Source organism: Cydia pomonella, chromosome 1 (genome assembly GCF_033807575.1).
Source record: "Cydia pomonella isolate Wapato2018A chromosome 1, ilCydPomo1, whole genome shotgun sequence".
Classification (NCBI taxonomy): Eukaryota; Metazoa; Arthropoda; class Insecta; order Lepidoptera; family Tortricidae; genus Cydia; species Cydia pomonella.
Genome location: NC_084703.1, coordinates 23,510,654 through 23,778,326, shown reverse-complemented (window position 1 = coordinate 23,778,326; position 267,673 = coordinate 23,510,654). Strand labels below are relative to the sequence as shown.

Below are 267,673 nucleotides of genomic sequence, written 5' to 3'. Positions count from 1 at the left end.
GAATCGTGCTTAAAAAAAGAACGTGCCAGCCATTTTCAGTATTTGTCATAAAATTGGAATAGTTTTGCATGTTTTTATTGTATATATTGACATTGATATAGTGTTAGTATTTATATTTAAAATAAAGATCACAATTAAACCCATACGGGTAACGTCCTTGTGCGATAAAATAACATGCGTAACCTAAGCTGATTATACCTACTTTACAATTAGGTGGGCTGTAATTTAGTTCGGCACGCGTCGAGCGCGCGCCGGGCGTCGCAGTGAATAGCCACACGTGTCACCAATCATTCGATAGGTCACAACATTGGTAGCTTCCTTCCCGATTTAACTTTAGCGCCTATGTTTTTAAATGGATTAGACACGCCTAGTTGGATTTAGGAGTGAGCATATAAAGAACAATTGATGCATTGTTGCTAAAAAGTTCAGCTACCTATATTCTATTTATGTGTATATAAGAAGAAATTAATTTAGGCTGGTATTTAACTAGGGTAAAGGCACCTATTACCGTGGTAGTTAAGGAACTTTTCAAAAGAGATCCAAAAATTAAGGGTATCAATGCTGTCTAACAGCCAGGAATTTTTTTTTTCATCAGAGCATTTAATGAACTTTCCGTTTCACACCTTTTTGGATTCATTTTGGGTTATTATATGTATTAAAATATTTTTTGAAGCCAAAATGACCAAATCTTCTATTACCGTGGCAAGGGACAGGCTGTGATTCTATTATCGCGAATTGAGCTTTCATTACCGAGGGTACAATTGGCATGATTTTTCTGCACTCGTTAACAGAAACCAAACTCAAAATTCGAAACCTAATACCGAGGGTTAAAACAATAATAACGACGTGGGTTCTGTATATTATTTTTGTGTCATTAAGTTTAATAATGACACAAAAATAAAAAATAAAACTATAGGAGTATGTTTAAAAATAAGAGATATATTCGAAGAGATTATAATTACACTTTGGCACAATCAAATACTATTAAATAGTTAACTTACCAAGTACCCACGAGTACCTGTATAACAAGTTATAAGTTGAATGTTTTACATATAAAACAACAAAAATTATTGTTAGTAAAGTTTTACTAAGGACGTATATGACAAATAGGCCTGCCTGTTATTAAATAAAGTAATTTTTAAATGCTATAAAGATTGATAAGAGTTTGTCTTACTGACATAATTAGCTGCACAAAAAAAACAAGTAAGTAACATTTTCTCATAAGGCACAGCGTAAATTATAGTCGAAATTTTATAAGCTGGACGTTTACCACCTGAGTGAAAGTTTACTACAGTGAAATGGTAAACGTCCACATTATAAAATTTCGACTATATATAAAAACATGAAAATTTTTAATTCTAATATTTTTGATAAGGTAATTAAGTTAAATAAAGTCTCTCACATATTATGTGTTATAATTTACCCGTTTATAACTAACAAATCACAGTACTTTTCTTATTGCTGATTCTTATAGCTAAAAAAAATCATGTCTGAGATTTTGGACTACTGTATAAATAAAATTATATAAAAAAAGTCTAATCGGAATTTTCCGGCGATTGGGTCCCTTCCTTGTCTGTCAGAGTAATAACTGAATCAGAAAACAGAAGAATTTAAATCTGATAATGATAACTGAAGTCTAAATTTTATCAACGAAATCTGTACTTGCGGTACCCTAAATGCGATATTTCAATACAATACCAAATAGTCACTCGGTAATAGATAACTCTTTAAGAGCCTATTACCGACCCATTCGATATTTCTCTGGGTCGGTAATAGATTTCTATACATTCTATTACCGAGGGTAATCTGATCATACCATCGGTAATAGGCTTAATTTGGAGTTTAATTAAACCTCATTCCGACCCATAAAAATAATAAAACACAGATGTTTTTTCAAATCAAATCAAACACGTATATTACAAGCTTCTTGTAAAGACAAAATCACATAACTGGCAAGTAAATTTTAGGTTTTAACTCAAAATAAAAAAAGTTGACAGATTAAGGGTTCCCATAGAAACAAGGAAATCGATGCTGAAGTTTTTGTTAAAAATTAAGGGTTAGTTGAATACTTTCCATACCACGGAAATAGCTCTTTAATAGCGTGAATAGATCAAGATCGGAATAAATAAAAGAAATTATAAAATTGATAATTTGTACCAAAACTAAAGAGTAAATAACAAAACTACCACTTTTTCTATTAACGTGGCATACCACGGAATTACTTACCACAGAAGTAATTGGCGCCTATCACCGCTGTATCTTATTTTCAATTTTAAACGTATTTCCCGGTCAAAAACTAAGTTAAAAGTAATTCAAAATCGTGTAGAAAACAATACACAACCTCTTAAAAGGCATTGCACTAGTTTATTTGCCATAACTATTACGTAAAACACTAAGTAAGATTGGAGTGCACTTACCTGTGGAGTCACGCGTCTGTATGGAACAACCGGTTCTTGCGCCGCCGTCGCACAAACTGACGAATCGCGAGTTTTTTGTTACACTCACACAAATGCACACTAATGGACACGATAGACCAATGAATGAGCTTGTTTTGTGTATGCTTTATTTCTTAGAGAATAGATCTGTTTGCTTGCAAAATGCGTATTTGTAAACACCGCGGTGTTAGACGTCGATTTTGATACCCGCGTTAATAGCCGCCGTTACCCTAAATACCAGATTTAGTAAAATTTATCATCAAATAAATCGTTTTTACCACCAAAAATAATAAATGATCACGAAAATAAAAACACCATATTAATGTGAAATGATTACACCAAAATAATCATTATTAACCCAAAAATAGTAAATGATCACCAAAATCAAAACTTGCATTTTTTTGTGAAATTATACCCAAAATTTTAAATCTTGCTATCCTAATAAAGCAAATGGCTCCAAACTAATCATTGTAAACCCAAAAATAGTAAATGACCACCAATATTTTAATTTCGTTTCTGTAACGGTCGTAGTTCTAACCTAACCTAACGGACTTTACTGGTAGCATTTTGTTTCTGTAAGGGTCGCAATTCTACCCTAACCTAACCGACTTTTCTAGTAGATTTATTTTCTGTGAGGATCGCAGTTTTAACCTAACCTAACACACTTCTGATAGCAGTTCGGTTCTGTGGGGAGAGCAGTTCAAAACTAGCCTAACCCACTTTTCTAGTAGCATTTCACAGGAGTAATTTTGGAATCATTTTACTACTTTATTTGGTAATATGTATACATTTTTTGGTAATCATAGTGGTTTATTTAAGTGAAAATATCGCATTAAATTGGTCTTCAAGATTTGGTGATCATGAATTCTATTTGGTGATAATTCATTATATTTGGTGTTCGAATACAATTTCAAGGGCAGTCGTGATTAAAACAGCTGGTAAACTATGGGCCTTAAGACCGAAGGCCGATTCTTTTTAACGATTTGACATTATTTTCATCTTATTTTGATATGAGCTTCAGTCGTGTGGTCAGGCATGTCACGATCAAAATAACATTTTGTTAACAATAAATATTCACGTTTATACTTAAAACTAATTAAAATATAAACTGTACGGTACGGCAAATGGCGGTAAATGAAAACTTTTTTCACGCATGTAGTTTTTTTTTTAATTCAGAGACAAACTAGAGCCGGGGGCCTATTTCCGTATCATTAGATACAAACTAACATGCGAGATATGTCAAAATTGTAGCAATTGACATTTCATTTCGAACAAAAAGGCATCTCGACTGATATTAGAATACAGGTCAAATCGAATTGCTTTTTTTCAGAGATGTTCCAAATTTTAATGCATAACCAAATCTATTTTGATGTAGTTATGAAGCTATAACTACATTATCAGATCACAGATAAGAAATTTATTGTTACAAAACAGTTTATCGTAATTGTTGGCCATTATTTACGGATATTGAAGGCATCATAGAGTAGAGTATATAGTAGAGATAATAGTACATTGTGCAACGAGGGGGGTAAGTGAAATTTTGGATACGAGGGAATTAAAGATCCGAGTTTGCAAATTTCTTACCTCCGGAGTTACACACAATGTTTTTCATCACACTTGCGAAGAAAAACCTAAATTTTAAGCGAAACAATTCTTAAATACGGTAATGTAACAAAATTTTGTCCGCCATTTTGTAATTTCTTGACAGGTTAGGCATCGAATGCACAGACCTATTCAGCATTCAGTCACGATTAAAAATTATGTAAAAACATTTTAAACGGCTGTTAAATTAATCAAATTAAATAATTTTAAACAAAAATATTAAATTATAAACGTCAGTATTTTAAACGTAAAACTTGTTCATGCTACTTGGTTTGTATGAATAAGTGACATAATTTAAAAAAAGCTGTAACTCCCTAGGGAATTATAGCGTTTTTTTTCACAATCTATAATTCCTATTAAATAGGCCTTTGTCCTTCAGTACCCGTGCATAAAATAAGATCTTTTTCGAGGAAGTGTGATGAAAAGTATATATATATATATATATATAAATTTAATAATATATAATTAAGATTACGATTACTTAGGCTATGCTTTAGGTGCGGTAAGTGTACCGCGGGCGGTGCATTACGATCGCGGCGGGGGATCATTATGGCCGGCCGCAGCCGCTAATTCCCGCTACTCTCGTCCTCTTGTTATTATAGATTAGTAGATTGTTAACCTAGGGATGAAAGGCACTCATTTCAGTCTAGGACTTGGACTATTGGACAAACTACCTCGACAGAAATGAGTGCGTTTCATTCGAGTTAAACACCCTGATTTTCATTCAAATACGAGGAAGGTAAAATACATGTGTATTTAAAAATATAACGAAGCATAAACTTGTATTTCTTGAGGGTATTTTAATTGACAATTTAGGTCAAAGTATTCTGAATCATGATTTATGGAATGGGGAGTTAAAATCATCAGGGAAATCCGTTTAATGAAAAAAAAATTGTTGCATATAGTAATATAAAAGAAACGTACTGGAAAAGTAAAATTGCAGAATTGTATCATTTTCTGCAGACTTTTTAGGACAACAACGACACACTTTCATAGCATAAGCTGTGAAAAATAATTTGACACGTGTCACTTGCCGTCTACCCCTCGATCACGTGGAAGTCAACAGGCTCCGGCATTAGGAGGGGTTTCCTCAGGCCAATTTCATCCTCATAAAATGACTCACATGGTGACAGGAATTTTACTTCGGAGACATAATCGAAATCGTTAGAGCCGTTTTCGAGATCCCCGAAATATATAAATATATACAAGCACAACGCTCACCCCTTGTCACCTACTCTCATACATAATTTTAAGTTAGGATTAGTTTAGCCTATGTCCCAACTGTTGCATACTCTTATTGGTGAGTCCCAAGATACTAGCTCAGCCTAGTTTGGGACTCACCGGACACCTTTTGTGCATGCTTGTCATATACACAATCTGCTGCCTCTAGAAGTTAGGCGTAAGGTCACGGATATGTGTGCATTTGCTTACTATGTGGTATTATACGATTTCTTGAAAGTTTTTAAACCTGTCCCGCATAGCATAAGTGTAAAGGGAGCGTTGCCTGCATCACCGTGGGCCTGGGTCGCTTCCGTACCTAGATGATTACACAGTCTTAATTTAATAATGGGGCTGTTCAACCCCTCGCCCTGGCTTGCAGGGCAACGACTAACAAAATTTATCCCCTGATTGCGCCGTTTGTGTGATAGCTGTGTTGTACGGACCACTGTTTCCTCTGTAATTCCTATACTTACGCATATCTACTTACATACGTATAGAAATGCGTAAAAAATTCAATACATTAATTTACTTAAGGTTAGTTTTGAAACGGTACAAGTACTTGAAAGCACAGGTTTCTTATCAGTGTTATCACTCATAAGCTTTTATTTGATAATATAATAGATGTATGTGCACTAACTCAGAAACCTACGTACCTACTTTTTAGTAAATAAGAAGTAAATATGTATTTAATATATGAATATTTTTATGTATGTATACACCGTGGGCTGGTAAACCCCCACAAATTTTAACCACGCATGCCTCACGTATAGCATGAGTTGCGTTCTCGCGCGCAAGTGCATACTAGAAGTCGCGCAGGACAGGATGTACATATAGAGTCGCGCCTGAGAACGCAACTCATGCTAGCCGGTCTGAGGTCATAAGGAGCAAAAAATGTTATATGGGTTTTGGTCAAATATGGAAAACATAAAAACACAAGGAGTGATCATTGAAGAAACCCTCTCCTTTGAAAAACCGCCAAGTGCGAGTCGGACTCGCCCATGAAGGGTTCCGTACCATTTATGACGTATTAAAAAAAAACTACTTACTAGATCTCGCTCAAACCAATTTTCGGTGGAAGTTTGCATGGTAATGTATATCATATATTTTTTTAGATTTTTCATTCTGTTATTTTAGAAGTTACAGGGGGGGGGGACACATTTTTTCACTTTGGAAGTGTCTCTCGCGCAAACTATTCAGTTTAGAAAAAAATGATATTAGAAACCTAAATATCATTTTTGAAGACCTATCCATAAATACCCCACAGTATGGGTTTGATGAAAAAATATGTTTTTTTTTAATTTTATGGCGTATTAAAAAAAAAAACGAATTACTAGATCTCGTTCAAACCAATTTTCGGTGGAAGTTTACATGGCAATGTATATCATATATTTTTTTTAGATTTTTCATTCTGTTATTTTAGAAGTTACGGGGGAGGGGGGACACACATTTTACCACTTTGGAAGTGTCTCTCGCGCAAACTATTCAGTTTAGAAAAAAATGATATTAAAAAACCTCAATATCATTTTTAAAGACCTATCCATAGATACCCCACACGTATGGGTTTGATGAAAAAAGATTTCCCCCAAAATTTATTGTTTTTTTTCTTTTGTGTAAAAATCTTAATGCGGTTCATAGAATACATCTACTTACCAAGTTTGAACAGTATATAGCTCTTATAGTTTCGGAAAAAAGTGGCTGTGACATAATCGGACAGACAGACGGACATGACGAATCTATAAGGGTTCCGTTTTTTGCCATTTGGCTACGGAACCCTAAAAAGGTCACTTCTGTTTTCAATGCAATTAAAGTTAACGACACTGGTACATACATAGATAACCTGTTTTTCTTATTGGAGTCTCAAGTACTGAAAAAATATATCCCCCTGTAAAGGTGCCACATAAAAATTAGTTTTAGATTCCCTTAAATTTACGATGTCTACAGGAAAGACGCGAACGAGTTTGCTATAAAATGTGTATGACCCGTTACCGTTTTTCTAAGTCGCTGATAGTATAATTTAATGCTGTTAGTTTTGTGCAGCTTGGAAAGCTCTCGTCTTATTTCCGAAGATTTAGGTTTAATAATAATAATAGCCCGCAGGGCAGCTTGTGGCGAGCTGTTGGGGAGTAACGACCCCACGGACCCGAGTGCTCCAGAGAGTCGGTCAGGGTCTCCGTCTCCGGCGTGTCTTCGTCGGTCAGAGTGGAACCCCAAGGGGAACCGTAGGACTCTCAGCTCTGGCTTGCCTTAATTGGCCGTCCAAAGGGGAGACGTTAGAGCTATACGCTTCAGGGGTGGAAGTGTTAAAGGGCATAACGCCGCGAGTAACTTCGGAGAAAGCGCAGCACACCTCTCGACACCCCTGAGCCGCTCACGCCGGTGTTGCGCCTGACCGTCTTTACGATGGCGTACCCATCTAGTGAGTGGCGAGTGGCGAGTCACCGCCTGCCTCGATAACACTGTATATCTCTGTAGCCTCAAATGCCTGCTGAAACCGGTTTATGGGTATCTATTTATGTCCCCATTAATGGGTTCCAGCAGGCGTTCTACATGACATTAAAGCTCTCCAAACGGCCTCTACGTGTTGGATCTACAGGGCGACTGGTAATTCGACCTATTCCTTGGAAGGAGTTATTCAAAAGCTTATTTACAATGTTTTTAGCCCAGCCAACCAGGGGTCTAAATTCAATGGTTTTCGAGTTAATCAAGTTTTTAGTTTTTTTCGAAAAAACGCCGTCTTCCGACCTTAGAATGGCGATTGTAAAAAAAGTACAAGATTTAGGATGGTTAATTTTTGTTTTTCTTGTAGCCAGTAAACAAAGGATTACTTCGAATAAAAAACTATTGCAAAAATGATCGATACTTTAGAAATAAAAGGTTATAAATCACAAGTTAAAGTATTTTTTTAATCAAAGACGATTACCCGCAAAATGTTATCATACTTCGCGTAAAAATTACAGAAATGGATTCCGCAATTCATAACCTTTCTAAAAAAAGGTACACCTTAGATAAGTATTCGGACATGTTCATGATGGTATTAATCCATGAAAGTAATAAGTAAAGAGAAGTATTCGGAAGTGTTCGTGATTAACCGAGGCTTCATTATCTGTATCCATCAAGTAATCAAGCAGTAACTTTCAACTATCTTTCCAATTCGGACTTCTTGTTGACTAGATTCTTTATCAAATGGCGGATTACCAATTTGAAGAATACGCGGATATCCTGTATTGTTACGGATTTGCTGATGGTGACGATTCTGCAGCACGGAGAGATTATCAACGACGCTTTCCAAATCGCCGTTTACCTGATGTCAGCGTGTTTGGTGCGACTTATCCACGTATTCGAGAAACGGGATCAGTTCAACGACGCCAAGCTGATGCTGGAAGACCTCCAGTTAATGATCCTGTACAAGAAGAACAAATCCTGGAGCTGTTCCGGGCCGACGGCACTACTTCGACAAGAGTTGTGACTAACCAGCTCGGTATGTCTCAATGGAGGGTTTGGTTCACACTGCATGCAGCACGGCTGTATTCATACCATTACACTCCAGTACACGCCATCGAGGAGGGAGATCCTGCTGGAAGGATGGATTCCTGCAGATATTTAGTTAATGCTGACATTGAAGATCCAGAGTAACTGAAGAAAATCTTGTGGACAGATGAATCCAACTTCGACCGTGATGGAATCACGAATTATCCCAACTTGCATTTTTGGGTCCCTAAAGACCTGTCTTGACCTTGAACCTCAAACGATAACAAAAGATAAGATAAGTCAAGATAAGATGAAGGCAAACAAAGCATGGACAAAACAAAAGTGGCACAAACAAACCGATTTTGGGTCAGGTACGCTTCCAGCACATCCGCTACCTGCTCTGTAATTAATTTTATTATTTTCAATAATTTAGTAAAACATGCCTACATTTGTATCTTTTTAGAAAGGTTATGAATTAAGGAATCCATTTCTGTAATTTTTATGCGAAGTATCATACACTTTTTTTGTGATTTATCACCTTTTATCACTAAAGTATCGATAATTTTTGACATGATTTTTTATTTAAAGTAATTTTTTGTGTACTGGCTACAAGAAAAACAAAAATTAACCATCCATCTATCTTGTACTTTTTTTACAATCGCCATTCTTAGGCCGGAAGATGGCGTTTTTAAAAAAAAAAATTAAAAACCATTGAATTTAGACCCCTAGTTGACTGGGCTAAAACATTGTAAATAAGCTCTAGAATAACCCCTTTCAAGGAATAGGTCGATTTATCAGTCGCCCTGTATATCCCCACGCACGCTTTATAAATGACCGGGCTTAAAAACCCGAGAGTTTGTAACGGAGATACAAATAATAATAATATTCTTTATTGCAACCATGGTGTTCATACAATAGTTATAAAATAAAGTTACAGTATCTCATGGGCCCTGATAAGGGCATAGCAAATCACATACAATACTGTATTTTACAATATCATCAATAGTATAAAAATATTGGGTGTTCCTATTGTTTTTAAAGAGATAATAGGGACCTTTCTGATAGATGTCAAGGATAGATTCCGGAAGAATTAGATTGTATTTACGTCGTTCGGCTGTATTATATTTGAATAGATGTGGGTTATTCTTTACAAACGTTACAACCTCTAAAATGTATAAACAGGGAAATGTTAAAACTTTTAGCTTAATGAAGTGGGGCCTGCAGCTTTCAGTTTGGGGTATGTTGGCTATTATGCGGGTGCACTTTTTTTGCAGTATAAATAGGTCACTTGCGTTTGTGCTATTGCCCCCACATCATGACACCATGTCGCAACCATGCTTGTCCATATGCGTGGTAAGCAGGTACAGCAGATATGTAATGTACATTCGACATTCTGGGTTATTATTGTTTATTGGGATTAATGTTTTGCAATTCATGCCATTTCTTAATAACTTCTTTCCTATGGTTGGATATAACTGATTTTTCTAATTTCTCGTGATAGTTGATATTTAGAGCGTTTTTAATGTACTTTTAAAAATTGATATAAAACCCTCGAACTTCTTTGTTTAGTATTTTCTACCTGTTATTTCTTCAAAACTGATTTTAAATAGTGCGTAGAGTTACAGTATGCTCGTCTGCTTTTTTTTTTCATTTTGATGAAACGATTTCGGCTCTAACTAGGCAGTGTTATGATGGGAAAGATATTCTGTTTATTACACGTCTGTAAATTGGCTGAGGAAGTTCGAAAGTATAAAATCTTTCTTATAAAACATATTTGGTTAGTTTATTTCGTGAAAAAGGTATTCATTATTGACATTTTATTTTGAGGGCGAATTGAATTAGGCGTTCGTCTCTTTCGTTTCTGTCTCCATGGTCATATTTATTGAGTATTATTTGTTCGCCTTTTTCTGAACAAACATTGCGTAAATTCATGGTTCTCTTTAGTTTGAGTCACCTAAGATTGAATTTAAGATAAACTTATTTTTTTGTCTAAAGTTATTCACAAGTGGATTGGAGATTCCCCTCAGTTGCTGGGCTTTGTATTCCTAAAGCTTAGGTACTGAGCACAGACGATGGTTCGTTTAAGTGTTCCAGTTAAGTATGACCTCGACGTCCGTAGTCGTAGCAAATTTATATTCTTTATTCGCGTGAAAGAAATGGAGATAAACAAATTTCGAAAAGAGAAATTCTCGGTGGACTCCATGCGCCATTATGATGAACGAACGTGGGTTTGGTAACATACGAGTAAAACCAGAGAAGCGAAGCCTGCCTTGGCAGTTGGCAGCGCAGACTCAGGCGCAGGGACAGCGCACGCGCCGCCACGCTTCGTTACCAATAAGCATGATTTAGCTCGATCGCGATCTGACACGCCGGTAAACGCGATTTATCCGCCGGGCGCGACAGGGCTCTTCACGAAAACCCGGTTAAAGATTTACAATGACATTTCGATTTAAAGAGCGCAAACATTTATTACGGTTTTACGAAGTAGATAGCGCATGGCATTGATGTTAAACTTAGGTGTCATTATCATTATACCTATTTAATTTAATTTATTTAATGCAAAAAACCATGGTTATAAAATGTGTTACATAATGTTACATAATGACATGGTCACCCTGCAAGGGCGTAGCATTGTCTTAAAACTGGTTTATATCTAAAAAGTATACCTACTTATACAAAACAAAATATTTGCATAGCTAGTCATAATCTTTGCATAATCTTTGTTGAATTTGAGTAGTATCACATCATAATAAGAAATAGGTATGTTCTTTTAATTACTACGTAATGTCAAGAGTATATACTAAACGAAGTAACTCAGTCTGTTATATTTTCATTTTCACCGCTTAGGTAACGAATGACGCCATTTTGTAGTGTTTACAGATGACCGAACCCGCTCGCCAACCAACCACGTTCGGTCGGTCGTGTGTAAGCTAGTGCGTCCTATGGCTGTTAAGGGCGAAGCTGTATGTAAAAGCCGAATTAGATATTTTGTCTTTTCCAGGTCGCGGTCTGGTGCTTATTTATTTAATCGAATGGCATAACAAAAATCACAAGTAAATCGAAAATATATCAGGTATGTCACAAGTGTGTATCCAAGGTTTTCAGCCATTGGGCTACGTCAGGAGTAAGTGAGAACAGGTCATCGGGGCTTCCAGGATAGGCTCTGAGGGGGCACTCCTGTACCACGTGTTGGACAGTTTGAGATTCAGCGCCGCAATCGCATCTGGGCGAGTCGATCCATCCACAAAGATGTTTAAAATGTGCGGTACGGCCGAACCCTGTCCGCAATCTGTTAAGCTTGCTTGCACCATTCATGTCGCGGGAGGCTGAACCCCTTCACTTTCACGCCGGGTGAGATTAGGCTACTAAGAGATCGGGCTGTCTTTGACTGCCAGTCAGAAGTCCATTTTTCTTTAAGACTGAGTCCGGATTCTATTAGGGCCTTAGCCAGCTTACAAGGTGGGTGGGTGGGTCCGGTGCTGACGTCTGTAGACACTATTAGTTGAGTTTGAAATTTTAATATCCACAATGCTTTTATATATTTTCTAAATATGTGTATATGTACTCGTAGATGTAGCCTTGAATGGGGGCTATTAGTTGAAATTATGTACGGTCACGTCTGAAAATATTGATACGATAAAGTGCCAAAAATATGTAAACACGACTTTATTGCCCATATATTAAAGTAGTGTATACATATTTTTGGTATATTTTTCGTATCGATATTTTCAGACGTGACTGTACATGATAGGCGTACTGAAAGATTTCATGCGAAAACAGAACTGTTTTCATGTTTTTTGGACTCGTGGTTCAATAGTTAGACAAGGTCACATCTTTTTTTCTGTCGGAGTGTTTATTTTAGTAAATATTAATTTTATCAAAAAAGTTCTTGAAGACACAGAATTAAAGTAAAAAAAAAGTGTTTCCCACTTTCAGGCGAAATAACTTATTTTTTTATAAATTTAGTTTTACCAGTTTGACGGCATGCTTGTTTTATGTCACCAAACCATAGCAGTGAGCTAAGCCGCGGACGGATAGAAAGATATACATACAGACGGACGGATTTGGCGAATCTATAGGAGTTCCTAGTTAACTACGGAACCCTACAAATAAGCAATCCTTGTATTTAGGTCAATGCAAATAACACTTACGTGCCTAGCTTTCCAGAAAGTGTATTTAATTTCATTTAAAATTGTGACAATGGTATTGAAGCTCCAAAAATAGCCATCTCGTGGGTCCGAACTGAGCACAACTGAAAGGATTTTAATAACTGGCTCGGTAGTAAATCAAAATTTGATTATGAGAATATGGCAAAAACTGGGCTCGTCTTGGCCGTGGTCGGCCGGTCGTAACTCAGCCCGCCGGGCGTTGATAACAGCTTAAAATGTTGTCGAATGTAGAGAAAAAACCTGCTTTCATTATAAAATCGCAATTTATTTGTTACACAACTACTAAATATCTAAGTAATACAATGAAGTGGTTTAATGCGTTCTGACGCTGCTGCCGCGCGGAAAAAACACACTCATTCAGAAACGATGTGTGTAGGCTCGCCTGGCGTGGGTACCGACACCAACCTAAGTCCCGACTAGAACTAAATGAAAACTGGTTTGTCTTTAGATTTTCCTGTCAGATCGGATTTTAAAGAAACATAATACTTATATTTTGCTGTGGCATTAAAACAATGCGATTTTATGACGCCGGCGACATAGGTTACATTCGAAACCGAAAAATAAGATGCTTTTACTATTAAAACATGGGTAACTACGTATTCAAATTGAAGTTTACCCAGTTTACCAAACGCTTTGCAGAATTTTTATTTTTATTTTGTATAACTATAAGGTGACGTTCATAAATATTGGCTCAACAATGTGTCGATCTTTTTCAATAGTTGGTACCTAGTCTATTTATTGCCGAGTATTTCAATTCAGCAATATACAATATAGTAAGCACCCCAATAATGGAACAGGCACCTGTAATGGGATGATATACACATATCTTGTAAAACAAGTATTTACCATCTGTTTATTAACGCTTACAACATTTTACCATAAACAAGAGCCAAAGAGCTGCTTAAGTTTAATTTTTCATGGATATTTGTTAGTTTGAAAACTAATGACGCCATACATCCCATGACTGGAGCAAAAAACCATAGTTCTAATTGGTTAATAATATTGAAACATAGAGGACGAATTAAATACATAGAGGACGAATTGGACATTCACCTTTTAAAGCATAAAGCGGTAGGAATTTTACAGTTGTCAGTGAAATATAAAAAAAATACTCCAATTTTTCTCTTAAATGTTCCATGATTGGTGCCGTTAACATAGTACTTTTCATTAATAAAGTAAGGAAATAACAAAAATATTTTGCAAACAACATATATATATATATATATATATATATATATATATATATATATATATATATATATATATATATATATATGTCCTACGTTGAAGCTCGTAGCATGTAATAACTTAGTATGTATGTACCTACAAGAACTACCTACCTATAAGTCATAATAACATTAAATTTGGCTATAAATCGACGAATAACGCAATAAGTAATATGTAGATCAATATTCATATGTTGCTGTCGGTACCGTTGGAGCAGATAGTAATAAATATGGGGCTCCATATATCTGTCGGCGCTGGCGAGCGACGTTATTTACGACGCCGGGCGAATAAATCGAGCCGTGTGTAAACACGCTTTGGGCTAACGCTGACAAGCCTGCAAATTATTTCGGAGATTGCAGACAGCTTCCTGACCACCATCCCCAAGATTGCATTCCAGTAAAGTTTTGTAACTAAATGCGCTACAAAGTATCCACTTTTTAAAATAACCACTGTCATGTACTCGTACTAAATAAGGAGGTATGACATATTCTTGAAGCTTGAAGTGAATCTAAAATCATCAAATTGATTGTTTTATACTTTTTTAATAATACTTTATTTAAAATTTCAATTCACTAATGAAGCCAACCAAAAATTTACACTACAAAGAATATGTCAAAGGATTGAAGAAATACATTTACAGTTGAATGAATGACAATTGTTCGTCTGGCCGGGGTTCGATTCCCGCTCATCAGCCGCCGGTGCCGGTGGCGCCTCATTACGCCCCGCGTTATTCAAATTTATTCAGTTTAGCCGTAGCAAGGGGCCGCCGTTATGTTTCAAAATGTATTTATTGAATTTTCGCCCACACATACATTATCTTCCTTTATTCAAACAGTTGCTTTTGCAATTATACTTAATTAAAATTTTATAAGCAAAGGTTTTGTTCGTAATCAATTCTACTTAAATGAAACGTCATGAGATGGCACAAAAATATTGATGAAACCCCCCCCCCCCCCCCCCGGCTCCACACATCCGTCCATCTTCGTTTCCTCTTCCTTACATAAACATTATCACTTATCATTAATCCAAAGCAAAATGCAACTATAAGTAGTAGGACAAGCAAACCAGCAAACTAAAAATATTAATAGTAAATATGTACCTCATTTGGGTATAGGTTAGGTCATAGGGTGCACTTTACTACTCAGGTACAATAGGTACGGAATTGTTGGAACCTATTTTCATTTCATATTACAGGTTCCGTTTCGGAGAAGGAATACACCGTTAATTAGGAAACCAGACTAATAAGGTCTAGGTCTTCTCGGTTGTAAAGTCAGATCATCAGACTTTCCAACTCTGTCTCTGGCCGCCTGGCTGGCTGTTTAGTTTTTAGTATTTTAATGTCGCGATGGCAGATTGATGGTACTTCATTATAATACAGGTAATGGCTATAATTAGAGATATGACCATAATATCACATCTAAATTGTATTATTAATAAATAGTTAGATACTTAATTATACATACACATACTCGTATCGTCACTAAAAAGCGGTACCTTAATAGAGATACTTAATGAAAGCTTGTCTAACTTGATCTATTTAATAGGTTTCCAAAAAAGTTTGTTTAGGCAACTTGGGATTAGAAGCAGGTAAGTCCGTTATGAGAGCAGACGAGTGTGTCAACCTCTTTACAGTGTGAGTTCGTTACGCGTCTTGTTCTGGTAACGAAGTGTTTGCAGCCCACGGGGCCAGGTAATCTAATCTCGCCCCTCGGCCGACTCGCTTCGCCCCTATCTCTTCGGGATTGTACGATACTAGGACATTTTTCCCGGTATTTATTCCAGTATCAGAGACTTGGAAAAAGACGTGATAGGCATAATAGATCAAAATGCTGCTTCTTTTTCTTTCTAAATAAAACCGCAAATACACCGCGTTCATTAAATAACCACTGTTTTAGGCCTTGTAGTAGTCAAGTCTGGTTTACCAGCCCAGACAACTTTAAGTAAACCTGTCAATAACACCAATCAGTAGTCCCATGTCTTCCCTGTCAAGAAGTTTAGGTACAGCCACCCTGTCTCCCAGAAAGTTGCGTGTCCCTTGCCAATATATGCCTAATAGGCTACGGAGACTGCTTACCATCAGGCGGGCCGTATGCTTGTTTATAGGAATACGTGAGAGTAGTCATAGCACAAACTGTTGTATTTCTTTCTAGAGAGTTAAGGCCTGTTTTGAGGGGTCGCAATAGTAAATCCGTGTTGGTAAATATGGGTATTGGGAGTCAGCGAGGCGGCGCAGCGCATAATGTCGCCCGCCGCATCGCTCTCACGAAATCCGTTCGCACGCGAGCCACTCATTATGGACGCATTGATTTTTGTGATTTCCGACAATGTACTTATGTAAAGTGACTAATTGGAAAATCGCATACGCGTGCCCTTATTATTTAATAGTTCTTTTTATCTTATCTTATACCTTGAAACGAGCAATTCTTGTGTGTATATACAGGGTGGGCAAATAAGAAGTATACATTTTGTTTTTAAATTTTAACGTTATTAAGTTCAAAGGGAATTGAGTATTGTTTTAAAACTATTCAGGGTTGGCAAATATATGCAGATCATAATGTCTGACATATGTCTGTCGCAGGGAAATGATTAAAACAGCGATTTGAACAAATCTCTAAGGGATATGATCAAATCTCGCAGTATGTTAAAATGGAGAATCCATATCATAATTTCCCTAGAAAAATTCAGCCATTTGATCAAATCACTGCCTCTGTTTAGTGAAAAAAAAAATCGGCAAATAAACGTGACACGCTTTTTGATTTCACTAGATTTGTTTAGGAATTTGACAAAATCCCTAACCTTGACAGTAAGTTGATGAACCGAAGTCAAAAAGTCAACTGGTTTTATCATTTCGCTAAACAAGTTGAGTGAAATGATGAAGTCTCAACTGGAAGATGGTATATGGTGATTTGATTAAATCTCTGAACTGGTTTAGTGAAATGACGAAAGCAAGAACCGAATCTAACATACTTTCTTACTACAATAGACTATAGTAAACTATCCTTCTGAAGGTAAAGTTGCCAGTTTGGACGGTAATAAAAAACGAAGGTACATGTGCGTAAACGTAATTTTATTAGAACTATTCATATTTAATTTTTAATTTATTATCTATTTTCTTATTTGTTATAACATGTTGTAGATTTGTGGCATCTTGAGTTCCACATGTCATTTTATTTTTACATGCACATTTATTTGTTTTGCATTGTACTTTGGACTTTTCATAGGAACACTTCTTGAACCCCTGACCTCCAAACACAGATAACTTAGCTGCAATTTCACGTAGACTACTTCGTAGAGGGACCTGTTGCAGTAAATGAAATTGTGGTTGGTAGTAGTGCGTTTGTAGGTAGACAGTCTTTTAAAATGCCTTCAGATGTGCCGATTTGGTACAAATTATTTTTAATATTTAAAGCAATCCCCAGTTCATTATTTCCATCTAATGGACCTCTGTCTACCTTAGGGACGTCCACCTAACACACTTGATCAGCAATTCTTTGAATTTGTGCAGAGAAGTTTATTTCTTCAGCCTTATAATTTTTTCAACTGATATATTATAAAAATGAAATAATAATGATTAAAAATTAAACATGAATAGTTCTATTCAAATAACGTTTACGTTCTTGTAGCTTCGTTTTTCATTACCGTCAGAACTGGCAACTTTACCATCAAAAGGAAACTTTACCAAAGTAATAATCTACTTTTCTAAAATAACGGAAATTTTCTAGGGAAATGATTTTTTTTATACTACGTCGGTGGCAAATAAGCATACGGCCCACCTGATGGTAAGCAGTAACCGTAACCTATGTCTCCAGAGGAGTTACATGCGCGTTGCCGACCCTAACCCCTTCCCACCCCTCGTTGATCTTTAGCAACCTTATTCACCGGCAGGAACAGAGCACTATGAGTAGGGTCTAATATTATTTGGCTGTGGTTTTCTGTAAGGTGGAGGTACTTCCCCAGTTGGGCTCTGCTCTAGATCTGGAATGACATCCGCTGTGCTGTGCCCTACCACACAAAGCGAGATGACATTCACAATGCCCATTCCTCTCTTGTGAACGTAGTTTAAGGACGTACCCGGGTCCAAATGATGATGATATGATGATATGGATTCGTCATTTGTCTCATAGGAAAAATCCTACGAACAAACTGTGAGGCTACGGGCTTGGCTGATGCCAAAAATGCTTGGCCAGTTGCTTGCCCCGGTCAAAATTTTCCCGAACACCCGAAATCTCAAAGGAGCTGGGACGACATTGCATGTAAATTTACCGTATCTTCTTTACTAAATGATTCCGGCACCGAGGGACGAGCCAGACTCCTAGCTGCAGGAACACGGGAAGCTGGATACTGGCTCCATGCGCACCCCTCCCCAAATTTAGGCATGTTTCTAAATCCCGACACACTTCGTATTGCAGTTTGCCTTCGTCTCGGGGTCCCGGTCTGCGCCCCCCATCGCTGCCCCTGCGGAAGTGAAGTTGACCAACTAGGGCACCACGGACTTTCCTGCCAACGAAGCGCTGGCCGCTTTTCAAGACATGCTGCCCTCAATGACATCATCCGCCGGTCTCTAGCATCAGTTAATGTGCCGGCTCTTTTAGAGCTGACCGGCATATCCAGAACTGACGGCAAGAGACCGGACGGGATGTCCCTGATTCCGTGGAGTATGGGACGGGTGCTGGTGTGGGATGCAACGTGTGTAGACACACTAGCCCCGTCACATCTCCACCGAACTTCCGTGAGGGCAGCGACAGCGGCAGAGGCGGCGGAGAACGCCAAGGTAGGAAAGTACAGGGGTATCGGCGCCGAGTACAATTTTATTCCATTCAGTGTCGAGACCCTTGGTCCGTGGGGCCCTGGCGCTCTGAGTCTCTTCAAAGATCTGTCTAAGAGACTCAGAGACGCCACAGGAGATCAAAGAGCTGGCAGCTTCCTCGCTCAACGCATCAGTCTAACGATCCGGCGAGGAAATGCTGCCAGCGTCTTCGGTACTATGCCGCAGGGGCCATTTTTAGATTTATTTTAGTTTTATTTTAGATTTAATTTAGTCATATTATAGTTTTAGTTTACATTATTAATTGTTTATAAGGTTATATTATTGTACTAATAAATGTTTAATACAATTTCAAAAAAAAAAAATTCGTCATTTTAACATCCTGCGTGATTTGATCATATCGCTTAGAGATTTTTTCAAATCTCTGTTTTAATCATTTCCCTGCGACATGTCTACCACTAACAGCAGGCACATTTTCTTAGTAAAATTTTGCCGGATGGTCGATTTTAACTGTTAAAATTTAATCAGCTTGTTAGCATAGACAGGTAATTTTAGATAGCCCCAAAGAAATAAGTCAGGAGCTACAAAATATGGGGAATTTGGGAGCTTATCACTGTCACTGTTTCTTGAAATTAATCGAGCAACGTGTTTTAAACAACACAAACATTTGAAAAAAATTGCTTGCTGCTAGAGGTAGACATGTGGCAGAAATTATCTTATTATCTATAATTTTTAAATTATCTATAATTGCCGGCCCTGATTAATATATATCTATGAAAAAATATTTCATAATTTTTCATATTGTTAAAATTTAAACAAAGTGTATATACTTATACTTCTTATTTGTCCACCCTGTATAGACATATATATATATATATATATATATATATATATATATATATAGATATTTCGGGGATCTATGAAACGTCTCTGACGATTTCAATGAAATCTGGTATATGGGGGTTTTCGGGGGCGAAATATAGATTTAGCTAGGTGTTATCTCTAGAAGAACGCGCATTTTTGAGTATTTATAAATATCTTTTCCGAGCAAAGCTCGGTCTCCCAGATATTATTTAAAAAATATTACTTTATATTTGAAGCTATTTGTTACTAAATTCGGTTTACTATTTTGGATGATTTGTAGATATATATTTGCTATTTGCTGGACACTTCTATTGCTGGTGTTTAAGTTGTAAGTAAAGTTTACGACAAGAAACAGTGGCAATACTATAGAGGGCGCTACTTGGCTGTTTTACGTGAACCCGGTTCAAATCAGCACTTTCAATTTTTTTTGTATTTTTTTTATTGTTAGAGTTTGTTTTTTTATTGTGGGAGAAAGTTAAAGATTTCTCACGACCATATTTATTTGTGTACAGACTAGACTCTACATGCCAAATTTCAGCCTTCTAAGACCCCAGGAAGTAGTCTATATTTTCTATGACACGGATTTCATATGGCTCGGACAGTGAAAATTAAGGTATCTATAAAATCTAAAGTATGCTTGGTAGCCTAATAAAACTTCAAGTTTGGTGTTTAAGATAAGTCTACTGACTAGATGGTACCCTAAAAATTTCAGCTCTCTAGCATTATCCATACCGAAACTACGAGGGTCCGAAAATACGACGAAACGTGCCGAGAAAAGATATGCACTGCCTTTTGCCCTTTGTCTCGTCTTGGCGGGGGCACGGCCGTGCCCCCAGATACATTAATAATGAACTTATCACTTTATCACTCAAGGGTACATATAGGATCGTATGTTTTACAACTCACTAAGTATTCCATCCCCGCGTCCCGAGCCCCAGGGCGGTGTGCGGTCTCTTGGGACTCTGTATCAGAGACAATAAACACGACAATTGGTGTAAACTGTTCTATACACTAACAAGTCTCCTGGGAGCCAACAAGTAGGAGCAGTCGGTTATTAGTTTGATTTTTTATATAAGATAGGGACTCCTGTAAACCGAGCTTTGCTCGTAAAACATATAAAAACTCAAAAATGCGCGTTTTACAAGAGATAAGACCTAGCTACATTGATTTATAATCCACGAAAATCCTCATATAACAAATTTAATCGAAATCGTTAGAGCCGTTTCCGAGATCAAGAATAAAAATAAGAATATGAAAGTTTTTATTGTCCACGGTGTAGGTATACATATAGATCATCTGTACAAAAAATGGTATCAACAGCTGCCCTTTGCGAACATACAATATAATTCTTAAAACTACTTATAAACTAAATATACACTACATTATCTAATTATTTACATTTTGTTGCCATATGCATCATGTAGTACACCTTCTCAATCAGCTATTTCTTTAACCTATAAATATTACCTTGCAACATTTTTAATTCGTTAAATAGTTCATTAAAAACACGTACTTATTGCCGTTCAAAATGTGCTCTTGTAATATATCGTATTGTTAGCAATTGGACGCAGTAAGTGAAATTTATATTGGGACCTTATGTTTTCTTTCAGAGTTTTTTGTAATAAAATAGTGTGGGTAATTTCTAACAAATATACATAATTCCATTATATACACCGTGTTTTTTTTTTTGATTTGCGTTAATTTCAAGGGTGCATTCCTGAGCTTAAATTAAGTAACTCTCTCAAAGACACTGGTATTGTAATTAACTCCATTTCGGAGATAATAATTATCTTATTTTTATCTTATAAAGCCCTTACGAGTGTGTACACTTACCTTAGGGCCCGTTCGCATATTGATTAGTGTTTAGTACGGGTTAATACATTTGCTACTAAACGTAAGTACTATCTCGGACGATCGATGTTCGAAATGACATTGACATGTCACAGTTTTCAATTGTTTGATTGAGATAAATGTAATGCCCGTGCAACAACAACGCTATATGCAACATTTAGTTACTTTTTATAACAAAAAAATATTTAAAAAAAAAAAATTTAAAAAATTTTTTTTTTGGAAAATAACTATGTCATGTAGTTTCCTTAAAAGTACTTACCAATACCCCGAAGTTAACGGAATTCAATAAAAACACGGTGTATATGCCGGTAAGAGTGAGAAGCCCCTTTTCTTTAAAAATACTTCGAAGCGAATGTTGGTAATGCAAGCGGTATATGGTGCGTATACATACTTTTGTAAAATAAAAGTAGACTGTATATCGAGTTTCCCCAGTAAATGATACCATATTTCAATAATGGATACACATTCCCAAAATAGGCATTTGCAAAAAAAAATAAAATGAAATGGAAGCTTACATAATATTTTTAATTTATTGAAACAAATATGGTAGATATATTTAATGCAATATAAAGGTACCTATGTGTAGAATTAGTTCTTTATGTTATTTAAAGGTATTTCCTTAGCTCAATTTAAATTCATTAATGAAATATTATTGTCCTCTATCTAAGAACCTTGAGAAAAGTTTTCACTTTGAATACATAATAATACGTGTCATAAGTCTGTAGTCTGTATCATCTTCAACGTAAAAAATCCTATGGGATCAGCAAAATTATTTTCATATTTGGGCCGTCGTTGCAATCTTAAATGCTCGGGCGTGACTATTTTATTTATTTATTAGACATTTCACGATAAAATGTTTTAACCACGAACATTAATATTCAAAAAATAAATTTAGTTATGTCAGAGAAAAATAAGGGTGTATGTCGAAGGGCGCGAGTGGGCCGAGCGGGCGCGGTAATCGCATTGTTCGGTCGGCTGCGCGAGCGCTGCCCGCGTAATCTCGTTGTCCTAATAGTCTTAAGACGCACAAAGGGCTGATCAAACGCTGCAATTTGACTCACCAAATGTCGATGCCGTTCTTTTTACCTAATCAGTTTTTATTGCTGGGCTTTAGGATACGAAAACTAAAAAAACAAATAGAGAGCAATTCTACTGTACAAATAGTGGAGAAAACAAACGTTATCTAGATTTTATAAAAATGTAGGTATATGTTTCCCCTTTGTATGCGTGGTATCGGCTGACAAATACAGGATGAGTGCCGATATAGTTAGTAGACTAGCAAAATACGTCGAATGTGTTTTAATATACCTATACCCGATTGATTAATAACTGTTACGAAGATATTAAAAACTTTGTACTACAGAGATTATTTGAAGAATATTCTTGTCGGTCAACATAGATATTTAAGCTCTTTTGCCTCAACACCGTGTAACTTCCTCGGCATTCTGGTAAAATATAACTAATACATATATTTCCTTCTATTTTGCATGTTACGTATGAATTTCTCATATTTACTGCTTCCCTGTTTTTTGCCCTAATCAATAACTGCCCATCACTCTCGGTATTTTTCTCATAATTTACCTACCGCATCAAATCTCCTCGCGAAACCCTACCCTAGTTTGTTTTTTTAATTTTATTTTCAATAAGTATGGAACATTTGAGACTTATATTAGGTTCGCCAAACTTACATTTAATGGCGAAATTTGATATACTTAGCTACTTTCATTTTTGTAGTAGACGAAAATATTCTCTCGTGGCTACCTTATTTGACGTAATGTCGGTTTGAGTCAATAATCAGGATTCACGCTGCGTGTCTCAAATCAACGGACGCGGACAAACCCCGCGCTGATTGTTAATTCTCTCCCCCAGCGATACACCCCTTCTTGATACAGCGACACGGGTAGACTATAGATACAGACAAATATCGACAACGCAGCAAAACAGTAGTCGTTGTTAATTAAATTGATTTCGTATGATTCTGCTGGAGTGTTTCTAATGGTTCTTAATGGTTACTTAAACTAGCACAAACACAGGATACACGCAAAAAAAATAAAATCCGCTACAATCGGGAGTTATGTTATTTATGGAAAAACAACTCCTGCTTTTATAGTTCATAGGCAACATATTCCTTCAAAACAACTTTATCTTCATCGTTTTATGTACATACTATGAAGTTCATCTTTATAAAGTTTGTGTTCACGGTTTCGTGGCTCTATTCAAATATCCCGCTGTCACAACATTATTCAATCAGTTATTATGTTACTGATGGTCCGTCTCTTGTTGTGTTGTGGGGTAGATATTGATCAAAGAATGTATGGACCGTGCGACAGGTGAGTCTCATTTTGATTATGGCAACAATTGTAATACTAGGTAGTAGTCGTTGTAATCTATTGTATTGTAAAAGTTCAGTCATTGTATGCAACAGATTTCTTTGTTTGTGGATTTTACTTTTTCCGTATCCGAGTAAAAGCGCCAGCGAGATATTTATGGTAAACACCTATACAATGGACGTGGACATGGAACCTAAACAGAAAGATAAAACAAAAATCCTGTAAAATAAGTGGGTGTCTCGGAAGTAAAGAGACAACTTTCAAAGTCTTACTGGCTGAAATTTTTATTAAAACAATAGTATAATTTTGGTGTCATTGCTTCTATGGTTTCATTATCTGTCATTTTAAGCGGGAATATCGTTATTGCTTGTTAGTTTTTCAAATTGAAGTATCAGTATATGAAACACTTGCTAATAGGGTTTTTCACAATCGCTTTTTTATTTTACGAGTCTTAGTATTAATAAAGATATATTCAAACACTTTCTTTTAGAAAGAGCTATAAACTAGTATATATATAAAATAAAAATACATTAGGGAAGAAACGATTGAGATTAGTTTTAAGAAGGTTAAATCGATTTTTAATAAGACTCCGTTAACGTCCGTAAAGAGCCGTGTGTTGCCAGAATGAAAAAGGAACAATTTAGGTTTTAAAGCATATATGGAGCAAAATGCAAAAAGGGAGCCGAAAAGTTTATAAAAGTTAACTGACAAAAGTACTCAACGTTTATTGACGATTGTTGAACGTATGTCCTGGCGAACCCCAATGATGTTCATAAAGGTCATATTTCCATACAACCATTCATTAATTTCCATTCAGTCATATCAATGTAATATAGAACTAAAAAATTGTATCAAAAGCCAATTTTTTGACGAAATATTTTGATTGGCCATAAGAGTGGCAGCAAAATCGTGAAAAGCCGAAATGTGACGGGCCGCGAACAATCTAAGAAAAAAATAATTTTAAGATGCTGTGGGTGCAAAATTGGTATCAATCTAATTATTTCATTCATTTTTTTACAACTAGCAGCCAAAATTATAACTTTTTGAGTTTATTAAAATTAATTTGTCTCTACAATTGGGACAGGCCAGTATTTACTTAAAATCAGAGTTGAAACACTGGCAACATATTACCATAAAAAAAGAGTCATAGAGCTGCTTAAGTTTGGCGTTTAATTAATCTCGATTAGTTCTAAAAGAAATGGCGCCATACTGTTCATAATTCAAGGAAAACAATGTTTCAATTGGTTAGTTATGTTGTAATCAAATGCAGTATCTTTCACTGAACACGTCGAAAACATTTTTACGTAAAAAGGACATTCAACTTTTAACATGCAGTGCAGCAGAAATTTTAAAAAGGTGTCAGTGAAATAGCAAAATTAAGTACTCCAAATTTTCTCTTAAACAATAGATGCTGTTACTATTTAACAAATAAGCACTTAGCTTGGCCAATGGCTACGAGTATTGGCTAGTAAAAATGTATTCTTTACCTTTACATTATATCATCACACAATTGTTGAGAAACAATAAATAAAAACCAAAAATATGAAATTCCATGAAAAATATTTTCATGTAAAATGTTGCCAAGACGAAACCATAAGGCTCGCACTGTCAAAAAGTTATCAGATCTCTTGTAGAGCTAAGCTTCTAACTCTACAAGCCCTAACTTCACAAACTCTACACCTTAGTCAAAATATATATATGGCTTGGCCGTTTCGCTACCCTTACACGGGCGTATGGTGATAATTTATTCAATATTCATTATCTTTTATTAAACGATACTTCTAGTAGTAACAAGATGCCCAAGCCACATATTTTACCTACAGTTGCTGATAATCTTCCATACCCTAATTTAAATATTTGGGGGTGATTTACTATTAAAAACCCCGAAAAACGTATCTGGGGGGGGGGGGGGGGGCATCTTTTATACAATCTCTTTTTTTACTTATTGCCCGTACAAACTTCTACCCCGTTTTCCCCCCTAAAGCCTTGTTCTCCCCCTTTTCACCCTTACGGGGTGATTTTGGGGTTGAAAACTATTCTATATCCTTACTCATAACAAAACTATCTACGAGTACATATCAAATTTCAATTAAATCAGTGACGATAAATAGGGGTTTTTAGATATGAATAAAATAATATGCCGTGTTTTTTTTATTTCCGTTAATTTCAAGGGCGCATTCCTGAGCTTAAAAGGCGTTATTGATTTTAGTTGCAAAAATGTCAAATTGATAGATTTAGTTGATGAAATTGTATACCTTTTGTTAACTATTAGAAATAACAAGTACTGGTTTCTATAAGCACGTCTTGTTATTTTTAATTTTAATAAAACATTTTTTTGAAAACAAAGTCACTTATTTAGTAATGTTTGAAGTAGTGTAAATGAAAGCTAGACGAAATCAATTTTCTCCAGAAATAACTTCAAAATAAGAGACAAGTTCTCTACAAATTGACTTAATTTCAAGGTAATTTTTGATACTGAAAATGAAAATGAAAATATTTATTTCCACACCACGTATCCATATTTTTGTCTACAAGACTATATTAGTAGCTAACAAAGAAAAACAAAACTATAAAACTAAAACGTTAATGTTAGTAGAACATATAATGCTCATTGGATCGAACATGCATTGACATCCAGTGAGCTATAAAAGGGCTATCGACCCTTACCGCAATCACCTTCAGGAGAGTGTTGGTGCTGCTCCGCACGCGTTGCCGCAGGGACGCCACCCTCTTACGAAGCACTGCGTGAAAGCCGTCTGAAATGAAAATGAGAATGATATTCTGTAGACTTATAAACAAAACTATCTACATAATCAAAAAATGCTGTTAATAAAGTTCTTGCTAGTTCTTTTGAGATTCTTGAATTCCATGTTTTATTTTTTCAAACATTTGTTTTTGTTAGAATGGTGTCGAAAGAAGAAGTTCTACGAAAACATGTTGTACATTTTAAAAATTCTAACTTAAACATGGGGAAAAGGGACACAGTGGGTCATTTTGGTACAGAAAATGTACCTGTTTCTACTATGCACATATAGAATTATTGCATCCTTGACTATAAATCGCAAAACTGGAAGTGGTTGCCCAGCGAAGGTAATAATAATAATCTTGGCCTGAATTGACTCCAAAGCTTTTAAGTTTGGGTGCCCTGAAAACCAGTGCCGCGTCTAAAAGACACGGCTTATGCTGAGCGGCATCCTATTTGGTGTACATATAATTATTGTTTTTGTTTGATTTTATGCTAAATAAATATTTTCTATTTCTATAAAGCACATTTAATTATATGAATTCCATGAACCAACGAGAAGCCGCCAAATTTTTTAAGTGTTAAACTAGTGTCTACGCCATATCTTGGGATTAGTTGTCAAAGCGGACCCCAGGTTCCCATGAGCCGTGGCAATATGCCGGGACGACGCTAGGAAGAAGAAGATGCACCCTTTAGAAATTTATTTTTATTAGCTACGTATATGTAGATCATTTGGTATTATTGCCCGACTGCCAAAGTAGAAAAATGTTGTTCGCGTGTATAGGTATGTACCTATGATGTGTATCCAATTGTTTATCACGCTCTACAGCCTTTATAGCTTGACAAATTTCAACGTATGAGCTGTCATTAGATTTGTCGTAGTCATTAGAGTGACTAGTCGGTTATGGTAAAATTATTATACAAATCAAAATAATGGAGTTGGCCGCCAAAATGCCGAAAATCCACGACTGAAGGTCACTTTTTCACAACCGTGATTATGTACTCATATTATTTACCTTTCCTGAGGGTATTAAGTTTGACCCTATGCATTAATAATTTGCTTTTTGTATGTCCTTTTGATATCCGTACGTAACAATATGTGAAAAATAAAAAAAACTTTTATGAAAAAAAAAAATCTGTACACAATTTAAAAATCACCCCTCTATGCCAATGGTTCCATCATTTATTTCATTTCTTCAAGCCACTTAAATTTTTTAACATAGAATATCCAACTTTGCCTCTTATCTAGGCATATCTTATAATAATAATAAAGGAGAATAATAATATTAATAAAATACTTTATTGTGTACTACAAAGCAAAATACATGTTACAAACAAAGAAAGGACATAAGTGAGTAGGTAACAACAGGCGGACTTATCGCTAAAAAGCGATATCTGTTAAAGATCTCATAATTTTATTATATGATTGTTATATTTTTATAAAGTGGTAATCCTATTAGCGATCTGAATAAAGAACAGAAAACTTATAGTGACGGTCATGAATGTAAAATTAATTTAATAAATATAATGAAGAACCTGCTTCCAGTTTTATATTAGTTTTAAATAAAATTCGTTTATGTAGCCAAATGTATAATGTAAATGAAAATGGTTAAGTCTATTTGTGACAACCTTATACAACAAAAGTTCGATTGTCATAATGTAGGGTTAATTATAGCGGGTAACAGCGGGCAAAATCTTTATTAAAAATTGATGTAAATAAAAAAAATGGAGAACTCTGTGATTAATATTTCCGTGTTTCTGTTATACAACATGGAACGGTCATTATTTCTTTCCTAGTTTAAACTAAAAAGGCCTTAAGTCACACAATTTGATCGACTGTGGAAAATGTAACCTAGAAACTCACAGACACAGATACATACATTTTTTTGCATTTGTCTCGTCATTCTTTGTTTAGATCAACAATCATATTTATAACACTTTTAAAAATTGTGTACGAGTATGTGACTTGCGTGAAAAAGAGCGAAAACGGCAAGGTAACATTGCCCAATGCCCACTCAATCTTACAGAAGTTGACGTACTTAGAAAATCATGTTTTTTCAAAAAGAAGCGGGTAAATTGGCCAGTTTGACGCTATATACCACTATACTTATTAAGCCATCGGTAACGTACTGTAAAGGTTAGCCACCTTTACAACCTTCTTAGTCGAAAGACTGTGACTGCCAGTAGATTTATTTGAATTTTGAACTGGTGGTCGCTGTCAGATGGAAAGGATGTGGCTGGCATTCTAAATGAGGCAGCCATCAGTACTAGTCGAGTTGTACTGTAGCTGAAAAATAGTAAAAAATTATATCAAGAAAACGAAATATAAGGAGGAACAAAATAAAAATACTGAAGTAGCCGTAATATGCTACGCTACGTTTGCTACATGTAACGTATGCTACGCGTTTGACAAGCCCAATATATTCCAACACGCCGGAAAAATATCACACCAATGTTTATATTTTTTCTAAGGAATTATAACAATTCTCAAACTAGCACTCTTGTAGCTTCTATGTTAAAGAGCAGCATATATGTATTTGTTCTCCTTGCATGTATCAAGAAACGGCCGCCTAGATGACACACTTTTTAGCTGTTCATCATGAAGCAACCGGTTCCCCACTCGGCTTCATCACGGAAGGAAGATTAGTGGTCATAGGCAGCCACCACTTAAACGCCAATGCGCGCAAAGAAGAGCACCGACTTCAAGAGATTCTTATGATTAGTTTATTGTTATATTTTTTCTTTAATAATTTTAACTTAAAACCAGGTGAATTTTTTAACTGTTATTATCATCTAGTAATGACCGGTGGAAATTAGTTTTCAGGAAGTTCAAAAAGGGTTTAGTCAATAAAGTCAGGGGCTGGGTTTTGTTCCTAGCCATAGTCTACGTCTAACTAATTTGCGACGATCTTAGCCATAAGTATGTCCTGCGTTAGCTGTTTTAGACGATGGTTACCTTGACCAAGGCTGTCTCTAGTGAAAGGGTGGTAGGAAAATTCGAACGAATGTAGGGGCCTGGGATAATGGAAGGTAGGGTCAATCTGTAGTTAGGGTAGAACAGAGTAGGACTTAGACCCGAGCGCAGCTCTTACACCCGAGGAAGCGAGATATGTTAAGACTTGCCTTCTTTACGGCCACCTGAGTCGACAGACTGTAACTGGCAGTAGATTTATTTGAATTTAATAAATAAATAAATATTATAGGACATTATTACACAAACTGACTAAGTCCCACAGTAAGCTCAATAAGGCTTGTGTTGAGAGTACTTAGACAACGACATATATAATATATAAATATTAATAAATACTTAAATACATAGAAAACACCCATGACTCAGGACAAATATCCATGCTCATCACACGAATACATGCCCTTACCAGGATTTGAACCCGGGACCATCAGCTTCGTAGGCAGGGTAACTGCCCACTAGGCCAAACCGGTCGTCAAGACGTCAAAAAGGTCGTCGCTAGAATTTAGAACTGACAATCACCGACAGACGGAAAGGATGTGCTGGCCGGCATTCTAAAAGTGGCAGCCAAGTACTAGTCGAGCTGTACTGTAGCTGAGAAATACTGAAACAAATTAAGAATAACAAACAACGTATGAGTGTTTGAATCAACGACGCCCTCCCCAATAGGCCGTCTCTTTTTACAGTACATACGAGTACATACTCTATTAGGTAGGAACTATTAAAGGATAAAAAAATTGATAGGGGTATGTATAGTTATCCACGATGACGCGCAGATTTGTCAATCTAACCTTGAATAATATGACAATACGAGAAAAGGCACACGTCGTCGTGAATGACACGATCTATGCGAAAGCAAGGAAGATCGGAACGCCTCGTTACTTTAAGCTAGAATTAATATAGGGTACGTTTTAATAAAATGATTCGATCTTTCCGGCCAATTGAAGTTCATTTCCGCTTACATCAGATATTCCGAGTGAGAGGCTTTTGGAATGAATTTAAAAAGTGTGTTCGCGTCCCGGAAGCGGCTCTCGGATATCTCGTGCAAACTGAAAGGCGAGTAATTGCGCGCCCCGCCCGCCGCTCGACGTCCGCGCCCGCCGCTCGCCTGGCGGAGCCGTTCGCTTCTGTTGGCTTCCCGAAATACGGAAAGGGAAAATTCCCACCTGATGGGAAATAATAATTAAGATTAAGTATACAGATTTAGACTTAAAACATCGTGATATACATCAGGATCCGAAATAATTTTCACATATTATATATTATAGAGATTTTTCGGGACTGTTTCGTGAAGTCGGTTTAAATGTTACTAAAATTCTCAGTATGATTAAAACCGAGGTATATTCAATGATTTCTTTTTGTCTTTTGTGATTACTCAAGGTGCATTCGTTACTTATAATTCGAATAAAGTAAATATGACAAAAGTACCTACGTGCTTTCAGTACCCCTAGTGTAAATATTTTCGACAGCGAAACGTGACGTACGCGTTTGCGTTAAGTGTCATTTTGTATGAGATTTTTGACTTTCCAAAACGTCCCGCTTGGCGCGCTGTTCAAAAACCCATACAAAATGAGACTTAACGCAAACGCGTACGTCACGTTTCGAAATCGAATTTATTTACACTAGGGGTACAGATGCAGCTTTGTGTTTTTAATGTCTTAATGTACAATAATATGTGACACGCCTTTGTCACGCTACGAATGTCCGATATTTTTGCGGCCTTCGTTGTGACCTAATATTGCAGGTGACTGCACGAAACTGCATTCATATTCAATAGTTTTCCTGTATGTTGGAACGGTTTGTGAACTATACTATTCAGTCGCACTTAGCAATGAATTAAACAAAAGAGTTTAAAGTCCTCACACTCGAAGATTTTTTAAAGTACAGTGTCCTCAACTGCAAGATTTATTACATGTTATTAAAGCTTTAGAAAATAGTCTTATTCTTTATAGTAAAAAAGATTTGTGCTGGGCTGAAATCCAAATAAAAAACTAGGCGCTTATTACTATGAAAGTTGTAATAAATATTTGCACGCAAGAATCCTTTGAATTTAAATTCAGTTGTAGTGGCAGGCACCCCGCGCCCGCCCTCTGCTCGCCGCTCGTGCTCGGGGAGAAATAATTTCGCTTACGTATCACGAAGCCCTCCTTGCAACGTACGCTCTCGGCGACTCGATTGAGGACTCCTAAATCCATTTAACTTGATTTAATACCTAGATTCAGTACCAACATATTTTTGAAATTACGTAAGTCTTAGTTTTTCTGGTTTTCATCTCAAATCATCAGTCAATAAAATGCTTAAAGTGAATATTATTTTACCTGGCCTACTTAATCTCAAAAACTGGTACCTATTTTCATAAATTTCATTACATTAACAGATTTCAGTGTATGTAAATGGACCAATGCTCGACACTGCCCTAATTTACGTCGTTGCAACCTTCAATCTTAATTTTTCTTGTAAAACAAATACTCGTAACTATTATTGCACCAACAATTATACATTTTACATACATGTAAAACTACAAATAAATTTTAAAGGAAAATATAACCAGGTAACAACAGGAGGTCTTATCGCTAAAAAGCGATCTCTTCCAGACAACCTTTACGTAGCAGGAAATGTAGAACTCATACAAAAGTTAACAGGTAGTGCAAGGAGCTAAAAATGGAGACTTAAACACAGACATACTACATACTACATATAAGTATTAAAACAATACCTAATACACTATTAATTCTACTGGCAAAGCATTCCACAACCGAACAGCTCGGAAAGTAAAAGAGCTATTATATAATTTTGGAGTAGATGAGGGAGCAGCAAGAATATAAGTCTGAGAACATCTGATAGAAGAGAGATACTTGAAACTCTCTTCGAGATAAGGTGGTGTAGCGGGGTTAAAGATAATGCCATAAAGGAGGGCAAGAACATGAGAGTCACGGCGAAGAATAGGAAGTCACTTGAGCTGAGAACGAAACTGAGACACATGGTCATATTTGCGCAAGCCAAAAATAAATCTTATACAGAGATTCTGGAGGCGCTCAAGCTTATTCAGCTGGGCCTGCATGAGGTCGAGATAGCAGATGTCAGCATAATCTAATATGGGCAGTAAGAGAGATTGAGCTAGCGAAATTTTAACGGCATAATACAAGAAATTTCGAAAACGGAGTGAAGCAATTGCAGCAAACATTTTCCTACTAACCTCACTCACCGGAGGTTTCCAAGAGAGACTCTGGTCCATCATGACACCAAGATTCCTTACTTGGAGGGAGAAGGGAATCTGAATACTGTCAAACACAATGGTAGGGAGAGAACCAAAATCAACCCAGGCAGTAAGCGCTTGTGCTACCTATTACCATAACCTGAGTTTTAGTAGGGCTTACCTTGAGACCGTAACGTTTATTCCAATTTACAATGCTCTCCAAGTCAGGGTTCAGGGCGCGGATAGTCTGTGGTAGATGGGCATCAGAGCCCTGAGATTATATTTGAAGGTCGTTAGCGTAAAGGTGGTAGGAAGACAAAATATTGGAAGTGATAGTTTCGCCACGCACGAGTATAAAGATAGAAAAAAGAAGAGGAGACAACACGCCGCCCTGTGGGACACCAGCAAGAGTGTTGCACCACGAAGATTGAGAGGAATCCACCTTTATACGCTGAACGCAATATGCCTAGCCAGATATCGAAGTCAACCATGTTGAAAGCATTACTGAAATCCAGAAGCGATAACACCGTGATCTTACGATTATCCATACCAGTCCGGATATCGTCAGTAATTTTTACAAGAGCGGTAGTTGTGCTGTGGCCTGAACGGAAACCGGATTGGTATGGGTTCATGAGCGTGTATCTGTCCAAAAAAGAAGTACTTAAGTACTAAAAGAAGTAAGTACTAGTAGTAAATACTATTGATAAATTAAATTATCCCGATATATTCCATATATTCCTATTATAAATGTAAACATTTTTTTTACTTTTCAGGTATGTACTTATAACATTTAGCAGTTAACCTACCAAATAAAAAACTGCCATGATCATAATTTTAGCAGCTTCATTCTTAAGTTGAGTAAGTTAATATTACGTAGAAAAACTTCTGTGAGTTTGTTCTGTCGAGTTAAATTATTTGACTTGAATACGAGTATTCTTGCCTAATAAAATACCATATTGTGGTTTGTTTACATTTTGTTAAATACGTAACCACTGTAGCATACATCGCCGGTGCGCACACCTGCGCCTATAATTTTTTTTCGTCGTTGAATTTTTGATTATTAAGTGCAATTTTTACCATTTGTTTTTTATTTATCTCACCTACCACACCTATGACTCCTATGAGTCTGATTTGTACTTAAGAAAAAATTAAAATAACATGGTGTTTTTATAACTTTCAAAATGTCTTGAGATACTAAAAAAAACTCGACAAATCCTGGTCGAAAATTTTCATGCCTCAAGAAATAAAAAAAGGTCAAAAAACAAAAATAAACCATGTTTAATATACTTCCTTATTAGATATTAAATTATGGTGGTTTATCAACGTGCTAGACAGTAGGTACAAATTATGTCATTAGTGGATATCTTTTGAGCCTTGTAAATCACGAGTCACCCAAATGACAGTAGTAAAACCGTTGGAGTGTCATTGAGTCTGCAACAAGGGCGCTGATTGCGCGCTCCCTGCTAATCCCTCTCATTATCTACTCACGCCTCGCGCGAGTGCGGCACGGCACGAGACATCAATAGTTTCTTATTTCCTATCAGTTAAGTACTGACGGTAAGTGTTTTTTTTTTAATAATTTCATTACGTGATCCGGGTCGTGGTCCCATTCTCGTGCTGCTGAGATGCTTGTGAAAAGCACAGCACTCCGTAACGGCAAGAATTGGGAGATAAAACTACGATTATCAAGTAAACTTGACAATGAGCGTATACCCTAAGTAATTTGCTTAGTGAGTAATCGAAATCGCCCTAAAACTTTTTTAAAATTAGAAACTGACTTTAAAAATATTGACTACACTATCAACTGATATAGTTGAGAATAATGGCTATTGATTCCCATATATGAAAATAAAGTAAGTAAAAAAAACTGGTCAAGTAAGAGTCCGAACTCGCACAAACTTTCAATTATCTTATCTAATAATAAACACGAAAGGCTTTTGACCATAAGTATACTAAGCATAATTGTGAACAGCGCCATCTATCGGTAAATTGGCCAACTAATTTGCGGGACATAGGGGTCGATTTTAGAATTTCAAGTGCTCGATTTCGTGTAAAACCCTTCAATTTATCTCCACTACTAGGCATTTAAATTCTACTAATATAATTGAAAACGAGTAAGCAATTCGCTATGTGCACAACTGTCACGCAACCTAGTGTCCACAAGTACTACAAGTACAAACTACTCCAAAACTAAAAACTACTGAACGGATTTTCATACGACTTCCATCTATCAATCGAGTGATTCTTGAGGAAGGCTTTTAGGTATATAACTTGTTAAGGTTTTGTGTAAATTGGTTGAAATATAACGATGTTGTCGGAAAAATCACGCTGGCTAGGAGCTTTAATCGAAAACGCTGCCTAATCCGTTTGAGCTATAACAACACAATGTACCATACATGGGGTTGTTTCTCATTCATAGGTCTACAAATTCTAATTTTAACCACCTTATGCGGTGGGATCGCTTTACTTACCCCCACCACGCACTTCGCACGGTCCCAATACCACTAGATTCTTCGTATCTTACTCTCAACTTCTATTGCTCGTATTTCTAAAATATCAATTCGCCGTTTTCTACAGATTTTCGAGTGACGATTTCGAGCACTCGAAATTCAAAAATCAGCCCCCTGGGGGGAGATTTTTGAATTTCGATCGCTCGATTTCGTGTTCTCCCTTTAATAATATCTCCACTACTAGGCATTTAAATTTTACTAATAGAATTGAAAACGAGTACTTAGTAATTTCCACTGGATTCCCAATTTCTATCGCTTCTAACTACTTCAAAAATATCTACTTCAATAATAATTTGTAATATATATGGTAATGTTAATATTATTATAATAAATATAAAAATGATAATCTTATATTGGCTGAGTAAATACCAACCTCTGATTATAATTATAAGCTTCCAAAAACATTATTGTGAGTATTGTGACTTGTGACAAAAGCTTATTTATTTGATAAGGCAACTTACTCAGACCCATTTGCACCAACCACAACTAGCGGCCTGATCAACGGCATTCTATAATGAACTATGAAAAATCAACATCCCATCCCATCAAATTTAGTGAATGCATTAAGGGCGATGGGCAGTTCCGTGCAATAGTTTACTTATTTGTAATTCAGTTAGTTTAGAATTTGATCACCCTTAGTTGTTTGATACTGGAAAATCCTCCTGGAATTCCTGATACGATTCTTGTTAGATTTTAATTATATGCCTAAAAACCCTTCATAAATCTATATTCTAATAGGCATACAAACTTTTTACAAAAAGAAGTAAACCGACTTCAAAAAGGATGATTAAAATACTATCCTTTTTTAAGTATATGCGTTACCAACTATAAACTACTACCAACCAACCACAATACCAACTATAATAACGATGCGGCTATATAAGTATGTACAATACGTTGGATTGCCTTACACGACAGCAATGAACATAGTTTCTGTAGGTTGGTACCTATACCTAAGAACACATGGTCGAACCTTCTTAGCGCAGTCTGTACCATGTTTGTCGGTATATTAGTATAAATCCAATGCGTACATTTGCCTTCGTAATTTTTAAAGAGAGATTTTTACTCATTTTGGAACTGTCCATAGCCCGCAAGTGTGGGATTGAGCCTGACTTATTTTCAGTCCTTTATCCAGAGAACTATATTTCCAAATATAAAACAATTCGAGGACCGTCTTAAACTTTTTTTAACCTAAATCGATCCAGATGTTTCGCCGTGAAAGGTAACAAAGAGATAGACAGAATTAATTCCACGTTTATAATACCTATTACTACAGTTGTAATGTGATTTATATTGACATAAAGCTAATTATTTTTGACTGGTATTGTTACTATTTGGTTTGGTACCGACTTCAAACATATCATTGGTAACGCATATACTTAAAAAGGATGATGTTTTATTTTATCCTTTTTGAAGTAGGTTTACTTTTTTTGGTAAAAAGTTTTTTTTTACAATTTTTAGTTTTAAGGTATTCTTAAGAGCTTATGAGTGACGCGTGACGCATTAATGAAAATCACAATCGTGTTTTACACGAAATTCGTACATCTGGGAAATCATTCCTGCTACTACTCTAAATCTATCCTTCGCCCCGCCACTGACCCAATCCCTCAACCCTCCGATCACTCAGCCTCACTGCACATTAACCCCTAATCACTGAAACCCTTAACCTTGAACCACCAAACCTTCAACCGCTATTCCCCGATCCCTCAATCCCAAACCATTTAAATCCTAATCCTAACCCCCAATTCCTCAACTTCCAACCCCCGACCACTCATCTCCTAAACACACACCCGATTCCTCAACTCGCAACCCCTCAACTCACCGTCCCCTCAACCCCCTAATCTCTCCAACCCTGACTCAAGCCCCAACCTCAGACCCCCGTCTACCTTCACCACTACCGTCTACCTCACAAACCTCTCACTTAGTGCGAGCGAGATGTATAGAAAGTAAGTTACGAACATGTTAGCTAATATGTAGAGTCAAACTCGTCGTAAGGCTACAGTTGCACTCACTACATGAAATTGGTAGTTTTCGAGAGGAAATGCTTGAGTTGCTTAAGAATACAATCGATACATGTGCCTTTAAAAATTGACGAGTTCCCTCAATTCCTTGTGGATTCCATCATCTAATCAGAACCAAAAGTATTATGGGACCGCCTCTCCTTGGAGGTAACTCCTTTTAAGCAAAAACATAATTACTCAAATTGGACCACGGGTGTTGCAGTAATCGGTGAACATACTATATTAAAAAAAATCATCATCATTATCAACAAAAAATCATCATCAGATCCACTTCATCAAATTGATGGTTTTTGAAAGAAAATGCTTGTTTGCTTATTAAACACCCAAATCACCATACTCGTGCCTTTAAAAATGAGGAGTTCCCTCAATTCCTCATGGATCCCATCATCAGATCAGAACCAAATTAAAATGGGACCAACTTGGCAGTAACTCCTTTTACACAAAAAATAATTACCCAAATCGGACCACGGGTGTCGGAGTAATCGGTGAACGTAGGAACATAAAAAAAAATAGCCACAACCGAATACAGAACCTCCTTCTTCTATGCAATTGAAGTCGGTTAAAAATTACCTTTTTAAGGTCCCGTACCAAAAAAGTAGAAAAGGAACCCTTATTGTGCGACTCTGTCCGTCCGTCCGTCCGTTCGTCCGTCTGTCTATCACACTGCTAAATATTTCGAGAACTACTAGCAATCGATTTGAAATTTAGAATTGTTTTGAACAACGCTAAACCAAACACATTGAAAGTGTTATTTGTTATAAGTATTTTATTTTATTAACTATGGAAAATGCTTATATAAAGAGGGGGCAACATTTCAAAGTCTAGTTAGTAGGTCAAGTGGGGTATCTTTAGAAAGAGCTCAAATTGAATATTCCAAAACTATTTTTTTAAGGTGTTAAAAAATGTTTTTGAAGGAAAATATAAAATACTTACATAAATACCATATCCTGGGGATCTGGGGGGGTGGGGAGAAAAAATATCATTTTTTACATAACATTATCATTATCATAAATATTACAAGAAAAATATAATCACACCTCTAACTGTGTTTTGATTATCAAAAACATTTTCTAATTTTATTTGCAATATAACCTCTTTTTTCGGGTGTTAATTATCAGTCAGCTGTGGAGAAAGGTGACCCCTCGTTACATACAATCAGTCAATATACTTAATATTATTATTTTTCAAAGTTGTCTTTGCCTCTTTGTTAGCAGGAAATCTCTGTTCTCTAACATCATACCAGATGTGGGCTAGACGTTAAGAAATGCGATCCGCAGCATGTAAGGCGGCATAGTCATAATTAATGTAAGTGTAAGATATAGAAACTTAACTTACTCTCATACTCATGAGCAATTTAGAAAGCAAATAATATTGATTGCGCTTATTTTTTACTTTAACGACGGTGTCAAGTCCCTGACTACGGCCTGCGGTCGACTTTGCTAGCCGTATCTACAGATAAACGGTTAACGTTGGATTAAGAACCCATGTGAATACCTTGAGAATCGCAACTTACCTAGGTGTATACATCATTAGTAAGTGCCTACCATATGATATAGTGCATTAAGTGCATCTGTGTGACCATGGACACCCTGTGTGGCATTATGTCGGATATACTATATAGGTTGACAAGAATTAACTTGCCTATTTTTATTCTCATTCGAAATTTAATTAATCAAATAAGAAACACACTGAACGGATGCTGTCCCTGCCCGCGCGTTAAGGGACGGAACGCACCCAGAAACAACACTCGGCGAATTAACAAAACTATTGGGAGTTGATGGAATCTATAATGTGGTACTAGGCTATTAGGTGAAACAAATTTTAATACTTTTTAATAACTCCCCACATATTAGGTATGTCTATTTTGATCTAATTTTGTTAATTACTATAGTTATACTGCAAGTACCTAACGTAGAAAACCGTTTTAAAAGAGCTTTTAAACTCACACGTAGCAATAATTTAGCTTGAGCTTTACTTTTTATACTGTAACCGAACACGTTTACATAGAAGAGGCGAAGACTACCGAGTCTAGTGAATAAAATGTGTTTAAACCACGCCCGGCGTAGATCGCGAGCCAATGGGGCCGGATGCTGGCGAGGGAGTCGGCGCAGGGCCCGCCTTGCCACCGCGGCCGACTTAGTTGACATGAAACCATCGCGAGGCGCGGTCGTGTTCCCGACCCAATACTACACAACTTTACTCCAGGGTGCTCTACCATACAGTATCCGTCAGTGTTCGCTATATCCCTGTGCTTCTGAAATGACTTAAAAGATGCATGAAGGCAGCCAAATTCACAGTTAATGTTTTTTTTTGTTTTTTATTTATTTATGAGTGAACATTTGAAGAAAATCAACAAAGTGTTGGGTGTAAAGGTGGAAATGAAGGTAGGCCTCTAGTTGCTACGCATCATACTTGTATATTGGATCATTCCAATCAATACATATTATAAAACAAAGTCGCCCTCCGCGTCTGTCTGTCTGTATGTGTGTATCAATATATATTATAAAATGTCTGTATGCCTGTGTGTCTGATGTTCGCGATAATCTCAAAAACTACTGAACGGATTTTCATACGGTTTTTACCTACCTATCAATAGAGTGTTCTTGAAGAAAGTCGAGGTATATAATTTGTTAAGCTTTTATGTAACGTGTGTGAAGCCGGGGCGAGTCGCTAATAGTATTAGTATAATTTTATGTAAATATATAAGTATCAAGGAGACAGTTCCTCTATAACCTGAAAGTGAGCGTCGAATTTGATTTGCTTTTACGCCAAAATCCTACATATCCGGTAACGTCTGCGTAACTTACTTTCTATACATCTTGCTCGCACTAATATGCATGGAAAGTAAGTTCTTGTGTAGGTATGGTTACCTACCTACAATTTGTTTGAAATATCTTAAGGTAGTTAGGAGCTACCAGGAGCAGATAAGTTCGTTGTACAATTATACAATCAAGATGCCGGTTTTCATGACATATAGGTATAAAAATTATATAGTATGGTACCTTAGAGTAAGTTGTGCTAAGCTTGCTTGCTTAACCCACGGTTATCTTTTCCACTCCCTTCCCCATGCATTTATAGAGAAAATGTCCCAGTAAACGGTTTTCTGGTTTGTTTGGGAAATGTACATATAACAGCTTCGAAAAAAGTAGCAATAAGAGTATTTAACCCAAAAACCTACATAAGTACTAAATTATTCATGTGTCTACTTGCGCAAGACTTTCTTTACTTCCGATTCAGACAGTGCCAGTTACATCTTGCAAGTAAAGGAAGGTTTTTGGAGTATGATGCCAGGAAACCCGACAGCATCATCATTACATGGTAGCTGATAGATGTCTGACAGAAAAACTCATAACAGCTATAATTTATTCTCAAACTATACTATTTAGTTGTCAGGTTTAAGAGCCGTAGTGCCAGTATAACTGATCGTTATACCTATGCCTGTTGACAGCTTCAACTGTGCCTTTAGAGAAGAGGGTATGACAGCGAGCGTCAGGATGGCGGGTGGACCTCAGCAAAATTGAACGAAATATTTATAAACATATTGTACCTTTGGTGTACCTCACTGTACCTTTAATAGAATCCAGTGTACCTCTCCCTAAAACGAATTATTTAACAAAAAAGGTCCAACCGCTATTCTGACGTCAGGATGGCGGGTGGACTTATGAAATCTTGCTTTATACTGCACTAAAAGTATGCAGTTATATTGTACCTTCAGTGTACCTCTGAAAACCTTTAATAGAAATCAGTTTACTTATCCCTAAAACGAGCTATGATCAAACTAAGGTCCACCCGCCAACCTGACGTCAGGATGGCGGGTGGACCTTTTTAGTTAAATATCTCGTTTTTAAAGAAAGATACACTGATTTCTATTCATAGTTTACATAGGTACACTGAAGGTACAATACAAATACATCGATTTTGCGTGAAATAATGCAAGATTTAATAGGTCCACCCGCCACTCCCCAAATAAGACACGTAATACATTGTTATTGATATTAGTGTCAAATTGTATGTTACTTTTTCTTTGTCTCTTGTCAATTTTCTTTTTCTCTTGTTATTTGTTTGTGTCACAAAGCATGTAAGTTGTGGTTGAATAAAGATTTTATCTATCTAAATTGGATCGGCCAAAGTATTGGAGTACACCACAAGATCGATCGTCGGATTGACGAATTATTGCACAAAGGTCAAAGTAAATACTTATATTTTTCTTGTACTTCCGGCTAGCAATGTGATGTTAAATTTAGTTGACGCTTTTTATGGTATTCTCTATGTGGGCATCTTTTTTACAATTTGATGGTGTGGAACCTTATTAATTTCCCTATAAAATTTACTACATTCAACTTTACCGTATTTTTTAACATTATTTCTAGTAATTAAGTGCTTACCTACAGAATTACACTTTTAGAAAAAAGTCTGTAAAGTAGGTACTTACACATTCGTGGCCTCCGTATGCCTACGCATTAGATACGTACTCGCTGTAATTTTCATAGTTGTAAAATAAAATCAACGCAAAGGTACCTGACTCCTTCCTACCTATCTGTTTCAGTTACAGGATAATACTTACTACACAAACACGTAGATAACAATGAGGCAGTAAAAGAACCAATAACTGCAGAAAAATATTATAGATTGTGGACTTGTTATAAAATTCCCCATACCGACATAATTAGTAGGTACATCGTTTTACGGGTAAAATGTAGGTACATTTTACCCGTAAAACGATGGTAACGTGTAGGCCTATTTCCGCTATTGCAGCGCGCCACAGTCGCCCGCGACGTTTCATTTCATGACGACCATTATCGAAGCCCTTTGAAGTCTTTCAAAGTAATATTATGTGGCTATCAAGAATGCTCTTATTTGTCAGTGGGTTTGGCCTTTTGGTGGGTTTATGTTGATTCATTATGTATATCAAGAAAACAAAATAGAAACCAAGTTAAGAAACTTCGTGAAAATTTTCAGGTTCTTCAGGTGCAGAACTTTAAATACAATTTTTAATTTGAAAATTATTGGTTATACGAGTACCTATTATTATATTTTGAAATGGTATTTTTAACAACAAAAAGATGTACTAACATTACCTACTGATGTTTTATTGATATTTGTGTATAAAAAGTAATGTGCATATTCTTCATACTTCGATGAAAAACTTGGCACACATATTTACGCATTTTATTATAATATTATTGTTCACTAATATTTCTTACACAAATACCTGTTTGAAACATTTCAACCCATGTGAGCCATTTGAAGAAATTGAAAAAAGCAACTTGCATAATGTTACATTAAAACTAATAAAATGTCAATAATAATCAATCAAATTCCCAAATTAACTATGGTGCGTTTTAGATATCGGAATTATATTTTACATGTATCTATTTTTTTATGATGTTTAATCTAACAGAGTTTAAACATATTTCATATGTACGTATAGTTTTGGTTCGGCACCTTTAAATTACCATTATTCAAAAAATGATTCTGTTGTCCCCGGTCTACCCTAATATCTACACAAAAAGTTCCTTAGAAAATGAAAAACTTAGTCGTGCAGTACCTATTCCCTAAGACGACTACATTTCCAACATAAATATAAATATTTCACTAAAGTAATAAAGAAAAATTACTTTCTTACCAAAAATTGCATAACAGCCGGTAGATTAAGATACATTAATTTGAAATACATTATGAAAATACACTTATAGGCAATACTCAGAATTGAACTGACGACCTTCCATAATATGCACAAAACATAAAACCTACTCCTCTGTCTCCGTCTCATGAGCAACTATGTGGAAACAAATGGAAATGTATTGTCCTATTTCCCCGCCTGCAACAATTAGTTCTAATTTTACATATCCCGTTTACATATATATTATCCCGGACTGGGTCTTTGTTTATCAAAAATAATGTAAGTAAACTGTTCAAATAAATTATTTTTAACTTCTTTTTGTGAAATTTACATCGATTACACAAGGCAGAAACCAAAAAGATTTTTTCACCTAGGCAGCTCGAAGCAGCAAAGTATCCTTAGACTTTGCTGCTCAAAAACAGTAAGCAGAATCGCATTTTCCGCACTGAGTGAGAAAAAATGATTTATTTTTTTATTTTTTTTATACTACGTCGGTGGCAAACAAGCATACGACCTGCCTGATGGTAAGCAGTCTCCGTAGCCTATGTACGCCTGCAACTCCAGAGGAGTTACATGCGCGTTGCCGACCCTAAACCCGCCCCCCCTCGTTGAGCTCTGGCAACCTTACTCACCGGCAGGAACATAACACTATGAGTAGGGTCTAGTGTTATTTGGCTGCGGTTTTCTGTAAGGTGGAGGTACTTCCCCAGTTGGGCTCTGCTCTAGATCTGGAATGACATCCACGGGCTGTGCCCTACCACACAAAGCGAGATGAAATTCACAATGCCCATACCTCTCTTTTGGACGTAGTTTAAGGACGTACCCGGGTCCAGTATATTCAAGTGACTAATACAAGTTCGAAATATTTGGATTCTATTCTCTATGTCTCTTTCACGTCATAAGCAATAAGATACATACAAAAAGTTCAAACGTAATCTAACTGTATATTGACGGTTTATAATAGACCCTCGAAAAATAGAGACATCATCGTTCCAAAACACCCTACCGAGTATCATTCTTAATAATTAATTAATGAAAAAAAGTATAAAATTTGATAAAAACAACATATCTTATTGTATAATCAAAACAATGAACTTAAAAATAGAAAGATTATTACGCAAAAAAAATATTTATACTTTTAACGATCTCTACTACCTATAGTTAGACAAATAGTAGTATCCGTAACTCGGACCGTACGTTACAAAGTTTTTTTATACAAAAAAAAAGTTTTCGTTTGAACCGTCAATTGATTGTTTTTGACACATTATTTTATTGAAATTTCTTTCGTTTTGTTTTAGTGTTTTATTGCGGTAATTCAACTTAATACCCGAGGAAAACATGAGTGAAATAGTGATCAAATCCAGAACCTAGACAAATCCTGAACTCTAGTTCGCTTAAAGTCCTAACTTAGCACCCATATAGATCTCAATTCTTTTGTCGGCGAAGTCAATAACATCATTTAATTTGGCTCTCATTTCACGATTATGTTTTTGAAGGGATATCATTACATTTTGTACAGAAATTTTAGTATCATCATATTTCCGCGAGTACTTATTTAGTATCATCATCATAGTGGATTTCGAAACTAAAATTTATTTCTGCTATTACAAATTCGATAGGCGGTTAGTGTGTGAATAAAAACGGTTTTTCAGAAAATAATCCTAAACTCACTTTGACCAATCTGTTACCTATAATATATCGCGCCTAAGCTACCTGGGAAGATACTATTGGGACGTAAATAATCAAGATATATTTAAATCTAAATAAAAATTGAGTCAATTTACTTCAAAAATATACACTGGCTCTTTTAGGCCTAAAGATTAGGTGAATTATAATTAAAGTTGAATGTTCGTAGCTAACGATTAGAATAAATCTAAGCCTAGCAATTAAGTGAAGTTAAGTCACGAATCTCATTAAGTATTTTACGAGGACAAGAATGGGTTCGAAGCCTAGATTCTGGGTCTGTCTACAAGAAAGCTGGTCGGTGTTCCCGTAGAATACCCCACGTCTTTCGAATATGCGTAGCGTGGTGGAGTTTAACTTGAGGCCAGGAGACGAGGCGCAGCCAAGGTCAAGGTCGCTCAAGGTGGACACGGAGGTCTCACGACGGTAGCTGAGCCGTTGGAGGTAGCGCCTTAAGTAGCGGTATAGACTTCATTAATCCCAAGGTCATGGTGGCAAAATGCCGACTTCATAGGGTGTTCCCAATATGGGATTCACTGATTTTAAAACACTAAATTTTCTTAAGTAAAGTTTTAAATGAATTATTTAACAAGTCCGCGCAGTAGCGATCGCTCCGCGGACAGGATTTAATGCATAAGGACGCAGCCTGTGCGTAGTAATGCTGCAAACTGAATGAAAACATATACAAGTCTTAAAAAATCACTGTTTCTCTATTTCAGTTTCGTAACGACACCATTCGTCATCTGGTTTTTGATGTTAGGCGAGTGAGTCAGTCAGTGAGAAAAATCCCGATTTTCAGATGTAGAGCGGTTGAGCTATATTCATGAAATTTGGGATTCTAGTTAGCCTTAAGGGTCTTAATAAAGGAACCAAATTTCATATTTTTAGGTTTCAGATTTTGAGTTACGTAGAGGTCAAAACGGGCTCCAAATGGTTCGTGTAATATAACACACGGCGGCCGCTGCATCGCCATTTCTCTTATTTTAAACTTGGCTTGACACGCTGCCGCGTGTCTAGATGATGAAGGATTACATTTTTTCAGGTCGTATTTTTAACTTCCAAATATGTTCGCACTGCTGAGGTGAGAAGTCTTGTGTAGGTACAGTGAAGGTTTGAAACCTTCACAGTCTTTTGGTAGGTAACTGGCAACGATTATATATTTGAATTCAGAACTATCGCCCTGCTGAATGAATAAATATCTGCAAGCCAGCATTCCGAAGGTGGCAGTCATTACAGGTAGTTGAAATAGTAATCTAGCTGAATGTTATAAAAAAAATTATGGAATCAGAAATTTACGTCTGCGTCTATTCTCCACTACAATTAGATGCATCCCTTTACAGTACTACACGAGATCAAAGTTATTTACATCTCGTGCGCTTTTGAGTCCCTTAATTACTACTCAAGATTCTAAATCATAGAATCTTTCGCTTGCACGGGATACAAAATAAGCACTCAAAGAAACATCCATCTTTGCTCACTTGTTGTACAAATAACTATTTAAACCTCAAAACTTGCGTAAGTAAGCCATACACCTTATTCATAAAACTTTACCGGCCTGATTTAGTTAATTATGTTTTATCCCTCTCTGACAATTACAGTAGTCAAAATGACAGATAAAGACGATTCCTAACTAATTCAGTAACGCGTTTATGAATATCGCTATTAGACTATATTCATGTGAATAAAATCAGATATAAAATAAAAGTAAAATAAATTTTACTCATTCAATTGTTATTTAGTATTCAAATCCTTTAAAATAGTTTCATTCATCATCATTGGACTTGGGTCTATTGCAAACGATTTATGGTCTAACACCGGAGAGACACCGTTTTTGGTGGCTGAATAGACCGATGCGAGACTGACATGGTCTACCACAGGCCGGACAAGGGAAATTGGCGGAAAACGGTACTGAGACGCCTTGTCTTGTCGTCATTCTTACATCTTGTCAGCGAGTGCACCCAACCAGGTCTCATCACAAAACTTGCGACCCTCCACAATAAAGTAAGAAGCAAACCGGCTGATTTTCATACCTTAATGGACAAATCATAACAAGTATAAAAACTATACACCTTCCAACAACCTGAAAATACCTAAATAATCCATGAATAAGAGGTTTTTTATTTGAAATTAAATTTTTTTTTTACGTTACAAATTAGGTCCCTGGAATTGATTGTAATAGAGAGGTAAAGTCTAAGAAAAAACGTGCCCCTTAGTTTGACATCTAAAACAGACGGAGCTGTACTGCGCCATATATTTTTCGGTTACTGAATTCTTCTTCTTCTTTTAAAATATGGCTTCCATCAAATCTATGATGATTTTGCCAATGTCAAGTTTCGTTGTAAATTTTAAGTGTGCTCGTAGAGCATGACGTTGTTCGGTAGTTGCTTTTAGTAAAGAGATAGCTGGACTTTACTAAAAGCCACGATGGATTGCCGGATATTGATTAAAACATGGTTAAACGCGTTTCAAGATTAGTTTTTCATTAACTGCACACTTCCACGATAGTTCACTGCATAATAAGCTATCAATACTACACTTTGAACAACATAAATGAGCAAAACAAAAAAATATTCTCGAGACGTCTTCGCCATCTTGAATCTCAACGACAACCCCGGTTACTGAATTGTCAAACGTAAACTTTTGACCCGCTTACGCGTTACCGCAAAATGTATGATGTTGTACAGCGCCCTCTGGTTTAACTGTCAAATTCGAAGCACGGAATTGTCTTAGGTTTTACGCATCTTACTCAATTAATGTATCTTTGCTTTAAATTACCATATTTACACGTGAGGCACCAAACAATGCTCCAATACAACCTCAGTAATCTTACCGGCCCTTTGTACATAAGTTTTTAATTTTTTTTCATAAAATGCATATTTTAGAATATTTGGCTACTACTTTAATTTTTTGTTTTGTGATAGAGAGAGGCTTGATTAGGCTATCAATCCCGAAAGCTTTGTTCAATAAATAAGTTCTGTAAATATTCTTAACGTAACTCAGTGGTTCTTGATCGACTCCCGATTTGTTTGAAAATAAGACATTTTAAATAAGACAATTTAAATCGTACTATGGGTACTGGCATAGGTACGATTTAAACAACCAACTATTTTTGAATGGCATCAAGCAAATAATTACAGCAAGCAATAAACATACGACATGTTTCATGAAAATCATGAATCCAACTTAAAGCTGTCGGCTAAATCGTACCGTCCCTTCGAAAAAATATATATCGCTTAAGTTAATTTAATCCCAGAATGCTCGTATTTATACCTACTTAATAATTTTTATCAGTTTTTGTGCATCAATCCAGTCAGTCTCTACTCTCATAATACTGAGGTGGTGAAATAACGTGCTAAGTTGACACACAACTATAATTTACGAATTTGAACAGTTAAAAACAAACTACAAAGTGTTAATTAAACATTTTCATCGATAAGTGCTGGTAAATTTAGTATTTTTGAATTCAGTTTCGTCTTTTAGCGGGTCATAGTTTTTAAATAACTCAAGCATTATAAATACACTATTTTTAAAAGCTTTAATTTGGTAACCTAAGTTCTAAATTAAAGCTGAAAAATATAATTTTAGCGGTTTGATTTGAACAGCCTCTGACCAACCCAAACAAAAGCCGAGGTGAGTTGCAATAAGGTGATTCAACCTACTTCCCCTTATATTTTACGGATGTTTACACTTAATTGCCCCCTAAATTACTTTTTTATAAATATTGTAAGACTTTTTTAGCTTTATTCATTTATATGTCCATGCCAAATTGCAGCTTTCTAGCACTAATGATCCTTGGACAGACAGACGGACATGGCGAAACTATAAGGGTTCCTAGTTGACTACCACAGACCTTTACACGCTAACGCTCAAAGACAGATGAAGTTTGCGAAAGGGAACCCATAACGTATATGAACCTCCCATGATTGCGAAAAAGGCAGACTACATATGAGAAAACGTGACTATTTTTGAGTTAGAAGTCGGCCGCAGTCAGCCAAGAAGAGCACATTGCCGAATTTAATAATGTAAAATATATAAATAAACCAGGAAGAAAACTATTAATAAAGTAATGTAGTGAAGGTGGTGTCGTGTAGTGTGCTGGATTGTTGGGTCACAGGGCCAAATAACTCAAGCAAATACGCATTTCACAGGTAATTATGATATTCCGATCGAAGATTTCTTAACGATATTTTGTCAAATTAACAGCATAAAACGTGTAAAAAGCCAGATTATACGTTTTTCTTCAATTGTGTGCTAATATTTCATTGTATTAGTCAATCATTTAGAATATTTTGTGTATAAACCTAAACTGTTACTTTACAATAGGGCTTGACAAAATGTTCATATGACTGTATCGATAACTTGTCGGTATATTAATAGGTATGGAATTATTTCTTCACAAGACATAATTAAGATATTAATCTTTATAACCGACTTAAAATAATAACGATTGTTATAATAGCTTTTAAGTATGTTTACCGGTATTTAAACTTCACTTTCCGACACAATACTATCACTTTAGTCACTTTTCCACGGTTTGTCGCTAACACAAGGAAACACAAGACAGCGTATATGTGGCATTATCTATGAAAAGGGAAGGTTTAATTTTATTTTTATTTTTTTAATTTGAATTTCGCATTTTTTCCTACTGACAAGTTGGGTTGGGTGTCGTGTATACACTGTGTACAAGTACATATGTGACGTTATCTATGAAAAGGGACCTTATTGTCGATGGCGCTTACGCCGCGCTCCGTCGCGCGGTTTTTTTTATATCGGAGTATCGTTAATAATGGCGTAAGCGCCATCGACAATAATGTCCCTTTTCATAGATAACGTCACATATGTACTTGTACACAGTGTATACACGACATCCAACCCAACTTGTCAGTAGAAAAGAATGCGAAATTCAAATTAAAAAAATAAAAATAAAATTAAAGATCTTATAGGCGCTAATAGGGTCTAAAAATAGTAATAATACTCGTATAAAATTTTATTAATAAATAAAAAAACACATTTGGAAAAGTAGTCGATAAAGTAGTCAAACACCGATAGATTATAAATATGTTGTAACATGACATCTCATCCCTTGCAATTCTTTTTTAGTCGCACTATTGAAGTTTGACAGATAAAACACAAACCAAGAATGTGTTAAAAGGCACTGTCCAATGTATGAAGGAGAGCATAAAACAAAACTTACGACAGGAACGGGGACAAATGGAGAATGACGAATTTCATACTTTTAAATAATAATTTTAAAACAAATTTTCAATAAATTATATAAAAACAAACAACTTACCGCTGTAAAACCTTAACTGAAAACCTGAGGCCTATGCCAAGTATGGAGTTGGTTAGAATATTTTTTTTGATGATGGTCATACCTCTAGCTTCTATTGGCGAGAAATGGACGCCGTGTCAACTCACCTCGGTCTCACCTACTATTCTAAGATATAAAACAATACATCATGTTGTTAGTGATCTTGGTAGGTAGGTATGTGGGTAATCCGGACTGGGCCTGGCTGGTCGTTCCATCAAATCCGATTACTGTAGAATCGGGTGCACGCGATAAATCGTCGCCGCCGTCGGCTGTCGTCGGCGGCAATTCGTTACGTTCCGATTTACCGAAAAACTTATTCGATATATGAGAAATATGGCGGCGGTTGCTTTGGGGACTAATATGTTATTTAAAGCGAGGCTCGGAGCCCCGCAGCGCTGCCACCAGCTCAATACCGATATTAATGATCGGAATGTATCACTGATCGTCAAGAGTCGACTGGCAAATGTCTTCTTCCTGCAGAATCGAATATTTGATGTTTTAATAGCCAAGGCACAACCTTTACATATTACTTAATGTGTTATCTCTTCTAAACACAGTCTTTTTTTCGAATTTCAATAGACTAAAATAAAATTGTGAGCGACGTCAAAGACTCGCTACCGAAAGTCGTCAATGTAAATGATTTTCAAAGATAAAGAATGTTAAAAGGCTTCAAAGTGACAGGGGAGTTGAAGCGTAGAGGAGGATTTGGTTGTTTATAGAATAAACAAGGGCAAGATGCAGGTATTGAGCGCATGTCAGGGCGCGGCGGCGGGCGGGAGGCTTTGTGCACGATGACGCGACGTTCACCGCGCTGGGTTCCGCGCTCAACGCAGCGCACTCTAGCCTCGCTGATCTACTTCGATGTGTTTCCTATGCAGTCAAGAAAAATAGAGTAATATTCGATGTCCGTCAGTGGTATTAAGTATTGACACCTCGTGATTTTAACAACAACACTTTTAGTTACTTGTAAATTATAATATAAGGTCTTACAAAACTTACAATTAATTTAACAGATCTATAATAGCGACATACCGCTGCATTACATTATTAGGCTTTGTATTAGGTAAAACGCCAATTACATCCACACTTCCCGATATCAGTCCCGATGGCGGGCCTGATAATCGGTTTCCGTTTCACAGAATATCAGCACATCGTTAACAATATTTGAAAAGTAAAAAATACTTAGTCTCTAGTTATCAAATATGTTCAATGATTGATATTTGTGTGTAGGAACAATTTTTTTACCATGAAAGTGTGGGTGTAATTGGCACTAATCTCTGAAACAAAGGCAATAAACCTCAGTTTGCGTTTTGATGTAGGAAAAAATATGAACTAAATGTACGGAACTCAACTTATGTCGAGTGTTCCATTTTGAAGCTTAATTTTTTAATAAGCCCATCTTTTCCCAGGACGACGTGTTGATACGAGGACGAGCATCTCACTAATCAATTGTCCTCTTGAAGGTCATTGTTACACGACCGGAATAAGAAATAAAAACTCACCCGGACTTTGATACGGAGGACTATGTATACTATAATAAATGAGTTGCAGTTTTTGTGGGCATTTAATATTTTTAGGCGTACATGTTAGAGCAATTATCAAACATATTATAATAAATACAAAATTAATATATTAAATTAAAATTGGCATAGGCTACATGTAGAGCCACACTTAATTAGGTTCTACACCATGCACACATACATTAAAAGGACGTAATATTTTAGCTCCGTGATATGTTAATATTACTAAATTAATAATCTTTTGAAAGCTTAATCGTTTTACTAATAGCCAGCAAAGCGAAGATTATTAACCCGTTACGAGCGCGAAGTAGCCGCTGTGAGATTAATCCACGGCGTACACAAAAACGTTGCGTTTCTGTTGTTCTCGCTGTGAGCGATGTTTGGACAGTGACAGATGGCCGGCACCTCTAGCCTGGTAAACATTTTACACCTCTGTTTATAATCGGACTCGAGAACAGAGCTGCGCCGACGCATTAGTCACTGTGCGCGCATACGTGTGTTCGTCTGAGGCGACTCCTCTTGCGACTCCATGGTTAACTTGTATAAACTCTAATGACGTCGACGATATTTTTAATCGAACGAAACAAAACAAAAGCAAGTCGGTTCCATTCAATAATGATTGAAATTTTATTGTTGTGAAATTGATAACGCTCTGTAGCGGACGAATCGTAACTGTCGCTGTCGCACGAATGTGTATGGAGCGTTAACCATTGGCATGTTGGTCATTAGTACCAGTATAAGAGCAGCGAGACGGTAGAGGTTAAAACAAATAATTCTTATAGTTGGCATAGTAATAAATATTCCTGATAGTATATTTTTTTTAAATCACGGACATAAGGTAGGTAAGGACATGACTGTAAAAACTAAAAACTATTGGAATGGCAACAATCTTACCCCATACTTATTGTTAATAAAAAGAAAGAAAATCGTTGCGGTATATTATTGGTATTTTTTTTTTAAATTATCAATTAAATACATCTTTATTCGATGGCCATTTTTCATTTTGAATGACCATTTAAGATCTACGTATAAAGATTTTATGCTAGACATTCTCATAAAAATAATCCTAGTTAATTTGTTACGCTGTCCGGTTTTTTTTAATTTACTCGATTATTTCGTTACTATTATTACTGATTATTAGAAAAGTTTTCGTGATAACATTTAAACTAGAGTTGGTCTTACCTTACTGATAAAAAAAATTAAATAAGCTAACGTAAAATTGAAATCACATTTAGCGTGTCAAGTTTTGGTGTTTGATTCATGTTTACTTAAGGGGTCAAATGAAACAAAGGTAAATAATTTTGTGACCCAATGCATTACCAGTAGTATCGCAGCAGTCCATCATAAATCATAATAATACTTATGTATGCCATTAAAAACATTTTCATGTAAACTGTTGCCAAGACGAAACCTTAAGGCTCGCACTGTAAAAAAGTTATCAGATCTCATGTGGAGCCAAAAGCTTCTAACTCTATAAGCCCTAGTTTCACAAATTCTACACCTTAGTCTAAAGATAAGGATTGCTAAAATATTTATTATTTATTTATTTGTTTAATAAATCCACTATTGACATCATATCCCGAGAATTTAGTTTAACAGGTATAATCCAAACCCAAGTTATGAGGGTTAAAAAAACGACGAGCGTTTCGAGAAAAAATAAGTATTAAGTAAAAAAAATTAAATAAATAAGCCATTGCGCTTCGCTTGGCTCGTCTTCGCGAGGGCACTACCGTGGTCCCAGATTTATATCTGTAGAACTCTTTAGATATTGTATAAAATACCTATGTAATTAATTACCTTAACACATAGCTCTGTATAGACTAAACAGTTACAATAACAAAGTGCATTGAAGTACCTACGTAAGTGTATCTGACGGCTCGTGGATGTATCAACCGGTTGTAAAAGGAGCGAATCCTGATCGATCAGTATACAATGCAACAATATGGGCTGCGATGATTAATATAGCCGCGGTCACTATGTGCTCTATGCTCTATGGCTCGCGTATGGACTGCAGGAATCCAACCCTATTAATATTTCATCAAACAGATGCGGTTTGACGGCAGAGTTTCGAGCCGCGTGATATTAATCGAGCCCTCAATTTGTGAAGATCAATGCTTTATTCGGAGCTTGTGATCTTGAAGTTTGTTTAAAAAAATTGTTTTTATTGGTGATGATCTACCATCTGCTGGTTGGGTCCTAAATAAAAGAGACAAAATCAACGATATATTCATTCTGCCTATTTAATTGGATTAAAAATGTTAGATTCGCCACCTACTTTAGTAGATATTGTACGTTACGCATCATCCTTCCGCAATATAAAAAATACTGAAAGTATATTGATGTACGTTTAATTATTTATTGAGATTATATAATTCATGTTTATTAGGAGATTAGGTCCAGAAAGAATATGTATACGCATGAGACCGGGCGTAAGGATTACCCCAATTTACAGCGGTCAGTTGAATTATGAACAGATTTGGACTATGATTAATAAGATGTGGTGGAGCGAGTCTGAGTATTTAAGCAACAATAATGCGAAGACGCTTTGTAGTGATGATTTAAGGCCGCGCGCCCTCGCATCCGCGCCTCGATGCCTATATACATTACCTACAGCTCAAGTGCTCGGCGATCAACAAAGCGACATTTTCACCATAAGCAGGCCAGAATAACAGAATAATAACATCCGATTAAGCATAGCCGTCACAAATTTCACGATCACGTTTTACTTACCAGTGGCTAAATCAATTCGGCAGGCTGAGGGTAGTACATTTTTTTCATAGGTGGGTGCTACCATGTCCATCTCAACAGTTCATTATTCCTCACAAGAGTTTACCAATAGGTAATGTTTCATCTTGCAAACATTTTCCAATTAGAATGCAGGTCCTTGGCTTACAAAGATAAAAAAGACCTGTCATCTAAAAGATAAGATAAGATAAAAATCAATTTATTCAAGTAGGATCTTTTGGATCACTTTTGCATCGTCAATATCTAAAATTTTACCTTAAACATGCACAATTACAATAAGATATGAATTAAAACGAGTCAATAGAATACAAGGGAATTTCTAAAAATCACAAAAAATTGCCATTTCGAAATTAAAGTACTTAATACTTTACTAGAAATTAAAACATGCACATAAAGTGCGATTACCTAATGGTAGTTATGTCATAACAATAATTAGGTTTCATACAACATCAAAATACAAATTATACTTACCTACCTATACTTGTATAATGGCTGAATCAACATCTTGCATCGTCAAAAACAAAATTATAAGCTCAATAATCAAATAATCCAACCAATATATAATTAATCTATAATAATTTCCACAACTAACAAAATAAGAAGTTTACTATATAGATTATAAAGTAATAAATAATTTAAAGGTCTAATATACCTATATAAATATCATATATATTATTAAAAATATATGCATAATTACAATAGATATTTTTGTATAAAATAATTATATATACAAAACAAAAGGTGAATATATTTTAAACGTTCAAATTGTCAGAGATATTTCCATAAAAGTTCTAAGACTTGACGTCGAAGCGGAGACTAGGACAGTTTTTTTGAAAGCGTAGTCCCAAAAACTTTACTTACTTCTTCAAGGAATATGCGTTTATTTTGCATGGTTGTTTTTAAAATTTACTTAATATTTACAGATTTTAATCTTCTAAGCTTCATGTAAATATTTAAAAAAAAAAGAGAACAATCGTTGACAATGATAAATTGAAAAAGTCACCTATAGCAGCTGAATTTTTATCAAAAAGAAACTGGAACAGACTTGAATAAATTTCTTATTAACGTTCCTATATATTACATTTTTCATTATGAATGAATAAAAAACGTTGTGTACATTCTATATTAAGCGCGTGCTTACAAATGCCTTCGGCTATCGAGCACAATAGAGCAGCAATACATCACGCGCTCGCGCAACATATTAAACGCGTTGGAGCCTCTTTGGCCCCGGCAAAGAAGTTAATGTTATTGGTCAGGGTGCTTCGCCTTGTAATCCCTTTAAGTGTTCATTTCGTTAGGATTATAGATGTTCTGCAGGTTATAATTTATCAATTGATCGCTTTGAGTGCCTTGAGTTTACTATTGCGCATGTACTGGAATATTGCATATTTATTTAAAAGCGCCGGTGACGATCATCTTAAGCCTCTATGAATTAGTATTTCATTTATCATGCTCTGAAAAAGGGTCATTGTTGTTCTAAAAAGTGTGCAGAAAGTGATACGTTTCTGAACTAGAGAATTTTATTTTCCAAGTTACGATTTTTTTAATTTGTTTACGATAAGCAATTAAAATTTGGTTTTAAATGGATTTGTTATAAAATTTCCATTATGATATTTAACTGTCCCATTCCATAAATAACGATGCTTTTACCCAAATGGTTAATTGAAAGTACCTCAAGAAATGCTATAAAAATATACTTCGAGATGTTTTCAAGAACATACGAATTTTACTTTCCTCGTATTCGAAATGAAAAGAAGAGTGTTTAACTCGGGTGAAAGGCATCATTTCAGAGTCGGACTTTGTCGCTCGAACGCAATGAGAACCTCGTCGGTGGAAATGACTGACTTTCATCCTTTGGCTAACAATCTACTATTTTTGATCAACTCCTAAATTATTAAAAATGACTACTTGGGAGCCCTTCCTGCACTAAGTATGTACCTAAGTATACAATTTATATACATACTTAATAGACTTTTTAGCGATGATTGAATGGTAAATATTTTAAAACATGCATTTGGATTAGATTAGTTATATCTTATGGCTAAAACTTTCTTCACGGGTTTAAGGTAAGCCACTTATGTTACTCTTGGCAGTAAAGTTGGTCCGTCACCCTTGTAATGCTCAACATTGCGCTGTTTGAACCACTCCCTAATCCCTATGCTTGTGGAATCTCTTTCGCTCTCAATATGACCACGAGAGTTGTCCCCACAATTGAAGAAGGAAACTAAAACATGAAAAACAATTTAATTTAACAAATAACGTGATCATTCGATAACTGCAACGTAAAATGGGGTAATTAAATTATTAAATATATCGTAAAAACGTGTTTGTATTGACTTCTCAATATATCGGCAGCTGGTAAATTTACCTACTAGGAAATTGTTTAGCGAGTTAGTGTTCCTCTGGAACGCTACGAGTAAGCAAGCAATAATTATGTGAGTGGTGAATTTGTGCCGTGGTGATGATGGATGTAATCAACATTGCCAGCAATGTAACTGCTGCGGTAAGACTATCACATGCCTCGCCTTGTTAGCCGACTCATCCTTAAACTAAGAATGTAGGTTATGTAGACCGGTGTCACGCCGCCGAACGGAACACAGCGCGTGTGAAACACAAACTGAAGTCTTTATATCTATACGTACAGTCTGACGTCTTAATACTAAGCCTGTCGTAAAGTCATACTTTAATGTCTTATATGCGAGCTCCCGTCAATCAATTAACAACCGTATAATTCAGATTATACGTTACAAATTAGTACAATGAGAGTCACTGTATGAACAGACGCGTTTGTTTGCAATGCGCAGGATTCACTTGTGTCAATTTCTTTCAGTTCGTTTGGTAAAGGCCGCTTGCGATGTCTTTCTTTGGTCGGTGTTATTTCATAAGCAAACAATTCAGTAGGTATCTACGTAGTCCAAAAAAAAGCCCACGTTATATATTTACAAAATAATTTGAAATAGGATAAAAACTGCCTTTTGCTGAGTAGGCACAGAGGGTGCTTATAATAGGACCCATCTGACAGGTTATTGTCTGTAGTTTATACCTAATTGTTTTTTTGTCAGTAGGTATCAAGTTCTTAAATTAACTCCATAAATACACTATTTTATTTGTATTGAAAATCTGGATTTATCTAACGCAAACCTTTTACCTGTCCTAACTATTCGATTACAGCGCCGACTGCGTTGAGCTTAGCGCCTCATTATAAGTACATATCTAATTTTGACTTCCACTCATACATAATACTCATTATTTAATACTGGGAAGAGAATTAAATATGTATTTCAGACGAGGAAGTTTGGCGTGTTTTTGTAGACAAAAGAAGGCAGTATGAATGGCCGTGCAGCAGGTGCGTGGGCGCTCGGCACGAGCGGCCGGCGCAGGCTCCCCGCCGCGCGCTTCGCCAGCCGCGCCAAGGCTTCACACATCGATATTCACTCTCGCAAATAGCTTCAATTGACCCATTCATATCTGAATTACTTATGTTATCTATTACGTTGACAATATATTTGGCATAGAGCAATCTGAATAATGATCAATACGGCTTAAACATAGGTAGGTAGTTAAACGTAAAAGAAAACTAACACATTGTCATCGACAACTCAATTTTTTTTATTTAAATTGAACGCACATATATTTTTATACCTATCTTGTCCTTATTTTAATTTTAGATAATGTATGTACTTATGCTTGTCTCGCTGACTTTACTTATTGTTATTGTTAATTGTTTATAGATTTTGACGACATGTCAAGTTATTTCATTACAAGTTTTTAACTTAATTAATTTCAGGAAACGAAAAGCCCTCAAAATCAACGACCAACACTAAAAACATTAACCCTGCTGATCGAGGCGATTCTTACGAGCCGTAACTGAATGTGTTTACATTCTTCTTCTGTGTCGCTGACAACTGGTCAAAAATTTCAAATCTTGCCTGCAAAAACTAACCAGAGGCCCAAACCAACTAACAAATATTGTGAGATAAATAAATGCTTGTTATAAAATAATAAGACTTACATTGGCAGGTAGGTTAATCACTCAACGATAGCAATAAATAAATAAAATTCAAGCTTATGTTTGGCGTAACGTTGTGGCGAGTTATCTGCATTTATCTTTTACCATTCGGCTCGGTTATGAACAAAACTTTTAATTAGTTTATAAACGTTCCCTGGACCCTATGAATATTAAAGCGGCTCGCCGGCGAACTAATTTACTATTTTTGAAGCGCTTATTCGGAATCGAAACTCTTTCGATCGATTCGATCACCGACTGGACGCAATTAAAGCCGAAAACAGAACGAGCAACGCTTATTAATAATATTTCTATTGAGAAACAACTGGCGCCTGCGGCTATTTTTATAAGATAAAACTCAAAATTTATACGTCAATATGAGTTTGTCGGGCATTATCGTAAAACGTGAATAGTAGTTAATAGGTGATGCAAGAGGGCCGCCCCTATAAACATTTGAGTTATTTGACAGTTGTGTTGTGCCGGCATGCCAGCTCGGCTCGGCCCCGGCTTGGCCATGGAAACCCACTCTGGTCTAGCTTATACGCTTATTACTCGTACTAGGTTTTTAATTTATCCAATTGACAGATTTGTCACGTATTGGTACGTACAAGTACATATAAGGTAATATTGGTACATACAAGGTAACATCTAGGTAACGTTAATAAAATATGCACAGTAATTTTAACAGTCATAATTTATGTTATAATTTGTGACTTTGTAGTTTAGGTAAAGCAGGTAACATTAGCTAAATAAAACTCGACGAGCCTAATATCCCATTTTATTAAAAACACCAGAATCGTTAGCTAAATACCCAAAGTTGCATTAACGATATATCCCTTTCACGGGTAAATTTGAAGATGAAGTCAGCCATCCCGAAACACGTAATGGACTATTAAAAAGGTCAGTTTTTTTCTATATGCAATAAATAGAATGATAACCGCGACGGGGGGCGGCACCGGGCCGCCTAATTGTTTGTAATTAGCGCTCTACGCTCGCGCAGCGCCTGCGCCGCCGCCGCGCCGCTCTCTCGTGTTTATGGACTGTTTATTGCTTAATATGTCATGACAAGCTGGAATTGATTATGGGACCGAACCTAGTTGCTTATGAAACATGATAAGAGCCGATTCAAAACAGTCATCGATGATAGACAATATTCCTCTTTCCCATGAAATTATTGGTTGAAAGTAATAAATTGAGACCAAGAGTTTTTTTCTGGTATGAATCGGTTTTGAATAGCAAACGACAAGAAACAGTTTTTTAAACAATTGCAGTGCAATCTGCGTTAATGTTTGCTTGTAAGAGCCTCATTAGAGTACAATGAATGCCTCTACATTACTTTTACTTTCAGTATATAGTCAAGGATGGACCCTTTTGTTAGTTTACACGATACGAATCTTGTCCGTACTATTTTTTTTTTACCAAAGTGATGCCTTATCAATTTGTTTTTTAAAAGGTTTTTAACATTCGAAATTAAGATTATATGTACCTTAGGTATATACGTACTACATATTAGCGTCCATCAAGTTTTTTAATTCAAAATAATTATTTCTACTTATACGGCCCGATTCGAAGAATCATTAAGACGTTTAAGATCTTGGAAAGATCTTTAAAAAACGATAATTAAACGACATATCATAATGGACGTTTTTTTTCGATTCCGCTGTGATACCAGTGATGTTGGTGAACTGGTTACGATTCGGGGACCTCTTCGGAGAAACCGAGGGTTTTGCCTGTGCAACGGACGAAGTGATGATGACGAACAACTATCGGAAATATATCCTGAAGGACGGTACGGTCGACATTTGTCGGGCATGCCGCCATTTCCGGTTGTTCTCATCTTGCTAACGGCGAGTACTTGCACAGACATAATCTCGTAACCAAGATTATTCACCAGCAACTTGCTCTTCTATACGGCCTTGTGGTCGGTCGCAACGCCGGGCCATGCTCGTCGACATCACCATCCCCCATGATGAGAATCTCGTGAAAGCCGAGAAGGACAAGTCCAGTAAGTACCTTGACTTGGCTCACGAGATAACCGCTATGTGGGATGTTGATTCGACGATCATTGTCCCGATAGTCGTTTCAGCGAACGGTCTCATAGCGAAGAGTCTCGTCCAACACCTTGAGAGACTCTCGCTAGGTGGTTGGATCAAGGGTCAGATGCAGAAGGCGGTGGTGGCGGTGTGAAGGCGGGACACGGCGCGGATAGTCCGGCGGTTCCTCTCTCTGCGGCCCTGACCATCGGCAGCTTGGGCCCTGCCCCGCTGCTTGCGGCACCCTAGGTTAGGTTTTTTATGATGTGTTTATATCTTTTGTATTGTTTTGTAAGTATTTTTATATTTTACTTTTATACATATATATTGTAAAAAACCTAACGTAAGAGAAAAAAATGAAATGAAGAGAAAGAGTTTGTGCGGTGAATGGGTGTCACAATTCATCACTAAATAAAAACAAATCACCTGATACATCGCGCACACGCGTAAGCATCGAGTTTAATATGATATTTTTACGTAATTGCAAATACAAAAATCCAAACCTTCATCAGCCGCCATTGCTTATAAATGTTGCCAGTTAAATGAATAATTTTTTCTCCAAATGAGCCATGACGTTTACATTTTAAAATAAGTACGCTTACTTTAAGTTCCTTGTATTATTAAAGAAAATTATATTTTTCATTATTTTATTTCAAATTATGTTTTTTCTTATAAAATTAATCTGAATAATTTTTATTTTATGTTGTTCGTTTTAGAAATCCGACACTATAGCGCTAATTGTTTGTAAATAGGTATTAAAATGTATTCTAATATAGTATTTTTGCATATTTGTAAAATAAAATAGTAAAAGCTTATTTATTTAAACCTTATTGCCAAAAGGCGTGGCTCTCCACGCGATTTCGTCGCGTCGCTATTTTTATTGAATTTTTATGCCAATAGGCACGACATAGTGATAGCAAAATACTTATGTAACATCTTGTAATCTGTTGTAATGTTGTACAAATAAAATCTTTGAATCTTATAAGTACATGCGGTCCGCGTCCGGATCAATTTTGGTATCTAGCAGTGGTTGCCGCGCACCGCTACGGAACGATTTTGTATTAGGTAAATGACCTATGTATTTGACATTTGCTGCAGTAATGCAGTCGACCGCAGCAGTATTGCAACACTCAATTTTGAGGGTTCAATGGAACCCTAAAAAGCTGTTTGTTACAAATTTAAAAATCTACACACTTCCAAATTATTGATAACCAAGTATAAGAATGATGTTAAAATACCCATACTCTGACGGGAATAAATATATACTGACAACACATTTTTGTATACTTGTGTGCGTTTCTGAGCGTAAGACACGAGCGTCGCACGCACACTTCGATCGTGTTCCGGCTTCACTTTTGGCTGATTAGCCGCATGGCGACTATCGGTCTCTGTTTATTATGTCTGTGGGATAAACTAAACCTAACTTAAAATTATGTGCGAGTGAGAGCGGGTGACAAGGTGTGTGTGTGTGTGTGTGTGTGTGCGCATGCGTGCGTGCGTGCGTGTTTGTGTGTGCGCGCGCGCGCGCGTGTGTGTGTGTGTGTGTGTGTGACTAGTAGACGACAGCCCTAAATATAAGAACGTATTATGTCTTCAGTATCATTGTACGACAGGGTCGCAAACCATTTTTTGAGTTTATATTTAACATTTCATAAGGTACATGTTTTAGATCACATATTTAGTAAACAGAATTATAAACAAATGGGTGCATGTAGGAAGCAAACCTCTTGGCGTGAGATGTTTGGACAACAGGTACCGGGACTCTGCTCATAATGAAGTCTCTTATCGGTGAATTTACAATACTCTTATGAACTCTGGACACTGCTTTGAGAATAAATAATTGTCTGACTCTGAGGAACCCAGTTTCATTAGGTATACAGCGAGTCGGTAGGAAATCTTATAGGTTTTCTTAGCATGAACTAAACCAGAACTTATCGTTATCGTATCTCATTCGTCGAATCGGGCCGATAGGGTTCACCCTTCGACTTTTTAACGCCTCTAAGATAATATTTGTTTTGTGAAATAATATAATATTATAATAACCTACTTAAATAAAATTAATTAACGGTGTCAATGTTGTAATAGTGGTAGGTGGTCTATTATACAAGTATCTTTTACAACTTCCTCAACGGTAGGTAATGAAATAACTCCGGGTTTGTAACAGGCGCAAATATTTAAACGTCGAATTAGTAGGCGGTCTTCAGTTACCCCCTAAAAGTCCTCATTACCTAAATCATTAGCAAATCACGGCAGATAAATCGATATTACAATACAATACAAATACTCTTTATTGCACACCTCAATACAGAAACAATACAAATAATACAACACATTAAGAAGAGGTAAACAACAGGCGGTGTTATCGCTAAAAAGGGAAACACAAAACAAAACAATACGAGTATATCAGATACAAATATATATATATATATAATGCCAGCTATAAGTATGGAAAAGGAAGCGGATAAAAGTATTACGGAGCATATAAAAAGTGAAGTTTAATGAGTCTCTTGAAAGAATTAGGACATTGAGGACATAGGATAGCTTGAAAAGTGAAAGAATTATTATAAAATTTAGAAGAGGATGATGGTACAGAAGGAAGCAAGTTCTGGGAGCACCTAGCAGAACGGAGGTAGCTGAAACGGTTCTTGAGATAGCGGGGAGTTGTGGGGTTAAAAAGAATGGAATACGGAAGGGACAAATCGTAAGAGTTACGACGTAAGCGAATAGGGAGCCACTTGAGCTGCGAACGGAAGTGAGAGACATGGTCTTATTTGCGTAACCCAAATATAAACCATATGCCAACATTTTGGATACGCTCAAGCTTATAAAGTTGCTCCTCAGTGAGATCGAGATAAGCAACGTCAGCGTAATCCAGAATAGGGAGGAGAAGAGTTTGTGCGAGAGCAATTTTGGTAGGAATGGGAAGGAAGTTCCGTAATCTCCTAAGTGAGCTAACTGCCACGAACATCTTCCTGCTGACTTCGGCCACCTGAGGTCCCCACGATAAGGTACTGTCCATAATGATGCCAAGGTTTTTTACTTGCTGCGAGTAGGGAATCAAAACACCATGAAAGTACATAGGTGAGAGGTTGTTAAAGTCGATTCTGGGAAGCAGTTTTGGGCTACCTATTATAATAGTCTGTGTCTTTGACGGATTAACTTTTAGGCCAAAACTGCGACTCCATTTCGAGATTTCTTCTAAGTCGCTATTCACCCTACAGATAATGGACGCGAGATCTCCAGTCACGCCCTGCGAGTAAATTTGAAGATCATCAGCATAAAAGTGATAATGTGAAGTAAGGTTAGAAGTAATTGAATGAATGACAATGGAGAACAACAAAGGAGACAACACGCCACCTTGCGGAACGCCAGCCAACGTGTTGCACCAAGAAGAAAGGAAATCATCCACCTTTATGCGCTGCCGACGACCAATCGAGTAGCTACGAAATCATTCCACTACCGCAGGAGATATTTTGAGGGAGCGTAGTGTTCCAAGGAAAATATCCAAGGAGAGGTATTAAACGCATTGCTAAAAATCTGGCAGCGTTAACACCGTCAATTTTTGATCATTCATCCCCGCCCGGATGTCGTTAGTGATCTTCACGAGTGCTACTATGCCCAGGACGGAAGCCAGACTGGAAGGGATTTAAAAGATTATTTTCACGTCAGCAGCTGGAACAAGGGTAATTTACTGCTTAAAAACAGTAAGCACAATCGCATTTTGCTCATTGAGTAAGACAAAATAATTCAAGTGACCTTTATATTCGAACGTCATTTCAACGTGCAGGGCCTAATACAAGTTCGAAATATTTGGATTCTATTGTCTTTGTCCCTTTCACGTCAGTAGCAAAAAGAAAGAGACAAAAAAGTGCATACGTAATTCAACGGTATATTTACGGTTTATAATAGACGCCCCGAAATAAGTCAGACCGCATCGTTCCAAAAACCCTACGAGTCTTCATTCGTAATAATAATAGGTAATTAATTTACGAAATAAAAGTTTAAAATTTAATAAAATCACCATATTCTACGTATTTTATTATACAATCAAAACAATTAACTTAAAAAATACGCAATTGTCACGCAAATTAAATAATTCTAAAGCCCGACCAGAAATATATGATCATTGTCAAGAGGGCGCTGTTATTCTCATATATAGGGTGACAGTTCAGTTTAGTATGAAAAATTTAGTTCCAATGAAATTCCAGAATATGGCGCGTGGTCATATTTTACTGGTCAGGCTTTACTTTTTACGATCTCTACTACAGTTGACAAATAGTCCTAGCTTACAAAGTATTATTTTACAAAAAAAAGTTGTCGATTGAACTGTCAATTGATGTTCGTTATTTCATTATTTCCGTATTATTTTATAGAAATTTCTTTCGTTTTGTTTTATTGCGGTAATTAAACTTAATTGTTAGAATACCTTAAGAAAACATGAGTAAAATAGTGATGAAGACGGATTACATTTTTTCAGGTTGTATTAAATTTTTACCTTCAAACATGTTCTTAGTAAGAACTTCTTACTGCTCTCGTGAAAAATTACTACACGAGATCAAAGTTATTTACATCTCGTGCGCTTTCTTGAGCGTAGTAAGGACTACGCTCAAGATTCTAAATTAGATTCACTCGTTATTGAATCTATTATAGAATCTTTCGCTTGCATGGGACTCAAAATAAGCACTTGAAGAAATATCAAACTTGGCTCTCTGTTGTACATTATGTCATGTCTATTGATGAATATGTTCTGAAAAAACCGAGAAATGCCAAATATTTATAGTTTTGAAACTATACGCTATGTGTAATAGACGAATAGGTAATGCGTTTGCATAGGCACAGTAAGCATGACGTCAAGCGTGAGATGGCACACAGGCACGCAGCGGTGACGTCACTCCGAGTCGGAAGGTAACGGGGCGCCACGCCCAGCCCCGCCCCGCAGTCGGAGAGGCCGGGTGAACCCTCCTGTTGGCACAGCTACCGTGGCCGCGTACTGCCAAACGATTCACATAGGACAGCTTGTTTTAAGCTACAACCATTTATTGGTCATTTGTATGTATGACATCCAATACCTAGACCCCGGTTGTGTTGGAAGTACCATTGTCAGGTTTTCTTCAATATACTTATTTACGAGTAGGTACGTAAAATATGGGTCCTAATTGTTTTTCTCTTTAGGAAAAAGAACAGATAGTTTTCTTTACGAACTTAAATCTTTAGGGTATCTAAAAAAGGGGACATATCTAGTGGAAACTTTAACGAATAAAGGGAGTTCCGATCAAATACAACAATATTATTGAAATACATTTTTAAGATCTATGGTGTTTTGGTCCTTGAATCTGCGCCCCAGTATGCCCTGCATACCTACTGTTAAGAGAAAAGGGGACTATTGAGGTGGCCGCTTCTCCATACAAAACGTAGTCCCCATTTTCCTCTCTGGAGTTGGATTAACATGATTGAAAATATCAATTACATATTTTGGAAGTTTATACCTACCGCAAGCTTTTATAAAAAAAAAATGCATGGTATTTGCTTTTCGCTCCTAACTCTAACAATATAATCAAAAAGTCGAAAAAGTTAAACGAAGAGGCATAGGTAGCTGTGATTAAGACGAAAGTGGAGGACCCGCGTTAAATCGCTTTTTCATACAAACGTAGTCCTCATTTTCCTCTATGGATAATAACATTATTGAAAATATTTTGACACAATTTGTTGTATATCAAATTTTTTATTATTATAAGAATTAGGAGCATTTAAACATTTGTATGAAATCTGTTTTCGCTCCTAATTTTTATAATAAGTAATCAAAAAAATTAAAAAGTCAAACGTGAGGCACAAGAATTATTAATATACATCAAATTATGTAAAAATATCTTGCAGAATTTCAATATCCAAAGAGGAAAATGGGGGCTACGTTTGTTTGGACAAACGGCCGTCCTCGTTCCTCTAAATAGTTATTGTACCTATTTGTCCTTACGTACAAGCCGTATTGACCTTACTGTGGGAGTAGGTCGGCTTGTGTAAGATTGTCTCATAATTTTTATTTATTACACAATAAATTGTGTAAAATGATTTTCCATAATGTCAATATGTAGGGAGGAAAATGGGGACTACATTTGTATGGCGAGCAGCCGTCCACTATCTTAAATTAAATATTTATATTGGTCAAATTACGGTATTAGAAGCCGCCTTTGTTTTTACAATATACAAATACCTACGTTTATTTCATTACTTTTTATAGCAGTCATAGGTACAAATATGTATGAGGTAGGTAAGTAGTCCATCTTAGGTACAAAGTGTAGGTATGTAAGTATTTATCTCATCAATGTGCAACAATTTGATCGTGTAAGTAATGAAAAAGGTGCGGGTACAGCTTGCTGGATTTAAACCCGCCCTTGGTCAGCTAATTGAAGAGGTATCGGTATCATTTAGCGAATTGTACAATTGACATAAAAAAATGAGAACATTTAGTAGGTAACAAGAGTTTTTACGGGGCAATTAACACTGGAACAGAATAATAAATAACATGTATTGTGTATCATGGAGTTAAAAGTCAAAGTCAATATATTCTTTATTCAAATAGGCCTAGCAACAAGCAAGTTTAAATCGATAAATTTTACAAATATCATCATCAGTAATTACCTAAAAGTTAACTTTATGAACGCATCCCTCACCGGGCTGGTAACGTGTATATCCTGGAATTCCTTTTGATGATTCATATGCAATATTATAGGTACGTAGGTCACATCCACTTTATATTTATAATAGTGAACTTTAAAACAAATATATAATGAATATTTTACCAATCCACATATTTTGACTAAGGTGTAGAATTTGTGAAGTTAGGGCTTGTAGAGTTAGAATCTTTTGGCTCCACATGATATCTGATAACTTTTTTACAGTGCGAGCCTTTTGGTTTCGTCTTGGCAACATTTTACATGATTTTTTTGGTGAGATAGTTTTTTGAAACCTATTATGTATGTTCTTATATTAGTGTTTATGAATGTATTCGCTATGTGCACGATTCTCACGCAGCCTAGCATCCGCAAATCTAAGGGAAAACGCCAATTCACTACATCTTATAAAACTACTTCAAAACTAAAAACTGAACTGATTTTCATACGACTTTCATCTATCAATAGAGTGATTCTTGAAGAAGGTTTAGGTATAAGTATGACTTGTTAAGGTTTTGTGTAAATATAGTTGAAATATAACGACGTATATTGATGATTTACAGAAGACGACGCTTTATGATATACAGAAGCTGTTTTGGCCGCTATAATACATGTTAAGGCTAGTGTTATAGCTCAAAGTGAATTGTACAACCTTAACATCTATTTGAGTTATCAGCAGGTGCAATTTGCACTAAGGTTCTAATTATAGCTCTTTGTATCACTTACAGTTGAATAGAGAAGTTATTATATGCTATAATAGATCATGTAGTCGTAAAAGAGCGTTAGGTATCCAGTACCTTATTATGTACATCTTATACTGTTATTAGATTACTAACTTACAAGCTAAGCCTATAGCGCCATGTTAAGATGACTGATGAATCAATAAGCAAATCGAAAACTATAAATTGGAACGTAAATACTGAAAAAAAAATGCATAGTACTCAATATTGACCTTATGTTAGTATGCATTACTATACTTAACACCGGACTTCACGAATATTGTTTAATTTTTCGAAAATTAAATATGGTGGATCACAATTGAAAATCCGTTATATTTTGATAAATATACCAAGGATCATGGACTTTTTAATTTTTTGTTAATAATACATATAGTTATTGACAGTGTAATTACTTTAGCCGTCATAAATCTGCAGATAACGCTGGTACCAAAGCACTAAAATATTTCCTTTTACTTATTTCATTACGCCATTAGATTTCACTTCAAGCTGTCACAAGGAAAGCTTACGAACAATAATACAATAAAAAAACCGGACAAGTGCGAGTTGGACTCGCGTTGTAAGGGTTCCGTACATCACAGGATTTTTCTCTCTCACCATCTCTGCAAACTGTAACGCCACGTATGTACCTATATCAGGCATCGCCCGACTATATCAAGTACCTACTACGAGACGAGAGCATCGAATCATGAGCAGAGCGCCCTGTAAGTTGACCCGTTAATATGAGGGTGCCTTTGGTGCCCAGGACTTTACGTCGGCCTTCGCCCGACTCTTTGAGTAGGTATGAGGACGCCGTAAGCGCAAGCCAAAGACTAAACAAACAAACATGGAATGTGACAATTTCATGGAAAGGATAACGAATATGGGCTGCGATAAGATGCAACCCAAGTTTGTGTTCCGTAAGAATTTTGAAGTTAAAGTTCCAACAAGGGCTGAATGGACCGAAGGTCTTCAAGCACCAAATTCGGATGAAAACGACATCATATGGTACACAGACGGGTCCACGATAGTATCTGGTACGGGGGCAGGCATTTATGCAAATGACTTCAGTTGTAGCATAAGCATGGGTAATTACGTCACTATCTTCCAAGCCGAGACGTACGCTATAATTGCCTGTGTGCATGAGAATATAGTTAGGCAAACCCAAGGGAAGAATATCTATATGCTCAGAGACAGTCAGGCTGCACTCAAGGCGCTCATGGCGCTCAGAGTGGACTCTAGACTGGTATACAATGGTGTCCAAGCTCTGAACAAGCTTGGAAGACAAAATAGAGGGCAACTGGTATGGATTCCAGGGCACGAGGGATTCATAGGCAATGAAAATGCAGATGAACTTGCCAGAGCCGGATCCGTAAGTGACCACATAGGTCCGGAACCATTCGTGGGGCTCTCACAGGGAATCATTATAACGGCTATCAAAGACCACACTAAGACCAGACACCAAAAAGAATGGGACAGTCTGACGGGTCTAAAGCACTCAAAGCTCTTCATACAAGGAGTAGACTCCGGTTGGAGCAAAAAGCTATGGAAACTTAGCAGGAGACAACTCCAAATTATAATAGGGGTGTTTACGGGCCATTATGGGGTCAAAGGGGTTTTGGCCAGGATGGGACACTCCGACAACACCGATTGTCGAATGTGTGGTGAAGAGGAAGAGACAGTAACACACCTAATGTGTGAATGTCACGCCCTCGCCAGACAAAGAATGAAGGACTTTGGAGCAGGCTATCTGGAACCAAAGGAATTCAAAAGGCTACCCATAAGATCCATTATCCGGCACATGGAAATGGTCAAAAAAGCTCTTGAGTAGCTAATGGAGCTTTCCTTAGGGGGCAACTACACAAAAGATCCCTATGGGTCGAAGTGTATCCGCAAGGGCCCCCGAAAATTAGAAGATAAGATAAGATAAGCGCCAGACACTGGTCAGCGCGCAGCGCGTCTCATACGTCAGGCTTATCAGTCGAAGCGTCAAGGGCGCTTCAAGCACTGTAGGTGAGGGCGGCCCAGGACAGGAGCGCTCACAGCGGGCTTAGTTCAACTTTGTAGCATGTGGGCGCCGCGCCCGAGAAGTATTTGTATATACGCCTGCGGCCCGTGGTTGGAAGACAATATCATAATTAAAACATGCTACGTATACCTATATAACTGTAAACAAAAACCATAATACTTATTTTGCTTTACCAAAATCGAATTACGCGCGTAGGTATAGTATAGGATCCCGACTACGATTGCGGATTCGAAATCTACTTTCCCTGCGAAATCCTTGTTTTAGTGGATCAATCAGGTGTATGCAAGCAATCCCAAAACAAGAGCTAACAATACCATGGTATGTTCTTTGAAATGTGCTACACGGTATCATTCTTTAATTATTAGAGTCCATCTGAAAAATTTTTGCACCGCCTTTAATAGCACAAAAAGTGGAAGGGTTATTATACAATTTATTTACCTACAATAAAGACGTTTCGAGTGACACCTCATTGCAATTTTAGAGATAAAGAGACAGAGAGAGAGAGAGAGAGAGAGAGAGAGAGAGAGAGAGAGAGAGGATTAGAGCCGGCGTAACTTTATTCGACGTTCATTAGTTTTGTAATGTGCCTGCTTGAAAATAAGTTTTATCAAAAATATTTTTTTAAACAAGCTCGCTTTATCGCTGACTGTACTTTTCTTTCCACAGGCGACTATAAATACACATCGAGAGAGGTTGCGTTGTTTTATAACGAGGTCTAATGACCACCTCCTGTCATCATCATATCGGCTCGATTATCTTAGAAGTTTGAGGAAACAGATAAACACATACTGCTTTTGCTTTGCTGTAGTCGGCTAAAATATAAAAAACAAGATACTTACTTCGTTAAGCCATCACCGCGAACTCACAATGGCCATAACTCTTAAGTGCCATAGACGTTAAAGGCGCTTAAGTCCTTTGAGCCGATCATCGATATATTTAATAAATTCCAACAAAATGATACAACAGAGAAATTCTATGTAACTATCAAACTTGGTCACAAAATTTCACCAGAGTCGACGCCTTCGCAGCGGCAATTAGGGTAACTCATAACTTAAGTTTTTTTTCTTAAGTCCGACTTACCCTTAACTGACAGATTTCTAATAGATTTTCCTGTGATCTATAGATTAAGAACTATATTGTGTATTTTTTCAAAATTTTAGATCCAGTTGTTTCGGAAATAAAGGCCATAATAAGCCCTTCCATTTGAAATATAACACGATATACTTTGCAAAACTTTTATTTTTAATTTTCTTGTTTACTCCCCAAAACGTCGGTGCGAATTAAAAAATCGCTATGTGTTTTTGAGCTACTTTTCAGGAGACGAAAAAAACTGTTTATATCTCTGTACGTAAATATTTGTTACACCTTTATTTTTTATATAAACGATCTATAGTTTTTACATGGTAAACATGAAGAAAACAAACAGTTTTTTCGTAGAAATTTATTATAGGAATTAAAAACCAGAATTTGGCTACATAGCGATTTAAGTTTGGTTCACTTAAAATAGTCATGTGCGAAATTGATACATGGCGATTTGTTGCCAACGTTCTGTAGCACAGGAGATGTTACATAGCGGATATTATAATGAGTTAATACAAATTTTGTTGCTTGATTTTTATCATTTTAAAGTATTTTAGTTATTAATTACAAGTGAAGTTTTCCTTTTTTACTTAAATCAGTAAAAGTATCATTACTGTCGGAACAAATGTAAGATATATACTCAAACTAGAGGAATAAATCCAGATACCTGGTACCTATATATAATTTATATTTATTTTAAGAAATCCCGTATTCTTATTCAAAATCACTGAACAAATCACACTTTATTTTTTTAGTATTTTAAAAACTCAAGTTGATTTACATTTTTTACACATTAAGATTATCGTAAAAGTAATGGTAAACTTTGTGTACTTATATAATATATGTTTTTAATGATTGTAAGCCACTATATCTCGCTGGATCAATTTTTGGACGAGTATAATATGGTACCTACTGGTTCATTAGCTTCATTCTATTCATGTCTTCGTTGTGGTAAGAGCTTGAATGTGGCGGTGTGTCGCATTTTGTTTTTATCAGGCATAATACTCAAGAAACTATCTGGCAAAGTTTCATAATAATAAAAAAATATGGGATCTAAATAATTTATAATTGTAAGATTGAGTAGGCCTTGCGTGCCCCATGCAGGTTATGTACCTAGTCAGTTGGTGAATAAATTGGAGGTTTGAATTATGTTAAATTAATAAATTTTAGGTTCAAATTGGACACTGTCAACTTCCATCATAGTGTGGCCTTTCTCCAATATGAGTTTTTCAATTTTGATAGGTACTCGAAGAAGCCAAAAAAATTAGACAAAGCAATGCTCAAGACTTTGTTTCTTTTGCTAGGAAGAACAACCATCAGATATGAGGTAAACTTTTTTATAAGCAGTGTCGTGTTAATTTATGAACTACCTCACTGTTGATATCCAAAAAAAAACACCATGGAACATTCTGTATGCGGATGATATAGTACTTGTTAGTAAAGACCTGAAAGAACTGGAGTCAACACTAGAGCAGTGGCGAGAAACTGAAAAATGCTGGACTGGAAATAAGCAGAAATACGACGGAGTACATGCACTGTAACTTTTCAAAGTCTCCGAGCAACGCAACCATACATATGCAGGACACTCCTCTATCAAAGGTTGCGTCCTTTGAATACCTCGGTTCTATCCTGGCAAGCGATGGAACCATAGAACCCGACGTCTCGAATCGCATCAGTACCGGATGGATAAAGTGGAGAGAAAAAGGTAAAGGGAAAAGTCTACAAGACTGCGGTCAGACCAGCCTTGCTATTTGGTGCGGAATGTTGGCCCCTTAAAAAGAAGCAGAAAGATCAACTGCACGTAGCAGAAATAAAAATGCTGCGATGGTCAGGAGGCGTTACTCTGCTCGACAAACTAAGAAACGAGTACATACTTTCCGAGTATTTAAGACCAATTCCGGAGAAAATATGTGAGTGGAGATTCAGATGGTACGGCCATGGAATGAGACGCCCAAAAGATAACAGTGCTTGACATTGACACCGGACCGAGCGGACGAGGCAGGCCCCGAGACACGTGGACATCTAAAATAAACCAAGATCTAAAGTTAGTCCAATTAGATCCACAGACGACCCAGGATGGAATGGCCTGGCGAAGATTGATTAGAAGAGCCGACCCCAACTGAAATGGGACAAGGCGAGGACAAATAGGAAGAAGAAGAAGTCGTGTTATGTTATACAACATTATGTTATGTTGTTCAGCCACAAAACAAGTTGCACACACACCGCCTTGTCTTTCATGCTATACATATATATTCATAGATATTTTTTATCTTTTTTGACATAGGGCATGTAGTTAGTTATGTATTGCCATTTTCTGTTCATCGTTCAGTTTGTTTGGCTACCAAGAGCTTAGGGCAGGGAAGGGCACTCTGCATGTCCATTGTGACTACTAGAACCGTTGAAGAATGTGTAAATCGTAGGTTTCTTGGGGTACATTATCTTCCTTATAGCCTATGCATGGATCACATTCATCTTTTCTCGGTTTGAAATTAGTCATTTTCTTTTCTTTAAATTTTCAATAAATAATTTACGTGTAACTGACCCCAAAAAGGTTCTCTCAACATATGTCCAAATACTGTCTCGTCTACAAATGACTAGGGACAACAGGCACTTGTTCTAGCCACGGGTCCACAAATCTACATTTAGAAATTTTAGGTGTTGATGTTGGAATCATACAGCTATTAATTTTACGTATCTAAGAGGTACTTGGGGTGGAACTTTAAATTCCTAAGAGAAAAGGGGACGGTCGGTTCCTCTCTGGATATTGATATTTTGTAAAATATGTTTAAATAATTTGATGTATATTAACCATATCTATACCCCTAAGTTTGACTTTTTTCTATTTTTTTAAATAATGTGACAAATAGGGTACCTATATATTTACAAACAGACAGAAACAAATAAACAGATTTCATTTTTTTTTAATACTCCTAAATCTTATAATAATTAGAAATTCACAATAATTCTAACGTAGGGGCAGAGCTGTGGTTTATGTCCAACAAATAGTGTCAAAATATTTTCAATAATTTTAATATCCAGAGAGGGAAATGAGGACTACGGTAGGTAATTCACTCCACAAAAATTCGCCATGTGCAACATATTGCCATGACCCTCGACGGAAAACAGTGCATTTAAATTCGCTATGTGCCAAATACCACATAGCTACTTTTTTCTTCCCAACTTTGTTCTGCGAGCACATAGCGGAATTAGTTATTTTTTAAACTAATAAAGATATCAAAAAAAGTGTTTAATGGGTCGACGGGGAATTAAAAAAGGAATTAAAATATGAAATAATAAAAAAATCATAAAAAAACACATAGCGATTTTTTTATTCGCACCGACGAAAAGTGGCCCCTATGTTTGAGATTCATTTATTTAACATACATGTCCGTCTTTGGATCACAGATTTACATATATGTACCAAAATTTCAACTAAATTGGTCCAGTAGTTTCGGAGCAAATAGGCTGTGACAGACGGACAGACGGACAGACAGACGCACGAGTGATCCTATAAGGGTTCGGCCGTTTTATCTTTTTGAGGTACCGAACCCTAAAAATGGAAACATCTTCAACCAAAGTAGATAGTGACAAAGGAAAATAATGTGCAATTAACTTGTAAGTATTGACTATAAATGCTTATATAGGTACCATCTAAATCTGAAAATATCATCTACATTATATATCTACTATGACTACTACTCAAGTAATGAATAGTCACTTATTTAGCACTCTTTAACTCATAAGTACTTAATTAACGCTATTATTTCAACCTCTAACCCTATTATAGCGCCGTTTTCCAACCTAAGGTTATAAAAATGTGTGAGGGGTATTACGGGGTTGTAGCTGACTAATAATAATGTATAACTCCTAATTTTAGAACGTCAATAGAACCTCAGGAGTAATCAAACGCTTATACTGATCTCTTTTATCCCTTATATTTAGCGCCTAATATTAGTTGGGAATATTAGTTGGGTGTCGAGTGTCGACCCGTAAAATTGCGGCGCGCCACCGAATAGAGGCAGGCGGTGGCGTGACGCCGGCGATGTGGCCAAATTTTGCTGACCTTGGAGATATTTCCTTAAAATCTTATCGTATTTTTTGCTTTAAAACCCGTAGAGAAGCTCGGATCAAAAACCAGATGAAACGAAAAGTGTTAAGGCGCGTAGGCTTATATCTCTGTAACTATAATACCCATACGTATAGTTTTGATATCAATGTATAAAGAAAAGTAGCAATTTCTCGGAAATGTATGAACTGCTGACATAGATGGCACTGAGTTTGCGCTGGAAACGACGCATTTGGAGCTAAAATCACCCCTATTTGCGGTGTTTATTTAGTAATTACTTATCAGTCTATAACCGTGCAAGTGCGCCTAAAGAAAGAATTTTTACCATACGAGTACTGTGTGCCACAGGAGGAAATAGAAATTGTAGGTTTAAATAGAACGTGAGTGGAACCGAAACATTTTAAAGGAAATACTTTTGAATGGTTTATTTAAACGCAAAATCATTCCTTATTTTTTATATGCTCTCGCCACAATATTATCTATATGTTCAATAAAGGAGAGTTTAGCGTCCAGAGTAATCCCTAAATCTCGGATTGACGACACACGTGAGACACTGCTACTAGCTAATTTATAATCAAAAGTAGCTATAGGATTGTGCTGGCAGTTGATATTAGACTCTTTTATCTTCGACGAAAGCAGGTTACAGCTATCTATTGGTCTGTAGTTGGACGGATTTGAGCGGTTTAGGGTTCGGGTCCTGACTTCCACGAGGTCAAAGACGCTTTAAGACCAGTGCCAACTCCATATATCCGTACATATTACACAGTACGTTAATGCCTTACATTCAGGACATACGTTGGCATTAATATGTCAACGTTGAAAGTATTTTAAATTAATTTTATACCTGCATATTCTAACACATAAAAATGTCACGTTAAGGACAGTGGGATTTTTCATTTTAAGAATGCTACCTCAATTTAACAAGAAAGAGGCCACCATTAGATAGTGTAACATTTGCATATATTTGAATGAGGCTGCTGTCTTATCATATGACGGATGTTCCTTGTGACCCGCGTCATTATAAAAAACTGTAGAGCGCTGCGAATGGTGTGAAGCTGGGCATTATCCTGACGGAGCCCGCTGCGCTATTCTCCGCTTTGTGTGGCGGCCTGCCCGCAGCGCCTGCACGTCAACGACGTACCTACACGTTTTAATTTAAAAAAAAAGGCCTTTATCATCACTGTGAATAATAATGTTGTTCAAAAACAATGTAAGTTTTGGGTTTACATATAATGCAATGTATTTATATTAAACTAGCTGTTGCCTGCGACTTCGTACGCGTGGATTTGTATGTTGGTGGTTATGTACATGAGCATAGAACATTATGCAGCAAAAGGTAGCAGTAGGGATGGTTAATCACTTGTTAATAATTATACAATGCATGAGATATCTCGTACACAACCTACGAAGTTTCATGCCCCTAAGTGAAAAAATTGTTCTCGATATAATCCCTCTCAATCCCTTAAGAAGATTTTCAAGTCCACTATTCCAATCGAATGCAAACTTTTTTTCACCAATTTAGGGGATTAATATAAACTTTCAATGAACGCCATTTTAACTCCCTTGGGGAATTAATTTCTAAAATACTGAAATCACTTTTCTTGTATGCTATTATTGTTACTTTTTGCAACATTTCAAGATCACTATTTAAAAAAAAATTGTTCCCGATGCAAACTTGCAACCCTTTTTTCACTAACTTACGGAATGAATTTTCAAAAAAGGTGATATGTATCAGTTTTCGTCTATTTGAATATAGATGTAATGCCCGTTTACCAAGTTTCAAGTTCCTAGCTTAAAAGAAAACTCGTACCACATATAAGCTTCTATCCCCTTTTTAACCCCCTTAGGGGTTGAATTATCAGAACGTTAAAATTTATTTTTTTAATCTTACATTATTTTATGTATGAAGTTTTAAAGCATTTGGAATGGATTCAAACATTCAACCCCTATTTAACCCTTTTAGGAGAAGAATTTTTAAAAACGCTGAAATATTTTTTTTTATTCTAATAATATGCCCATATACAAAGTTTCACGTCCCGCACTAAAAAAAAACGTTTTAACTCCATACAAACTTTCAATCCACTACCTACAATTCACTACAATTCACTACCTTGGGGGGATGAATTTTCAAAAAAGCTTATAATTTTTTTCTTCTCTTTTAATGAAGTACCAATTTGCGAAGTTTCAAGTTCCTAGCTTAAGTTAAATTTTAAACCTCATACAAATTATCAACCCCTTTTTAACCAATTTCGAGGATGAATTTTTAAAAATGCTTAAATTACTTTTCTTGTATTTTAATAATATCCCTACATACAAAGTTTCAAATCCCGCACTCATAAAACTATTTGATCTCCATAAAATCTTTCAACCCCTTTTTACCACCTTAGGGGATGAATTTTCAAAAACGCTGAAATCAGTTTTTTGCATTCTAATAATATGCCGTGATACAACGATTCAAGTACTGCACTCTCAAAAATGTTTGATCGCCATACAAACTTACAACCCATTTTTCACCACCTTAAAGGATGAATTTAAAAAAGACGCTGAAATAAGTTTTCTTCTTTTTTAATCAAATATCTGTGTACGCAGTTTCAAGTTCCTAGGTTAAACTTAATTTTGAACCCCATACAAACTGTCAACCTCTATTTAACCCTTTTAGGGGATGAATTATTATAAATTCTAAAATAACTTTTCTTTAATTCTAACAATATGGCTTTATACAACATTTCAAGTCCCGCACTAAAAAAAAAGATAGATCTCCATACAAACTTTCAACCCCTTTTTCATCGCTTGACGGATGAATTTTTAAAAACGCTGAAGTATTTTTCTTTTATTTTAATAAAATACCTTTTTTCAAAATTTCAAGTTCCAAGCTCTAAATGAAACTTGAACCCCATACAAACCATCATCTCCTTTTTAACCCCCCTTAGGGGTGGAATTTTCAAAAACGTTGAAATAACTTTTATTTGTAATCGGCTATTATGCCTTTATAAGAACTTTCAAAGCATTGGTAATAGATTCAAACTTTCAACCCCTTTTAAACCCTTTTGGGGGATGATTTTTAAAAAACGCTGAAATTTTTTTTTCTGGTGTTTTAATAATATGACTACGTACAAAGTTTCAAATCCCGCACTCAAAAAATATTTGATCTTCATACAATCTTTCAACCCCTATTTCATCACCTTAGGGGATGAATTTACGAAAACGTTAAAATTAGTTTTCTTCTATTTAAATAAAATACCTTTTTACAAAGTGTCAAGTTCCTAGCTGAATATAAAACTTGAACCCCATACAAACTTTCATCCCCTTTTAAGCCCCCTTAGGGGTTGAATTTTTCAAAATCGCTTCTTTGCTCTTGTACACTTTATAAATGCAACCTAGTGTGTAAATTTCAACTTTCTAGCATTAGTAATTTCGGCTCTGCGTTGATGAGTCAGTCAGGACACGTGCATGTATATAGATTATTATAGATTGTCTTTTCTTGACATGTTGAGAGAAAATATCTGTAGATATACATTAAAATAGTGTAGGTACAACATAGTAAAGCCTCTCTTGTATGTAGATAGTAAGTAGGTATAAGTGTAAAGTTTTGGAGACGCATTTCGTATATCTGATGAAACAAGTAATCTTTATTAACCAAAAGTACATAAAATACATAAACAAGATGTACTTAGATAAATTTTATAACTTAAAACTAAACCTTAAATAAAACCTAAACTAAAACTACGACTACAACGAAATATAAAATACCTCCCCGAATCCCCTGCTTCCGGCATAGACCCTAAAACGCTGATGGCGTGACCTCTGCACCGTCAGACTCAACTTCTGAGCAAAGAAGGAACCCGCTCTGTGGTCCCCCGAGACACCTGAAACAAGTTATATAACTAAAAGTGAAACAATCCATTAATCATGTCTGCTAAAACAATTATATAATAACCGGCCAAGAGCATGTCGGGCCACGCTCAGTGTAGGGTTCCGTAGTTACTCTTCCGTCACAATAAGCTAAACTGGAGCTTAAAGTATAGTAAATTGTTAACCAAGGGATGAAACGGTACCTTTCACCTGAGTTAAACAAATAGGCAAATTTGCATAATCAGTACCTAATTAAAATAAGTCTTTATACTATGAAGGGAAAACTTTGCGATAACTCAAAAACAGCTAAACTGATCATGTCCGCTATAGTTTTCATTTAATGTCTTTCTTAAGCTCTTCTTCCACGATTTTTTTCATATTTTTTGGACCTATGGTTCAAAAGTTAGAGGGGGGGGGGACACATTTTTTTTTTCTTTCGGAGCGATTATCTCCGAATATATTCACTTTCTCAAAAAATGTTTTTTGAAAACCCCTATTAGTTTTGAAAGACCTTTCCAACGATACCCCACACTCTAGGGTTGAAGCGAAAAAAAAATTTCACCCCCACTTTACGTGTAGCGGAGGTACCCTAAAAAAAAATTAAATTTTTAGATTTTATTGTACGACTTTGTCGGCTTTATTGATTTATATATCCATGCCAAATTTCAGCTTTCTAGCACTAACGACCACGGAGCAAAGCCTCGGACAGACAGACAGACAGACAGACAGACAGACAGACAGACAGACAGACAGACAGACAGACGGACATGGCGAAACTATAAGGGTTCCGTTTTATGCCATTTGGCTACGGAACCCTAAAAAATATGGTAAATTTGGAGTTACTCGAGCTTCGTAGAGGCCTATTGGAATAAGTTCATATGTTAGGAATAATAAGAGGTTATATAATGTTTTATTTTTCATTGATCAGGGAAGCGTCTACAGATTAAAAAAACTGTCAAGCGCCAGTTCGTTTTACTCGCGCACCGAGGTTTCCGTACAAACTTTGAATTATCTCGTGTAACTAAGTATTAAGGCGAAATACTTTTGATCAGAAGTACTTATACTAGTAAGTATAATTGTGTACAGCGCCATCTATCGGCCAATTGTCTAAATAATTTGCGCGATATTATGCACGTATGTTGGTTTTTGAGGATAATTCTCTATCAAGTGAACCGATTTCAAAAATTGTTCTTTTAATTGAAAAATTCTTAGTCTTCAATGTAATATAGATAGAAATTTCAAGTGTAATAAACACACGTAAAGTTGGTTAAATTGCAAACTGAATTCTGAAATGCTTTTAGCCAATTAAAAAAAAGTTACCATGATAGAGGCCTGATTATATTTTTCCAGAAAAATTTATATTAATGATAATATTATGTAAACATTTCATTAATTTCTTTGGTATACCTCGGAGACCAGGGGGGGGGAATGGTATTTTTTCACATTTTCCTTCATAAATTCTAACTATAAAAATTCCCTCTTGGGAGGAGCCCATCCATTAAGTATGAATAGGTGATAAAGGCAAATAAGTTATCAATGTTTTTAGGGTTTCGTGGTCAACTAGGCACCCTTATAGTTTTGCCATGTCAGTTTGTCTGTCTGTTAGTCGGTCTCTCCGCCCGCGGCTTAGCAAACTGACCGTTATTGCTAAAAAGCTACAATTTGGAACGGGTTTATAAATTAATCACGCCGACAAAGTGGTAAAATAAAAACAAGAAAAAATAAGTTACACGTAAAGTGGCGTGATTATTTGTTCGCTTAGTATAACTATAGGCCTGTTAAAATAAATAGGTGTTGTCAAGAAATATTTTTTGGATAATTTGAATATTTTCGCCCCGAATGAAAACAAATTGAGCAAAAAGTCTTCCCTCATTAGTAAAGTACAAGTGCTGCGAAGCTACTACCTTTTGTTTGTGCTTGTTATGCACATCTTTCAAGGCGGGCTGTAGTGACGGATGGTTAACTACGGAACCCCACACTGAGCTTAGCCCGACACGACCGGTTATTTAGGGTTCCGTAGCCAAATGGCAAAAAACGGGACCCTTATAGATTCGTCATGTCCGTCTGTCTGTCCGTTTATGTCACAGCCACTTTTTTCCGAAACTATAAGAACTATACTGTTCAAACTTGGTAAGCAGATGTATTCTATTTTTAAAAAATTATTTGTAAAAATTTGGGGGTTCTCTATACTTTGAACTGAAACTCAAAATGGGGTATCTATTTTTTATGGTCTTCAAAAATGATATTGAGATTTCTAATATATTTTTTTTCTAAACTGAATAGTTTGCGCGAGAGACACTTCCAAAGTGGTAAAATGTGTCCCCCCCCCCTGTAACTTCTAAAATAAGAGAATGATAAAACTAAAAAAAATATATGATATACATTACCATGCAAACTTCCACCGAAAATTAGTTTGAACGAGATCTAGTAAGTAGTTTTTTTTTAATGCGTCATAATATTTTTTTTTCATCAAACCCATACGTGTAACCCATTTATGGATAGGTCTTCAAAAATGGCAAACAATAAGCCCCTCTAGTTTCGTCACGTCCGTCTATCCGTACGCCCATCACATGACAGCATATTTGGAACATAGGTGGGCCAAAATTCATTTCGTTGTCTTGTATTTTTGTCCCCAAAAAAGGAGTGGAGATTTTTGTATGAGATGTAATATTTTTTTTTGTTTTTCTCATGTTAAATTTAATCTACAGCTAGAAAGACATTGTTGTTTATTTGATAGAAAACACAAATACAAGCGTGACAGAGGAGTGGTCAGAAACAAGACAACGAAAATAATTTTAACCCACGTTATCGTGTATACTCGTATCGCTATTAAGTTGAGAAATTAAAATAAAATAAACATGAATATTTTTAGGGGCGCATTTCATACATGTAACTAAAAGAGAAAATGTGAGAATTTTCAGTTAATATCAACGTTTCACAGTTTTAAATAAATTTAAGGTTTCTAAACAGCGTTGTTTGATTAGGTGATTACTTTGGATAAAAACGTCAAAAATATTGTTTTTCCCCTCTTTTCTAACTTTTGAATCGGGTATACAACAAATATATTTAAAAAAATAAGAAAACAAACCTTAATAAATACTTTCCACGAAAATTATTTTGAACTTAATCGGTCGACCCATTAATGAGTTTCTGCCAAAAACTTATCTTACTAAAAGGAAGTAAATGCCGGGAAGATACGCTCTTTTGCTGGTAACTATGGTTCTTTATATTGTACGAGTATATGTAGTATAGCTGTGCCCGCGGCTCCGCTCGCGTGGTATTCGGTCTGTGTTAGTAACCGGCTCATTCACCGCTAATTTCTCTGCCTCTCCCTTGGAGGTGGAACTTGAAGTAAAGTTGACAGATGGATACGCTAGAGGACTGTAGTCTAGATAAAATATTTTACAATTAGGTACCACTTAATAAAACTACACTCGGCATTCTTCATAAGGCATTTTCAGTTTTTAGTTCATATGGCATTTTAACGCGTATAAAATGCGAGTCCCAAGTCCCAAATCGTTTGACATTTACACCGCAAACATCAGAGAATTTTTTTTTCATAGTACCCACCTTCGTAGCCATTATTAAGTGCTTAAAAGAGGCGATACGTATGAATATGGATACGATAAAATTACGATTAGGTATAATTCATGACGGAGAAAATATTTTTTTAGATAATTATGCAGTTATACGCGTGTTGATTGTGTGTGTGTGTGTGTGTGTGTTGATTTTGCCACTACTTAACTATGTAAGATTTCAAAAGGAGGAGAATCGAGGGAACTCTTCAAATATGAAAGTCATACATATAATGATTTTTGTATTTTCTTTAACAAATCTAGCATTTACATTAAAAAAAGTGACATTTGATGAAGTGGAACTGCTGATGATGATCAGAATGGAACTCTTCAACGATACACAGTACACGTTTGGCGATTTGTCCTCTTCGCTGTGTTTGTTAAGTAAATTAGATTTTCAAGACAATTTTTTGTCAAGTTCGAGTTCTGACGATGGGGTCCATGAGGAATCGAGGGAACTCTTCAAATGTGAAAGGCATACATATAGTGTTTTTTGTATTTTCATCAACAAATCAAGTATTTACATTTGTAGAAGTGACATTTGATGAAGTGGAGCTGTTCATGATGAACAGATTGGAACTCTTCAACGATGCATAGTTCACGTTTGGCAATTTGTTCTCTGTGCATGTTTGTCAAGTAGTTAGGTTTTCAAGACACATTTTTATATTTCTATCCTATTTAGTTTTTTTAATAATTATCTGGTGCTTTATTTCATGCATGGTGTGAAATAATTTATCTTAAATACAGTCGAATACCCTATTGCGGGTATCTTACCAGTCAACCATAGGACAAATCTGAAATGTGTCAAGGTGGGTGCAGTGGCAAAAAATAAACATGTTACCTCCTTTTATACATAATTAGGCGTAGGACGCTGTCTTTTTAATTTAATTGTATGAAATCAAAAATCAACAATAATCGTTCTCTCACCGGTCTTCCTCATTGAAGTCGGTTTTTTTTTCTTAAAAATTATTAGTTTACTTGATTACAAAATTTTTACTCAGTTTCCCAAAAGATGGCACTGTGCAATGTATGGCAATTAATTTAGTGTCGTTTAATTTCGTTGTATTATTACATCAACACAATTGAAATTGAATTGATATCCGTACCCCCCTCTTCTAACTTTAGAGTTAATTTGGCAAAATTATTCCTCGGTGGCTTAATTTCAGCACCATATCTGTTAGTTTAGCAGGGTACTCGATACTCGTAGCGCAGTAAGTTTGCACCTCCTTCCTAAGTAGCGCCATAAGATTCATGTGCAAACTTAACTCAATCGAGTGTAGTGGCTACCCCCCCTTCTAGGGGTTGAATTTTTATAGCCTATAACTTGGCCGGGCATTTTCTCGACAGATTAGTAAAGTTTGCATCAAAATCCGTTCAGCCGTTTTCACGTGATGCGAGGTCAAATAAACAGACAAACAGAGAAACAGACAAACAGACAAAAATTCTAAAAACTGTTGGAACGTGTTCTGTTAACGATTCTTAGTATCCCCAGCCTATTTTTTTTCGAATATCTTCCGTGTACAGACTTTCGACCTGCTTTAGCTTTATTATATGTATAGATAGATTTTCTGTATCATGTCGCTATTATGTCGACAAACACTGCATCCATCATGAGTTCGCTGGAATATGGCATACAGGTATAAACAAATAAATATTCTATCTGTTCCTAAAGTTTCACCAACCATTCAATTTCTTCCAAACAAACATCTACTGAAAGCAATTTAAGGATACAGAGTTGTTGAGACAAATATTTTGAATAAATTTTGTGAGTTTTCCGGCTGACTGCTCGCTCACGCCTCAGAAATCGTTTTCTCCCTCAATGTAAAACGACTCCCGAAAAAACCTTCACCAACCGACGAGTAAGTATAGGTACAGCGATGTTATGGTAATGTACACGAAAACTCGATCTCATTTGCGGCCTATTGTGCAAACAAGAATGATTCGACGTCAAAAACTCTTCTTTGAATCAAGTTTGACGACTACTTGTGTGCTTTTTGTAAACTTATCTAGGGAAATATAAGCAGCAAAAATATATTTGTGTGCGCTTAATTATATGTGAAAAACAGATGGAAATCTTGGTCTCCGTAACCGCATTCCAAAAATCTTTGAATAGCTCTCGCGCCCATTTAGCTCCAAACGTAAAGCGTACCCACTACTAAACTTAATCTTTTCAATACATTTATCATGTTCAGCCGATAAAAACGCCATAGAGATCAGCCGTACACAATGAGATACAAGCTCTCGGTACCTGATGCGGCCGAAAGTCAATTATATTCAAATATAAATCGGATTTGCAAAGGTAAGCCCATGACAATAGAGGAGGCAGGCGCCGTGCGATGATGCCAGCTTTGGGCCGCCGTGGGCTAATGGTCGGGCGCGACAGTTTGCGACACAATGCCGCGGCGCGCTCCCGCCCGCGGCCGCCCAGCACCCGGTGTCCGCACCCGACCCGTATCCGATATGCGATTATACTTTATACACTGCCTTATGAACTCTCCTTTGTCACATTCATTATTTGTAGGCGTCACTCTAAACGATTACTGCGCATATTACTAGGTTTATAGAAAACCTATTAGAAGCTAAATACCTACGATCGTAATCATAGCTATCACAAGATTTATATTATTTATCATAGGGATCAGTACCTTATTTACCAATGTAATATTGTCAGTAAATCTATTAATAAAAAAAACACATCATTAAAAAAAGTTATTGGTAGCGCTCGTTCAGCTCACAAGAACAGACGTTCAATACAAATTTAATACGTACATAGGACTCCCACGAGATTTTTTTTTTGTTAGTAGGTGCCTAACGTAGGTACCTAATTATCGTCCGGTCTTGGAGTTTGGAGTTTACATATCACGGTAAGACGAAAATTCTTGTAAGGGAGTCGATATTAACTTAAGATTTAAACCATACTCGTAGTTATGCTTTTATAAACATCCTAACTCATCGTATAACTAATGAAATATTGTAATCATAATTAAACGTATTAAAGTTCACTTTCGTCTTACAGTGCTTTCTACTGAGGCCTGCTTATCGTACTTCGATGTAGTTGCTAATCTAATATATGATAAATAGAGACCGCGTCACTTCAGCTTCAAGCAAGTTCAAGATCTCGTCGAAGTAACGACGTAAAGGATAGAGTACATATAAATATGTCCCGGATTCCGTTTACACTTAAAAACGATACTTAAAAATAGGTACCTACTGTTTATTGTACTATGCCACTGTTACATATTTAAACTTGATAATGTACTTATAATTATAATACAATCTGTATTCGAATACCGTTTGAGTTATTCGGTTACAGTTCAATTTAGTAGACTCGTCACGCCCGGCAAAATGATCGCACAATGCGTTGGTAACGGCGCTTACACCACACGAGTGTTCGCCCGGCTATTGAGTGGAGTCGTTGTTGACTCTTTTGTAAACCTTTATTAGATATCCAAGTCTGCTGCAAAAAAAATCCGAAACGATATATCATTTCACTTTTAGTACAAAAAATCTCTTTCATATCCTTTATTTGATTTTATAAGTCACAGAGGGAAGCAAGTCTCATCTAACGAAAGGAATCACGCACGAAGCGAATGATTGTTGAGAGTCTAAAACAAAGAAATGCAAATGAACACAAACGAGTCGGCCACTTGGTGGAGTGTGCTTATGTGAAACATTTTCACAGTAGCAAGTAATTAATGTAGTAGATCTGTTAAAGTATTCATTTATGCGTCACGGAGCCCGAAATGCGCGAAGCGAAAATCACAACCTTGGCAGAGAAACAAAAAGGTACGAACTCATTTGCATAATTTTAACCGAAATATAAAGTAAGCAAACCTTTTTTAAATGGTGCGTTAAATATAGTCAAACAACGTCATTATAAACGAGTAGCTGCTCACTCGGGTCCAACAGTGTCAAATGGCGGGCATCAAGCTGGAGATGTCCTCACAATGCGACCACACCGGGTATCTATTATGCGGCGCTATCAATAGAACCCTTAAGAAATTTGTTACTAAGATTTTGATAGGTGGCAACTGGTTTTTGTTCGTGTAGGAACAGCACCAGGGGAGCCTCTACATAATGTGCGCTGGTGCGGGGTGACGAGGCAGCGATCGGCGCTAGGGCCGGTCGGGACTCCGCGGCCGCAGCCGCAACATATTTATTGCTTACAAAATGCTGTGAATTTGTTTTGGGGTGTCGGAGCGTCGCTAAACGTTAATGTTGTTCGTGTATTGTTTGTTATTATTTGATCGGTGGCCGGGTGCGCTTTTCGAGGAGTCAATAACTGCGGCATTTTAGGGTTTGTTGTAACGATGGGGCAAAAAATATGGCACTGTTCAGCGTAGTTTATTGCTAAACTTGAAGTGGATGCATTAACATATGCCTCGGGCGCATTGGTTCGTTAGTATTTTGTAGTCATAAATAAAAACCCGGTAGGTCATATTAATAGTCCGCGTGTATGTACGAGTCTACGGCGATAAGGTATTCGTAAGGACATACCTATTGGGTTCTTTAAAAGTACCTATGCCTTGTGCTGTTCGAAATCGACCATATTGGTAGGTACCAACAACAACTATGGCAACGTAGGTATGTTACAATAGGCAAGGAGTAAATAGTAAAACATGGCGGTATAGTATGTAATTTATTACAGAGGGTTTGATATAACGCATTTCCGTGCGTAAGCGTACCTATAAGCGCGTACCTATAGAAGACACCGTTTGCCTTCATACCATCAAACTAGCCTACTTTGCCCGCTTATTTCGAAAACAAATAATTTTCTAAAGCTAACAAAACTTAACACTATCTAACAGTTAAACTATTTGAAGATTGTGAAACGCCAATGATGACTTTATTCAGGGTTGTGATAGTGAGGTTGTGAAAATATACAATTTCAAATAGAAATTTATGGAGGCGAAATACAGAAAGACTGGGAAATTACTTTTTGAGATAATAATAATAATAAATAAATTTTATAGGGACATTCTTACACAAATTGACTAAGTCGCACGGTGAGCTCAAGAAGGCTTCTGTTGTGGGTACTTAGATAACGATATAGTATATATAATGTATAAATACTTACATAGAAAACAACCATGCATCAGGAAAAAATATCTGTGCTAATCACACAAATAAATGAAAAGAAAAATTACCTATTTATTTAAGAGAATCACAGACAAAACGAAAAAACGACTACCTGTTACTAGTTAATACTAATTGTTATTTACTCGTACTAATTGTTAAAAAAGCTTCTGTGTAGTTAAAATTTAAACTATCTACATATTTTGTTTGAAACTAAATCCATATCAAAACAAATAAAAATCTAACAGAATTCGATACTGCTTTATAACTGCGAACAGTTAAACGAATATGTTTAAGTTGCCTATGTTAACAAAAATATAATAAGAAACTTGCATTTGGAAGAAATAACTTTTTGGTGAATTTACATTTTCTTTACTGATTTACTAAAGATATTATGTCATTGTGTAATGTGGCCTCTAAAGCATTATTTTTCTTCTGTTTTAGTACCATTAGGGACCATTATGAGAAATAAACGGAAAAAACATTTAACCTGATTATACGTCCTCCTTTTAACAAATTTAAGCTTAAGTGAGACATAATACCAACTAGGTACCTAATAGTTTTGCTATTTTATCAATCGTCCATTTGCGTAGACGGTACGCCGCAGATTCAGCCTCCACCGTCTCATTCTTTTTCATGTCAGCTCGAACAAGGGTAATTTGCTGCTTAAAGACAGTGAGCAAAATCGCATTTTGCTCACTGAGTGAGACAAAATAACATTCAAGTGACCTTTATATTCGAATGTCATTTCAACGTGCGGAGCCGATTACAAATTCGAAATATTTGGATGCTATTGTCTTTGTCCCTTTCATGTCATTAGCAAAATGAGAGAGAAAAAAAAGATAGTATAAGTGTAGCAGTAAATGTAATAAAATGTAAGTAATGAGCAAATGTCCCATGCGTCCTGTGGCCACCAGGTCTGTCACGGACGGATGGCAAGAGACCGGACGGATTAACGTTGGTTCCTTGGCAGAAGTGGCGTTGCCTCTTGTGGGATGTAACATGTGTAAATAATATGCTGAGAACATATGCTGCATCTCATTTCACAAACTCTGAAGTTGGCGGGAGCGGCGGCAGAAACGGCTGCAAGGCTCAAGCACGCCTTAGAAATGACGTGTGATCTCATACTGGTCGCCGTGGAGACTGCTAGACCCTGCGGTAATGAGGCTCTGGAGTTTTTTAGGGAGTTGGGCAGGCGTTTACGGGAGTAGGGTAATCATCCCAGCTCTGGGTCTTGGCTGGTCCAACAGGTTTCCATCGCCATACAGCGGGGGAATGCTGCCGGCATAATGGGAACTTTTGGGCCGGGCTTGTTGCATAGTGGGGATGGGCGTTAGTGAGTAGATGTTTTTGACGAAGCTTGTTGCGGAATTTATAAGTTGTTTTAGTGTTAATGTACAATACGTTTGTGACGATGCTTTGTGCGGAGTACATTTGTGTTTTAACGAAGCAAGCACGAAGCAATTTGTATTTGATTATCAATAAATCTATGTGATAAAATGACAAAAAAAGTGCACACGTAATTCAACGGTATATTGACAGTTTATAATAGACCCCCAAAATAAGTCAGACCGCATCGTTCCAAAACACACTAAGAGTCTTCGTTCGTAATAATTGATTGATGAATTAAAAGTTTAACACCGTATTTTACGTATATTACATTTTGAGTCGAAATAACCACTCGAAACTCACTCAAAATTAGCACTCGAAGAAAAATTAAACTTTGCTCTCTTGGAAAAAAAAATCTTCATCAAATAGCAAGAGGGTTTACTTATTTCATTCAGACAAATAATTATGTTAATCCCAAGTGTATATTTTACTTGCATAGTTTCCCGTTTGATTACAAGGCAACTACATCAAAAGGGTGTAATATTTATACAACAGTTTTATTGGATTACACCCCCGCTCCGCGCCGGGACAATCAAATAAATACTGTTTGCGCCGCGGCTTTGTCTGCGGGCGCGCACATGTTGTCGCCGGCGTCGAGATAATTATTGTGTCGCTAAACTAATTTTTAATACAGTTGCTCAAAAAGTGCTACTTTACGTAGCTATTTAGCGTGCGGAAAGTTAGATTTCGCGAACTAGTGTTTTTTACTTTTCCACTTGTTCCAATTCATGACTACTTATTGATGAGTGTTAATGTTAGTTTCCTTTAAAAGTCGTAATCGACATAAAAACCTACTTTTTAATGTAAAAATAATAAATATAAGCATATTTCATATTTTATTACTTACCTCTTCATTATTATAACACGTTTATTTTTTAATATTGAATATTGAAAAACCGTTCTTAATAAGTTGTCTGAATGGAACGGAGAACGGAATAGCTGCTGAAACGCCTGTCAAAGAATGTTTTAAGAAGGCAACGTTCGATATTGTTTTCATACAATTTAAATATACGATACACAAATAATCGTAAATAACGATACTTAGGTAATAATAGTATAATTTTTTATATTTACAATTGTCTCTGTTGAAAAAAAAAGTATTTGTTGTTTTCATATTTTTTCACAACTGTATTAAAAAACGTCGTTCGATACACGTGCGGAAATGTCATTCTTCATTCGTCCCGAGTTTTGACTCCTTCCCAGCTAGAGATTCAAATATAGAGATTGTCGTAATCATTCGTGCCTTTTACTCAATTATAGAGAAACAAAGTAAGCTTTAGGGTGCTGACCCTTTGCTTTGATAATAAGTTTAAAGTTTTTCAAGACTTATTTATATTACAATTTAAGCTTCATAAATATAAAGTTTCAGCGATATATATTTTTTCCAATAATAACATTTACCATACCTCAAGTAGATACATAATATATATATATATATATGGATAAGTGTCCAGTTTCTTTATGTCTGTTTTGTAGAGGCACCATGTCTCTGATCGAATTTAAACTGTCGTGAGACATACTAACATTATAATTTTACGGTTTACCCTCACGTGTTATTTTTAGTCACTCGCGCGACCTGTTCCGGAGAGACTAAAAACACGTGGATAGAAACCGTAAAATTAGTTTAACCATGTCTCTATACTTCATATAAAATGACAGGGATGATTAGCGCCCTGTAGACGCAAATTTTCGTTTCGTATGTAATTCAGATCATGGGACCTCTAGACGCGATGCTGCGACTGTGAGTCATCCGAAATTAGCAGTGGCATCACGCCAGATAGTGCTCCCAGGATAATTAAAATGTGATGCCTCATCTAGTGATGGCCTCTCATCTAGATTTAGCACAGCTGGGTCAGTCTCGCTTCCTCCTGGCGGTTGCTTGAGAATTTGAGTCTTAGAAGCACTTATAACTTTGTGTAACCTTGACATGAGCGTCGGACATGAGACATGAGGCGTAACCTCCAATATGGATTCTCTGAACTGCGGTCTATACTGAGGATTAAATGGCAGGACCGTGTTCCTAACTCTGAGGTCCTGCGTTGTTCCAGAATGTATGGCATGGCGGCTATGCTAAATGCAAAGGCAGCTCGGATGGTGTGGGCACGTCATTCCACAGCTGTTCTCTAAATCTCTACTCTGAGTTGGCGGTGGGTAAGCGGAAGAGCGGTGGCCAGCACCTACGCTACAAGTAAATAAACTAGTAGTTCGCTCGGAACTGAGAACTCGCGGTTCGTCAAAAAGATTGTTAGGTCAATTGAATGCACCTACTTAGTTGGCAAAGGAGCAAAAACCGCTTGCGATTTATTGCAGGGTCTGTGGAGCCCGTAACTGATACATTTAAGTCACCATAGATATTAAAATAAACTGTATCTGTGGTAACCCGCAATATTTCTGGTAAAATGTGAAATACCTATATTATGTTTATTTTATTTCGTTTTTATCTTGCTAATTATTTTAAAATCGATCATTTAAAAACAATATTATAAACGTGTAAACCAAACATTTTCATTTGATACCAAACTCGACCATACTTTCTTTCCAATAAGATGATCAGAATTACACGTTCAACGCGGCTGGCCAATGTTATTGTCAGTTCTGTAATAGGGTATTTAAGAGCAAGTTCGGGCTAGCCAGCCATATAGATAGCAGCAAATTAAGTCCACTAGTTTCCCAACTTTAAAAATAAGATTTTTCGAGAACAGATTCTTTGGCACAATCTCTTACTCGGTTTAGTAACGAGACAATCAGAAAATGCTAGAATAATGTACAGTCTCAGAATAATATACGTTTTTACAAGTCAACGTTCCAAAAATATGTTTGAGTACACGCCTCGCCTCTATGTCACTGACCATAAGGCTATGTAAATATATTTTTGGTTCGGTACCTCAAAAGGAAGAGCGATGGTGGCCTAGGCTGTAGGTCGCGGGGGTCAAACCTCGGCCCATACCAATGAGTATTTCGGAACTTATGTACGAAATATAATTAGATTTTTACTAAACTGGACTAATCCTAATAAGGCCCAGTATACCCTCTGGGTTGGACGGTCAGATGGCAGTCGTCGCTTTAAACTAATTACGCCCACAACCCACCCAAGGCTCCCATGAGCCGAGGAAGAAGAAAATACCATGAAAAGAAAAAAAACTTAACTCTTATAGGATCACTCGTGTGTGTCCGTCTGTCACGGCCAATTTTCTCCCAAATGACTGACCCAATTGACCTGAAATTTGGTAGGTACACATATCTAAGTCGGTGACCCAAAGCCGGACAAGTTACGTAACTAAATGAACTTTAAAAGGTCGATCTACGAGTCGAAAAAATGGTGATTTTTGGAACCCTTGAGGCGCGAGTCCGGCTTGCACTTGACTGGTTTTTTTTGTTAGTAGAGACTAATAGAGATAATTAGGTAAAGCGTGTTAATGTTGTTTGTAGACGGAGCACCGCACGTGCTGCGCGTGCGGGGAGCCCATCGCGGACCGCTTCCTGCTCGAGGTGGGCGGCGGCGCGTGGCACACGGCCTGTTTACGCTGCTGCGTGTGCGCCGTGCAGCTGGACCGCCATCCCTCCTGCTTCTTGCGTGATCGCCAGGTCTATTGCAAGCAGGATTACGCCAAGTAAGTACGCCCTACCCTCTTGTGTCTTGTATTTTCTTCTTGCAGGTCTGCCATTTCGTTCTACGGGTAAAGCCGTACTTTTTTATACTACGTCGGTAGAAAATAAGCGTACGTCCCACCTGATGATAAGCAGCCCCCGTAGTCTATGGACACCTGCACATCAGATGTGTTACATGCGCGTTACCGATCCTAATACTCCGCACCCACGTTGAAAACGGCTTGTGTCTAAAAACACAGATTCTTGCGTCACTACCTATTATAAAGTAGAAATGCTATTTTTACTTCGATTCCTTTCGGTAGGTACTTAAGGTGGTTCGATTTTCATACAAAAAACAATCGCTATTTATTTATTAATTACACAATATTATTACATAAATAGTTGCGCATCTATCTACTTTCGAATATTCATTTGCGCTAAATTAATAGAAAAACTTTGTTTCATACAGAAATCATGCAATAATCAACGTTATATTTTTATAAATTTTACTCATGTGTGTGTGACAAATGTCGTGTACAAATACATTGCGGCGTTGCCACTCCATGCATCGGCGCGACGTTGCGATGTTTGACGCGTTTTTAGCTGACTCTGTCGACACTGACACTCAGTGTGACCAGGCGTACGATAATTGTCGTACATGTACGATAATTTGGGCCCCGGTATGACGTAATGTTCCAAAGAGCATTATCGTACACTAAAGTACTATAATTTCAGCCCTTGGATGATGCCACCTTAAAAGTCTAGTAATTTGAAGCAAAATATGACACTTTCACTCAGAAATAGGCTAAAATTAGTTTCTTTTGGGTGTTCGGCTCCTTGGTGTAAGTTTAAAGTTTAAAATGTCACAACTTCCTGTATACCGTTTGAGTCTATCCCAAAAATACACAAACATAAACAGATTTTTTGCGCAATTTAGACGAAAATTGTCTTTTTTTTATTATTAATTGGAAATTTAAGCTTATTTTGCTAGACATTTTTAGGGGCTGCCTTTTTGATTGGCGTACGATATTTTTTTCACCGGTACAATAATATTGACATTCGAGTACGATAATTCTCTTCCGCTCACCTGGCAACACTGCTGAAACTTGACAGGACCTGGGGGCCTACCGCGAAAACCTAAATTCGCAAATTGCGGGGATCTTTCTCTTTTACTCTCACTAAGACGTAATTAGAGTGACAGAGAAAAATGCCCGAAATTGACGAATTTCGATTTTCCCGGTAGCCGCCCTGGTGCTTGAGGTACTTGATAGAAAACAACGCTGCCGCATGTTCTGAATTGTGATTTTATGTGTTTTTGGATTGAAAATGATAGCAACGTCTAAATCAAGCTACAAAAATCATCGATATTCTGGTCCGCGAAAAACCAGGAAAAGTGTAACTGTAATTGGAGTCTACAAAAATGACCAATTCATAGAAAATATGACCTAGAAACTAGTTCACTTTTATAAAACTCAATTTTGCCCGAGATTGTACTTAGGCGAATACCTAAGGGAGCTAAGTGTATTGATCTTGAATAATTAGTTGGCTAATACATATATGACTCCAACATGATATGGACATTTACATCATAACTATTATACCTAGTTGGTTACTAAGTTCTGTTACTCGATTTCTTTCTTTCTTCCTAGCGTTGTCCCAGCATATTGCCACGGCTCAATGGAGCTTGGGGTCCGCTTTGACAACTAATCCCAAGATTTGGCGTAGGCACTAGTTTTTACGAAAGCCACTGCCATTGCCATCTGACCTTCCAACCCAGAGGGTAAAACTAAGCCTTGTTGGGATTAGTCCAGTTTCCTCACGATGTTTTCCTTCACCGAAAAGCGACTGGTAAATATCAAATGGTATCTGTTCTGAAGTTCTGTTACTCGATTTGCAACCTCTTTATTTCCGTTAAAACAAATGCTACCGAAAAAATAAAAAATTACATAATGTGGTGGATTTGTGAGCTATAATTATATACCACACATAACGCTTATCTCGTCGTATCTATAATGAATTGGGGCCTAAAAGAGAATCGTATTCCAATTTTTTGAAACGCTTGTATTACTTTCTATATTAACTAAAAGTTGCCCTAAAATTCAGCTTTTATACTAAAAATGGCTTTAAATATTTTAAATTAACAAAATATATTTTGACAGATGCTTTCGCGCCCAAAACGCTCTTTGAAAATTGTGTGACGTCACAGTTTATGGCTTGACACATAACTACATACACACGTAGAAGATACGAACTGTCAACTGATATTTGTCATTTGTTGTTAATCGCCTAACTGTCAACAGTGTCAATCCGAGAGTTGTGACGTCATCAGAATCTTCAATGACGTTTCGAGTTTGGTCACGTGACGTGTGCCAAAAGATATTTTAAATTCAATATTTACAAAAATATGGTCATTACAGGTCCCCTAAAAGTAGTTTAACATGTTCTTATAATCCAAAAAATTTTTTGGGATACAATTATGCCCTAAGATTTGTAGATGGAAACAACCCTATTGCGTTGCACAAATGTGGGCACCCGCCAAACATGATTTTGGGTGTGTCATACTCAGGGCTAACACAGATTCATTTCTGTGAAAAAGGTGTGAAAACCGGAAACTGGAAACCGTTCTCGAACCAATAGTGAAGCCCTAAAGCCACACCCTATTTCAAAACCAGCCATGGATCTTTGAACAGGACTCAGCTCCTGCACATAAGGCAAAAACAACTCGAGCCTGGTTTCGAAGGAACAAAATTGACTTTATTGCCCACGAAGACTGGCCGTCCTCCAGCCCGGACCTTAACCCCCTGGATTATGCCATATAGCAGGTTATTGAGGAGAAAGCCTGTGCTAAACCCCACACAAATCTTAACTCCCTCAAGCGGGCCATAGTTAAGACAGTGACGGAATTAGACATGACAATCGTGCGTGCCGCTATTGATGACTGGCCTCGTCGTTTGAGGGCCTGTGTCAAAGCCAGAGGAGGCGATTTTGAATGATATTGTCATATGTAATTCCTGATTTTGTGTACTTCATTTTAATATATACTTTATTAAACTTTCGTTGGTATATTTTATGTAGATAAAGATTATTGAAGTAACAGAATTTAATAACCAACTAGGTAGAAAACAATGCAATACATAAACACATAAATTGGATATGATGTGATCCGTTGAATGAAATTGACAATAAATAAAATAAATAAATAATTTTCTATCTCTAGGCATTGTGTGAAACTTCTAGTTGTGTCAAAATATCGGGAAATCAATAATATATACAAACATGGTAAATATCTCATTTCTTTTTATAATGGTTATAAATAGAAGGCCATGCAATTTTGTAACTCACTGTAATTTAATTAAATGTATCGTAAAAAAAATGTTTTAATTCTACTGTAAAATAGTACCTACTTTTTTAAAGGCAGTAAGAGATTGCTTTAATTTTAGAACAAAACAGCGTTTTTTTTTTGAAAAAATACCGGAAAATCTGACTTACAAATTTGGACTTTCTTAGGTTCATTCTACTTAGACTCTTCTCCACCCTAGCATTAAAAAAAGATATCCTAAAATATCCATACCATTACGTCACATTTTAGTGTGAAAGAAATTTCAATGTAAAACTAAAATTTCAATACAAATTTTCGGGTTTTTTTAACACGAGGATTGATTATGCTAGTGATTCTGAGTTGGAAGAACCCAAAAATATCATGATGTGTGAGAATCAGATTTTTAATATTTTTATGGAAAACGCTCATATTTCTCATAAAATAATTTATTAATAATAGGTACCTACTTGATAATACTGATAACAAAAAAAATTTTAATGAGTCTCGAACCCACATCCTCTTGCATGTATTTCCACGTACATACCGCAACGCTATTGAAGCCTACTCACGCTGTGCCAAATTGTCTACTACAAGGATCCCAGTAAGACTGTTTGAATGTGTGAGTGATACTTAGAAATAGAGTCAAGAAACATTCTGTCGACATTAAGGGGTAGTTTTTGTACAATGAAGTGTTCAATGTTTGTTGTAATAGTTCAATATTTATTTAATGAGTGCGCTAAACATAATTTACAGTATAGAAATACCAAGACTACTCCACAAAAAAATTAAAACTCAAAATTTGCAATTGTGGCGCCATCTAGTGAGGTTTAAGCTTTGGGTAACCTAATCGAACCACCTTAATATATACAAACATTCATATAATCACGCCTATTTCTCGGAGGGATAGGCAGAGACCACGGATTTCCACTTGCTACGATCTTGACATACCTCTATCCAGCCTCCATCGCTTGTTTCACTTTCATAACATTTCTCATAGACACTCGCCGGTTTAGGTTGCTCTTGATCTGGCCTTTCTTCAGGATTTCCCCGATTTGATCAGAAAAGGTCTACCCTTCTAGCTCCCTCTTCTACTTCTCCCTTATACTCTCTCTATTTTACTCTTCTTTCGCTCATTCTTTCCACGTGTCCAAACCATCTCATCACCTTTCTAAATTTTTTACACTACGTCTTCGTTCAGTCCACACTTTTCCCTTAAAACACTGTTCCTAATTATATAAGAGATAGGTTCCTAATAGATAAAAGTAAATCAAATCATAAGTAAAACAGTAAACTACAAAAATCTTTGAAAATTATGTTATATTACTCGTATTTGAGTCTTTTGGAATAGCTGTCGGTTCTACATGCGATTCACCCAAGTCTTTGTTCGTCAATTAAGTGGTTCTTCAAGTATTCTTTACGCAGTTCGTCAAGTATCCTTGACGCGTCCATGTCGCGATTCGTCCCCCACAAGGCTCTCTAGGCTTACGGATAACAAGTCTAAATAAACTTAAAAACCGTTTAATATATGTCTACTAAAATAACATTTTGAAAAACCTAACTATTTACTGAGAAAAACATATGACCGGCGTTTTTTGCATAGCTGTCCAAGGTATCCGTAAAAGCCGGCGCCAACACCACATCTTAAACGCGTTGACACGCTTGATCAAATCTGCTCGTTTAGTCCATGTCTCACAACCATAGAGAAAGATTGGGAACACCAGAGAAAGCACAAGTCTAACCTTCGTCTGTTTTAATATACCTCGATCTTGCCAGATCTTGTCTAACCGAGCGAAAGGACGTACTTATAAGAATAGTCATTTGTTTTAGTAGTAGTAATGCACTTTATTGTATTGTGTTTTACAAGGGGGCAAAGTTGTTGTTTAACCTGTCGTGCTAATATTTATACCCGAGAAAACAAAAGATTCCAAAATTGAACCACGAGCGTAGCGAATTGTTCGAAAATTGGAATCTATAGCGTTGCGAGGGTTTTAAGGCACGAGGGTTAAACAAATTTTGCCACCGAGTGAAATAGAAAAAATTCATCACACCAACACAAGGCAAATACTACATAACTGTAAAATATCAAACAAAATAAAAGCAAATCGATTCAAAATGAATGTTATTATCATTATTATTCAAAAGCATCATTCAAGTCAATTCTACCATCAAACATAAGGAAACTCAGAATTTGCATTTGATTACTCGCTGATCAGTTTTTGAATAATCAAGAGAGCCTTTACCAGCTGGTGTGGTGAAAAGAATATTAATGATTGAGGAGGAGGGGTAAAATCATGTTCCCTAGTTAGTTAAAGGAGTGACAGGACCAAAAAGGTTAGGAACCACTGGGCTAAAGCAAACCAGAGGCAGAGAGTCCTGTCCCACCCATCTAACTATGGCAAATGCCCAATATGAAGAGGGGACAAAATTTCAAAGTCTAGTACTAGGTCAAGTAGGGGTATCATTTGAAAGAGCTTAAATTGTACATTCCTAAACATATTTTTATCGCAGTGAAAAAAATTGATTTATGGAGGAAAATGTGAAAAAAATACCATCTTTATCTCCGAAGATTACTGGAGAAAAAATATGTAATTTTTACAAAATATTAACATTCTGTACAATTTGCAGGAAAAATATAATCAAACCTCTAAAAATTTCATATTGGTAGCTTTTTATTAAATTAATAGAAAACGTTTACTTTGGTAGCTTTTTATTAAATTAATAGAAAACGTTTCCGAATTCAGTTTGCAATTTAACCAACTTTACGTGTGTTTATTACACTTGAAATTTAGATGAGATTACATTAAAGACACCTATTTTCAAATAAAACAACAATTTTTAAATCAGTCCACATTGTAGAGAATTATCCTCGAAAAACCAACATACGTGCATTACATCGCGCAAATTAGCTAGATTGTGGACCCGGGTATTAAACTACGTCTACAAGAGAGGTATGGGTATTGTGAATGTCATCTCGCTCTGTGTGGTAGGGCACAGCACAGCGGATGTCCTTCCAGATCTAGAGCAGAGCCCAACTGGAGAAGTACCTCCACCTTACAGAAAATCGCAGCCAAATAACACTAGACCCTACTCATAGTGTTGTGTTCCTGCCGGTGAGTAAGGTTGCCAGAGCTCAACGAGGGTGGGAGGGGGTTAGGGTCGGCAACGCGCATGTAGCCTATACTACTATCCATAGCCTATGTACACCTGCAACTCCTCTGGAGTTGCAGGTGTACATAGGCTTGTACCCGCGACCTCCGGATTGCAAGTCGCATGCTCTTACCGCTAGGCCACCAGCGCTTTTTAGAAAGGGTTCCGTACCATTCTCTAAAAATCACTTGTTTGTATGGGAGCCCCCTTAAATATTTATTTTATTCTGTTTTTAGTATTTGTTGTTATAGCGGCAACAGAAATACATAATCTGTAGAAATTTCAACCGGCTAACTATCACGGTTCAGGAGATACAGTCTGGTGACAGACAACGGACGGACGGACGGACGGACGGACAGCGGAGCCTCTGTAATAGGGACCCGTTTGACCATTTGAGTACGGAACCCTAAAAAGGCCTATATACGAGTTCTACGCGGATGAAATTGCCCGTATATTTTTGTTACTCTTTTACGCCAATATTTTTCCACTAATAGTATACAGTCAGGTACGCATAGTTCCAAAGCCGGTAGATGTATACACCGTGGGCTGATAAAATCCGAAGGATTTTAAGGATGTATTCTTGACCGCATTTAGAGATTAAAATGTCACAGAAAGTTTTCTGAAATCAGTCTTGTTTTAGAGATAATGACAATTTTTGTAAACAATTGTTTCTGTAATAACTTAGTGAAAAACTCCTTTTTGGCTGCGACGCTGTTACTATGTGACTTGGTTTAGATATGCCTGTTGGCAGACATAAAAGTTTTATAAGAAACTCGCAATTTTTAGTGTAAATAAAACAAAATCTTTACTTATTCATTGTAACTAATATTTTTTTTTTTCGCCAAGATGAAAGAAGAAATAACGTGTCGTATGAAGAAAAAGCAAAAAAAAATTTTTTTTTGTCAGGTAATTTTTTTTTTCCGAATTTTCCAAAAATGTATATACATTTTTTTGCTGCTCATGACCTCAGGAATGCGTGGTTAAAATCTGTCGGGTTTTACCAGCCCACGGCGTATATTGAGTTCTGAAATACATAATTAAGAACTTCTCATGAATTTGAACTTGGTATCACTAGCCATTTGAGCTAGCTCTAGCCAAGAGATCCGTAAAACACAAGTCAACGTTACAATCGTTTAGACGGTCAAACGTTAATCCTTTACAATACGCTGCCTACGTCCAATTAACCTTCGACGTATTAGAAATAACCAAAGTCATCATTTTCCAAGTCATCCGTGATGCCGAAATAGCCGACCAGAATCGAAATCACCGCGGTATGCTAGGTATGGCATCGGCGAGATGGCTATTGTCAGAGTGGTTGGGTTGTTCGAGGTATGTGCGGAGGTATGCTCTCAGGGTAGGCGGTCCGGTGTGTAGCCGACCTCTGACCTGCTTGCGCGCTGTGTGGCGAGCGTGATGATGCACTATTGACAGGCTCTAGGCACACGTCGCTCTTTTTGTGATATTATAGCAGAAAGTTCTGAATCGATACCAACTAGCATTATTGACGTCTGCCCGATGCTTGCAGCAATACTGGCCTATTTATCATTTAAAGGTTCGCCTTGTATGGGGGAGGCACGAAATACAGAATGGTCAGTTGGTTTCTTGCGTATATCATTTTTAACAATTGCATATGTCGGTTGGTACATACCATACACAATGTTGAATATGTATGATAAATATATATACATACGTGCAACACATATGAGTAAAGAAGTACAAAAATAAAATCAATAGGGAGATAGAACTAAAAGGAAGTTTTCTATAACACCTCTGCATCCGATCCGATTTACATAAACATCACTTTAAATGAGAAATAAAGCGTCCTCTCGCAACAGGTGCGTGAGAACATATCGACTAAATAGAAAAAACAGGCCAACGTACCGAAGAGTGGTTTTATTGAAAATCCGTCGGACGAGTGTAGCACAACAAAGCGGTGACGGGGAACGTTGCCAGCGTAAAAAATACACCGGCGAGTCTGCTCCGTGACTTGCAACACTGGCGTTTTCATTTGTCATTTATTATGATTGTGATAACTGGATGCGACGTGAAACCATATATTTTAATCGAGACAGCTAGCGGCCAATGCAATGGTCCTCGGAACGAAAACGTTCCTTCGCGGTGGTATCCGGAATGAAAGTAGATCTATCATAAAAGATATGATATTTACTATAAAAATATAGGTACTTAAATGTGTTTGTTTTTTTACCATTGATATACAGGTATAGTTGGCGCAACGTATGAACCAATAGATATGTATGTACCTATATAAGGATAATTTCATGATTGCCAAAATACTGTTTCTTAAGCCCGTCACAGACGGAGCGATAATATATATGTATAAGGGGCCGGTGTACCGAAAAAAAACTGTAAACTTCAAATGAAAATGACTCATGCGATTGAGAACAAACTAAGGTTTTTAGAATAACTACAATAAAAAACGACCTTTAATTTAGATAATTGTCAGTTTTTTATTTATTATTTTTTCTGTAGGAGTGATAGGCAGCTTCTTCCCAGCGCATTCAGTGGCAGCTTTTTAGGGGCCCGTTTTTCATATTTGCCTGCATCAGCTGTATTGCTGGAATGTTAATGTTTTTTGACTGTTTCATACTTCTCTTTTAACGCATTCACTGCCACCGACGCATATATGCGTTCACCGTCATACAAGTTTGTTCCTAAGCCACGCCCCCTGGCAGTGAATGCGTTAATACACTTTTGATTTGAGCCCAATAATAGTTGAAAATGACACTACAGGACGTTTGGAGCTCTTACTCTATTCTCTGTCTACTACCAAATGCGATTTTTGAACGAAAAAAAATGTATGATTTTCGACTTGGCCTAGAATTAAGTAACACACATTTTCTGTAAATTTAGATATCCTAACTAAAAAAGATTTGCATGCCCATTAGCTGGCTGAATACACTGTTCCTGGAAATGTATTTGACAACATCCACTTGACTGTATTCTAGCAAATAAATGATTTGATATTTAATTCCGACAGATACCCACAGATTCTTATAGTATAGCTAAGCACCACACACGCCAACGATACCGTGAAAGAGACGAAATATACTTACCAATATATATCGTAATACCTATACCGAATTTACACAACGCAAGGTATCTTAAGATGCCTTGCTATAAGATATCGTAAGATACCAAAATATATATTATATCCTCTTGTGTGGACTCTGTTAAATGGTAAGTACGTAAAATATATCGTAAGATGCCTTGTAGACCGCGAGCCAGAAACAATTTCCATGACCAATCGCCTCCCGGCTGAAAACTCGTGTAGTGGTTAACGACTAGGTATGATGAACCCTCATGGACGTCAGTTGCCTCTCCGTTGGTGGGTTGAGGAATGGCAGCTAACGAAACACGTAAAACAAAACAAAGAAAAATTATCATCGCCTCCCGTTTGATACTTTGTCAAATGATAGTTCAGATGCTGTTGTTAATTTAAAAAATCGTCAGCCGGTTATATCACGGTGGTAAGAACATCAGCTGGTCGCATTAACATGTAAAAATAAGCGCTATACCTTTTATGATAGCAATAACAAATCATAAAACTAACGCCGTAAACGCCGGAAAAGCCATCAACGGATTACGCAATTTACATATTACGTATACTTTGCCGCACATAAAGTGGTAAGGCGCATATTTTTTACATGTTCATTTTACAGCTGACGGTCATTCCGCCGCGATAGAACCGGCTGACGGTTTTTATTTTAATTTTAAGACAGCATCTAAACTATCATCTGACAAAGTATGAGCCGGAATGACTGCCGAAATATGCTCCTGGCACGCGGTCTATTGCTATAAGATATCTTTTGGTATATTATCGCTCTGTCTGCGAGGGGCTTTACGATGCGCCGCCTATAGATAAATAGTTACGAGTACCTATTATACTTAGCACTCAGTAGTCAGCCCTTGTGATTCCTATACTATACACACCTATGTATTTGCTTGTACCTACCTAAATATGAACGCTTCGTGATCCTGAGGATAGAGTAGGTACATAAGTACTCAAAGCATTATAAGAATTCAAGTTTGATTACAAGGTCACGGCATGTCGAACATCAGAAACGAACAAAGTGTCCGTTTCACAAAGCAGGAGAACATTCGCGTATCAGCTATCAATTCACATCCTTGACATTAAGTATTGATCGATGATGCCACCAGGGCTTGACGGGCGGCACATACTTAGCATAACACTTTTAAAACTCTTCTCGTATAAAATCTGTCTGTTTCAATCAGGTCCCAATTAAAGATCGTTACAGCAATTACTAATTACCACGCCCTTTTGAGAATTACTTTAACTGCGTGGACCTTAATCCACAACGAGTAGGTAATCATTCGTTATGAACGGTCATGTTAAAAAAAACGCCTTCTAAATTAAACGTTATTTTTGTAAATGATGACTGACTTATATAACTTAAATTAAAAACAAAATCAACTACAACATAAGTAAGTTGGTACGGTCACATACTTTAATTGTTGGTCCATTTAGGGTTCAAACTAATTTGGGTGTAAATACTAACGGTATGATTTGTCCAATGTAGAGAAAACCCTAAATGGCTCTACAATTAAAGTCCGTGACTGTACCTATATCCACCTACAGTGGAGTTCAACAGAAATGGCTACCGAAATTTTATTACTTACTTGACCGGTTAAATACGTGCCAATAAAAAATAAAACATTCGCTATTTTATTCCACTAGTCGATACAGTTAATGTAAAACTGTTATTATTACCTATGTCTTAAACTCGTTTTTCTTTTCGTTTCGTTTCATTTTCATGTGGTTTTTATCTTTTATCATTTGCAGTGAACGGAATAAATACCTTAACTTGGTAGACCAAAGTCATAAAGTGGAGACTGCCTTTGATAACATTTTTTTCTGGGACTAAAGTCCCGAGAACGTACTAAGAAAATAACATTGTTATAAATACGGCAAATAACAATGCATTCCTCTTTTTTGTCCAATGCAATCAATTCAATAGTCTTAAAATAAAGCAACCATTATTGGGCGATTCTCCGAGATGACGTTCGGTGCATGATGTCGATGCCGATATTTTCTTTTTACTTTTTTGACGTGACTTTTTTCTTAAAATCTAGCCTTAATATAAAACATTGCTAGGGAAGGCCTCCATTAGAACCTCATCGTTTTTAAAATATTTGTGATTTAAAAAACACCGAGATCATGTGCATGCACTGAAATCAATTGTCGTCACTGAATAAAAAAAATATTATTTTAAAATTATTCATAATATTCGTATTTGATGATAAGCGATGTAGAAAGGCTAATGATCTCGCAAGCTTATATAAATTTAATACATAGTACCTTTACGACTAAACAACAACCCTCCAAGATATCTTACACTATTTAACTAACGTCATGCAATAGGGCAATATATGGTCGTGAAACGAGTTTTAAGACATGTTGACCATAAATTCGCACAAGAACTATGAAGGTGAAGATGTTTGTTTCACACAATTCGACCGCACACTCATCAAAAAGAAATTACTTCGCCTGGTAAAAAATAAACTTTTGAGTGGTGTTCAATAAAAAAAAAACTTTTGTTCACTGTTAAAGCAATGTAATGCATAATGGACACATATTTTTATGTTTATAAAACGTATCTTATACTCTTTAGATGTATTTAGTTAGAAAATATAGTACAACAAACTAATCTACAAGGATGAATTTATTTCAAGGATCACTTTTTTGATATCGGTGGTTAAGAAACCCACCGAAATCAACACCACCTAACTTAATCGCTTTATAGCAATTATAGAAATAGCATGATCATGAATGATACAGAGAAGATGTAATAATGATGATTTTACGTACTTTCGTAGATATCTTAAACACTTGCATAACGATAATTGCACTAAAACTGCCGGAGTAAATTGCACCACCGATCTAAAAATAATTCAGTAATAAACCAACCGAATGACGGAGAAACGTTTAAAAAGTCATCTTATTATACAGTGACTGCGCCTCCACTTTATTCAACGGTTAAGGCACAACTAAAGCATACTATGTTTGAGCTACTGAGTTTCTGGTCCACTACTTTATAAGAGTACCGACATGTTCAGCAAATTACACCGAAATCAGTCACCAGCTCGGGACATATCGTAAAATATTTTTTGATGTAAAGAATATGATAAGTTAACTAATACATTATACGTGAATCCCCATAATAATTCCGATTTAAAGCTCCATCGTGAGTAATATTTTTTTTGTCTCCAAAAATCCGGGACACTCCCACCGAACATATTTTTTTAGATTTGACTTTTTTTTCTTATATTCTCCATTTTATGACTTTGTTCTACCAAGTTTAGGTATTTATACTCTGTCTATTCCGATCATTGATAATTTGTTAAGGTTTTGGGTGAATTGGTTGAAATATGACGATGTTTGCTAAAGATGTCGGAAAAAATCTCGCTGTCTAGGAGCTTTTATCGAAAACGCTGCTTAATCCGTTTGGTATATAACACATGTATTTCTCTTTGATTGGTCTACAAAAAAGTCCGCGATAGGATAACTTGCTAAACCCATTCTGAACTTCTAAATAACCGGCCAAGAGCATGTCGGGCCACGCTCAGTGTAGGGTTCCGTAGTTACTCTTCCGTCACAATAAGCTAAACTGGAGCTTAAAGTATAGTAAATTGTTAACCAAGGGATGAAACGGTACCTTTCACCCGAGTTAAACAAATAGGCTTTGCATAATCAGTACCTAATTAAAGTAAGTCTTTTTACTATGAAGGGAAAACTTTTTGCGATAACTCAAAAACAGCTAAACTGATCATGTCCGCTATAGTTTTCATTTAATGTCTTTCTTAAGCTCTACTTCCACGATTTTTTTCATATTTTTTGGACCTATGGTTCAAAATTTAGAGGGGGGGGACACATTTTTTTTTCTTTCGGAGCGATTAGCTCCGAATATATTCACTTTATCAAAAAATGTTCCTTGAAAACCCCTATTAGTTTTGAAAGACTTTTCCAACGATACCCCACACTCTCGGGTTGAAGCGAAAAAAAAAATTCACCCCCACTTTACGTGTAGGGGAGGTACCCTAAAAAAAAAAAAAATTTTTAGATTTTATTGTACGACTTTGTCGGCTTTATTGATTTATATATCCATGCTAAATTTCAGCTTTCTAGCACTAACGACCACGGAGCAAAGCCTCGGACAGACAGACAGACAGACAGACAGACGGACATGGCGAAACTATAAGGGTTCCGTTTTATGCCATTTGGCTACGGAACCCTAAAAAGATAACATAAAATAGCCATTTCACGAATATAATCAAATGAAGTGCGTTAGATACATTGAGCATTTGATACAGATTATAAATATAAATTGGTTCGAAACATGTTCAAAAGCTTAAAAGAAAATTATTTATTTATAATAACAATATATATAATGGATATACACAGAGGATTACTATAACTAGCTTATATTTAAAATAGGCCCTTGAGGCATGGTACCAAGGATGCTGGAGGTATTTCCTTCCTTTCTTTCCGTTGTATCGCAATACTGATACGTTGTGCGAGGAAGCTCTTCGGTCACCAGTTACGTCAACCAGACGTTTCACGATTTCTCCAAAAAAAATGTGTGCGCTGGGACTCCATTGACGAGTTTCAACGCAAAATGGTACTCTCTACCGAGGCTCTTATATTTATTACTTTTCAAAATTTCGGAGCTTTCCGCCGCAGCGCCCGCTTTTAAAGTAGCCCGCTTCCCGGGCTCCGATTGCCAAAATCCTCGCGTGATCTGGACCTGTACAGTTGTTTAGAAGAGTATTTTAAGTTAAATCAATCAGTTCCTTTGTGATTTTGGGTTGTCTGGAAATTGTTTGTTCGGGCAAGCAATTATAAAAGCATTTTAGCATCCTCAAAGCCCGCAATCACACAGTTTATGGTCAAAGCCCTTAAGATATTTCCTATAAGACCATACGTGCTATGAGTGGATGCTAAAAAGGCTGGGGAAGCCACACAGGAAATTTTACGAATTCCTAAACCTCCGAACCGAATAGGAAGGGACGCTTGAGACCAGGAAGGCTCACTCAGCTGAATGTTTAGAATCGTCTCCAAACTAATTTTGATCAAATCGTCTATAGGCGATAATACATTTTGATGTTTCCAAAAAGGACAGCAGCGGAGCACATATGTAAATTTAGAATCACAATGGATTTTAATATGTTTGATCTTACGGGAATAAAAAAACGTAATGGCTAAATATTTCTAACATATGTCAACATATTTAATGCTTGCTTGCTGAGTTGAAAGGTCAGATGGCAGTCGCTTTCGTAAAAACTAAAACTAGTGCCTACGCCAAATCTTGGGATTAGTTATCAACCGGACTCCAGGCTCCCATGAGCCGTGGCAAAATGCCGGGACAACGCGAGGAAGAAGAGGAAGACAGATATTGAAAGACCGTCAAAAGCATACTTTTGGCCCGGAGGGCTGGCAGAGTTAGACCAAGCAGAGTTGGCAGCGATTTTCATAGCACATGTCTGTGCAATGGTTTTTTTAAAGTCATTCTTCTATGAAATTATTAATTATCTCCTCAAATTAATTCTGTCTATCGTCTGTGAAGTCAAGCGTATGGCCGAGAACGATGAGGAACGAGATAACATAATGGTAATATAGGTGTAAAATTGCTGCTTAAAATCCATATAAAGAACAACGTTTTTATATTTGATAGCATTAGCGTTATACGTATTCCCTAGATGACGATCACGAGGAATGCTAACAATGCATAATAAAACATATTTTGTTTTCCTTTAATTTGTAACGAATGATCAACGAAGAATATTGATATAAGAATATTAAATACACAAATAATTCTTACTATTTTCAATGAAGCTAAACACCAAATGTGTTTAACATGAGAAACGAATAGATTTCGTGCATTAAACTACATTATAAAATATGTTAGGAATAATCTTTATTTTATTGCGCTCATTATACTTGAGCGCCTGCCAAGTTGCCAACGCTAGGCTGCGCTGCCATCGCGCAGCCGATACCAATAGGCGATTCGAGGCAAGAGAAATAAGTAAAATGAGCTAACTTAAGGTTTTAAAGCACTTTCCTTCCAGGGCCTACAAAATTCTTTTCACCCCGTATACAGCAAAAATAAAATATTTGTTTTTTATATACCAAAGCATGTTAGTTCTTGTGTTATAAACAGGTGATAGATAACTTAAGTCCCTATGTAATTAACAGTTACGTTTTATTTAATTTTAAGTTAATACAATCTACTGCGGAATGGAGAATCGAGACAAACCGTATACTGATTTAACGATACTTTTGTAATTTAGCTTATATAGGTGTACTGTTGTTGTAATTACCTTACTAAATAAATACTATCATCGTGAAATTTGATTACCATGTGATTTTAAGAAGTAGGTTACATTGGGCGATTTATTCCGTAAGTATTTTATTTCACCGATGTTCTTAACGTTCGGGAACAGAAAAGACAAAACTTAAATCTAAAACTGAGTACCTATGAATGACCTGTAATTTTATGATCACCGAGTCTTTATACATACCTATAATGAATTGGTTAAATTAGTGACTGTACATATATTCAAGGTATTGATTTATATAGGTATATAAGGAATTAAGGAAAAGTAAATGGCGACCGGTTAAGGGTTCGATAAAGGTGAGCCATGTCACAATAACGATATTTGTATATTATGGAACGCGCATAACGAGTGGTGTTGCCAGAACGTAAATCGACGGTCGCCGGCGGCAACGCGCGTAATTGCTTTTGTTGATATATTATCTGTTCATTGTTTATTTAGCGCACCTTTTTGTCTGGTAGCCGCTACCACGCGTCAGTGGTCCGCCTACGACGACACCCTTTTGTTTTTAACAGGATGTTTGATTGTCGCTAGTTCAAGAAACACCCGAGGCGGAGGCGCGAAAGCATCTATTCACTCTTAAACTCTAACTTGTTAACCTTCTTTAATTGCACTCTTTTGTTCGCTTGTGTATATAGTACCGGTGTTCATCGTATCTCGTTTAATAATGATTTCAAGGTATTATCCAAAAGTCCAATATCAGTTTTCGCCGGCAATGGATTTCGCTCTCACGCGATGTCCCTCGCCCACACCACAGTAGTTGCAAATGCGCGCGCCATGTCGTATGTAAATGCACCATGTCTTCAGCGGGTTTAATTAATCTCTAGACGCATAAATAAACACAAACCTTAGACCGATTCACAGAATATTAAACAATGAGACTTGAAATCATGACCCCGAGCTGCTAAGAAATCTGTACCATAAAAAACCTAGATACAGACCTTTAGGGTTGAGAACGTAAAGGGAACCAAACCTGACTATCAGACCCTTCCTAGGTTCGGCGATGGGAGGAGTAGGAGGAACTATTGCGGGTGCTGCTGTAGCACCGGGAACTGGAAAAGCACTACAGCAACCTGGTTCATCAGATAAGATGTACACTGGTTTGAGTCTATCGAGTGAAACAGAAACAGCCTTTCCTGAAATGTCGATAAAAAGTACTTACTTATTGCTTCTTTCCAAAACTTGATAAGGAGAGGAGTAAGGCGGCCTTAGTGATTTGCGCACCAAATCTTGCCTTACAAACCCATGTCGTCGCAAGAAATCAATAATGATGTAACCCGCAAAATAAAATCTTTACACCAGAGCGAAAAAACTTTATATATATATATATATATATAAATATCATAACTACTCAACGGAAGAAGGAATTTTGACTACCTTTGGATAATATACGTAAATTAATAATTTTTCTTAAATCGAAAACAGTACATTGATAAAAAAAAATAATTTAAGCACTTTTTTGCGGGTTACAAGTTACAACATCATGTGGTTTTATTTCTCGCAAGAAGGTTCTAACTCACAACAAAATAGTATGGAAGTAAATGTAGAAAACAAGTTCAAAGTCGTTTTTAATTTCTGTAGACAAGTTATGACCGTTTACAACGTTTTTGGTCAATAAATCTCATTTAATCAATGTACTTTACTTTTACTAAAAGAAAAGTTCGGAAAATTATTAAGACACAATAAACAGATGTAATCATGCAATAAGAAGTGTCGTTAGTGTTTTATAATGTGGTGTTTTATAATCCTAACTTATAGTCATTTATAAGATTAAGTATTTTTTCACCTTTTTCAGAGTTTGAAAAGGGTTTCGGAAGCATGTGAAAAGGATTACCGTTTGCTAATTTATTCCGCACTCCCCTGCATTTACTTGCTTAGACATTGTGTTCAATTATTTTTCTAGCATTAACATCTCTTCGTAACTTCTTCATAACTATTTCGAAGAAACAAAATAAAAAATATTATTTTATTTTACATGCAATCGTTCAAAAATATGATTTTAGTTACTATTATCCATAAGAATAACAAACACGTATCCGTAAACCCTTCAATCTATTGACTAACGCTTAAGCAGTCACTAAAATCGTAGTAGCACTGATCAAGTACTGACAAAATTTTCTTTTTAAAATACCCCATAATTGCTGATAGTAGAAAAAAGATAGGTATCCTTTAAATTATCGTGAGAACACACACACAGCGTATATATACAGTGCGTCGTAGTCATTAAGCCCCAAAGAAATGCTGTTAATAACATACTTCTAAAAATAGGGAAAACAAAAATGCTGTAAGTGACAAGCCGATGAATAACAGCGTTTTTTGTGGGTTACAACATTTTTGTTTACATCTGTAATTTAAATATTAAAAACTACTTACGGTGTAATGATTTTTAGGGTTCCGTAGCCAAATGGCAAAAAACGGAACCCTTATAGATTCGTCATGTCCGTGTGTCTGTCCGATTATGTCACAGCCACTTTTTTCCGAAACTATAAGAGCTATACTGTTCAAACTTGGTAAGTAGATGTATTCTATGAACCGCATTAAGATGTTTACACAAAAATAGAAAAAAAAACAATAAATTTTGGGGGTTCCCCATACTTAGAACTGAAACTCAAAAAATCTTTTTTCATCAAACCCATACGTGTATCAATCCATCAAACCCATATGTATTTATGGATAGGTCTTTAAAAATGATATTGAGGTTACTAATATAATTTTTTCTAAACTGAATAGTTTGCGCGAGAGACACTTCCAAAGTGGTAAAATGTGTGTCCCCCCCTGTAACTTCTAAAATAACAGAATGAAAAATCTAAAAAAAATATATGATATACATTGCCATGCAAACTTCCACCGAAAATTGGTTTGAACCAGATCTAGTAAGTAGTTTTTTTTTTAATACGTCATAAATGGTACGGAACCCTTCATGGGTGAGTCCGACTCGCACTTGGCCGCTTTTTTTATTCACCGTAGAACCACGAGCCCATCACAGCAGATTTTTTTAAACAAGAATATGTAAAAGAAATTGTGTATGTGCGGGTCACAGCATTATTGCCTTGTTGCAACGATGTGTAACAAATCCGTCAAGTGAATGTACGTTGAAAAAGTCCCCAGGGAGTTTAAGCGCTTCCCGCCCGGTAAACGAGTTCAGCGGTAGACGCGGATAAATCTATCGAATATTGTGTGATATTGCTACCAAATTATACAGAGTGAACCAAGAGCAATGACAACGGTATTATGTATGGAAATATGTATTATAATAGGTATTTACAATCACCAGATCAGCACGCTACGGAATAATCCCCCTTTAATCATAAATCTTCTATTAAAACTTTACGATAAGCAATCCAATACGTCTAACGGGAAGCATAATTAGAGATATATCTATTGATCAGGTTAACAGGTACCAGTGTTATCTCTCACTGTCAAACTTCAACTTTTATTCAGCAAATACGGCACAAGGGCACCTTTACACGTCAACATGGAATTTAGTTTAAATTTGCATAAAAGCAAAAAAATCTAAAGTTGACATTTATTTACTTGTAGGATCCATGCTTGATTAACAAAAGTAGATTGTTTATGCCCGAATGCATTAAATGCTCCTCATCATCAGCGTGGTGCCTAGAGCAAGAGTCGAAATTGTTAAAACAAACGCTCGTATAATATGCCAATGAATCTCCGATTGAGGTTGTATCTAAAACAAATAACTTAAATCATGTTGTCGAGTGAATGGTCGGTTTGAATGGATATTAAAATGTGAGGCAGGCGCGGGGGAGACGAGCGCACGCCACAGAAAGCAATCAACGAGTGAGGATTTATGGCGGCGGCGCCCGCGGCGGCCGAGCCCGGCGCAACGCGCAACGTGGCCGCCGCAGCCCGGTGCGTCCGCGCCCCGCCAACGTCGCAAGACCGACCCCGACAACTTGAAAACATTACAAAGCCTAGAGAAATCTCTACTCTACATCAGATTTACTATCTGGAATCTGGATAAGGGATTAATAAATAACGGAAGTTACACAGACCTCCTTCATGAATCATGAATAGTCAACACCTCCAGTATTTATCGGTCATTGCGGTGATACGCAACATCTTCATTACGGCAGAGTGTTAAAACTTGTTAATCTGTCACTTGGTTAATTATTATGCAAGGACTACTGTTAATTGAATCAGACGGCGACAAAATGTTAATAAGCAGCGATAGCGGCGCGGCGCGGGCGCAGGCCCGTGATGCTCTTTCTAAACATATACTGCATTTCCTAATGCAAAAGTGGCTTTAAGCCACCGACGCTGATAAGAACCCGATAATAAGAACTGGCCAACTTAATAAATATTCGTAAAACACGCGACTTTGCACTTCATCTAAATAAAGTTCTTCAACATAAAGCAAAATCAATTAATTTAACCATCTTCAAAAGATCGTAGCGTCATGAAAATTGGCAGCTGTATGTAGTTCTGATGACAATACAATAATATGGTACTGTCTAACTGATCTGATGATGGAGCCGGAAGATATGAACTGGAACTGAACTCATGATGGAACATCGTATCATAGCTGTGTTTGGATTTGTTAGAAAAGTCTTGTAATGTAACTTTGACCACGATTAGGTTTCAAGGTCTGATGATGAAGCCTTTTTGGTTTTTACGTGCATTTATAAAAGCGTGATTTTCTAGTGTTTTTAAACTATTAATTTATTTTAAGGTATATATAGTTAGTCTAATTATTATGTAGTTTTTGTAAAATTTTCACTTAATTGATATCAATAAAAAGTTTAAGTTTATAACTGTTGATAAAATCATGATTGTCCACAATGTGAGATTACGAATAAATTAACGTAAATTGGTATGTTTACATTATTTATGACAAAATGCAACCAACGCAGTGATTGTGCCACATATGCGTTACGTTTTTAACGCGTTCTATCCACAACGGTGCTCAATAAACGCCGACGCACTGTAAACGCACGGGTAGGGACACGATTCATGTCATGCCTCACGTTTTATATAGGTAGAGATCCACACAGTAACTCAATAATCGCTAACGCACCGTAAACGCAGTGAAGTGACACTTGCTTCACTTTTTAAATACATACTTACGTAGTTTCCGAACCGGTGCTTAAAATATATTTAAATACACAAAAAAGCTTTTCTCCGTCGAAATTCCGTAAGAAATCCGAAAGTATCAAATATCAAACATTTATTCAGCAAATAGGCCACAGGAGCACTTTTACATGTCCATTTTTACAAACAATAAATTACAAAAAACAATTACGTATATGGAATCGATGAAATAATATATACTTTATTAGAGATGTATACTGTCTCCAAATGTCAAAATACAAAAAAAAAACTATGATAAATAAATAAAACCAACAAATACTAAAATTCTTTAGAGATGTATAAGTCTCTAAGTGTCAGAGATAAAATATATTAACAATATATATATTAAATTATCCTTAGAGATGTAGAGGCTTGAATTCTTATATAAATAATAAAAAGACAAAAAATTAAATCAGACAAGAACCAAATGAAGTGTCTCACGTTAATTCCACTCAATAGTAAAGTTACATACTTATCATAACATGTAGCTCGTGTAAGCTTAAACAGACCGGTCTCCACAAACAGCACCCGTTCACAAGTATGACGCGTATCTCAGCCATCATAATTGTTTTTAATTTTAATTAAACTTTACCTTTATCTTTAATTAATTACAAAGGTCTCTGGAATGGAAATCAGGTGAGTTGAGCAGCCAGCAAATGATAAGGTCCGTCGTGCGTTTTACGAGTACCATTCTTGTTTTAATGTTTACTGAGGTACTTTTATACTCATTTCCGTGATATTAGTCTGGACATGGAAGTCACTTATCCTGCAAATCTGCTGTGACGTGTTTATTGATTTATCATGAACTAGGAAAATAAATAGAAGTAAGCATACAAGATGTGATTATGATGACAAAAACTGATTAATACATGTATTTTTAAGATTTGTTACAGGATTTTTTATGTAAATGTTTTACATCAATTGGTGCCTAGTAATCATAAATTCTCAAATTATGCGTTTGAGGGTGAATTGCAAAAAAATGTACATAGTTAAAAACTTGCAAATTAGTCTTAAGTTAATTGATTTCATTATATTGCGACCATTACGCAGTTTATATGTATTTAAGTTACATGCATGAAATTGTGTTAGCGTATGCTATAAACGTATATGTATTAAGTACAATGAATAGAATATAATACAATTTACAAAGTTAAATGTCCTAACACAATGGAATCAATTACTTCCTCCTCCCGGTCCTTAACTATGTACAATTTTCTTGCAATTCACCCTTGTCTCTGCCTCGCTATATTTTAAATTACGATAAAAAACGTTATGTACACATTTTATTATTTACCTCGCTTAGCCTATGCGATTGTTATCGTTAAATTTGGGAGTAGGATTGCTAACCTGTCCTTTCTGTTCCTGAAGGTTAGAAAGTTTAGTTTCGTTAGTTTAATTCTCGGATTTGTAGCTATTAATGTTATAACTTGTAATAATTTATTTCGTATGTTATTCGCTATTTTATTGTTATATTTTAACTATCAGGAACAGCAAAATATAAACTTATGTTTAATTTAGAAATTTATTTCCTCAAAATAACCTTTGACACAAGCTCTTATTCGAATTTTTATTTTTCCTGGAGATATAAAAGTATTAAAACGAGAGAAGGAGACCCGAAATGGTCCCCAATCCCACATTGCAAAGTTGCGGGTAAGATGGGTGACACGTAGTTACTAAAATATAAATTCCATGGTCTTGTTTTGCAGGCAAAAAGCACTAATAAATTTTACTACCTTTGTGCGGTTATTGCACTGAGTTTCTATGTGATAATGTTATTAACTATCTACTCTATGAAAGTAGTGTAATTATTAAAATTATAACTGCTGTAGGTACAATGAATGTACTATGTGTACACATGTAACCTGTAGGGCTGGGTTGCGACATGTACCGGTTCTCAAAAATTCTGAACACGCACTTTAGAGCTACCCTACACTAGCGTCTCTCGAGCGTCGGCGTCTAGTCAACACTATGGCTGCTCGACGCAATGTTGGCGCCACGTTGGCGCAACTGCGTAGTGACGCCATTTTCCATAGCGCTGACTAAACGCCGACGCTTAAAAGACGCTAGTTTGAGGTGGCCCTTCTTCTTCCTCGCGGTGTCCCGGCATTTTTGCCACGGCTCATGGGAGCCTGATGGGGTCCGCTTGACAACTAATGTGGCCCTTAAAGTCATAATTCATAAAATAGAGCCGTAGTTATTTTTACTTTGAATTTACTACTTTCACTAATAGCCCCTTCTGGGGAATAACATATTTATCCTTTTAAATTAATATTTAAGATTTGTCCATATTAGCCTCTCAATTAACAGATGTTAATGTTTTTGTAAATATTTGTTTAGATGTTTATTTCAGAAGCCATAAGAAGGGGACTTTATGGGTCCGAAATGTACAATATATAAAGGTCTTGAATAAAAGTAGCAAAATTAAAAATAAAACTTCTCTGGAACCGATCGAAACTAATCTGTAATATTTTACAAGTGGTCAGAAAAATCCTACTATAAGTAAAAATAAAAGCTTGTGGAAAAATTTAGTATTCTTATGCGTGTTTTTTTTATTCTACGTCGGTGGCAAACAAACATACAGCCCGCCTGATGGTAAGCAGTGATAGCCTAGCCTATGAACGCCTGCAACTCCAAAGGTGTTACATACCCGTTGCCGACCCTTTAAAAACCTGAAATGTGTCTACTGAAATAGTAGTTGTAGCATGTTTTGAAGTAGCCCTGGTCTGTTTGCGTAGGAGTTTCGGCGCGAAGTGCTCCAAGTGCTGTCGGGGCATCTCGTCGTCGGACTGGGTGCGCAAGGCGCGCGAGCAGGTGTACCACCTGGCGTGCTTCGCGTGCGACGCGTGCGGCCGGCAGCTGTCTACCGGCGAGCAGTTCGCACTGCACGAGGACCGCGTGCTCTGCAAGCCGCACTACCTCGAGACACTCGATGGCGGCTCCATATCCTCGGACGGTGATACACTGATACATATTGACTCTCAATTACATTATATGGCTAGAAGAATCTGCTTAAATAACCTGCCTGTACTACAGCAACGATATACATTCAAAGTAATAGACATACATATCCGCTACTAATACGAGTATTATTATACCGTGAAACAAAAAATTAGAGCGTGTCGCAAAAATGAACATACATAGGGACAACATTATAAACCTCGGTGCAAGAATTAGTTACATAGACATTTCTTAAATTGACGATTGTCAACTACACTCGAAAGCAATGAAAACTGGTCACTTTGCATGAACATTCAAAAAGGGGGACCCATTTTATTCTTCTTAAATTTATAGATCGTGTCATTCACGTCCCTTTCAGTGTGCCTTGACTCGTATTGTCATGTCATTAAACGTTAGATTTGACAAATCTGCACGTCATCGTGGATGACACGAACTATATATACTCGTATGTGTATATATATATAATCAATTACTTTATTTCTTCTTTAGATGGTTGCGACTCTGAAGGTTATCACAAAAGCAAAGCGAAGCGGGTACGGACGACTTTCACTGAGGAGCAGCTGCAGGTTCTCCAGGCGAACTTCCAACTGGATTCGAACCCTGATGGGCAGGACTTGGAGCGCATCGCGCAGGTGACGGGGCTCAGCAAGCGCGTCACGCAGGTCTGGTTTCAGAACAGCCGCGCGCGCCAAAAGAAGCATCAGCACACTGGAAAAGGGAAACAAAATCAGCGTTAGTATTATTGCTCGCCTGACCGATTACAGTACGCAAACTTGTAGCGCAGCGAACTTTCTCGGCTCATCCCGCCTATGCCGCTAAGAGGGATAATACAGCTCCAGCGAATGTTATTTGTGTAGTTAAGCGAAATGTTGGCACTGCGACTTTAGTACTTTATACATATGACATGTTTAATTATAAATTAAAAAAAAGTGTTTGACTCGTTCTCAGGTTGGTGTATTTTGTCCGCAGTGATGTCGCGGGACACGGACCCGGTGGGGTTTGGCCGGCCGATCAACCTGCACCTCACATACTCCTTCCAGAACAAGCCCCCTTTTGTCCCGATAGGTAACGTGTTTACGTGTATTCCATTTAAAGTAGATTTTAAATTAAATTTATATTATGGCGGTAGACAACTTACTGAAGCGTAAACTGTTTTTGATGTTACAGACGGCACTTCGTTTACGGATTCTTCGATGGATGAGCTCTCGGAAGATTCGTCGATCCATTGTATGCAGAGTGAAGTTTAATATAATTTAAACCATTAGGTATCTGTAAACGAGTAATATGTTTAGAGTCCGAATTTACAGCTTTGGTTTCGAGGTTGGCTACTTTTGTGAGGGGGAATATAAACTACCAATACTAGATACTTAGAGAATTAATGTAAATTAATAGTGTTTAAGTGAATGTATAAAAATAAGGCCTAATCAAAGTAACTATTTCTAAATTATTGTAAAAAGTTATACTTATTTATTTATTTATTTTTAGTAACTGTGATACTTACGTTTGCTGTCAAATCCTCTATTGTTTGCCTTTGAATTATTAGCTCCTAAAATAGGATTTATTTTGAATGTCATAAGTACATATACTATACCTAACCTTCAAATAATTAAATTACTAGAATTAGTACTTTTTCACTTCTACAAACTTATGTAAAAGATCCAATATTTGTGCCAAAACCTAAGTTTTGTCCAGTGAACTATTTCATATAAGTAGGTACAAATACCTACATAATTTAATTTGATATTATACTTGCTTAAAGATATTTATACCGAAATTCTATCACCTAATACCCTCAGTTTAACATATTATTTTAAATAAATTTCAAGCTTGATCGTGGTCACATTAAAGTCTTTAAAAAATAATATTCACTAAGTTCACTTTTAAACATTTTGCATACTCGTACCATGATAAATGAAACATGACTTAAAATATAAAATATTTTTATTTATTACTCATGTAATGGTCACTAAAGTCATTACTTACAACAGTATCCCATAATATGACATACATTCTTACAAGATAACTACCTGTTTTATAAAACAGATCTTGATCTAAATATAGGGACTTAGATTAACAAACCCTAATGCTCCATCAAAGTATTTTTTGCGAATTAGCCTTGCTCAGTAATAACCAAGTGCCAATGCCATCGTTCTAGTTTCCGAGTTATTTATATATGTTCCTTAATTATACTTACAAGTAAATCCACTAACTGATTAGTCTGCAATTCTAGTTCTAGGTGTCAATTATATCTACTATTGTAAGTTGTATTGTCCATCGAATATCATAGAACAACTTTATTATTACCTAATGTTTAAATTATGTAAATAGCTAATGATACTTAGTCATTTATCAAAAAACGTCAATGTATAACGTCGTCTATAGTTTGTTATGTGAACGCGATTCAACTTTTCGTCGTGGTAAGATTACATGCTTGATGAGTACTAGGTACTTTAAGACTTAATCTTGTACAAATTTATTGAATATAATTATGTTGATAAAAAATTAAATACTTTTTGAAATACCCCTAATATCCCTAGGTCTCTGCATACTTAAACTTAATGCAGTTGAGCACTATCTATAGGTACGCTATACTTAGTACTTGCCCCGATTTTAAAACGGAAGGAGCCATTGCAACCCTATTTTGGAATGGCAAGATTTTTTATAAATATACTGTACGTTTTCACACATTCACAAGATAATGACGTAATACGTAAGTAGGTATATAAGTAAATATAACCAGCGGGTAGATGAAGACTTCTTTTCATAGTTTCATAGGAATAAACATACTCAAGTATAGTATTTACAGTCTTTTATCTATACGTGTAAACTATTGACGCTTAACCATTTCTTCCTTTTTAGGGTTCCGTAGTCAACTAGGAACGCTTATAGTTTCGCCATGTCCGTCAGTCTGTCTGTCCGAGGCTTTGCTCCGTGGTCGTTAGTGCTAGAAAGATGAAATTTGGCATATAAATCAATAAAGCCGACAAAGTCGTACAATAAAATCTAAAAATTTAATTTTTTTAGGGTACTGATTATGCAAATTTACCGTATGTGAAAGGTACCGTTTTATACCTTGGTTAACAATCTTATTGTGACGGAAGAGTAACTACGGAACCCTACACTGAGCATGGCCCGACATACTCTTGGCCGGTTTTATTTAAACCTTACATTACTTCATACAAAACATTAACTATACAATTCTGATAATTAAATAGCTATACGTAACGCTAATCTTAAATTATACAAAGAGCACTTATAACTTTTCCATAGTATTAAGCAACATTTCCATGTCCTGGTGGATGCCGCGCAGCAGGTCCTTCATCTGCCGCACCGAGTCCAGGATGTCTATGCTCTGCGTGTACGGGTTGTATCGGACTCCGAAATCACGTGGAATCGTGGACGCGTATTTACTGTAAACAAAAACGTTGTAATTTTAGTCATTTATCATATTATTATATGATTTTTTCGTTCTCCTTCATCTTATAATATCTCTAGAAACATTATATTAAGATAAAGGATACTAAAGATGGAGCTCACACACTAAAATCACACCTCAACGTAACAACTGAAATAATAAATTGACAAACCAGGTCAAAATTGTCTTATATTGCGCTAGAATACTGTAAATTATTGACACAATCCCAGTTAAAACTAGTCTTTACCGAGGCCTTACGGAAAACTAGTTTAAACTAGGGTAGAGAAAACGCGTTTTCACTGAAGCGATATGGAAAACTAGTTTTAACTAGGGAAATCTCATTTCATTAAAATCCGGGTTTTAAAGTAACAGTATATATTTACGGTAGTGCCTAAAGTCGTAGAAAGCTGATATTTGGTATTTAAGCTAGTATTAGTACAAATACAACAAAAAAATCTAAAACTTTTACCCCCGAACCCCTTAAACTAGGGAATGAGGGTTCCCCAAATTTTGATGCTAGAGTCTGAATATGTATATAGGGACTCCTTGTTATAAATAATAAAATACGTATTTCAGGATTTTTAGTACATCACCCCCTACCCTTTAAATTAGGGGAAGGAATTACAAAAAGAAGTGAAATCCCACCAAACACATTTTCATGTAAAATGTTGCCAAAACGAAATCATAAGATAAGGGTCGCACTATGAAAAAGTTACCAGAACTCATGCTGAGCTAAGCTTCTAACTCTACAAGCCCTAATTTCACAAACACTACCCCTTAGTAAAAATATGTAGCTTGGCAGATTCGTTACTACAAGAACTATTGTACCTACTTATAACAAAAAAAAAGAAGTACCTATACTAAGTATAATTGGATACAGTACCATCTATCGGCAAATTGTCTTACTAATTTGTGCGATGTAAAGCACGTATGTTGGTTTTTCGAAGATAATTCTGTATCATGTGAACCGATTTCAAAAATTGATCCTTTATTTGAAAAAAGGTGTCTTTAATGTAATCTCATAGCAATGTTCAGTGTAATAAACACACTTATAGTTGGTTAAACTGAATTCGGAAAAGGTTTTTGTTTGTTAAAAAAAAACTTACCAAGATAAAGGTCAGATTTTTTCACATTTTCCTCAACAAATTGTTTTGGAATGGTCAATTTGAGCCTTAAAATGTAATACCACTTGTCACTAGACTATGAAATTTAGCCCCCTCTTCATATTGAGCATTACTCATAGTATTAAAAATAGAATAACAAAATATACTTTCAATGTGTCTGGGTTAGCGTTGTTCATAACTTTTCCAAATTTCAAATCGATAACTTAAGTGGTTCTCGAGATATTTAGCGTTGTGACAGGACGGACGGACGGACAGAGTAGCAATTGAGTAAGGGTTCTTTTTGTACCTTTTTGGTACAGAACCCTAAAAAGTAAGGAAAAGTGAATACATTTTTCACCTTACGCCCATCTGTGATGGTAGCGAAACGGCCAAGCCACATGATTTTGACTAAGAGGTAGAGTTTGTGAAGTTAGGGCTTGTAGAGTTAGAAGCTTGCGCTTGACTCTACATGAGATCTGATAAAAAAAAATTACACTACTACCCTTATGGTTTCGTCTTAGCAACATTTTACATGAAAATGTTTTTGGTGGGATGGATATATCTCGATAAATACGATACCTATAGTTAACTTACATCATTTTTTCCTTGGCATCTTCGAAGCTGTTAGCTACAAAGTAGACGGGCTGGTACTCCGTGATGGGGTACTTTTCCTCGCCGGTGACCTCGGGCTCGAAGTCGCGCAGCTCCGGCTTGCCCGACAAGCAGTACTGCAACTCGCCAAACGACGACAACAGCCCTGCCCCGAACGCCTTTAGCTTGCCTTCTTGTCGGCACAGACCGAACTCCACGGTAAACCAGAAGCACTGTAAATATTATTGTACACCTATTTCAATATAATCTCAACGACCGACTACAAACAAAAATTTTTTTACGAATATACATACATAATATAATCTGAGTTTGTCTCTCAGGAAGTACAAAAATGTCCAAGAAAGATCATAAAACCTATTTAACTAACGGTGGCTAATCGCTCGATGAAGTCATCTGGAGCTCCGAGAGAGGCCAAGCCGATTTCTTGCGAGAACTGAGCGAAGGCAGGATCAGCAAATAGCGGGGCGTGACCGAGCAACTCGTGGCAGACGTCGGGCTCCGGCGTGTAGAGTGGCCGCGAGTGGTGGCGGATGTACTGCGTGCTGTGAAACACGCGGAACGCCAGCCCCGCGAGGAAGTCGCGCGACGACAGCAGCCCCGCCACTGGCCGCAGGGTGAAGCCGGTGCAGTCTGCGGGTACAAAGCGTTATGACAGAACTACCAGGCTTTTGTCACGGAACAGGCAAACGAACAGTGATTTTATTAGGATTTAACATATAACTCTATTATTGATTATTAATAGATATCTTAATAAAAAATATAAATAAAAGATTAAGTACATAAACTGTTGTCAGCATCAAGGCTGTTCTTAAAATATGCGAGATTACAAAATAATAAAGGTAAATTAGTTTGTTTACATTATTCATAATTTCTATTGAACTCCACTTTATAGTATTTACAATAAAAAACACGTTTCTTTATTATCTTAATTACTAACCTTTTAGGAAATTAGATACATCCTCCAATTGAGGAATGTTATCTTCTCTATATCCGCAGTTCTCAATCAGCAAAGGAAACACGTGGTTGTGCTCCTTGCAAGCATGCGTCGGATAGAGCTCAGTGAGCTTCCTGAATACCACGCCCCAAGTGGCGATCTCCTGCGGGCTGTAGTTGACGTGCGGTAGCGGCTGACCGTGCCGGTAGTTGTAAGCGATGTCTGCGAAGTACTTGCGCCGCGCGCGGTACTCGGGGTCCGTAAAGCCTGGGTGATCTGCGTCTAACTCCGAGCCGTACGAAAGAATTTGGTTGGCGAATCTGTCCAAGTCACGAATACGTCTGGGAAACCACGGCACGGCAGCTGTAACAAACATACAAATGGCAGTTACCTACTAATAAGTACATACATCAGCCTGGGAACTGAACCTTATACCTGTACTGGGTAAAATTTACTCAAGGTGTAGGATTATTGCCATTATTACAACTAACAACAGGTACCTATACCCACACAAGAACCATGTTTTTAGTTGATGTTGTATGTAGGTATATGTTTGTATTAGAATTGGGGTGTGAAAATTACCCGAAATAGATCAAGAACTTCCATGTGTTACATTGCGGAATTTGATTGATCAACTGAATTCTTTGTACTCTGTATATAGTTTGCGATGTCTCGAATATTGTATGCAAAGTCTCGCTGCTCAACTACTAATAATCAAAAATAGTAAGATTTTTGTCCAAAATGTTATTTTTGATACAAGCTTTTATCCCAACAGGCAACAATACTCATCGAATCAAACGCTAACACAATTAGGTTGCGTTGTTTTATTACAGAGTTCCTATCTATATGGCCACCCAACTGACATATAATATGTATGTGAAGTTTCAGCACAATCGAATAATGGGAATTCGGTCTAATTTAGCTTGCAAAGTTTGACTCGAACATACCTGGATACAAACAATGCAAGTTAAATAATAGCTTGTAGAAATGGACGTTATAAAATACTTTAGATAGGTATTACCTAAAAATGTGCGATGAGACGTCTACCATTTCCCCGGTTATTGAATATTACTTAACACAATATTTGGATATCTCTCTACCTACCTACCTAGTTAAAATATCTCTAGTAAAAATATTAACTTACATCTATTGTCCTTGTAATTTCTGGAAATGATGTTAAGGTATCCAACGTTCTTTTTGAGGTCTTCTAAGGCAGCCCCAAAATCGCCGGTGCCATGTTCACACTCCACCATGAACTCGTACCCCGGGCGCCTGGCCGAAGACCGGGACTCAATATGGCTGAGGTTCACCCCATGTGAAGAAAAAATGCTTAAAAACTTGGCCAAGCAACCAGCTTGGTCGGGTGATTCAGCCGAAAACAATAACCACGTAGATTTCGCGGAATCACGACCCTCCTTTATGTAGTTTCCACCGTGCATCAATTTTGGCTGGAAAAAAATGTATCAATAAGTACAAGTGCGGATGGGTATTAAAATTGCCTCATGGATGCCAAATTAGTACACCAAATTTTAAAACTTGTTACCGAAACGAATAATTATTCGAACATGGAAACAGTTATTTGTTTTACAAGGGGGCAAAGTTGTTGTTTAACCGCTCGTGCTAATATTGATACCCGAGCAAGCGAAAGATTCCAAAATTGAACCACGAGCGAAGCGAGTGGTTCGAGAAGTGGAATCTTGCGCGTTGCGAGGGTTTTAAGGCACGAGGGTTAAACAAACTTTCCCTCCGCGTTAAACACAAAATTTTTCACCACACCAACGCGAGGAAAATACTAATTATGAAATACCAAAGAAATCAAACCAAATCAAATCCAAATGAACGTAATAAAAAATGTATCATTCACAATCATAATTTAAAAGTTAATTTCACCAGCTAACATAAGGAAACCACTTAAAATTTGAATCTGATTACATTGCCCCACATGTGGATAAAATGCAATTTTCTCATTAGTTTTTGAACAATCAAGAGGGCCTTTACCAGTTGGTGTGGTGAAAAACTATTTTTTATATAAACTGAAATAGATGTCATATATATATTTAAAAAACCGATCAAGTGAAATCAGAAATCATAGCATTTATTCGTGATAAACTATGACATACAAAAGTATAACAACATAACAAAAGAAAGAAACATATATAATAAATAAATAGTTTACCACGAAATGGTCCCGCCTCAGCATTAATGCTAACCCAAAAGTGCGAGTTCGTTTTATTCGTGCACCGAGGGTTCTATACAAACTTAGAATTATCTCGTGTAGCTATAAAGGCGAAAGACTTTTGATAAGTACCTATACTAAACATAATTGTGTACAGCGCCATCTATCGGCAAATTGTCTCACTAATTTGCGCAATGTAATGTACGTATGTTGGTTTTTCGAGGATAATTCTCTATCATGTGAATCGATTTCAAAAATTGATCTTTTATTTGAAAAAAAGTGTAATGTAATCTCATAGCAATTTCCAGAGTAATAAACGCTCTTATAGTAGGTTTAATTGCAAACTGAATTCGGAAATGTTTTTTGTTAATGAATAAAAAATTTACCAAGATAGAGGTCTTATTATATTTTTCCTGTAAAATTTATAGTAATATTAATATTATGTAAAAAATTAATATTTTTTCTTTGGTAAACTTCGGAGATAAGGGGGGAGAATGGTATTTTGTTTCGCATTTTCCTCCATAAATCAATTTATTTCCACTACTAAAAAATAATAAACAATTATTTTGTAATGGTGAATTTGAGTTCTTTCAAATGATACCCCACTCGACTTGACTAGACTTTGAAATATTGGCCCCTCTTCATATTGGACATTTCCCATAGTTATTAAAAAAAAAACTTACTTTCAATGTGTCTGAGTTAGCGTTGTTCATAACTATTCCAAATTTCAAGTCGATAGCTTAAGTGGTTCTCGAGATATTTAGCGTTGTGACAGACGGACGGACTGACAGACAGAGTCGCACCATAAGGGTTCCTTTTGTACCTTTTTGGTACGGAACCCCAAAAAGTGAGTCTTATTTTCTTTAATATATGACATCTATTTCAGTTTATAATTTATACTTATAGTTCTTGTCATCCACGATAACGCGCAGATTTGTCAAATATAACCTTTAATAACCTGACCTGGCACGCGTCGTCGTGAATGACACGATCTATAGCAGTGTGACTACTTAAAAACAGAAATCAAAATAGTTGTTATAAATAATTATCATATATATATATATATATATATATATATATATATTTTTTTAGGTAGGACAAATCAAGTTTATTGATATAGGTATATATAAATATTCTTTTTTTTAATGATTAATGTCAGCCTATCATTCGTAGATGACAAACTTCTCATTGATAACGTATAACGTATCACCCTATAAAATAATGAATTCAGGTTACATCAAGAATTAGTAACGAGATAACCTCCGACCCCGATCACTCTCTGTGTTTAATTCAGAGCATTGACGACATATTACTTATACTATATAACATACCAGTTCTTACTCGTGGTAGATAAAAGGGCATTTAGGTACAAACTCTCAGATCTAAATTCTAAATACGAGTAATAATACATTTTCACGTCAGCAGCTCGAACAAGGGTAATTTGCTGCTTAAAAACAGTGAGCAAAATCGCATTTTGCTCACCGAGTGAGACAAAATAACATTCAAGTGACCTTTAGATTCGAATGTCATTTCAACGTGCGGGGCCTAATACAAGTTCGAAATATTTGGATTCTATTGTCTTTATCCCTTTAACGTCATTAGCAAAAAGAAAGAGACAAACAAGTGCATACGTAATTCAACGGTATATTGACGGTTTATAATAGACCCCCGAAATAAGTCAGACCGCATCGTTCCAAAACACCCTACGAGTCTTCATTCGTAATAATTAATTAATGAAATAAAAGTTTAAAATTTAATAAATACACCATATTTTACGTATTTTATTATACAATCAAAACAATGAACTTATACAAATTTACGCAATTGTTACGCAGTAAATAATTCCATTTAACTACTTTTAACGATCTCTACTATAGTTGACAAATAGTAGTGTCCGCAATTCGGACCGGATCTTACAAAGTTTTTTTTTACAAAAAAAAAGTTGTCGATTGAACTGTCAATTGATGTTCGTTAATTCATTATTTTCGGATTATTTTATTGAAATTTTTTTCGTTTTGTTTTATTGCGGTAATTATAGTTAATTGTTAGAATACCTTCAGAAAACATGAGTCAAATAGTGATCCGTCCGTCTGGATAACATTTTTTCAGGTTGTATTTTTTGATGGCTGACTGATGTGAAAAATTTTGTGTACTACACGAGATCAAAGTTATTTACATCTCGTGCGCTTTTGAGTCCCTTACTTCGCTCAAGATTCTAAATTATAGAATCTTTCGCTTGCACGGGACTCAAAACAAGCACTCGAAGAAATATCAAACTTTGCTCTCTTGTTGTACAAATACCTATTTCATCACACTTGCTTGAAAAAGATCTTATTTTCAACGGGAGTTATGGATTATGATAAAAGACTATAACTCCCGAGGGAGCTATATCTTTTTTTTATTGTGTCACTAATTCATACGAAACAATGACGTTTATAATTCATTTTTATTGTTGACTTTAAAAATATTTAATTTGACAAATATTTTTACAGAATTTTCAATCGTAGCTGAATGCCGGATAGGTCTGTGCCTTCGATCGATGCCTATGCTGTCAAATAATGACAATATGGCGGACGAATGTTTGAAATTATTTCACTTAATATTTAGTTCTTTCTTCGCATGTGTGATGAAAAATATTGGATGTAACTCGAGGGATAAGAATATTGCAAATTCCGATCTTTAATGCACTTCAGCCTGCGGCTATCGTGCATCTACAGACCTCGTTTGCAAAATTTCACTTACCCCCCTCGTTACCTCAAACACATACACAATTAAATAAGAAAATATGTAGTAGCGCCACTACTAAGTAAAGCTGTCAGTTCTGTCGCGTAACATACATGGGATTCGGGCTCCGTAAATTCTTTATGTAGCGGAATGAAGTATCATATACAATATATTACAATACAATACAAATATTCTTTTTTGCTCACCAATAACAATTGAAACATTACTTACAACATTTTAAGCATATAACTTGAACTATGGTAGAACAAGCGGTCTTATCGCTAAAAAGTGATTTCTTCCAGACAACCTTTGGGTAGTCTAATAGGTATTGTTTTTTATGCATTTATTGCTTAGACAGCTGAAGACTGAAGATATTTGAAATAATTGTAAAATAAATATTTTAGTCCTGACAGTTGAAGTTTAAGCCTGTGTTGTAAATGTTTATTTACATACCAGTGTAAGTAATGTGAGTGTAATTAAGTGATTTTTTATATATTCACTCATACTCATGCTCTGAAAGCGGGTCGTTGTTGTTCTCAAAAGTGTGCAGAAAATGATACGTTTCTAGAGCACTGTACTTTCTGAGTACGTTTTTTTACGATAAGAAATTAAAATTTTGGTTTTAAATGGATATTTTGTCCAACTTCCATTCTGGTAATTAACTCTCCATCCCATAAATACTGATATTTTTACCTAAATATTGAAAATACCCTCAAGAAATACTACTAAAATATTTTACTTTCCTCGTATTCGAAACGAAAAGTAGTGTTTAACTCGGGAGAAAGGCACCATTTCAGACTATTGGTCAAACTACCTGCCTCGACAGAAATGGGTGTCTTTAAACCCTTGGCTAACAATCTATTATTTCAAAGTAGTCTTTCCCATCACGGAACAATGGTGTTCCGGATCTTTGGGAGGCCTGCGCGGAGCCAAAGCTAACATGTAGAGGCTCTTTTGACACTGTAATGAAATGTAAGGGGTACACCGAGCAGATGCTGCCCTTGCCCGTGTCATGGGACGCACGCAGAGGCAGCACCTGCCAGGGTCTAAGGACTATTTGAGAGTTGATGGAATCTAAAATGTTCTGGGCTATCAGGTGAAAGCGATGGACTGGGCTATGGGTTAAAAAACCGGACGCCTGCCTAATAAAACGGTATTAAATTTTATTTCCGGCAGACGGTGACTCGCCCCCACAAGATGGGCCCCCACAAAAAGCGACATCTAGGATGGCTCAAAGACAAAACCGGTGTGAGCGGCTCAGGGGTGTTGAGAGGTGTACGCCGCTTTCTATTCATCGGCTGTGAGCAGCCACTGTGCCAACTCGCATCTTATGCAATTTTTCACTTCCACCCCTGGAGTTTAAAGCTCTAACGACTCCACTCTGGCCGGCCGGCTAAGGCAAGCCAGAGGCAGAGAATCCTGTCCCACCCACCCTCCTTACCCTCCCCAAGAGCACTCGGGTACGTGAGGTTGCTACTCCCACAGCAACAGCTCGCCACAAGCTGCCCTGCTATGACTGATTGCAGTGGTAAAACCATAGTAGTGATTATTAATAGACTTGTGATTAATGATTGTATTACATTACTAGATATGCAATATATAATGTATGACATAACATAAAAATCACTCTTGCCAAGTTGCAACTCTTGTGAATAAATGTTAGTTTAAATCAACATACAGGTATAACTCAGTTAACAATATCAACACATCAAGAGGAAAAAAAGATATGTTTAACTTTAGTTAATTACCCATGTCAATAATTATACAAAAACAAAGTAATAACATAATGTTTTGCATCAATTTGTTGTGTTTATATTCATATATTCAGTCAATTTGAGATAACTGTAAAAAGTATATGTACTAAGGTCAAAGTTATTGTAAATATTTCTAGCACGAGTGCTGATTAGACAGAACACTTTACCTTTTGCAGTCTGTAAAATGGCCGTCCATTCCATTTTATTTTGAACATATATTTTGACAAATCTGTACCCCTAGTGTAAATAAATTCGATTTTGAAACGTGACGTACGCGTTTGCGTTTAGTCTCATTTTGTATTGGATTTAGAACGAGCGCGCCAAGCGGGACGTTTTGGAAACTTAAAATCCTATACAAAATGACAGTTAACGCAAACGCGTTCGTCACGTTATGATGTCGATTAAATTTACACTAGGGGTACAGAACCTTTAGTGTAAATGACGTGACGTACGCGTTTGCGTTAAGTATCATTTTGTATGGGATTTAGGAACAGTGCGCCAAGCGGGACGTTATGGAAACTCAAAATCCCATACAGAATGAGACTTAACGCAAACACGTACGTCACGTTTCGCTATCGAATAAATTTACACTAGGGGTACAGAATTATACTTGTTTTGGAAATAACGAATCGTGAGCGGCTAAGTAGATGACGATGAGGAATCAAATTGGCATTGGCACATTATATTCTGAGTAGGTTCATGAATGTAAGTATTCAGAATACCGGATCAAAATTATTACATACCTATCTATTCCCAAAATATAATAACGAGTGTCACATATATTAAATAACGTGTTTTTATATAGCCTTTTTATATAGTACTAAAAAAACCGACTTCATTGAGGGAGACCGGTGAAAGAACGATTATTTTAGATTTTAGATTTCATACAATGAAATTAAAAAGACAGCATCCTACGCCTAATTATGTGGAAAAGGAGGTAACATGTTTTTTTTTGCCACTGCACCCACCTTGACACATTTCAGATTTGCCCTATGGTTGACTGGTAAGATACCCGCAATAGGGTATTCGACTGTATTTAAAATAAATTATTTCACACCAGGCATGAAATAAAGCACCAGATAATTATTAAAAAAAAACTAAATAGGATAGAAATATAAAAATGTGCCTTGAAAACCTAACTGCTTGGCAAAGAGAGACTTAATGCCTTAGGCATTCTGTACCAGTCAACCAATGGGTTGTTATCTCGCCGTGTCATCACAATACGCACCTCTCACGTGATCCACGGCGCCGGAGGCCTCTTCAACCCTACTGTGCGTATAGGCGCATGAATGTCAAAAAGCTTAAGAACAGATGAGTTAAGGGCTGACACCGCTTCATCAACTGCCTTCATATATGCCTTTAATATTTAAGGAGTTCCCTCGAGTCCTCATGGACCCCATCGTCAGAACTCGAACTTGTCAAAAATTTGTCTTGAAAATCTAATATACTTAACAATCACAGCGAAGAGGAAAAATCGCCAAACGTGTACTATGCGTCGTCGAAGAGTTCCATTCTGATCATAATCAGCAGTTCCACTTCATCAAATGTCACTTTTCTTAAATGTAAATGCTTGATTTGTCAACGAAAATACAAAAATCACTATATGTATGCCTTTCATATTTAAAGAGTTCCCTCGATTCCTCATGGACCCCATCGTCAGAACTGGAACTTGACAAAAATTTGTTTTGAAAATTTAATTTACTTAACAAACACAGCGAAGAGGAGAAATCGCCAAACGTGTACTATGCGTCGTTGAAGAGTTCCATTCTGATCATCATCAGCAGTTCCACTTCATCAAATGTCACTTTTTTAAATGTAAATGCTTGATTTGTTACAGAAAATACAAAAATCACTATATGTATGCCTTTCACATTTGAAGATTCCCTCGATTCCTCATGGATCTCATCATCAAAAATGAGTTTTGAAAAAACGGGACCAATCTGTATATATATAGATTCAACCAAAAAAATAATTTTCAAAATCGGTTCAGAAATGACGGAGTTATGGAGTAACAAAAATTAAAAAAAAACATACAACCGAATTGATAACCTCCTCTTTTGAAATCTTGAAGTCGGTTAAAAATAGTGGGCATATTTTATCAGACGGACTGTGCGTTATGAATTAATTAATATAAGATGTCAAAACATTCGAAGATAACCGCCTCACTAGTCTAGACATAAAACGCCAGTTACGTAAAGAGAGACCTAAGTCCTCCTACGTGTACACGTTCAACGCAGCTGGCCAACTTTATTGTCACGCGTGCAATAGAGTATTTAAGAGCAAGTTCTAAGCCACATTAGGGCTCATGCTAGACAACGTCCATAATGTGTTTATTTGGGGTCGCCGTCATCGAAAACGATGAGGAGGACTATAATATAGGATGTCAATGATGAAATTTGGAATGTAAGTTTATTTCGTGGGTAGTTATCATAAATAATAATATATGTTCATATTTTACGTTTTACTCAAATATCTCGATACAAAACTAGAGAGAAAATAAATTACCTATCAAGTTCTAGTTCTACTCGTATCTTATTTTACCTTATACCTTTAATACATACAAAAACTCAGAAATGCGCGTTTTCCCTGAGATAAGACCTAGACTGACTTCATCGAAATCGTTAGAGCCGTTTCCGAGATCCCCGAAATAAATATATATATAAATATACAAGAGTTGCTCGTTTAAAGGTATAAGATATATGTATACTCGTATACTTGATCTCGGAAATGGCTAACGATTTCGATGAAATTTTGTATAAAAATGGCAAAAAACGGAACCCTTATATTAGGGTTCCGTAGTCAAATGGCAAAAAACGGAACCCTTATAGATTCGTCATGTCCATCTGTCTGTCCGTTTATGTCACAGCCACTTTTTTCCGAAACTATAAGAACTATACTGTTCAAACTTGGTAAGTAGATGTATTCTACGAACCGCATTAAGGTTTTCACACAAAAATAGAAAACAAAAACAATAAATTTTGGGGGTTCCCCATACTTAGAACTGAAACTCAAAAAAAAAATTTCTTCAAATCCATACATGTGGGATAGATACCCCAAATGTGATAGATTTTCAAAAATGATATTGAGATTTCTAATATCATTTTTTTCTAAACTGAATAGTTTGCGCGAGAGACACTTCCAAAGTGGTAAAATGTGTGCCCCCCCCCCCTGTAACTTCTAAAATAAGAGAATGATAAAACTAAAAAAAATATATGATGTACATTACTATGCAAACTTCCACCGAAAATTGGTTTGAACGAGATCTAGTAAGTAGTTTTTTTTAATACGTCATAAATGGTACGGAACCCTTCATGGGCGAGTCCGACTCGCACAGGGCGAGTCCGCTTTTTTAGGTTGTCAAAATTTTAATTAGCAATCTGTAGTAAGTTCATCGACTCGAAACCTGATTTCCAGACTATCGCTCGATTGAAAAAAACACGAACACATACCTTCAAAATTTAACAAATTTTTCACGAAAGCTAAAAAATATGAAAACTGCTCATAAAAATGCGCAATTTTATTTTTAATCGAACTCACGATTACTTTTTTAGGGTTCCGTAGTGAACTAGAAACCCTTATCCGTTCGCAATGTCTGTCTTTTCGTCCGCGGCTTTCCTCCGTGATCGTTAATGCTTGCAATTTGGCATGAATACGTAAATAATGTTTTCATGATACATTTTTTTCGCTTTTAGCCCATGATGTGTATCGTTGAATAGCGGCCCGACTCGAAGAATGATTAAGACACGGTTAAGATCTTTAAAAGATCGATAACTAAACGACATTGACGTTTATTTTTATTCCGCTGCGATCCCAATAAGATATATCTACGATATTTCTAACGTCAAAGTGACATTGGTTGCCCGAATCGAGCTGCTTCGGTCAATTATACGACATACAAACCCTATCAAAATATTCAAAATGAGAACTTATCTAAAACAGCGGCTGCAGTACGGTCGCATTTTTATCACTTGTCACTTTGCCTGTCACTTTCTAGCGAATATGTAAGTGCGAAAGTGATAGGCATAGTGACAAGTGATAAAAATGCGACCATGCTACAGCTGTTGAACTTATCGTTATCGTATATTATTCTTCGAATAGGGCCGTAGGTCTATCAAAACGAATAAGGGTCTCCAACAACCGTTTTTTTGATAATGTGATTTTTTCGGAAATAATCGCTGCAGAAGTAATAAAATATGTGCCGCCCCCTCGAACTTTTGAATCATGTATCCAAAAATATGAAAAGAATCATAAAACAAAAACTTTATTAATATTTTCAATAAAAACTATAGCGAAAATGATCGGTCCACCCGTTTTCGGGGTATTGCAAAAAGTCTTCTGTTCTTAGTAAAAAGACGTGCATAGCGCTGTGAAGGTATACTCACTAATACTTGTAATAAATATCGACAGAATGATAATAACGGAACCCTAAACTGAGCATGGCGCGACATGCTCTTAGCAGTTTTTTTTAACTTACATTTTTTTATTCAAAAGTCGCACAGCCATCTCGCTCATACTTACGCTCAGTGGGAGTGAGAGAAAAACGTTAAATCACGGGGCCTTAAGTAGCTATGTTCAATTGTACAGTATGCTTGCTTATTTTGGGTTTTCAACTCTCAACTAACTAGGATAATCTCTAATCTTCTTGAATTCATAGATGATAATGACTGAAATTTATGGTAATATGCTTTATCATTATGCTTCTAAATGATTATTTACGGATTTATTTACATACCGAAAAAAAGAGAAAATAGATTGAACGCTGGGAGTTGCTCGATTATAATTCACAACATTTATATGAGTCGCGGAGCTGTCTGAGCTGATATTATAAGTAGTTTTGTGGATCATAACTTAATTATGGCTGAATTTTTAGTATCGATCGATATAAGTTAATTCATAACGTGTAGCTCAGTAAAAGTTGGATACTTAGTGTCAGTGAATATAGAAACAACACCATGCAGTTATATATGTCTGGAGTTACGTTATTGTTTCATTTATGTTCTTCCGCAATCTGCTGGCTGACGGGTCACCGCAATAAAAGGGTTGATCTACCCAAAAAGTAAAACGTTCGCTGCTGAAATCTTTAAAATCGTAGATTTACGTGGTAAAAAATGTTTTATTGTTAATAATCAATAAATCACGTGCCTAGTATATAAATAAATATTTAACATATTCTGATTAAACTTAGCCACTTACCTTGTCTGGCGGCGAAGAAGACAGATTGTCTTGATTTTGGGGAGCTTTGGATACCTCCATTTTGAAAGTGTATTGTGCGAGCGTAAGTGTTCCCTCGCGAGCTGCTACGTAAACAACCGGCTAGCACTCGCGCGCAGCTTTTATGTCGCTTATACCGTGACGTCATCTCGATAAAAGCCACTTAAAAACATACAACATCCTAGTGCATAACTGATTAAGGGTCGGTTACACCAAACCGTCTGTCTTCAAAGCTTTCGCTAAATTTGACTGTATGAGAAGTTTCAAGTTCACTGCTTAGTGGCGTTGATCAGCCCGTTAATTGCAGTTGCTACAACTGGTTTAATTTTGCAGTGAAATCGTTAAATACGTATTACATACAACTTTATTTGTTACCTAATTACTTAACTGGTCATAGAAGAATTTTATTGACTAGGCGTGAAGAACATCTTCAAATATTATAGTCATTATATCCAACTGTACAAGTTGCTAAAGGTTATCTCATATATAAAAAAAAGTACCGCGTCCAAACGCACACAGACCGAGCTCGTTGGCCTCGACATATCTACGCCTCAAATCAACTCAGTGGTCGATGCAACAAGCGTTTAGAATTGCGTTACTTGATATCTTATTTTCCTTCAAAAACACACTGCATGTACTCAGTCTTATGTAAACAGTAATGAGTGACTACAACGAGCACACGTAATAGTAACTACATGTAGAGGTACGTGGGGCAATCTCACAAAATGCAGCTTATCCCCGAACTCCTTGTCAATAAGGAGACCACCAGGAGACTCTCTCTCTGTCTCTCATCGAACTCAATCAAGATCTATATTCGATAAAGGCAGTTCAAAAACACAACGTGCATCTAAATCGAGAGCACTCTTGTTTTTGGCAAGTTACACAAACTCAAATCACAAGGTAAAATCGAAGAATCCCACCGAACCAGAACCAGATTCCTCTGAGATCACATTGAAGGTTCTCACCTCCGTTAAAAAGAAGATCCTCAAACTGGCGTTAGGTAGCAGTGAACCAACATTGATTAAGGAAAATAATTCCTCCCTCTTTTTTGTTTACAAATGGAAATGGACAGAAAATTAGGAATTAAAACACAAAATATTACTGTGCTAATCTGCAAAACTCCTAGCGTTCTTTTCGCGGATTAGCAAAGTAATATTTTGTGTTTTAATTAATATGGATGTCCACAAAGTAACGCCTGATTCTATTCATTATTAGAAAATCAGGAACAGAATTTATATATCAAGTATTAATATTTAATTTTATACCAAGACTTAGGGCATCTTGTTTATTTATAAGTTTTTTATTTCAGTGTTTTTATTATGTTTTACCTACTTGTATGTCTGATATACAAAAAAATAACGAAAAATAAGGTTTTTACTGAACCAGACATTAGATTGAAATCCATTTATTGGGGCGCTATGGTACTACATGCACATATTTATGCCAGTAAAACTACATGCAATGTTGGTGCAGGCCGCATTAACAGTGACGGCCGGTGTGTTAAGATATATTTGGCCACTTTGGCTGTCACTATCCATTTGATGCTAACTGTACTTAATTGTGAGAATGTTCATTACCGTCAGTGGGCAAAAACAGCTCCCCACTACTACGTTCTATTTATATAAATACAAACAACAAACTGCAACAAATTATTTGATTATTTCATTAAACAATAACATCCACATAGCACATTACGAGTATAAACGATCACCGCTAGCCAAAAAATATCTGTCCGATACATAGATATTATTACGCGGTACAAAGCAACTAGGCCAGTGGTTTATATTATTTTATACAAGATTTTCCTTTTCAAATTAACAGCAATAGGTACGTATCACGTAATTATACAGATATTGATTTACACTTTCACAATTTTTACATATGATTAGGATTATGTACTTTGAGCAATCTGTTATGTTCTATATATGATTATAGAAATGGTTCACAATGCGTATACTTGCAACAATTTTACTGTCACCGGGCATAACAGGGTTGATTGATTGGTTGATTACGAACGTATCGCACGCACACGGTTGCAGAACTGCTCAAACCTACAATTTTTTCTACGTTCAGTCAGATTAGATAAGTGCGTAACGTCAATGTACCTGCACGGCTACCACGAGTTGGCATATGTCATTTACGTTAGCGACTGCGTAAACTCGATGGCATTCCTTCTCTATTGCACCAATCCATCCGTACGAGCGAGATGGACTGCGATCGAGTTTACGCAGTCGCCGCAGGGTGGACGGTGTGATTCATCTTTACAATCCGTCGTTACAAACAGATCGAAACGATGGATTGTGTATTGTCGTTATCGATACACTTAATCGAAGATGACATCGGCAACGCTGAAACGCTATTGTATGACTCTTTACGATCAACGATTTGATTTTTGTCTCATTCTCGACGCAAGCGCCTGGAGCGCATCCCTCGCGCATCGATCGTAACGACCAATTGCTCCGTGTATGAGCGCTGCATCCCTCGATGGTGCACCGATCGTAACGATCAATTGCTCTGCGTGTTCACTTGCAATTTCGAAGCTATTGATTGTCGCGATTCCCGTTAGATTTAACGAAGCGATTAATCGTACCATTAGTGAATCCCTTAACGTAAACGTCAAGTATCAACTCATGGTACGGCTACTGGAGGAGTGGTTTTAGATCTAGGCTATACTGATATCTAGAATTAGGAGGATACTTTATGATTTAAGAATATTTTCGTGAAAATGACTAAAATAAACACTTGTGTGTGATGAAATGACAATGACATTTTATTATGATACCTTACATAGGTACTATGGAAGATAGAGGCAAGGAACAGAAACTCCTTAGGCAGGATTGTTGCAAAAGTGTCCAGCTGTCAGCCAGGGGTGCGACACTTAGCATAGGAATAGGATAGTATAGAACGACTGTCAAACTTCAAAAGTGTGACCAAATATGAAATGCAAGTGTGTGCGTAAATTGTCTATGTGCGAACAAAAGTAGTGATGTCATGTTAAAACATATTAATAATCTATCGATGTTTATCTGCTTTATCGACTACTTTTTCAAATGTGTTTTTATAAAAAATGTTACAGGTATGTTATTAATATTATTAGACCCTGTTAGCGCCTATAGTACCTTATATTTTCTTTTACAGCAGACGCATCGTAAATAACAATACTGATAGTGATAACCGAGGCTACAGACGATACAGTCAGCATCAAAATGGTCAAATATATACACATGTATATATATATATTGTTACTTAGTTTATAGTACATATGGAGCTACTTTACCGCACTAGTGCGATAATTAGCACATTACGTAACTATGTCAAAAATTTAAAGGGCCATATGTATTGTAAAGAAATCATCAGAACTTACAAAAATCAGCAAAAGAAGCTCACACCAGCTCCACATATTGACATACAATGTTAGAACTCTATCATCACACGAACGATTAATCGAACTTAATGAAGCACTAGCGAATATAAAATATGATATCATAGGTTTATCAGAAATACGATGCCTTGGTAACGAAATTTCAGAATACGATCACTTTATTCTGTGTCACACGGGTCAAACGCCAGGAAAATATGGAGTCGTTTTTTTTTATAAATAAACACCTAAAAAATAATATCGAGAGCTATGTTGGAATCTCTGAACGAGTCGCACTTCTCTACATCAGAATTTCAAATAAACCGCTCACCATAATACAGGTCTATGCACCCACAGAGGCGGCGCAAGAAGAATAAGTTGATACTTTCTACGAAGACATCTACGAAGCTATAAGTATGGCATACGAAGATTACATCTTAATGGGGGACTTCAATTCAAAAATAGGCAAACCACAAATGGACGAACATCTTGTATCAAGGCAATATGGCTATGGTGAAAGAAACGCACGAGGACAGAGGCTCATAGACTTTGCGTTGGAAAACAAGCTAGCAATTATCAACACTTTTTACAAGAAAAAACCCAAAAACAGATGGACGTGGCGCTCGCCAAATGGGCAACATAGTAACGAAATAGATTTCATTATGTCTAAGCGTCTACAAATATTAAAAAATATCGAAACTGAATCTAGATTATCCGTCAGACCCCAGACCACTCAGAGGTACAATAACACTTGCTACACCGAGAAAAAGTAGAGCTAACTACATAAATAAACAATACAGTATTCTTAAAAGCGAAGAAGAGATATCACGGTATAGAGAATACCTGACATATAACATAAATACTCTAGAGGACAACAATAAAGAGGAGACGGTACAAACCTATTATGACAAAATAATCAACATTATTCGAATAAGTCTAGGTACAAAGTGCTTGTAAAAAAGATTCACCTAGAGAACGTAGTATACTGACAGAACGCACGAAAAATCTAATAAAAAGAAAACAAGAGTTACAAAAAACTAAAAATAAATCTAGATCACAGAAAAACGAACTCAAAGCATTATACAAATTAACCAGCAAATATATAAAAATAGATTATCAAAACCACAGATTTATAACCTAAGAAAGACATTGAGAGCAGAAAGGAAGCACAAAAAAAGGGTATGAAGAATTACGAACAAATAAGACATGGATCAAAAGTTTAAAAAAAGAGGAAGAAACGAAAATAAGCCGTGCAGAAATCATAAAGGTTGCAACAGATTTTTACAGAAACTTATATAGCGCTACAATAACACATAGGGGTCCAATAGAGAACTATTCATTGAAACCTCAGGGATCAAATGAAATATCAGTAATAATAATATATAAACTTTTTTCAACGATTATAACCCAGAGAATAAATGTATCACTAGAACAGAAAAAACCCATCGAACAAGCCGGATTTAGAAAAGGTTTTTCTACAATGGATCATATCCATACGTTGGAGTTAATAATAGAGAAATTTCAGGAACAAAAACGACCACTGTACGTAGCTTTTATCGATTATCAAAAAGCTTTCGATACTGTGTCCCACGAAAGTATATGGACAACACTAAAAGCTCAACAGGTAGAGACAAAATACATAGATATTCTAAAATCTATATACACTAAGAGCACGAGCCGAGTTAAACTAGAAACGATTGGTCCAAGCTTTCAAGTAAAAAGGAGTAAGGCAAGGCGATCCCTTGTCCCCAAGAATTTTTATTGCTATTTTAGAAAGCATTATTAGTAATCTAGATTGGCAAAAACAGGGCTTACTGATACAAGGAAAAACCTTAAGTCACCTTAGATTTGCGGATGATTTAGTACTAAGAAATAACAATGAACTAGAAGTAGAGCGGAGAGTCAAAATTACATGGAATAAGTACTGGAGTTGTAAGGAAGTGTTTAAAAGTAAAATGCCAATAAAGCTGAAAAGGAAAGTTATGAACACATGTATAATTCCATGTTTAATATATGCAAGTCAAACGTGGAAATTCACCAAAAAAATCCAGAATCTAATAACTACATGTCAAAGAGGTATGGAACGTAGCATGTTAAACTTGAAAAAAATTCAAAAGATACGACACACAAGGATAAGAACAGCGATTAAAACTATAGATGCTCTCAACCAAGCTCAAAAGTTGAAATGGCGATGGGCCGGACATGTGGCACGACTTAAAGACCGCAGATGGACTAAAATCGTCACATTATGGAAAGGGCCTCAAGGCAAGCGACGCAGTGGAAGATCACACTCACGCTGGGACGAGGACATCATAAAACTAGCTGGACCAAACTGGTATCAAACCGCACTAGACCGATCAAAATGCCAAACTTTGGAAGAGGCCTTCACCTGAGAGGGGTTCCTGTTACATATCTACAAATTATTTAGAAAATAACTAACAATTCCAAAACTAGTATGTAAGCAAAAAAAACAAAAATGATTTACTAACTATCATAAAGTAAGAAACAAATAATTGTAATAATTTAGCGGGAAATAAAAGGCTTTTTATTTTATATTATTATGTATTGTAAAACCTTGTATGGTACATTTGCGAATAGGTAATTCGCAACTCGTGTCGACTTAAAATCATATCGCCACTCATTGCAATTTTTTATTTTTCGCACCTGGTTTGGTGTTCTGGGACGTTTAGTAACTAAAATACTCGCTAATTGACTAAATTACTAATGTAGTTAGTCCGAACAAGCATTAAGGAACGCGGCGCTGTCGGTAAAGCAGGTGACTCGCGTTGATAAAGCAGGTTTCTGTCGTATGCGGGTGTGAGTGGTGTAACACGTGCAATGTAGTTAACACAAACACACGCTAAGACTTAACAGTAGGCGCAAAGTGTTGACTTACCAAAGAAAATTTGAATCGCGCGCCTTTTCCTACTGACAAGTTGGGTTGGGTGTGTATAAGCTGTCTTATATTTCCTTGTATTGGCGGCAAAGCCGTGGAAAGGTGGTTAAAATATAAGTACTGTGTTGGAAAGTGAAGTTTAAATAATTTAAACTATTTATCGCTAAACATGTGCACCTTCAAAAAAGGTATTATAACAATCGTTATTATTTTAAGTCGGTTATAAAGGTTAATATCTTAATGATATCATGTGAACAATTAATTCCATACCTACTAATATACCGACGAGTTATCGATACAGTCATGTGAACATTTTGTCAAGCCCTAACGTAAAGTAACAGTTTACGTTTTTACACAAAATATTCTAAATTATTGACTAATATGATAAAATATTAACACACAATTGAAGAAAAACTTATAATGAACTGTATAAATTGACTATTTACACTTTTTATGCTGTTAACTTGATAAAATAACGTTACGAAAATTTCGCTAGGAATATCATAAATACCTGTGAAATCAGTATTTTTCCTGGTTTTTTTGGCCCTGAAAAACTACAACCCGACACACAACATGACACCATCTTCACTAAATTACTTAATATATATATTTTTCTTTTTGATTCCCTTAAATTTTTCACATCAAAAAATACGGCAATTTGATCTTGGCCGACTCGGCCGACTTTGAACTCAAAAATGGTCACGTTTTCTCATATGTAGTCTGCCTCTTTCGCACTCATGGCTTGTTCATATACGTGATAGCTTCCCTTTCGCACACTTCATCTGTCTGTCAAGCGAAGCGTTTGACATGTCTCTGATACTTAGAAACGTAGTTAACATTAGTAAAGATGGCGGCGGATTCTATTAATGGCATCCGATAACCTACTTTTTCTTTTCGGAAAGTTGACTACCGATTGTGCAAACTACATCACCAGATGTCACTATAAAATTGGTACAATTTAAAGGCATGAATACAACATTTAGAAGGTTGCATATACCTCGTATGTCAAGACCTATCTTTATTCATAATTTTGTTACCTAGCAACTGTTGTTTACTGTCAAAGAAATGTAAACAGAGATGTGATTGATATGAACTTATTCTTTTTCTATTAATTTTAAATTGCAGGGCAGAGCAGAGTAAAATCGGAGCAAGCATTAAACACGAGTCAAATTCAAATAGGGAAATTAGAATCCCAATAGTTCTAGTGTTACAAATCCTGGAGGTTTAAAATTTTAACAGTGTTCAAGGCAATGCCGGGAGGTTTAGATATTTTCGAAGGTAAGAAGAAAATACCATCCTCCTTAGCGCTCATGCAGCGATGAAAACAAGCGATGATTATTTTAATGTTCTTTACGACAAACATTTCCGCTGACACTCTGCCAGGATTTATGCAATTTGATACCGCTAAGTTAGACGAGATAGAGTGCATCTATGGAGATACTTGCGTAGACGAGACATACGTCCTATGCCTGAAATTCATTAGTACAAGAAGTACCCGAACCACGACATCATTACGCATCGCAAGTGTTTATTTTAAAGAATATCTGGTGCGAATTGTTTACGGAGCTAGAGAGCGAGACGAAATTACCAGGAATGCTCCTAATGTGTCCTTACTTTACCTCCCGGAATATCTTGAAATTAAATCCAGTTGGATGTTAAGGTCAAAGAAGAAACGCTCAGTTGAGAACTAGGCAAGTCAGTTATGCGCACATGAAAGAGTTCTAAGTCAGACTGAGACACAAGTCACAGAAGAGGAAGCTAATGCAGTTTTGTACATAAAGATGACCAAAGGTAAAAAAAAGTACAATTCAAGTACTTACAATACCTGGTCTATTACTATCTTGTATACCAAATTGAAAACAATAAACATATACTTGCTTTACTATAAAGTATGTCTTTTTTGTGGTTTCCATTCTTTAAAAACTTTTCTACATAATATTAGGTCTACTAGGGCGGCTTACAAGTTTATATTTTGTTTGATATCTTGTAAACAAAAAACTATCAAGGTTACAAGAAAAAAAAAAACAAAAAATTAACTTGTAAATCGCCCAAGAAGACCTCATATTATGTAGTACGAGTAAGTACCTACACATACGGATGCATATGTAGATGTGCACGCACATATACGTAGCTAGTTTCGGATGCAAACCAGAGATAGCGCTTCGAAATTAGTTTCCTTAAAATGCTTCAAGAGGGCTCTCTTTTGCTATATACTTACTTTACTCTTTACTGTCAGCTATAAATAATAGTTCCAAATCTCTCCAGAGTAGCGCTAGAGTAGCTAAGAATCTAGGCGTTTTTGACGGAGTGAAGTGCGCTGTCTATGATTACATTTTTTTCTAAAGTATTCTAGGTATTGTAGCGTCACCTATTTATGGTTTTTTGTCGGACACTTTTTGGTATATGGAGATTTTGTTCCTTGTCTCTACCTTCCATAATAGGTACATTTAGTTCTTTACTATACGAATATTCTGGCAAAGGTCGTTTTACGAAAGCTACGCAGATTTTCAATAAAAATGTTAAGAGTTCTTATCTCTTGCCAGCTCTTATGAATTTACCTATAAAATAAATAGTTAAATAAATGGTTGTAAGAAGTATATGATCTATACAATAAAGCGGTAATTTTTAGTTTAAGTACTCTTTCTCATTCTGAATACATCTCACAAAAATGTCACTTCTGCGGACAAAAAAATCAAAGTTAACGACTTGGGTAGGTACATAATATACATAGGTATATTACGTTTTTAGGGTTCCGTAGTCAACTAGGAACCCTTATAGTTTCGCCATGTCTGTCTGTCTGTCTGTCCGAGGCTTTGCTCCGTGGTCGTTAGTGCTAGAAAGCTGAAATTCGGCATGGATATATAAATCAATAAAGCCTACACAGTCGTACAATAAAATATATAAAAATATTTTTTTTGAGGGTACCTCCCCTACGCGTAAAGTGGGGGTGTTTTTTTTTTTTGCTTCAACCCTACAGTGTGGGGTATCGTTGGACAGGTCTTTCAAAACTAATGGGGGTCTTCAACAAACATTTTTTGATAAAGTGAATATATTCGGAGATAATCGCTCCGAAAGAGAAAAAAAATGTGTCCCCCCCCCTCTAACTTTTGAACCATAGGTCCAAAAAATATGAAAAAAATCGTGGAAGTAGAGCTTAAGAAAGACATTAAATGAAAACTATAGCGGACATGATCAGTTTAGCTGTTTTTGAGTTATCGCAAAAAGTTTCTCCCATAGTAAAAAGACTTACTTTAGGTACTGATTATGCAAAGCCTATTTGTTTAACTCGCGTGAAAGGTACCGTTTCATCCCTTGGTTAACAATTTACTATACTTTAAGCTCCAGTTTAGCTTATTGTGACGGAAGAGTAACTACGGAACCCTACACTGAGCGTGGCCCGACATGCTCTTGGCCGGTTTTTCTTATATGAAATGTATTATATTGTATGTAAGAAATGTATTCCGCCTTTACAGGGTGCAGACCAAAATTCGCTTTTGATTCGCTGCGATGACGAAAGACGCGAACGAGTTAAGCATTTAATAAATTGTGCAAGATATTTACCTAATTAGTTTTTACAAAAGGATAATTCAATTAACACCACATTTAATTAATTTATTATTGGAACTGGTAATAATTAAGTAGCTGAGTAATGTTAGAGATCCTTTATAGATAATTAAAGCAAATAAAATCGAAAATGTTATTTACAGTACATATGTTGCTACTTTACCGCACTAGTGCGAAAATTAGCATATTACGTTACTGTGTCGAACATTTAAAGGGCCATATGTACTGTAAAACGTTGTACGATACATGTGCGAATAGGTAATTTAGAGTTGATTTCCTATTTTTCGCACTTGTATCATAATGTACTATTACAGTATATATAGTGCAACATTCCCGCACGCGTGCGGATAGGAATAGAGATTGTATGCAATCTAAATAAAAGTGTGCAAAAAATGTGTGAAAATAAATATGGTCAGGCTAGCAATGATAATAATAAATTGAAGGGAGTAATATGGGGGGAAAGGGACCCATCACAAATAAAAGAATATGTATACATATGTCATAACAAGTTGAAACACATTGATTTTCCTAGGGAATTGGAAGTATGTTGTGAAAAGTTATGTAATAATAATTGTCATAGGAAAATCATTGACCAACTGTATAATTATATTGCGGGGGCACTCTAATACAATCATAATACCTAACATAATATGGATGTAATTTGTCTGAAATAAATGCTTTCATTTCATTTCATTTCATTTGACAGCCCAGACAGTGCAAGGATTATTTTTAACGTCAAACTTCTATGAAATTATGATGTTTACTTTAACACTTGCACAAGCTGGGCTATCAAAATCGTTGCCAACTTAGTTTGGTCTGACTCTAATCAATATATGTTTTAAAAAAATGTAATTGAGATGAATATTTGTCACTCCTAAGCTGAAAAGTTCACCAGGCCGCGTAGCCAACGTTACAATCGTTAGAGCTCCGTAGCGTAGCGTAGTCATCTCTCTCTTCCATATGTGCGACTGTGACAGTTGCGTTTCGTTCGCCACGGAGCGTGAACGATAGGCACGTTAGCTACGCGGGCAGGTAGGCAACTGGCCAATTCGAACGTACACTGACATCAGAATGATGTTATCGTGTATTTCGCTCGTACTTGTCCGTCGTATTCCTACTTATCCCTTACCTAATTATAAATTGACTAATACCTATCTTTATATCTGATTGAAGAGCAAAAGCTTTCAAGTATTCGTCTATCTCCATTTGTCGTTATCGCCCTTGCAATTAACGGCATCATAGATGAAGACGACACAAGAATCGATTTTTGAAGTTCGTGGTGGCCACAACGTCTTCGGCTTGATACTTAAGCCACGTATTCATTCACTATAAACATTTTGTTTATAAATAGAAATCCACGTGTTTCTGAAAACAGAAACAGTTGCGGTAAACACTGTTATATCTCTCAGACCGTCCAAACTATGTGAGCTGAACCATTGTTTCTGTAAAAATCTTCATAGTGTTTCAGAAACAGTGTATCCCAAAAGTTATTTATAGTAAATACGTGGCTTTAGGTATTTTCTTATTAAGACAGACAGTTTTTTTATTAAATATAAGTCAATAAATTTGGAGTCGTTGGTAATATGTTATTAATACCACTAATACCAAGTATATCTTCGATCAATCGACGAGTGATCAATCGATCACTCGTCGTGTTATAGATAGTAACTAAAGTCTACGAGCATACACTTGTAAACAAGTTGTAAACAAAGCATCCGGCAAAACTGGTCCACATCAGAGTTGAAGCAAAAACTTAATGCGATAATGCGGTCATTTTATTTATATACTAGTAGTTCGCCCCGAACTGGCAACTCGCGGTTCGCTAAAAACTCTAGGTATAGAGTAGATTGAATAAAAAATGTGGAAATTCAAGATGTTAAACGACCTTAAGATCATCAGTTATAAATTTTGGTCATGATCAGACCAATGATTTCAAATAAGGAGAAATTCAATGTGCGTGAATCCAGTAGGGTTAAGATGGTCGGCTCTTTAACATTTGTCACCATGTCTGTCACGTTCTAACAAGTATGTAAGCGCGAAAGTGATGGGCATAGTGACAAGTGATAAAAATGGAATCATGCTGCCACCGCAGACATGTTAAAAACAGCAAGAAGGGTACGTTGGAATTGAATAATCTGAGTTACCCTTCGGCTGAAAACGAAAGAGTTGAACTAAATAGCAAGACCCTCACAAATATCGAGAACGTAACTTACTTTCTATGCATCTCGCTCGTACTCGCATATAAGTGCGAGCGAGATGTATCTATAGAAAGTAAATTACGTTCTCGATAACGTATAGGTACCTATGTCAGTTTTGACACTGTTAGTGACTACTGGTACGGGTATAGCGTTCAGTTTAAAAACATCGAAATGCCGAGGCTTGACCCTAGCCAGTCGTGTATATGTTCCAAGTTGAATGTAAGAACTTTGCTCGCTCGTTTGATAAATACTGGGTGCTTAGCCAACGCGCCAATCGTTAATGCTTGTTAGCGTAGCCTAGTTATCTCTCTCTATCACTCTTCCATTTAGTGTGACACTTGCGTCTCGTTCGCTACGGACAGTTAACGATTGGCACGTTAGTTACGCACCCTGGTCAATTCACGAATGCTGGCACGAACGGAATAAACGAAACTGTCATTGTATGAGTGTTACCCAGGGGGGCGACACTTAGAAATGTAGTTAACATTAGTAAAGATGGCAGCGGTTTCTATTAATGGGATCCGATAACCTACTTTTGCGTTAAGTTGACTACCGATTGTGCAAACTACATCATCAGATGTCACTATAAAATTGGTACAATTTAAAGGCATTAATACAACATTAAGAAGGTTGCATATACCTCGTATGTCAAGACCTAGCTTTATTCATAATGTTGTTACCTAGCAACTGTTGTTTACTGTCAAATAAATGTAAACAAAGATATGTTTTTTTTTTCTGAATTCGATGTTATTTTATATATACAGATGATTACTATAACTAGCTTATATCTAAAATAGGCCCTTGAGGCATTGTACCAAGGATGCTGGCGGCATTTCCTCGTTGTATCGCAATACTGATACGTCGTGCGAGGAAGCCGCCAGCTCTTCGGTCACCAGTTACGTCAACCAGACGTTTCGCGATTTCTCCAAAAAACTTGTGCGCGCTGGGACCCCATGGACCTATAGTTTCAACGCCAAATGGTACAAAATGGTACTCTCTACCGAGGCTCTTATATTTATTACGTTTCAAAATTTCGGCGCTTTCCGCCGCTGCGCCCGCTTTTACATTAGTCCGTTGGAGGTGGGACGGACGGACAGTGTGTCTACGCAGGTAGCATCCCACACTAACATCCGTCCCAAGCTCCAAGGAACCAAGGACACCCCATCAGGCCTCTTGCCCTCATCCCTGATAATGCCAGTTGGCTCAAGAAGAGCAGGCACATTGATAGTGGCAAGAGATCGACGGATTATGTCATTAAGCGACGCATGTCTTGAAAAACGACCTGCACTTTTTTGACAAGATAATCCGTGGTGTCCCAGTCGGTCCACGTCCGTGCCACAAGAGCATATATGTGGCGTGCATAGATATGATTGATATGAACTTATTATTTCTCTATTAACATTAAACACGAGTCAAATTTAAATAGGGAAATTAGAACCCCAATATTTCCAATGTTACAAAACCTGGTAGCTTAAAATTTTAACAGTGTTCAAGGCAATGTTCAGATATTTTCAAAGGTAAGAAGCAAATACCATCCTCCTTAGCGCTCAAGCAGCGATGAAAACAACCGATGATTATTTTAATTTTGTTTACGTCAAACATTTCCGTGGACACTGCCTAGATTTGTGCAATTTGATTCCGCTAAGTTAGACGAGATAGAGTGCACGGATGCATATGTAGATGTGCACGCACACATACATACTCGTAGCTAGTTTCGGATGCAAATTAGAGATAGCGCTTCGAAATTAGATTCCTTAAAATGCTTTAAGAGGGCTCTCTTTTCCTATATACTTACTTTACTCTTTGCCTACAACATACCTACTTATTTGTGTCATACTCGCCTTTTCAGTTTATTAACTGTCACTTTGGAAAATGTCACAAATCTGTCATTTCCACGCAGTATATGTTATTTGATCAACTAAATTCACATTATTTAATAGTAATTGAACATTAAAATAACAAAATGGTACAATTAAAGCAAGTATCATTACGATTGAAGTCCATAAAAAATATTCAAAAAATTACAAAGACAATGAAGATGGTCTCTGCGAGCAAGTAAAGTGAAAAAAGTTTTTGTTTAAGTATGTCCAAATATTACCTTCATAAACTTTACTTTATTAGGAAGGTATTTTTAGGTTTACTAGGGCAGAAAGGGAATTAAGAGCTGCGAGACCATTCGGCTACGCTCCACGAAAGTTCTACGAGTCGAGTAAGCTGGTGGCGGGGCCGGTCGATGCCAAGCCAGGCGAAGATAAGAAAGAGGCGGCGGAGGCCGCGGTGGCGCCGGCGGCGGCTGCGGCGCCTGACCAGGAGGGTGACAAGAAACTCAAGAGAGTGTACATTGCTGTAACTTCTGATCGAGGTAGGATACTGATACTGCAACTAAATATTATTCAAAATTCAAAATCAAAATTCAAAAATTTATTCTGCAAGTAGGCCTCAAGGGCTCTTTTACAAGTCAATACAACATTTATAGTAACATCATATAGTGACATGAAAAATACATAACAACATTTATAAATACAACAGCCAATACCTGGGTTAAATCTGGAGATGTAAAAGGTCCCCAATGTCAGAGTACTAATACTAATAAAATTTGGAGGTGTAAAGTCTCTCCAAGTGTCAAAATAAAATTTATACTAAATAAATAAACCGCGTCTGGACTGTTAAACTATGCTGAGTGAAGCTAGAAGCGCGAACGTATGAAGTTGTGAATAAGTGAAGATTGTAATAGGTATTAAGAAACGGTTAGAACTATTGACAAGGAGGAAGCATTCTGTATGTCTGAGTACATCTTATCAGTATACCTACACGCCAACGTATGAGTAAGTAAGTAGGTAGTATACTCTGTTTATGGTTAAATAGGCATATGTTTGTAGTTCTCTATATTTACATGCCTGAATACTAATCAGAAAGTAATTTTTCCTCGTCATTATGACATAAAATTACCTATCCAGTTTCATCCTTAGTCGTAGTTTTAATTTTTATTATAATCGGTCGTTATTGACCCCATTTTGTTTGCATATTATATATGTGTCAATGCCGCTAGTGATCGTTTGAGACAATAATAAATTGTATAATAAAACATTGACATCAATGATATAAATATGAAAAGATTTATTTTCTGTCTGTCCACAAAGATCGCGACAAAGATGTCGGTTTTTTTAAGAATATCGCCTTTTGTAGGTTGGGTAATGTGCAGCCGATTCAATAACTTTATGACATGATACGAGGGCGGTTTGAGAAGTCAGTAACTTTATGTAAAACAAAAATCATTTTAACATATAAACTTTTTAATTACAATTCTGAACTCCTTGGCAACTGGCAGTTTTATTTTTTATTTTTTAATGCGGGGCAATAAAAAAGTTGTTGTCATATGTCAAATACGATCGGAAAATTGTTGGAAAATGGAGAAAAGCGAATTTCGTGTGTTAATTAAACATTACTTTTTACGTGGAAAAACTATTAAGGAGACTGAAAACTGTTTAAAAAAATATTATGGGGAATCTGCTCCTTCTCATGGAATGGTATATAAGTGGTTTACAGAATTTCGTTCTGGACGTACCACTACCAATGACGCAGAACGCTCTGGAAGGCCGATTGAAGTGACCACTGATGATGTCGTGAATAAAGTTCACGATATTGTTTTGGATGACCGTCGAGTGAAGATTCGTGAAATATCTGAGACTACACATTTCATCTGAACGAGTTTTTCATATCTTGCATAATATTTTGAATATGAAAAAGCTTTCCGCAAGATGGGGGCCGCGTTTGCTGATAGCCGATCAAAAACTTCATGAAACAACTTCCGATCAATGCTTAGCCAAATTCAAGCGTAATCCTAATGAATTTCTACGTCGATTTGTGACGGTAGATGTAACGTGGATCCACCATTATACGCCAGAGACGAAAAATCAGTCAAAACAGTGGACTTCTGCTAACGAACGGGCCCCAAAGAAAGCGAAAACCGTTAATTCGGCAGGAAAGGTAATGTTGTTTTTTGGAACAGCCAAGGGGTTATTTATATAGATTATTTAGAGAAAGGAAAAACAATAAATGGCCCTTATTATGCTACTTTGTTGGAAAAATTTAACGCAGAAGTTGTGAAAAAACGGCCACATCTGGCAAAGAAGAAAATCCTTTTTCACCACGACAATGCCCCTGCACACTCGTCAGCAGTCGCAACAGCCAAATTAGTAGAATTGCGTTACGAAATACTGCCCCATCCACCTTATTCTCCAAATTTGGCCCCATGTGATTTTTTTATTCCCAAACATGAAGAAATGGCTCGGTGGGAAAAGATTTTCTTCAAATGAGGAAGGCATAGCTGACACTGAAGCATATTTTTCAGGGTTTGGTTAAAAATATTTTTTGGAGGGGTTGAAAAAACTGGAACATCGTTGGATGAAGTGTATGGAGTTGAAAGGAGATTATGTAGAGAAATAAAACTAAAAAAGGTGAAAAAGTTTTTTTTTTGCAAAAAGTCACTGACTTATCAAACCACCCTTGTAATTTAATTACTAATCAGTTAATTTAGGCATATCTCTATGGATAGTTACAAAAATAATAGCCTGTCAAATAACACGGGTAATAGAATGACTATTTTATATAAACAGAATATTCTGCCTACTAGTAATTCTAAACCTCTAAGATGTGCGTCATACCTAGTAGGTATGAAGTTTTCGTTGGAAAAGGTCAACAAACCTCGAATTTCACTTTGTAAGCGCTAACCTGTGAGTCAACGTGTCAACTTGTCACTAATGTATTTAATTTTTATATCAGTATTTACTTCTTGAAGTATTTTATTATAATTTTCGTAACAGAAACCAAAATTTTTTTACTTCTACATTTTGAACTCATAAGCGTTTCTCGATAGAAATGTCACTTCTGTTATTATATATTTGTCATATTAGCTACTCATAATCTTTCAGTACTGTCCAATCGTTGTTGCTCCCGCTATAACTAGATGATATATACGCAGCCTCAGTTTTAACAAGTAAAATACCCTAAAACATTTAAAAAAAGGTGTTGAGGTGTCTGACAAATGTGAAGGCAGGCGGAAGCTAGTTTGGTAAATGTTTCACGTTAGGCAAACGGTGGTAATCGAGTGATGTGGGTTCTTCGCCATTGTTACATAATATATAAATTTATATCTGTGTGGGAATAAATGCATAGTGCTGCCATCTGTAGCCGACTCATAGCATAAAGTTGTTATTTCACAGGACTATGCGGTGGAGTCCACAGCGGCGTAGCTCGCCGCATCCGCCGTGATATGATAGCGAGAAACGCAGAGGGCGCCACTCACAAAATATTCGCCATAGGTGACAAGTCACGTGGCATGCTTCGACGCCAGTTTGCTCCTAACATGATCGTTTCCATTAAAGATGTATGACATATGTTATATCAGTGACTTTGTAAATATTCAAAACGAACAACCTCCATGCAACACCGTGTACCTACCTCATGTGCCTTTTTAATATTTTTCACCACACTAGCTGGTAAAGGCTCTCTTGGTACTTCAAAAGAACCGGGAAAGTGCGAGTCGGACTCGCGCACGAATGGTTCCGTACCATTATTTATAAAAACGGCAAAAAGAAATATGTTTGTTGTATAGGAGTCCCCCTTAAATGTTTATTTTTTTCTGTTTGTGTATTTGTTGTTATAGCGGCAATAGAAATACATCGTCTGTGAAAATTTCAACTGTCTAACTATCACGGATCATGAGATACAGCCTGGTGACAGATGGACGAACGGACAGCGAAGTCTCAGTAATAGGGTCCCGACCCTATTACTGAGACCCTTTTTGACCCTTTGGGTACGGAACCGTAAAAACTGATCAGTAAGTTGCATTTTCACACATGTGGATTAAATGCATCTTTTTTTAAAGTAATTCATTGGAAATGTTGAGTTGTGTACTCAAGTTTCCTGATGGGATTGGCTTTCAAATGATGATTTTGAATGATACATATTTAGTCATATAGATTTGATTTGGTTTGATTATTTTTGTTTTACAGTTCGTATTTTCCACGAGTTAGTGTGGTGAAAAATGTTTTGTTCCACTCGGTGGCAAAATTTGTTTAACCCTCGTGCCTTGAAACCCTTGCAACGCTCAAGATATCAATATTAGCACGAGCGGTTAAACAACAACTTTGCCCCTTATAGAACAATTTCCATTTTAGCTTCATACATAGGTATAAAATAGTACATTACGATACAAGTGCGGAAAATAGGAAATTCGAAACGAGTGGCGATAAATTAAAACACGACCGAAGGGAGTGTTTTAAATCGACATGAGTTGCGAATTACCTATTTGCACATGTATCGTACAGTCAGCGTCAAATACTTTGTAGCAACCAAAGTAGCCAAATAGTTCGGTACACCATATATTTAGTATGGTGTACCGAACTATTTGGCCACTTTGACTGCTACAAAGTATTTGACGCTGACTGTACAACGTTTTACAGTACATATGGCCCTTTAAATGTTCGGCACAGTAAAGTAATATGCTAATTTTCGCACTAGTGCGATAAAGTAGCACCATATGTACTGTAAAATCTTTTACAGTACATATGGGGCTACTTTATAGCACTAGTGCGAGAAGTAGCATATTATGTTACTGTGTCGAACATTTAAAGGGCCATATGTACTGTAAAACGTTGTACGATACATGTGCGAATAGGTAATTCGCAACTCGTGTCGATTTAAAACACTCCCTTCGGTCGTGTTTTAATTTATCGCCACTCGTTTCGAATTTCCTATTTTTCGCACTTGTATCGTAATGTACTATTACCTACTGCTTTTATTCCTTTCAAAAATTCGACGAAAAATTATATTTACTCTCATCTAAAACATAGACGATCCTCGCGGCGTCGTCTTTATTTCCTAGATACTGCAAGTCTGCATAATTAATTATATTATATTAATAAATTTTTACTTAATTTTTGCATGTGGAACGAATAAGGTTAAATTCTTAATAATCACGCATCGAGATAAAATTAAATCAATAGTCTTCAAGGCTGCTGCAATCAAGAGCTGAATAATAGTCACCATAACGAAGACTGAATAATAATAACATACACATGTTTAAATAATCACTTTCTGTCTCGTGATAATCAACGTTGGATTGCTACACAATAATACATTTTTCTAAAACATCTAGAAGCTAAAGCAGCTCTAAAATACATCAGTTACCTTAAGAAAAATCGGTCCATTAAGTAAAATCAGAAACTCATAGAATACCAAAACATAGACATAACATAGACATAGAATTATTTTATTTAACACCACATTGAAAAATGTTTACAGGCAGATTATTTGATTAGCTAATGAAAATAACTTGATATAAATTACGGAACCCTGCATTACTCTAGACATCCATTACAGATTGTGAGGTCAACGTTAAAATACTGTTTATAAAATATATAGGGTGACCCGGATAGATGACACACTTTTTGAAAAAGCCTCATAGCTTCGAAACTTTTTAACTTCCGTAAATAACTTCAATTAAATTAGTTAGTCTAATCTTTTGTCTTACATTGAGACTTGTCTCTTCTCATGACTATAATTTATGCAGAATTTTCGTTTTTCTAGTCTAGAAGATGTTTTTGAGGATAGCTGCTTCACAGGTATGGATAGATGTCGCGTCATAAATTTGTAAAGATGGATATGGAATAAAATAATATACAATATTTAATACGTAGCTTTTAAGAGACTATTATATTATCACTAACCATAAAGAATTGCTAATCATTCTTTATTTATTTCTTTGTCAAAAATTAAAGTAATATTATAGCGGCAGCTATCGTCAAAAGTATAAAAAAAAATATATTTATTTCTGACGTAATTCCCAAAAAATAAATTAGGCTTAAATTAAAAAAAAAGACAATAAATAAAACACTTAAAATGTATATATGTGCCAAAATACTTTGGGATCTTATAAATCAAATATTATATATAAACCTATCTCATAAACTCATACTAAGACGAATCTTATAGAAAAGTTACTAGTATTAGAACACAACATAAAAATATGTGAAGTATGAAATCTCTTAGTGCTATACCCCACAAAACGCGGCAACTATCCTTTTAGACACAGATGGACGCCTTTTGATTTTTAATCAAAACAAAACAGAACATAGCGATAATTGGCACCTAGACGTGAACTTCGTGCACTATTGTATCGATATAATTAATATAAATAATAATTTAATTCCACATCAAAAGTTATATCATAAATTCATAATAATTACTAGCACCCGAATTTGTAAGGCGTTTTACGGACCAGTGTTGGCCGAACGTTAATGCAATTAACCATTAAAAATTACCCATTAAAAAGGTTAATTAGAATTAACCATTAACAATTAAAGGAAATGAATTGTTAATTGCAATTAACATTAATTTGCATTAACATCAATTTGTTTCGAAACAATTAACAATTAAAAATAATTAATGGTTAATGCTTCACAAACCATTGAAAATTACATAAATTGTTAATGAAAATTAAAAATGTGATTGATAATTAACAATTAACAAGAATAAATATCGTAATTTTGTAAAAGGCGTCTAAGGAATTAAAGGTCTGATATATTAGTTATATTACTCATCCTCCTTATGAACCCTGGCAGTACCCAGTGGAGCTCAGGTTTGGTGCAGCATAGGCACACGCTGTTTTGGTCATCAGACTCGTCTTGATGAGCAGTTGGGAGAGCAGTACCCAGGATAGAGCTGATGCTGAACTCTGGCAGTACCTAATGGAACTCAGGTATGGTGCGGCATAGGCACGAGCAGTTTTCGTCATCCGACTCCTCATGATGAGCACTTGGGAGAGCAGTACCCACGATAGAGCTGATGTTGAACCCTGGCAGTAGCTGGTGGAACTCAGGTTTGGTGCAACATAGGCATACGCTGTTTTCGCTATCTGCGCAGATTTTTGAAGACCCTAGGTATGTGGGGCTCGAGTTTCCTATTCAAACTATTATTTTTTCGTTCCGATATTGGGAACAGATTTTTTGAAAATCTGGGGCATCATCCAGGTTTTACCATAAGTATTTAATACTTACGTTATATATTGACATAATAACATGTACCGCAGAGTTATATTATAATCATTCTTACCCACAGCCATAGAACATTAAAAAGATTAAAAAGGTATTTTATTGTTATAGATTGGTCGCCAAACACCTGTGTTTGCTGATGCGTCTCGGATGGCCGCTGCGCTGTCGGATTCTGGATACGTTTATGACATAGGAGATATTTACTACAATAAGTTCTACAGCGCTGTCAAATATGAATTAAATGTTATACCTTTTTTCAACAAAGATAAGGTTGAGGTGAGTTGCTGGTCTTTTTCTGATGTTTAAGTAACATAATAATAGCGCAACATACATTTATTTCTCGTTTCATAAACAATTTTCGGAAATAAAGCTCTGAATGAAAAAAAGATGTGTCCCCGCCCCCTCTTTAACTTTTGAACGATGGGTCCAAAAATATGAAAAAAATCGTGAAAGTAAAGACTTTCAAGGAAAACTATTTGGCGAACCTGATCAGTTAAGCTGTTTTTGAGTTTTTGCAAAAACTCTTTTTTGACGGACGGGTAACTACGGAACCCTAAACATGGCCCGTAATGCTCTTGCCTTGTTTTTATTTATACTAAAACTTATTCCTAATCCTAAATGTTGAATTAAGTACTAAACGGCTATGATACAAATTATACTAAAATTATGATTTAATGGCGAAGCTATGTACTAAAGGCGGATTTAGGGTACGTATTTTTGCCAAGCCCTATTTTCCATGAACTGTAAATATTGATGACTCATAAGCAACTTACAAAAATAAGTGGTATCCTACCAAAAACATTTTCATGTATAAAAACTTTTTACAAAAAAAAGTAAACGTTATAAAACATATAGCGTTACCAACTGATATGTTTGAAGTCTGTGCCAAGCCAAATTTTGAAGCATATCATTATTTTAGTGTGATTCGATAAGGATGCGTCTAACCCATGTACAATATGTTGGATTGCCTTACACGACAGCAATTAACATAGTTTCTGTAGGTTGGTACTTAAGAAAACACGGTCGAACTCTCTTAGCGCAGCCCGTACCATGTTTGTCGGTATAGGTATTAGTATAAATCTAATGCGCTTACTTGCCGTCATAATTTTTAACCTTTTCAACGCCAAAGACCACTAAAAGGGTCATCGTCTGTCGTGCCCGCGACGCCAATGACCATTAAAAAGGCTATGGCGGACGTTGTCAAAGCGACTTTCCTACTGTCAGTTAAGCTTCATATTCGCTCTTCACCAGTTAACTTTTTGGCGTCCATGGCATTTCTTGACACGTGTGGAAAAGCTTTGAAAAGGTTAAGAGCTATTTATACTAATTTTCGAACTGTCCATAGCACCTAAGTGTGGAATTGAGACTGAGTTATTTTCAGTCCCTTATCCAGAGAACTTCTTTTAAAAATATAAAACAATTCAAGGACCATCTTCAGGGCTTAATCTTTTTACCTTCATGCCAAATTTTACCTGAATCGATTCAGATGTTTAGCCGTGAAAAGGTAACAAAGAGACAGACAGAATTAATTCCACGTTTATAATACTTATTGTTACAGTTGCTATGTGATTTATAGACATAAAGCCATTGATATAAAAAAAAACTAAAGATAAGCCCATGCAAACAATTCCGACCGAAAAATCTCGTTAAGCAAAACACAGCGCATCTATTGTATACTGCGTAAACTACGTGGCCGATGGTCAGAACAAAGATACAATCAAGTCTCTTTGGCCAGAGACATATGCGAAAGTAAACTGCACTCTCGCCTCCAAAAAACCGTGTCTAGAAAAATGCCTCAAGAGAGACCTTAAGTACCACTTACATCCACACTTTATCAGGCCTGATATCAGACCCGATTTCGGGGCCAAGAAATAAAAAAAATCCGTTTCACCAAATATCAACACATCGTTTATATAATTGAAATGTAAAAAAATGGTTCGTATGGAAAAATATCAAGCATTGAACATTTTTGGCAATTAGAGACATCGTTAACGATGTGCTGATATTCCGTAAAACAGAATACGACTTAAAAAACAAAGGACAGTTAAGCCCTGAATGACCAGGGGGATTCTTAACTGTATTTATTTTATAACAGAAATAATTTACAGACGAAGTGTAGACTGAATCCTAATAACGAGATTCTGAAAGTGACCTTCAGGAGATATCTTAACTTCTGTAACAATATAATTAATAAGTCAAAAAGAGCATATGAAAGGGATATCCTAGCAAAATCAGTACAAAATCCGAAAGCATTATGTAACACAATAAAAAACATAACAAATTACAACCCGCGAGATTATCTTATACCTTTAAACGAGCAATTCTTGTATATCTATATATATATATATATATATATATATTTCTGTGATCTCGGAAACGGCTCTAACGATTTCGCTGAAATTTGGTATATGGGGGTTTTTGGGGGTATACAATCGATCTAGATTAGTCTTATGTTTGAAAAAACGCGTGTTTTCGAGTTTTCATGCGTTTTTCTTTCGACGCAGAATATGGTCGCTAATTTCGTGTTGCCGGCCACTGTCCGTCTAGTCCAACGGGTTAAGACGCGGACTGCTAAACGAGTGTTACGAGTTCGAGTCTCGCCCGGTGACTAACTTTTGTTTTTTTTTTATATGTTCAAGTTTATATATAATTTTTTAATTTTTATTGTTTTAGACAAGTTTCATTTAGTAAAAAATGTAGTTAAGATTATCACCTATACACAACCATACGAGTATTACAATAAATAGTTATAACCGAGCTAAGCTCGGTCGCCCAGGTACTCATAACTTATACAAATAGACTTAAATCAGAACTTATACTTACGCCTATATTCACTTGCTTAATTCAGGACAATCCTCTTCTGTTGCAGTTGATAATGTTAACAATTTTTTTGCTGACACAGGAAAAATTTAGCAGAAGCCATTGTAGTTAATAATCATCAGCTCCTATACACCTTTCCATTCAATGCTCAACATTCTTTTGTATTGCTTGAAACTGATCCAATGGAAGTCAAAGATATCTTGCCGAGCCTCAAAAGTAGCAGTGCCCCAGGTTGTGATGGAATACCAACAAAGTTCTTAAAACTAGCTAGAACCGTCGTTGTGCCGATCAAGCAAGCCATTGTCACCCCGGTGTATAAGAGAGGAGAGAGAGCTGACGTCAATCATTACCGTCCTATCTCCTTACTACTTACTATCTCAAAACAGGTGGAAAAGTTAATTAATGTCAGACTTGTTGGTTATCTCACTAAGTTTAATATACTCTCGGACTCACAGTTTGACTTCAGGCGTGGTAAATCTACGGAAGATGCAGTCTTAGCTCTCACATCAGAAATTACTCGACTGGTAGATAAAGGAAACAAGTGCCTTGCCTTATTTTTGGACTTACGGAAAGCGTTAGATACAGTCTCTCTCCCTACTCTAATTCATAAACTTGAGCTCTTGGGCATCCAGGGAAGGTCTCTTGAATTATTAACAAGCTACCTTTCTGATCGTACACAATCTGTTAGGATAGGTACAAGTAACGTAATAAGCAGTGTAAGATCCATATTTTATGGAGTCCCCCGGGTAGTTCTGGGGCCCATACTGTTTTTTATCAACGACCTAATTAACCTCCCCATCGAGGGAGGCCGTGTGTTCTCATATGCTGACGACACTTCAATTGTTTTTAAAGATCACTCAAGGGAGGCTGTATATAATAAGGCGCAACAGGGTCTACTAAAGGTTAGTCAATGGGTACAACTTAACCTTCTTACTCTAAATACTGCGAAGACCAATTACATGTGTTTTTCAAAGTATGGGAACACACAGCCCCCATCTCACCTCAGACTGACAGTACACAAGTGTGACCAGACTGCAATTGCAAATAGTAATTGCACCACAATTGAAAAGGAAGCCACTGTGAAATACCTTGGTATAGTCTTGGACCAAAGGCTCTCTTGGAAATTTCACATAGTGTATCTTAATGATAGAATACGAAAGCTCATATGGATCTTTAAAACCTTAAAGCACATAGCATTGCCTAGTTTATTAAAGCAAATTTATACTGTATTGGCGCAATCCATAATGAGCTACTGTATCCCAGTTTGGGGTGGCAGCAATAAAACTAAATACATAGAAATCGAATGAGCACAAAGATGTCTAATTAAAGTCATGCTTTCGAAGCCTTATACTGCTGAACTATACAATGAATGCGGTCTTCTCTTAATTATTTATTTATATAACCAAATTAATACTTCATAACCAAAAAAGCTTGATTTTCACTGAATGTTAACATTTACAAGGACTACTCTTAAGTGAGTCAATAAACAAGCCTAACATACCTAACCAATAAAAATGACATTTTAATAAATATAATAATAGTAATAGCAGAATTAGCAGTGGTATCCCTCGAACTATCTCGCTCGGCAGGTTTTTTGGAGGCGAGAGTGCAATCTACTTTAATATGTGTATGTGTACCGCTGCATCGCGTTTCGCGCCGCGCAAGGTTAATATGACTCAAAATGATCGTTTAAAATTTATTTTAAGCAAGAAATTAATGTAAATTGAAATTATTTACCGATGATATGAAATCTCATAAGTGTATTTGAGTTTTCTGTAATAGTTTTTACACAATTTCACAATACAATTAGGCATTTTTTTTTTAAATTGGGAATGGCATTATGTGACGCGTTTCCACTGCGCAATTCAACAGACGACTAAGCGCAGGGGTGTAACTAAATGAGATTTTGACACCCGTGTATTGGCCCCATTCGTAGGGCTTGTAAGGCCAGGCTTTACGAAGTAATATATATTTTCTATGCATAAAGCTGATTATTTTTGACTGGTATTGTTACTTTTTGGCTTGACCCCGGCTTCAAACATATCAGTTGGTTACGCTATATGCTTAGAAAAGGATAATATTTTATTTTATCCTTTTTGAAACACACACACACTTACATCCACACTTTATCAGGCCTGATATCAGACCCGATTTCGGGGCCAAGAAATAAAAAAAATCCGTTTCACCAAATATCAACACATCGTTTATATAATTGAAATGTAAAAAAATGGTTCGTATGGAAAAATATCAAGCATTGAACATTTTTGGCAATTAGAGACATCGTTAACGATGTGCTGATATTCCGTAAAACAGAATACGACTTAAAAAACAAAGGACAGTTAAGCCCTGAATGACCAGGGGGATTCTTAACTGTATTTATTTTATAACAGAAATAATTTACAGACGAAGTGTAGACTGAATCCTAATAACGAGATTCTGAAAGTGACCTTCAGGAGATATCTTAACTTCTGTAACAATATAATTAATAAGTCAAAAAGAGCATATGAAAGGGATATCCTAGCAAAATCAGTACAAAATCCGAAAGCATTATGTAACACAATAAAAAACATAACAAATTACAACCCGCGAGATTATCTTATACCTTTAAACGAGCAATTCTTGTATATCTATATATATATATATATATATATATATTTCTGTGATCTCGGAAACGGCTCTAACGATTTCGCTGAAATTTGGTATATGGGGGTTTTTGGGGGTATACAATCGATCTAGATTAGTCTTATGTTTGAAAAAACGCGTGTTTTCGAGTTTTCATGCGTTTTTCTTTCGACGCAGAATATGGTCGCTAATTTCGTGTTGCCGGCCACTGTCCGTCTAGTCCAACGGGTTAAGACGCGGACTGCTAAACGAGTGTTACGAGTTCGAGTCTCGCCCGGTGACTAACTTTTGTTTTTTTTTTATATGTTCAAGTTTATATATAATTTTTTAATTTTTATTGTTTTAGACAAGTTTCATTTAGTAACTGGTATTGTTACTTTTTGGCTTGACCCCGGCTTCAAACATATCAGTTGGTTACGCTATATGCTTAGAAAAGGATAATATTTTATTTTATCCTTTTTGAAACCGGTTTACTTTTTTTGTATTTTTTTTACCATTTTTAGTTTTGAGGCATTGTTAAGAGCTTATGAGAGTTATTATAGTATAATTCTTGTAGTAACGAAATGGCCAAGACATACCTATATTATGACTAAGGTGTAGAGTTTATAACATTAGGGCTTGCAGAGTTAGGGCGTATAGAGTTAGAATGTTTGCTCTACATGAGATCTGATAAGTGAAAACTTTTTGACAGTGCGAGCCATATGGTCTCGTCTTGGCAACATTTTACATGATAATGCTTTTGGTTTGATTTATTATTCAACTCCTACATTACTATACTTGAAGAATAAAACTACATTTGACGATGCTATGCTAGTTTGAAAATACATACATTGTTTTCAAATATTCGTATGAAACGGATCCTGGCCGAATTTTAAGTCATTTTTTTCGAGAACGATTTTCGTGTCTATACCTACACCATAACCGAAATTTGAATCGACGGTTTTTGACCACGAATGGGAAACTATGGTTTTGTGGTTACTCTTTTATGCATGGTGTCTGTTAGTTTATAGTTACTTTTTTTTAATTGATGAAAATTGGCTACTGGCTGCACCACACGAGCTGTTTTTTGTTGTGTTGCATATGATTGCAGGTGACTGTACATATCCCAATTAAAAAAACTCTTCCATTATTTAGGTACTTATGCCGTTATTTTAGCTAATCTCCTTGTTTTATTAGGTGCCGTAGAGATATTCATGTGATTGATTTGTTGTCTAGACTGCGCCTAACATGAACGCGTTCGACGACGTGGACGCCGACCAGCTGGAGTGCTACACTGAGTGGACTCTGGCCGCGCTGCTGTACTACGCGCTGAAGGAGAGCGCGGCATCAGAGCAATCCGCGCGCATGTCTGCCATGGACAACGCCACCAAAAACGCCAGCGAGATGATCAGGAAGCTCACGCTGCTCTTCAACCGCACGCGCCAGTCTGTCATCACTAGGGAACTTATCGAGATAATTTCTGGGGCAGCTGCGTTGGAGTAAAGATACGTGATAATATAACTTTGTGTTTTTCAAACCAGTCAATTATTTTCACATTTTGCAGAGAATCAATGTTTCAAATATCCGAATATTTGCTGCGGTTCAATAAATACATCTAATGTTTGTTTGGGCTAAAGCGATCCAGTTCCAGGCATTTCATCTTTAAAATATTGATAAGGAGGAGAATCATGAAAATACATTAAACTTTTAAATGTGATGACTGATGGTGAAGCACATGTTAATTTCTACATGACCATAAAGTTAGTTTACTTTGTCTAATTCAGGCTTGTCCAATTGTTTCTGTTTAAATCTACGATATTATATACTGAGGTTGCCTATACGGATAACGTATGATACGGTGTATTTATTGTAGGGAGTATACGTTATTGATTTGTAATTAAAAATAAATAAAAAGATAAAACACAACAATTGCATTTATTTGACTACGATCTGACCACTAAAAAGGAATTTACGCACTGTTTGTCGCCGTTAATGGCACAGTCGGAATACAAACCGGAATCGGTAGCAAACCTCGAAATTTCTTGGACAGTCCTGAAATTTGGTATGTATGTAATGTAAATAAAAGGCCCCTTATTCATGTACATATCATTGGACATTTGAGTACCTCGAGGAATCGCAGCCATCTTGGAAAATGGTATCATCCAGGAGAAATTCACGTTTTACTCTAAATCTACATTCTTTATGAAAATATAGTGTAAGGCAACATTAAAACTTATTAAATTCTACACAAAAATGTCCTAGATATCTTTGCGGAAAAATACATCTCGTTATAGAAAATACTTGCTGAATCTAAGTTTAACGCTTATACACTTCCAGAGGACATTCTCTTAATAGGAAACTCGGAGGAATATGAATTTCACTTTTAACTATACATTTGTACGTGATCTACACCAATATTAACATTTTACTCGACTGCAACTTAACCAGAAAGTAGGGTTATGGGTTTAAGTACTGATGATTCAGTACACCCTGTAGCTTAGGATACTGGACGGATTTTTTAAATGACGTATCGGTAGATTCCTCTTACCCTTCACAACTTGTTTACAGTTACACTTGTTTTATTACAGAAAAATTTAACCAACCGCCTTAAATATTAAATCATATTTTTTCTTCTAGCACCTAAACTATTTAGCGGATTTCAATAAAATAGACATCAGTAGATCCATAATTAGTAGGTACACAAGTGCTACGCAATACAAAGTTACTAAAATGAACGGAGGAAATCTTTTTAGGGCTAAATAATGTGATTGCAAAACAAATTTTAGGTGTTAAATGGGGTTCAAACAATAGTGATACTCGTAGTAATCAAATTTGACAACTACGATTTCTGGGATCCCGGTTTGCATGTCTTAAAATTTGAGCTTCGGGGACCATAGGGATCAGACGGCACAGGAAAAAGTATGCAACTTTTTTTGTTTTTTCTTTTTTTTTATCTCTATAGCTATGAATTTATTATGAATATTGTGTACCACCGAATAGAAGATTTTTATGAAAATTTCTTTAGCTGATTGTGAAGTAAATATACAGCGAAAACGGTAATTATTTATGCACTTGTTCTATTGTCATGTTTAAACAATAAATTTGCATAGTTTTTTCTCATGATAGGTGCGCCGTATTCGAGAAACGAGTCACCTAAATTCCTAAAATTCTGTAAGGCGCCATCTCGCTCCGTCCTTCGTTTTTTTTTCCTTTCTGCCATTTTCAATTTTGTATCGTAGAAGAGAAGATGTATATCATTGTCTACCCACAACACAAGCTTATTGAGCTTACCGTGGGACTTACACAACGACGATTTGTGTAATATGTCGTATTATTTATTATTATTAATCAAAATGTAAACTGGCCCTAAAAGCAAGCGTACATACGCTCATAGGGGCTTTATTAGATACAAATAAATTATTGATTATGTATTATGTCCATCATGGAGTTAATTAGAATACCGGTGTCTTTGAGCTTTACGTTTACTTACGCTCAGGGATGCACCCTTGAAATTAAAGGAGTTTGAAAAAAACACGATGTAACCCCTTTAGGGTTGTTGTGAGAGATTGAAATATGTACCTATTTTTTTAAATGTTTTTAGGGTAGATCATTTTAAAGTAATTTGCGAAAATATATATCTGAATTGAATGAAAACACACCGTTGGAGAAAACGTATTTAATAATCGATAAAAAATATGACTATTTTAGCAAACTAAGTTAGGCACTTACTTATATAGTTTATATACGATACTTATTTCATAACTTAAGTAAGTAGAAATTCAGCCTGATGGCGCATAGTACATACAAAATGTTAAAAGAAATGGATTACAATAGGCTAATGATATGAGGTAAGATTGAATTTTATTTAATAAAACATATCTCAGTAACTTCAATCTGGTTGAATAAGGAATCATAATATGTAACCTCACCTTGCCCTCTCGCATTTTTCCGTGATTTTCTAAATACAATATTTACGCTTATAAGTATACGAGTTAAAAATGTATCGCCTGCTAAGTCGCAATTAATGTAAGAAATGTCGCAACGTTTAAAAAAACCCTTTGAACCGCTTAACAAGATGCGACACCGTTTAATTTGAATACCTATCTCAGACACAAAATGACAGTTTGATTAGTCGCCCTAAGGCAGTGTCTTACCTGAGTGAATAAATCGCGAACGCGAAGCGGCGCGGCGCGGCGCGGCGCTGGTGAATTCAATCCTTTGATACCTACCTATGGAAGTGTCCTACGTGGGCGATCTCCGAATGCCGTTGGGTCACCACGCCGCGCCACGCCGCGTCGCTTCGCATTCGCGAGTCATTGCCCACGTAAGCCGCGCTGTAAGCGTAACTGTGTACAAAATATCTTCAGTCACATGAAGTAAAGATGGCTTTCGTTCTATGTGGTGTAGGTGTGGTGTTTTTTGTTAAGCAGTAGCAAAATTTAACGGAGTAATATTAAGTTAGATATACCTTTTAGACGAAACTCATGACCTCTATAAGGTAGACAATGAGACACCTAAGCGATGTAAGAACTCGCATGCAATTTTTGTTACATTGTCAAAAGCTACTTACATGAGGTACAACATAGGTACAACCAATTAAATCTAACAAGCACGTGCCGCAAGTTCCCATGTGGTCTAGATGAGCTTTTAGGCATTGTTGAGGTTCAAAGGGTGCAAAGTTAGTTGTTTATCGGAGATAGCACGGCGTGGCCTGCGCCGTGCTGAAGATGGCGCTGACGGCACTGTAAGTCGCGATGATGCCACCCACTACGCCCACGGCGATCACCTGCCAGCACGCCATCTTCATCCAGCCCGGCTGACTGCTACAATGCAAACGACAAATTCATTAGTTCAAACGAAACACAAAATACAGACATCATCATGTCAAAATTAACAGTTAACCTAAGTAGGTAGCTGTAGAGAGAGGTGACCCTCCTGCATAGATTAATTGTACGAGTATGCAGGGGGGATCTACTCTCTCTGCATCTGACTGTACGTTCCGTAAAATTAATCTCTGGTATTACTCTGTAACTTTTAGGTACTAAAATTTGCAAATATTGAGAAAATATGAAGAGTCTAGGGGCAAAAATAAATACTCGAATTTTGCATGGGGATAAAAATTTCAAAAGCACCGGTTTTGGCACAGTACAGCGAACGAGAGCTACTGGTGATTTCAGTTGATGCTAGTGCCGTGGCGCTTGGGTGTGTGGTAGGTACTACAAAATGGACGCCCGGTGGAATTTGCATCACGCACACTCACCGATACGCAAACACGATATGCGCAAATTGAGAAGGAGATGCTAGCGATCGTGTTTGCCTGTGAACGGTTTCACCAATATATATTCGGGAGACAGGACGTGACCATCCAAACCGACCACAAACCGCTCGAGGCAATTTTTAAGAAGTTTTTATCGGCTGTACCAGCGCGCCTTCTACGCATGAGACTGCGTTTGCAAAGCTACAGTTTCCAGGTGATTTATACTCCAGGGAAATACATGTATTTAGCGGATACACTCTCACGGGCAGCATTATCTAAACTGATGCATGAGCGGATGGCCGACGAGATGGAGGCGCAGGCGTGCTTCGTCTTAAGTCACGTAAAATTTAGTAATAAATAAATTAAAGTAAAAAAGTTTTAAGTTAAACGGTTTTATTTCAATCCGATTTTGTACCAAAAACTAGAAAATAAAAATTTACATGAATTTGAGTTCCACATACATTGCTTTCTGAAGAGTAATGATGTAGTACGGGTTGCAGTGTAGTCTTCTCGAGTCGGATGCTAAAGGCCCTATTTGTCTCTATGTAAGTGGATTAAGTCATATTGGGCAGCTTTTATCAGACTAAAATAAAAACGTGGGGTGTTGGTGCAGAAAAAAGGTTAAGTAAGACAGAGAAGTACGTGGTAATGACGATTTTGAGTCGGAAAATTTTCGTTTATTGGTAGCATTATAGCAACGTTAGCGTTAGTCAACGTTAGCGCGGAGCATCACTTTGGCTCCTGCAAATATCTCGAGCTCTTGAAGCAATCTACCCGTCTTGTTGACGTCTCCTGGTATGACATCAACGAGGTTAATATTGTCCACGCTCCGTGTGGCATCTATCAGCTGATCTTGAGCTCTGATTCGGTAAATACGGACGTTTTGGCTCTGAAACGAATTCAAAATCACGATGTTGTGATCGTGGACGCGGATGCGTTTAAAAACCGTTTAAAAAATAAAACCGTTTAAAAAATTAACATGTTGAGGGAACATGTAGCAAAAGACAACGTAAGTAGGAAGCCAGTACAGTATATTAAGAATGGGTGGCCTAAAAACAAATACGAGATTGATAATGACCTTAGAGTCTTTTGGCCATATAGAGAGTGCATGCAATACGAGGAAGGTATAGTTTAAAAAAACGATAAGATTTACATTCCAGACTCTTTACGGGGAGAAATGTTAAATCGCATACACGAGGGAATCGACCGATGCAAGCGGCGTGCGCATGACGTCATGTTCCGGCCGGGCATGTCGCGCGACGTGGAAGAAGTTGGTGCGTGTGTGCGCGGTATGCGCGTTGCATGCCCCGCGGCCGCCGCCGGAGCCGCTTGTACCACGAGCCATAATATAAGGTAGGCTCTGACATTTTTGAGCTTAATAAGAAATATTATTTGATAATAGTCGATTATTTCTCGAACTATATAGCGGTAAACCAGTTGAAGTCAATTAATAGTAATTGTGTAATCGCGGCTATGACGGAACAATTTGCAAGACACCGCTGTCCTATAGAATTGATAACGAATAATGGGCCGGTCTTCTCCAATATACTCGCAGTCAAATGTAAAAAGCGAACGGGCAGTAGGTACGTACGGTGAAAAAAATGTTACAAAAGTGTCTTATCAGATCAAGATTATCAGATAGTACTATTCTAGGTAAATTTTAGAACTACACCTAGGGATGGTATAGGTTTACCAGCTAAAATATTAATGGGTAGAAATATTCGCACACGTTTGCCAATGTATCTAAAAGGAGACGCGAAAACAAAATATATTCAAAATCATCAGTCCATTCTAAATAAACAGCTGCGACAAAAATGTAGATATGATCAATCAGCTCGAGATCTCCCTTCACTACAAAGTGAAGAAAATGTAGTGGTAGGCGACGGTCATAAACGTTAGTTTATGAAAGTGGTAAGTAAGGATCCCGAGCCCAGATCTTATATTTTATGTGACCGCCTCGGGCGTGAATGCCGGCGTAATCGTCGTCACGTCATTCGCCGGCAGAAACCTCGCGCTCCCACAGACAACGTGCAAGGCGTTGTTGGCGGTGACGTGCAACAGCCAACCACGAGCACCCGTGACAAAGTAGCTGACGTCCTCTCCGCTCCGCCAACAGGGCAAAGTGCGTCCGAGGTAGCCGTGGCTCCACCGCCTCCACCGGCACCTATCTCAGTAAGTGTCCCGAACAATCCAACAGGTGCTATAAGCATACTGGGGTGCCCCCTGGCCCTACAACTAGGAGCAAGGCTCGGAAACTAGTGTCTGCAATGCCAGAAATAGATTAAATGTGAACCTTAATACATACCTAGTGTAACGGTGTAATCGTTAACAAATTAGTTTAAAAAAACTAGTCTTTCTTTCAATGTAAAAAATAGCATTAGGTAATTATATCTACTGTTCAACTGTAAGTAAATATTATTAACAAGCAACAGCTAATGGGACAGAACAATAATTTGTTTAACATTATGTCTTAGAATAATATTTTAAGCCGTATGTACATGTCATTGAATACTCTTTATCATGTAACCGTATAATACGTAAGTCCTTAAGACATTATATTGGCCACGGGTTAAACTAATAACGAGATTATTTAACACACTGGTTACGCTATAGCCATAGGGACTAATATCGCGCATTTAAAGTTGCATCTGGTATGCAGTATTTATTGACCTACTTTAAACACAATTGCTTCTAAATATGGAAGAGGTATGTTTAAAATAATTAGTTAGAAATAGCTCTAGTTATTATACATATACGTAAACTATAATACGGCTGTTGTTTTTACGTCAGTAAATTAGGGGTTTGTTTACTTATTTATTTTTTTGGTTTAAAAATATCGAATATAAGAAGAATAGGGACTATTCAAGTAAAAGTTAAGATTTTATATTCATATTTCTATGGTTGAAATACATATGTTTTACATACTTGTTAGCCAGTAGGACATTTATAATTTATCAAACAAAACTTTGCTACGAGGAGAAAGTTGCTGTAGATTTACAATAACAATATGTAGGTAGATCTTAATGTTAGATATATTCATATGTGGGTAGCTGAAATAAATCAGTGTTTGATCAAGTATCTTGTCTTTTACTACAATAGGTAAAAATAACAACTAAGTATATACAAGGTGTACTTCTTTAGAAATTATCAGGTTACTAACACAGCCTGCTCCGCGAGCTTGAGGTAGCAGTAGGCGGGCAGGATGAACGTGAGCAGCTCCACGCTGGTGCCGCCCAGCAGTGCCAGGAGCGTGTAGAACCGCGGCACGCTCTCACCGATGAACAGGGTCGACAAAGTAACTTAGGTACACAGCCTGCTCCGTCGGCGCCTGCTCAACGAGCTTGAAGTAGCAGTAGGCGGGCTGGATGAACATGAGCAGCTCCACACTGGTGCCGCCCACCAGTGCCAGGATTGTGTAGAACCGCGGCACGCTCTCACGGATGAACAGGGTCGACAGAATAACTTACACGGCCTGCTCTGCCGGCGCCTACTCCACGAGCTTGAGGTAGCAGTAGACGGGCAGCATCAACGTGAGCAGCGCCACGATGGTGCCACCCGCCAGAGCCAGGGTTGTATAGAACCGCGACACGGTCTTGTCGATGAACAGGGTTGACAGAGCAACGTACACGGTCTGCTCCGCCGGCGCCTGCTCCACGAGCTTGAGGTAGCAGTAGGCGGGCAGGATGAACGTGAGCATCGCCACGCTGGTGCCACCCACCAGGGCCAGGGTTGTATAGAACCGCGACACGGTCTTGTCGATGAACAGGGTTGACAGAGTAACTTACACGGCCTGCTCCGCCGGCGCCTGCTCCACGAGCTTGAGGTAGCAGTAGGCGGGCAGGATGAACGTGAGCAGCGCCACGCTGGTGCCACCCACCAGCGCCAGGATTGTGTAGAATCGCGGCACGCTCTCGCCGATAAACAGGATCGCGGCCATGATCGACAGCCGCACTATCATGCGCCAGCCGACGGAATCTGAACATGTACAAACAAATAAATAAAAACCCAGTCAATTGCGAGTTCGTTTTACACGCGCACCGAGGGTTCCGTACAAACTTTAAATTATCTCGTGTAACGTTAAAGGCGAAAGACTTTTGATTAGCCTTAGCTATACTAAACATAATTGTGTACAGCGCCATCTATCGGCATATTTATCTAATTAATTTGCGCGATGTAATGCATAGATTAGTATATATTATTACTGTAATAGATAAGTAACTCTCGGCGATTTCACGGTCACGTCTCTACTAGTGCTGCCCCTAGTGGACGTGCTCTCAACTAATGGAAACTCTATGTACAGTAACAAGCACACATAGACACACACACATGCAGACACTTGTGTTGTGTTCTTTACCTACAGGTAATAATTTTAATATTGCAACTGATTTATGCATGCATCAGCTCGATGGTACCATAATATTATCAATCGAAAACCGGGAAATGGCTCAAATTTAGCTTCCAAGATTTGACAAACATACACATACTAACAGGGCAACTTAAATAAAAGCTTGGAAATTGTACCACCAACAACAATGGTGCGATACGTTTACTAATCTCTAATAACAACTCAATATCATTGTCGAGCTGCCAACAACAATTTGGTATGTAGTACCGAGCGCCTAATTCCAATCATCGGTAATAATTCTAAGCGATTCAGTTGTTATAGAAATCGACTGTCGATCGCGAAAATATACCATATTTGGGGAAAACGTTGGTCTTTAAAGCTCCGAGTTTGAATTAAGCCCTATAGGGTTATCATAAACAAGTAATAGTACATTACGATACAAGTGCGAAAAATAGGAAATTCGAAACGAGTGGCGATAAATTAAAACACGACCGAAGGGAGTGTTTTAAATCAACACGAGTTGCGAATTACCTATTCGCACATGTATCGTACAACGTTTTACAGTACATATGGCCCTTTAAATGTTCGACACAGTAACGTAATATGCTACTTCTCGCACTAGTGCTATAAAGTAGCCCCATATGTACTGTAAAATCTATTTTACCTCTGGGCACCTCGTACAGCTCCTCGACCTCCTGGCAGACGGGGTTGATGATGATAATAAACGCGAACACGAGGTGGACGGCCATGAGCACGTTGGCGGTGAGGGTGAGCGGCGTCGACGACAGTGACGTCACGATGTTGGGCGACACGGCCTCGCCGTACACCGCGTACCCGGCGATGGCGATGGGCAGATACAGCAGCAAGATAGCTGGATATGAGACGATACACTTGTATTATGAGCTAATCAAAATATTTTCAGCTAGCAACATTTCACGCTGCTGACTGTGAACCACTAAATTATAGTAAGCCGTGTAAAATTAGGGAGATGGAGTAGATGCGTGTTTTTATTATAAATTTTGTATCCCTTGACGAAATATTATATTAATATTGATAGTACCCTTTTGTCGTTGTTTAGTCACATTATAAATGATATACATTTATTGAGTACAATGCACATTATACAACTATAACTATAAAATAATAAAACTTAATTATTGGACATTTCATTAAACTAATATATCTCACGGTAAAATATTGAACACATAAGTATTCTTATAATCTGGCCTAAAGTTTATGGCTACGACATCTGACATGGGTTTTCGATGCTCAAAAAAATAGCGTTTATGGTTCCCATAAAAGTAACATTATCTACATATGTAGCACTGCCTTTACGGGTTAGGCTTTGTATATGAGGTCTAAATGCATACTTACTCTAGGTACTGTTAGTATAGAATTACCAGTATTCAGTTATAGTTAGGGAGGTGGCGAGCAAAATTTCGATATCATCAGCACACATGGCAGACGTTATTAATAGCAATAATGATACCTTGAGAAACATAAAGGACCTCGTCTGCCACCACGGTGGCGCTGCGTTGTCAATTTACAGCGTTTCAAATATGTAAAAAAAAAAGGTGGGCGATATTATTTGCACATGTCTGCCTCTGGGGCTGATGATCACAGTCATCCTGTAAACACAAAAAATCGAAGAGGCAGACATCCAGGGCTCTGACTTTTGAAGTTTTCAATTTTTTAAGTTATTTTTATTATTTAAAAAACTGTATATGAAATGCACACTTGGCAGATTTGAATTGTTCGATTAAAAACAATGAAAAGGACCACGGAAAAATAGTCTGCCAGCGTGATGCCGCTGCGTTGTCTATTGACAGCGCTTCAAAAATGTAAAAAAAAAAAGATGTGCTATATTATGCGCACATGTCTGCCTCTTGGACTGATGTTTCAATTTATCATGAAAACGAAAAAAATCGATGAGGCAGACGTTCAGACCCCTGATATTCCAAAGGCAGACCATTTGAATTTTTTTTTTTTTTTTTTTTTTTCAACTCGACACTCGCGCCAAGCTGCAAATAAAAAATTTTGCATCTACTGAATATTATTGAAAATAATTAATAGAATCTATACGAACGATTTTCAAAACTCTTCAAAATATTTGGCTTCTGCCTGTTAACTGCGGCTCCGCAGGTATAAAACATCTCCATAGTTGAAGATCCTGAACACCAATCAGGTAATAATTTTTTCATTTAGGTGTATCATGTAACTTTCGTGCCATAAAAATTTTAACACGTTGTGTATTTTTCAGATGAGGAAGGAGACATGGATGAAAGCGCCGACATGAACGATCGCCAAGGCTTCTCGGATGCCAGTGATGACGACGCTTTTTAAATATTATCGCTTTTTGTTAACTTTTCTATTGTAAAAAGAAGAAAATAGAGCCGAGGTTAAAAATCTACGTATTTTATACAAATAAAAACTACAATTGAAAAAAATTCACTCTCCAATTAAAGTTTCGAGCGCATTTCGTTTCCTCTTAGCATTTAAAACAAATAATTTCGTAGATTTCAGCTCTAGAAGAAGTTGGATTGTCACCGTGAGTTCAGCGAATAACAATAAACAAAATAATAATAATAAACCTATAAAGAATCACAATAATAACATGCAATACCCGCTTCCCCTTGATTACGTCCATTTCAAACCGTTATAAAGTTAAATATCAGTGAGCAAAGTGTCTGCCAAATGTTTTTTCGTATCCACGGAGTCGTAATGAATCGAATGGGGGCAATGAGAACCGTGTGCAAATGACTTAGTAGAGTTTTTTTTTTCAAACACTTTTACAACTCCGTCCCATGATAATGCAGAGCCCTGAATGTCTGCCTCCTCGATTTTCTTCGTTTCCAAGATATTTGTGACCATGAACCCCAGAGGCAGACGTGTGCAAATAATTTGATACCCCTTTTTTTTTAACAACTTTAATCGGCTGTAACGCGAAAACGCAGCGACGTAGGACCATTATTGACTGGACCAAATCGATTCGTACTGACGTAAACTGCAATCTACCTCGATGTGAAATGTGTGCAAATCATATACCGAAATGCTCGCCACCTCCCTAACTATTAAGAGGATTATTCTTATTCGTACGTTTAATAGCATTAACTCACCTCCGAAACTGTAGTGGATAGTATTACTGAACTTCGATCTATCGGCCATGTCATTTTGTATGGTAGGGAAAGTAGAGGCTCCCCCAAAAGCAAACATGATAGTTCCGAGAGCCAGGAAAAACTCTTGGAATCCATGCAGGCCGTAGCGGAAGACGAATGGCCTCACATCGTTCATCATCTGGATGAAGTACAGCACGCACGCCACCACCGTGGACCCGAAGGCAATCACACCCGTAAAACTGAAATTTAAAACATAAACAATAACACAACACTCCAGTATTTTTACTTTTTGTAATAAATACATAATTTTATTGTAATACCTAACTTCCAGTGCCGGTCTAAGTACCTAATTCTTTTAGTTTTACTAGAAAAAATATGTAAATGTCATAAATGCAGCAAGGCGTAGGATTTTTAAGGTTCCGTACCAAAGATACAAAAATATCTCGAGAAGTAGGTACTTAAGCTATCGCTTTGAAATTTGGAATAGTAATGAACAACGATAACCCAGACATATTGGTGGTGTAGTTTTTTATTTCATTTATATTAATTATGGAAAATTCCCACTATAAAGAGGGGGCAAAATTTCAAAGTCTTGTTACTAGGTCACGTAGGGTATAATTTGAAAGAGCTCAAATTGAACATATTTATTTATTTGTTTCATAATGAAGAAAATGACTTATGAAGGAAACTGTGAAAAAATACCATTCCCTTACCTTACCCTTATCTCCGAAGTTAACGAATGAAAAATTATAATTTTTTTACAATATAATAACATTCTCATAAAGATTACAGGAAAAATATAATCATCAGACCTCTATCTTATTAACTTTTTTAATTAACAAAAAACATTTTGTAATTTAATTTGCCATTAAATCACGTTTGCAGGTGTTCACATAATAAATAAATAAATAAATAAAATATCTTTGTTTCGAAGATCAGGCTTCATAGTTGTTAGTATTATGTGAAAATAACACAAACAAACTTAAAACTAAAGGTTAGTGTAGTAGGCACATTTCACATTGCTTAATTAATCCCTCAATATGGGCTAGTTGCTACCCCTTTAATTTGCCCAATCCAATGAGCGAGGATTGGGCTATCATATTTGTTAGCAATAGCATTCAGAATACTGTTGGGACTGCTTCTAAATCGACCTAGCAGAGATACTATTTTCTTGCGCATGATTGCCGGAAAATAGTCTGTTCTAGCTTCGCAAAACATGCCAGATGCACTACATCTACTAGGTAAGCCCAACAGCATTCTGAATGCATTGTTGTACTGCACTTTTAGTGCATTAAAGGCTCGCTTCGTATAGTTAACCCACAGGCCGCTCGAGTAAAAGGATTGGCAATATGCTCTAACTAAAGAGCGTTACCTTGACATTACTGGAGCATCGAGCAAACCTGCGGGTCAACATATTTCCCCGAACCGCCAATGCCCTGCGTTCTCGTTCCATATCCTGGCCAATAAAGAATTATCCCTGAAAAAGAGGCCAAGAGTAATGTATATCATATAGTTTTTTTAGATTTTTTATTCTGTTATTTTAGAAGTTACAGGGGGGGGGGGACACACATTTTTTCACTTTGGAAGTGTCTCTCGCGCAAACTATTCAGTTTAGAAAAAAATGATATTAGGAACCTAAATATCATTTTTGAAGACCTATCCATAGATACCCCACACGAATGGGTTTGATGAAAAAAAAATTTTTTTCAATTTTAATGATGTATTACAAAAAAACTACTTACTAGATCTCGTTCAAACCAATTTTCGGTGGAAGTTTGCATGGTAATGTATATCATATATTTTTTTTTGGTTTTTCATTCTGTTATTTTAGAAGTTACAGGGGGGGGGGGACACATTTTTTCAATTTGGAAGTGTCTCTCGCGCAAACTATTCAGTTTAGAAAATAATAACCGGCCAAGAGCATGTCGGGCCACGCTCAAAATAGGGTTCCGTAGTTACTCTTCCGTCACAATAAGCTAAACTGGAGCTTAAAATATAGTAAATTGTTAACCAAGGGATGAAACGGTACCTTTCACCCGAGTTAAACAAATTTGCATAATCAGTACCTAATTAAAGTCTTTTTACTATGAAGGGAAAACTTTTTGCGATAACTCAAAAACAGCTAAACTGATCATGTCCGCTATAGTTTTCATTTAATGTCTTTCTTAAGCTCTACTTCCACGATTTTTTTCATATTTTTTTGGACCTATGGTTCAAAAGTTAGAGGAGGGGGGGACACATTTTTTTTTTCTTTCGGAGCGATTATCTCCGATTATATTCACTTTATCAAAAAATGTTTCTTGAAAACCCCTATTAGTTTTGAAAGACCTTTCCAACGATACCCCACACTCTAGGGTTGAAGCGCAAAAAAAATTTCACCCCCACTTTACGTGTAGGGGAGGTACCCTAAAAAAAAAAATTTTTAGATTTTATTGTACAACTTTGTCGGCTTTATTGATTTATATAGGTATCCATGCCAAATTTCAGCTTTCCAGCACTAACGACCACCGAGCAAAGCCTCGGACAGACAGACAGACAGACAGACAGACAGACAGACAGACAGACAGACAGACAGACAGACAGACAGACGGACATGGCAAACTTTAAGGGTTCCTAGTTGACTATGGAACCCTAAAAATGATATTAGGAACCTAAATATCATTTTTGAAGACCTATCCATAGATACCCCAGACGTATGAGTTTGATGAAATATTTTTTATTTTACGACGTATTAAAAAAAACTACTTACTAGATCTCGTTCAAACCAATTTTCGGTGGATGTTTGCATAGTAATGTACATCATATATTTTTTTTAGGTTTATCATTCTCTTATTTTAGAAGTTACATGGGAAGGGACACACATTTTACCACTTTGGAAGTGTCTCTCGCGCAAACTATTCAGTTTAGAAAAAAATTATATTAGAAACCTCAATATCATTTTTGAAGACCTATCCTATACCCCACACGTATGGGTTTGATGAAAAAAAAATTGAGTTTCAGTTCTAAGTATGGGGAACCCCCAAAATTTATTGTTTTTTTTTTCTATTTTTGTGTAAATATCTTAATGCGGTTCATCGAATACATCTACTTACCAAGTTTGAACAGTATAGCTCTTATATTTTCGGAAAAAAGTGGCTGTGACATAATCGGACAGACAGACGGACATGACGAATCTATAAGGGTTCCGTTTTTTGCCATTTGGCTACGGAACCCTAAAAATCAACATACATACAGATCGCACAAATTAGTTAGTCGGCCCATAGATGGCGCTGTACACAATTATGCTAATAATATACTTCTGGTCAAAAGTGTTTCGTGATTATAGTTACATTGAAAGGGTCTAGCCGCAATCCTATAGTGCAACTACCCCTGGCTGAAATGTATACCTTTCTTAGAAGCGTTAATTGGTCTTATTATAAGATATCATTTTACAATATTTCAAGCCTGGAATACCTTTGGTTTGGATTAAAAAAAAAAATCTTTTTTAATTTTTCTAAGCTAAACTAATGGTTAGATTTCTTTAAAATTCGGATTATACATGGCACTAATAGCAATACATTTTCAAAAAAAACCAAGGTCCTAACTTGTTTACAAATGCCTAAAAAAATATTTTTTTTGTTTAAAATTTTTTTTTATTATTTACAAGAGGGCGACAACCTCAATTTTTAGGTATTTATTGCACAATACAATATTGTATGAAATTTTTTTTTTCATAAAAATCCATCTGTGGCAACAAGATAAAAATGTCTTACTAATGCAGGCCATTCGTCTTACGACCATTAACCGTAAAATACAGATACATTCTCGGCATATGTCTAAGAAGGTATATAGATGCTTCATAAAGTATGATAGCGAAAAGACGGGAGTAGAAGCAATTGATCAATATTGTTGTGAATGTGCGAATGGGTTAAGAACAGTAGGTTGTTGTTCACATGTAGCGGCAATTATATATTACTTGTCGTATGGCAGATTTTTATCCAGAATTCCGCGGCCTAGCCATAAACTCTGTGTACTGTTCAAGACCGAAGGTATAAATGTTAGTATTAATACAGACAGTGACGAGGATGAGTAATTATAAGTGTTATGTTTAGGTGTAAATTGTAGGATTTTAATAAAATGTGCTTTACTTTTTTAGTTTCTTTTGATACGAAATATTTTTTTAAGGCAGTATTGCGTATGTCATTATAACCTCAGCTTCGCTTCGGCCGATAATTACATGTGTTCTGAGACATTTCTTATTTTATTGGCCTCGGTATGTAATCTACTATTGCTGTACGTAAACAACTACTACGTAAACATTCCTATTATGAAATACGCAATACTGCATTCAAAAATATATACCTACTTACAATAACAATTTTTCCGCTCGACTAGCTGCTGCTCGTTAATACCTACTAAATTGTAAAGGCGGAAGTACACAATGAGCCAAATACGTTGGCCCAATGTGTAACCTACAGACGCCTTAAGTCGAATGGCCTACATTAGTAAGACATTTTTACCTTGTTGCCACAAATGGATTTTTATAAAAAAATATATATTTCATACAATATTGTATTGTGCATTAAATACCTAAAAATTGGGTTGTCGCCCTCTTGTAAATAATAAAAAAAAAATTAAATAAAAAAATTTTTTTTTTAGGCATTTGTAAATAAGTTAGAACCTTGATTTTTTTTTTTTAAATTATTGCTATTAGTGCCATGTATAATCCGAATTTCAAAGAAATCTAACCATTAGTTTAGCTTAGAAAAAATAAAAAAGATTTTATATGTATATATATATTTTTTTATCCATACCAAGGGGATTCCAGGCTTGAAATATTGTAAAATGATATCTTATAATAAGACCAATTAACGCTTCTAAGAAAGATATACATTTCAGCCAGGGGCAGTTTCACTATAGGATTGCGGCTAGACCCGTTTGTACGGAACCCTCGGTGTGTGAGGTAAACGATATCGCACTTGACCGGTTTTTTTAAACGGTACACAAAGATAAAACTAGGATGGTCATAAGTATTCTACAAGTAAATTTAAAATGACGTTGAGAATTTTATTTTTTCAATTTGATACACGAGTGTTACGTATTGCCTGTATACCTTTAGATAAATAATTATATGCATCTACCTATGTGTTAATAGGTCAGATTTGATTTTGGACTTTTCCAAAAAATATCTCAGCATCATGTTTAGTACAGATATATGTGTGTACACGTGGTGGTATACGTACTAAAAGTCCTTGGGCGTGGCGAAGAGCAGCAGTGGCGTCATGGCGCCGGCTACGATGAGGTACCACACACAGATGGTTATGGTGGGCAGCAGCGCCAGGAACACGTGCTCTATGATCTGCGCCGCCAGCAGCAGATACACCACCGACGCGCCGAACAGCGTCACCATCATGGCGCATGACACCACCACACTAGACAAAATCCACAAAGAGATTGCGTCAAATAAGAGTTTGCTTTGGTCGGCTACCAGGCTGCTCCGCTAGGGGGAAGTGACATGAGTGAGCCAGGGTTTCAAAGAGCTCTTTCATTAATTTGACAGTTTTGGCACGAACTTTGCACTAGTTTTTTTAGTGAGAATAATGACCCATGACCTACATAAACTTTTGGTTTATACCAAATACACTCCGAAACAATCAAAACCTGGCTCCTACATGCGACTTTTCTCCTACTTGATTTGTCAAGCTATCTGTGACTTGATAGGTAAGGTTAGAAATTATTGGAGTTCCTGGCATTCCTAAAAATAGTCAATCTATATGTCATTAATAAAATACTAGAGACATTAGATATTTTCCATTCTAGGTACATATACCTACTAATGTTTTTGATTAAATACGTTAAGTACATATTTCGAAATATAAAATACTAATAAAAATAGTCCCATGTTGATTGTAACCGAATCTGTTCCGAGTTTGAAACCGGTTACACCGGCCACGCTCGATGACGATGACCCTTTATCTACTTTATAGTATGGATAAATGACAAGATGTGTGTCAGCGACTAGCTACACTTTTTTTTCTTAGAATTTCAATAGTGTGGCCTCTGATGCTACTGCATAGTAAGAGATAATTAATAAATATTATACTACTAACTAAATATTATAGGAGCATTTTACACAGATCGACCTAGTCCCATGGTAAGCTCAATAAGGCTTGGGTACTAGGTGACGATATATATATTTTATATATAAATACTTTTGTAGATATAAAACATCCATAAGTCAGAAGAAATATTTGTTATAAACAAGCTTCGGAGTATTTTTAGCATGGTAAGACTAAAGTGAGCAATGGAGTCGTTGTTAACATTAAAATGAAAGTCATACTCATACTCATCCTCATTGGTCAAGTTCGTCCGGATCGTTTTAAAATATTCTGACTACTTATATGTAATACTGTTTAAATATATGTAGTTAAATCTTGCATTATAAAAATATAATCAATATTACCTATATTGCAGTCTCATCGCTCCAATATTTTACTTAAGTACCTAGAGTACATACTATATTGTTGCGATATAGAACTCCATTCAATTCAATTCAATTCAAATATACTTTATTCATGTAGGCCTAGCAACAAGCACTTATGAATAGTAAGACAGTATTACATATAATTATCTTAATCTAATTATCAGAGCAATTTATTGATGTTGTTAATATTATTCCATATATAATACTAATGAATATAATTCATAGATAAAATTTAATACTAAAACTTTCACAAAATACAGTCATACAAAAAAAATGTATAAAAAATACTAGTCTAGATTGTTTCTAGAATAAATTCTAAATGTCAAACAAATATAATAAAAACAACAAAGGAAATACATGGATTGGAATATCCATTTCATCATCATTATTCAAATATAATAAATAATTAATGATTTCGAATCACAATTAATCCCACGTTGTTTTATCATTCAAGTAGTCTTGTGTGGTATAATAAGCTTTAGAAATAAGTTTACGCTTTACAAGATTCTTAAATTTATTAATTGGTAACTCAGTAATATGGTTTGGAAGTTTATTATAAAATCTCACACAATTACCCATGAATGATTTTTTAATTTTATGGAGCCGAGTGAAGGGCACGGCGAGCTTATGTTTATTTCTAGTATTAATATTATGAATGTCACAATTTTTCTTAAAATCGGCAATATTTTTATGCACATACAGAATATTCTCATAAATGTATTGACAGTGCACTGTCATGATGTCAATTTCCTTAAATTTATCTCTCAGTGAGTCTCTATGGTTCATTTTATATATTGCTCGAATAGCCCTCTTCTGCAGAACAAAAATGGTATTTATCTCTGAAGCACCACCCCACAGTAAAATACCATATGACATAATGCTATGGAAGTAACTAAAATATACTAATCGAGCTGTTTTGACATCAGTTAACTGACGGATTTTGCTTACTGCATAAGCTGCAGAACTCAGTCTATTCGAAAGAGTAGCAATATGGGGACCCCACTGGAGTTTAGAATCTAAAGTTATACCAAGAAAAACTGTACTATCAACTAATTCCAATTCCTCATCCTTCACAATGACACTTGTTTGTACATGCCTTACATTACTAGTGACAAACTTAATACATTTAGTCTTATTCTCATTTAAGGTGGTTCGACTAGGTTACCCAAAGCTTAAACCTCACTAGATGGCGCCACAATTGCAAATTTTGAGTTTAAATTTTTTTGTGGAGTAGTCTTGGTATTTCTATACTGTAAATTATGTTTAGCGCACTCTTTAAATAAATATTGAACTATTACAACAAACATTGAACACTTCATTGTACAAAAACTACCCCTTAATGTCGACAGAATGTTTCTTGACTCTATTTCTAAGTATCACTCACACATTCAAACAGTCTTACTGGGATCCTTGTAGTAGACAATTTGCCACAGCGTGAGTAGGCTTCAATAGCGTTGCGGTATGTACGTGGAAATACATGCAAGAGGATGTGGGTTCGAGACTCATTAATTTTTTTTTTGTTATCAGTGTATTAAGTAGGTACCTATTATTAATAAATTATTTTATGAGAAATATGAGCGTTTTCCATAAAAATATTAAAAATCTGATTCTCACACATCATGATATTTTTGGGTTCTTCCAACTCAGAATCACTAGCATAATCAATCCTCGAGCTAAAAAAACCCGAAAATTTGTATTGAAATTTTAGTTTTACATTGAAATTTCTTTCACACTAAAATGTAACGTAATGGTATGGATATTTTAGGATATCTTTTTTTAATGCTAGGGTGGAGAAGATTCTAAGTAGAATGAACCTAAGAAAGTCCAAATTTGTAAGTCAGATTTTCCGGTATTTTTAAAAAAAAAACGCTGTTTTGTTCTAAAATTAAAGCAATCCCTTACTGCCCAGCCTTTAAAAAAGTAGGTACTATTTTACAGTAGAATTAAAACATTTTTTTACGATACATTTAATTAAATTACAGTGAGTTACAAAATTGCATGGCCTTCTATTTATAACCATTATAAAAAGAAATGAGATATTTACCATGTTTGTTTATATTATTGATTTCCCGATATTTTGACACAACTAGAAGTTTCACACAATGCCTAGAGATAGAAAATTATTTATTTATTTTATTTATTGTCAATTTCATTCAACCGATCACATCATATCCAATTTATGTGTTTATGTATTTCATTGTTTTCTACCTAGTTGGTTATTAAATTCTGTTACTGCAATAATCTTTATCTACATAAAATATACCAACGAAAGTTTAATAAAGTATATATTAAAATGAAGTACACAAAATCAGGAATTACATATGACAATATCATTCAAAATCGCCTCCTCTGGCTTTGACACAGGCCCTCAAACGACGAGGCCAGTCATCAATAGCGGCACGCACGATTGTCATGTCTAATTCCGTCACTGTCTTAACTATGGCCCGCTTGAGGGAGTTAAGATTTGTGTGGGGTTTAGCACAGGCTTTCTCCTCAATAACCTGCTATATGGCATAATCCAGGGGGTTAAGGTCCGGGCTGGAGGACGGCCAGTCTTCGTGGGCAATAAAGTCAATTTTGTTCCTTCGAAACCAGGCTCGAGTTGTTTTTGCCTTATGTGCAGGAGCTGAGTCCTGTTCAAAGATCCATGGTTGGTTTTGAAATAGGGTGTGGCTTTAGGGCTTCACTATTGGTTCGAGAACGGTTTCCAGTTTCCGGTTTTCACACCTTTTTCACAGAAATGAATCTGTGTTAGCCCTGAGTATGACACACCCAAAATCATGTTTGGCGGGTGCCCACATTTGTGCAACGCAATAGGGTTGTTTCCATCTACAAATCTTAGGGCATAATTGTATCCCAAAAAATTTTTTGGATTATAAGAACATGTTAAACTACTTTTAGGGGACCTGTAATGACCATATTTTTGTAAATATTGAATTTAAAATATCTTTTGGCACACGTCACGTGACCAAACTCGAAACGTCATTGAAGATTCTGATGACGTCACAACTCTCGGATTGACACTGTTGACAGTTAGGCGATTAACAACAAATGACAAATATCAGTTGACAGTTCGTATCTTCTACGTGTGTATGTAGTTATGTGTCAAGCCATAAACTGTGACGTCACACAAAGAGCGTTTTGGGCGCGAAAGCATCTGTCAAAATATATTTTGTTAATTTAACATATTTAAAGCCGTTTTTAGTATAAAAGCTGAATTTTAAGGCAACTTTTAGTTAATATAGAAAGTAATACAAGCGTTTCAAAAAATTTGAATATGATTCTCTTTTAGGCCCCAATTCATTATAGATACGACGAGATAAGCGTTATGTGTGGTATATAATTATAGCTCACAAATCCACCACATTATGTCATTTTTTATTTTTTCGGTAGCATTTGTTTTAACGGAAATAAAGAGGTTGCAAATCGAGTAACAGAACTTCAGAACAGATATCATTTGATATTTACCAGTCGCTTTTCGGTGAAGGAAAACATCGTGAGGAAACTGGACTAATCCCAACAAGGCTTAGTTTTACCCTCTGGGTTGGAAGGTCAGATGGCAGTGGCTTTCGTAAAAACTAGTGCCCACGCCAAATCTTGGGATTAGTTGTCAAAGCGGACCCCAAGCTCCATTGAGCCGTGGCAATATGCTGGGACAACGCTAGGAAGAAAGAAAGAAATCGAGTAACAGAACTTAGTAACCAACTAGGTATAATAGTTATGATGTAAATGTCCATATCATGTTGGAGTCATATATGTATTAGCCAACTAATTATTCAAGATCAATACACTTAGCTCCCTTAGGTATTCGCCTTAGTACAATCTCGGGCAAAATTGAGTTTTATAAAAGTGAACTAGTTTCTAGGTCATATTTTCTATGAATTGGTCATTTTTGTAGACTCTAATTACAGTTACACTTTTCCTGGTTTTTCGCGGACCAGAATATCGATGATTTTTGTAACTTGATTTAGACGTTGCTATCATTTTCAATCCAAAAACACATAAAATCACAATTCAGAACATGCGGCAGCTTTGTTTTCTATCAAGTACCTCAAGCACCAGGGCGGCTACCGGGAAAATCGAAATTCGTCAATTTCGGGCATTTTTCTCTGTCACTCTAATTACGTCTTAGTGAGAGTAAAAGAGAAAGATCCCCGCAATTTGCGAATTTAGGTTTTCGCGGTAGGCCCCCAGGTCCTGTCAAGTTTCAGCAGTGTTGCCAGGTGAACGGAAGAGAATTATCGTACTTGAGTGTCAATATTATTGTACCGTTGAAAAAAATATCGTACGCCAATCAAAAAGGCAGCCCCTAAAAATGTCTTGCAAAATAAGCTTAAACTTCCAATTAATAATAAAAAAAGACAATTTTCGTCTAAATTGCGCAAAAAATCTGTTTATGTTTGTGTATTTTTGGGATAGACTCAAACGGTATACAGGAAATTGTGACATTTTAAACTTTAAACTTACACCAAGGAGCCGAACACCCAAAAGATACTAATTTTAGCCTATTTCTGAGAGAAAGTGTCATATTTTGCTTCAAATTACTAGACTTTTAAGGTGGCATCATCCAAGGGCTGAAATTGTAGTACTTTAGTGTACGATAATGCTCTTTGGAACATTACGTCATACCGGGGCCCAAATTATCGTACATGTACGACAATTATCGTACGCCTGGTCACACTGAGTGTCAGTGTCGACAGAGTCAGCTAAAAACGCGTCAAACATCGCAACGTCGCGCCGATGCATGGAGTGGCAACGCCGCAATGTATTTGTACACGACATTTATCACACACACATGAGTAAAATTTATAAAAATATAACGTTGATTATTGCATGATTTCTATATGAAACAAAGTTTTTCTATTAATTTAGCGCAAATGAATATTCGAAAGTAGATAGATGCGCAACTATTTATGTAATAATATTGTGTAATTAATTAATAAATAGCGATTGTTTTTTGTATGAAAATCGAACCACCTTAACAATAAATTATTAACATTGAACCAATTTACTACTTTAGAAATAGCATCGTTTACATCATTGTAAGCTTGTTGCTGTCGTTTGACTTTGAAAATAAGTGAAGTGTCGTCTGCAAACAATACTATATCATGGTGGGTCTTTACAAGGAATGGCAAGTCATTTATGTAGATAAGGAACAGGAAAGGTCCCAATATTGACCCCTGTGGTACACCCATAGAGACCAATGACCCCGGTGATCGCTGTCCATTCACATCGACCCTTTGTATTCTACCATTTAAGTAGGACTTAAGTAAATCCAGTGCCGCTCCTCTAACTCCATAATAGTGTAGTTTCCTGATTAATGTTTCATGACAAACGCAGTCGAAGGCCTTAGACAAATCACAGAAGATACCTATAGCATCTCGTGACTCCTCCCAGGCATCGAAGATATGCTTAATTAGCTCAACACCAGCATCGGTTGTCGAGCGACCCCGTGTAAAACCAAACTGCTTATTATGCATTAAATTATTGACGTTAAAATGTCGTACTAATTGAGAAAGAATTAATTTTTCAAAAATCTTACTGAACGTTGGTAGCACAGATATCGGTCTAAAGTTAGTGGGGTCAGAGTTGCTACCCGATTTAAATAAAGGAGTTATTTTACTATGTTTCATTAAATCAGGAAACTCGCCGCAATCAACACTGTTGTTAAATATAATTACTAAGTCAGGCGCTATAATTTCTACTAAGGATTTGACAGCATGGACAGAGACTCCCCAGAGGTCATTCGTTTTTTTGACATTAACCGAATTAAACGCCTTTACTACATCGGAGGTACAAACACGTTCAAAATGAAAATCTCCACAACACTCTGGAGCGTTATCTTTTAATAGAGTAACAGCAGACGAGGGTGATGAATTTAAATCCTTAGTTGTGAAAACTGGTACGTCAGTGAAAAAAATTTCAAATTCTGTAGCTACTTCTAAATTGGAATCTATAATTTTGTTATCAATATTTAGTTTAAAATCATTCACTCTGTGTTTCGAGCGACCAGTCTCCACATTGATTACTTTCCAGGTTGCTTTAATAATGTTGGGACTATTTTTTATTCTTTGACTTAGATAATTTCGCTTAGCTATATGACAATCTATTTTAAACTTTTTCGAATATTGCTTGACATGTTCTTTAAATTCATCACTCGTGTTAAACCGCCGTTCCTCATACAAGGCATACAGTGCACGTCTTCGTTGATGTAAGTCCGCAGTAGCCCACTCCCTAAAAACTGATGCACCACTAACTAAGACCGATTTTGAAGTAAATATCGCATTATAATGATCCATAAAAGTGTGAAAGAATGAATTATACATACTATTTGGACCCATATCGGAAGACAAAAAGGGTAGCGACTGAACTAGACTTTGCTTCATTCTTTCTATGCGGTCCGAGGTTACTGGTACAAATGTTATTTGTTTTCTCAAAGTATTTTTCCTTAATGTCTCAAATACCATTAATTGACCTAAGTGGTCTGATTCTAAATTACTGATAACTTTTTTAGTAATAGGAACAATATCAGTGAAAATATTATCTATACAGGTTGCACTAGTAGCAATCACTCTAGTAGGCTCCATAAACATGTGGTTGAGATTACCAGATTTGAATAGATTCAACAATCTACAAGACATTGTTGAATTTTCCAAAATATTTACATTAAAGTCGCCGCATATAAATAATTTCTTACTAGAAGATGATATTTTAAGTAGCACAGAATCCATTACACTTTCAAATATTTCAAAATTACTTAATGGCGGCCTATATACACAGACAACAATTAATTGCTCCAATTCTACTGCACTTAGTTCTATAGTCCGTTCAACAGACATTGATACAATATCCTTACGTTCCTTAAATTTTAACTGACTATTTAATATAATTAACGACCCACCATGTATGGAACTAATTCTGGTGAACGAACTTCCCACCTGATGATTATTAAATTGAGGCATTAATTCATTATTTGTTAACCAATGTTCAGTAATACATAAAATATCAACATAAAAATCGTTCATAAAAAGTTCAATCTGTAAATCTTTTCCTCTAATACATTGAATGTTTTGATGCACCAGGTGGATATACTTTCCATGTTTACAGTATTTTTCATTATATTTATTTAAAACTAAATTGCCAGAGACAGAATCTTTTGTTTTAACAGCTAGTTTAAATCATTGGTTATGACTGGAACCAATTCCAAGCTCATACTGCGCTGCTCAATAGGAGCAGAGTTGTCTGCCAAATTCTTGGCAGAAATGTCAAGTAAATAGGATAGCGATAAAGCTATTTGTCTCTTGTAATAATTTGAAAGGTAACACTTACCTTTAGTCAAAAACACCATAGGCATATGGTATTTACTAACAAATTTGTTAGTGTCAATTATGATAAACTTACTACTATATGTACAAAGATTATATAGAGATATATTCAACTTATGTCTAATGTTATTTTCTGCCTCTGACATTTGCTCACAATAGGGGAATGTGAAAATAATAATTTCATGCACTGCAAGTGAATTTAACTGTTCAAAGTATTTAAGTAAATTAGAACTATACATTGTCACTGAAACTCATTGCTATAGCTACGTGCTGTCGTACTCAGGGGTCACTACCGACTAAGCTAGGAGGCCACCGGGATACCCTTGTTTTTTTTCAGGTGACACAATGGTTTCATGGGTTAAACTAAACTCATCAAGCTAGCCTCAAAAAGAGGGAAAGGGTCAGCCACACGGTACAATTTCCACTTTGTTTCAGCTGTAGCCTAACATTGAAACTAAATAGATTATATTTTCGTACAATTTAATTTATCGAAAAAACTTTTAATTTTTATAGGGACGACATTCAACTATTACAATTACATAGGTTATCAAACACTAGAACGTTCACCTTAAGGTGGTTCGATTTTCATACAAAAAACAATCGCTATTTATTAATTAATTACACAATATTATTACATAAATAGTTGCGCATCTATCTACTTTCGAATATTCATTTGCGCTAAATTAATAGAAAAACTTTGTTTCATATAGAAATCATGCAATAATCAACGTTATATTTTTATAAATTTTACTCATGTGTGTGTGATAAATGTCGTGTACAAATACATTGCGGCGTTGCCACTCCATGCATCGGCGCGACGTTGCGATGTTTGACGCGTTTTTAGCTGACTCTGTCGACACTGACACTCAGTGTGACCAGGCGTACGATAATTGTCGTACATGTACGATAATTTGGGCCCCGGTATGACGTAATGTTCCAAAGAGCATTATCGTACACTAAAGTACTACAATTTCAGCCCTTGGATGATGCCACCTTAAAAGTCTAGTAATTTGAAGCAAAATATGACACTTTCTCTCAGAAATAGGCTAAAATTAGTATCTTTTGGGTGTTCGGCTCCTTGGTGTAAGTTTAAAGTTTAAAATGTCACAATTTCCTGTATACCGTTTGAGTCTATCCCAAAAATACACAAACATAAACAGATTTTTTGCGCAATTTAGACGAAAATTGTCTTTTTTTATTATTAATTGGAAGTTTAAGCTTATTTTGCAAGACATTTTTAGGGGCTGCCTTTTTGATTGGCGTACGATATTTTTTTCAACGGTACAATAATATTGACACTCAAGTACGATAATTCTCTTCCGTTCACCTGGCAACACTGCTGAAACTTGACAGGACCTGGGGGCCTACCGCGAAAACCTAAATTCGCAAATTGCGGGGATCTTTCTCTTTTACTCTCACTAAGACGTAATTAGAGTGACAGAGAAAAATGCCCGAAATTGACGAATTTCGATTTTCCCGGTAGCCGCCCTGGTGCTTGAGGTACTTGATAGAAAACAAAGCTGCCGCATGTTCTGAATTGTGATTTTATGTGTTTTTGGATTGAAAATGATAGCAACGTCTAAATCAAGTTACAAAAATCATCGATATTCTGGTCCGCGAAAAACCAGGAAAAGTGTAACTGTAATTAGAGTCTACAAAAATGACCAATTCATAGAAAATATGACCTAGAAACTAGTTCACTTTTATAAAACTCAATTTTGCCCGAGATTGTACTAAGGCGAATACCTAAGGGAGCTAAGTGTATTGATCTTGAATAATTAGTTGGCTAATACATATATGACTCCAACATGATATGGACATTTACATCATAACTATTATACCTAGTTGGTTACTAAGTTCTGTTACTCGATTTCTTTCTTTCTTCCTAGCGTTGTCCCAGCATATTGCCACGGCTCAATGGAGCTTGGGGTCCGCTTTGACAACTAATCCCAAGATTTGGCGTGGGCACTAGTTTTTACGAAAGCCACTGCCATCTGACCTTCCAACCCAGAGGGTAAAACTAAGCCTTGTTGGGATTAGTCCAGTTTCCTCACGATGTTTTCCTTCACCGAAAAGCGACTGGTAAATATCAAATGATATCTGTTCTGAAGTTCTGTTACTCGATTTGCAACCTCTTTATTTCCGTTAAAACAAATGCTACCGAAAAAATAAAAAATGACATAATGTGGTGGATTTGTGAGCTATAATTATATACCACACATAACGCTTATCTCGTCGTATCTATAATGAATTGGGGCCTAAAAGAGAATCATATTCAAATTTTTTGAAACGCTTGTATTACTTTCTATATTAACTAAAAGTTGCCTTAAAATTCAGCTTTTATACTAAAAACGGCTTTAAATATGTTAAATTAACAAAATATATTTTGACAGATGCTTTCGCGCCCAAAACGCTCTTTGTGTGACGTCACAGTTTATGGCTTGACACATAACTACATACACACGTAGAAGATACGAACTGTCAACTGATATTTGTCATTTGTTGTTAATCGCCTAACTGTCAACAGTGTCAATCCGAGAGTTGTGACGTCATCAGAATCTTCAATGACGTTTCGAGTTTGGTCACGTGACGTGTGCCAAAAGATATTTTAAATTCAATATTTACAAAAATATGGTCATTACAGGTCCCCTAAAAGTAGTTTAACATGTTCTTATAATCCAAAAAATTTTTTGGGATACAATTATGCCCTAAGATTTGTAGATGGAAACAACCCTATTGCGTTGCACAAATGTGGGCACCCGCCAAACATGATTTTGGGTGTGTCATACTCAGGGCTAACACAGATTCATTTCTGTGAAAAAGGTGTGAAAACCGGAAACTGGAAACCGTTCTCGAACCAATAGTGAAGCCCTAAAGCCACACCCTATTTCAAAACCAGCCATGGATCTTTGAACAGGACTCAGCTCCTGCACATAAGGCAAAAACAACTCGAGCCTGGTTTCGAAGGAACAAAATTGACTTTATTGCCCACGAAGACTGGCCGTCCTCCAGCCCGGACCTTAACCCCCTGGATTATGCCATATAGCAGGTTATTGAGGAGAAAGCCTGTGCTAAACCCCACACAAATCTTAACTCCCTCAAGCGGGCCATAGTTAAGACAGTGACGGAATTAGACATGACAATCGTGCGTGCCGCTATTGATGACTGGCCTCGTCGTTTGAGGGCCTGTGTCAAAGCCAGAGGAGGCGATTTTGAATGATATTGTCATATGTAATTCCTGATTTTGTGTACTTCATTTTAATATATACTTTATTAAACTTTCGTTGGTATATTTTATGTAGATAAAGATTATTGCAGTAACAGAATTTAATAACCAACTAGGTAGAAAACAATGAAATACATAAACACATAAATTGGATATGATGTGATCGGTTGAATGAAATTGACAATAAATAAAATAAATAAATAATTTTCTATCTCTAGGCATTGTGTGAAACTTCTAGTTGTGTCAAAATATCGGGAAATCAATAATATAAACAAACATGGTAAATATCTCATTTCTTTTTATAATGGTTATAAATAGAAGGCCATGCAATTTTGTAACTCACTGTAATTTAATTAAATGTATCGTAAAAAAATGTTTTAATTCTACTGTAAAATAGTACCTACTTTTTTAAAGGCTGGGCAGTAAGGGATTGCTTTAATTTTAGAACAAAACAGCGTTTTTTTTTTTAAAATACCGGAAAATCTGACTTACAAATTTGGACTTTCTTAGGTTCATTCTACTTAGAATCTTCTCCACCCTAGCATTAAAAAAAGATATCCTAAAATATCCATACCATTACGTTACATTTTAGTGTGAAAGAAATTTCAATGTAAAACTAAAATTTCAATACAAATTTTCGGGTTTTTTTAGCTCGAGGATTGATTATGCTAGTGATTCTGAGTTGGAAGAACCCAAAAATATCATGATGTGTGAGAATCAGATTTTTAATATTTTTATGGAAAACGCTCATATTTCTCATAAAATAATTTATTAATAATAGGTACCTACTTAATACACTGATAACAAAAAAAAAATTAATGAGTCTCGAACCCACATCCTCTTGCATGTATTTCCACGTACATACCGCAACGCTATTGAAGCCTACTCACGCTGTGGCAAATTGTCTACTACAAGGATCCCAGTAAGACTGTTTGAATGTGTGAGTGATACTTAGAAATAGAGTCAAGAAACATTCTGTCGACATTAAGGGGTAGTTTTTGTACAATGAAGTGTTCAATGTTTGTTGTAATAGTTCAATATTTATTTAAAGAGTGCGCTAAACATAATTTACAGTATAGAAATACCAAGACTACTCCACAAAAAAATTTAAACTCAAAATTTGCAATTGTGGCGCCATCTAGTGAGGTTTAAGCTTTGGGTAACCTAGTCGAACCACCTTAAGTCAATCCATCGTGCATCGTGGATGACAAATATTTATACTATTAAAAACATTTTCATGTAAAATGTTGCCAAGACGAAACCATAAGGCTCGCACTGTCATCAGATCTCATGTAGACTCAAGCTTCTAACTCACAAACTCTACATCTTAGTCAAAATATGTACGAGTAGCTTGGCGATTTCGTTACTAGAAGAACTATTGTACCTACTTATAACAAAACAAGTAATGAAAAAAGTAGTGAATACATTTTTCACCTTACACCCATGTGACGGTAGCGAAACGGCCAAACCACATATTTTGACATTTTACATGTAAATGTTCTTGGTGGGATTTCACTTCTTTTTGTAAGTTGCTGATAACTTTATTATTTAACAAGGAGTATACGTTTTCAAACCTCTAGCATCAAAATTTGCGGAAATCTCATACACACTTTCATTCCATAGTTTAAGGGGTTGGGAAGTTCCATATTTTTTTTGTTGTTTGTGCAATAATACTAGCTTACATACCAAATTTCAGCTTTCTAGGACTTCAGGAATTACCCTAAGAGTTTCGATCATCGTCAGTGAGTGAGTCAGTGAGTTTTTTTAGGTATCGATCGGGACATGATGTCAATAGTAGACTTATTAAAAATAGAAAGTTTTAATGACATAGCTCTTATATTTTAAACGACGTAACTTTTTGGTTCATTGTAGGTATTTGATTAAATAATTATTGAAACCAAAATGCACAATCTTCTTTTACCGTGGTAATGACAGGCTATGATTTTATTACCACCAATAGCTTCTATCGGTAATAGGAATCCGCCAGACTTATAATTTGGCACTAAATACTAATAATGGGTCATTGGCCCTATGATCTGATGAAATAATGTAGGTCTTTCGCAATACTCTCTATTATGTTGTTCGTAGGTTTCAAATGTAATCTGAATAACTCTGAATTTAAATAGTAGTTTTTTTTGTAATACTTGTTCATCTCCATTCACTATTCATATGAACATAAGAAATATGTCTGCCGCAAATCCTAATAAATACGCGGAAGATTTCTAAGTGATGGGTAAAAGTCTTGATTTAAAAAAAAGTTGTATAGGTAGGTACCCTAAATGTGATTTATTAGAAGACTAAAGTGTCACTCGATAATTCTTTGAAAATCTATCACTGACCCAAACAAATATTAAATGGCTCGGTAATATATTCCCATACCTTCTATTACCGAAGCGATGTGATCGTATCATCGGTGGCTTAATTTGGAGTTACTGGACATAAATCGACCGGGATATGTACCGTGATTACCTATTATATTGTTTTTGAGCTCCCGATATCCGAATCAAACACGCGTGGTGAAACCTAGTTTAAGTCTAGTGAAACTAACCGTGAATCATTCAGAACTGTTAATTTTGAGTGTTGTAAACCTAATTCCAGCCCATAAAAACAGTACAGTTGTGTATTCATTACAAATCAAAAATATAACTGGTAACAGTTCATCATCTCAAAATTTGGACAGCATGACAAAAACCCATGTGATGGTAGCGAAACGACCAAGCCACATATTTTGACTAAGGTGTAGAGTTTGTGAAGTTAGGGCTTGTAGAGTTAGAAGCTTAGCTCTACAAAAGATCTGATTACTTCTTGACAGTGCGAGCCTTATCGTTTCGTCTTGGCAACATTCTTAATGAAAATGTTTTTACTTATATATAGAAATTATATACAAGTTAAGTACTGACGTTTTTGTCAAAAAACTAGGAGGGTTTTTTGAATACTTTCCATACGACGGAATTAGTTCTTTAAAAGCTTGAATAGACTTGAATAGATCAAGATTGGAATGACTGTATAAAAATAAAAAATATATAAAGATGCATATTTAACATTTTAACTATAACTGTTGTACACCACGGAATTAGGATCCACACCAAAAAATTGCACCTATTACCACTGTATTACATATGTCCTTTTAATTGTATTTCCAAGCCAATATTTTTATAAAGTGTACGCAGAAGTCACGCAGAAAGCTATAAAGAACCATTTAAAAACCATAACATTAAACTAATTTATATTAACAATAGTGTGAACAATTACGTCAGTTACAAACATACAAATCCGATATAATATCCATAAACAACTCAATTCCACAAGGCAGCGTGCTGGGTTGTGTCCTTTTTATAATATATATTAATGACCTCCCAAAAATTACAGAACAGGAACACAAGTGCATAATGTTTGCCGATGATGTTTCATTTCTCTTCAAAAGTCCCACGAGTAACGACGCCTATAAAAATATAACCGAAACATACGTCACAATAGTAAACTGGCTAAAAGATCACAACCTTGTAATCAATAAAAAAAAAAGTCTAAAATTATCCAGTTCAGACCACATCAAAAACGCGCCATAGATATAAGTTACATTGCAAAACAATTAAACATTGAAGAGGTATCGGATTGTTCGCTTTTGGGTATAACTATAGACACACATCTTGATTGGAAAAGGCATATAGCAGGACTTAAAAACAAGCTAGCTTCATTTGTATATGCCTTAAGTGTACTTAAATCTAACACAAATGAATCATGTGCGCTTACAGCGTATTATGGATATGCACATTCCTTGTTACGATACGGAGTTTTATTGTGGGGACACAGTACCGACGCACATGATGCCTTTGTCATGCAGAAAAAATGTATTCGCATAATCGTCAATATTAAACAAACAACAAGTTGCAAACCACACTTTATAAGACTAGGAGTTTTAACTTTACCTTCAATTTGCATTTTAGAGTCAGCCACATTTGTTCGTAAAAATATCCATTTATTTAATTTCAATACAAACCCCCGCCATAATTTAGATCTTATTCTGCCGGAACCAAAAATTGATTTTTTCAAAAAAGGACCATACTACACGTCGATACAAATCTACAACCATGTCCCCAGTTTTATCAAATCAGAAGAAAACAACAATATATTTGAAAGAAAATTAAAGCAGCATTTATTAAAAAAAGCATATTATACTATAACCGAATTTATGGAAGAAAAAAAGTTATAGCCATAGATTGACACACAATAAACGTTTTAATCATCATAAATTGCTACACATATCAATAATACTACATAATAATTGCTACATATATAATGAATGTTGTTATTAGCAATGAGCTTGTGATACATGTATAGGTTATGTTATAAGTTTGTAAAATCCACTATATTATGTTAAATAACTTTGTAAGTTACTTAAATTGTTTTGTATTTGCTACACCCTATTCAGGGTCCATGTGATACCGTAAGAAATGTGTAACTACTACCTAAAAATGTACCATGGAAGCAAGAAATAAATGAATACTGAATACTGAATAGTTCAAGCGCCATAACGATTAAGTAAAATACTAAATAAATTTCAGCAAATGCGAACTCTTTATTCACAAATCTTCTTGTACTTTGACCGACTTAAAACCCAAATTTGACGATCTGGCTCCTAATATAAAATTGGTAGACAAGGATTCTCTTTGCCTCCTGGGTTCTCCTATATTTGAAGAATCTTTTCCTGATTATGTTTCTAACTCTATATCTAAATTCAAAAGTCACACGAATAGTTTACTCGAAATTAGCCCTCATTATGCTCTTATGATTCTGAAATTCTGTCTTTTTGTCCCTAAATTTACATATGTGCTCCGCTGCTGTCCTTTTTGGAAACACCAAAATTTATTGTCGCCTATAGACGATTTGATCAAAATTAGTATAGAGACGATTCTAAACATTCAGCTGAGTGAGCCTTCCTGGTCTCAAGCGTCCCTCCCTATTCGGTTCGGAGGTTTAGGAATTCGCAAAATTTCCAGTGTGGCTTCCCCAGCCTTTTTGGCATCCATTAATAGCACGTCTGGTCTCATAGGAAATATCTTAAGGGCTTTGCCCACAAACTATGAGATTACGGGCTTTGAGGATACTAAAAATGCTTTTAAAATTGCTTGCCCGGGCAAACAATTTCCAGACAACCCAAAATCACATAGGAGCTGGGATAATATTTACTGTGATTTAACTTACAATACTCTTCTAAACAACTGTACGGGTCCAGATCACGCGAGACTTTTGGCGGTCGGAGCCCGGGAAGCCGGCTACTGGCTACATGCCCATCCTTCACCTAATACTGGTACTTTCTTGGATCCGACCTCCCTAAGACTGGCGACTGGTTTGCGACTCGGGGTTTCGGTATGTACGCCACATATATGCTCTTGTGGCACGGACGTGGACCGACTGGGACACCACGGATTATCTTGTCAAAAAAGTGCAGGTCGTTTTTCAAGACATGCGTCGCTTAATGACATAATTCGTCGATCTCTTGCCACCATCAATGTGCCTGCTCTTCTTGAGCCAACTGGCATTATCAGGGATGATGGCAAGAGGCCTGATGGGGTGTCCTTGGTTCCTTGGAGCTTGGGACGGATGTTAGTGTGGGATGCTACCTGCGTAGACACACTGGCACCATCCCACCTCCAACGGACTAATGTAAAAGCGGGCGCAGCGGCGGAAAGCGCCGAAATTTTGAAACGTAATAAATATAAGAGCCTCGGTAGAGAGTACCATTTTGTACCTTTTGGCGTTGAAACTCTAGGTCCATGGGGTCCCAGCGCGCACAAGTTTTTTGGAGAAATCGCGAAACGTCTGGTTGACGTAACTGGTGACCGAAGAGCTGGCGGCTTCCTCGCACAACGTATCAGTATTGCGATACAACGAGGAAATGCCGCCAGCATCCTTGGTACAATGCCCCAAGGGCCTATTTTAGATATAAGCTAGTTATAGTATTCATCTGTATATATCCATTATGTATATTGTTATTGTCAATAAATAGAATTACATATTTTATATAATAAAATTCAACTTCCCTCACATGTGGCGTCATTCGTTTGTATGGCATGACCTCTTCTTGCGCTGCCGTTGCGGAAATCGTTTCATTCATACACACAACACCTTACGTCCTTTAGTAAACTAAATAGTCTTCATTTGTGTAAAATATATTTTTGAGAAAATCGACCGGTTACTTATAAAACGCATATTTTAAAATACCACGGTGATGGGCGCCGAATTTGAAATCCTGTACTGTACAGGCAAAACTGCGCAGGCGGCGTACCCTAGTGTATAGATATATGGCCAGCTTCAGTCCTAGCAGGAAATAGACGGAGTCTGGCGGCTTCGGTTCAAGCGTGGCGAGACGGGAGAGGTGCGGTGGGGGGTTATACAATCGTTGTGAACGTGTCGTGACAAGTGAACGTTAAGAATTACCTTTGACAATCGTTTAAAGCAAATAATGCAAATTAAATACGACACTGACGTTAAGTTAATAATTTGTGTAGTTTCAAGTGTAAAACTTAGTTACAATATAATTTATTGCAAAGCAAGGCGTCTGTCTAAAAATTATACATAGTAAGAAAAGTTCTAATATAGGTAAACCTATTCATAGGTGGCGGTGCCATTTTTTTGAGAAACGGCCTACTGCAATTCTAGCTTGATATATTAAAAGCACGACGGAAACGACTATCATTGAAGATAATGGGATCGTTAGACAACAGACATACTTAATTGTTCAGTAGAAATCAATTTCTGATAACTATAATAAAATGACAGTAATAAATAAGCAATTATAGAACTAAATTAAGTAATTTTTAATTTATATTTAGTTGTGGGTACCTAATTTTAATTTCCTGACCTCCAAGTTTTTCCTAATGACTGCTCGGCGATAATAGCATATGGGTTGCGCTGCCTGCTCCTCATCTTGGGGTCGCGAGCCTCGATCATGGTCCAGCAGTCGCCGAGTCTCTTGCCACTGAACGCCGCGATCACGCACATCAAGATGATCACCGGGACACCGAACCATCCTGAATAGGATAAGTGAACGATCATTTGCACCTTTTAGATCAATACACATTAAGATTTCAACATAAATTTCAACTGACTTCCAAAACAAAGATAGCTAAGTAGTTCTAAATTTGTCTGTATATCAATATTTAATAGGTAGGTACATAGAAACAACGTGGGGTCCCAGCGCTAGTTTTTTACAGAAATCGCGAAGCGTCTGGTTGACGTAACTGGGTGCGTAGACAAGAAGCAAATGGTTAACGCTCCGTAGCGAACGAAACGCAACTGTCTCTGTCGCACTAATAAGGAAGAGTGATAAAGAGAGATAACTACGCTACGCTACGGAGCGTGAATGTTTGGCATCTTGTCTACGCACCCTGGTGACCGAAGAGCTGGCGGCTTCCTCGTACGATGTATCAGCATTGCGATACCAAGAGGAAATGCCGCCAGCATCCTTGGTACAATTCCTCAAGGGCCTATTTCAAATTGAAGCTAGTCATTCAGTCAAATAATATTAATACCTCTGTACACTCTCACTCTGTGTGAGTTTGTCTGAACACTGTGTGAGTTTGTCTGAACACTCTGTGTGTGTGTTTGATTGAGAATCACACATATGTCATTCTCAATCAAAAGGTACCACATTGTCGCTTATGGATTCCGAGATATCAATGATTTTATAAATCAAGTCAAAATTGACGAAATTTTGTTTTGTTCGGAAACAGTATCTCAGAAATATTGATTTAAGCCAACACGATTTTCGTTCATAGTTTTAAAACGAATACGGGACACTTAAAATATTCATGTGTTTTGTACAAAAATTGCAATTTCTAGCGGTAGCTTGGAAAAAAATACGTTTAAAGATTAAAGACGGGTATCTCATTGTCGATCATCTTTACGATCGACAATCAATTACCCTAGTCGTTAAACTTCTTATTTAGAAGGCACGATTAAATAAATGTGACGTTCGTATTCAGACTGCACCGTGCACGAGCATTAGGTACTGCTGCAGTTTTGCAGCGCGACATTCCTGCCGACTGAAAATGTCAAAAACTCGATATTTCAGTTAAAACATCAATTTCTATGCAGCAGGAATGCAGTCGGCAGTAATGCCACGCTGCAATACTGCAGCAGTAATGCTGGTACAGGCTGGTAAGTCCTTACATCAGCAGGATCCATCAAGGGGTAATGAAGTTAGAAAGCCCAAAAGTTATTTGTAAGGGCTCTTGCTATACTGGTAAACTCGTTTGCAAGAAAGTATGCGTGGACAAAGTGTAGGTACGTAAGCAGGGTAGTGGGTAGTAGCTCACCAAACGAAGCCCAAAAATTGCCATTCAGGGAAAATAATTCGGGTATAAGCGAATTTTGGCATAATCGTAGGAAATGGTGTTGTAATCAACATACTAAAAGCACTGATGGATTGGGGTGGAGCTAACGGGAAGGGGGAAGGGCCCTTTTATGGTTTTTGGCAAATAACTCTTAAACGGTGACGCATAGTAAAATTGCCTAGGTACATGAAAATTCCGTACTCTAGGATCCTGTTTCGCTAGGATCAATATTCGAAGATATATTCACGCGGGAAAGTTAATTATACCTACTCAATCGATTCTAATGTCCCTTGTTTAGTTTTTCGTAAATAACTCATAAACTGAGGCCAATAGCAAAAAATGTTGTTAAACGTAAATAATCTACAGACAATTTTCTACTTTCCCTCTTTAATATCTTTTTAAATGTCTTCGTCGTTCGTCGTCGGTCGTCAAAATGAATAAAAATGGATTTATCGTACAATTGCAGCAACGAAGAAATTAATTCAACTCCCGAATCAAAACAAATTTATTTAATGGGAAACATACAGCACATAATAAAACAAAATGGTAAAAACTAATCTAAATTAAAATATATCTAAATAAGGCCCCCGCGGCATTGTGCCAAAGATGCTGGCAGCATTCCCTCGCTGAATGGCAATACTAATGCGCTGCGAGAGAAAGCTGCCAGCTCTCTGGTCACCGGTAGAGTCTATGAGCCTTTTACTCATTTCCTTAAAAAGTATCTTGGCGCTTGGACCCCACGGCCCTAGTGTCTCGACTCCAAACGCCACAAAGTGGTATTGGGGGCCGAGACTTCGATATTTGAAAACCTTTTTGGTTTCAGCCACCTCGGCAGCTGCCCCAGCCTTGGCCGAAGTTCTTGGTAGATGGGACGGTGCCAGTGTATCGACGCATGTGGCGTCCCAGACTAGCACTCGACCCATCTTCCATGGGACCAGGGTCATACCGTCCGGTCTCTTGCCATCGTCCCTCGAAACGCCGTTTGGTTCAAGGATAGCCGGCGCGTTGACGGTAGCAAGAGATCGGCGGATGATATCGTTTAGGGCAGCGTGCCTGGAGAGGCGACCGGCACTTAATTGACAACAAAGGCCGTGGTGTCCAAGCACGTCGACGGTTGCGCCGCAGGGGCATCTGTGGGGGGCGCAGACCTTTACTCCTAATCTAAGGCTTGCGGCTAAACGGAGGGTATCCGGCTCTAGATATGTACCGGTGGGGGGGGAGGGGTAGGCATGCAGCCACTGGCCGGATTCTAGTTCTGCAGCTGCGAGGAGCCGCGCGCGTGTAGGACCAACTGAGCTGGAAAGTAGTTTATCAAAGTTAATTTTGCACAACGTGTCGTCCCAGCAACGTTGAATGTTTAATTTTGAAGGTAAATTTTGACCCGGACAAGCCGTCAGCCAGGCGTTTCTGGCCTCCGTCAAGCACGCCGTCTCGTAGTTTAAAGTGCAGGCCTTTAATATTTTTCCTACGAGGGAGGACGTGCCATGGACGGAAGATAGAAACGCTGGTAAAGCAACACTAGAAATTTTGCGCGTACCCAGCCCGCCGAATCTGATGGGCAGGGACGCCTGGTTCCAAGAATGCTCGCTAAGTTGTATATTTAGAATGGATTCTAGGGAAGATCTAATAAGGTTGTCAATCGGTGTTAAGGAGTTTTGGTGTTTCCAAAATGGACAGCAGCGGAGCAAATAAGTAAATTTTGGTACAAAAAGGCAGGATTTTAAAATAGTCAGAGCGGAATGAGAATTGACGTCGAGCAAGCGATCGGCGCAGTTTTTGAATTTAGTAATCGCGTTTGTAATGATGCTGGGAATGGCTTCTTCGAAAATTGGTGACCCTAGGAGGTTTAGTGAGTCCTTGTTTACTATTTTTATATTAGGGGTGATGGCTTGAAATTTTGATACGATGTCGGGATTACAACGGTTTAAAAATAATTCGCACTTCTCGAAATTTAATTCCAGGCCAATTAGCATAAATTTACTTTTTATTTCCGAAAGGTCTGCTAGTACAGTGTTAACATCGCCTCCTAGGGTACCATCATCTAAATACCAAACGTTAAATTTTGAATTTAGGTTTTGAACAATTGGATTGATAGCTAAACTGAAGATGGCTGGTCCGAGAGGGTCGCCCTGCTGACAGCCAACTTCGGAGGAAAGTTCGTGGTTTTTGTATAGTAATTTTGATGGATTAGCATAGCAATTTAATAAATAGTTATAAAGTTCTGGAGCGTGATTGTTGACTTCTGTAAGCAGGGCGTCCCTATTAAGCGAGTTGAAGGCATTTTTGACATCAATTTTCAGGAGTACCTCACACTGGTCATTGATCAGGCAGGTGCGGAGGGCATGGACAGCGGCTTCGCACCCACCTTTAGTACCGAAACCTAGTTGTACCGGTTCGAATTGTTTTTGCAATTTTGAAAGTATGTGTCGGACGGAAATTTTGGAAGTTAAACGCCGAAATGTTGAACCAACAGCAATGGGCCTGATCCCCCCATCTTTTTTTGTGAGGGCTATAAGATTTGCGCCATAAATAATGGGAATAAAGAGGGGGTTGACTTTTCCAGAAAGCATGAGGTTAATAAGTTTGGTAAGTGCGATAATGAGGCGTTTGCCTGTATCGCCGACGCAGTGTGAGGTCAAATCTTTTAGGTGTTGCGGAGATAATCCGTCGAGACCCGCTGCAGAACCTGTTTTGAATGAAAGAATTGCATTTATAGTGTCTTTATCCTGAACTTGAAGGCACACGTTGGGTTCTGTAGGCGGATCTAGGAAGTATGGTGTTGCTGGGGCGGACGGGTGTTTGTCACGTAGAGCCAAAAGGGTTTCAGTCGAGTCCACAGACAGAACGTCGGTTGAAAAAAGCAACCGTGCGGCTCCTTTCAGGTCACCATCGCTCACTTTTCCCTCTACAGTCTTTTTCAGAATGTTGCAAGACCGGTGAGAAGGATGGTTATTTTGATGATAAATTGGAGTCTGGAGATTAAGGGGGTGAGCACAATTGTTTTTTATTTTTTGAGTAAGTGATAGTCGGTTATTGTCTGAAGTAGCATGAAGAGTCGAAAATGAGAATATAAGTAGGTTTTCCCACGAATCTAGGCTATTGCTTTCCACGCAGGTATTGATGACATCGGTTAGCCGGATTGCTACGGCGATTCTTGCACCTCGCGGAATTCTTTTAATTATAGGAATGTTGTTTTTAAGGTGGCTGAGGTGGAGATGGAAGTTGTACACGTTCTGCTGAGGTGTTGACGGGCTGGGTTGGAGTCCTAAGGCGGGTGGGCATGTAGCGATGTTGGACGGATTTATAGTTTTGTGGCATTTACCGATGTGAATATTCAGGCCGCGGGTTGTTGAAAATGATTTGTGGCACTGATTGCAAGGAACAGCTTGTGAACTCCCGAATCGATAAAAGTAGAGGCGAAAACGGCGATCGATAGTTTGTTACCAGAATATTCTAAGGAGAGATACATAAAGGCATACGACTACTTTATATACTGGAGAAGCGCTAAGAAAGTCGCTGTCGGAAACCGTGTTTCTGGCATATTTCGCAGAAATACGAAGACATTAAAACCATCTACACTTTGGAGCACGTATTCATAACAAACATCAAGTTGATTTGAAGATTTTACGAAATTGTAAGCAATTTTAAAAAGACGATCGGAAACCTTTTAAAGCAAGAAATCAAAGATTTTTACTGCTGAAGAGGTTGAGAGATTCTTAAACGACGCTCCCGATGGAATATATTTAGCAACTAAGGTGTGTTTAGTATAGAATATGAATCAAAAATCTGAATATAGGTGCCTATTTATATAAATATTCAAAAGTTGTTATGAATTATAATTATTAATTACATATTTATTGTATATAAAATTACAACTAAAAAATCGTAAATAAAACTTAACTAAAATAAAATCTAACGTTATGGATTTATGTTGTTTCAGGTTGTCCTTATACTTATTTGCTATATGCGGCGCATGCCGAAGCATAGAATTTACAAAAATTACCATCAAATCAACTGAAGATAATATACAAGAGACTTAGGTTTCTCCGACAATCTGTAATATAAATATGCCTGGGAAAACAGTCAATTTGTCATTATCAAATTGCTCTAATTTTACTATAAAATTTAAATAAGTAATAGAAATTTGTAATTTTTAGTAGTGGTTCTTTCTTTGGTTTAATAAATTTGTTTTATTTTATGAAATGAAATTGTGGTCTTGTACTTTCCTTATAGTCGATATGAAAAGTAGAGTGTTGAATTCGAAAATATCTCAGGTGAAATGGGTCACTTTCAACCCTTGGTTAACAATCTACTATTGCTATTGGCCACCGTATACAAGTTAAGTCTGAAAAACCGTTACCATAGAATTGATTTTCAATAAATTTTCCCGCTTTAATATTTTATTAAATATTGATAGTAGCGAAGTGTACGAAAGCTTTCTTTTTTTGCTATGGGCCACCGTTTACGAGTTATTTACGAAAAACTAAAAAAAGGACCTTTTAACCAAGGATTGTACAACCGGTTTTATTTAATACCTGTAAATAAATTGTCAAACTATTACCGCTATAAAAATAATAACTATATTCTTATTACAGGTATAGTTTCCATTTTGCTTTTGTTTTTACCGCTATATATAGATTATTTACAATATTAAATACCTTTATTCAATTGTAATTGAAAGGTAAGATGTCAATCATACACAAAAAATAGGTGTAATATTGTAACGCCACGCGATAACATTCTGCATAGCTGGCTGAAGTGTCTACTATTATTAGATACTGGATAAAAAAAATTGCGACGTATGTCATACATACGGCAAAGCACAACATATTCGAAGAAACAAATAAAGGAGTGTATTGACATTGTCATGTATTACCGGTAATGGTTTTTAAGGGTAACATGTCAAACACAGGTATTGTTGTCTAATGGCGAAATCGTTAATAGACATGAATACCGTTATTGATTATACCGGTAATCAAAGCTTTAGTGATATAAATAGCGAAATACAACTATAAACGGTTATATCTAATTTAAAACCGGTAGTCAGAATACCGGTAACGATACCTGCTTTAAACCGACCTAAAACTACTATGAGTTAGTGGCGACACGTGTAGTGTGCACTAGCGACACGCAGAAAAGGAACAGACAAAAAAGTAACACAAATAAATAAGACACATAACTGAACCTATAATTGTTTAAAAAAAATGCATATGTCTATAAAAATCATTTCCTTTTTGTGTCATGCGTCGTCGGCACTGTCGTGCCCCTGCGATGATGCTATGCCATTAGTTGTATTTGATTAAATGTCATTAGTTTAGGAATGTAATGAATAAAGATAATTTTAAAACCGCTATCTCCATAACTTCGCACTAGAACGTCTTTTAAGCTTTCCAATTTTAAAGTCGAATATCTCAAAACTACACATTTCCATGGTAAATTTTCAAAAAATCATAGAATAATAAGTTCTTAACTTAAAGACCTGATTATTTGCTTATATTATACCTAGACTATATTATTTTTGATTATATTATAGTTCAAAACATGTTCTTTTATATGCAAAAAAACAGGTCTCTAAGTTAAGAACTTATTATTATGCTGGTAGCTATAACTCAATACCGATAATACAATATCTTTTGATTGAGAATGACACATATATCTTTTATGAAACGACGTTATGCTATGTTAGATTTTATCTTTAAGTGAAAATCAGTTATACGTTTTTCTGCATGTTACATACAATACAAAATTGCAGCTATTACAGAGTATACAAAAAATCGCTTTAGCTTTAGTCATGCCTAAGTATTTTACAACCAAAGAGAAACAATATTTAGACACCGACAAAAATATTTTACCTATAGCGCAGGCTCCGCTTCATTTGAATCAAATGAAGTCTCTTATCTGATCATCTGTGTTAAGTACACACAAATTTAATTTCTACATTAAGTGGCAAAAGAGCGCATGATTGTAAACATTGCATATCATGAGATCCTGAAAAACAGAGATAACATACATCTCTCAAAGTTAAATACCTAGAAACATTGTTCGCAATGCGAGACACAACATCGCTGAATGCTTGTATTATCCAAATAATGTCGCTTGCGAATAAGAGGGAAGTATTAATTTGAAATAATTCCTCGCCGCAACTTTATGGCTAGCTTTATAGTTGAGAGTTGAAAAAAAAACACCCCCTTATATTTAATGGTCATTCAATTTTGGAATCTTTCGTTTGCTTGGGTATCAATATTGACACGAGCGGATAAACAACTACTTTGCCCCCTTGTAAAACAAATAACTATTAACAAATAGGCCAGGCAACGAATGATCTAAACGTATTAAGTACAGAGGGAAATGCTTGGAACACTATTTTGACTTTGTAGCTTTGTTTGGACTAGTAAGGAGGTGAAAATATCAGAAGTCCCGGGCCGTAGCACTTGAGCCGGGGGGAGGGTGATTTGAATGTCCAATTTTTCAGTTTTTCGATTATAACTCGACTCGACTAAACGACCCCTCAACCCCGGACCATAACTCCTAAACCTAACCCCCAATTCCTCAACTTCCAACCCCCGACCACTCATCTCCTACCCCCGATTCCTCAACTCCCAACCCCTCAGTCCCCGACCTATCAACTCACCGCCCCCTCAACTCCCAAACCTCTCAAACCCTGACTCAAACCCCAACCCCCAACCTCAGACCCCCGTTTACCTTCACCACCACCGTCTACCTCACAAACCTCTCACACCTACCCCTCACCTCTTATTTTCAACACTACCTATATCAGAAATCATAATACCTACACCGAATTAAAAGAGGGAAGTTCCACATAATCGCTAGTGGTCTTCATAATCAGTGAGTAGCCTTACCACGAGTATGACACTGACATTATTCGCTAGCGTAACTTACTTTCTATGCATCTCGCTCGTGCTAGCATCCTATTAGTGCGAGCGAGATTTATAGGAATGTATAAGTTAAGAACACGTAGCTAATACTTTGCTAAGGAAGTAGCCAAGGCTATTAAATCTATCTATCTATTTATTTATTTTAATATGTAGAGTCAAAATCGTGGTAAGGCTACAGTTGAACTACATCAAATTGGTAGTTTTCGAGAGGAAATGCTCGAGTTGCTTAAGAATACAGTCGAATCACCATACATGTGCCTTTAAAAATGGAGGAGCTCCCTCAATTCCTCGTGGATTCCATCATCAGATCAGAACCAAAAATATTATGGACCTTGCAGGTCACTCCTTTCCAACAAAAAAAAAAGAATGACTCAAATCGGACCACGGGTGTCGAAGTAATTGGTGAACATACTAAATTAAAAATATCATCATAAATATCATCAAAAAATCATCATCATCAGATCCACTTCATCAAATTGATGGTTTTAGAGAGAAAATGCTCGATTTGGTTAAGAGAACACCCAAATCACCATACCCGTGCCTTTAAAAAATTAGGAGTTCCCTCATTTCCTCATGGATCCCATCATCAGATCAGAACCAAATTAAATTGGAATGGAACTTGTAAGTAACTCCTTTGAAACAAAAAAAGAATTACTAAAATCGGACCACGGGTGTCGGAGTAATCGGTGAACGAAAAAACGCATTTAACCGATTTGCAAGACCGAAGTGATTCCATAAGAGCTCCGTGAACAAAGTTTTGTACGGAGCTCTAAAAAGTCATAACCGAATACAGAACCTCCTCCTTCTATGAAATTGAAGTCGGTTAAAAACAACTGCACACCGGATGGGTGTGCGTAGACGTGCAGGTTCGCGTTGTAATATACAAATCCTTACAAGAGACGGCACACGGCGCTTGCGCGTAGCGAACCTATGCGGGCACGGCTCCAACATTTTAGCGCACGTGAACGTCTACGCACACACATCTAGAAATCTTAATAAAACAAACGAGTGGGCGTAGATGTGGTTGCTATACATCAAATTATGTCCAAATATTTTCAATTATATTAATATCCTTAGAGGAAAATGGGGTCTACTTTTGTATGAAAAGGCGGTTTCTTGGGACTCGCTCACTTTCGACTTTAAGTAATATTTATACACATTCGGGCTTCCTTTTTTAAATTTGCTAATTAATAAACTTTACATTACAGCCCATATCTTTTACGATCAAGTGGGATGAAAAATAATTTTACCAGTTCTAGCGAGCGCTCTCGGTAGAGCCAGCACTCCGCTGCCCGCCATCTCCCCGGCTATCAGAAGGACAGTCTGCTTCATGGATAGGCCTCCACTCTCTTCGTGGCCTGTCGGAGCCTCTGGTCCCTGCGAAAAATATACTTTTAGAAATAATATTTTAGCCCTAAAGCTCAGCAAGGAAATCTTTTCAATTTGAAATTTTACATTGGGAAATGTACTAGAAGAGATATTTTGTGCGTAACATATCAAATACATATTCGGATAGTTTCTTTGTAAGTATGTAAGAAAAAATATTAGTATAATATCCCCAAAAGGTCAAAAGTATTCTTTAATATTTTCTTTCTAGATATGACCCACTGGTCATATCTACGAGGATGCACTCATCAAGACTCCAAACTCCTAAAAACATATTCATGCTTGTGCTTATTTATTCAGCTTAGTTTAAAACTTGTATTAATAAATACGACGTTAAAAATAGACAAGTTTTAAAACCACGTTCTAACATAAAATAAGAAGAATGTCATCCAGTCCGCAGGTCACGGCCACATTTCCGCGGTCAGATGAACGCATTAGAGCGACTAGAAACTGATCGCATCTACCTATACCTACCTGACAGACGGCTTAAGACAATATCCATAATGCATACCCACTCAAATATATTCAAATGTACGGATAATATACGGAGTCCGGAGTCACCATTGCACTAGCAAGTAGTTCATACTAACATTATTACGTCTGTAGTTATTTGGTAGTTACTCTTTAGTTTTAAATAGTAACCTATAATATATCTTATAGGTTTTGGCATAAGAGTTGAGGTTGAATTATTACATACATAGCTACATAATTGTAAAAATGTAGTGGATAATATGATTTAATGGTACAGAATGAATACTAGTGGCTCTGTGAGCCGAGCTGTAGACCTCGCGATAAGATCTATAAGCTTAACAAAGAAATACTTACATCGTTGAGCCATGTTTACAGCGTACTCACAATGGTCTTAAGTACCATGACCCATAATGGCACTTAAGTCCCTTATGCAAATTCCAACATTTTGAACATTTTCCAAAAAACGAAAAGACAGAAAAAATATGTAGCTAGTGAACCTGCTCACAAAATTTCACGAGATTCAATTGAGAATTTGCCACCTATGGAGAAGAACATCCGGACATCCGAAACCAAATTGCCCGAGTCAAAACGTAGACTTTCACTAACGCTTCGGCCATAAATGTAAGTGCACCATATTTATGCCAGGTAAATACAAAATATGCACTAGAAATGCCTTAAAGATATTTTTTGACCAATCCGATGGCTGTCGTACGAATACTGGACACTAACTAGTAACAGAAATCCGCTGTTACCTGACATTTTGTGACCACAACTTAGGTGCAGATTCAGCAGATAAGTATCTAAATATAGTAAATATGTTATTTATTTTGAAGCTTGATCCTTCATTTTACTACTATGTGTATATAAGTACATATCAGTACATATTATGCAGTGGATTCTTCGAGTTGCTGTGGTTAGCGTGTAAGGGAACACCTGAAACCCTTATCCACCACTGTGGCCCGTATTAGATGCTTCTCTACTTAATATATTTAATTATAATATAATGATTGGTAGAATAAACCGTGGCCCGATCAAAACTGATGTTTAGTTTATTTATTTTTAAATTGTACTTACCTACATGCTATCTATCTATTGACGTGCCTAAACTATGGAGTGAAAAGCCTTATTTTCCACATAATAACATATAGTTAGGTACAAAGTGCACAACTAAATTGTGAGATTACTTAGAAAGTTACAATTAAGTATAAGGAATAAAAAAATCAAGGCTTACATTTTTGGACACGAGCGGAGTAGACTCGGTAGCATCAGCAGTGCTCGTCGAAGACTTCGGTTCAGGAGCTTTCTTTGTCGCCATCTTGCCCGATCCTGAAACCAATTAAAGTAATTAGTCTATATCTTTATTTGACAACTTACTTATTGGTCACATTCACATTACATAAATATCTAAACGAATAGTGCACATGTTTTAGTATTTAGTAGTTACTTATCTCAGCAACCACAAGTATCACAACTTCATCAAAAGCGTTTGCAGTACCTACGAGTATCAGTGGCGGGGCATCCATGGAACTCGATTCCCATTGGCTTGCTCAATTTTACTCATGAAGAAAACAAACCCTAATAAGCTTAGGAGCTTCAACAATTGCCAACAATTTCGTTTTGACGCGCCGCCACTGCTGCTTACCTAAAGCATTAACGAAATAAAATATGCTTCAGCACGTCCTCCAATAATTTTCTCATCGGTACCTGTCTACCTAATTCAGTATCTATTGTTTTCTATTCTAAGTAAATAGTTGTGTTAATTAAACTGCTTTACAGTCAACGTCAATTAGAAATCTACCGAGATTCCTCTACGAAAAGCAAGTTTATAAAAATCTCAACCAAAACAAGTTACTCTAATGATAAAATAACTAGGTATCTAATTTGAATAACTTTGTTAGTATTGCCCAACGCTCTTGGCGTAAGAAAGCCCTAGTAAAGCCGATGTTGTAATAATAAAAGGACGAATTACCCAATTTCCTGTCCATCAATGAACGATATAGTTACTTGAGCCCCTTATACGGCTTCCCGACTGTACCTCTGTTACACGCAACACGCACTGGTCGACTCGGACGGGCCCGGCGTACTTCTACTCTGAGCGAAGTTTAATTCCAAACTGGCCAACTGGCGCTCAATGCAGTTTCGTTATTTCGGCTTCAGCACCACGTCGCCCACCTATTAAGCCCTGTGTCGTCAAGATCTTATTAATTACACGTAATAGGTAGCCATTCGTAATGTATTCATAATTACAAAAATTAATAAGGTACTTAACCAAGTTTTTTAGGAGGTATGCACTATTGATATATATCAACTTAAGATATTTAAATAGGGACGTAGGAAGTTCCTACTAGGAATATTAATAATAGTCTAATTACCGCCTAAATTACAAAATGAATACGTACTTCCAAAAAATAGCAAACCTGTATTTATTTAATTACCTAACCTAATTAGGAACACTTCATTAATGTGAACACTATTTACACTATATTACCTACAATAAAAACTAAGTTATCTAAAAATAAAGCTAAATTAAAAAAAGCGGCCAACTGCGAGTCGGACTCGCCCATGAAGGGTTCCGTACCATTTATGACGTATTAAAAAAACTACTTAATAGACCCCGTTCAAACCAATTTTCGGTGGAAGTTTGCATGGTAATGTATATCATATATTTTTTTAGGTTTATCATTCTCTTATTTAGAAGTTACAGGGGTGGGGGGGGGGGGGGACACATTTTACCACTTTGGAAGTTTCTCTCGCGCCAGCTATTCAGTTTAGAAAAAAATGATATTAGAAACCTCAATATCATTTTTTAAGACCTATCCATAGATACCCCACACGTATGGGTTTGATGAAATATTTTTTATTTTACGACGTATTAAAAAAAACTACTTGCTAGATCTCGTTCAAACCAATTTTCGGTGGAAGTTTGCATGGTAATGTATATCATATATTGTTTTTAGGTTTATCATTCTCTTATTTAGAAGTTACAGGGGGGGGGGACACATTTTACCACTTTGGAAGTGTTTCTCGCGTAAACTATTCAGTTTAGAAAAAAATGATATTAGTAACCTCAATATCATTTTTGAAGACCTATCCATATATAGCCCACACGTATGGGTTTGATGAAAAAAAAAATTGAGTTTCAGTTCTAAGTATGGGGAACCCCCAAAATTTATTGTATTTTCTTCTATTTTTGTGTGAAAATCTTAATGCGGTTCATAGAATACATCTATTTACTTACCAAGTTTGAACAGTATAGTTCTTATAGTTTCGGAAAAAAGTGGCTATGACATAAACGGACAGACAGACGGACATGACGAATCTATAAGGTTTCCGTTTTTTGCCATTTGGCTACGGAACCCTAAAAAACGAATACTAAATAAAACTAATATATAATATCAAAAAAATTGGCCCCTTCTAGATGCTGGCAGCATTTCCCCGCTGTTTGCGATGCTAATACGTAGCGCGAGAAAGCTGCCAACTCTTCGGTCGCCTTCGCCAGTGAATTAGACTAGACATTTGGATAGCTCTTTAAAGAACTGTAGAGCGTTAGGTCCCCACGGGCCAAGGGTCTCAACCCCAAAGGGCATGAAAGTATACCTACTCGGTGCTGAGACCCCTGAATTTGTAAATCTTGAGCTCTTCGGCCGCTTTAGCCGCCGCATCTACTTGGTTACTGGTTGTGGTCCCGGTGAGATGGAAAGGAGCCAGTGTCCCACATTAGCACCCTTGCCAAACTCCACAGAACCAGGGACATACCGTCCAGTCTCTTGCTGGCAGTTTGACGGTTACAAGAAACCGGCGGATAGGGAGCGTGCATGAACTGTAGGAGGCAGCACAGGAGCCGTCAGATTTTTGGCGCGAGGCGTAAGTAAATGTGATGTTTATTGTTCCGATGTAGCCCACAAGATGGCAGAACCTACTAAGCACAAGAAAACACGTGACGTGTAAATGTATATGTTTATGGTTCCGATTCAGGCCACAAGATGGCAGACCCTCCAACGCGCACAGTCCCTATCCCCAAAAACAAGGTGAGTATAGTTTTTTTTTATTCTATTGTTTAGTTATTGACAAAACTTGTTTGCCAGTGATGTGTAAGTACGTGCACCAGTTTTGGCAAAAATAAATGAATCCAGTCTATAAAAACAAAAAAAAAAAAAACTTGTCAAGCCGTTGAATTGTCAGTGCATAATTGTGTTACCTACGTTCATTTATTAGAATGTGTGATATCTTAGTGCATTTTGCTCTTATTTAATTTATTCAATTCCTAATTGAATTAGGTGTAGACATGGAGATGAAGCATTTTAGCTACAATAATTCGTCATTTTTACTGCTGATTCGTAAATCGTAAGCAGGTGAGTGATTGATACTAATAAGTTTTTACTTGCGCTGAGCTTTTAAGTGTTACTTTACTTTGTTGTTTTGTTTTATCATCCTCATTGTTATAATATACATCTCTCTGATATTACAAATCACCTCTCCGTGAAATATCTGTAAATGGACATGAAACATTTAAATCATCTGTATCCTAAATGCTAATGATAGTAATGATAAAATAAAGCTATGTGTAATCTGCAGAAATGTTATGTGATCTTTATTGCATTTTATATATCTCCCTCATTGCTATGCCATAGCCACAACTGTTGAGCTGTTTATTAGTATGATACATTGATATATTTTTTCCTCATGGATATGGACAGGTCATGTCAAAACATAAGTATAGGCTGCAATTATAAGCCCAGAAAGTTTTTTTTTTTTACTTGTAAACAATAGTTTATGTACAGACATAGGAATCCGTGGGGCAAAATTGTTTGACACGTAGGGAGTTCCTGTATCGATAAACTCAACTATCGATGCTAGTTCTATATACAAGTGATCACCCAAGGGTTTGCTTGTAAAAAATTGTTTTTATTAAGAGTAAAAAATAATGAAATAATAACTCAATGTAGTCTTCTTCGTTTTTAAGACAATACAAAACAATTTTATAATTTTTGTATTGTTGTATATTCTTGTCTAAATATTATTCCAAATAATAAGATGGAAAAATTTGGTCTTTATACTTTATATTAAGCAGAAAATTATTTGTCTTTATTTATGTGCTTATTTTATGGTCAAAGATCTGATTAACATTATTAATACTATTAGTGAGAAAGTCTATGTACAGATTTTCAAGCTAAAATTGTTATTAAGTAATATCTACAATTAATATTTGAAAATTCAGAACAATAAAACATGACACCTAACCTAAGTATCCTGTACTGTCAGTGATCAAGTTAGTTGTTCATAGCTTAGATGAACTGTAGGTGGTAGGGTTGAACCTTACAGCAAGTGTGAGATAGTTATTTGGTACCTCCCAGTTTATTTCCCTTCATTACTTTGAAAGTTTGACAGGTAAGCATTGCGATTGTATTTTACTATGCCTCGCTACTCTTGCTTATCAGTGTTGAGTCATACAATTAGATTCCCACCTATCACTTTCGTATTTTGATACAATCAAGCATTATATCTATACAATGTAATAACACTGCCCCACCACACATCACAGCAATTGGTAGACTTAATTTGAAATTGGTTGCCAGACAGCATGGTATACTGTTGAATGAGGTTTCCCATGGCTTCTATGGGTGTTATGTGAACTGGTAGCACTGGTCATGAAATAAGTATGTCAAATTAATATCAGGCATACCATAAAGTTTGGCCAGTTGTACCAAGAATAATTTTATGTTGTATGTTATTTTGTTTATTTTTTTAAATTCCATATTAACTATAATTTAGGAGGGATTTAAATCTTCTCGGGTCAGAGGTGTAGGGTTAGAGCCAGCATAGCTTTATTTGATGTTCATAAGACGTTTATTTGACGGCGTTAGTGTGAACAACATAAGCTACGCCGACGATATGGTGCTGCTGTCCCCCTCTGTCAGTGCACTTAGGAAAATGCTGAGTGTCTGTGAGGCCTACGCGGTAAGACACGGTCTTGTATACAACTCCAAAAAGAGTGAAGTCTTAGTCTTCAGGTCAAAGAAAATGAACCCTCAGCATGTGCCTTCTATAGCTTTGAATGGTATTGACCTTTAGAGAGTGTCACAGTTTAAATACCTCGGGCACTTTGTGACGGAAGACCTCAAAGACGATCTCGATTTGGAGAGGGAACGAAGAGCGTTAGTGGTCAGAAGCAATATGTTGGCTCGTAGGTTTGCCCATTGTTCAAAACAAGTTAAAATCACCCTTTTTAAGGCGTTCTGCCAAGTATTTTACACGGGTAGCCTATGGGTCAACTACACGCTGAAAGCCTATAATGCTCTTCGTATCCAGTATAATGATGCCTTCAGAATCCTGTTGAGGTTGCCACGGTTCTGTAGCGCTTCAGGAATGTTTGCCGAGGCGCACACTGACGACTTTTATGCGATCAGGCGAAAGCGGGTCGCATCTATTCTAAACCGCATCCGAGGCAGCGACAACAGGATACTGAAGGTAATTGCCGACAGACCAGAGAGTTCCATCCTGTGTACATGGGTCAAAATTATTAATTAAAATATAATGTCATTTTTATACTTGTACCTATTGCTCTTTTGACATGAAATCATTATTTATGGGAATTTGTAATCGTAATTATTATTCTAGTCTACTTTATTTTGAATTTGACATGCTAATTTATTAATTATTTTTGTATTCATTATTTTAACTAATTTTTATTTTACTATGAATCATGATTTCAATATTATTAATTATTTATTATTCTTATTAAGTATATTTGGATTTGATTTGATTTTAATGTACTTACTAACCCCTAGCTATAACGATGGTACTAACAATGTTTTATGGAATTTTTATGGTTCTGAAATAAAAATATTTTATTTATTTTATTTATAAGCGCAGTGTAAAATAAATAACAATAATCTGACTGTAGAACAAATAAAGCTTTAATTAATTAAGCGCATTGTAATATGCCTCTTCTTCTTTTCATCCTGTTACCCCCTGCTGGGGTGTAGGGCTCGAACCATTTTCTTCCACTGACTCCGGTCCTGGGCAGCTTGGGTAACCTCCTCCCACGCCATCCCCAATACACCCAACTCTTGCTCCACGGAACGGCGCCAAGTAGATTTAGGGCGACCATGTTCCTGAGGATATGCCCTATCCAATGCCATTTGCGCGTTTGGATCTCCTTATGTACGGGTGCTTGTCCGGTTATTCTCCATAAGTGAGCGTTTGTGATCCAGTTAGGCCAAAAGATGTGCAGAATTTGCCTTAAGCATTTGTTCACAAACACTTGGAGTTTTGTCATTAGGTCTTTGCGGACAAAGCAGGTTTCGCACCCGTACAGTTTGTAATATGCCTACATGAAAAATAAACTATCTTTATTTTTATCTTTGATTTCATTCTACGGAGGTAACAAATAATAATTAATATTACAGTACATCCCTTACAAAGCTTAGAAATAAATAAAATATTGAAAAATTCACTGCCTTGGGTGAGGCTCAAACTTGCGACTGGTTCACTAGCCCATGGCTCTGCCAACTAAGCTACTGGACTTCACCTGAAATCAGCAAATATTTCCACCTCATGCACCTTAGGAAGTTGCCTAGTAACTTCTACCATAAGACTATTGCACTTCTTAAACGGCTACTGGGGTCCAAGTCATACTGGAGATTCACCAGTAACAATGCCACCCGTGCATGAGTGATGATCATCAGTGAGTGAGTGAGACAGTGACAAAATAGGGTTTTTTTAGATATGAATAAAATCTAATGTATGAGAGCTTTACAATTAAAATTTTTTTATGCTTAATAAGTCCACTATTGACATTCTATCCTAAAAATGTTGTTTCCGTCACTAATTAAGAAACCCAATATTATAAACCATTGCTAAATCTATTTCAAAAGTTGTATTTTGTTTAGTATGTATTTAAGCCTTATAATTCTACTGACTACAGCCACTGCTTTTTGCACCATTCTGTGAAATGCTATGCAATGTATTTTTGATTTCATGTCGATTTATTTCTAGGTAATTCAAAACTGCCATTTTACATTTTGCATAATACATATTTTTTGCTAAAAACATTTTTACACTCTGGTACAATAACTTTTAAAATCTGAAATTAAATTTAATAAACTACACATTAAGCTTTAGTCATACATTATTTTACATACAGTATACATATTAATAATGTGTCAGACTACTACAACTTTTTCGACTATCATTACACATAATGTTTATACAAAACTCTAACATCTGGTATAATACATCCTGCATGCGCTACTAAGGCCGGTCTCACACAGCCAGAATGTTTCTATGAATTCAGATTCTTAATTCAGAAAGGTTTGTTTCACACATGTCTTAAACATTGCGATTAATAGCTTGTCTCACACTGCAACGAATGTACGTAATAACTGGAAAATTCATAATCTGATTCTGGCGTGTGTTTGCCCGTCCATACCATACATAATGTATATGCGTCAGGAATTCATAATCTTCATTTTCATATTTTCTGAATTAAGAACGCTTGTCAGTACCATTCTTGCAGATCAATGTGAGAATTTCATAACATGAAAAAATCAGAATGTGTGTGGAACATAAAGACATTGTATGGAAGTCTGGGGTTTCTAACTTAAGAATCTTAATTCAGGTAAAAAAAAATGGGGTTGGTTATAAAAATCTTTGAAGCCGACGAAGAAACTAGTAGTAAATAAATGGCAGTACTGGTCTGTTCTCACATTAAAGTTTTTTAAGCAACCTTTAAACTACTTGTATAAATGCCTAAATGTGATAAACACATTTTACATTATTGCAAGAAACTTATACACTACTGCATTACAGAAGACCAGTACTGTAGTGTAGCATATCATATATCTTCTGGAGCTTATGCTGAATGGTGTGCTTTTGTAGCGGCTATAGCAGCATCAACATTTTAATTATTGCATGTTACCGTAAGCAATCGATACTTGTTTTAAGTGTTTAGTGAATAGCCGGGTCCACACAGAGCGAGCATAAGTGCGAGGCAATTTCCTCACGTACAATACGTCCAGTGTAGACGTGCCTCGGCCGTATTGTGTGTGAGGAGTGCCGCGCGCGCATGCTCGCTCTGTGTGGACCCGGCTAATAAGATTTCTTTTTAAGGATCCGTTCCCCAAAAGGAAAAAACGGTACTCTTAGAGGATCACTTTGTTGTCTGTCTGCCTATCTGTCTGTTAAGACCCTTTAGAGTACAGGGAAAAAATTTAACTATACATTTGTAATTATAATTGTGTGGGTGAACAAATCTTTTTCAAAATTTTCAAACTTTTTATATTTAACCTTCAAATTTGTACGGAATCCACGAGTGCGGAATCCGACTCGCACTTGTCTGTTTTGTTTTACCTACGAGCATACATCGCACTCGAGGGGGCATTTTGCGGGCACGTCAGTTAGTAACGTTTGGAAATAAATCAATACATTTTTGAGTCGTTAGAATAAAGTTTTTGTACTTGTAATCATAATGAAATAATGATGCATGATTTTAATTTGTATGACAACTATGGACTGCTTTTTGGCTGTATGAAAATTTAAAAATACATTATCAAAACCTATTTTCCTGAGATAATTAATTTAATTATTTATTTTTGTGCAGTGTAGTGTCCAAGAAAGAGGTATAAGAGCTTTTTCATTATGATGACGTCAGAGGAATCAGATCCTCTAAGTACCGTACCTTCAGACGGCCATGGTGAAGAAATGTCAGGTATGATTGAATAATAATTATTTGTTTGTACTATGTTCTATACAAATAATGTCCTGTAGAACAAGGAAAATTATCAAATTTCCTTAATATACAACGAGGTAATAATCCATAAACTCGTCAGTACATATTTGAAACTCTATACCATAGTCACAGTCAGGGTCATGCATCGAAATATTCACAATGTATGCGTAATAAAAAAAAGAATGTTAAGTCATGTCATTTCATGGCAACACATATGTTATCGGCAACATATGTGTTGCCATGAAATGACATGACTATTAAAAGAAGCAATAAGTGTAATAAAGGATATGTTATCAGCATTTAATATTTGTCCTTTCCCTTCAAAAGTTTCGGGGACGGAGGAAGCGCCATCATCGATGGTGTCAAGCGAAGCTGAGTCGGAGGGCAGCATGTTGTCGGAGCCGCCGCGGGCGGAGCTCGCCGAGCACGCGATGAGCCGCAGCTGCGACGCCGTGCTGCCCGAGCACCAGGCGGCGGCCGACAAGCCGCTGGCGCCCGTGCCCAGCGACTGGCGCAGTGTCGGCAACACCGTCTCCTCATTAGTGTCCACCAGAGGCAAGTCGCAATCACAACTACTTTTCCGATGCATTCTCGTACAATAACTATGAAATGTAAAAAATCAAGAAAGGAACAGTACATTACTATAGAGGCTGGGAAACGAAGGATTGTAGGCCAAGTAGATATAGACGGCCGAGCGTAGCGAGGCGCGTATCCCCGGCCGGCAACCCCGTTTCTCGCCGAGATTTGTATAGAGCTTTTCTCAACCTGTAATGAAATAAAAATAGGGTGATGATGATGATGATTGTTTCATATCCTAATGTGATAGGTTATTCAGTGTGTGGGGTATTAAAGGGAAACAAAAATATGATTATTTTGGCGCTACTACGCACGCCATTACGCTTGTTTTCTTTTTAGGGTTCTGTACCAAAAAGGGACAAAAGGAACCCTTATGGTGCGACTCTGTCCGTCTGTCCGTCTGTCACATTGCTAAATATCTCGAGAAGTACTTAAGATATCGATTTGAAATTTGTAATAGTAATAAATAACGCTAACTCAGACATATTGGAACTGTAATATATATATATATATATATATATATATATACAGGGTGCTCGCGAGGAACCCATATAACTTTACCACCATGTTCTTGACCATCTTTAGAAAATAAAATGTCATATAAAGTAAACTGGATTCGGCTTAGTTTGCGAGTAATTAATATTTTTTATTTAAGAAAAAATCCAGTATAATGCACCTTTAGGATAGCGACGTTGCAAGACCGCATCACATTATCTGTCTGACGTAAATTGTAGAAGCTCGTTCCTGTCACTATCATCGACATGTGTCATTGAAAATAAATACGTAGAATCTTAAAATTCTATCACTTAATCCAAAGTATGAACAATGATCATTGCTTTTGTTAAGTCCACGACTAAAACAATGGTATTAGTGAAGTATTGATAAACAAAATTACTTAACGCCCAAGAATTGATAAATTTAACCGTCTTAGTTTTATTTTGAAGTGACACGTATTTATTCATAAGAATGCATATTTCTTAATGATCGATTGATTTCTTATGATGGCAGAACAACGAAGCTAAGTTTTTGCTACTTCGGGTAAAAATTGGACACCTATTCAGTTTAAATCGTGAAAAGTACACATGAAACTAAATAAACAGTTCGAAGTGTTTTTATTACCCATACCATTATTGTTTGATTGTATTAAAGCTAAATAAAGGAACACAAATTTTAATAAGATTATTTATTTATTACCCTACAAACAAAAACGTATGATCACTGTCAGGAATTGCAATAGGTACCCTTCTCATTCTACCAGCTTGTTCGTCTACGTGCACTTCGTAGAATCCGTGAATCCGTAACCACTCAACTAGATACTGCTTCAGTATTAGTACTCGCAGTATTTTCTATTACAGCATCCTTAATACATTTTTCACTGAGCAGCACTAAAAAACCAATTTACTCTCCTTTCCACTGATTAAAAAGTCTGCCGTCTAAGTTAAACCGCACGATTTGTCCAATTATTAGGAAAATTATTATTCGTCGCACTGTTTAAATAAATGTTATAAACGTGAGACATCATATTGATATTAGAATCAATACCAACAACCCATCGTTCATGTGACTGATGTCATTATTTAAAGTACTTATAAAACACACTCGAAGGAAATTTCCAAGTGGCCAGTATGTATCATAATCTATGAAGATTGATAAAATATTACTAAAATTATTTACGGATCGACAATAATAGACTGGTAATAATTTTAATGCGTACTTAAAACATTTATTTTCACAGTGCGATATTTTTAACTTTTGGATCCATGCAATAGGTACTTAGTTCTAGTGATATGTATCTACAGCTAGATGGCTGCCTAGGATTTTATTTTTTCTTACTTTGACTTATTAATTATGACTTCCTTTAAATGTCATATTTTTGTGGCATTGCTTGAAGACCAAAAAGTACATTTAAAAAAAAGTATACCGACAATGCCACGTACATTCCCACCAGAACATGTCGCAGATATTATTTTTACGTACGGCTTCTGCAACGGTAACTCCGTGCAGGCCGTTGAGGAGTACCGGCGAAGATACCCTAATCGGCGTGTGCCCCATTATTCTACGATTACGGACATGTTTCGACAATTGCGAGAAAGAGGAATTCGGCCGCACAACTCCGAGCGAGCTGTGGGATTGAATGACGCGACTGAAGACAGGCTACTTAATTTAATTACGGAAGATCCTTCCTTGTCAACTAGACGCGTAGGCATGATGTGTGGGGTCAGCGACCTCACCGTGTGGCGATGTTGGAAAAAGTATGGTCTTTATCCTTACCACCTCAGAAAAGTTCAGGGACTGATCAAAAACGACGGCTTTTCAAGACTTGCTTACTGTCAGAGAATTAATCAAAAACTTTTTCAGAACCCAAATTTCCTTAAAACTATTTTATGGACTGATGAAGCTCAATTCACGAGATCAGGGGTATTCAATTCACGCAACTGTCATATGTAGATGGAGGAAAACCCGCACGCAATCAGGGAATCCTCGCACCAACATCAATTTTCAGTCAATATGTGGGCAGGCATTATTGACGATAAATTGATAGGGCCGGTGGATCTACATTTTTTGCGAAACAACTTGATCATTCTCCTCGAAGACATCGATTTGGAGACTCGGCGTTTAATGTGGTTTCAACACGACGGAGCTCCCCTCCATTATGGTCTCGTGGTACGGGATTATCTTAACCAACAGTTTCCAAATAGATGGATTGGTCGAGGATCTCCAACGATACAGTGGCCTCCGAGATCACCAGATCTAACCCCTTTAGATTTTTATCTATGGGGCACTATGAAGAATATGGTCTATTCAAAACCAATTAATTCAAGGGAAGAATTGATCCTAAAAATCACGGAAGCCGCTCAGAACCTGAAAGACTGGCCAGCTCAACTAAACCAACAAATGCGTACAAGAATAAATTTATGTGTTGACAAGGGAGGATCCCACTTTGAAAATTTTTTACCTTGAAGAGTGGCGAAAGCAACCGTAAAAGTTAAAAGCATTTTAAGAGTATTTAAGTTTTTTGATAAGAATCGTAGTTATGTTGTTCTCCTTATGTAGTTTAAATGTTATTTTTAGTTACATCTAACAACAAGAGGCGATTCTCGCTGAAAAAAGGCAATGTTTACATTTCGTGAAGTCTTTTCTTTTCTTTCTTCCCTTTCTACAGTGTTCTGACAACACTGCCAGATATTGACTTACAGATTGAAAATATGTTTACACTTTTGAACCTAATTACAAAGAAATAAGGTGAAAAATTGTAAACATATTTTTGACGTCGACTGTACAACTACGATTTAAATCGCCGGTGGTTGATCATAATATTCATAATTATCATAATCCTGCGGGCGGAAATACTAGTGTGTGGCAAGCCTTAAATAAGTAAATCATACATAGGTAAAGAGATCCGATTGCACATTATGTACATTCTGGTTTGAAATAATTTGTTTGACAAGAAATGTCTATGTGACTTACTTGCCGTTCTAGTGAAAAGAGATAGAGACAATAACAAACGTTGCCAGCTCGTCCAAAGGCATTGTGTTACTGGTGAACCAAAAATAATTTATTTAATTTGTATGAAAAGTCAAAAAAGTTAAAAATCTAATTTCGACCTATGTTTATATAATGTTTTTTAATTATTACGACCTCAGCTATATGCTGGTAAAGTTATATGGGTTCCTCGCGAGCACCCTGTATACACCGTGTTTTTTTTGATTTGCGTTAATTTCGAGGGTGCATTCCTGAGCTTAAATAAAGTAACTTTCTCAAAGATACCGATATTCTAACTAACTCCATTTCGGAGATAATCAATCATTAATTTTTATCTTATAAGACCCTTACGAGCGTGTACACTTGCCTTAGGGCCTGTTTACTTATTGATTAGTGTCTAGTGCGAGTTCATACATTTGCTACTAAACGTAAGTACTATCTCGGACGATCGACGTTCGAAATGACATTGATATGTCACAGTTTTCAATTGTTTGGTTGAGTTAAATGTAATGCCCGTGTTACAACAACGCTATATGCAACATTTAGTTACTTTTATAAAAAAAAAAATAGTAAAAAAAAAACAAAAAAAAATTATTTTTTTTGAAAACTAACTATGCCATTTAGTTTCCTTAAACGTACTTACCGAAACCCCGGAGTTAACGCAATTCAATAAAAACACGGTGTATATATATATATATATATATATATTTTTTTTTTTTTTTATAAAGCCCAATATCAAGAAGGGGCAAAATTTCAAAGTCTAGTTACTAGGTCAAGTAAGGTATCATTTGAAAGAGCTCAAATTAAACATTACAAAACATTTCTTTTTTCACAGTTAAAAAAAAATTGACTTATGAAGGAAAATGTGAAAAAAAAAAACCATTCCCTTTTGTTACACATACTAAGAACTAGTAGCTCTGTGAGCTGTAGACCTTGCGAACATTGCTTAAAACTGAAAGAACTTATAAAAACTAAATTGACAAAAAAACATTATTATCGAAAAGGATGGTCCAACTTTGTACGTAGAAAAAAGTGGAATAGATTTTATCTTCACAAAGCTACCTTTATTATATTATGAAATATGTAGTAATCTATGTGCTAAACTTGAATTCATTTGCTAATGATTTAGTGGTCGCTATGATTTTGTGATTTGCGATATCCTCATACAAAAAAAAGTAGAGTAACCTAAAAGTAAAAAAAAATCGACCGCCGTTTTTTAACATATATAATAACATATAACTAATAGATAAAAATTGGTTTTCGAAATACCGCACAACGAAGTAGCAAGCTGTTCAACTGATCTAGGTTTATACAAATATGCGGCCCCTGACTGGTAATCTAACAACGACAGAATGGGAATGGAAGAAAAAATAGTCCCCCTCCCGTTTCCAAACACCCACGGTCAGTAGGTCATCCCCTGAATGGTAAAAGTATAACCACCAACATCTTCGTCGGAAAAAGGAGGGTCATCAGAGCTTCACTCTGTAGTGTTCTATCTCTATAAGATTTGGTAATTTAATTCGCTAAATCACATTTTTCTACGTCGAATACCTTTCCTAAAATATCAACAGGAGATTTATAATAAATATGTAAATTCGTGCCCTGTATTTTTATAGACAAGATCTATATATAGCAGGCATCGTCGGCTGTTAGTAATCTATCTACACCAAAACTGTGTAAAAAAAGAGTTTAAAAGCTTTTATTTCGGACATGAATCCATAATAAACTCAATATTACAATACAGGACGTTATTATAATAATTACACAATAAAAATAGAAACAAATTATTAGAATAAATAAATTAATCAATTCAATTAAATGTTAATGGTATAAAGTAAGTTAATAAGTTTCTGCCACAACAGCCTTCTCGGAACATGCTGCCGGGACTGGGGGAAAATGTTAGAAAACTGCTTCCCCGTTTTAACTATGATATTCATATTGGTAATCAAAGTATTCTAACATACATTAATGTTTAAACTTCTGTTCCTAAAATAATATCAATTTTCGAATCTACGTCCGTATAGAAAAGCCAAAGTCGATAATAATCTAAGTGCAAAAATTGCTCCGAAAAATTCTGAACATGGACCCGGACACATCGCTCCCGTTTTAGCCTGCGCAACGGTCCGTCTTCTTGAACTTTAACAGCAGAAAAAAAGTTCAGGCAAAATAACTGAAACGAATACAATCACCAATACGAAATTAAAATGCAAAAAAATACAATTCAGGGAATAGATCCAGGGACCTCCCTATCCTTGCTACAAAGTTTAGTTCAAAAATAGAAAATTAAAGTGCAATAAAAAAAGGAAAAGGAATCCATTGTCGGGGTTGGTACCCAGAACCTCATCATTGCAAAGCGAACGTATTCGAACGGGAGGATATATGTGACACATGGAAATGAAGCTACTTATTCTCGAGTGAAATCTAAATATCTAAATACCCCCTAAACCAGCGTTCTAAAGTACCTGAATTTTTCGCAAATCACTCTATAAACATATCTCACAAGGAAGAAACTTTTATGATATCGATACGGCTATTTGTTTAGGCGCGACGTACCATGACTCCGCCATTTTGAAAAAATCCAAAAACTGGATCGACAAATAAAATCTATTTAGTTATAGAATATGGTCACAAAATTTCACGCGAATCGGTTGAGAATTGCGACCTCTAGAGGAGAACATACGAAAGCAGATTTACGAGTCAAAACGTAGACCTTCGCTACGCTTCATCATCATGTACATAGGTATAGAGTGTTGATCGCAATTATCAGCAGGATGCCGTTTCCATATGGTTACGGTTATCAGCAGGATGCCGTGAAGTGATTAAATGTTAATTCTTTCTATGTATACTTCAGGTTCTATGCTCCCTTGGGGCTCTCATAAGGGCCCAGTGATGCTGCCTCCAGACTCGGATCTCAGACCCGGAGAGTTTGTCATGAGACTGCTGTTTACAGAGTTTACAGTCCAAGCCGAACGAAAGATGGAAGCTGTCATGGCCGAACCACTAGTAAGCATATCATTTTATTGTGATGCAAGGAAAATACAAATAAGTGTTTAATTTTAATCCATACTTTCTTGTTCAGGAAAAACCTTTGAACAAGACACTGCAGCGTGGCGAAGATCCACAGCTGGATCAAATACTATGCGCGTTTGGAACCGTCGCCGAACACTGCTTGCCATCTCTCCTGCGCGCCTTATTTGGCTGGCTGGAGAGACAGATGGCTGACTCTCCTCAACTTAGCGAGCAAGCAAAGAAACCGCACCAAGATCTAAGAAATAAAAGGTTTATTTTCATGTTTCAGTATAAGATGTTTATTTAGTCACCTGCAATCATTTAATGAGTGAATATATAGGTGATACTGAGCAACGTTTACTATGGACTAACCCCGAAAACGCGAAAAAAATTGGCTGTTTCATATATTTTGGCTGTCTGACTGACCTTGATATTTTCTATGGGAGAGTAATTTTTTTCGCGAGTTCGGGGTTGGCCCCATAGTAAAAGTTGCTCAGTATGACCTATATATTCCAGGTGACCGTAAATTATTGCAGGTGACTAAATAAGCACCCTGTATAAACACGCGTAGTATGGTCCTTTACATATAAAGGAAGGTACAACAAAACAGTTTGGTGTGGTTTATTACGATTCTTTTGTTTGGGGTTATTTTAACACGATGTAATGTTGTAGTATCATCTACATCGTGTCGGGCAGCGGAGCGGGCACGGAGGCGGTGGAGCGCAGCTGCGAGGAGCTGCAGGCGGAGAGGCGCGATCTCGCCGTAGAGTTCCTCTTCTGCCTAGCTCTGATAGAGGTCCTGAAACAACTGCCTTTTCATCCAGGCCATGAAGATTTGGTCCAATACATTGAAAATGTAGCTTTTAAGCGTTTTAATTATAAAGAAGGGTATGTATCATTTGATAACGTTTTAAATAAGTAACTAACGTTTAACTGTTTTAGTTTAAAGAGCTGCTTGAAGCGAAGTTATTATTTAACAAATACAGTTTGTGCACGGAATCTGTAGAAGCAAAATTAAACCCTGCATGCTCTCCCGCACCTGTTCCAGTAGGCAGGGCAGTGCACATCATCGAACTACATGCGCAAACTGTAGATCAGCTATGTAGCCTAGTCACTATATGTTATCTTTCAAAAATGAAATCGATTTATAGTGGGGATAACGGTAACCCTTGTTTTGTGTAGCCTAGTCACTATATGTTATCTTTCAAAAATGAAATCGATTTATAGTGGGGATAACGGTAACCCTTGTTTTGTGTAGCCTAGTCACTATATGTTATCTTTCAAAAATGAAATCGATTTATAGTGGGGATAACGGTAACCCTTGTTTTGTGTAGCTTAGTCACTATATGTTATCTTTCAAAAATAAAATCGATTTATAGTGGGGATAACGGTAACCCTTGTTTTGTGTAGCCTAGTCACTATATGTTATCTTTCAAAAATGAAATCGATTTATAGTGGGGATAACGGTAACCCTTGTTTTGTTTGGTTTTTAAGCATACACTAATTAATATCTCTATCTATTGTTTACAGATTGCAATCAAACCCAAATGCCGCTAATGTGCATATAATAGCCGATCTCTACGCTGAAGTAATAGGAGTTTTAGCGCAATCTCGTTTTGCTTCAGTCAAGAAGCGGTTCACTGCAGAACTCAAGGTACTATATCAAATACTAAGCACAGACAAATATTTAAAACTATAAACTGTTTATATTCTATTTCTGTTTTAGGATTTGAAAAGTCGCGAGCCTTCGCCGCATACGACACAAAGTATTATATCCCTTTTGATGGGTATGAAGTTCTTCCGCGTGAAAATGGTGCCCATCGAGGAGTTCGAGGCGTCGTTCCAGTTCCTGCAGGAGTGCGCGCAGTACTTCCTCGAAGTCAAGGATAAGGACATCAGGCACGCTCTGGCGGGCTTGTTTGTCGAGATCCTAGTTCCGGTCGCTGCCGTAACTATTTTAACTTAATTTTCATTAATGTGATAGATAACACGACCTATGGGCGAGATAACTTATTTTACAACAATCATGAAGACGTGAAAGCACTGTGATAGCAACAGCTGAAAAAATATCACTTCGATCCTTCATATAGGCTATATGTACTGTTAGGTACTTAATTTTGATTCGAGACAATTATGTTAATATAAGTACCGATCTACCGATAGAGCGGCAACTGATTATCCGTTTGGTGACATTGGTCATCAGTCTAGTGACGGCCACTTTTACCTCATGAAAACTTTTTTTTTTAATTTATTTTTTTATTATAGCCTGTCCGTTTTCTAAGATTAAGTTTGCTATTGGGAGCGTGCACGATTAGCGTTCGCAACTACTGGAAAGCTGTCAAATAATGAGGGCACAAAATAAAGATTATTCCTTAAAATATTTACTATAATACAGTTACCAATGTGCGGAATCTTTTCGTTTTTAGGGTTCCGTAGCCAAATGGCAAAAAACGGAACCCTTATAGATTCGTCATGTCCGTCTGTCTGTCCGATTCTGTCACAGCCACTTTTTTCCGAAACTATAAGAGCTGTACTGTTCAAACTTACTAAGTGGATGTATTCTATGAACCGCATTAAGATTTTCACACAAAAATAGAAAAAAAAAAACAATAAATTTTGGGGGTTCCCCATACTTAGAACTGAAACTCAAAAAATCTTTTTTCATCAAACCCATACGTGTGGGGTATCTATGGATAGGTCTTCAAAAATGATATTGAGGTTTCTAATATAATTTTTTTCTAAAATTAATAGTTTGCGCGAGAGACACTTCCAAAGTGGTAAAATGTGTGTCCCCCCCCCGTAACTTCTAAAATAACAGAATGAAAAATCTAAAAAAAATATATGATATACATTGCCATGTAAACTTCCACCGAAAATTGGTTTGAACGAGATCTAGTAAGTAGTTTTTTTTAATACGTCATGAAATTAAAAAAAAAAAAAAAATTTCAACATACCCATACATGTGGGGTATCTATGGATAGGTCTTCAAAAATGATATTGAGGTTTCTAATATAATTTTTTTCTAAAATTAATAGTTTGCGCGAGAGAACCTCCCAAAGTGAAAAAAGTGTGTCCCCCCCCCCTGTAGCTTTTTTTTTTTTTTAATTTATTGAAAAACAAACAATTTAGTCTAGAATTTAATACAAGGCCCATCGTAGGCAAAACCTTGAGGAGGTTTGTGTGCCGATGGGGAGTTCAGAGAACAATACATATATTAACGTCTTATGTCTAATCTAAAAAAAAAGAAAACATTGTAGGATTCTTAGTATAAGTAGCTTGTGTCGTTTGATTTCAATAAGTGCGTTTTAATTACATTTTATATGTTTACCATTTAAGTACTTTACACGAACATCTTCTGGCAAATCGTTTAATATTTTAGGTAATATATATGTATACAGCCTAGTGCCATATATGTTATTATATTTGGGTTTACAATATTTGTTTTGTCTCTGTAAACTTCTTAGTTTTGTACATCTTTTGTTTACTTTTAGTTTAGTAACATAGTGATATTCTTCAGTTAGTATGGCTAGTTTACACTTATTTTGAACCGGAAGTACATTACAGTATTTGAAAAGTTGTGCATATTCTGTTTCGTATTTCTTTTTGATATGCTTAGGTACAAGTGTCTTCAATAATCTTATTTGTAAGTTATATACTTTTTCTATATATGTTTTATAGGTTTTACCATAAGTACTCAAAGCGTAACCGATCACCGAGTCAGCGAGGGCTAGGTACAGCATACGTAGGGTTTTGTACGGTAATTTATACCTTAGGATTGACATTTTGCTTAGAATGGCTCTTAACTTATCGCACACATAGTTAATATGCGGCCCCCAGTTGAATCTGTGGTCGATTATTAACCCGAGATACATGTGTTCTGTGACCACTTCGATATTTTCACAGTTACACGTTGTGATATTCTGCTGGTGCAGGCAGCTATGTTTGTGTGCCACCACAGTAATATCACGAGCAGTTTTATTGTGCGCCGAACGAATATGCATTATTTTCGTCTTTTGCGCGTTAATTAATAAACCAACGTCGTGCGCCCATTTGCAGATGGTGTTGAAATTAGATTGCATTGTGCGCTCGGCGGCAGCTATGTCGCGGTCGGCTGTGATAATGCATGTGTCGTCCGCGAACTGATAGACAGAGCCTTTAGTTATTATGTTGCACATATCGTTAACATACAGCAAGTACTCAGTTGGGCCGATTATAGATCCTTGAGCCGTGCCTTTTTCGGTTTTTATTTCGTCACTGTATGTGTTGTTTATCTTTACTAGTGTATGTCTATTTTTGTGATAGTTTTTTAACAAGTTAATCAAAGGGCCCTGTATACCGCTCTGCTCTAGTTTGTAAAACAATGTTTCATAATCTAGCATTTCAAATGCTTTGCTGAAATCAATGAAAACAACGAGTACATGCCTTTTTTCATGCATGTGCTCGTTAATTTCATTGTTAAAGTCAGAAAGTAGCTGAGAGGTACTCTTAGCTGTTAGCTACTAAAATAACAGAATGAAAAATCTAAAAAAAATATATGATATACATTACGATGCAAACTTCTAACGAAAATTGGTTTGAACGAGATCCAGTGAGTAGTTTTTTTTAATACGTCATAAAAGTAAAAAAAAAAATTTTTTCGTCAAACCCATACGTGTGGGTTATCTATGGATAGGTCTTCAAAAATGATATTTAGGTTCCTAATATAATTTTTTTCTAAAGTGAATAGTTTGCGCGAGAGACACTACCAAAGTGGTAAAATGTGTGTCCAAAGTGGTAAAATGTTGAACGAGATCTAGTAGTTTAAGTAGTTTTTTTTAATACGTCATAAAGGAACCCTTCATGGGCGAGTCCGACTCGCACTTGGCCGCTTTTTATTTAAATGTTACTTTAATGAAAATCAGTCAGAATTATCTGTGTATTTTATATTATTCGGTGAATTTTCTTCGTCGTTGCTTCGTTACAAATTCAATGAAAAATGTATGTTTCATTGTTTTGATGGCCCACTTCGTGATCCTCTTCCTGGGGATACGTATGATGCTTTCAAGTATAAAAGTTTTGCCCTTCTTCACAGGTTTTAATCAACTCATTTATGTTAAAACATATGTTTTTTCGCTTATCACGTTTGTTGGGACAGACGACAGACAAACTCTGCGTGCCAAAAGCACAGTGAAGTAAAGTAAAGTGGGCCGACGCCTTTGATGTTTGCGTAAATGCCGACACCGCTCAAGGTTACCGTACCTACCTTACACCAATGAACGCAACACGCGATCGACAGCCCGCCTGCTTCCGGCCGGGCGTCCCTACACTACATCTACCTTACACGGTTGTCACAGACTTACACAACTGCCCAAAAGAGGAGGGAAATGTTTTTAGGTTTCAGCTATGTATGTATGTATGTATGTGTACTAATTTCACAAATTGCGTCCATTTTGGATATAAAGATGGCGGACGTCACTCTTTTGAAAAAGTCGTCATGGGTGTTGTTTTCTGGGTTTTTGGGGTATCGATTTCAAAATAGGCATCTATTTTGAAAATAAAGATGGCGGACGTCACTTTTTGAAATGGGTGTTGATGTGTGTAGCAGTGATGTCAACCATTTTTAATTCTAAAATGGATTCTATTTTTTAAATCTGCATCCCCAAAATGGACGTCATTTTCGTAATCGGAACCCCGAGAAATCTCGGAGATGACACCCATATCGTTTTGTAAGAAAAAATAATATCCGCCATCTTGGATTTCAAAATGGACGTCATTTTCGTCGAGGAACCTCGGATATTACACCCATATCGATTTTTAAGAAAAAATAATGTCCGCCATCTTGGACTTCAAAATGGATGTCATTTTTGTAATCGGCGGCACCCGATGACTCAAAAATAATTAAAACATCAAATACTACATGATACATATACAAACAGAAGCACGAAACAATTTCTTGCTTTTTAAATAAAGTCTTAAACTACTGGTCATTTCTTAAAATAAGCTATAAAAATTGTCCGCCATTTTGAATTTAAAAATTGATAACATATGATATATTTTTGTTTACACTGAAACAAACAATTAGCACATGTCGTATGCAATATTTTAACTGTGCACAAATTGATTGATAATTACAAGACACGCGTCAGCGCTCAAAATCATATCCCTGAATACTAACAATGGCGTGTATAAAATTCAGGGACCGCCCTCCCGCCTGCCGCCCCTCGCACCCCGCACGGTTGCTCTGTCTAGACGCCTTCGTCAACCGACTGTATTATTTCTTAGACTGTGCCAAAAGTATGTTTCTGTCAGGCTTTCAGTAACTGTCATTATAACTAATATTACAATTACCTAATGTTGGTACACTGTATTAGCCATACTATTTTATTAACATCCAAGCAAAACTCTACGTTGACATAGACTAGATAAAATGTTTAGTCCGGGGGTCTCCAAACTTTTTTACCTGAAGGCCATATTGCACCTCAGAAACTTTCACACGGGCCACCTTCATCACCACCATCGGTGGTGGCGCGGAGTCTAGTTGTCTTTGAGGCTAGCTGCTATTAGGAGCAGTTCCACTTTCATTGAACGCTGAACCCCTGCCTGGGATCCTCTTGGCAACCTCCCGCGGGCCGGGCCGTGGGCGTTGGGTGTCCGCGGGCTGGATTGGAACGCCTCGCGGGCCGGAAGCCCGCGGACCGGATTGAAACGCCTCGCGGGCCGGGGTTTGGAGACCCCTGGTTTAAATTCTGTCATTATCCTACATCATACACATACAAGAGGTTACAGCTTAAAAAAATATTTTTGCAGACTGTGAAGAACGAGGTGAACGTGCCATGCCTAAAAAACTTCGTCGAGATGCTGTACAGCCACACGCTGGACGCCAGCACCAAGTCCAAGCACCGGCTGGCGCTGTTCCCGCTCGTCACGTGCTTGCTCTGCGTGTCACAGAAACAGTTCTTCCTCGCGAACTGGCACTGTTTTCTTGCCATGTGCCTGTCGCATTTGAAAAACAGAGATCCCAAGATGTGCAGGGTGGCCTTAGGTAAGTGCTGAGCCGTATAAAGAAACTATTGGAATGTCACTCTCTATGAGGACTTAAGTAGTGTAATTGATTATGATATTTCTGCTTTCAGAATCTTTATATCGTTTGCTATGGGTTTACATGATAAGGATAAAATGCGAAAGCAACTCTGCGACGCAATCTCGACTCCAAAGTATAGTCAACTCACTGTTTCCCAAAGGGTCGAAAGGCGTAGTACCACGTGATACTCCCTTAAATATCTTCGTCAAGATTATACAATTCATAGCGCAGGAGCGATTAGATTTTGCTATGAGAGAGATCGTCTTTGATCTCCTTATGGTTGGTAGACCAATTAAAATAATAATGACCCCGGAAAGAATGTCCATTGGTCTACGTGCGTTTCTGGTCGTGGCAGATAGCCTTCAGCAGAAGGAAGGGGAGCCGCCCATGCCACGAACATCAGGGACGCTGCCCTCGGGGAATACTCTCCGCGTTAAAAAGACGTTTCTCAATAAAATGTTGACTGACGAAACCGCACGATCTATTGGAATGAGCGCGTACTTCCCGTACGTTAGGCGAGTCTTAGTGGAGATTCTTCGTGCCTTAGACGCTCATTATGGAAGGCCGCTAATGTTAACTAACACTCAAAACGTGACGAAGGAGCAGGAGATAAATACTGGCGAAAGAAAACCTAGGATTGACTTGTTTAGAACATGTGTTGCTGCTATACCAAGGTATGCTTTTAATATACTGATATAAGCAATAGTAGTAGTGTTGTTGCTAAACGTTAAAATAAATATGTTCAACTTATTGATTCGTTGTCATAAGATTAAGTTAAGATGTAGGGAATATGTTGGTATTGCGTTTTTTTGCTGATTTCTGTTTTAATGGTGTTTTCGTTATAGCCACGTGTTATATACTTGCAGACTGATTCCCGAAGGAATGAGCTCGAGCGAGCTGGTGGACCTGTTGTGCCGGCTAACCGTGCACATGGACGAGGAGCTGCGAGGTCTCTCCTTTCAGAGTCTACAGACCCTGATCGTGGATTTCCCCGAGTGGCGGCAGGACGTGCTGGCGGGATTCACGCAATTCCTGGCGAAAGAAGTCCAGGTCAAATCTAACTACCCATTATTTTGAACTACAAGTACATTTTGACAAAAAAAACTTAAGACGTTACGACTACCTAGTCAAAGTCTTCTACCTAGTTCTTCTAATGCCTTGAAATGACTTTAAATTGATATAAACATTTTTTTTACACTTATTTGGGAGAGAGCTGAAAAAAAGAAGCGTAAGTCAACTTATTTGTCTGACCAGGACACATCGCCGCAACTGGTAGAAAACGGTCTGCGCATGCTGCTGCAGTTGATTACGAGCTGGAAGAACGGTGAGCCGGCGCCGGCGCCCGCCGTGCCCAAGCCGGAGCCGCTGGCTGCCGTCGTGCGCGGCGCGGAGGCGCTCGCGCTGGTCATGCTGTGTCAGTGCAAGGCGTACCCGCGCCGGCTGGCCGTGCATATACTAAGGTGAGGACAGGGTTTTGTTTACGAGTAGTACATGGCGATACAAGTGTGAAAAATAGGAAATTCGAAACGAGTGGCGATAAATTAAAACACGACCGAAGGGACCCTGGGCCAAGAGCCTCCTGAAGCTAGGTTTGATGGTGGAGGAATGCGCGCTGAGTGCTGATGCATTTCATTTTAATGTTTTCACCACGTATTTAGTACAAAAAATATATGACAACTGCTATGTATGTCATGAAATATTATGGTTAAAAATTTATGACACAATATAATATGACTATTCATTTGAATCCGCAATGATGATTATGACACAAGTTGCTATGCGAATCAAAGATATGACTTAAACTTGTATGCAACCCAATATGGATCCCATCTCCGGTTGCTCTCATGTTGCTAACGGCGAGTACTTGAACAGTAAGAATCTCGTAGCCAGTACTATTCACCAGCAATTTGCTCTTCTGTATACAGTGTGTGGCCCAAAACCGGGGATAATATTAAAAACAGAGCCTCTATAGATCACCGGTAATTAAATTCAAATCTGATATAAGGTTTCGGGATCATATCGCCGTTATTGGTAAGAAAGCATACAGAATGCTGGGATTTATACTTCGTCGTTCCAAGGGTTTTACCAGCATAGGAGCAATCATCGCTTTATACAACGCGCTGGTTCGTAGTAGCCTCGAATGTAACGCGGTCATCTGGGCTCCGCACGAAAAAAAAATCAACTAATGGTGGAGCGCATTCAGAATAAGTTAATTCGATTCTTGTATTTGAGGAAGTATGGAGTATATCCGTTTTACCCCCTCATATATCCAACGCTATTCTTCTTGGGCATGGTGGGTTACAATGAACTGCAGGCGCGTAGAGATTTATGTCTGGCAGCATACGTATTCAAAATACTCAGAGGCAAAACTTATAACAGCGTAGTCCTGAATGGGTTGAGTCTGTGTGTCCCGGATAGGTATGTCTGGCGCCGCCGCCGACCACGGCTGCTGGTGGTGCCGCGCGGGCGCACGGACCTGCTCGGTAAGGCTCCGCTGGCTCGAGCATTGCGTACCCTCAATTTAATTGCCGAAAATATTGACTTTCGTGTGCGATGAATGAGTTTTTCAGAATTAGCAATTCTTGTATATATTTCCGGGATCTCGGAAACGGCTCTAACGATTTTGCTGAAATTTGGTATATTGGTATTTTGGTATTTGGTTTTTGGGGGTAAACAATCGATCTAGATTAGTCTTATGTTTGGGAAAACGCGTATTTTCGAGTTTTCATGCGTTTTTCTTTCGACGCAAAATATGGTCGCTAATTTCGTGTTGCCGGCCACTGTCCGTCTGGTCCAGCGGGTTAAGACGCGGACTGTTAAACGAGTGTTACGGGTTCTAATCTCGCCCGGTGACAAACTTTTTTTTTTATATGTTCAAGTTTATATATAATTTTTTAATTTTTATTGTTTTAGACAAGTTTAATTTAGTAAAAAAATGTAGTTAAGATTATCACCTATACACCACCATATTACAATAAATAGTTATAACCGAGCAAAGCTCGGTCGCCCAGGTACTATATAATTAAGGAATAAACAAGATTGTTAAAATAGTTACACTATTGTATTAGGCTTAGTATCCTGTAAAAATAGTTGTACGTGTGGTAAATAAATAATAATAATAATAATTGTTACACTTAATCAAAACTTCACTTTCGGTTTTTTTCTAACAAACTTAATCGTAAATTCAATGTAATGCAAACAACGCTCAACTTGCCCGATTGAGTTCGTTCTGCATCGTACTTATTCGGAGCTGTTCGAAACGTCTCAATAACATTTCATGGTTGTGTCGGCTAATAGAAAGCTTCAGCACTTAAATAGTTATTAAGTTATTATCAGTTTCTGAAGTTTTTATTTTGCACTCAAGATAAAATAAGCCACTTTGCTAGTCAATAATAGTTTATTTATTGTACAAATAACAAATACAGATACGAAGAAGAAAACATGTCGCATCTCTAAATACATACATTTTCAATATGTCTACCGCCCCGCTCTTCGCAAGTAGCGTAACGCCTGATGATATTATTGTGAACGCTTCCGAGATCCACGTTGTGTTGCAATGCAACATGTGAAAAGACTCGATTATTCTGTATCTGAGGATGTCTACAGTATCGTTCTCTTCTGCATAAACATAATTCTTAACAGCTCCCCATAAGAAGAAATCAAGAGGTGTGAGGTCAGGTGACCTAGGGGGCCATCGGCGTGGGCCAAAGTTGTCCATCCATTTATTTCCGAAAATGTCATTCAGTTTTTCACGTACCCGTGCGGCAGAATGTGCTGGTGCGCCGTCAAACGTGCTACTGGTAAATTCAAACGATATTTCGTTAATGGCCCATCAATAAGTTCTATGAATTTATTGCCGTTAAGTGCACCGTCAATAAAAATTGGTCCAATTATTGTATTTTTATGGATTTCTGCCCATACATTCAGGGAGAAACGATATTGGTGAGCCAATTCTCTCATGACATGTGGATTATTTCCGATAGTAGAATAATAGTACATATTTCTCCTATTCCACATACAATTACGAGTAAATGTGGCCTCATCAGACCAGATGATATGATGCAAAAAGTTGTTATCTTCCTGGTGCATGTTTAGAAACCATCTACAAAACTCAGTGCGAATAGGTAAATCTCTTCGTAAAAGACCATGGACCTTTAAAAACTTAAAAGGATGTTGCTTCCTTCTTCTCATTACTTTATTTATGGTGCGGTTATTGACTCCAAATATTCTACCAACTTTTCTTGTACTGGAAGTAGGACGCTGTCTAAAATATCTAATAATTCTTCTTTCTAATTGCGGACTGACATTTTGAGGTTGGTTGACCTCGTAATGCTGTCCAGGGACAAGAGGACGGTTATCACGTAAGCGTTGTATTGCATTTGTAATCACGCGACCATTCCTCGGATGCCTTCTGTTTGGAAATCGTAATGCATTACCGCGAGTTTCACCATACAATTATATCATATCCACAAACTCCCGTGAATCGAATGGTTCAGCCATAATTAAAATGAAATCAAACGAAAATAAATCCCGTGACAACTAACTGTGACTTAATTAATCAAATTTGTTTTTTCATTTAAAACCGCTTTGTAATGGAGACTATGATAATGTAAAAAGAGTTTCTAAAGAAAAACTTGAAAAACAAACATGTGAACTTCTTTAATGTACATGTCACAAAAAGTTTAAATCTACCGCGTGTTGTCAATGGCACCCCGTACCAAGTGACCAGGCGACGATATCGCGACGGAAAAATACATAACCTATGATTTTTAATTTTGTAGGCTGTTTTCTCCAAAATTATGGACGAATATTAGGTTCTAGTGATAGTTACTAGAAATGATCTAAAGAATCTCCATTTAATTTTTTCGCCCCGGTTTTGGGACCACACACTGTATTGTACCTATGTAAGTCGTGGGATATTGCAATATTATGGTACCATCGAGCTGATCTGATGATGGAGACATGAGGTGGCCATATGATCTCTGTGATGAAACAACGCAACCTAATTGTGTTTGGGGTTTTTAGAATTGTCTCGATGAGTATTAGTTGCCTGTGGTAAGAAAAGTACAATCGGGCAAATTTAAAAGCTTGTACCAAAAGTGAATTTTTGCCTAGAACTTATTTATTATGGAACCTTTCCAATCTGAAATAAGTAATTTATAAAATAAAAGACAGACTTTTAAAAATAAATGTGTTTTGTAAGTAGTATATAGAAATAAATAATGAAAAAATCTCATTTTAATGTAGCAAACGATATTGTATGTTTCCAAATTGCTGTTTAAGGTACTTTAAGGCGTCAAATGTCTTACATAAAGACCTCGAGCTTAGTGCTTTTTACAATGTTAAAAAAACGCAGTATAACTAACACAAACAAAAAATGTACACAGTAAGTCCCTCCTTTTATGTATTAAATAGCTCTTATAATCTAAAGTAAACGACCACGGTACATCGTTTCTCAGGACGATTTTTATCAACTGATGCTTTGCTACAGGGAAACAAAGAGCCTCCTGGAAAAGCTCGGTCTGACGACGGAGGAGTGCGCGCTGATCGACGCGGCGGACGCGCACGTGCCGGCGCTGGCGGAGCGCTGCCTGCCGCTGTTGCCGCCCGCCGAGAAGCAGGCGCTGCTCGCCGTCGGCCAGCCCGACCTCGTGTGCGTAGCCGAGCGCAGTCACGCCGTCTGGACTGCTGGTACGTTACCCCCTGGGCCAAGAGCCTCCTGAAGCTAGGTTTTATAGTGGAGGAATGCGCGCTGTGTGCTGATGCATTTCATTTTAATGTTTCCACCACGTATTTAGCACAGTATTTGCACTACTCCAAAATCCATCTTAAACGGATTAGGTTTTAAATTTTTATTATATTTAATAAAACACATTATTTTCTAGGCATTCAACATGACGATACATCAACTAAAAACAGTTGGAGTGGCAGTGCTTCAAACGGAGCGGATCCTTGGGAGGTAAATGTGCCCTTAAGTATTAATCTTATTATATGGGCTAGGTACCTCGAGATTGTGTAATATAGTCAGCTCACGTATAGCAACGTTTTTTTAGGGTTCCGTAGTCAACTAGGAAACCTTATAGTTTCGCCATGTCCGTCTGTCTGTCCGAGGTTTTCCGTCTGAGGCTTTGCTCCGTGGTCGTTAGTGCTAGAAAGCTGAAATTTGGCATGGATACATAAATCAATAAAGCCGACAACATCCGGATTTAGAGCCAGGCAGAACCACAGGGGACTCCGACTATCACCCTGGAATATTCCTCGCTCAATCCTTATAAAATCTTGCGGGCCGGGGCGGTCATCCCCACCTCCTGGTTGACGAAGGACTGTGGTTATTATTATTATTATAAAATAAAACGGGGGGCCTACCGCAAAAACCGAAAATCGCATATTGTGAGGATCTTTCTCTTTTACTCTTACTAAGACGTAATTAGAATGACAGAGAAAAATGCCCGCAATGACGAACTTCGATTTTCGCGGTTATAGCCCAGTGTCAAACCGTGCGTTGCGACGTCATCAGATCAGATTTATTGAGATTCTACTAATCTGCCCTAAGATTGTAGATGGAAACAACCCTATTGGTGTGACAAATGTCAAAAAATCGTTTTTTGCGGATATCATAGTTTCTATTACTCATAGTTTCTATAAAAGCATAAAAATCAATCGACATTTTGAATCAATTTGACCCGTAGAACAAAAAAAAATGGAGAGGAGTTATGACTTATGACATCATCTTTTTTATGTGATTTTTTTTTTTCAGAAGCCTATCGTGTGTGATAATAAATGAAAGTGCTTTTGAGCCGATTCTTATAATATATCACATCAATACATCCAGTTTTTTTTTATTACTCAATCTCTCGCAAGTATGCCAAATTTTAGCTAACCCTTTCCCAGGCAATGATTACAGAACGTTTATTCATAGATATTATCAGTTTGACCTCGCATTACACGTTTGGATGACCGCTGTGCGTTCTGTGCCCTATATCTTGAAAATAGTTGAGTGCATCAAAACATTTAGAAATACAACTTGTACTAAATCGTATGCTTTTTAATTCGTACATAGATACAATAAAGATACAACCTTTGCAGCTAAAGAAAATGTGATATTTGCGAAAAACTGTTTTTTTTACATTATATCTTGAATTACTTCCGACTAGTAACGACGCGCACACGATCTATGATTAGATTTTTAAGAGTTTCCAGCTTATTATCTCTCATTCTGAAGTGAAACCCTTAATTTTTCTGGAACACTTCACCACTTAGATGGTTGGCAGTCCTCAATGTGTACGTGCGTTTTTCTAATGAGTTCCGTCCTCGCACAGCTAAACTGTGGAATGAACTATCGCCTGCGGTATCATCGGACCGATACAACCTTCAAGAAAAGAGCGTTCTCCTATCTTAAATGCCGTCAACGCACGTACAACCCCATTGATGTTGCGGATGTCCATGGGATTCGTCTGCTCGTTTGCCTCCTGTTATATAAAACAGTAAATTGATCTATATATCATGCTATAAAGTTAAACATTTGATGTTGCAGGTGATCCTGTTCGGTCTGCTGGAGCGCAGCCGCGTCCCGTCCCGCTGCCCCGCCACCGTGCTGCAGGCGTGGCCCATACTGCACGCCCGGATACAAGCGTTATACACGATCATAGAGCCTGCGTAAGTTGACACTGGTATCTTGTGTTTTGACACAGTAGGTACTCATGCTACAATACCGAATGACTGTTTTCAAGATACACTTTTCGTCGAAGACTTATTATTAATAGAAAAGACATTTACACTTGCCCTAAAACTTATGGACCCATATAGCGCCACCTAGTCCTCTGTCAAGATCGGGTTCACACCTGTTCTACAATCAATAACTTTTTTCCGAATGAATGATCTAATATAAAATGATACCGATTAATTTTATTTGTGTCATGTTACTATGTGCAGGCCCGTGAACGATAATCGCGCGTCACTTTTGTCGAGAAGCCCAGCGCTACCGAGAAAGCCAGAAAAGGAAAGGGACGGATATATGCAGGTGAGATAGTCTGTAAGATGTAAGTACAAGTTTTTTGGATGATTGCTCGCAAGTTAAATATATACAAAAATTGTGTTTGTATGTAAATAGTAAAATATATGGAGAGTTAGTTGTAGTTAATTATATATATAATATAATGATGTAACAATTGTGTGGCCAGGTGTGGAAGTACTATATGACGATGGCGTATCTGGTGGTGCCGGCCGTGCCCAGCCCCGTGGTGCGTTGCGCCAGCCCCGACCTTAGTCTCAGGTACCCAACACTTCTCCACTCGCCGTTACTAATACCATAGAGAAATAAGTAACCTATGAGTGCTCACTGAACATGGCTCCCCTTACTTAGTAATAATAACTTGTATGGTAGGTTTGGTAAAACTCATTATTATAAGTTTTAAACACAATATTTAAATCTTATTACGTAAGTGTTCGGAAAGCTCGCTTAATAGTATTTTATACAATCGTCATATAATAGAGAGCTTTTCGGTCGAGTACCGTGTTTAGGCAACGAAGCTTGCTGAGTTGCCTAAGTAAGGTACGAGATTCAAAAGCTTGATTATACCACTATTGTATACAATATTTTTTCTATGAGTCATCTAAAATAATAACTTCTTTATACTATAAAACCTAAATAATTAATGACAATTGGTAAGGGGGCGCGGCGGCACGTGATTGGTAATTTTTTTTACAGTTGACTACAGCGTATCGAAATGAATCTTAAAGTTGAGTGGGAGCCCATACATGAAATGATTGACATGTACGCAATTATAGTTTGGAATACGAAACCTTAATTCAACCATTACATTCTACGAATAAAAAAAAAAAACTCATTATAAATAGGATTTTATCTATGTACGGTCAAGTCTGAAAATATAGAAACAAACGACAAAGTGCCAAAGATATGTATACACCTTAATTTATGGGCAATAAGGTCGTGTACACATTTTTGGCACTTCGTCTGTATCGATATTTTCAGACGTGACTGTACGTATGGAGTGAGTACTTTAAGCTTACTTATTTCTCTATGCTAATACCAAAGAGTTGTTTTTTGTGTACAATCAATAACTCTTTGCTAACACTATGTCGCCACGTAGAGACATGTTCATAGAGAGAGTTCAAATCTAGCACGTCTATTAACAAATACTTAGTCGTGAGAAGTAAATTGTATTTTGTTCATGTAGTTATCTATTCATCGGACATGTCTCTACTTGAACACGTAGCTTTACACTATACAACAATGATTTATTGCAATTCATTTGACTTGAAAATTTGAAATTGTCGTGTGTGAGTATATTTATAAGTTTTATAACTTAGATTAGTAAGATACCGTCCACATATCTTCATCACTGCCCTGTTGGTTGTATCTTCTATTTTAAACACTTAATAAAATATACAATTTATTTGATTGTTACACAATGTTATTAATCTGTTATTTCCTACTGAATTGGTTTTAGTTTTGTTTTATTTATGTAAAAATAATATTTGTATGATACCAACATAATTTAATATTAATTTGCATATATACATTTGTTAAACAGAATAGCGGTCTGTATAGAGGAGTTAATTTACATTGGGTCGAATTTTTTATCATAGGTATTTGTTTCAAGTCAGACCCTTCCATCTAAATTTGCTATTAAAGGATATAAGTTTTATAACTAAGAACCACCAACATTTTTATTTTGTTTTGACGGTGTAAATTTTCTGTGAGGGTTAAAGTTAAAAGGCCCTGGTATCCACAGCTCTGCAGTTTTGTTGAAATTAAGCTCCGATTTAAATGACCATATAATGAATACTGAATGAAGATAAGTCATATTTTTAAATTTGCCTCCTAATATATGTATGAAGCGCATGAATTTTATGTATTTTTATACTGAGCTACAAACTCAGTTTCAGTTATAATGTGACATTTAAAACTCCACTTCCATTTTGAATACCCTAGCGATAATAAAAGTGTCTCTTGAATGAAATTTTGATAAAATAACACATTGATAGTGAATATATATTTGCAAGAATACTTAATTATAGTTTCTTACAAGATGAATAATTTATATTATTGAAACTTTGTTTTAATAGTTAACTCAGTTATCTCTATTATCTGTATCTGTTAACTCAGTTAACTCTATTACCTATCTGTTTTAATCTAGACGAGGGGTACTTTCAAAAGGAAAAAGATTTTTGCAAACATTTTCTGATCCCCCATAATATGAACTTTTATTGTCGCTCGCGTTTTTCTTTTTGCCGTCAACAATATGAATATTATGTACCTTGGGTTAAGTAGCTGCTGAAATAGCTTAGATTCCAACTTACATACCAACGTTTGTATACATCGCATAACCCGAGTGAACATAGTGTTGAGTCTGATACGAATAAATATTGAATTGGGGTAGCAATGGTATTTGACAAGCGGCGGCGGGAGGGCGGTGTGGAAGCAGAAGGGCGGATGTTTGCGGCGCAACATAATCCTCTGTTCAGTAGCACTGACGCGGAGGCTTGGCTCGGGGGCGCGGCGCTCAGCTCCTCGAGCGAGAGCCTCAACGCGCCGGGCGGCTTCTTCACGCTGCCTTTAAGCTATGCGCGCGGACACAAACATCACAAGCGGACGAGGTGGACATTTGTCGCTCGCTATGTGCACGTCGCATTCGTTCCTTCATTATATCGTGCGTGCGTCGGTTCCATCTTGTTCCTTTCCCCTCCTACTATATGTCACACCACTCATCTTGTGCTTCCCTATAATGAGAGAGCTTTTCATTCACCGTCATATTTCAACGGTTTGTGATATCTGCTAAAAATTACACCAACAAACATATTTTATTGATCACATATTTAGATGCTGAACGATGGATTGGTAGTATTAGTATGTTTTAAAAGCGTTAATAAAAGGCATTCTTACAACTGACTCCTTATTACTATTATCAAGAATTTGAGCTACGGGTAGATATAATTAATCTATCATTTATCACAAATTTATGTCAAACATCACAATAACTAAGATGAAACCGGCGCTGCAATTTTTTATTCGTATGGGAATTTGTATGACAGTGACCTACTTGTCGCTGAATGCTGTCGTCATCGCTCATTTCACGCAAAAGGTTTTGTGCACAGCTAGCGCACATGTATCATCTACAATAAAGTTCTCTACTAAAAGGGCCAAAAATTACGTTTTCTGACACAAAACATGTGCTTGTATTACATTTTTCCGTCAGTCAGTAGGTACATACATACCTAAACGACGCATACATGTCACACTCATACTGAATGGTATTAACGTAGCGGGCTTTGTTATTTTGTTTTGTTTGTAAATGACACGTTTTAATATGTTCATGAATGCAGTCTAGTTTTAGTCGCTCTCAGTTGCTTATGTCACGGTACTCGTTAACGCCAGCCCGCGTGGAGGCGTCGGCTGGTCCGTTACATATTGCTATTGAGGATGCTAGTGTTGGAAACTTATTACAGGACGATTCACTAAAGCTGGTAATAAATTGTTTGGATCGAGTGCATAAAACTGCCGTTTCCCGAGGCTGTACCCACAAAGCGGATATAGATGTGCATGTCAAAAATTCCTTTAAAGTTAAACATGATACGGACTATACACACGCAACGATAGATGTCTTTTGTTAAGTGATTTTTATCCCAGATTTTGTGAATTTGCCTGTACCTCATCATAATCATACTGCTACCTACTTCATTTGAACTAAGCTTTTAAATTTTTGAAGCATATTTTAAAAATTTCGTTATTGTAGCCTCATACATGCAACAGTCTTGTATAAGACAATTTAGACAGAACACTGTTATTTTTTACTTAAAATTGTCCTAGTTGGAAAACACAAAACCCATTGAGTTTTGGCTCATGACTTGCAAAGAAGGAAAGTACAGTGCAGTGCAGTAGAGTACAAAAATAGAGAGTAACTTACTTGGAGAATAATTAAAAGCTGTAAAGAATTCAACTCTTAGAACCGGAGAAGTAATTTAAACTTGGTTCCCATGTATCAAAAAGGCCAGATATGTATTTACCCCCTTATTCATAAACGTCTACTAAAGTTAACAAGCCGCTAATAATCGTTTGTCCCTTTCCGACGTATTGGTATGATGGAAAGGGACAAACGATTATTAGCGGCTTGTTAACTTTAGTAGACGTTTATGAATAAGGGGGTTAGTACTTACTAGCTTCTGCCCTTGACTTTATCTGCGTGGAATGATGATGATGATTGATAAAAACTATCCTAAGTATGCCCTTCCCGGGGCCTCAAACTATCTCCATACCAAATGTTATTTAAATTGGTTTAGCGGTTTAAGTGTGAATAGGTAGCAGATAGTTTCTTTGTCACCCTAGTTACGTAGTAAAAGAGAAAGATACCCGCAATTTGCGAACATCAGTGTTCGAGGTAGGCCCTCAGTTTTAAATTCATAATATCTAAAATTAGTGTAAACTGACAGTAACAATCAGTCAAACAATCTTTTTCGTTAAACTTTTATGACCTTAGGTTACTCTTAGTTACATGGCTTAGCTTATATGTATTTTTACCGTAAATACTCCTGTCTAGATAGAGATGGGCCGAATATGGAGGTTTTCGAATACGAATAATCAGCTTAATGTTCGGTTCAGATCTTACCGTACCGAATATTCGGCAGAATTATTCGGTTCATCGGTATTATTCGAATAAATCATTTGAAAACGCTTCAAATACTTATCAGCTAAAGATGAATCGCTTCCTAGGCAATTCCCTAGAAATAACCAGTTCAAACGGCAAGGGCCCTTAAACAAATTTCCAACACTCCAAATAAACAAGATTCAACATATATCATCAACCCATCATAATTATGTTTTAATGACAACGAATAAACGGAACATTGATGGAAAAGAGAACTTGAAAAGCACATCACGTTTAACAGTGTCGCTACAAGAAAAACAATAAAAACTCGGCACTTTAACAGAATAATTCGGCCGAATACGAACTTGCCTAATACCTTATAATTACCGGATATTCTGCACATCGGGCCACCTTTACTCCTGGCTGTCTCTAATTCTGATATCAGTATAATATTACTTTGTTGACGCTGTTTAATTACTATGTACTAAGTAGTAGTATAATGGTAGCCTGGCAGCGCAAACAAAACTTTGCTGACCCGTAGTAAACATGTAATATTGGAATATTATTTGTAAAGTATGACATTTGTAAGCTTGGTGACTTTGATTTTTTAGTGTTTTTTTTTACATGCAGTTGCAATCCAATTGGATGTATTACAGGAAGTCATTCATGGTCTTTTTATTTCGTCTACGTCCATTTGTGTCTGTCAAAGCCGTTCATCTGCAAAGCTTGTTATTATGATAAGTTTTACATTTTATACATGCTTATATCAATACCTTAACTGGTTTGTGTTTATTGAGCTTTTTAGTGATACTTATTAGTTAAATGTAGTAAAATAAATATCCTTTTAGTTTTTGCCTTCAAGATGTACGGTGTTGCAATTATTATGGTCAAAAATGATACCATAACTTGTAGCGCAATACGTTTTCAATAATCATTTATTTGTTCGCGTGTATTTAAATATGTAAGTATTTCTTATGTCTATTGTAGAATCACATTCACTGCCAAGAATACGTTAGGTGTGTTCATTTTGTATTGAAAATGGGGCGCCTAGCACTGATATGTTAATACAGTTTTACTAAACACTGTTTTTTTTTTCAACGTATTATGTAGAGCATATTACAAAATGGACATTCAATTGTAAGATGAGCTTAGTGCTAGCAAATATACATTGATTGAGACAGATGTATAAAATCTAAGACAATTTTGTGCTCCGAATTTGATAGGTAAACGAGATGGCGCTATACAGCTCCATACAATTTGCGGTAACTGATTGTCAAAAGTTTGACAATTCAGTGACCGCTAAACATACGGTGTAGTACAGCGCCATCTGTTTTGGATGTCAAACTAAGGGGCACGTTTTATTCTTAGACATTACCTCTCTATTGCAATCAATTCTCTTTGGTGCTAGTTTGTTATTATTGTATTATTGTGTGTATATTATTGTACGAATCGTGTATGCGGCAGCTCGTCGCCGGACTCGCTGAGCGAGCGAAGCGGCGGCGAGGCGCGAGGTGCGGCGGCGCCGGCCGCACTGCACAAGCTGGCAGTGCCGCTGGCGCGCTGCGAGGTGCCCGAGGTGCGCGACGCCGCCATCGCCGCCTGCGGCAACATCAACCCCGACGCGCTCAAGTAAGCAACGTATATATACGCAGTATGCATACAATCGTCCAATACACGTAGATAAAAGTTTGGCCGTTTTAACGGCAATCATTACCCTCTACTACTAACGATATTTATGCTTCGAAAGAAGCATGAGCCTGGAATAGTGTAATAACTTATGAAATATGCAGGGACCTGATGGAGGAGCTAGTGCCTCTCCTGAGGGAAGCCGTGGACCGCAAGCAGGAAAATATGCGGCGGCGACGGCGGCGCGACGCGCTGCGACTCAACCTCAACAAAATGCTGCTCCTCATAGCGCAACGAAAGACCTTCGCTAACAGGTGACCATCTCTTAGGGTTGGTTGCACCAAACAGTCTGTCACCGTTAAAGCGTTTGAGAAGTTTCCTAGATATCTGCTGCGTGACGTTGATCAGTCTGTTAACTGTGGTTGGTGGAACTGGCTCTTATTCCATCCAGATAAGCCAGAGGATACGAGAAATTGTTCAACAAGAAAGTTGTTCTTGGGAAATTGTATATAATTTTATAACAAGATACCAAAAAAATGTCAGTGAGCTTACAGACTCTAAATTCAAAGCAAAAGCTCATTCGCGAGCATACAATAAAATAAGCGATTATATCATGGATAGATAGATATGTTTGTAATGATAACATCCTGCATTAGCAATCTAGTGCATCAAATTTCTATAAGAAAGTACGTAGGTACTTAAGTACGTAGGTAGGTTTATGTTATTTAATGATTTTATTTCTAAATTTCATTTAAATTGAATTTATATTTATTAATTCAATGCAACAGTTATAAGATGTAATGATTTTAAAAATGTTCCCCGTCGAGTTTCTTGATGGTCTCATATTGGGATACCCTACTACAACTTAGGGAGGGATTTAAATCTTCTCGGGTCAGAGGCATAGGGTTAGAGCTGGCGTAGCTTTATGCCAACTTGATGAATAAACTATCTTTATCTTAAGTTTCCTTACGGTTTCCTTTCTATAGTCCTTTTCCTTACTATAGTTTCGCGAACCCTTATTTTCAATTAACATCGATAACGGGGTTTTATTCATTTAGTTGCGTTGTTACTTACTCAAATAAAAGCTACTTCTAAAAGTAGCAAAAAAAAACATATAAATACCATTGTGTCATGAAAATTACCTATACGCTGTTGACTTTAGCGACATCAATCAAATCTATACACAAATTAGTTTTATTTAATATATCTTTAAAAAACTAAACGAAATCTATTGAAATGTCGTGTTTGTTCAGAAGGGTCTGTTCATACTTATACATGAAAGTACGGATTTCAGCCCATTCGCGCTAGAAGGAGGCAGTTTACATTCGTCGCTCACCGAGTACCTGGACGGCGTGCGACAATGTTTAGAGGTGGAGGCTGAGAAGGATGCTCCGGCGGCAAGGGAGCAACGACTTACTTTCGCTGACTTCGTCACAGAACTCATCAAAAGTTTTCCACGTAAGGCTTATTGTACGAGTGAGACTAGTTTAACAAATGGAAATAGCGGTATTTCCATTTGTCCATGCTTCGCATTTGTTTTAGATTGTAACGCCATGTTCAACATTGGTGAGGCATAAGTTACAAGAAGTTGTATAGAGTTTAAAAATTACTTCTCTATAATTTTATCCAAAATATTACTGATGTGCAAGTTGAACATTCGCCTCATGTTCACTGGACGGCAGCAATTGGGAGAATACACAACACAAATGTATCTCGACTTCTTGACTGATGACGTGTTATATTTCACAGTGGACATGTATGGATCATTGATGAAGAAGGACCTTTGCCGTAGTTTATTTTCACTCTTCTCTGGTTGGTGCGGACCGCTCGCCAAGCATTTAGGTGTCCTTGTTCCTCAACCACCTACTCAAGAAAACGATGAACGACTTAATTTATCCGCCTTAAAGGTAAATCTTCTTAATTAATCATGTAAACACCTATGCAAAGCTTAATACGATAGAGCATAGAGTTCTCAGATACGTACAAAAAAAAAGAATAATAGAATAGAATATAATTATTTTATTCGTAAACACATGCAGGATAAATGACATAATATAACAAAAACATAGAAAGTATAAAGTACAACCCGTCCGGGTGTACTTTATACCTTTATCCCTACCTTACCTTTGCTACCAAAAAGCGAATATATTTCGTGGCCAGATCTTAGAATTGATCATTTCATGAAATGATCGGTTGGCCACATCATGAAAAATTCAAACTTAACAATATCATGGAGTGATTAATTCTAAAATTGCAGTTGACTGTGGCATCACTTGAAAATTAATTAATGTGAATTATATGGATGAGATGTGTTGTACAAAAATACTGTCCTTAATTGAATCATGGCAAACTAAATATGTACTACATATTGTATGCAGGCAATGAGTGCACTGGTTTGCTGCGGCTCGTGTTTCGCGCCGAACGCCCTCGCTGAAGACGGCTCGCTCTATCCCTGGCTGAGCGAGATGCTTTCTTCCACTAACGATAAGGTACCGACATATGCACCTTTAAAACCTTCATTAACGTGAGTATGTATTTTAAACAACCAGAATATATTCATAATATATATTCATTTGTACTTTAAGCTATTTACTTTTTTAAGAGAGGAATTAGAGAGCTAGAACCAATACCAACTTATTCATAGATGGCCAGCCCTTGCTCAAAGTAAATCAGTTTAAATATCTGGGATCAATACTGTCGGAAGATGCCAAAATAGACTCGGACGTAACCCATAGAGTCAATGCAGCATGGCTAAGATGGAGAATTCTGTCAGGAGTGCTCTGCGACAACAGTATGTCAATCAAACTTAAGGGTAAAGTCTATAAAACTGCGGTTAGTCTAGCCATGCTATATGGTTCCGAGTGTTGGGCAGCGAAAAAGACCCACGAAAATAAACTGCACGTAATCAAACGGTCGGCCGGCGTAACAAAGCTCGATAGGATACGCAAAGAATACGTCAGAGGCTCCTTCAAAGTTGCACCCATAGGGGATAAGCTGGTGGAGAGACGAATGCGTTGGTGTGGCCATGTTATGAGAAGGGACGAAGAGTACCCAGTCAAAAAGACCTTGGTTATCCCGGAAGAGAGAAAAGGAGGAGGGCGCCTGCTAGCTACGTGGTGGACAACTGCACCCAAAGCTCTGGAACGGGCACAGCTGAACACAGAGACATCTCTCGCTCGACCTGGAGATCGACTCCCGCATCGGCAAAGCGGTCACCACGTTCGGGAGACTCCGTGCAAGGGCTTGGGACAGCAAACATCTTACGGTAAAAACGAAAATGCTTATTTACCAAGCGTGTGTCCGAAGCACTCTTCTGTACGGATCAGAATCCTGGACAACTTACGCAAAATAAGAACGCCGGCTGAACTCCTTTCATATGCGCTGTCTGCGGAGCATACTTGGCATCACATGGAAGGATCGCGTTACAAATGACTCTGTTCTAAGCGAGGCATAGCTCCATAGTATCACAGCCATACTAAAAAAGAGATGACTGAGGTGGCTTGGGCATGTGTGTCGAATGGAACGGACTCGTTTACCACGTCAAATTCTGCTAGGGGAGGTTGCAGACGCAAAAAGACTGGTCGGGCGGCCAATCAATCGCAATTCGTGTCGATTTAAAACACTCCCTTCGGACCGTGTTTTTTATTTATCGCCACTCGTTTCGAATTTCCTATGTTTCGCACTTTTATCGTAATGTACTATTTATTTTAATTATTTATAAAAATACAGAGTGTAAAAAAGTACGAACAGACATGCAATGAAAAATTATCTTCACGTTAAAAATAATAAGGGTAATTAAGACTACCTATCTCATAAAACTGGTCACCCAAAATACCTATAGAACCTAGTTATACCAACTGGAAAAACACTATGAGTAAGTATAACATTAGTCATTATTATTTTCCTGTAGGTAGACATTTCTTTCAAGACGCAACTAGATTATATTAAGTTCATTTAAAACGAATTAAAATATGCTACGAAAACTAGTAATATATTTTTTCGCAGTAATTTAGGGAACAAGGAGTGTATTATCACTATTATCAGCCATATTTCTTAACTAAAGGGGGAAGTCTTAAATTGCAAGAAGAGAATCACTTATAACTGTTCACCTGTAAATAATGATAGCTTGAATGTAATTTATTGCTAGTTTTAAGAATTTGCTTAATAATGTCGTGCGTAAAAACATTTTTTATCACTCTCTTTGTTTTTAATGAGATATTGTAGGTAAATTTTTATACGGGCAAAACATGATTACTAACACATCCCATGTTTTGTCGGCCAATATGTATTTTATATTTTTCGATTTGAAAATATCAATGTTGTCCATTTAAAGGCAATGATACTTAATATCCAAAATTTTAAGTGTAATACTAAATTAGTAAAAACGCGTTTTAAATATCCACATTTGAGGATCGAATTTTCAACTCGCGTTTTATCGACACTATGTTTCATTTAGTTATCATGTTTTGTACGATGTTCGTCTGTACATATTGTATGATGTCAAGAAATGCCTTGATTGAATAATGTATTAATTTGTTTAGATCTACGAATTGGCCCGCGAAACGATAGTGCTCCTTCTAGACTGCAACCCCGATATCGGTCCTCTGCTCGACTGGACGGTAGACAAGTGCTTCACCGGGCCGCCCCGCGTCGCGGACGGCTGTTTTATGGCGCTCGCCACCATATTCAGTGCCAGGTACGTATTACAAGCTAACTTATTGGTTACACCTGTGTAATTGACAACATTTCAATTTTCTGACCCTATAATTTTATTGGTTCTCTACATTTAAATTGAAACGAGGAATACGCTAATAGTTTATTTTTTCCACTAGGATTTGTATTTAATTTATCATATATTTTTTAATGTGTACTTATTATAAAATGGCGTAACTCCAGTTCCACGCTAGAAGCTAGGTCTTATCTCGATAGAAAAAAACATGACTTAATTAATCTGACGTTGTCTGTCATTGTCAATGTTTTAAACTGGTCCGTTGTTGTTTTAAATCAATTTTACGACTGTAAAGTAATTAACTGATTGTACCGATATCTTCGACGAATCATTTTTGCTATTTTTGCAGTAAGGGACGAAACAGTATTTGGTATATGTTGTAGGAGTATATACCTCATCGATCCATATGGCTTTGTCCATTTTAAAAATGATTAGTAGGTAGATAGTAACTTAATAATATAAATAAATTTCTCTTTGTTTAGAAATTCAATCAATACGTCGTATTTAATTGACAATGTCAAATCCAATATTAAGACAGCTAATATTTTTTCATGATGAATGGCAATGGCATTTCACCTATTGTGCCGTAGAATGGGTAAAATCACAGCTTCTCTCGGGGATCCGAGATGTTTTGCCCTATATGGGGCCGCTCCGCTGCATTCCGGCACCACGTGAGAGGCTGTTTCTTCTGTCTCCATGCATCCTCGGCATAGGGGACTGTCTGTGCCACCTGTTATGAAAAGATGTTTGTTAAATAGTCCATGACCTGTTATGACACAGGTCATATGTTGTGTCACAAAGGTTTTGAGTCCTAAAAGGTAATACCATGATTTGAAAGCTTGTTTTATACTGATAAAGATGTAATATAATTACTTTAAATTTTATTTAGATCGCGCTTTTATTTACTACCTGTTTATTATGGGCTTGTCGTTAGATGCAAATATGTACGCTGCTAAAAATTAGACTTTACAAAAGGGAGAGAAAAATCATTGTCACATTAATAACATAGATACAATTGTTTATTTGTATGAACCTACTTTATTAGAACGTTATTTTATCACCAGCCTATATTTCTGAGACAAGTCTGTACTAATACCCTTCAAACTTAGGGTATTTTTCAGTGACACGCTAATTTTTAACTGCCATCCAACGAGTAGGTTTGGTAAAACACGTACAATTGCAATTTTGGAGAAACCAACAGACATAAATTATATATTTTAAGAAAGGTTTTGTTTTATGTAAGGTTCAATCACGGTAAAAGAATAATAACTAAATAGGGTTCAAAAATCACCTTGAACAGGTCGCGTACTTTTCGCATGTTTTTTATGATTTTTTTTTCGAATATTACATAGAATTATACAAAACTGAGACAGCAAATTACGTAAAATTATATTGTAAGTAAATCAGCATTAAAGAAGCTTTGAACTCATGAATTAAATTTGTACGGAACCCTCGGCGGGCAAGTCTGTCTCGCACTTGTCTGTTTTTTTCTTATTCGTTGTCGTTGCCGAACCTACCGATAGCTAGTTTGCTGTTGCACGAAACTTTACACATTATCACAGTTGCACAGTTGATCATGATCACCTACAGATTTCATCTTCAGTGGTCTTGAGATTTGATATAGTGGTTTAAGACTAGGAGCTACGAGAGCTAACGCACTTCCTTTGAAGCCACATGTGTGTATCCAAAACCAAAGGGTATGTCCTTAAACTACGTCCACAAGAGAGGTATGGGCATTGTGAATGTCATCTCGCTCTGTGTGGTAGGGCACAGCACAGCGGATGTCCTTCCAGATCTAGAGCAGAGCCCAACTGGGGAAGTACCTCCACCTTACAGAAAATCGCAGCCAAATAACACTACACCCTACTCATAGTGTTGTGTTCCTGCCGGTGAGTAAGGTTGCCAGAGCTCAACGAGGGTGGGAGGAGGTTAGGGTCGGCAACGCGCATGTAACTCCTCTGGAGTTGCAGGCGTACATAGGCTACGGATACTGCTTACCATCAGGCAGGCCGTATGCTTGTTTGCCAACGACGTAGTATAAAAAAAAAAAAAAAAAAAAAAACTGTAGCCACGTACATTTACTGCCATCTTTCAACACGTGATTAAAACTTTTAGAACGCCATTTTTCTTTGATCCAAATTCTTTCACTGGTATGTGTTAAATTTCTTAAATATCAAAAAGTGGCGCCATCTTACCGGACATCGGCTAAAGGTTGTGGCGCTATCGTTCGCGGTGAGCAAATTTTGCTGGAAATATGACGCCAACGTCGCCACTTTCTATATAAAAGGTGCCCCCTTTTAAGTTTTCCCCCCTGGCGGGGTCAGCGCTAAGATGATAATACTTCGTTGATATTTTGGAGCGGCATCTATTCGCAGATTTCTGAACCTTCAAATAAACTTCGACAGCGAAGTCAATGGTTTTTAATAAAGCGACATCTGGTGGATTATCATCTAAAGTGAACGTTGATATGTTTTAGAGTAGCCTCCATACTTCAAAGTATTCCCATAGCAGTCGCTAGTAGTACGTTGTAACTATAACAAACCTTTTGTTTTTTAGCTCGTGATATAATTTCAAATTAGTAGCTTTATTTAAATAAATATTATTGATTTTGCGTCGAATCACTGTAACATGCAACAGACAATACAATTCAATCCTACGAAGGTTGTAAATATAAATATTCTTATGACAGGTAAATTTTACGAAGAACACAATTTAAATATGTACGAGTATAAACAAATTACTGATACCAAAATATTGTTTACAAAAATATTGACAGACAACGGTTTAGTTGCTATTTTAGTTTCAAAATTGCCTCAGATTCTATGGCGTTTGAACTTTTAAGGGCATAAGACTCAACCAACGCGCCAAAGTTCTACCAGGGGTCCTTTCACTGAAGCAAGGGACGTCAACATTATTTCACCCAAACCTGAACGATATTCCAGCGACTACTTACGAGGGATGGCAGAAAAGTAATCTACCTGACTATGAAAGAAAAGACGTACAGTAGCGATCAGAAGTATTTTGACAAATAAAAATATTTAAATTAGTTTATGAAAATTTTGGGGAATTTATCTATACAGTCGATTTACGCAGGTCTTCGGCAGACAGCTTTTTAATTACGTGATCCGTTGGTTAACTGGTTTTTCGATGACGACCGCTTCTAGGCTTATTGTCGACACTGTTTCAAGCCTTGAATAATTTATTCCATACACTAATTAGCTACCGTGACACTCCAAACGTCCTGGAAACTTCAGCTTGAGACTTGCCCTTTTTGAGTGCCGTTGCAGCAGCTTGTTTTAAATCATTTGAATATTCTTTTGTGTGTTGAAAAATGTAGTAACATACACATGCGAAAAGTAGGAACGAGTTGCGAATTACCTATTCGCATAGGGATCTTACAACATTTTACAGTATATATGGCCCGTTGTAATTTCGATAGATTTCAGATTTTTACTTGTCCTTATAATGTAAGACGAATGCCAAATTTCATAGTAGACGAGAAGTACTCTATAAATTATGATTCTCTTTAGAGTGTCGAAATAAACGTTTTTTTGCGGCATAAACAGCTGTACTTATCTTATTTTAAGTTAGAAGTTTTTTTCACAGCTGTAAGCAAGAGACTGTCGACCTGGGTACATGATTTAATAATTTCAACTCTATACCTCCACGCGTTCTCGATGAAGGGCCTTGACAAACAGGCGGACGGAAGGACAACAAAGTGATTTTATAAGGGTTCCGTTTTTCCCTTATGAAGTACAGAACCCTAAAAAGGCATTCCTTAAATTGAACGCTATAGTCCTATGCACTATAAATATGTATGTATATGCCTAGCCGGAGTAGCCGGCAATCATAAGTAAGGAATGTCCGCTCTTTGGCGGTTTTGCGATAGCTAAAGAAGGATTTCATTTCACAAACAATGCAGCTCCTGGTATTCTATTTGAATATATCGATCAGACGAATCTTTAGGGAGTTAAGATTATTGTGTGTCTCTATACTATTGGAAACAAACTAAAGAATTATCTGCCAAACCCTTATCCTAGTTGATCAATTGTTCACTTAGTTTGGGTAGTCTTTCAACGAGTTAGTGGACCATTAAATCGCGTCCTTTTTTAAACACTCGTATTTTTAAAATTCACACGAATTATTAGAAGACTTACATGTTTTAATTGCTTAGTAAAAACAAAATTAAAACCTATGTTTTTTATTAGAATTAGAACTAAGAAATTGCATTAAAATTGTTTGACATCTAATATTTGCTAAACCATATCTTAAAGTTCAATTTACGTAAACAATACATTTTTCAACACACTTGCTCAAAACGACATTTTTATTCCACCTATTTTTGGCTGATAATCCTAGATATTAAACACGCGTGCTTTTTCAGTATATTATAACACTCTTGCTTTTTCATTTTATTATCCGACTGAGTTAAGAAGGTAACTGATGGCTAATAATATGCATGGAAACAGACCCTTCATAATTTAGTCGAGTAATACATTTTTTTTAACAAACTATAAGGTTTCAAATGTTAGTTCAAAGAGGTTTTATCACACCAAACATAATTTATAGATTAAATTATATCGTAAATTACATTAATGAATAGACATAACATTTTATCGATTTGATTTCCATCCGTCGAATAGAAATACCTACGAAAATATTAGCTTTTTAATTTTTTTTAATTGGCTGTTTATCGATTTCGTTCGCGCCTTTGCCTTGCGCGCGCATTGGAATCGTGCGTAAAAAAAAATAATGCGCCAGCCATTTTCCGCATTTGTCATAAAATTAGAATAGTTTTGCATGTTTTTAGTTTATATATTGACGAAAATGTCATTGAAAATGAAGAACACATAAAATTGACGCTGCCAGTAATACTAATAGAGGCAAGAGCCGAGACCGATAGCCTTTTACCATCAAATCGGGTGAAAAATAATTGGCGGCATATGTAACTTTTATTCAATGGAAAATCACCAAAAACGTCCAGTCTTTCTTGGAAAACGTGTTGGCAGCTTACTTCAATTAACCCAGATTGGCCCAGAAGCCCAGCACGCTTCGGTGCAATTATTCGATGTTAAAACTGTAAGCCATCATTTTGAAAATTGTACTTTTATTGTTTTGACAAAAAAACACTAATTTATAAGTTTTGTTTTTTCCTCGCAAGTGTGTTTTAAAAACGTCTTATGAAAAGCGTGTGCTATGGTCATTACACACATCGGCTTTCTTATTGCGCGCTCGCTTGCAGCTCGCGCGCACAATATCGCCTCGTGTGTAATGACCAACTTAGCACACTTGTATCATAATATAGTATTTTAATACAGTTGCTCAAAAAGTGCTACTTTGAGTAGCTGTTTAGGGTTCGCAATGTTGTTTTTTTGCGAACTAATGCTTTTTACTCTTCCAACTTTAACAACACGCCTGTGTTCTATGTCAGTACAAAACCGATCACAACATAATCTCAGTTCATGAGGAAAGCATTGGTCTTGATACATAGATATCTGAGATGGATTCCTCTCACCCCATTTAACCATATTCGGTTCCTTTACTGCATTTACTACTCTAGCTCTTAATACATTAAAATTACACAGTAGCTTAATAGGGAAATGATCGGACCAGAAAACATCATATTGTATTTTAACGTCTACTATCGCTCTACTCGCTGCCTCAGACACAATGCAGTGATCAAGCCAGCTTGTAGTACCATATGCATCACTTACGTACGTATACGAGTTCGAGTCCAGACCGAGCACTTCACTGTCCGCACAACACCAAGCCTGACCATCGCAGATATCCTTGAGCTCGTTTCCAAACCTTTTACCGGGATGCGCATTGAAATCGCCTATTACTAGCACGGTGTCCACCTTGGAATCCTCCACTACTGCTGCGATCTCCCCCATGCACTCTGTAAATTCTGGCACATTCTCAGCACAGTCTGTAGGCATGTAAAGTCAAAAAAAGGCAGTAACATCAAAAGCGACCGTCCCGCCGACCGTACTAAGGTAAATGTGTCCTGTCAGCTGATCGTTCCGTTCTTTCATCATATGACTCGGTTGAAATAAATAAATTTGCGGCATCGAACACCTGCCGGCCATTAATCACCATCAAGAAACAATGATAGTTTAGTGTGTGATACAAACATCTTAAACGCACTATAGCGATTATGATTTTGTATGTTTATTTTCTAGACTGTGACACCCAATTTTATTTTCTGCAATATATAACTCGTTATATCACTTTCAGTGACTTCACTATCCACTCTATAAATAAACAGTGGAGTTTCTACATCCGCTGCTATAATATAAGCCTTTCCCTCAACCCCAATAAAACGCTTCTTTTTCTTCTTCTGCTGAACGGTTTTCCAGTTAGATACATCATTTTCATTTCTGTTTGTCGACTCATCATTTTCTACGCCTCCTTCCGCTTGTCGCTTGGACCACACATCAACCTCCGGACTGTGTTCCGTATTCTCCGTCTCAATCCCTCGCGCCGGTTCCTGCGATGCGCCTGCGCCAGTCTTGCTTTCGGGCGATTGCGGCTGACGAATAGGTGATACCAGCTCCTGCGCGTGCTTTGCTTGGTGGCAAGCCGCGCAGAACGCCGGCTCCATGCACTCCGCCATCTTGTGCCCCGGCTTGCTACAACGAAAACACAAATTACCGCGTTCTACCGGTGAAGGGCATGTTGTTCTGGTGTGCCCCACCCCATTCATTTATAGCGCCGGAACGGTCCCGGGTCCAGAGCCTGGACCACCGCGTTTGACCACCCCACCGAGATTCTACTACCACTTTTTCCCAGGGAACGAGAAAATTAAGTAAAAATAAATTAAACAAACTTAACTGGTGTACATATAACGCGCGACGTAGAACTTCGTCTACTTATGTTTTACTTTGTGAGGCTAAAGTAAATTTCTACTGTTAATTAATACCCATAGGTATTTACTTACAGTATTTTGGAGTCGTGAATCAAAGCCACAATATCGAATAAAATAGTACATTACGATACAAGTGCGAAAAATAGGAAATTCGAAACGAGTGGCGATAAATTAAAACACGACCGAAGGGAGTGTTTTAAATCGACACGAGTTGCGAATTACCTATTCGCACATGTATCGTACAACGTTTTACAGTACATATGGCCCTTTAAATGTTCGACACAATAACATAATGTTGTAGTTTGTAACCTCTTCTGTGCTGACAAAATATTTAGTTTTCTAGTTCTATTTTCTATTTTTGATATATTTTTGATTTGCTTAGTTACCTCTACTTCGAATAAAACACTCATGTCATAAACATCTCTTTTAACTCTATTTTTACAAATACCTAATTTCCTAATTTCTACAACACGTTATCAGCACGAATGCTATAATTAATAATGGAAAGTTGAGTTTAAAGTGTATTACGTAAAATATTGAGTTGTAGTGTTAGTGTGATTTAAAGAAAAAATACAAATAGTAAAAATGTCACATGAAACGGGAGATACTGCGAGTGTTAGAAATTCCCCTTCGAGCGCATCTATTCCATCTTTTTGCTTAAGGAGCAAAGATGGATATCCTGCATGGAAATTCAAGATGCGCAATTACCTATTGCACGAGGATCTGTGGGAAACAATCGGTGGCTACCCAGAAGGAGACACGACCCCTGCCCCTACAAAGGTACGAAATGATTCGAAAGCACTAGCAAAGATATGTTTGACAGTAGATGGTGCGGCAATTACTCATGTTAGATGTGCAAAAACCGCAGCCGAAGCATGGACATCTTTGCAGAAAGCTTTTGAGGATAAGGGAATGGGACGAAGGCTAGCTTTAGAGCGAAAAATGTACAGGTTGAGTCTGTCGGACTTTTCGAATATGGAACTGTACATTAACGCAGTTATGTCAACCGCACAGGATCTGGCGGATATAGATGTAGTCTTAGAGGATAAGTCTATTGCTGCAATACTTTTGGGAGGTCTCACTCCAAAATACGAACCTCTCATTATGGCTTTAGAAAACTGTAATGTCGACGTGACTACAGACTTAGTTAAGACAAAACTGCTAAATGAAATGTCTAAAGATGCGGCTATGCCATCAGAATCCGTTTTTCATGCGAAAAAGAAGCCGAAGTTAAAGAAGAAGGATATTATTTGTTACGAGTGCAAGATGCCTGGACATAAACGACCAGACTGTCCAATAAGAAGCAAGAAGGAAAATACCAATGCAGTAACTACTAATAATATGACACTTACAGCACTTAATACTTCTGGTAGCTCAAGCAAGGACATTTTTTATGTAGACTCGGGCTGTACTAGACACATGACTTCTAGACGAGATTGGTTTCAGAATCTTACGATACAAAATCAAGGTACCGATACTGTTGCAAATGGCGAACAAATTAAGTGCTGCGGAATTGGAAATATTTCAATAAACACACCCGAGAACGTGGTCAACAAGATTAATGATGTTGATTTTGTACCAGATTTAAAAGCTAATTTGTTGTCTGTACACAAAACGGTTGAGAAGGGTTTTGTATGTGTTTTTGATATTAATGGATGTAACTTTTATAAATCTGATAATTTTCGTTTTACAGGTGAATCTGTTGCTCATGCCTCGCCCTGTGGTGGACTGTACGTTTTAGACGGTACTGTCAATGTTCCCGAGAATGTGGCAGATAATTATATGACAAAGGATGTGCACTCTGACTGTCAGGATAATTATCAACTTTGGCATAAGAGGCTAGGACATTTGTGTCGCATAGGCATGAACCAACTGAAGAATCACGAGGTAGGCGTAAAATATTCAGTAGTAGATAAAAATAGTTGCATCGCTTGTGTGGAAGGTAAACAAGCGAGAAAACCTTGCAAGAAGGTAGCGTTTAATAGGGCTACTTCCCCCTTAGAGCTGATCCATATGGATCTCATGGGACCAGTGTCTACGACCTCTTTTCAAGGCAATAGGTATATGCTTACGATAGTAGACGATTATACGCGAAAGGTGTTTGCTTATTTTATTTCTTCCAAAACAGAGGTCAAATATAAATTTGGTTTATTTCAAACTTTTGTTGAAAATCAACTAGATAGGAAAATAAAATCGGTTAGGACTGACGGAGGTAAGGAGTTCGTTAATAAGGAGTTTGTTGATGTTTGTTGATTATAAAAGGTATTGACCATCAAACGACAACGCCTTACAGTCCTCAACAGGTTGGAGTCGCGGAACGCACACATCGTTCAGTTACAGAGAAGGCGCGGACGTTGCTTGCTGAAAGCTCACTGTCGAAAGCATTCTGGGAAGACGCATTCCAAGTTGCAGTGTACCTGAAGAATAGGTCTCCTCATCGAGCCTTAGGTGGACAAATTCCTTATGACAGGTGGTATGGTCGTAGAAGTGATCTTAGTCACCTGAAGGTGTTCGGATGTAGAGCACTTGTCCATATACCGTCATCTCACAGAAGGAAATTAGATGTCAAGGCACAGGAAGTGATTTTCGTCGGCTATTCAAAAAATCCAGGTACTTACGTATTTAGGCATCCTGCTTACCCACGAAAAATGTTTATGTCCAGAGATGCAACCTTTTATGAGAATTGTTTTACAGAGCTAAAACAGAGGTCACCAGAACCTGAGGTACAGTCAGACTCTATTTTATCTTTTGAAGATAAAAGAGAGACCGAGTCTGACAACTGTCAAGATTGTCAATTTTATGACTGTGATGAAAGTAACGACGCGGCGCCATCACCTTCGCCGATAAATCTAGAAAGTGCCGAAGATTTAGTATCTACAGAAGAGCGAGAGCCCTTCAGTGAACCAAGGCTACCTAGTGCGGATGAAGAGACAGCAACTATGGAAGAGGAATCTCTCCCTGAGCCGAGATACCCCTCAAGAGATAGGAAACCACCAGATTTCCTAACTTACAATGTGTCGACGGTTGATTCTAGCGAACCTACGACATATTATGAAGCTACTCATGCCGATGATGCAGATAAGTGGAAACATGCTATGGCTGATGAGTATAATTCACTGAAAAAACTCCACACATGGGACCTAGTCGATAAGCCTAATAAAAAGGTCATACCATGTAAATGGGTTTACAAGATTAAAAAGGACGCGTACGGTAATATAACGAAGTATAAAGCGAGACTCGTCGTAAAAGTTTTTCATCAAGTCGAGGGAGTAGACTACGATGAGACGTTTGCACCAGTGATTCGCCATTCTTCCCTCCGCGCTTTATTTGCCATAGCTGCAGAGGTGGGATTAAGAATGAAGCACTTAGACGTTGATACCGCGTTCCTAAACGGAGATTTAGAAGAAGAAGTTTTTATGGAGCAACCTCTGGGTTTCATCGAAAAAGGCAAAGAAAACAAGGTTTGTTTGCTGAAGAAATCCCTTTACGGCCTTAAACAGGCACCGCGAGTATGGAACAAAAAGTTAAACGAAACGCTTTTAAAAATAGGTTTTATAGGAACTCCTTCCGAGCCTTGCGTATATACGAAACTTTTTGGTAAGGAACTCGTGATATTGGGTATCTTTGTCGATGACATTATAGTATTCTTTCAATCAGATTCAACGTTTGGCACTGTCAAAAACGATTTGTTGAAATATTTTTCACTAAAAGATCTCGGAATATTAAAATGTTATTTAGGATTGCAAATCGAATGTAATTCCGAGTGTATTAAAGTAAACCAGCGAAATTATATTCTCTCAATATTGGAAAAGTTTAACATGAAGGATTGTAAGACTGTGGATACTCCTTTAGTTAAAAAGAATATGGAAAGAAGAACTGATGGTCAAGTAGGTGAGTCTTATCCGTATCAGAACTTATTAGGGTGTCTCATGTATCTGACGGTAAACTCACGACCCGACATCGCTTACTCTACAAGCTATTTAAGTCAGTTTAATACGTGTTTTACTAAGGAACACTGGAATGCTGCCAAAAGGGTTCTGCAGTACCTGAAGGGTACTTTAGACTATTCCTTGGTTTACAGGAAGAGTGGAGAACCTTTAAAAGGCTTTTGTGATGCGGACTGGGCAAATTGTCCGATTGACAGAAGGTCGTACACCGGATACACCTTCAAGTTAAGTGGAGGTCCAGTATCCTGGGAGTCCAAGAAGCAGCCTACAGTGGCCTTATCATCAGCCGAATCGGAATACATGGCACTAGCGTCTGCCACGAAGGAAGCATGCTACTTACGTCGGTTTATCTATGAGATAACAGGTAAATTGCATATAGTTAACTTAGCTTCTGACAGTCAGAGTGCCATCAACCTCGTTCGAAATCCTGTACACCACAACAGGACGAAGCATATAGACGTCAGGTTTCACTTTATTAGGGAAAAGGTATCAAATAACGTTGTTAAATTAGAGTATATCAAAAGTAGTGATATGCCTGCCGATGTACTTACGAAGCCACTAGGACCTATAGTACATAAAAGGTGTATACTTAACTTAGGATTAGAAACTTAAGTTTTTCTTTTTTTTTTTGTGTTTGTCAGGCACAACTTCGATTAAGGGCGGCTGTTGTAGTTTGTAACCTCTTCTGTGCTGACAAAATATTTAGTTTTCTAGTTCTATTTTCTATTTTTGATATATTTTTGATTTGCTTAGTTACCTCTACTTCGAATAAAACACTCATGTCATAAACATCTCTTTTAACTCTATTTTTACAAATACCTAATTTCCTAATTTCTACAACACATAATATGCTACTTCTCGCACTAGTGCTATAAAGTAGCCCCATATGTACTGTAAAAGCTTTATTAGACTAACGGAGCATTGAATGAAGTCATAATTACGGGGTTCCTTTATTAATATCAAATAAAAAAAAAACAAAGTGCGATCTAAAAATCACTTTTTTGTATGGGAGCCCCCTTAAATATTGATTTTATTTTGTTTTTATTTTTAGTATTTGATGTTATAGCGGCAACAGAAATACATAATCTGTACAAATTTCAACTGGCTAACTATCACGGTTCTTGAGATACAGCCTGGTGACAGACGGACGGACGGACAGCGGAGTCTCAGTAATAGAGCCCCTTTTGACCCTTTGGGTACGGAACCCTAAAAAATAAATTGGATCCCTGTTTATTATTAAACTAGATCATGACCACGAGACTTGTTAAGAGGGAAGAATAGCTTTGCGATCCTAGCGAAATCACGGTATTTTTTCTATGAAATTACATTTCGGGAGAAAACGTTTTCCACTAACTAAACCTTAGCTTAGCTTCAGCATTATATTTTCTAGGTTAAAGGCTTTACTTTTAGCTAGTTTTTCATTGTGACCATAATAACATACTAAAAAATCACGGACATAGGACAATATTTAGAAGTGGAAAAACGTTTTCTCTTTTTGCTTAGACTATCACGTGGTATACTTCCCTCTTAATGCCAAAATCATGTCCAGCTAGTTACATTGTAAGAAATTTAAGATTTCTTCTGTGATTTCAGGAAAAGTGCGATACTGTAATGGTTTAAAAAAGCTTATTCGGGCAGTTATAATATTAAACAGGAACTTTCATTAGGCATATGATGATATAATTTGGCTGTGTGTTCATATTTTAGCGCCAAAAAAGGAATATTAGCCCCAAATAAAGGCATCATATTATTAAGCTGGCCATACGCACTAGGGTATGCCTGTACAGTTCAACTGCACAGCACAGGTAAAGCTGTAAAGAAAATTCCACACGTTCCGTTTTACCTGTGCAGTTGATAAAACTTCAAGCAAATTCAAGCCACCAAAACAAATAAGGAACTTGAAATGATAGTCTGGCATCTAATACATATTAGTTCCGTAACTTTGTCGCCTGGAAGTACGGGGTCCCTTTGCGTCAAATCCGGTAGATCTGTTTTTTGCTGACTTTTTATGATTTTGGCAATGAATAATCCGCGAAAATTTAGTTTATTTATTTATTTCGGCTATTATAACCCTAAAAGACTAGTTTTTGATAAGTAAGTTCTCAGGACGTTTTTAAAGAAGCAATTCGGTTTTTAATGGACTTGTTGTACAATTTTTAATCTGATACTTAATTCCCAATTATATAAATAACGATCTCAATACCTAAATTGTTAATTGAAAGTACCCACAAGAAATATTATACAAGTTTTTTTTTACAATAATATTTAAAGTGGGTATAAGACTCTGACTCCAGTGCCAAAATATCTCATCAGAAATGGGTGCCTTTCATCCGGTGGCTAACAATCTACTGTTGTTGTGTTGTGTAGAGAGTACCCGTGCGACCACTACACGGCAATCATCAACGTGACGCTGATGTGCACGGGCTGCCCGCGCGCGCCGGTACACGAGAGCGCACTGCAGCTGCTGCAACTGCTAGACAAGCGCTTCTTCGGCACGGTGGGCCCGCTCCCTGCGGCTGATCCGGACAACGGTAAGTCTGTATCTCAGCTCTAAATATTTAAGTGACAGTATTGTTTGCCAATTCGACTTCCATAGTCAACTTGATTGTTTCGCTATGCTACTAACCGCCGTACTTTACTTACTTAATTTGGCATGTACTGTGAAATAATTTAATTTACAGTACATATGGTGCTACTTTACCGCACTAGTGCGAAAATTAGCATATTACGTTACTGTGTCGAACATTTAAAGGGCCATATGTACTGTAAAACGTTGTACGATACATGTGCGAATAGGTAATTCGCAACTCGTGTCGATTTAAAACACGCCCTTCGGTCGTGTTTTAATTAATCGCCACTCGTTTCCAATTTCCTATTTTTTGCACTTGTATCGTAATGTACTATTTCATCGCACTTGCTCGTAAACGGTGTTATTGTATGCCAGCATACTGAGATGGAACGAGCTATAATATGCCCAAGGGCGTAATAGGTTTTTTTCTATCTCTACTCAATTTCTACGCAAGGAGGTATGAATGAGTTTTACTTTTAAAATATATACTTACTTTTTCATCACATTTGCTCGAAAAGATCGTATTTCATGCAGGTGTACTGAAAGACAAAGGCCTATATTGTTACCGCGGGAGAATGGATTGTGAAAAACAATATTTTGTTACTTTTTAATTTGTAATAAATTAGGAGATACAAATGAGTTTTACTTTTAAAATATTAACGTATATATTTTAGTATTTTTATTCATGTTTATTTTTTTTTTTGAATAATGTAATAACTGTTTGATATATTTTTTACACAATTTTCAATTGTGGCTGAACGTCGGATAGGTCACTGACCTTCGATGCCTAACCTGTCAAAGAATGACAATATGGCGGACGAATGTTTGAAATGTCACCGTATTTAAGAATTATTTCACTTAAAATTAAGTTTTTTCTTCGCAAGTGTGATGAAAAACATTGTGTGAAACTCCGGGAGTAAGTATATACTAGTACAATATTTAACTTACCCCTCTCGTTGCACAATGTACTATTAAAATATGTTTTGTGTATGTTTAAAAATATTTTATTTGATATTTTAATAGCCGTTTAAAATATTTTCAATCGTGGCTGAATGCCAAAAATGTCAAAAATGACAATATCGCGGACGAATTTTTAAAATGTCTCCGTATTGAAGAATTATTTCGCTTAAAATTTAGATTTTTCCACAATAACAACAAGAGCAACATAAATTGACTGCCATTTTCGACTCATGATTAAACCTTTTAGTTTTACTGATATGTGTTAAATTTGTTAAATATCAAAAAGTCTGGTTCTGATGATGGGTTCCTTGAGGTCCAACTCCTCAAATCTTGATGGCTTTAGATCCAGACCTTGAAACTTGAAACGTACCCAAAGCGCATTTGTTTTTATTAGTGACATGACATTTAGGCCAAACGGGTAATCTTGTAGAATGATGCAACACTAATCAGTAATCACTAGTTAGCCTAATTTTGAGTCCTACTGCTGGGCTCTCCTCCTCTCTTTTCCTCCATTCCATCCTGTCGTTTCTACTTTCCCGCCAATCCGGATAAAATGCGTCCAAGTCGTCGCGCCATCTCCTTTTCGGTCTGCCTTCACCCCGGCCTGCACTATCGATGGTGTTCTGTAGGTACCACTCGGTAACCTTTTTGGCCCACCTTTCCGGGTGCATGCGGCAGACATGTCCAGCCTAGTCCCACTTTAGCTTAGCGTTCTTGACAACTCGAGCGCATGTCCGTATTTCTGATTCCATCAGTTCTGCGAACACCTAGTATCGCTCGTATAACTATATCGCTTGATGGCAAACCTAGGGTTAGGACTTAAGTGCCTCCATACATACATCCTAACGACCAGGTTTGAGCGCCATAGGTTAGGATAGGCAGAATACACACTTCGATGAGTTTGCGCTTGAGACACAAGAGAAGGTCACCTTTAAATAGCGCTTTCATGGACCAGAAGCTCTTTCAGGCGTTTTCGATACACGTCTATTGACTTCTATGGTTTGCCTGTTTTCGAAGGAAGCTATCTTGCCCAAGTAAACGTGCTCATCAACATACTGTACGAGTACATCTTGCCTATCTACCGTGCGCCCATGTTTTGCTCTATTGATCATCAACTTACATAGTTTTCGCTTTGTTCGTTGTTAGTCCAACTTCAAGGCTCGCAGTGTTGAGAATTAGTAACATTCAGTGGCAGCTTTTTAGGGACCCGTTTTTCATATTTGCCTGCATCAGCCCATCACCTGCTGGAATTGTTAATGTTTTTGGCTGTTTCATTATTCTCTTTTAAAACACTTTTGATTTGAGCCCAATAATAGTTGAAAGAACGGCACTCCAAGACGTTTGGTGATCTTGCTCTGCCCTTCTGAAATTAAATAACGGCCTAGAATTAAATAACGCAAATTTGCGATTACTTTAGCTATCCTAACCTTTGTACGAAGAACTGAACTGACTTTCGTCGTAGTTCGTCCCACTTTAACCGCATAAGTACCCCAATTTTTACGATAAATATGTCAGACATGCTTCGTTTTCGCAAATTCTATTAGTAATCTTTCTGACGGGACAAGTGACCCTACCACTTGTTCCTAGAGGGCTGCCGCTTCAAGGCCTCTGTTCAAAAGACAACATACTAAATTAGTTATTTATTATGAAATGCACGAAACTTGGAATTAATTTTAAGTGTTTCGAAACCAAGCATAGGATGTTACAAATTTTCTTGCTATTTGGAAAAGACCAATTTTCATTGATCTCTTCTATTTACCGGTTTAACGTTGTTTGCATAAAATCAGATTTATTTATATTGGAATATATAAAACATATAATAATTAAACTTATTATCGAGGTAAGGAAGTCGTAGTCATCTTGCTTAGAAACAAAATAACAGCCCTTTGAAATTTACAGTTTTTTTTCGGTACAGGCCTTAATACCCTTTTTAGGATTCTGTACTGTACCAGAACCAGAAAAGCGTGCACTGTACGTGTAGGTCTGTAAGTTTCGTGTAAAATGAGCGATGTAATTTATTATTATTTATTAATATTATATAATTTTGTAATATTTTTTTGTCATTTTACTCTGTATTCTGACCCTGCACCAACTAAGATCTTTCGGTTTGGCTCATGGTTGACTGGTAGAGAATGCCTTCTGGCATTAAGTCCGCCAATTGTACTTTTCATGTATTGTGTAAAATATTTCGGTGACGCCACGCCGTGTGTAGATAAAATAGTGTATGTAACTGTCCATAATTAGGCACTAAAACACTCGTGTAATCCTATTAAGAAACTCACTTCGTTCGTTTCTTAAACCCACACTCGTGTATTTTAATGCCTTTTATTATGTAGCAGTCACATAAACTACTATAATCGCCAATGACGGACAAATAGGCTCATGGAAAGCCGAATAAATATCGCGTGTAGTGTTTAAAGTGTGGTTTAGTGACGCTTAAAGGGCTAAAGAAATGCGCTCTCCGTTTCCCACAATCCGAGGATATTCGAGAAAACATGCGTGCCATAAATAACTCACTTACCGCTTCTTTGGAATAAGCATGCGTAGTGACTACCAATCGACCTACAACATGTATTAAGACAATTTAGAATAATTTTTAAGAAAAAACCCGACTTCAATGAAGGAGACCGGTGAAAGAAAGATTATTGTTGATTTTGGATTTCACACAATGAAGTTAAAAAGACAGCGTCCTACGCCCAATTATGCAGAAAAGAAGGTAAAAGGAGGTTTGACTGGTAAAATACCCGCAATAGGGTAGTTGACTGTATTTACAATAAATGATTTCACACCATGCATGAAATAAAAATGGCTATAAGTTTGCTTAAAAAAGTTGAGAAGTACCCTCAATCCCTCATGGAATCCATCATCAGAACTCAAGCTTGACTAAAATGTGCCTTGAAACCTAACTGCTTAATAAACATGCGAAGAGAACAAATTGCCAAACATGAACTAAGCGGCGTTGAAGAGTTCCATTCTGTTCATCACCAGCAGTTCCGCTTCATCAAATGTCACTTCTATATATGTAAATGCTTGATTTGATGATGAAAATACTAA

General features: G+C 36.8%; 6 protein-coding genes and 1 pseudogene across 10 annotated transcripts in view; 5 read left to right on the top strand and 2 right to left on the bottom strand.

The window, feature by feature from the left end:
* Nucleotides 1-39,167: 39,167 nt before the first annotated feature.
* LOC133518168 (LIM/homeobox protein Awh) lies at nt 39,168-117,508 on the top strand. The gene is made up of 6 exons (XM_061851778.1): nt 39,168-39,754; nt 92,172-92,353; nt 115,995-116,212; nt 116,707-116,949; nt 117,187-117,282; nt 117,385-117,508. Exons 1-6 carry the CDS (start codon nt 39,671-39,673, stop codon nt 117,462-117,464), a joined length of 903 nt encoding a protein of 300 aa, XP_061707762.1. The 5' UTR covers nt 39,168-39,670; the 3' UTR covers nt 117,465-117,508.
* LOC133518015 (uncharacterized) lies at nt 65,385-75,557 on the top strand. The gene is made up of 2 exons (XM_061851555.1): nt 65,385-70,973; nt 74,133-75,557. Exon 1 carries the CDS (start codon nt 68,523-68,525, stop codon nt 69,504-69,506), a length of 984 nt encoding a protein of 327 aa, XP_061707539.1. The 5' UTR covers nt 65,385-68,522; the 3' UTR covers nt 69,507-70,973; nt 74,133-75,557.
* A 632-nt stretch (nt 117,509-118,140) lies between the features above and the next one.
* LOC133518135 (protein henna) lies at nt 118,141-134,274 on the bottom strand. Its single transcript, XM_061851721.1, has 6 exons — nt 134,129-134,274; nt 123,426-123,729; nt 122,285-122,644; nt 121,715-121,977; nt 121,330-121,559; nt 118,141-119,627 (listed from the first exon to the last, which is right to left on the bottom strand). The coding sequence occupies exons 1-6, from the start codon at nt 134,186-134,188 to the stop codon at nt 119,471-119,473; spliced, it is 1,374 nt and encodes a 457-aa protein (XP_061707705.1). The 5' UTR covers nt 134,189-134,274; the 3' UTR covers nt 118,141-119,470.
* A 4,620-nt stretch (nt 134,275-138,894) lies between these two features.
* LOC133529678 (uncharacterized) lies at nt 138,895-140,031 on the top strand (annotated as a pseudogene).
* A 7,491-nt stretch (nt 140,032-147,522) lies between these two features.
* Nucleotides 147,523-162,565, top strand: LOC133518162 (ATP synthase subunit gamma, mitochondrial-like). The gene is made up of 5 exons (XM_061851763.1): nt 147,523-148,217; nt 148,298-148,524; nt 151,385-151,548; nt 155,327-155,491; nt 161,873-162,565. The coding sequence occupies exons 1-5, from the start codon at nt 148,126-148,128 to the stop codon at nt 162,137-162,139; spliced, it is 915 nt and encodes a 304-aa protein (XP_061707747.1). The 5' UTR covers nt 147,523-148,125; the 3' UTR covers nt 162,140-162,565.
* Nucleotides 162,566-164,297: 1,732 nt separating this feature from the next.
* LOC133518143 (uncharacterized) lies at nt 164,298-209,650 on the bottom strand. 2 transcript variants are annotated; one of them, XM_061851744.1, is made up of 9 exons: nt 209,493-209,650; nt 208,689-208,783; nt 206,851-206,977; nt 197,231-197,399; nt 178,577-178,765; nt 173,355-173,593; nt 170,903-171,109; nt 169,679-169,868; nt 164,298-165,459 (listed from the first exon to the last, which is right to left on the bottom strand). In XM_061851744.1, the coding sequence occupies exons 2-9, from the start codon at nt 208,770-208,772 to the stop codon at nt 165,324-165,326; spliced, it is 1,341 nt and encodes a 446-aa protein (XP_061707728.1). In that variant the 5' UTR covers nt 208,773-208,783; nt 209,493-209,650; the 3' UTR covers nt 164,298-165,323. The 2 variants fall into 2 exon arrangements, with proteins under 2 accessions (XP_061707728.1, XP_061707718.1); XM_061851734.1 differs by having other exon boundaries at nt 209,427-209,649.
* Nucleotides 209,651-210,851: 1,201 nt separating this feature from the next.
* LOC133518025 (protein furry) overlaps nt 210,852-267,673 on the top strand; it is a 206,040-nt gene continuing 149,218 nt past the window's right edge. For 2 of the 4 annotated variants that reach the window (XM_061851586.1, XM_061851568.1), the window contains exons 1-25: nt 210,852-211,809; nt 217,059-217,166; nt 217,515-217,742; nt 224,098-224,249; nt 224,326-224,525; nt 224,928-225,143; nt 225,786-225,909; nt 225,982-226,203; nt 231,042-231,276; nt 231,368-231,989; nt 232,182-232,365; nt 232,570-232,775; nt 236,807-237,006; nt 237,201-237,274; nt 238,850-238,971; nt 239,248-239,335; nt 239,496-239,587; nt 241,804-241,935; nt 245,385-245,549; nt 245,711-245,860; nt 246,841-247,004; nt 247,296-247,453; nt 247,925-248,035; nt 250,088-250,242; nt 263,458-263,621. In XM_061851586.1, the coding sequence (XP_061707570.1) occupies nt 217,097-217,166; nt 217,515-217,742; nt 224,098-224,249; nt 224,326-224,525; nt 224,928-225,143; nt 225,786-225,909; nt 225,982-226,203; nt 231,042-231,276; nt 231,368-231,989; nt 232,182-232,365; nt 232,570-232,775; nt 236,807-237,006; nt 237,201-237,274; nt 238,850-238,971; nt 239,248-239,335; nt 239,496-239,587; nt 241,804-241,935; nt 245,385-245,549; nt 245,711-245,860; nt 246,841-247,004; nt 247,296-247,453; nt 247,925-248,035; nt 250,088-250,242; nt 263,458-263,621 (4,234 nt within the window). In that variant the 5' untranslated portion in view covers nt 210,852-211,809; nt 217,059-217,096. The remainder of the gene's footprint in view (nt 211,810-217,058; nt 217,167-217,514; nt 217,743-224,097; nt 224,250-224,325; nt 224,526-224,927; nt 225,144-225,785; nt 225,910-225,981; nt 226,204-231,041; nt 231,277-231,367; nt 231,990-232,181; nt 232,366-232,569; nt 232,776-236,806; nt 237,007-237,200; nt 237,275-238,849; nt 238,972-239,247; nt 239,336-239,495; nt 239,588-241,803; nt 241,936-245,384; nt 245,550-245,710; nt 245,861-246,840; nt 247,005-247,295; nt 247,454-247,924; nt 248,036-250,087; nt 250,243-263,457; nt 263,622-267,673) is intronic. The other 2 variants (XM_061851577.1, XM_061851596.1) reach the window with 2 other exon arrangements.

Bases quoted from the DNA above. Each gene is read 5' to 3' on its own strand.
- LOC133518143 (XM_061851734.1), bottom strand. The intron at 206,978-208,688 runs GTAAGCCTTGAT...TATTTTTCGCAG, and splicing joins CTCCGCTCGTGTCCAAAAAT to GGACCAGAGGCTCCGACAGG. The intron at 171,110-173,354 runs GTGAGTTAATGC...TCTCATATCCAG, and splicing joins TATCCACTACAGTTTCGGAG to CTATCTTGCTGCTGTATCTG.
- LOC133518168 (XM_061851778.1), top strand. From the start codon at position 39,671: ATGTTTTTTTTTGTTTTTTATTTATTTATGAGTGAACATTTGAAGAAA. The intron at 116,950-117,186 runs GTTAGTATTATT...TTTTGTCCGCAG, and splicing joins AAAAGGGAAACAAAATCAGC to TGATGTCGCGGGACACGGAC. The intron at 117,283-117,384 runs GTAACGTGTTTA...TTGATGTTACAG, and splicing joins GCCCCCTTTTGTCCCGATAG to ACGGCACTTCGTTTACGGAT.
- LOC133518015 (XM_061851555.1), top strand. From the start codon at position 68,523: ATGGAATGTGACAATTTCATGGAAAGGATAACGAATATGGGCTGCGAT.
- LOC133518135 (XM_061851721.1), bottom strand. From the start codon at position 134,188: ATGGAGGTATCCAAAGCTCCCCAAAATCAAGACAATCTGTCTTCTTCG. The intron at 121,978-122,284 runs GTTAGTAATTAA...TTGTACCCGCAG, and splicing joins TGTATCTAATTTCCTAAAAG to ACTGCACCGGCTTCACCCTG. The intron at 121,560-121,714 runs GTTAGTTAAATA...TAATATTTACAG, and splicing joins TCATCGAGCGATTAGCCACC to TGCTTCTGGTTTACCGTGGA.
- LOC133518162 (XM_061851763.1), top strand. From the start codon at position 148,126: ATGGTACAATTAAAGCAAGTATCATTACGATTGAAGTCCATAAAAAAT. The intron at 148,218-148,297 runs GTAAAGTGAAAA...AGGTATTTTTAG, and splicing joins AAGATGGTCTCTGCGAGCAA to GTTTACTAGGGCAGAAAGGG. The intron at 148,525-151,384 runs GTAGGATACTGA...GTTATTTCACAG, and splicing joins TGCTGTAACTTCTGATCGAG to GACTATGCGGTGGAGTCCAC.